Source organism: Stegodyphus dumicola, chromosome 1 (assembly GCF_044657685.1).
Source record: "Stegodyphus dumicola isolate Sdum_Otavi_A_Nest chromosome 1, ASM4465768v1".
NCBI classification, from domain to species: domain Eukaryota; kingdom Metazoa; phylum Arthropoda; class Arachnida; order Araneae; family Eresidae; genus Stegodyphus; species Stegodyphus dumicola.
In genome coordinates, this window is record NC_140768.1 from 295,059,761 (window position 1) to 295,292,964 (window position 233,204).

Consider the following 233,204-nt stretch of genomic DNA (forward strand, 5'->3'; position numbering starts at 1 on the left):
TTTTTTTCCCTGAGCTCTAAGAAAATGTTTCCCAGCAGGCTCAATCGCTGAAATGGATTAAAAATAAATTCGTTCCTATATTTTTAAAGGTCAAGCATGTTAGCTCTCATGAAAAGGGCCTTTTTTTTCCCCAGCCCACTCAATAGCTGAAATGAATTAAAAAGAAATTCTTTCATACATTTTTAAACTTCAAGAGCGTTAGCTGTCATGGAAAGAGCCTTTTTTCCCCTGAGCTCTAAGAAAATGTTTCCCAGCCCACTCAATCCCTGAAATGGATTAAAAAAAATTTATTCATACATTTTTAAAGCTCAAGAGTGTTAGGTGTCAAGGAAAGAACCTTTTTTTCCCTGAGCTCTAAGAAAATGTTTCCCAGCAGACTCATCGCTGAAATGGATTAAAAATAAATTCTTTCATACATTTTTAAAGCTCAAGAGTGTTAGCTGTCATGGAAAGAGCCTTTTTTTCCCCTGAGCTTTGAGAAAATGTTTCCCAGCAGACTCAATCGCTGAAATGGATTAAAAATAAATTCTTTGATACATTTTTAAACCTCAAGCGTGTTAGCTGTCATGGAAAGAGCCTTTTTTTCCCCTGAGCTCTGAGAAAATGTTTCCCAGCAGACTCAATCGCTGAAATGGATTAAAAATAAATTCATTCATACATTTTTAAAGCTTAAGCGTGTTAGTTCTCATGGAAAGAGCCTTTTTTCCCCCTGAGCTCTAAGAAAATGTTTCCCAGTCCAGTCAATCGCTGAAATGGATTAAAAATAAATTCTTTCATATATTTTTAAAGCTTAAGCGTGTTAACTGTCATAGAAAGGGCCTTTTTTTCCCCTGAGCTCTAAGAAAATGTTTCCCAGTCCACTCAATCGCTGAAATGGATTAAAAATAAATTCATTCATATATTTTTAAAGCTCAAGCGTGTTAACTGTCATGGAAAGGGCCTTTTTTTCCCCAGCCCACTCAATCGCTGAAATGGATTAAAAATAACTTCTTTCATACATTTTTAAAGCTCAAGCGTGTTAGCTGTCATAGAGCTGCAGATAAGGTAGAGAGAGAACAAGCATGTTGCACCATGGAGAGCCCACACGGTTCTAAAACCCAATCTTTTTGTTAATTTTTATCATGTCTAGAAGACATGATAAAAATTAACCCTACCCCCCTTTTGTGTGGGAATGTTGTCTCCCTGTTTCTAAAAATAGACCATGACTCATTCTAGGAATTATATGTTTTAGAAAGGATGAGTCATAGTCTTTGGGTTTCTCCATTCCAAAGTAAAAAAAGTGAAGACATCAATTTAATAGAAAAAAGAAAGAGTTTTTTTTTCCAGCTTTGGAAATATTTTTCCCATTCAACGGCCAAGAAATATTTCCAGCCAATACAATTTCATTTTTACTTTCACTTTCAGTTCATTTCTTATATCTATAAAAACATTTCATATTTCTGTTCAGATCAGTGTGGGTTGTTCAAGATGCAGTAACTCTACTCCATCCCACAACCAGGAAAAAAAGATGTTCTTTCATGAGGAATTCTTTTGGCTTTCGAAAACAATGATGACATGATGATTGTAATACATTTCTGTTCTCATGTCCCATGCTTGAACTCAGAATTATTTCCAGAACTTAACGTATATTTATTTAAGCTACTCGAGTTTCGACTACCCATCCGTGTGTGCTGTGCATTCAACATGGACACACATTCCTGAGCTCTAAGAAAATTTTCCGAGCCCACTCAATCGCTGAAATGGATTTAAAATAATTTGTTTCATACATTTTTAAAGCTCAAGAGTGTTAGGTGTCATGGAAAGAGCCTTTTTTCTCCCTGAGCTCTAAGAAAATGTTTCCCAGCCCCCTCAATCGCTGAAATGGATTAAAAATAAATTCTTTCATACATTTTTAAAGCTCAAGAGTGTTAGGTATCATGGAAAGAGCTTTTTCTTTCCACAGCCCACTCAATCGCTGAAATGGATTAAAAACGAATTCTTTGATACATTTTTAAAGCTCAAGCGTTTTAGCTGTCATAGAAAGGGCCTTTTTTTTCCCCAGCCCACTCAATCGCTGAAATGGATTAAAAACAAATTCTTTGATACATTTTTAAAGCTCAAGCGTGTTAGCTGTCATAGAAAGGGCCTTTTTTTCCCCAGCCGACTCAATCGTTGAAATGGATTAAAAATAAATTCTTTCATACATCTTTAAAGCTCAAGCGTGTTAGCTGTCATGGAAAGAGCCTTTTTTATCCCAGCCCACTCAATCGCTGAAATGGATTAAAAATAAATTCTTTCATACATGTTTAAAGCTCAAGCGTGTTAGCTGTCATGGAAACTGAAATTTATGTCACGGTTTCTGTGTCACACGTTGTCAACGGTATGATTTGAGGTGAAAATTGAAAACCCGGTATAAAAAATCTCTTTAACTTCACTTTAGAAGAAGGTGTGGGGATAGAGAGATTTCGTCATGGGAAAATATCTTTCAATGTCTTTCAATGTCCGTCATGGGAAAATGTCTTTCAATATCATGTCATCTCCTTTCAAATAGGATTGAAGGATTTTTCTTAAACTATGTTGAAATCTTGATGCATAAAAACCACGGATGGAAATTCTGATTTATGGATGGATCATCCAATTTCGCTAGACCCTGATAAACGGTTGCTGATGAAATCCAAACGAGGGGTCCTAGCTTTTCAAATAGGAAACATTTTCCCCTAAAAGGAGAAATGATTTCTATTCTGTGAGACGTCAAAAATTGGAAAAAAGCTTGTGTTCACAGAAGCTCTTTCTAGAAGAGTGGTCCTGGGTCCAGATGCAATAGAGAGAGAAAAAGCATGCTGCACCTTGGACAGCCCGCACAGTTCTGAACAGAAAACGTAGAATACTTTTATAGAAAAGTGTTGAAAGTGAAAGTAAAAGGCCAATCGTCTTGGCTGTAGAATTTTCACTTGGTTGCCGACTGGGAAAAATTTTTCAAAGCTCAAAAAAAAAAAAAAAAAAAAAAAAAACTTTTTGTTAATTTTTATCATGTCTTCTAGACATGATAAAAATTAACCCTACCCCCTTTTGTGTGGGAATGTTGTCTCACTGTTTCTAAAAATAGACCATGTATACCAATATACTACAAACGGACTTGAACGCCTGTTCTCAGTATGTAGCTATACAAATTTGAAGGTAAAATTAAAAAAAAGACATCTTTTTGGGGAAAAGGGAGTAAATTTGTATAGGAATATACTACAAACGGAATTTAAGGCCTGTTTTCAGTATATAGCTATACAAATTGGAAGGTAAAAAAAAATAAAAAAAAAAGACATCTTTTTTTTCGGGGGGAAGGCAGTGAATTTGTATAGGAATATACTACAAACGGACTTTAAAGGCTGTTTTCAGCATATAGCTATACAAATTGGAAGGTAAAAAAAAATTTAAAAAAAAAGACATTTTTTTTTCGGGGGGGAAGGCAGTGAATTTGTATAGGAATATACTACAAACGGACTTTAAGCCTGTTTTCAGCATATAGCTATACAAATTGGAAGGTAAAAAAAATAAAAAAAAGACATCTTTTTTTTTTTCGGGAAATTAAGTGAATTTGTATAGGAATATACTACAAACTGACTTTAATGCCTGTTTTCAGTATATAGCTATACAAATTGGAAGGTAAAAAAAAAAATAAAAAAAAGATATCTTTTTTGGGGAAAAGGAGTGAATTTGTATAGAAATATACTACAAGAACATCAAGGAAAGAACATCATGGGTCCAAGAATTGAAAGTAAAAGTCCAAAAACGGAATGTTAACGACTGGGAAGAAAATTTTCAAAGCTGAAAAAGATTTAAAAAAAAAAAATACTTCCTTTTTCTTTCTTAATTTGATGTCTTCATTCTTCTGACCTTGTAGAAATAAAAAAAGTGAAGACATCAAATTAAGAAAGAAAAAAGAAAGGTTTTTTTTTTTTTTTTTTTTTTTTTTATGTTTTAAAATTTTTCCAGAGCTCTGAGAATTTTTCCCAGTCGGTTTCTAGAAGCAACTCGTTAATGTATTTAAACCACTTGCGTTTCAGGTTCAGATCAGTCTGTGCTGTGCACTCAACGTTGATACACGCTTCTCACTCTCCTGGGAAGAGCTTCTGTGAAGGTATGTGAACATTTTTTTCTTACTCTTTTGTATTTCATAGACTACAAATATTTATTGAGTCACCCACTTTATAGAAATGTATTCTTATTTCCTTTCAATACTTTGAGGTAGGGGTAATATTTTCCCCCGTGCTACTGTTTTTGCTTTTCAAGGCTAGAAATGTTTTACTCAATAGCTGTTTTTATAGAAAACATGCTATTATTTCATATACTGATATATTTTGTGAAACTTTAACAAATTCCTTTCAAGAAGCCAAGATCATGTGATCCCCAGCTGGCTAGACCCGTCAGTGTAATCGGATCACGATTGTTCCATCCTATACTGATATATTTTGTGAAACTTTAACAAATTCCTTTCAAGAAGCCAAGATCTCGTGATCCCCAGCTGGCTAGACCCGTCAGTGTAATCGGATCACGATTGTTCCATCCTATACTGATATATTTTGTGAAACTTTAACAAATTCCTTTCAAGAAGCCAAGATCTCGTGATCCACAGCTGGCTAGATACGTCAGTGTAATCGGATCACGATTGTTCCATCCTATACTGATATATTTTGTGAAACTTTAACAAATTCCTTTCAAGAAGCCAAGATCTCGTGATCCACAGCTGGCTAGATACGTCAGTGTAATCGGATCACGATTGTTCCATCATATACTGATATATTTTGTGAAACTTTAACAAATTCCTTTCAAGAAGCCAAGATCTCGTGATCCACAGCTGGCTAGATACGTCAGTGTAATCGGATCACGATTGTTCCATCGTATACTAGATATATTTTGCGAAACTTTAACCAATTCCTTTCAAGAAGCCAAGATCTCGTGATCCACAGCTGACTCCATTAGTCAGGAAGAACGGATCACGATTTTATCAAGCGTATACTGATATATTTTGTGAAACTTTAACAAATCCCTTTCAACAGGGCAAGATCTCGTGATCCATAGCTGGCTAGAGCAGTCAGGATCAACGGATCATGATGGTTCCCTCGTATACTGATATATTTTGTGAAACTTTAACAAGGCAAGATCTCGTGATCCACAGCTGGCTAGACTAGTCAGGATTAACGGATTACGATTTTATCAATCGTATACTGATATATTTTGTGAAATTTTAACAAATGACTTTCAAGAAGGCAAGATCTCGTGATCCAGAACTGACTCAATCAGTCAGGATTAATGGATCACGATTGTTCCATTCTATACTGATATATTTTGTGAAACTTCTTTAACAAATGACTTTCAAGAAGGCAAGATCTCGTGATCCAGAGCTGACTCAATCAGTCAGGATTAACGGATCACGATTGTTCCATTGCATACTGCTGTATTTTGTGAAACTTCTTTAACAAATGACTTTCAAGAAGGCAAGATCTCGTGATCCACAGCTGACTCAATCAGTCAGGATTAACGGATCACGATTGTTCCATTGTATACTGCTATATTTTGTGAAATTTCTTTAACAAATGACTTTCAAGAAGGCAAGATTTCGTGATCCACAGCTGACTAGACTTGTCAGAATTAACGGATCACGATAGTTCCATTGTATACTGATATATTTTGTGGAACTTTAACAAATTGTTTTCAAAAAGGCAAAATCCTGTGATCCACAGCTGACTCCATCAGTCAGGATAACGGATCATGATTTTTTTCAATCGTATACTGATATATATTTTGTATATTTTGTGAAACTTTAACAAATCCTTTTCAACAAGGCAAAAGATCCCATGATCCACAGCTGACTCCATCAGTCAGAATAACGGATCATGATGGTTCCATCGTATACTGATATATATTTTGTGAAACGTTAACAAATGACTTTCAAGAAGGCAAGATCATGTTATTCAATAGAATTGTTCAATCGTATACTGGCATATTCTGATAAAACAACAGAATGATCCAATTTTGAATACAATCCCAATATGTTTTTATAAAATCCATTTCATATTTTGTAAAACGTGAACGACTGACTTTCAAGCTGGCTGCATGGGTGTTTTTTTCCGTGGTTTTTCCCCATGTGTAACGTGAATACGAGCCAGTTTCCCTTCCAAATTCCTCCACGAAGGCATTTCTTAAGGCAAATAGCCCTCAAATGCTTTACCGTCATCCGAATTGACATGACCTCTCTCCAACTTCCACGGTGTCATTTGAACGATCGAGTCGGCTGTTGGAGAAAAATGTCTGACAGCTGAAAACAATTCAGCTCCAGTGCACAGCACAGACTGATTTAAAGCTGAAACGCGAGTGGTTTAAATAGATGAGAACCCTCTATAGAAATAATTTGAATATATCTGGTTTTGTGAATCAAGCCGACTGGGAAAAAATTCTCAGAGCTCAGAAAAAAAAATCTTTTTGTTAATTTTTATCATGTCTTCTAGACATGATAAAAATTAACTCCCTTCTCTTTTTGTCTGGGAATGTTGTCTCACTCTTTCTAAAAATAGACTATGACTCATTCTTGTGGAATTCTGTTGGGATTTTACTTTCGATTGGCTTTTGACTTTGTTTCAATAACTGGGGATAACTGGACATGATCAATAGATAACTGGGGAAGTTATCTATAAAAGCATTCCGCGTTTCACTTCAGATCCGTGTGGGCTGTGGAAGAGGCAACACGTCTCTCTCTTTACCCAATCTCATGATATTCTTTAAGAATTTCTTAGCCATTTGTCAAAGAAGGGTGACTATAATTGAAGAATTTATAAATTTGGGAACATGTCACCCATGGCAAATCTAAAATCTTGGCACTGGATACTGGAAAGCCCCGCTCTGATTATAATTCTGAGTTCTAGCATGGGACATTTTTTAAATCAATAAGCTAAACTATTTTTCTAGTCTCATATTCTCTCGTGACTAGGGTTCCAGATTTGGGTAGAGATTGACATGTTGCCTCATCAACAGCGCGCACTGTTCTGAACAGAAACGTGGAATGCTTTTATAGAAAAGTGAAGAGTTGAAAGTGAAAGTCGAAAAACGAAATGGGATCGGCTAGGAAAAATTTCTCAGAGCTCAGAAAAAAAAAATTCTGAGATAAAAAAAAAAAAAAAAAAACAATCTTTTTGTTAATTTTTATCATGTCTTCTAGACATGATAAAAATTAACTCCCTTCTCTTTTTGTCTGGGAATGTTGTCTGCCACATTCTAAAAATAGACCATGACTCATTCTTTCTAAAGAATAGAATTCCAAGAAAAGATTGGATGAGTCATGGTCTATTTTTAGAAAGTGGGAGACAACATTCCCATACAAAAGGGGGTGAGTTAATTTTTATCATGTCTAGAAGACATGATAAAAATTAACAAAAAGATTTTTTTTTTTTATCTCAGAATTTTTTTTTCTGAGCTCTGAGAAATTTTTCCTAGCCGATCCCATTTCGTTTTTCGACTTTCACTTTCAACTCTTCACTTTTCTATAAAAGCATTCCACGTTTCTGTTCAGAACAGTGCGCGCTGTTGATGAGGCAACATGTCACTCTCTACCCAAATCTGGAACCCTAGTCTCGAGAGAATATGAGACTAGAAAAATAGTTTAGCTTATTGATTTAAAAAATGTTCCATGCTAGAACTCAGAATTATAATCAGAGCGGGGCTTTCCAGTATCCAGTGCCAAGATTTTAGATTTGCCATGGGTGACATGTTCCCAAATTTATAAATTCTTCAATTATAGTCCCCCTTCTTTGACAAATGGCTAAGAAATTCTTAAAGAATATCATGAGATTGGGTAAAGAGAGAGCCGTGTTGCCTCTTCCACAGCCCACACGGATCTGAAGTGAAACGCGGAATGCTTTTATAGATAACTTCCCCAGTTATCTATTGATCATGTCCAGTTATCCCCAGTTATTGAAACAAAGTCAAAAGCCAATCGAAAGTAAAATCCCAACAGAATTCCACAAGAATGAGTCATAGTCTATTTTTAGAAAGAGTGAGACAACATTCCCAGACAAAATGAGAAGGGAGTTAATTTTTATCATGTCTAGAAGACATGATAAAAATTAACAAAAAGATTTTTTTTTCTGAGCTCTGAGAATTTTTTCCCAGTCGGCTTGATTCACAAAACCAGATATATTCAAATTATTTCTATAGAGGGTTCTCATCTATTTAAACCACTCGCGTTTCAGCTTTAAATCAGTCTGTGCTATGCACTGGAGCTGAATTGTTTTCAGCTGTCAGACATTTTTTTCCAACAGCCGACTCGATCGTTCAAATGACACCGTGGAAGTTGGAGAGAGGTCATGTCAATTCGGATGACGGTAAAGCATTTGAGGGCTATTTGCCTTAAGAAATGCCTTCGTGGAGGACTTTGGAAGGGAAACTGGCTCGTATTCACGTTACACATGGGGAAAAACCACGGAAAAAAACACCCATGCAGCCAGCTTGAAAGTCAGTCGTTCACGTTTTACAAAATATGAAATGGATTTTATAAAAACATATTGGGATTGTATTCAAAATTGGATCATTCTGTTGTTTTATCAGAATATGCCAGTATACGATTGAACAATTCTATTGAATAACATGATCTTGCCTTCTTGAAAGTCATTTGTTAACGTTTCACAAAATATATATCAGTATACGATGGAACCATCATGATCCGTTATTCTGACTGATGGAGTCAGCTGTGGATCATGGGATCTTTTGCCTTGTTGAAAAGGATTTGTTAAAGTTTCACAAAATATACAAAATATATATCAGTATACGATTGAAAAAAATCATGATCCGTTATCCTGACTGATGGAGTCAGCTGTGGATCACAGGATTTTGCCTTGTTGAAAACAATTTGTTAAAGTTCCACAAAATATATCAGTATACAATGGAACTATCGTGATCCGTTAATTCTGACAAGTCTAGTCAGCTGTGGATCACGAAATCTTGCCTTCTTGAAAGTCATTTGTTAAAGAAATTTCACAAAATATAGCAGTATACAATGGAACAATCGTGATCCGTTAATCCTGACTGATTGAGTCAGCTGTGGATCACGAGATCTTGCCTTCTTGAAAGTCATTTGTTAAAGAAGTTTCACAAAATATAGCAGTATACAATGGAACAATCGTGATCCGTTAATCCTGACTGATTGAGTCAGCTCTGGATCACGAGATCTTGCCTTCTTGAAAGTCATTTGTTAAAGAAGTTTCACAAAATATATCAGTATAGAATGGAACAATCGTGATCCGTTAATCCTGACTGATTGAGTCAGTTCTGGATCACGAGATCTTGCCTTCTTGAAAGTCATTTGTTAAAATTTCACAAAATATATCAGTATACGATTGATAAAATCGTGATCCGTTGATCCTGACTGCTCTAGCCAGCTATGGATCACGAGATCTTTCCCTGCTGAAAGGGATTTGTTAAAGTTTCACAAAATATATCAGTATACGCTTGATAAAATCGTGATCCGTTTTTCCTGACTAATGGAGTCAGCTGTGGATCACGAGCTCTTGGCTTCTTGAAAGGAATTTGTTAAAGTTTCACAAAATATATCAGTATAGGATGGAACAATCGTGATCCAATTACACTGACGAGTCTAGCCAGCTGTGGATCACGAGATCTTGGCTTCTTGAAAGGAATTTGTTAAAGTTTCACAAAATATATCAGTATACGATGGAACAATCGTGATCCGATTACACTGACGAGTCTAGTCAGCTGTGGATCACGAGATCTTGGCTTCTTGAAAGGAATTTGTTAAAGTTTCACAAAATATATCAGTATAGGATGGAGCAATCGTGATCCGATTACACTGACTAATGGAGTCAGCTGTGGATCACGAGATCTTGGCTTCTTGAAAGGAATTGGTTAAAGTTTCACAAAATATATCAGTATATGATGGAACAATCGTGATCCGATTACACTGACGTATCTAGCCAGCTGTGGATCACGAGATCTTGGCTTCTTGAAAGGAATTTGTTAAAGTTTCACAAAATATATCAGTATAGGATGGAACAATCGTGATCCGATTACACTGACGGGTCTAGCCAGCTGGGGATCACATGATCTTGGCTTCTTGAAAGGAATTTGTTAAAGTTTCACAAAATATATCAGTATATGAAATAATAGCATGTTTTCTATAAAAACAGCTATTGAGTAAAACATTTCTATCCTTGAAAAGCAAAAACAGTAGCACGGGGAAAAATATTACCCTACCTCAAAGTATTGAAAGGAAATAAGAATACATTTCTATAAAGTGGGTGACTCAATAAATATTTGTAGTCTATGAAATACAAAAGAGTAAGAAAAAAATGTTCACATACCTTCACAGAAGCTCTTCCCAGGAGAGTGAGAAGCGTGTATCAACGTTGAGTGCACAGCACAGACTGATCTGAAACTGAAACGCAAGTGGTTTAAATACATTAACGAGTTGCTTCTAGAAACCGACTGGGAAAAATTCTCAGAGCTCTGGAAAAATTTTAAAACATAAAAAAAAAAAAAAAAAAACCTTCCTTTTTTCTTTCTTAATTTGATGTCTTCACTTTTTTTATTTCTACAAGGTCAGAAGAATGAAGACATCAAATTAAGAAAGAAAAAGGAAGTATTTTTTTTTTTTTTTTTAAATCTTTTTTCAGCTTTGAAAATTTTCTTCCCAGTCGTTAACATTTCGTTTTTGGACTTTTACTTTCAATTCTTGGACCCATGATGTTCTTTTCTTGATGTTCTTGTAGTATATTTCTATACAAATTCACTCCTTTTCCCCAAAAAAGATATCTTTTTTTTTATTTTTTTTTACCTTCCAATTTGTATAGCTATATACTGAAAACAGGCATTAAAGTCAGTTTGTAGTATATTCCTATACAAATTCACTTAATTTCCCGAAAAAAAAAAGATGTCTTTTTTTTTATTTTTTTTTACCTTCCAATTTGTATAGTTATATACTGAAAACAGGCTTTAAAGTCCGTTTGTAGTATATTCCTATACAAATTCACTGCCTTCCCCCCCGAAAAAGAAAATGTCTTTTTTTTTAATTTTTTTTTACCTTCCAATTTGTATAGCTATATGCTGAAAACAGGCCTTAAATTCCGTTTGTAGTATATTCCTATACAAATTTACTCCCTTTTCCCCAAAAAGATGTCTTTTTAATTTTACCTTCAAATTTGTATAGCTACATACTGAGAACAGGCGTTCAAGTCCGTTTCTAGTATATTGGTATACATGGTCTATTTTTAGAAACAGTGAGACAACATTCCCACACAAAAGGGGGTAGGGTTAATTTTTATCATGTCTAGAAGACATGATAAAAATTAACAAAAAGTTTTTTTTTTTTTTATTTTTTTTTGAGCTTTGAAAAATTTTTTCCAGTCGGCAACCAAGTGAAAATTCTACAGCCAAGACGATTGGCCTTTTACTTTCACTTTCAACACTTTTCTATAAAAGTATTCTACGTTTTCTGTTCAGAACTGTGCGGGCTGTCCAAGGTGCAGCATGCTTTTTCTCTCTCTACTGCATCTGGACCCAGGACCACTCTTCTAGAAAGAGCTTCTGTGAACACAAGCTTTTTTCCAATTTTTGACGTCTCACAGAATAGAAATCATTTCTCCTTTTAGGGGAAAAAGTTTCCCATTTGAAAAGCTAGGACCCCTCGTTTGGATTTCATCAGCAACCGTTTATCAGGGTCTAGCGAAATTGGATGATCCATCCATAAATCAGAATTTCCCATCCGTGGCTTTTATGCATCAAGATTTCAACATAGTTTAAGAAAAATCCTTCAATCCTATTTGAAAGGAGATGACATGATATTGAAAGACATTTTCCCATGACGGACATTGAAAGACATTGAAAGACATTTTCCCATGACGAAATCTCTCTATCCCACACCTTCTTCTAAAGTGAATGTTAAAGAGATTTTTTATACCGGGTTTTCAATTTTCACCTCAAATCATACCGTTGACAACGTGTGACACACAAACCGTGACATAAATTTCAGTTTCCATGACAGCTAACACGCTTGAGCTTTAAACATGTATGAAAGAAGTTATTTTTAATCCATTTCAGCGATTGAGTGGGCTGGGGAAAAAAAGGCCCTTTCCATGACAGCTAACACGCTTGAGCTTTAAAAATGTATGAAAGAATTTATTTTTAATCCATTTCAGCGATTGAGTGGACTGGGAAACATTTTCTTAGAGCTCAGGGGAAAAAAAGGCTCTTTCCATGACAGCTAACACTCTTGAGGTTTAAAAATGTATGAAAGAATTTCTTTTTAATTCATTTCAGCTATTGAGTCGGCTGGGGAAAATAAAGGCCCTTTTCATGAGAGCTAACATGCTTGACCTTTAAAAATATAGGAACGAATTTATTTTTAATCCATTTCAGCGATTGAGTCTGCTGGGAAACATTTTCTTAGAGCTCAGGGAAAAAAAGGTTCTTTCCATGACAGCTAACACGCTTGAGCTTTAAAAATGTATGAAAGAATTTGTTTTTAATCCATTTCAGCGATTGAGTGGGCTGGGAAACTTTTTCTTAGAGTTCAGGGAATGTGTGTCTCCAGGTTGAATGCACAGCACACACGGATGGGAAGTCGAAATTCGAGTGGTTTAAAAAATAAATATACGAAATTTGGTTCATCGAGCTGACTAGGAAAAATTCTCAGAGTTCTGGAAATAATTCTGAGTTCAATCATGGGACATGAGAACAGAAATGTATTACAATCATCATGTCATCATTGTTTTCGAAAGCCAAAAAAATTCCTCATGAAAGAACATCTTTTCTTCGTGATTGTGGGATGGAGTAGAGATGTTGCATCTTGAACAACCCACACTGATCTGAACTGAAATATGAAATGTTTTTATAGATATAAGAAATAAACTGAAAGTGAAAGTAAAAATGAAATTGTAATGGCTGGAAATATTTCTTCGCTGTTGATTGGGAAAAATATTTCCTAAGCTAAAAAAAAAAAAAACTCCTTCTTTTTTTCTATTAATTTGATGTCTTCACTTTGTTTACTTTGGAATGTCCTAGAATGAGTCATGGTCTATTTTTAGAAACAGGGAGAAAACATTCTCACACAAAAGGGGGGTAGGGTTAATTTTTATCATGTCTAGAAGACATGATAAAAATTAACAAAAAGTTTTTTTTTTTTTTTTTTTTTTTTACATCTCAGATTTTTTTTCTGAGCTCTGAAAATTTTTTCCCAGTCGGCAACCAAGTGAAAACTTTCCAATCGGCTTTTACTTTCACTTTCAACTCTTTTCTATAAAAGTATTCCACGTTTTCTGTTCAGAACCGTGTGGGCTCTCCATGGTGCAACATGCTTGTTCTTTCTCTACCTCATCTGCAGCTCTATGACAGCTAGTACGCTTGAGCTTTAAAAATATATGAATGAATTTATTTTTAATCCATTTCAGCGATTGAGTGGACTGGGAAACATTTTCTTAGAGCTCAGGGGAAAAAAAGGCTCTTTCCATGACAGCTAACACGCTTGAGGTTTAAAAATGTATGAAAGAATTTATTTTTAATCCATTTCAGCGATTGAGTCTGCTGGGAAGCATTTTCTCAGAGCTCAGGGTAAAAAAAGGCTCTTTCCATGACAGCTAACACTCTTGAGCTTTAAAAATGTATGAAAGAATTTATTTTTAATCCATTTCAGCGATTGAGTCTGCTGGGAAACATTTTCTCAGAGCTCAGGGAAAAAAAAGGTTCTTTGCATGACACCTAACACTCTTGAGCTTTAAAAATGTATGAAAGAATTTTTTTTAATCCATTTCAGGGATTGAGTGGGCTAGGAAACATTTTCTTAGAGCTCAGGGAATGTGTCTCCAGGTTGAATGCACAGCACACACGGATGGGAAGTCGAAACTCGAGTGGCTTAAAAAATAAATATACGAAAGCTGGGTTATCGAGCTGACTAGGAAAAATTTTCAGAGTTCTGGAAATAATTCTGAGTTCAAGCATGGGACATGAGAACCGAAATGTATTACAATCATCATGTCATCATTGTTTTCGAAAGCCAAAAGAACATCTCATGAAAGAACATCTTTTTTTCCTGGTTGTGGGATGGATTAGAGTTGCTGCATCTTGAACAACCCACACTGATCTGAACAGGAACATGAAATGTTCTTATAGATATAAGAAATGAATTGAAAGTGAAAGTAAAAATGAAATTGTATTGGCTGGAAATATTTCTTGGCTGTTGAAATGGAAAAATATTTCCAGAGCTATAAAAAAAAAAAAAAAAAAAAAAAAAAAATCTCTTCCTTTTTTTTCTATTAATTTGATGTCTTCACTTTGTTTACTTTGGAATGGAGAAACCCAAAGACTTTTTAAAACATATCCTTTTTAAAAACTTATCATATCTTATAAACTTTAAACTCATCCTTTTTAAAACATATAATTCCTAGAATGAGTCATGGTCTATTTTTAGAAACAGTGAGACAACATTCCCACACAAAAGGGGGGTAGGGTTAATTTTTATCATGTCTAGAAGACATGATAAAAATTAACAAAAAGTTTTTTTTTTTTTTTTTTTTTTTTTTTTTTACATTTCAGAAATTTTCTTCTGAGCTCTGAAAATTTTTTCACAGTCGGTAACCAATTGAAAAATTTCCAATCGGCTTTTACTTTCACTTTCAACTCTTTTCTATAAAAGCATTCCACGTTTTCTGTTCAGAACCGTGCGAGCTCTCCATGGTGCAACATGCTTTTTCTCTCTCTACCTCATCTGCATCTAGGATGTTTTTCCTTCTTCAAGAAGTGGAATTCTTTTGGAATACCTTACAATTTCACGAGCTAGCTGTTTCTTATATTTCGAGGAGATTTCAATGGAATTGTTTATAGATGTCACCTATTGCAGATGGGGAAAAAGTCTATACTGGATCGCTGGAGACATCTCATCCAGATAGGTCACGCTATATTTTTTCCCACACCTAAATAAACTGGACATGAGCCATCCTTTTGTTTTCTCATTCAACAAAGATAGACACTGCAGACCGTTTTGGGTTTTCACTCTTCGCTAACCGAGATGAGCAGCAGCCACACTTTGCGTTTTCTATGAGCGCAATAATGGATTACGTGAGCAGCCATTTTGTTTCCCATCTCACCCAGATAGGTCATGTTGTATTTTGTTTCATGCACCTAGCCAATTTTGGACATGAGCCATCCTTTTTTTTTTTTTTTTTTTTTTTTTTTTTTTTTTTTTTTTTGTCTATCGAACCAAGATAGACTCTGGAGACAATTTTGTTTCTCAACGGAAAAGTAAATTTTCTGAATGGGTACCGGTGTTCGAATACTTTTGTGGCCGACTGTATGTATGTTTCTGGCATTGTGATAAAACAATGGTACCTAGATGTCGTAATCCTGCTGCGAATATGGGTATCTAAAATCCCTAAATAAAAATTTGTTTTATTATCGTATAAAGCAAATATAAAATTAAAATTTAATTAAGAAATTTTGATTGCAAAGAAATGCTCATTTTAAAATTATTTTGCGACACTGCTGTTGAACTGAATTTTATGGTTAAGTGCAAAGAACATGATATTTAATAATTAAAGGTAACACACAAAACGTTAAAAAAACGCCTTTTGGGCATAATTTGAAATCTGAAAACCTTTCAGACTTTTTTTATTTTATTTTATTCTGCTTAAAATGTGCGAGGGAAATTCAATGAAATGTTTAGGGAACTTTCTGAAGGAAAATCAAAAATCCCTGAGGGAAATGTTTTTCAAAGAAGGGAAATTTAAAAGTGTTTCTGCAATAATAATACTGCTGATAGCAGAAATCAGAAATGAACATGTATGTGTTTAATGTTGCACTTAATGCAGAAGAAATATATATCTAATACAAATTTCGTTGGGTGAAAAAGGAACATATAGTATATCTGCTCAAACATATTTAGTGAAAACACAAACGTAAGCAAAGCACTAGAAAAATATTTTAGAATTAAAGCTAAAAAACTGTTTTTTTTTTTTTTTTTTTTTTTTTTTTTGAACTCATTTAATTGATTGTTTATGATTTACCTGCTCTCGAACATAACAATAACAGTATATTTTGTGAAAGTAAATTTGATGAAAACGTTTAAAAAAAGAAACTAGGATTTGTATTATGTCGTGAATTTTAGTATTTCGCGATTTGAATTATATATTGACAATTAAAGTGATTTTATTTATTTATTTTATTTTATTTATTATTATTATTTTTGATAATTTGATACAATTGGTTACACAAGTGTGCGAAAGAATTTTTTTATATATGTTCATATATTTCCAATTAAGTTCAGTTTTCATATGTTATTGATAGTTGGTTTATGTTACCATAAAAGATGTCATTATTTATTTTAGATACATGGCTGATATAAAAGCAATCAATGTCGGAATTATTACAGGTTTGAAAAATTTATTTGTGTATTTCGTAATTTAACAGTAATTTTTTTAATGTAACTTTCTCCTTTTCATATATTAAATTAATTAAAGTAATGACTTTCACAAAATAATGCCTTTTTGTTTTGTTGTAAATTATCAGCCATCAACCATAAAAATTAAATATGAAACAATTTACTGAATATATTTGTAAACTTTTTTAGTTTTTCTTCCTTGTGTGTGTCTAATCTTTTTCCATGTTGTTCTGTACTGTACTATCGATGAACTTAAATGTATAGTTAAAATTACAAATGAAATTACAAATAATAAAATAATTCTGATTTACATGCTAAACTAAATAGGAACTGCTGTAAAGTTGAGTTCCTCTTTACTGTAATCTCAATGCAATTTAGAATATGATTAGGATTATTTTTTTTATTTCTCATACATTACCAATATTCATATTCATTTTTAATTTGTATTTTAAGGAAAAAGCTTTTACTTTAGAACAAAGCTCAGATATCTTCTTTGCAATCATAAACAATAACTGTAAATAGACTGGCAGCTAATTATCGCTTAGCTAAAATAATGCCTGAAACTGTGTAAGATTCCATAAGGCTGTTTATTTAAAACTTAGAAGGCACATTCTGTGCTTATTTCTCCTTCAACCACTTGTGATGAGATAACATTAGAGTAACCATAAGTCAAATGTAAAATTTATATTCAAATAAACTAATAGCTAAAGCTACACAGTCAGTTTAACATGAAGTTGGCTCAAAACTTCATCGGCATGGAATTCATCTACCAGTAATTATGACAGACCGAAGACAAGAACACTTATCTAAGATAGCAACCTAGTAATGTGGCCCCAAAGAGAGAACAGAACTACCTAATTTACAGTTTGGTAGGGAAATGGAAACAAGAATTGAGATTAAAGGTCTAAAATATGAAGTAACTGGCTAGTGAAAAATAATAGTTTTACCCTACCTCATAATTTGTGAATTGACCATAGAAATTACTCCAAGTGTGTAAATCATAGACATATTTACATGTGAAAATATTTTTTATATTCATCTTAAGTACAATTTATTTGTGCTGAAACATATATGTTACTTTGACAATTTTTGTTGCATCAAAATCATGTTTACAATTCTATGTGCACTTGAACATGTCTTTCATTTTATAAATAGCATGCAGTGTCTCATTATTTTTTTCTAGAAAATGATGCTGTCGGTTTCCATTTGGAAAAACTGTTGATCTCTGGAAAATAGTAACTTTTTTATTTCCATTAGTTTTTTTTATTTCATTAGTTAGTATATACTTCAAAAATGAACATTTACTTATTTTACTAATATGCTAGCTGCTTATCCACCATAACATATATTATTATGTGATATTTAGTTTCAGAATTTTGACAGTGAAACGGAATTGTACAGAAAATTATTCACAAATAAAGGTAAAATTTCTGTACTGACTTTTTTTTTTTTTTTAAATTTAATTTTGTTTTATTATTTAAGTGTGATGAATAAACATGTATGCATAAATATTTTCAAAGCTATTGTAAAACTAAAAGATTAAGCATTTTGGTCCTGATTTTTAGTCCATATTATGAAGAATTTGTGCATTCTGTTGCATAAATATTTGTATGTAATGTGATTAAAGTTTTACTGTTCTAAAATTGGATTTATAGATTTGCAGATTGCATTGCCAAATTCTGAAGATCTCATTTACAACAATAATATATGTGCTAATGTGTAAGGCATTTCATTAATTGGTAGTAATTTGAGACTGCTTTATTGAGAGATATAAGTAATTTGTCGTATGTAATGTTTAAAAGTCTAGAAAATGATATTATTAATTTTAATCATTTCTTAATCAAAAGTATCTTTCTTTTATATCATGCCTGAACACCATAAAATTAAGTTAATAAAATAAGTTATAAAATTAAATAATGCACTAAATTTATCAAGCATTTTTGACCAATATTGCATACCAAGCAGATCAATATTGCATCAACTGAACGTAGCAAAGACTTCACAAATATACATATTATATCTAGAAATCAAATCCAAGTCCATTTTACTCTATGAATTACACAATTCCAACCCTGGTGGTTGAATTTCATATTATAGTAGTTTTGTAAATATTTTATTTATATTTTTAGTCTTTGAGTATTGTTGTAATGTTATGTATTCTTTGTATTGGATCTACCAGAAAATTCTGTGCATTTTGAAAGTGAAAGAAAATAATAATTTTTTTCATATCTTTAATAATATTTATTGTATAATACAATTTCCATGCTTACTTATAACCTCTTGCCAGTGTGATCGCAATTTGTAGATAACATTTTTAAAAACTGTCTTGTCCTTAGAGGTGAAGAACTCAAGTAGTGCTTGGCTGACATCTGCTTCCATTTTGAATTTTTTCCCCTTCAAAGCGCTGAGAGATACAAGGGATAATCAGAAAGTTCTAGGTTTGGGATGTGGCAGAATTTTTTAGCCTAGCTCTGCGATTTTCTGATGAGTTACCAAAGCAGTAGGTTGTCTGGCATTATCACGATGGGCTTGCTATTGAACATCACTGGTCTCTTTTCTTTGACTGCTTTGTTTCAATGGCCCATTTGCTGAAAGTATCTCTCTGAATTGAGCTTTATTTTTAGGTTTTAAAACATCATAATGTATTGCTCCTTGGAGGTCCCACTATACACTCAGTACTCTCTTATTCAGGCTCAAACTTGTTTTAGAGAAGGCAGATTGTCCAGCTCACAGTATGCTCTTTTCCTAACAGTGTTTACATGATTAATTCACTTTTCATCCCCAGTTATCATCTGGTGCAAAATGCCCCCCCCCGAGCAAGTAAATAGAAATATGCATATGATGACTCGATCGTACGAATTTTTTTGACTTAATTCATGAGCTATCCATCTAGAATATTTATGAATGTTTGGTTTATATATATATCAATATGGTTTGAAAAGGTTTGTTGAGCTGAATTAATTATCTGTACAGACTCTGATGTTTTCAAAAAAGGATCTTGCTTTGTCATGATATTCATAATATCAACATCAAAGATGGTTGCTCAGAGCGTGGCATATCATCTAGGTTGAAATCACCCTGTTTCTGGTTTTTCGAATTATATCCTGCACATTTTACTTGAATCTGCATTTCCATTAAAAATTGTCTCTAAATTTTAACTAGTTCTGTAGCATTTCTTGCTTGTTTGAATTCATACAAAATATAATATTGTAAATGAACTTTATTGGTAGCCATGTTTATATCATTGCTTCTCACTGAATAATGACATGAAATACTTTTGTTTCAGTTTTAGAACAATGGATGTATTAAATGCAGTAATAACAAGAGACAGCCACATATGTCTCAAATACGTGTTGAAACTTGAAATTATTGGACAGAACTTTTCAGTATACTTAATATTTATTTGTTGCATTTTATGTAATAATTTTTGCATGTATGTTTGTTTAATTGTACTTTTGGCCATGTATTTTGTTTATAAGTGTTTATTTTGAATTGTAAATTTTGTGTTTCTGCATCGATTATTGTTTAAATTACAAAAATAGCTCATTTAGAAGCCAAGAGTTAGGTAAAAGTCTTGTGATGGGCCTTTTTGTCAATGTGCAACATGAATATGGCCCAATTTCCTTTAGAAATTCTCCTATGAAGGTCTCTATCTCTTCCACTGAGCAGATAGCTGTCGTGTGCTTTGCTCAGTAACCCTCCACAATTATGACTCTGAAAGTCACTCAGTTACTTCAAAAGTTCATTTTGGTTCAAAGAGTCATGAATTTGAAATTATGCTTTATAATTTACTGAGTCATATTGTTAATTTGTGATATTTCTTGTATGTTTAAGGGGAATTTTGCCTTATTCCTGTATTCTCATTAAGCTATTATTTACTGCTGTTTATTTTGCTTTGTGCTGCTAATTATTGCTATAAATTGTCAATTTTACCCTGCTTATCTAGTGTGGATATCCACAAACCCATAGTCTGCAACCGTCTGTAGCTTATAGCAATGGTCTCATACTGGCAGCCCCCAAAGCAACAGCTCATGAATATATTTCTATTATGTATTTATTGCAAATAGAGGGGTGCAAAGAATTCAAGATTTCAGTTATTTAAAATCCAAAATCTCATTACCCTTAAAAATGAACATAAAGAATGCACCAGAAAACAAAATCTGTAAATTTAATTTACAATGTGATATAAATCTCATTCATAGAATTTGAAGATGTAGATTTTATTAACTTTTATTTGTACGTGTAAAAAATAAATTCAGTCAATTGTGAATTTTTGACTGAGAATAAGCACTTTGAGAATACATTTATATGTGAACAGCTTTCTGTCACAGTTAAAAATTAATGAGAAAAAAACCTGATTGACAGACGATTATCTACAATCTGTTACAAATAATTTTTCTCCAAGGCTACTACAAATAATTTTTCTCCAAGGCTACATTCTTTATCAGAATTCAAATGCTGTCAAGCTGTCATAAGAAATAAAGAAACTTCTAATTATTTACATACAAACATACATATTTTTATTTATGCATCGAAGAAAAATATGGTAAATTAGAGATAGAAAGTAGGTTGCCATTTATTTCTCTCAAGTTTCCGTTCCACTTGGAAAGTTATCCCTGAAAATAAAAAGTAGAAACATTTTCATTTTGTTTTTAGTTTAAATTAAATTAGGTTATTTAATGATTAATTTGCTGTGTCAGAATTATTTTAAATAAATGTCATTCTGAAGATTTAATATTTAGCTGTTAGCATATTTGAATTACAAACTATGCCAATAAAAGTACCAAATTTTAGAATTCAGATAGAAAATATAAATTTGATTTTTTTCCCCTTTGTGATATTATTATTATTGTTTACATACGGTTTGATAAATGTTTAGTAATCAAAATTTTTAAAAATATTTTTATTTTGTTAAAAAAAAAAAAAAAAAAGAATTGGCCCATCAGCTGCTTTCAGATTGTGCATTTGGCCCACATGCAATTTGAGTTTGAAACCACTGACTTAAAATGCAATGAAATGTATGCAATGAAAAAAAAAAAAAAAAAAAAAAAAAAAAAAGATTAATTGCTGCATGTAGTAAAAGCAGTTCTTCAAGCTTAATTTTCATGCTCTGGTTGGAGGGACTTAATTCTTTCACTATATGTTATTTAATTTAGGTAAAGTTAGGGCAGAAGGGAGGTAATTTTTTAACTGACTTCTGATTATAAAGAAATTTGAACAGGTTTTGTTTATTGGAATTTGATATAGTATATATAAACATGTATGAATTGCATACATGTTAGTTTGAATATTAATAGTTGATAAAATTCTGTATTTGCTATCACCTGAACCTGTGTTATAGTTTAAACTTCTCAGGTTATTAATATTGTTGCGTACTGGTTCGTAATAAATTGAATGCACAAGGCCAATGAAGAGTGAATAAAATTTATTATTATCACAACAAATAAAAAATAAATAAATGTTGTGATAATAAATTTATTATTATCACAACAAAATGCTTAAATTTCCTTAGAGATATTCATACAACATTCCAATATCTCACAGTAGTTATCTTTTAAACTACTAAAACGTTCAGCAGAACTTAATTCAAAACAGAGAAAGCTAACCCGATTTTACCGTGAATTCACTTCAGTAAACAACAACAATTTTCTAAACAACCCTTTAAACAGCTACTAAAACACTGAACTGAGATGTTTTCCTCTAGCTTTTTATAAGCTTTTTAAATGCATGAGACACTTCTCGTAGCTTCTCGATTTTTCTGGATATTAAAAGAGTTCAATTACAAGACATCTATTTATTAAATGCATGTGCTCATGTATTTTTAATTTTTGTGGTGTAGTTTTCTCTTCAAATAAGTCTTGTTCTGCATTGCACAATAATATAAAACATTTTTAATTAATTCTTTTTCAAAATAGCTAAATCAATACTAAAACTGTAACAATATATAATTTATGGTTATGAATGCTATCAATAGTTATATAATCCATGTATTATGAGTTTTGTCACAATTTTATTATTTACTCTATTTCTATTTATTTTGTGAAATTTTTTTCTTTATTATAAGAATTACTATATTGTTTTAGCACCTTTTGACAGAATGGTGTAAAAAGAAAACTGAACTCATTTTGGTTGTTGGTTGCACATTAACTGATGAAAGCATGCTTGAGGTATATTTATTTATACATAACTATTACATGAAATGTTATTCTATTATTTACATAAAATTTTCTCATAGATAAAATTGTTCATTTCAAACCCCCCCTTTTTTTTTCTTTCTTTCTTTTTTTCTTTTTTTAAATACAGCTGAGAAACTTTTTGGGGACTGGATTTGGTATTATTACTATAAAAAGTTGGGGTAACGTTAAATATTGACTAAAATCATAATTAACTTTTTGTAAGTGCAAATTTATTGAAGACATAGAGGATTTGAAAATTAGATTTTTTGCACCTCGGAGTTCTTTCACAATAGCCAACCCATGTATGTGCATGCCACTAAGTAATTGAATGTGTATGATCAAACAATGTTCACAAATGTAAAAGTGTAAATATCAGTGTATAGAATTTTTTATCCCCATCAGAATTTTTTTAATTCATCATTTTATTATTATTAATGAACAGAACAGTGCTTGTGAGCAGTAATGATAGCCAAGTAAATGTTTTTCACTAATTTACAAAATAACTATAGCTTGGCTATTTTTTGTGGAGCTGTAGATAAATTGAAAAGTACCAACAGTTTTAATGTTTCATATCCTCAGAAATGCATTGCATTTTGGGCATAAGCAATCAATAATGATTATTGTAATATTTATTCCAGAATTTCAAGTAGTAAAATTAGGAAAATTCTAAAGATTCTGTAGTAAGTGAGATAAAACATTAATAAAATAAGCAGTTCAAGACTATTAATTTCATTTTGGCATTTTGCATTGATTCACTATAAATGTCAGTTCACTTTTCAAATTGTTGCCTATATTATATTTATTAATTAATTAGAGCCTAATTAGAGCCCTATATTATATTTAAAGAAATTAAGTAATAAAGAATTTGCATAAGTGTATGTATGTTTCTCGCATTGTGATAAAACAACAGTATTTAGAGCCATTAAATTTTGAATAACATACATTTCCACCTGAATATGAGCATCTGGAAGCCCAAATTTGGAAAAAAATTTTTTTTTTTTTTTTTTTTTTTTTTTTTTTTTTCATATTTTGTAAAACTTAAGTGAATTTTTGGTTAACAAACTCAATGATTTAAGAGCAAGCAATAGCAGCACTGTACAGGAAAAAAAAAAAAAAAAAAATTTATCTTCAGCGTGCGAGACTGTACATCGGAAATTCTAAAGATATGCTCATTTTAAAATTATTTTGCCATATTGCTGTTAAACTGAATTTTATGGTTTAAGTTCGAAGAACTTGAAACTGTTAGACCATTCATATTCAATTACTTACTTGGCGTGTGCATGCATGGGTTGGCTATTGTGAAAAATACACTAAACTCATGGCAATACTACCAGATGTGGAAATTTGGGATGCAAATAATGTGAAATTGCAAAATCTTTTATGTCTTAAATAAAATTTTAAAATGTTAGTCAAGCATTGCCTCGTATAAAAACACATCATTGTATTTTCAATAAATTCATGTGAAATGTGAATAACTTACATTTACTTTGAATTCTTGTATTCAGCTTTCAGTATGTAGGAAAACACATAAAAGCAGGTGAAATCATCAAAACCAGTAAATAAATTTAACTTGTTACTTAAAGTTGAGCCACCCTGTGGGAAATATTTATTTGTAGAGAATCTTTTAATTCTTGGCTGGGTGATTGCAAATACTTTATAAAATGCTGATGTGATTATTGTTATCAGCCTACAAGTGTACAAGTTATGAATTAAGTCATTCTTGAAAATATCTCCTTCTAAAAAAATGGAAGAGCAAGATCTTTAATATAGTTTTCAGGAATATAAATGAAATGGAGACAAATGGAACTATTCAATTTGTTCCACTTGTTTTCATTTCATTGCAGTAAACATGTGAATTATTATTCAGACATTGATACTATAATGATATCCCCCCCCCCCATTTACAAACACCTAAAACTTTTTGCAAAATCAAAAACCTAAAACGTGCTACAGTTATAGTATATGTTTTAGGTTTAAAAATAGTTTTCTCCGTCCTTTTTTTAAAATTATTTTAAGAATAACTACTTAGAATTATGACTTCTAATTACCACATACAGTTTCCTTTCATGTAATTTCTTTTAGGTGAGTCAAAACCTAAAAGAAGACATGCCACATCTAGCTATGTTAGGGAGCTCAAAATCAGAGTATCAAGTTTTTCAGAGGTTTGTTATTTTATACTACTATTGTTATCATGAGCAATACAGTAATTTTTCTGATTCAGTTTGATTTCTGAGTTTGATCTAGTTGAAATTAAGCCAGATTAATGTCATTTTGTAGACTGAACAAAATGTATTTTTTAAACAAAATAAATAATTTTAATTTTATGAAATAGTATACTATTCATAAAATTAAAATAGTATACTTTTTATTTTATTTTTAATATAATTAATATTCATTAGTCTTTTACACGCAGTATTGTGTATACCAATTTTGAAAGGGAGAACACTTAATTTATATAAATCATTTTTACTTGTGAAATTTCTTTCATACAGTATAGGATTTGGAGAAACAACATCAAATCATAGTGTAATTACAAAACCATAACTGAAATACTATGTAAATCCTTAAACAAAGACAAAAAGATAAAGGTATGTTGCCTCAAATTCTGTATTTGAGATTTCTAAATCTACACATCACGTTTATATTTTCTGAAGTATATCTTTATCTTACTCTGACTTACTGAGACAATGTAAAACGCTCAGTTAACTTCATCGTGATTTTGAAAGTGTTTCACATTTCTCAGAAGTTTTATTCCCCAATTTGTCATCATTATAAAGTTGCCTTTTACAATAGTGCTCCCAGTAGGCAAAGAAGTTGCCTAATAACAGTAATTCACCTAATTTAATGCACCTTTATTTACCTTATTTTACACCATTATGAGCTGTTAAGTTAAAAAAATAAATCAACTCATGAAATTAATCAAAAACCGCACTGCAATGTTTAGAGACATTAATTGTTAAACTTTAATTGTTTGGAACATTAATTGTTGCTTTGACATTGTTAAACATTAGTATACACACATACAGTACTTTAACCACTTGCGCTAAAAAGACGTGCCACGCACGTCGAGATGCTTTTGTCTCAAACCGCACGCGAAAATGAAAATAACGTGGTGCACACGTCACCTAACAATGAGACTGTTTATTTCTCAAGTTAACAGCTCTAGATTGCACTCGCAGGTGCGAAGAGATGTAAATGAGACACTTTACCGCTTGTTATATTGTATCGCACGGCACCAATACTGTGAAGTTTAGTCATAGCGCAAGTGGTTAAATTAGATATAAATGTCAGAGCAGAAAACTCGCATTTGTTACTAAATTATAATAACAAATTGCAACAAAATCAGTGCAAAATAATGAACATTCACTTATTCTCACAAATAGGGAAATATTCATCTATAATTTCACGTAGGAGGAGGGAAAAGGGGAATCCCTTTGAGTTTGATCAACTGCCTGCATCCATGGCACATATTGCCTTTTCTAATATATCTACATATACCTTTTTTTCTTCTGTATATATAACAAATTTAAATTATAAATATACTTTCAAAATACTTGTTTTAGTAATACAGATTAACTAAATAACAAAGTTTCATATTTTCCCTCTAGTTGTTGTTACTATGTAAAAGAGAAAAGCTTAATTGTCAAAATGGCTTTGAGTTTGGATAACTATGAGGTAACTTTAAAAATGTTTTATTTTTTGAATTTCTTTTCTTCTTCTCTATGATACTACTGTTTAAAAAATCAGTATAATATCTTTTAAATACTACTACATGTTATTTGTAAATGGAACTAAAGCAAATCTACAGTTTTTATCGTAATAAAGAAATTGCTATTGAGTGCTATCGAGAAAGAAGTGCTATTGAGTTTTAGTTAAGTAAAACAGCTTTATTAAAATAATCAGCTGGGTGCACTATGCATGGATTCATGTAATACTTGACAGAAACATTTTTACAGTATTTGAAACTGCTGCAGATCAGAAATTGCAGCATGTTGAACTATCATTTTATGCATATCATATAGTGATATTTGTCTAATAAATTTTAAAAGAGTATTCTCCCTTTGTATCTCACATGAGGTTTCAAAATTAAGAATATTGATATGAACCATATTCACATAAGAAAGCATGCCACCCACATAAAATTACAAAGAAATAACAAGTGTGCATCATGAGGCAGAATTTAACAGTGTAATTACAGGATACAGTTTCAAAAGAGCCAAAGTTTCAGTTATTCACAGTAGTATATTCCTGAAACCAATGCCTCAAGGACTTTCAAACATTTTCACAGATACCTGTAGTTCCATGGACATTATTAATTACAATGCTAATTTTTGTCATGTCAAAAGTAATGGGCATTTCATACACAATGACACTGAAAGTCCCCTTTAGTAGGAAATGAATACTAGGTATATCTAGTGAATGTGGAAGCCATGTGAAGTCCATGTGTCTGTTGTCATCAGCTAACTCCTACCCAAAGTGTATGTCTGGCAACAGAACATTTGAAAAAAAGTGCATGTGCTCTAAGTGATGTCACAAAATTTAATGGAGATGCCTCAAGTGCTGATCTGGATTATTGCTGTATAGTGCCATTTATTGCTTCTGATCCAGATTTTCAAGGTGCATACGGTTCATGTCAGTGTACAGAATATATTCTTGGACTGTATTTAAGTTTGTTATCTGAGTTAGGATTCTTCCTTCAAATAATGAAGGAATAAGCATGAATCTAGAAGGAGGTATATCCATTCTAAATTCTGCATTAACCCAATTAAAAGCACTTATTTCTTAGGTGCATTAAAACCTCAGATCATGAATGCCTCACTTTGTCTACATTTTGGTTCACAAACAAATTATTTGAAGAAAAAACACCTTGGATGACAAATGGTGTCTTGAATTATGAACATTCAAGTTGGCAACATATGAGTTTTTTCAAAAATGTTTTTAAGTAACCTGTGCCACATAATTAACATTAAAGCTCTCTGGAAATGTTACTTAAATATTTTCCTTTGTTTTTCTCATAAATAAAGCCTACCATCAAGTCACTTCCAAATCATGACTTTGCGCTGAAGGCCAGATTTTGACCTGTATGGCTAGATTAGGTAGTAAGCAGAGATTTTGAGCACTATGAAACTGATTCATGTAATACTTGGCAGAAACGTTTATACAGTATTTGAAACTGCTGCAGATCTGAAATTGCAGCATGTTGAACTATCATTTTATGCATATCATATAGTTATATTTGTCTAATAAATTTTAAAAGAGTATTCTCCCTTTGTATCTCACATGAGGTTTCAAAATTAAGAATATTGATATGAACCATATTCACATAAGAAAGCATGCCACCTACATAAAATTACAAAGAAATAACAAGTGTGCATCATGAGGCAGAATTTAACAGTGTAATTACAGGATACAGTTTCAAAAGAGCCAAAGTTTCAGTTATTCACAGTAGTATATTCCTGAAACCAATGCCTCAAGGACTTTCAAACATTTTCACAGATACCTGTAGTTCCATGGACATTATCCATTACAATGCTAATTTTTGTCATGTCAAAAGTAATGGGCATTTCATACACAATGACACTGAAAGTCCCCTTTAGTAGGAAATGAATACTAGGTATATCTAGTGAATGTGGAAGCCATGTGAAGTCCATGTGTCTGTTGTCATCAGCTAACTCCTACCCAAAGTGTATGTCTGGCAACAGAACATTTGAAAAAAAAGTGCATGTGCTCTAAGTGATGTCACAAAATTTAATGGAGAAGCCTCAAGTGCTGATCTGGATTATTGCTGTATAGTGCCATTTATTGCTTCTGATCCCGATTTTCAAGGTGCATACGGTTCATGTCAGTGTACAGAATATATTCTTGGACTGTATTTAAGTTTGTTATCTGAGTTAGGATTCTTCCTTCAAATAATGAAGGAATAGGCATGAATCTAGAAGGAGGTATATCCATTCTAAATTCTGCATTAACCCAATTAAAAGCACTTATTTCTTAGGTGCATTAAGACCTCAGATCATGAATGCCTCACTTTGTCTACATTTTGGTTCACAAACAAATTATTTGAAGAAAAAACACCTTGGATGACAAATGGTGTCTTGAATTATGAACATTCAAGTTGGCAACATATGATTTTTTTCAAAAATGTTTTTAAGTAACCTGTGCCACATAATTAACATTAAAGCTCTCTGGAAATGTTACTTAAATATTTTCCTTTGTTTTTCTCATAAATAAAGCCTAGCATCAAGTCACTTCCAAATCATGACTTTGCGCTGAAGGCCAGATTTTGACCTGTATGGCTAGATTAGGTAGTAAGCAGAGATTTTGAGCACTATGAAACTGATTCATGTAATACTTGGCAGAAACGTTTATACAGTATTTGAAACTGCTGCAGATCAGAAATTGCAGCATGTTGAACTATCATTTTATGCATATCATATAGTGATATTTGTCTAATAAATTTTAAAAGAGTATTCTCCCTTTGTATCTCACATGAGGTTTCAAAATTAAGAATATTGATATGAACCATATTCACATAAGAAAGCATGCCACCCACATAAAATTACAAAGAAATAACAAGTGTGCATCATGAGGCAGAATTTAACAGTGTAATTACAGGATACAGTTTCAAAAGAGCCAAAGTTTCAGTTATTCACAGTAGTATATTCCTGAAACCAATGCCTCAAGGACTTTCAAACATTTTCACAGATACCTGTAGTTCCATGGACATTATTAATTACAATGCTAATTTTTGTCATGTCAAAAGTAATGGGCATTTCATACACAATGACACTGAAAGTCCCCTTTAGTAGGAAATGAATACTAGGTATATCTAGTGAATGTGGAAGCCATGTGAAGTCCATGTGTCTGTTGTCATCAGCTAACTCCTACCCAAAGTGTATGTCTGGCAACAGAACATTTGAAAAAAAGTGCATGTGCTCTAAGTGATGTCACAAAATTTAATGGAGATGCCTCAAGTGCTGATCTGGATTATTGCTGTATAGTGCCATTTATTGCTTCTGATCCAGATTTTCAAGGTGCATACGGTTCATGTCAGTGTACAGAATATATTCTTGGACTGTATTTAAGTTTGTTATCTGAGTTAGGATTCTTCCTTCAAATAATGAAGGAATAAGCATGAATCTAGAAGGAGGTATATCCATTCTAAATTCTGCATTAACCCAATTAAAAGCACTTATTTCTTAGGTGCATTAAAACCTCAGATCATGAATGCCTCACTTTGTCTACATTTTGGTTCACAAACAAATTATTTGAAGAAAAAACACCTTGGATGACAAATGGTGTCTTGAATTATGAACATTCAAGTTGGCAACATATGAGTTTTTTCAAAAATGTTTTTAAGTAACCTGTGCCACATAATTAACATTAAAGCTCTCTGAAAATGTTACTTAAATATTTTCCTTTGTTTTTCTCATAAATAAAGCCTAGCATCAAGTCACTTCCAAATCATGACTTTGCGCTGAAGGCCAGATTTTGACCTGTATGGCTAGATTAGGTAGTAAGCAGAGATTTTGAGCACTATGAAACTGAGAAAGTTTTTTTATCTATGATTTTGTGTCTGTAGTTAAAACTATGTGCTGAAGTTTACAATAAAAATAGGGAAAATTTTAAGAGAACCAAAAAAAAAAAAAAAAAAGTCTGACGAAGAAGAACTACAACTACTTCAGAAACAGTAACACAAAACGGTTGTAGAAGAATTGTCTTCAGAAAAGGAAAAAATAGAATAATGATCCTAGTTCTCTGATGACTGAAATTAGGGTAAGATGTAAAGTTTTCATGTAACTATGTCACCTTGATAAAAAATAGAAAACTAAAACAAAAGCATGCATTTCCAAAGACAACATCATACTTTATACTTACAGAGGCCAAATGAATCTCAAGCAGAGTCATGTCACTTAGAGACAAAGATAAAAAAAAAAATGCCACCTAAAGACCTTTGTTAAAGGAAATTTCACATCCAAACAGTAACACCTTCATTTTTTACTAATCTCATCTCCTTTTTACTTTCTCCTTTGTTTAAACTCAGTAAAATTAAGTTTTTATATATTTTACCTGCCTTATATTGTATTGTACTTTTTTTGGGTGTGTTTGTGTGTGTGTGTGCATATATACATTTAGTGATTTCCATCAGTTTGGGGTTAGGAACTTGCACAGAAGGTATTGTTGCAAAGTTTAAATAAGTAATTGTCTGTGATTTTAGGAGTATTTTGGTTAATGAACAGTCATCAGGAACAAATTAAGTTCATTAACCAAGATTTCACTGTATTACTTTTATTATTATTTTGCTTATATCCCTGTAGCAGCTAACCCAGTTTTATTTTGCCAGCCCTGTGCTTTGCACACTCAAACTTTGTGCATCAAATTAAACTAGCACTTCTGTAGATAATATATATTTTTGGATTTGGGACCTACATCTATTCTTATACAACTGTTATCAAGAAATAGTTATTTCTGTAACTTAAAATTTTCTAGTAAGACTTCCTGTTATACTTCCATACACTGTTGAACAGTTAGCATCAAATAATTTTTTTCATTGTATTTTAATTCTTGAAGGCTGTATGCTAAAATGTGCATAGACATTTCACATTTTCTAGTGCATAATTTATTTTTTGGATTATTTCTTGATTTAACTGCTTGCAGCTGTTTTTTTTTTTTTTTTCGACCCTTGTCATTGCAAAGATGTAAATAGTCATCCATTAGCTATCGTATCTTGTTATCTCAGTTGTTAATGAATAAAATTTCAGTTATTTTATGACTTGCTATTACTAGATCTGTCTCTTTAAAAAAAAAGAGAGAGAGAGAGAGAGAAACTGAATGAAATTAAAATAGAAAAGTAGCTTTCTTTGCTTTATATTATATGTAGATCTCGTAAAGAATAATCTCTTAGAATCCCTTGTATTAATTTGTGTTCTGATTCACAAATGCTCAGGGTCAGTGTAAATGATGTAATCATCCAGATGGCTTAATTTAGGAGTAGCAAAATTTCATGGGCAACAGGTGGCAGAAATAGCTGAGATTGTGCTGGGTGGCAAAAGCTTAACATCAGCTTTGCATATGCCGATTCTTAAAATCTTTGATTTTGAAACACTGATTGTTTTTTACACCTTTGTAGGTACTCATTCAGAAGTCAAACAACAAATTTGTATCGTATGTTTTTTAAGTACTCAGATAACATAACACCTTTGTAGGTGTTATGTTATCTGAGTACTTGTATATAATGTTTCAGTTGATAACTGTTTTGCAGTTTATTTAACTTTCCTCTTTAGCATTATTTACTATTTGCAAATCAATAATAATGAAAAAATCTGTGTTCTTTAACTCTATTTTATTAATTCTTTTAATTTAATTTCCAGCTTTACTTTGAAAAATTAGCTTCTGGTCTTCTGAATGCTGTGAAAGAAATACAGACTAAAAGCTTTCCTTCATCTCTTTCTTTCCAAGTGAGTTTTTAAGTTAATTAACAGAATTTAGGGTATAAACTCAAGAATTTAAATTTTGCATAAATACTTTCAGCTATTCAAAAAACATTTTATTAAGACTGTGGTATCTGTAATAAGTGTTTATGAGATAGCATGCACCTAATGATTTCTGTTTTAAAATTTCCAACATTTTTAATATTTAAGTTGTTATCATCAGTCAATATAGTTCGAGTTAGGTGAGGGCTTCAGAATATATATAAAACTAATAAAAGTATTTGAATAATAAAACATATCTTGAAGGTGTTAAGTAACAAAGCATGAAATTTTGTTTCATTAAGGTAACTGGTGCAAATCATTTATGGTTTGACTGTTGGAATTTTTAAATTGTATGTGATATTCAAGGATATTGTAACAATCCACTTAATGCTTTAACTAAAAAGCTCATTAGCAGCCAAGCAATGAAATCACTTAACATTAGTAATTTGACCCAAGTTCAAATCTGGGTGAACAGGCTGGCTGCAAGAGAGTTATAGTGGTTTTCCTCATGTGAAATGAGTACAGGCCAGTTTAGCTTGAAACATTTCCATAAATGCATCTGTTTCCTTAGGCAGTTGGCCCTAACATGTTTTGTCATGATCTAAATAATCCTCTAACTAAAGGTGATATGCTAAGCATCTGATGATTTAGTAGCAAGGGTAAGCATTGTGTTTCATAATTATATTATGTACAGAATATTCTGATAGTTTAGAGGTATTTGTAGACAAAATTTCTTACCACTTTGTTAATTTTTTTTGATTAAATTATATAAATATGTAATTATCTGAAGTCTTCAGAAACAGATTTTTTAATGTATAGCTTGGATAAGTAAAATATGTTTATAGATTGCATAAGGTATGTTATACATCACATCTCTTTATTTTTTATTGTCCTATATTTCAGACATTTCAATAATATTACTATGGAAATTTTTATTTTAAATAAATATTTGTGGATGATGAATAAAATGTTTTAAAATATACATATTTAGAAATTAAAATGTATATTTTTCAAGAGCTGCTGTAATAACAAACTGCATTATAAAATGTTATTTAATTGTCAAATTATTCAATGCACACTAACTTACTCTATTACACGTTATCAGCATATTCAGTTGTTATGAATTATTACAGTCAGAGCTATGTTAACATGTTTTAACATCTAAGGCAACTATTAAAATTACATCCCCTTAGCAATTTTTTACTTTTATGTTATTATTTATTATATATAAATTTTGTGTATCTAATTTTTTATCTGAGCTAACTCCAGCAAAGCTGTGCTATCAATTTTGATTTTCAATAACAAATTCATTTCTTGGGTTACACCAAGCATATTAGCAATGTTATTCAATGCAGTTTAATTATCCACATTAATGGGATATAAAATGTTAAGTCTGCATTTTATATTTAATTTGTATAAACTTAGAATTAACCAGAAACAATAAAATACTGTAGCTTTGTACTGTAATGTAACTAAACAGTAGTTTTGTACTTCACTTCATTAACCATTTCTTAAAATTTGCAGATATCTCTGTTTTCATATTTATGGAATATTTAATTTGTAAATTAGAGGTATTCATGCTTAGTAAAATAGTGCCTTTAAATCAAGAATTCCCAATAATGAACAAATTCTGTTTATCAGCTATTGCATTTATGTAGCTTTAGCTCAATAACTGAGCTTAGCCCATAGTTTGTTGTTTTCTTTGAATACCTTGGTTGCTACCTTGGGTGCTGTTGATCGAAGCTAAGATGATGCAATGCAAATAGTTTTTATTCTTACCTTAATAATCCAGCATGGTTCTTTGAATTTAACAAGGTTAGAACTATGCAACATTATATAAGTTATCCTCATTAAATGACTGAAGGAGATCAAGCCTATTTTTATTGATTTTTTCCATTTAATTATTTTTTTCTACTTGTATCATCATTTCTGACTTTCTTATTAGGTTCTTTCTTGAATCTAATATCAAGCTAACATTTTCATGAACACATTTGGTACTTACTGATTGTAATAAACTCATTTTAACATATAGATAAACACATTTGGTATTTATTCAGACTCATATTTTCTTAGGGATAATTTTTTGGTACTAGGAAACTTTTTTCAATAAAATGTTTCTAGTAGCATTTTGGTAATCCTTACCCACTGTTGCACTGAATACTTTTTCAAGCAATTTGTAAATATTATTGAGCTGTTGGCCCATTGTCTGTAATTACCTCTATTAAAGTTTTCCATTTCTCTTGTCAACTATTTTCAAAAAACACCCACTTGTTTCTTAGAAATCGACAATCCACCGTTTTAGGTTACAAAATTTCAGCACAATTCTTCTATTTTTACAGCAACATGCTTTAGCAAAAATGTAGGTTTTATGAACACTTTTTTCTTCATATTTTATATTTTGTACATTCAATACACTTGAAATAAATTTACGTTTTCTTGGCTATATTGTTTATTTTCACCTTTAATGCTTGTTTTTGATACTGTTTTTTAGTGAAAAAATATTTTCATCTAGAAAATATGAGCAAAGATAACTAATAAATACTGCACACTTTACTACATTAGTTTAAAATTATCGTTGCCTAGTTTATTCTTTCTTTATTTATTATTATTTTAAAATTTCTGTTATTTTTTGTTTCTTTACTGATTCTGTGACTTCCATGTCTTAATTAATTGTTGCTGATAAGTACTATTTAGAAACATGAACACTTTACTAGCACTAGAATTTCATTTTTAAGGTATTACGTTGTATTTACTTTTTATTTAATGTTTTTTATTTTATGTAGTTTATTTTGCAGATTAATAGATTAATATTTACTTTGTATGCAGCTTTTTATTTAATCTAACCTGGCAATTATTTTGACTGGTATCAAAGATGCCTATTATGTTGTGGTAATACGTTAGAAATTTTATAGAACTGATAAAAGCTATTACAGAGGAAATCTTCTAAATCAGTATCAGTAGAAAATCTCTTCTGCAAATACAAATATACAGAGCAGTAGTAATTCTTGTATAGAATGAGGCAGATATATATACTTGTTAATTAACATGTTGCAGCTACTCAAAAGTTTTACTACTTCATGAAGTGATTTTGAAAATATTAAATTCACTATTCCAACTTAAATATCTTAATATAATATTAAAAATAAAATTCTATATATAAACTTATATATTTGACTAAATATCTAAATAAACAAATAGAACTACAATTGAAAGTTTTTTTTTTCCTTACTTTTATTACAACGCTGCCCTACTGATTGATAGTTTTTATCTACAGTCTTTTCTTACAGTTTGGTTTTGTAAAACCATATATATATAGAGAGAGAGAGAGAGAGAAATAATAATGCTTTTCTGTAAGAATATTCAGTACCAAAAATAACTCAAGAATATCTCTAATGATATATTAGGCAAGATAAATAACAAAAATATATAAATTTAAAATAATGGAAGGAAAAGACATAATTTCATAATATTTTAAAAACCTGTAACATATATGGAAAAACATTATGTAACTGGCATGTTTACAAGAAGAAACAGTTTTTGATAATAATTTATCAGAAGTGTTTTTCTTTTAAAATTTGTTGAATAATTTTTAACTAGGTGGTATAGTCTGGTTTTAATTTCAGTTACTTATTAGCACTGTGTGCATTTAGTGTTTATATCAGCTGCAAATAACCTTTTATATTCTATATTGATTAATGCAAATTTATTCTCTATATAACTATAGTAATTTTCTTGCCAATTACTTTGTTTTCAGAGTCAAGCATCTAAGACTTATTTATGTGAAAGTAAGTTTAATTCTAAATTTTTGTATTCTGAATATTTTGTATTCTTTTTATTGTATATTTAAAGCTTGTTTTTTTTTCTTTCAGGTAATGTACAATTAGGAAAGTTAGCTGAAAGACCTAGAAAATCTGTTTATGAAATGATTTCAGTCAGTAAGGCTGTTGAAGGCATTTTAGAAGAAAGTTCACCTTTAGGTACAGAATATAAAAATTACAGAGGTATGGAGCAATGTAGCATTTTTAAGCTTTTCATCTACAGTCTTTTCTTACAGTTCGGTTTTGTAAAACCATATATATATATATAGAGAGAGAGAGAGAGAATAAGAAAAAATAATAAACATTTAATTGAAAAATTCCTCCACATAAGCTGCAAAGGATTGAATTAAAAACCTTTAATACAAGCCATGAGTGTAACTCATTTAGCCGTGAGTAAAACTCATTAAGCAACCACCTTTTGATGGTGGGTTTGGGTTAGTTCATTAAGAAGAATTACATTTTTATGAAGTAAGCCCTGCAACAGTATAGTGTTTTTCTTTTAAACTAGATTTATTCAAAATTCTCAATTATACCATACCATTATAAAATTTCAAGGATCTTACAAGAATTAAAGTTGAAGTAGAAAAATTTAGAAAAAATTCAGATTGTGATATGTTTATCTTAATCAGTACACAACTTTTGACGGTTAGTTCATTTTCATTCACCAATCTTCAAAAATTTCATGGTTTTACTATGCCATTACAAAATTACAAAATTTCAGTGCTCTTGGAAGAAATGATGATGAAGTAGAAAAATATTGAAAAAATTCATGAGTGATATATTAGTGAATGCACAGCTTTTGAAAGGTAGTGCAACCTTTCAAAAATTTCGTGATTTTTTCTCTTCTCTGTGATAGTTATCATATGTGAAGGAAACGTAGCTTGTAGTGAATGTAGATATGTAAGTAATAAATTTTGTATGAAGTACTAATATCTGAGAATTAAATCAAGTGAAAAATCTACTGTGTAACGAACTCAGTGCTTATATAATGTATTACTACTGTTTGAGAAACACTTTTAATTCACCTATATTTTAAAATTTTCATTGCTGTCCTGTTCTGGTGTCATATCAATTGAAAATGATGTAGTGTAAGAAAAGGAAAATTTATTTGGGCTGCTTATAATCATTTAAGTATCTCAGCCTTTATTATTCACATAACGGATGGTGGGGGTTATTTATATGCCAAATTGGTATAGGTAGTGTACCATTTTTACAGTAATTTTTTATTTTAATTTAAATAATTTTTCTTTGCATATTATCATTACTGTATTTTTATAATTTATAGATTCCCACATGTTTGTACTGGCTGAAAATGTTATTGCTGAAGAACCTTATCCTTCTTTTCCTGCTTCTATCAAAGATGGATATGCTGTTATCGGTAAGTCAAAATTTTACTCATTTATTATTTAAATTAATAATCTAAGCACATTTAAATGTACAAATTTTGAACTTAGAGTAACTAACTAATAATTTAAATTCCCTTCTAAAATTATCCAAAAACATTAGCTGAGAACGTAAACTTTTTCAGGATCTTCTAAATCTGTCAGCTCTAGTTCATTTCTAAGACAGATTTTAGGAGAATCAGAAATTCACTTCAAGAACCCAGTTTCCCTTCATATTTTCTCTAAGTACTACTATATTTCTTTTTATATTTAAAGAACACATTTATAAAATATTGGTTTTGGGAAAAGAGAAATCCACATCTTATTGTTGTAAATTTATGTCTATCTTTGTGTTAATTTGATTTTATTTTGGTAATATTTATTGTTTTTATTTAATTATTTATTATTGCATTTTTAGCCCGAAGGAGCATTAAGCTAGAAGACATTAAAAAATTCCAGTTACTTTGTTTGTATTCTAAAGTTATGTAGAACCAGTGCTATGTGTGCAAGATGAAGTAGTTCTATATCTGTAGTTTCTTGATGCAAAGTTTAAGCTTATAGTAACTATATTTGCTTAATTTACTTTATGTAAAATTCCCAGAGTTCTATATACTATACCATAAATAACCCATCCCTTCCTTTTTCCTATAAGTTGTTGTAAATTATGGTAGTGTCTTCTTAATGAGCATTTTGAAAAGTGAAGTTATGTATTGAGAGGAAGGAGTTTAATTACCATTCTGTATAGAATCATAACTCTGTTTAAATACTAAATAGCAACATCTAAGTGAGTGATTTCAGTCTGCACCTACATACACTGTGTACTACATACACATGTTTGTGGCTTCCATATCTCCGTGATTGCTTTTAATATGGCATCAAAAGGCTTATTGTTTCCAAAGGATTTCCACCATATGAATTCTGAAAGGTATGACTGTAGATTTGCTTTTTGTTTTACTATTTAACAGAGCTCCATAATCTTTCCACAGTTTGGGTGTGAGCACCAGTTGCTGTAGTAACAAAATTAAATATGTGATTTACAGTTAAATGGCTATAACCAGTCTTTTTAAGGTAGTCTGTTTTTATGGGCTCACTAACATTCTGAATATATTGTCAATTTTTCCACTATGTGGTCTACAGTCATTGATGTCAGTATGCATGCTTCCCAATTCGGAACCTGACTAAGCCACCAAATAACTCTGCCATGGAAGTACCCTACCGAAGTTGTTGTTTTTTTAACTGCACCAAAAAAAAAAAAAAAAAAAAAAAAACACCTTGTCAGTTTTCACTATTTTTCCAGGGCCACCGCCACCTCTTCGTCCTTTTGGGTTATGAAGTATATATAACGAACAAACTTCTCTCTTGAAATTGTTCCAGTCAATCATGGTATTTTGACAGATGTGAAGCAACTTTAGTTCCTCTGCCCAACAGTAAATGAAACACAGCACTGTTAGGAGTTGTATTCTGGAACCATTAAACCAGTTGTTGAATGAAATACCCTTTTTCTGTTTACGACTTTTCACCTTGCACCTCCACATACTTTTGCTTACATATAGTTTCATTTCATGGCCATTTATGCATATTCAGTTGCAAAGTAATCTATCTTTTCCCTAGAAAAACAATATGGCATGTTCCTCATTTTATCAGTACATTAAAAAGTGTCAATATTTTTTTACGATGTTTAAATTGAAAAAGACTTTTACAATATCATGCACTTTGGCAAATAGTAGTCTTAAATGAAAGTACCATTTTTTACATAATTTGGTGGTTTATCACAGGGGCTGTGAAAAATCAAGTAGTACCTTTTTCTGAAATTATTTAAAATTTTATTTAAGTATTACTTGCTTTGTAAACAACTTAGTATATGTGACTTTTTTTTTAAATTCCTTTTCAGCTGAGGATGATTCTAAATTCAGGAAAGTGATTGGTGCTGCAACACCTGGATATAAAGTATGCTTCTTCTATCAAAAACAAATTATGCTATTATTTTACCTAAATAAGGGATAAAAATTTTTACATGCTTGTGTTCATTTGTTCTGTTCCTTTTCTGTTTGCTTGTTTTATGCTATTTATAGTTATTTCAAGCTTCAAGTGATAGTAATTACATATAATTATTATTATTACTATCATTAGAAGTATCTGAAATTTAAAAAATTTGAATAATTGATTATGTATTTAATAGGCTATTTTTACATATTTCTTAATGTTATATATTATTTATGCATTTCAATCTTGATTTCAGCATGCATACTGTTATTTTTTGTACTTTTGTTCATATATAAACCTTTGACTATCATGATCATCTTTATCTAAATATAAAATTTTGTCACTTGTTATATGCTAGCTTGTTATTTAGAATAGTTTGGTCTCTTATTTGTTTGTTGTATGCTGTCTTGTTATTTAAAATTTTTTGCTTTCTTTAATGATCTAGATTATTTTATCTTTATGAATGCAATGTTGCAGAATCCAAGGTTTAATAATTATACAAATTTAGCTAGTTAATGCTGTTAAAATACAGTTCTTCCTCAGCTAATAAAGGTTTTCCATTCAGAACATTAAATATACATGTGTTTAGGAGTTTAAGGAACAATGTCACAATACTTGTCAAAATGCAAATTCATTAACAAGACTATCTTTCAGAAAAGCTCTGTAAAAATTTTCTGCATTATTTTGTGATATTTTTTTCAATAGCCCTCTCCCAAGGTCCTTCTAAAGTATTCTAATCACATTTTTTAGCATATGATATTATTTAAAATTTCTGTGATAAATTCTTATAACTAATATTATATAGGAAAGTAACAGTTTAACAGTAGAAGATCTAGTATCTGAGCAGCTGTAGACAAATTATTAGTGATTCACTGAGATTCAAAAAATAAAAATTCTGAAATTTGATCTGTGTATTACCGATGAATTACTATCAGACATAAATTTAAAAATTTGCATATCTGTCTTTTCTAATCTGGAAAAACGCCATTTCCCAAGAAATAATCGGCAGTGATCGGGCCCCCCCCCAAAAAAAAAGTCTGTTGGGGGGAGGAAGAAATATATAAAAGACAATGTGCTAATAAAGACAAGACATCAATTGCAGTTTTGGAAAAAAAGGAGGGCTTTCATTCAAAGGGGGGACCACATGTTTCAGTGACACACAGGTCTGACAGTTCAATCATAGAACTCAATGGAATCAAAGAAGTAATTCAAGTTCTTTGTTTCAATGGAACAATCGTTCTTTGGGTCAATTCATAACAGTAGGATCTCCTAAGATATATATTTATTGTCTGTCCTGGTTTTCTAAAAATTAAATGCTACACCTGTCTTGCATAGCTATTTGGTTTAGAACAAAGGGAAATGGGGGGGTAAGATAAAAGGACAGTAACTTAAAGATGTTTTTCATTATTCTAATACCCTAAATAGGGGAATTTAAGAGTTAATAATTTTTTAGTTGTAAGTTGCAGAAATTCCGGAAAAAAATTAAAATACCAAAGATTTTCAATTCAAGATATCTACAAAATTTGTTATATCCGATTTTTTGTACATTTGAAAGTTTTCTGTAACCATATAAAATAACAATGAGTTTGTAGGAAATTAGGAAGAGGAAAAAAAAAGTCTTTTGTTAAATCCAAGGGTTTTTTTTAAAACCTAGGACTGTATGTCATGACCTACCATTAGCAGAATGCTATCACATGCAAGTAAAATTTAGTTTAATTAGAATGTTGCATTGATAGAGAAAATATATTACAGTAGACATCTGATTAACTAGGCCCTGTCTAAAAAAGTCTGAAGTTTATTTTATTATAGAATGATGAAAAAATTACTGTCATAAACCATTAGTGTAAAACAGAATTGTCTGTATAAATAGATTTATTTTTATTCACAACTGTATGTAACTTAATATGTAGTACATAGTTTTAAATTTAAAAGCAATTGTATGATAAAAAATAAAAATATTTAATTTTTTACACCAGTTTGAATTCAGTGACATCATTCTCTTATAAATATATCTCTTTAGTTCATTTATGACTCAGTATCTTAATTTATAAAGCTGTTATTCTTCCATTATTTACATTGTAGTCTTGTTTTGAATACTGATTTAATTGACATCTCCAAATGAACTTATTTTCCACATTTAACAGCTTCAAAATACAGTTATCATCTTCTTTGTCTTTTAATATATATATATGTATGTATAAGACAAAAAAATGTGTAAATCAGCTTTATAATTTAATTTAGTATAGTCTCTTTAATTCCTCATTTTTAATATGGGTATTTCGTTTCTGTATTCTAAAAATAACAACATTTCTGGATTGAGCCATTTCTAGATTAATCTATGCCACAAAGCTTGTGCAATGCTGATGACATAGTTGATTGGAAACCTAAACTCTGAGAGCTGAAAATTTTCTAATGTAAACCAACACTTTTCGTTTAACAGACTGCCAGATTGGATAAATGCATACTTTAAGCTTTACCCTCTGTGCTGCTTGGACACCACTGTACTCTCTTCTTATCACAATAGTATTAAAAAAATGTAAATTTTCTTGAATAGGCAGGATTAGAGTGCCAAATGAATTGTAACCACAAATGTGAAATTTAAATAAAAATGGAATTTAATCTGGCTCGACTTCTTCCTCGTCAACATGAGTTGACGCTCTAAGCATCAAGTATTTACACCAAACAATATTGCTATGCTTCTATATCTCAGTGTTCCTAAATTAGTACTTCTAAAATTTGCTTTCATTATACATATATATATATATATTTGGATAAACCATAATTTAGGGTTAATTGTAAACAAAATCCCTGATATTGCCCTGCTTAATTAGGATTTAACTGCATATGTTTAATTTTCTCTTAGAATTTTTTAATTAACTTTGAGTATAAAATATTTAAAATTCATAAGCCAAGGCATGCTATCTTAAGACAGGAAGGGGCACTGAGTTTTAAAACACTTTAAGAAGTATTCCACTAAAATTTTTTTTAAATACAGTCTAAGATTATATTACGGTCTTCAACATTTCCTGAGCATTTCTTTTAAATTTAGCCAATCTACAATTGAATTTTGCTCAATTTTAAAGCTCATATTTCTCTCTTTTTATTCTTAGCCAGATTGTGCTCTTGTGAAAGGAACCTGCATACGAGTTAGCACTGGCTCTGTGATTCCAGATGGAGCAAATGCTGTAATTCAAGTGGAAGACACTCTTGTTGCAGAAAATGATGAAAAGGTAATTTCTCGGTTTTAAAATTCTTTTATTGCTATTGTGAAACCTCTACATCAGAAAACTAAGAAAAGAATAAATGATTGCAATTACTTTCAGTTTTTCCATTATAATACAATTTTTCATCAATAAAACTCATATTATCAATTTCCATAAATATAAAGCATATAAGTACAAATAATAATATATTCTGTACATTAAAAGAATCAGATTTTTTTAAAGATTATAATTGTTTTTAGAAAATGTGCATCTTACATAATTGTCCTGTCAAAACAAAACACTCCTGTGTGAAGTAACAATATTATTATTTTTATGAGAAAAACAAGTAATTTTAATTTTACTTTATATGAGATTCAGAGTATTTTATATCTGCATTTATTATTATTATTATTATTATTATTATTATTATTGTCATCATCATCATCATCATCATCATCATCATTATTATTATTTCCTGTTCATTTTTAGAATGATTTAAAAGCTTATAACCCTGTATTTTATGAACTATTTGAAGTATCAAAATTAAATATTAAGTGATAATAATGTGTGGAGTTCAGTATTTGTTGGTTAGTTTGACCATCTTGAATCAGGCTCAGTTTTTTTAAACAATAAAAGAAGCATATAATGCATGACTTTATGTTAGAATTTTCTCAAAAGTGCAATAATTCAGTTAGATTTTTGATATCTTTATTTTTTAACATAATAATAATGAATGAAAAATGCTGTAAATAGATTATTAATGGTTTATTAATTTTCCATGTAAGGTTCCAACATAATGCTAAAAATTAAATGATAATATCCATACAAGTTGGAGAAGAAACTCCATACTTTGATACTTGCATCTCCAGCAGTTATAAGGGATTTAAATTACATAAATATTTATGGTTTTGTAGAGTCCATTTTGCAAACTGGAGTATCTTCATTTAATATTTTCATGAATTTAATATTGTATAAATAGCATTTGCTTGTGACGCTTATTTAGTTAACTATGACTGACATACATTTCGAAAGTTAATAACTAAAAACTTAAGAAAAGTAACCAAAGCTAAGTGGCTGTTGTTTCATTTGTTAAATGTCCAGAAATTTACTGTGATGCATATAATTATTGATCAAGTTTCATTTTTTCTGAGTGCTTTTTTTAAAAAATTCTCTGTGCAACTTGTAAGACAAAAATTTAAATAATCCTATGCAAATGAGATAGTTCTGAACAAAAAAGGGTATTTTTTCTGTTCCTTCAGGGTGAGGAACTGATGATAGAAATTTTAAAATTTCCTCATGTTCAGCAGGATATAAGGTATGAAAAAAATCTCATCATATTATTGAATATGTAAACTTATTGTATGATGAAGTATTTCCTAAACAACATTCTTCTTTTAAATCTGTATTGTTTGAAACTGATTTTTTTTACAACTAGACTGTTTTATTATGTATAACTTCTTACATTAAATAACAAATTTTTAAGAAAAATAACTGGCCATTTGTCAGGTAAATAAAACAGTGAATATACATTAGCAATGTTTTTCCTTTTGATGATGTAACTAGCATTTGTTCCACTGTCAAATCTCCCCTCCCAATACCTTACCTATTATAATGCCGTTAAAATTATTTATTGAAAATTATTCTTCATAATGCATTTATTTCAAGTTAAATTTTATATCTTTGCTATTAGATGTTTATAGATTTTTCTTCATACTGTCTTTAACACTGGAATTACTGGCAGTTATTGTGCATTGTAGCTATTTAAATCCATCAAGTTGACAGATTAGTAGTTCTTAATATTAATTGCTATATGGAGACTGGAAGCACTGAAATGAATGCATTGTTCTATGTTAATGACTCTTGAATAAGTAGACCAGATAAAGAGGAAAACATTTAACATTTATTTCAGTCCAAAAATTAAAAATTTTTATAAACGAAGTGAAATAACTGAAGGATTATTTGGGCAGAACTCTGGATATCAACATAATTTTACTTGTTCGAAAACTAAATATTACAGATTTAGTCCTAAAAGTACAACATCTAATGATGATAATAAATTCACACATAATTTCAGAATTGTAAACTTTTGCAAGCAACTATGGGTTTGTGATTTATGTAATATGCTATTGATAAACTCTGAAAAAAAAAGGGCATTCTTTGGGATAGTTTTTTTTTAAGTAGCTGTTTAAGGGAAAAAGTTAAATAGGATTGGAATAGCTAATCAAATATTTAATGACAAGTATCTCTAGCGAAAAGATTGCAGTTTTCAAGAGATAAATGATAGAAGCAGAATAGTGTGAAAACCCCCATTTCCATCCCTTGAGGTATTTCGGTTGAGGATGATATAGAGCAGAGGTTCCCAACCTCTTTGTCTCTAAGAGCACATTGTAGAATACCTGTTGGACGGCAAGCACCAATTACTTTTCAAAATTAATTTATATTTGGATAGAGTTAATACATGCATATAGAAAAAGAGATTGGTCGCATTTCACTTTGTGTTGGTATCTGTGTTGGACGCAATTTCTATTTAATTAACGAGAAAACTTTCAGGCAGAATTTTTATTGAAAACTAAGACATTTTTATTGTGATCGCACCAGTGGTGAGCACATGTTAAATGATCGGCCGGCAGCATGGTGCCTGCAGGCATAGGGTTGGGAACCCCTGGTATAGCAGTAATCTTTCATCTGCTTTATGAAGTAAAGCATATTATGATAAATATATAAACATTACTAACTTCATTAGTTAATTAAATGGATATTTTCTTGATATGTTGCTTTTCATTTTCGTTTGTGCCTGCGTCATTTCAATAAGTTTAACAAGTCACATATGGTTCTCTTGTTCAATTACCCAGTTGGACTTTTTGGCTGTACTAGATTATTCATGGCTCTGTCTTTCTCCATTTGTTATGTAACTAGCATTTTTTTTCTTATAAAAACCTCTGCTGAGTTAGCCATTTCGTTCATGTTTCATGCCTATTCTGATAATCAGCTGCTAGGCTAAATAACTTTATAGAGAGTAAACCAGAGCTATGCATACTATTATTTGAAAAAAGTAATAAGGTAATGGTTATAAATTTGATCTAAAGCCTGTTTTGTGATTCATTCAAAAATGAAATAATGTGATTTTTATTATGGAGACACATCATATTGCTTTAGCAGTAATAATTGTGATGGACATGGAATTTTCAGTGCATGTATGCAATTCATCTAAAAGTATGCTAAAATGCAATACACATTTATGTTAGAAATGTAATACACATTTATGTTAGTCTAAATGTCTGCCATGTTTAAGACCAATGCAAAACAGAAATAAAATTGTTGATTAAGAAATTGTAAATTAAGAAAAATTATTAATAAGTGTAAATAAATTTGTATTGTTTCTTTCAATGTTAAGAATATCACATTTCTCCTGCAAGGATTTTGCTGTTGCCTAGTTTTTCACTTTTGAAAAATAGTTTTAAAGTAAATGATAGATATATCCAGTCAAATTATTAATATATATTTAAAGATAAATCTAAATAGGTAAGTTGCATTACTATTTTACTTCACCAATTCCAGGGCTTTCTTGCAATGATTTGTTAATTAGATTGTGTGTGTGCAATTGTGTGCATAAAAACAGGATTATTGTTTTAGTTGCCATGTTTTTAAAGTAGATAAGAATTCTTTTTTATAATAACCTACAATATAATTTTACATGTGTGTTTAAATATTGAAGAATGAAAGAGAAAGATACTTGCATAAATATGCAAAATCGCACAAATGTTTTAAACAGTATTGTAAAAGTGAAGGCAAATTGTATGATAGTGATAGGTAATTCATCATTTTATGACACTGGTAGAGGTATATTTTTGTAGTAAATAGTTGTTCATCTTCATATATGCATACAGATGAATGTTAATTTATGTATGTTTTGTATCAAATATTATAAACATCTAAGCAAAGTGATATTAAGATAATATATAGTATAAAAATATTTCATTTCATTGCAATTGTTATTACCTGTAAGAGATTTGTCTGGAAGATTTTTGTCATATTCACTTTTGATTTATGTCACTATTTGAAGTTCTTAAAATATTAGTGTTTGTAAATTTTGGGGGCAGATCAGAAAGTCTTTGCCCCTATTTTTTATCAGCCAAAATAAGTTACATACAGGTAATTACAAATATACATACTTTTCTACATAGCTTTCACTATTTTTCCACATAGTCTCCGCACCGGTTCAAACATTTGTCCTATTGTGATACACTAAATTTGAGATGCCCCTGTTGTAGAATTCATCCGGCTGACTGTAGAACTACTGTTGGATTGCTGGCTTAGCTTCATTGTTGCATGTGAATTGCTCTCCTGTCAGGAACTTCAGCAGTAGACTGGAAATGTGGAAATCACTAGTGGTGAGGTCCAAACTCTCCCAGTGAAATAACCAGAGCTTGTTAATGGTTCTGAATGCAACATGGGGCCTCCTATTCTTGTGGACGATAACCCGAGGATACCTCGGCACTTTTGCCTGTTGGCAGCCGGCAGACATGACAGTTTGGAACAATAACTGTTGGCAACAGTGTGGACAATAACACCTTGTGACATGAAATCCAACAAGAGTCATCCACAGCAATCCCAGAAGACCATTAGCATCACTTTCCCAACAGATAGCACTGAACAGAATTATTTGAATGGAATTGTTTTGTCACGGGTGAACCGAGATGTTTCCACACTATGCTTTGATTCTGGTGTGAAATGCAATATTCATGTTTCATCATCATCAGTAACAATGTGGCCCAGACTACCTTTCACTCTCCTCAGATACTATTGCAGAATATTCAGTGAAGCAATCATTAGTTTACTTTTCATAATGTCATCTAGCTGCTTAGGTACACCCACCAACATGAAACCTTCCAGTACCAAAAGGATCTGTGAACAATGCCATAAACTCTCCCATACAAAATGACAAGCTCCTGGAAAATGTTTGTGAAGTGCACATGCAGATCTACTTTCACCCTTGCATCCATGCAGGAAATGTTGTAATCAGTCAGTGACAAGCATAGCCTCCCTGAACACTCATTGCCATGTAGTCTTCACAGCCTTTCGCAAACTTACACCTCCACCAACTCGCGCTTTTCAAAGCAAGACACTTTTTCCCATATGTGGGCTGCATATCCCTATGGATTTCGATGGACTTTCATTCCTTGCTCCATAGAAAATTAATCGCACTTCGCCATGGACATGTGAAACACAACTGCCATCTTCAAAAATTTATAGTCGTGCTGGGCCAGTCCAAGAGAGATCCACCACTGGAAATGGATATTCTGATTTTGCACTTACAACCATAATTTGGCTAAAAAAATAGTCTCAAACACTTTCTGATTCACCCTCATAGCGTAAACACTTTGTCAGTGATTTGGTGTGTATTGCCAAATATTTGTTTACTAGTTCTTTCTCCCTTTTAGAGCTGTTGGTAGTGATGTTGCAAAAGGAGAAATTCTTATACCTACAAACACAAAAATTTTAGCCGCTGAGATTGGAATCATGTCCATTTGTGGCATTCAGAAAGCTCTTGTATACCGTAAACCATGGATTGCTTTATTTTCAACAGGAGATGAAGTGCGTATACTAAAGATTTTTTTCCCCTTCTTTAAGCATGTGTAAAGACTGTAATTACTGGAAACATGCTTATAAATTTTCTATTCAGGACACTTACCAATGCTGAGTAGTTTCTAGCGAAGTATATTTATTGCTTGAATCATGAGTTTCCAAACCTGTGCTTCTCTTGTTTTCTTACAACAGCGTTCTCTTGTTTTCTTACTGAGCAGCTTTGTGTTTAAAGCATTAGGTGTATTAATATATTATTTTATTGTATACAAGATTGAATTAACATACTTAATTATAAGATAAATATACATAATAATGTAATAATTAAAGAGTAAGACATAACAATGTAGCATAATAAGCATTAGTAAACATTATAATTTTGTATTCTATTTATTGTGAAGAGATCGAAAGTAAGCAAAGCATGTGAGATTCGGTGATGTTTCTAATATAATGGAGCAAATAAGCACAAATGTTTAAATATTTGTTTGAAATATGAACATTTGTTTTTTTTTTTAAATTATATCATAATAAATACAGTATGAAGTCCGTAATCCAGATTCATCGGGACTTCGGCGATTCCAGATTAGGGTTTTTTTCGGATTATAGATAATCAATTTAAATCTGGTAAGATGGCATGCAGAAATTATACAATTAAAAATATGAAACCGTAATTTATGAAATAAAGAGCAATTATGATCTAAAGGGTGTTGTTCAAGTTGCTTCATTTTTTTGTGCTAATATTTTCTCTTTAATTCTATAAACAGACATAATTTCTTGTTCATTTATAAAGTTCCTCTGTTCAAGTTCTGTAATTGCTGTGTTGAAAATACCGACTAACTTGTCAATTGAAATTTTTTCGTTTTCAATAACCTCTTTGTCACTTTTTATTGGAAGCTCGCATGGGTAAACGCTTTACGCACATGCATAGTGGACGTGTGCATTAAACGCGAATGCGTAAACGCTTTATGCGCATGCATAAGTTTGTGGCTTTGAGGTCCGGATTATAGATCATTCCGGATGATGGACGTCCGGATTACGGACTTTATACTGCATATAGTATTTAAAATTATAATGTTAAAACTTAAAAAGGAAAATATCATTATTTAATATCGGCTATTTTAAGTCATAGCACTTGTAATTTCTATTAGAAATATTTAAAATAAATAATAGTTTAAATTTAATGCATTTGATGTCTTTTGACATTTATTGCGTGTATAAAATTAATTTTCTTTTGTTAAAGCAGTTATAAAAAATCTGATGTGTACACCACATGACTTCCTTGTACGGAATATTAAATTATATGCATTTTTTCTTGCATTTCATTTAAACTTATTGGATTGAATTAAATCTACTTCGCCGACAGCGCATAAACCAAGAATAACTGCATTCTTTAAAATTCACTCTATTTGTTTACCATAGCAACACTCTGGCGCTAGGCTCACTTAACAGTATTATATTTCGTTCATATTATAACTCAGAATGCATGAAATTTGTATCATTTAGAGAATTATCTAATTGTTGCCACATGTTCTATTCAAATACTATAATAAAGCTAGAACGATGTATAAAAGAAATTAAGCAAACAAAACAAAAAAGAAAATGTTTTTCACAGACGATTGAGTATTTCGCATTCAATTAATTCAGTTCTTAAAAAATCAGTTAATTCAATTAAATCTTAAACACTTATTTCCTCGAAAAATTTCCAGAAAGGATTAAGCATGATTTAATTTGCAATAATGAAGGCATTATTTTTGTTGTTGCGAAGCTAAGTTTCTCTAGATTGGCAACAAATCCACTATTCTGCTGTTTCAAATGTAAACAAGCAATGGCCGCCATCAAAAAAATTATTAGGCTTAGCGGCACTTAAACAACTTTAAAATTGTTGATAATTCTAAAAATATTGCATACAGATTTACTAAAGGCATAAAAATCTTAACCGGAAAATAAGAACAACGTAATTCAATCATATTTAAAGCAAAAAATGCACAATTTACAAACATTTAAGAGTAAAGAAACTGAGATCACTGAGCCGGGTAACAGAGTGGATATATATATAAAGATATTTATATACGTTTGGTGCGGCCGATTGCAACCAAAATACGAGGTGCACATCTATATGTTATAGCAGTCCTACATACAAAATTTCAACGTTCTGAGGCTACTCGTTTTTGAGCTATGCGAGATACGTACGTACGTTCGTATAGAAGCTACAGAAAATTCTCTTCAGAATTCATTTTAAAGCAGTTTTATAAATTTTTTGGAGGAAAAGAGTCTTTTATTCTGTTCTTACGTACAGATATCATGCAAAAACGTTGTTAAATTGCATTCGATAGCCGTCAAATTGGATATTTTTGTTGAAATATGCTGCCTGAAACTTTTCACGTTTACAATACTTCCTTTTTACTTAGTACAAGGAAATAAAAAAATTATTACAATACATTATTATAACATTGCCAGTTTAAGGAAAAGTGATGAAAATAGCATGCTTTGGAAAAAATATGTAAGGCCTTTTATTTATTTTTGGTCTATCTTCGTGTTGAACAGCTTTTAAAATAATATTACAGGAACTCTGTGAGACAGTAGAGATACTCTAGGAAAGTTTGAAGAAACTCTGGCTTAAAAAGTCATACCTTAACTTTAATTTATTTTGTGTTATGTAAGCTTACAGGATCCATTTATCAATTATATGTTCCTTTGTTATATTATCTTCACTGATATTTAAGCAGAAATTGGAAAAACACATAGAATTAGATAGAATTTTAGATCTTTTAATTCTAAGTGTAACAGCCCCCCCCCCCCCCCGGTGTCTAACACCATTTCGATCAGTGACTCTACAGCAGAAATGATTTTGGATGTCTGAAAGCAATTGAATTTTCTCTAGATTATATCTAAAACAAAACCTTGCGAATCAGATGAGAATTTCTGCTTTGTGAACGAGAGCATACATATCCAGAAACGTCGTTCTCCAATGGGCATCAAGCTCCACTGCGTGTCATCTGGCATATATAAGCCAATGAGCACAAAGCAAACTCAAGGCTGTAATTTGGATGTTCGTTAGTTATTTCGTTCATCTCGTTCTGAGTTGTGTTAGTACACATGCCTTCGAGAAATAGTTTAGAAATTATCTTTTTTTGTTATGTCTGCAAAAAAGGTGAAATACTCCTGTACATTTCAAAAATAGTACACAGTTGACTTTCCTTCCATTATTTTCTCAAGAAATGTAATTAAATTTGCAATGTGTACCGTCTGTCGTTGCGATTTTTTGATTTCGCATGGTGGAAGGGCAGATGTTCTCAATCATAATGTGTACACAAAAACACAGGGACAATGTGAGTTCTTTTGGAAAAAGAAAAAAAAAGAAAAAAAAAAAAGAAAAATTAAATTTTTCTTCGGAAACAAAGGACCAAAAAGTTATTAATGCAGAATGTCTGTTCTTTGCCTTTTTACTGGAGCACAACCTGCCACTGAATGCATAGGATCAAAATCAATTGCAAGGACAAAAACAGGGGCAATTGTTAAAGAAATGGGTTTAAGAAATAAATTTTCAGTTATTGATTGCATTAAAACAGCTCCGTTCTGCCTCTCTATGGATGGAAGCAATAATACCGATTCAAAACTATATCCAGTTGTTGTTTCTTTTTTTTAACCCAGAGTCTTCAGAAATTGAGTTCAGTGTACTTTCTGACCCGACTTTAGAAGGACATTCGACAGGCTTTAATATAGCACAGCTAATTATTAAAACTTTAAAAGAAAATGCAGTCCCTCTGGATAATTGCATAGCACTTGGTGCCGATAATGCACCAGTAATGGTAGGCTTGAAGACTGGTGTTGCAGGCATCTTAAGAAAGGAAAATTCAGATTTGCAGATTATGAGGGGCACCTGTCACCTCTTAAATTTAGCAGATGAAAAAAGTGCAGCTTCTTTATCAATAAATATGGATGAACACATTGTTGATATTTATTATTATCTTGAAATTAGTTCTAAAAGGAAGGGAAAATTGAAACAGTTCCAACAGCTGCATAATACTGATATGAGAAAAATTTTGAAATATGTGTGTCCACGCTGGCTGTCTTTAAAGAAGTGCTTATTTAGAATCCTCGATCAATGGAACCTTCTTGCATTTTTAAAGAAGTAAATGCTTCAAGAGTTAACACGTTCCCTGCCAGACCGTTTTTTGAAGACTTCCCGTTCAGGCCGGGTGGGGCGTATACGCCCCACGCTTTACGTTTGTATTATTTTGTTTCTGGCGTATGCCTTACAATAATTAAAATAGCGCAAAAATCATAATTATCAAGGAAAGGTTGTACAGTTTAACATGCATAACACAACAAACCAATAAATTTATTTTTCTAGGAATTAGTTTAACAAATACCTGGTTGAACATTACTATGCCAAGCAAGTTGCATCCTCACATATAATTTCTTTTATCGTATGTATATCAGTTTTAAATAAAACATTTTAGTTAAATTCAAGTTTGTATGCAATTACAAAGGGATGTTACTATGAACTTTATTAAACATGGCAAACATAAGTGTGCTTTATCCACACAACTATCGCAGAATGTCGCAACTTTTACAGTACAGTTTCTTGCCGATTGGGAACTCAAATTTTTAACATTTCTTTCGTAAAAAATTTTACAGCGCCTTCTTATCGAATTAAAGTGCCCATCACGCCCCACAATTAAATGAGGGCATCAGCAGTAGTATTAAGATGCCCATAATTGAGTGCTAAAAAATTCTTCATTTTACAATGATAATACCAAATGGCTTGAACGGAACGTTTAGCGTGGGGCGCATACGTCCCACGCTGCAGGGAATGTGTTAAGATAAAATACCTAAAGTAAATGGAGGTGTAGTTACTACTTCCATTGTTAAAAATAGGTTTGAGAAAAGTAAAGTAATTTCTGCAACTTTCAGCAATTCAACTGGTAGTTCTCAAAATAATAATCTCCCACTGTTCATAAGATTTGTAAGAAAACTAATTTAAGTTATTATTATTAGTTTTTTTTTTTTTTTTTTTTTTTTTTTTTTTTTACGATGCAAGTAATAAAAATGTTTTTTATGTGTAAGGTACTTTTGTGTTGCTTGCATTTAAGAATTAGTAACTATTTAAAGTTAATTCATTATTAAAAACTATATTTTTATCATTTTGCGAAAAATCTCCTGATTTCTTAAAAAAAAACTCCTGATTTTTGAGTGTCATAGGTTGGCAAGTATGCAGACAATATAACCCAGACTCCTTAAGACTGGAGACTAAATCCTGGAGCAGCAAAGAATTGAGAAAGGTCCAAGTGGAGGGTCCTGAATTGAGGCCATTCATTCATGGAATAAATGGAAACCAAAATGAAAACTCCCACTGGCAAGAAATGGTACCTTTTTGCTGACAATGAAAAGATAATGGGATTTGTGGAATTTCCTTCACATTTGACATGGAGTTCTTTGTCACAGATGGGAAACTGATGATGGAAAGAGTCTCAAATGACAGCTCATCTTGCCGAGATCTCAATTATCTAGTATTCTGTCAGAGCTTCATAACAGCTGTACTGGAAGTAATTTTGGTGTAATGAAAACACTTCGCTAAGTTTGTGAATGTTTCTTCTGGGAAAAGCCAACGTGGATGTAGAAAAGTGGCATAAATCAAATAATGCATGTGGTGCTTGGTTGCCATAGTCTACTATACACTGGTGTGCAAAAATTAAGGACGAGACGGTTTTTTCAATATAATTTTGTACAAAAGCTTTCCAAATCAACACATTTAATACCGTAAGATCCCCAATACATAAGGATATGAGTAATGTAAGCAACACTTACTAGAAGAGAAATCAGAGGGATAAAAAGAAGCTTTATTGAAAAAGTAGCATGGAGCGCAATGCGACTGAAGGCCGAAACATCCCTGTGATGGGTGTCCAGCAAGAAACATCCGGTCTTTAATAGGGGGTATGATCTCCCCTGACTGCTAGGCAGGTTTCACAGCATCTGCCCATGCTGAGAATAAGGGTGTCAATGAGTTGTTGAGGCATTGCTGCCCATTCGTCTTGCAGCGCCAATTGAAGCTCCGTAATCGTTACTGGTGGTAAGGTACGAGCTGCCAAGCATCTGCCTAGAAAATCCCATACATGCTCGATGGGATTGAGATCCAGAGATCGTACTGGCCAATCCATATTTTCAATATCCTCACTCTCTAAGAGCTGTTCGGCAGCTACTGTGCGATGACATGGTGCATTGTCGTCCATGAAAAGGAACTGCGGACCCATAGCGCCTCTAAAAAGATGCACATATGGAAGAAGAATTTCGTTACAATAACGGGTCCCGTTGACTGAACCTGCGTCAAAGATGTGAAGGTCTGTACAACTACCAAGCATGATGCCTTCCCAAACGAGAACACCGCCACCTCCATACCTGTCCCTTTCAATGATGTTCGAGGGATGATTGCGGCTTCCCCGCTCTCTCCAGATGAGTATGCGATGAGAATCGCTACTCAGACTGAATCTGCTCTCATCTGTAAAGAGTACTCGTCCCCATTCATTGTCTCTCCAATTCCGGTGTTCCCGGCACCACATAGAACGCTTTCTCCGATGGGCAGGCGTTAGAGGTACACACCGTACAGGGCGTCGTGCAAACAGACCACCACCGTGCAGTCTTCTGGCCACGGTAAAACGCAATATCAGTCGTCCAGTCGCCTGTGTCGTGCGTCTAGCGATTTCTCCCGCTGTCTGCCGCCTGTTTCTTCTGGCCTGTAAGGCAATATACCGGTCATCTGCGGGTGTGGTTCCTCGTGGACGACCACTACTAAACCCCCGGATAGCTGTTCCTGTAGTTTGAAATTGTCTCCAAAGTCGTGAAACGATGCTGTGAGCAATTCCGAACTCTGCAGCCACACTTGTCACACTGCGGCCTTCCTCCAACTTCCCAATGATTCGACCTCGGTTAAAAGCATCCAGATGTCGTCTAGCAGATTGATTATTCGCCATTTCTCGCTGAGGCAGCAACTCGGTGTGATTTTAACTGCTATACGGCGTGCAATCTCTTTGCCAGAAATACTGATCTTACACCGACAACATGCTTTATACTACTTAGACACTCCCCCATTACGTCTACCTGCATATCTGCGCATGTGCCACCGTACATCACCTTACTTAATCTCCTGATTGGTCTTTCTGTCCGCTCAGCCTCTTCGTTCAGCTGATATGCTAATTTTTCGACTTCGTCCTTAATTTTTGCACACCAGTGTATACTAAATGGTCGGAAGCCTATGCCTTTCCTGCTAAAAAAATGTTTTAAATATTTCAGAAGTCTTATTGGAGAACTGAATTTAACAATCTAGAATGCCTCTCCTTATTCTATTTGATCAAGGAACAAACTTCACATCTTTCCTATTTAAAGAATTCTCAGGATGGAGAAGACTCAAATCACTCCTTTACATCCACAGTAGGATGGCTGATTCAGCTGAGTAATTTTGGGCAGTCTCTCTCTATTTAATCCCAGAGACAACAGAAACTGGTGCAAAAAACTGCCATTATTTATGCTAGCACATAGGATTATCATTCATGAGAGCACTGGATTTTCTCCATTGCAAACGATTTTTGGCCATGCTGTGTAACCTGTTCTTTGGACAATTGCTAGGCATGACTTTTTCACCTGAGCAATACGTGGAAGATCTACAGGCACATTTAGAATACTTTATGGGTTTACCAGGGAAAGGTTCAACACAACCACCGAGAGAATGGTACAAGATATGATTCTAAGTGGATGGAGAGGGAATTCAAAGATGCAGGTCAAGTTTGGTTTTATAGTCCAAAGCGGCATGACAGGATCTCTTCCAAGCTACATGCATCCTGAAAAGGGCTTATGATCAAGGACTAAATGACATAGTGATGTATGTACAAAGAACTCAACCTTTAAACATAAGGTAGTCCACTGGGACATGCAGTCCTTAAGTAGGGAATATTATAAATATTTGTGAATAAGCAATTTTCTGCTAGTGTATAGGATTATCATTCATGAGAGCACTGATAAATATTTTAGGTATAAGCAATTTTTTCTAAGTGGATGGAGAGGGAATTCAAAGATGCAGGTCAAGTTTGGTTTTATAGTCCAAAGCGGCATGACAGGATCTCTTCCAAGCTACATGCATCCTGAAAAGGGCTTATGATCAAGGACTAAATGACATAGTGATGTATGTACAAAGAACTCAACCTTTAAACATAAGGTAGTCCACTGGGACATGCAGTTCTTAAGTAGGGAATATTATAAATATTTGTGAATAAGCAATTTTCTGCTAGCATATAGGATTATCATTCATGAGAGCACTGATAAATATTTTAGGTATAAGCAATTTTTTCCCTCACAGGCTTGGGCGACAAATTTTGTTGCCAAGTTTGCAAGTACTGGTTATTTTTGTCAACTTAATAACTTTCTAGAAGATTCACAAAAACACATTTTGAAGCCCTATGGCCAATTATTCCAGAGCTCATGCTGCAGGGTTGTGGTCACCTTCCCAAGTACTGACCATGCCCGATGCTGCTTGACTTCTCATGCTGCAAGGTATAAATATGGGTAGCAGAGCTAAGAGGTTCAGTTGTGAATTAGCTGTAAGATTAAGTATTTAGCTGAGCTACGAATTAGGGTTTACCCTTCGAGTGATTTGAAGAACTTTATGATATATTTTGTGTGTTAAGGAGAAATTGCTAAATACTTGCATTCTCCTTGAATTTCAGCTACTTATTGTGCTATGCATGTTATTTACTATACTTATTTTCATAATAAATTGTTTATTTTTTCCTGTTTATCTGGACTTAATATTTTAAAAAGCATCAACAATCCGTTTACTTGTAACAAGATATTATTTTTTCCTTTAAATTGTTTTGAAATATTGCTTTAATTGCTTGATATCATAGAAATCTTACATGTAGTATAAAATTATTTTTATTAAAGTTTCTCGTACACATTTTATTGTTGTAGGTAGTAGAGCCTGAAATGCCTTTGAAGCCTGGTTGCATAAGGGACAGCAACAAAAGTACTTTGACGCATATGATTATTGAAAATAAAATCCCAGTAATTGATATTGGTATAGCTAGAGATACGTAAGTTGATAGATTTAGGTTTTGTATTTTATTCTAAGCAAAATGGGGAAGAAGTATGATTAATTCATAACTATCAAATTGTTTTATAAGTATTATTCTTTTTATTTGTGGTACTATTGTAACTTTGAATCAAAATAACTTATCATATTTGTTAATTAGAAGCATTTAAAGACCACTTCTATGATATGCTATACAAAGTCTGAAATCCGAATATATATAATACTTTAAAAAAAGAAAAGTAGATGTGCTGTGAAAGTGATTTTTCTTCCAACTAATTGGGATTACTGTTCTTTCAAGCACCTGCTGACTAGGGAAATAAGCAATATGTTGGAATATGCCTACCTGCTGACTAGAGAAATAAGCAGGTGCTTAAAAGCCATTGATTTGAAAGCCACTGATTGACGTTAGTAACTGCCATGCTTTCAGCCATTGGGTGATTGTGGAGGATATGTTAATATTTTTCATTTTCATATGAACAATAAGTGAAGCCTTAAGACATATTTGTTCAGAGTTATTTTTTTTTTTTTTTCCTGCAAAGAAGTGAGCAAGAGAGAAAGATATAGATTCCCAAAGGATGTAAGTTCAGTTAACATAGCAGTTGCTCATATTGGTTTACTTTTGTTAGAACAGCAACCAAAAAGAATTAGATTCTGAAGAGCCTTAAGTTTAATTAACATAGCAAACTATGCTCTTCCTTAACGTCCTTATTTGAGTAAGTTTTTTTGGAGCCTTTTTTAAGACTATTATTATTACAGCTGTCTTATCAAAATTAAAGTTTTGATTTTTGATGTTATGTGAAAGTTTCTAATTCTGGTCTGGAAAGCATATTTGGTAGTTGCTTTCTATATTGGCCTCTGCAGCAGAAAACAGTATTGGTGCAATTTGGGCTTAAGAAAGTTTGATTTCAAAATTATTCAAAGTAAAAACATTATCTTAGCATAGATTTTATCACTACCATTAATAAAGAATGTGACAAAGAGGATTTTGGAAATGAAAAATTTTTTTATTGACAGTTTAGTGAGAATTTTTGACATGGCAATTATAGGACTTGAGCAGTAAAACTTTATAGCTGAACTAGAAATTATATTTGTCTATAAAATTAAAGAGATATTAACACAAAAAATCAAACAGCTTAAACAACTTAAATTGACAGAAATGTTTACTAAGCAAACAAGTTCTGTGCTTTTTATGAGAATTTTGATTTTTAAGGTCATTAATTCTTTATTATTTCATAAACAAATATTTCACAATTTATAATTTTCTGCATTATTGTACTAGATTTAAACTGATGGTCTAAAATCTGGAAAACTCTGAAATCCAGAACCACTGACATCCTGATGATTCTGGATTTCAGAATTTGTACTGTACGTGGTTTGTTATTTTTAAAAATGTATTTTTCATTTTAAAATTTATTTATATTTTCAAAACATAATTGTGTATATTGAATGAAATCTTAATTGCTTTTTTACTTTGCTTGCTTGAAATCAAAATATTTTTTACTAAAGTTAGAGAAAAATCGAATGCAGTTGTTAAAAAAGTTATTATTGGAATATGTCTACCTTTGATGAATGAATTATATTCCAAATAAATATAATTTTGACCAAAATGGCATACTTGAATCTTTTCTCCCTTGATTTTTTGTGTTATTACAATCATTTAATAATTTCATATAGCAACCAAAACAAAAGAGAAGAGAGTCAATTTTAGGTATTCTCTATTGTTTTGTTAATAGAAGTCTGTAAAATAATACTAATTATATGAATTGATTCTCAGTTTTGAGATAAGAATATTAAAATTTAAAAAAAAAAAGGTATAATAATACAAGCATGTGAAGACTGGGTGGGAAAAGAAAACTGATTTTTTCCCTCTTTTTTCTTTCTTGACTGTTAGCTTTTGTTAGCCTTTTACCAACTACGATTATATACAAAATTATGTTTATAAGATTATAGATTTTAAAAAAATATTCTCTTGAACTGTAGAATGTGTCAAGCTATATATATTGTTGTGTACTATGGATTCGTGGATTTGGACTGATTGATGACAACACTTGATGACAAATGAAAACACAATTTATTCGTCGGTATTACACAGGAGAGTTCCAAAGACATGTTTACAGTCATCGAAAAACTACGACAAACATGTTAAAACAATCAACAACACAGCTTTCAGGCTGTAACAATGAAGACAGCTTCACAGGAAAGCACTAAGTACAGCTCCCGACTCAGTCGATCGCTCTCGAGCTGATCTCTGAACCCAAGACACTACTACTGAACTCAACATACTCTAGACCAGGGTTCTCAATCGGTGGTATGTGTACCAGTGGTGGTACGCAAGAGAAAAATAGGTGGTACGCGAAGAAGCAAGATATTTTTAACTATTAAATTCAAGAATTAAAACCCCAACATCCTGATTGAGTTTTTTCTACAACACTGGTAAATTTATGCGATCTGAGCACCAAATGGGCGATTTCTTGCCAAATCTGGCAATTCTGTCTTTCCTTGCCTTTTTCTGACAACTCTAACCCCGCTTTGCGGGGAAGCTATCTTACCACAGCTGGGCATTTTGTAACAATATCATTTATTCTTTTAACCTTTTTTGGATTGCCTTTTGTTATATATCATGATGAGACAGCTGAAAGCATATTATTAGGGAGGAAGTTTTATAACTTGGTTTTCAGAGAATAGTTTTCAGGGATAAGTGTGTGTTGTACTACTTGGCCTTAATTATATAAACTAAAATAAAAGTCATATAAAGTTGAATAGGCAAAAACGTTTATAATTTACAGGAACTGAGTTACACCTATTATCTTTCCACTACTGGTTCACAACTTTAGTGAGAAGCTGAATCTGTTTCTGCACTCCTTACTTGTTATATTAAATTACATTAATGTACCTCTTGAAATTTTTATTGTTCATGAAAATGAGTGTATTATTTATTATATGAAATACCAAACTCTGTATAAATTGTAAACAATGAGTATATATTTAAAACTTTGCAGTCTGTTGAAATCATTTAAAAAACTGCATAAAAAAATGCTGTATATAAGCTAATCTTCAATTTGAGTCACATTAATTATATGAACTTTATATAATATATATTGATTTACTTTCAAGGTAATTTAAACATTGTAGAAAGCTTATGTGATGCCTAATGATATGACTTCTGATTAAAGTATGTGAAAATGTGCATTTTTCTTTTCCTTGTAGACCTGATGATGTGAAATCACACTTAATGTTAGCATTTGAAGCAGCTGACATTATCATTTCAACAGGTGGTGTTTCAATGGGTGAAAGAGTAAGCTATATGTATGCTAAAATTATAAATTTAGAATCAAACAGCAGCCAAGAATTTGCGACTATTGATATAGAAGAACTTTTAAAAAGATTTTGTTCAATAATAATTTTTTTTTCAATAACTGTAAACTGGAGTAAATGTGTTATTAATATGTGATTTGCTTAAAAAGAAAAATTCATACTTGATAACAAATAGTTCATGTTTTAAAATTAAGAATTTTTTTTATTTATTTATTAACTTATTTGTTATTGATTCCAAAAAAATTTTCATATAAATGTATTGACTTATATTTGCTCCCTAACTGTTTGGGTACATTTTTATTTACTTTTTATGTAACTATTAAAATTGTTTTCACTTGACTTTTAAGAAGTAGTTTATTTTTGCATTTTCATTTCAGGTAGTCTCACATACTGGAAAATAATGCAAAATGACCTATGCTAAAAGTTAAAAATAAATATAGTTTTAGATAGGAATGCGATCATAACATTATTAATAGCTGAAAGTTTTGAATTAATTAGTGACTGAAGATAGAAATAGCAAATTGTATTGAAAATTATATTCCTGATTTGCAGTTGTATACTTGTTGAAGGTCATTAATATCTGATTAATTTGTGACAACTTTCCATATTTGATCAGAATAGCTTGAAAGTTATGTTGTTTTGACTGATATTCCTGATCTGAACATAATCTAGATCAGATCTATAAATTCATCATAACCAAAAGGGTAAGAGTTGCTCTTGTTGTTGGCCAAGGCCTTTAGCATCTTATAGGTAGGTGATGGACCAAGGACTTGGCCTTGCAGGTACTTGTAGGCCATGTCTTTGATAAATTTATAGGCTCAGTATGAAGTTGCCCAACTTCACCTTAGTTTTTTGGAAAAACATCTTGGAATATGGATCCAGGGGTCTCCTACGTCTTTTCTCTTACAATTAACCTCTTGAGAAATTAGGGCTTAACTGTTTTATAAGTGCCTTCACACTTATAAATACCCATGCTTTCTCATGGATTGAAATCTGGCCTCAGCACTATTATGGTTGGCTTCCCTATGGGCCACCAAGGCACTTATATTGTGAATAGGTACAATACTGAATATCCGAGCATGAAGCCCTACCTCATTAGAACAGAATGACATTTTTCGAATTATAATGAAAAACAATATTGTAAATCTAAAAATCACTTAATGTGTAATGTATTATAGAAAATTATTCAATTAGTCATGCATGTCCATGAGTAAAGTACAGATGTACTTAAAAGTGGGAAGAATTTATAGTTGCTTAGCAAGTGAACAGGTGAATTGATATAATCACCTGGAGTACATACAGAAAAAATACAAGGATCAAAATATTACTACTAATGTACTCAAGAATTTGAGAAATTATGTACATGGGAGCAACAACTATACACTAGAGCTGCATTTAGTATAGTCTGATGCCGTTTAATATCATGTGAGTTATATATTACATTTAACGTTATGTGAGTTATTATTTATCAATGATCTGATACAATCATAATTTATTAGCTGTTGTTTGGTTGGAAATTAGTCAACCAGGCCATGAAAACAGCTCTGAGCTGGGCAATATTCAACTCCTTGTTGATTTGATACCAAGCAGGTAGCAAGAATTGTGTACTGATTTAAAGCTGGAATTTTTATTTTTTGATGGAAAAAAAATTTGCTCTTTAAACAAACCAAAACTATGATTTCATTTGTGAAATATTCTTAAGTAGTATTAGGTTTTGTCAAATAAAAAGATGATGTTAAAAATTTCTTTTATCAGGTTCTGAAATAAAAATCATTTTCATTTGATTTTTATTCTACACCCTGACAGGAAAAATCATCAAGAAAGTACCTTAACTTTTCTGAATATTATGAGAGGCAAACAATTCCATGACATCATGCAGGGAGAAGTAACCATGGATAATAGTGCAGTTTTCAGCACTAGTCAAATGACTGTGTACTTAATGAGTTATACTGCTTGAAAATGTCATTTCAACTGCTAATAAACTCCTAGTAGGTTCTTGTTGTGAAGAAAATTGTATTTCATAAAAAACAGCCCATAAGTGGAACCTGTATTTCTTTGAGAGGGTTTTTTTTTTTTTTTTTTTTTTTTTTTTTTTAAAATCTGTTAGACAGTAAAGAATGATTACCCAGACATAATCTTTATACTTGAACTCATAAAACAATGTACAAATACATGAAAGGGATTACAGAGTAAATTTCACAGTTGAAACATGATTTTCAGGTACCACAGTCATAAAATTTCTGTCTTTTGACTAGCTTTGTTTATTTCATTATGATCAAAACTGTATGATTTTAAAAGCTTCATTTTTCTCCATAGCTTTTGTTATTTAAATGTTTTTAATTTGTTTCCAAAATATTAATTTATGCTAAAGCACAAAAATTATATCTTGTATTTCATAAATAAATAAAAGTATTACAGATAAATTAAAGATATTAAACACAGGTGGTTTTATTATTATTATTATTATTATTATTTATTTTGTGTTTTAGTTATAAACAAGGTTAATTTGTGAGTAGTAAAAGAAGGAGATATGATTAAAATTTTTGAATATAATGTTGTACAATATAATTCATGATGCTAATTCTTAGTATATTCTTCATCACATATTAAAAATAAACAGAAAGTGGGCAGTTAAAACTTTTAAAACCGGTATAGAAGATTTTAATTCAATTTGATAATTTTTATAGACTTCAGTTTATTATTTGGTATGTCATTTTTATCAAGGCTATATCTTTGAAGTATAAAATAATGTTTTGTAGATTATTTTTTTATAATGACATGGCATTTAAAATTTTAAATGTTTTAATGAATTCAAAATTGCTTCATTGCATAGTATAATTGTTTCATACTTAATGGGAAACACTGTGTAATGATGCAATAGTTTTTGCTACTCCAAAAAATCCAGTAATTTTGGTGCAGACCTCAACCTCCTATAGCACCTTGTTTACTTTTTTATGATTTTCTTTTCTTTTCTTTTTTTTAATTAGTAACTTCTGGAGCACTTTGTGTAATTTAATACTCATGTTTGATAATGAAGTGCAATGCTAATCGAACAATTCTATAAAATTCATTTTATTCTCATTTCTTCATACTTATAGCAATTATTTTATTTTAAGGACATGTTGAAACTAGTTCTAGAGCAGGACTTTAGAGCAAAAATTCATTTTGGCAGAATACATATGAAGCCAGGGTATGTCATGAATAATTTAATTTTTTTTTTAAATTAAGATTTATTAATTTGTGAATGCTTGATGAATAATAGCAGCTAAAGTTAAATAAGAGGTATAAAAATAAATCAATTTAGATGATTTATAAAAAAATTATAAAATTTGCAAATAAATGTGCATACAAGCAAAATTCTAAAATGTCTAAATTAATGTTGTATTGTGGCTCATTGATTCAATTATTCATGAATATGTAGAGTTATTTTAAATTCTGTGTTTATCATCCCCTTTAAGGAAAGAAAATCGTTCTGTATACTTTTTTTTTTTTTTTTTTTTTTTTTTTTTTGCATGTGTGTGTGTAGTAAACACAAAAGTCTTTTTCAGCATATGTAAAAATATTTTTTACTATCCTTAAGGTTTTTGAAACGCTATAATAAAATATTATTTAAAATAATTATTCTTCAGTTTTGGTAGTATAAATCTTTATTTTTGATTTTTTTAAACCTAATAGTGAGAGAAAAGTTTCATGAAATGACTTAAAATCCATGATATTCTTCTAAAATAACTTGTGTAAATTATGTGTAATCTAGTATAAGTATTTCAACAATATTATCTACAAGTTATTTGCTTGTCATGAAACTTTACTAAGCATAATGACTATAATCAAGTGTCATTTGTGCAAATTTTGAAACTTTTCTTCTGTGTCTTTAAAAATTTTAGAACATCAGGGTGAGGTCTTGATATTTGATTGTGGCCACATTATTTTATTTTGGTATTGATAAAATTTCATTGAATAAAATGAAATTATATTACAATGCAAATTTGCTTTAAGACTAGCTAATGCATCTTAACATCAAAGCATCTAATAAATATCATGGCATATTGTACTGTAAACTGAAATTCCTTATAAACTACTTCCAGGAGAATCATTTTCTAACTCTGAAAGTTTAAGACTATATATGTTTTTTTCCAAATTACAGTTTATTGCTTTAACTTATAGAATTATTTAATTAAGGGCATGGTGTCTGCAAAAAGTTATATATACAACTAAAAAAAAAAAAAAAAAAAAAAAAAAAAACGCTTTTTTAATGAAAATAAATCTATTAAAGTTGTTATTTTGTAAAATCTGAACTATTTAAATTATTAAAAAAAAAAGTATTTATCCTAAATCTTAAACAAATGCTTGATTTATTTCTTCTTAAATTTTTATATCTAAATATTAGCCTCAGCTTTCATTTTATGACTTGTCAAGACTTGGATATATTTAAATTTTATGTATAATGCAAAACTTTTTTTTTCCCCTTTTTAATTTAAGGAAGCCAACTACATTTTCGACTGTAGTTTTTGAAGATAAAAAAAAATTAGTGTTTAGTTTGCCTGGAAATCCAGTATCAGCATTTGTATGCTTTTATCTTTTTGTTATACCATGCATAAAGAAAATGATAGGATTCAAGCAACCAAGGCACGCTACTATTAAAGTTGAAGTAAGTTAAAAATTACATGTTTTTCTAAAATATTCATCACAATTTTTAATATGTACTGAATTAATTATTGCAAGTTGTTATTAAAAACAGAATATTTAAATTACTATTAAATGCATTCTGCCAAAGATGTTTTTAAATCTTTATTGATAAAGATGGTATAGTGGTTAGGAAAGCCTACTGCGGCATCGAAGAGCCTGGGTTTGAATCCTGGAGAAGGCATGGATGTTTGTAAATGTGTAATGTCAGTGTGGCATGGGGGGCATTCTAAATATGCGATGGGCTGAAAGTCCTCTCAAGAAGTTACTGGTAGGGAAGAGGGGTGGAAGACCCTTGCACTCGTCCCTCCTCCCGGGTGCTCTGCATCAAAATTGGGGCAGAACTGAGAAGTTGCACTGTCACATGTATGGTGCTCAAGGTTCTTGCTAACAACAAGCACAATCTTGCTCTCCTTGCCACGATGAATTTCGTGGGCTTGTTCAGATGTTACTGCCAGACACAATAATCCAATTATTTTAATATTAATAACAGTTTTATGTTTTATTTTAAAATTCTTTGTGGCTACTGATTTTCTATACTGATTCTCCCTTTTTGGCTTATTTGGACAAGAATCGCTTATTTTGTGATTCTAGTAGCATAGCCGAGGCATAAGGAAGGACATCTATCCCTGGGTGCAGAATTCAAGGGATGCCAAACTGATGTTGCTAAATTTTGAAATTAAATGTTTTCTGTCCTTTGCAAACAGAAGGGTTGCGAAGTCCTCAGTTGTTCCTGGCTACTGAAAACCCTAGCTATGGCTCTGCGTGATTCTTTTGCTTTCTGTTGGAACATACAACAGAATCCCTCTTTGTATCTTTTCTTATTGCATGAAGCATGTAATCTATTTGAATTATTTTACACATTCACATATTGAATTAGTTGTTTTTGCTTTCCATTTTTTCATCAAAAAAGACAAAATCAAATAATAATTTGTTTTCCAATTACTGAAATAGGAAGAGTAATGTACAAGCTGATATACACTGTGACTTAGACATACTTGGTTGTGGTGTAACTTATCCATGCTGCTTATTATTAATGATTTTGCAGCAGCTATAGTGGAGTGCAAAGAATGAAAGTACTTTTAATATCATATTTACTCGAATATTTCTCTTCCTCAAGGATTTCTGTTTAGCTCTATCAATGAATAATTTAGAAAGTAATATACTCACACAATTAACAACTTAATCTCTATGCTTGTATTCAAAAATACAAAATAATTGCAATGGTCAGATATCATCCCATTGTCTTCATTCTTGGAATCACATCTAATAATTAGTTTATTTGGATGCTATAGCTATCAATATTAAAATAACGCAATATCCATGTCCTGTTTTCATCATTGAGAACTTGTATGAATTTGATATTTGATGTTCAGATTAGTCAGTGTAACTTTGCAACAAATTATATGGATGTAAAAAAATAGCAAGGCCAAGTTAAATGTAACAAGTGTGACAGTAAAATGTTAAGGGCTCTTAAGAAAATATTTGCATGCCTGTATACTTGAAATGCAAATAGTGCTGAAGTGTAATAAATAATTAAATGCCCATAATTACTTAATAATATTAATGTTTTAGTAAAATTATGATTTAATATTTTTATTTTAATACTCTTATATTAAATCTTCTGCACATCAATACTAAAATACATAAAAGTTAAAATCGTATCAATAAAATAAATATTGAATGGAAAAGAAAAAATAAAACCTCAAACTGCTAAAAATTTTTTTTGGAATATTTTAAAATTAAAATATAATGGATTAGTAAATTAGATGACTATCAAGTAGCAGATTTAGCAAATTTTTCCCTTGTGTTCGTTTTAGCAAATTCATCAGTTATTTTCAAAGTATAGATGCTGTTTAACACTTCTTGTTCCATATATATTAGAGCCGTACTGTTTAGACTTTCTTCTGACATTGCATTTCTTGAATATTTTTTTACCCTTTTTAAGACAGAGAAAGATTTCTCTCTGAATGCATTGGAAATTGGAATAGTCAAAAAAATTATTTAAATTATTTCCACATCAGGAAAAGTTGATGTCATTTTTCTTGGAGCATGATAGTGTGACAGAAATAAATTTTTCTTCACTTTCTTTAAAAAACAATGAAAACTGTTTCATTTCATTATCAAATGTGTAACATCATCATAATTTTTAATATATCTATGTATTTTTTACACAAAAATTTTTTTCCTAAATTCAACAAATTTAAATTAGAGTTAAAATTCTCTACATTATTTTTATATTCTGCATTTCTACAAGAAAATTGTTATATTACATTGTCACAAGTAATATGAAAAGAATTGAAGATAATTTTCACGTGTTGAAAGTGGTTGCCTGTGATTCTGTTCTTCAAAGTGTAATATGCCGTTGCAATTACCTTGTTTTCTATGCTAAAAAATTTATAACGGAATCATCCGATAAAATTTTTGAAAGATTCTAATAAATCAGCTTCTTGAAATAAGAGTCCACACACAGTGGTTTCTAAGAATTTGCTGATAAAATTCATTTTCTGTAAAATGGTGCTCCAAATTATGGTCAGGAATATTACTTTATTACATTTCTGCACAGTTTTTTAAATAAAAGTATAACATTCACTACCGTTACTTTCTTTTCCAAACTTGAAGTACAGATATCAGGTAAGGCTTCTTTTATATGATTGTAACAGTTTTAAAGCTAACAGCTCTTGTCAATCATGTAGAATCAGATAATTTTTTATAATTAAATTATTTTCACTCTTTTTTAACTTTCTGCTCAAAATTTCCCAGCAATCAGGACCAAAAAGCAAAGGATTTTTGCACAAACATAAAATAGTGAATAGTGGCACACACTATTCAATATTGTGGCAACTTTTGCAACAAAACTACACACTAAATTTAAAGAATGATTAGCAAAAGAGATGTATTCACACTTGGCCTGCAATCCTGAGTATTTTCCTGATAGGTTTTCTGCATTGTCTTTGCCCTCTGCAAACTTTAACATCTATGCCTACGTTGCTAAAGATGACAATACTTGTTATTCCAAATATGGTGCTGTATATTCTTCAATTGATATAAACTTTAGAAAAATTTGTTTTTACATCATCACTTGGCAAGATGTATCTTATAACTAATGTCAAATGATCACTGTGCAAAATATCAGGCACAAAGTCAAATATAAGACTTTAGTAAATTGCTGATTTAAGTTTTTCTGTTACATATATTATTAAATATTTTTGTTAATGATGCTGATGAATTCCTCACAAATACCACATGGTAAATAATTTACTTTTCCTTGTTCTCAATTAATGTATTTTTTAAATGCAAATTCAGAAATCTGTCATACTCATTGAGCTATTCTAAGCATGTGAAAGTTTTCTTTTTTGTTTGAGTTCTGATTTTCATCATGACCTCTAAATGCTAACCCTGATCGACTTAATAACTTAATAGATGATACAATTCTTTTGAACACTTTTTTCTCACAACTTTATTAATTTCCTGCATGTTGCAATAAATCAAAATCAATACTGCTTAAAGCTAAAGATTTTCATACAAACTGCATGTTTAAAACATTATATGTACAATTAAGGAAGGGCTGAATACATTCACACAAAGAAACTTTGAATTTAGTGTTAATTATTCGCATTATAAGTTCAGAAAAGTTTGGATATATTTGTTCAGAATCAATTGCTGGCATGGTATCGGGATTTAATGAAAATTTCCCAATACCGCAAAAATCGTCTATGCAAACATTTGTGTGTTTAATCATATTTTGTCAAACGATTTTTGGCATTTGAAAAAAAAAAAGAACTTGCTTTAGAACACTGTTTTGTAAAATTTGTAAAAAAATATCATTATCATTAAATACAAGGTGTCTGAAATGGAACTATTATATGATGCTACCAGATTAGATCCATCACTTACTTCCAGTTCTGTTGCGAAAAGTCGGCTACAGAATGTCACCAAATCATGTGTTAGGTACTAATGTTGTATCATATGACACTGTGAAGGTTTGGTACCAAAAGTTCAAAATTCACGACATGACATTCAAGAAGCACAGCACTTTGGCAGGCCTACTGATGTTAATGAGGTCCACCTGCGAGAACTTGTGGAAGATCAGTATGCAACCACTCAAGAGCTTGCTAAGGAGTTAGATGTTAGTGTCATGTCCATTAGTCACCCTATGGTTTGTAGAAATGTGGCATACAAATTCAGTCACTAGGTGCCACATGAGCTGACTCAAGTAGATAAGGAGATACGTGTTCGGGCCTGCTCTAAGTTGCTCTAATATCAACGCAAGGTCAAAATTCTGGACCAGATCATCGCTTGTGATGAAAAGTGGATTTACTTCAACAACACAGACCAAAATGTGAGTTGGTCTGGGTGCGGTGAGTCCATCGGCAGCATTGCAAATTGCAATTTGATTAATAAAAAGATCATGCTTTGTATCTGGTGGGATTTTCAAGGTATTATCCACAAAGAGAGGCTGGAAAAAGATATCAGTGAGGTGTACAGTGAGATGCTAGTCTCACTGTACACCTCACTGCTATCAAGGAAACACTGCTATCAAGGAAACGCTGCTATCAAGGGAAAATGTCAAACTGAGTTCCGGCATGAAAATGTAATGTTTTCTCAAGTTAATGCCTATGTTGGCATTCATCAGCTGGACTCAAATGGGATCTTTTGCCACACCTACCATATAGCCCCGACAACATTCCTTCAGACTTCTACCTTTTTTTGCAGCCACAGCTACATTTTGCTTATGCTATCTTCCACTGAACAGGACATCTGAAATGAGGTTGATCTGTTTTTGGACTTGCAGCCACCAAGTTTCTGGGCCAAAAACTTTGAAAAAGTACCAAAACATTGGCAGAAAATCATAGATTTGGATGGGGGTTATTACCCGCACTAAAGATACTGCTTTCATGTTCCCCCCTAACTTTATTAAGAAAGATTTTTGTCATAAAACTTTCATTACAACCAGATATTTTGCTGCTATATTTCAAAATAGTAGAACAAAAATATAATTGTTGAAATGTTAGTATTCGCATGATGCTTTAATTGCAATAACTAACATAATGCAAGTTAAAAGATTTTGCAACAAGGTGCTGCAATTTAAGTTCATCTTTTACTTCATAAATGAATCAGAATATAAATTAAAACCAAACTTCATAAAACAAAATCGAGTTTCCTGAAGGTGCCGATACTTTTTATGAAAGTTGCGCGACTAAAGTTAACAAATGAACTTGGTAGGACTGTGAGCACTTGCCCGGAGTCCCTTGAGTATAGAGACCTCATGCTAATCCATTTACATTTAATTTACAACTCATTTCTGTGAGCGGTTATCATAAAAACCAAGCTTTATTGTTAAAATGTAATTAAAATATAAAGAAATATGCAAAATAGTGATTACCAAATCATTTTCCACCAATTCCAGAGTTTAAAAATACTTATTAAAATAAAAATTCTGGTGCCTGGAACAGTATTACAATCAAGTTGTTTTTATTGTGTGCTTGCCATGTGCACTAAAATGTGTTAATATTAAAAAATAACACATCTTATATTTCAATTATGCATTAGCACTCTTGTCTTCTCGAAAGTTCTATGAAATGACGGTTAATATTTCAAGAGAAAACGGAAGTGATTGATTAGGGTCTTATCAGATGGGACATAATAGGAGAGGACAGATTTACACTGCAGCTTATTAAAATGTATGCTGATGTTTCTACCATCACCATTATAAGATTAAAATAATGCTATTTAGTTTCATATACAAATCAATTCTATTTATATTTGTGGTATTTAATAAGGATAAGATGGTTGAATTTTCTCTTGAAATATTAAACTCTCAGTTTAAATATATATTGACTCAGAACCCTAAGAATTTCTCCACTACAATGAATTCATTTCTGTATGCTGTATTAAAAGCAATGATGGTGTTCTGGTATGTTACTCAAACTATAAAAGGTTTGTAAATAAATTTAATTTAAAAATACTGATATAGACAATTACCAGTTGTTACAGAATTTTATCTTTCATTTTATTTTTTTATGAAAGTGATGATGTACATTTGGAAAAGAAATTTATAGAAAAAATATGTAATATATCCCTTCCTAGAGCATCATTTGTTAATTATACTAATGGTATAAATTATTAATAAATTTGTTTCAAAATATTATTGGAAACAAATATTGGCTTTGTGTATCTCATTTTGGCAAGGATTATTCTGTTGTAATATGAATGATAAGTGAAAGATGGTATAACTACTAAATATTTCCATTTTTCTATTCTGAATTGGATTTTATTCATAATGAAAATTTTAATACCTGAAAGAATTTTTAAATCTTATAAATGAAGCTAAATTGAAAAAATATATAAATTTAAGAACTAAGAAATATTTAAGTTTCTTGCAAATTATGGTAATTTTGAATTTGCAATTAATATCATATGGTAATTTTTTTAAAATTCTAATTAAACTTCTTTTGCAAAAGACATTAAATATTATTATGAACGCTTATACTTACCAATTTAACAAATTCAAAATGGTAATAACCATTGTTACCAAAATAAGCAGAAAAAAGCTGTATATGAAGCAAACTCACATTTACACTGAAGAAAGCAAATGCTGTTTAAAATGTTCAAGCCATACGGCAGCAGTATGATTTGCAGCAGTCACTGATGACTTTGGATAATGGTGTACGCCAGGGATGTCAAACTCATAGGTACACTTGGGCCAAACAAACAAGGTTTAACTTTAGGCAGGCCGTAAAAAAAAAAAAAAAAAAAAAAAAAAAAAAAAAATCAATATTATAGAAACGTAGATTTATTTCGAGTAATACAATAATAAACATATATATATATTTATATAGAAAAGAACAAGAAAAATTTAATGTTTACGTCCTGATACTTGACATCTCTTCTCTGCTATTATCTTTCCTATTTTGGGAGAAATTTTGTTTGCAGTGATAACTTTCAACGCTGACCCAAGGTGAGCATCATTAATACGGTTTCTAATAGGAGACTTATTACTTTTCATGACTGAAAATAACTGCTCGCACCGATAAGTGCTACCAAACATGGAAATAATTTCATATGCGAATTTTCGAGTATTTTTAAACCTGGCTGGTAAATATTTGTAAAATTCAGGCACGCCTACTTCAATGAATTTTGCTTTCAAATTTGAGTTGCATTGAACCTCGATCACCTCCATTTGCATATGGCTGGGTACTGAGTCAATACTTATTGAGAAAATCGAAGAAAACAAAAAACAAAACAAAACAAAAATTGTCTTCGAGGGAACTAAAATCATTAAACCTCGTTTCAAATTCAGTTTTTAAATTTGCAATTTTTTCTGCGTATTTTTGATACGAACAAGTATCATCTAAACTTGATTTGTTCATGCTGCACGTCGGGAAGTGCATCAAATCTTCATTTTTAAGTTGTTTTTCCCAAAGAACTAGTTGACATTTGAATGCTTTAATTATGTGAAACATGTTCGTAATGATATGATCTTTTCCTTGTAACGATAAATTTAAATCATTTAAGTGTTTTGTTATATCAACCAAGAAAGATAAATTTTGTATCCATATTGGATCGTAAAACAAACTTATGTCTTGATTTTTCGTTTTTAAAAACTGACATATTTCTTCTTTCAAATCCCAGAATTGTTTGAGAATCTTGGAGCAAGATAACCAACGTACCTCGGTATAGTAGGACAAACCCGAATATTCACTATCTAACTCACTTAAGAAAGCAGTGAATTGACGCTGATTTAAACCTCGAGATCTTATAAAATTTATAACTTTTTTTATATATGACAAAACATTCTCCATATTTATTACTTTCGTGCATAGAACTTCTTGATGTATAATACAATGCATATGATGAATGTTTGAACCGTGAATTTCACTAAGTTTTTTTTCTTAGTAATGCTATGAAGCCCTTATTTTTCCCGGTCATTGATGGAGCGCCATCTGTAGCTACAGAATTTAATTTTGCCAAAGGTAGATTGTATTTCTGCAGAAGTCCCAAAACACAAGTAAATATATCTTCTCCTGTGGTAGTACCAGGCATCGGTATTAGTTCCAGTAATTCCTCAAAAAAGTTAAAATTCTTGTCACAAGAACAAAGAAACACTGCTAATTGAGCTTTGCCACTAATGTCCGTGCTCTCATCACAGGCAATGGAGAAACTTTCGAAACTAGATGATTTTGCTTTGATCTGATCACTTAAATTTGTGGCTAAATCAGGAACTCTTTCCACAACTGTATTTCGAGATAATGAAATTGATTGAAAAGCCTTCACATTTCCAGGACAAACAATTTCTCCAGCTTTCATTAGGCATTCCTTGATGAAATCACCGTCAGTAAAAGGCTTCGAGTGTTTAGCTATCAACTCGGACAAGACGTAGCTTGCATGTACCGCCGCTTCACTTTCTTGCAATACTTTACTAAACATGGACTGTTGCTTTTTCACTCCTAACTTGAGCTCTTTCAACTTTTCTTCTCTCAATAATCCTTCGTAATTGTTATATTTCGATTTGTGTTGTTCGTAATGACGTTTAATATTATATAACTTTGGTACATTAATAGTATTATCACATATCAAGCAGATTATTTTATCTTTTATTTCACAGCAAAAATATTCTAATTCCCATTTTACTTGGAATATTCTATGTTTGACAGCGATTTTTCGTTTAATTTTACTACCACTTGGTTTTGATATAGACATACTGAATACAAAGGGCTGAAATAAACACGGTTAACGTTAAAAAGTTAACAAAAATTTATTCTTTCCACAAGAGATAATCAAAATGCTGAAATATTTCTTCAAAAATATTCTAACAATATCACAAAATGTCAAACGTTTAGCAAAAATCAATTCAAAACAGAGAAACTAATTCTATCTCACAGCGAAATCGCTACAAATCAATCGCAGCATTAAGTAAACAAATAGTTCGCTAGAACTACAGCTACTACTGAGATGAGTTGTCTGTTCTCGGCTTTTATAAGCTTTATAATTAATTTCTCGAATATACTGGAAACATCTATAAATATCTGGATTTTTGTGGATGGCAACAGCAATTACAAGATATTTATTTATTAGGTATTAAATGCACGCGCTGTTCTATTTTTAACCTTCCAACGCAGCTGTCTTTTCAAAAATCGTCTGCGTTGCTAAGGCAACATGAAGCAAATCTAATTACAATTCTAAATTTAAAAAACTAAATAAATAAATAACTATGAAATCCGTAACAATATGAATTAAGTAATAATTAATAATAAAGCAAAGTGCATGCACCAATATATTGTACAAAACTATGATTGGAAAACTGAGACCATGAGTTCGGCAACATTCGGCTATCGGGGGATGCGTACAAGTTCTGAGTGCACGTGTCCCCCAAAAGCCGAAGATAGCTGAACGCAAGCTACTCACACGCATTTGTAATTTAAGTAGTGTGTGTGTCAGCTCGCTGTGAGTAATCTAACAACACTGAATAAATTATCGTTAATTACTTAGCAGTAAACATTTCATTTTTTTCTTCGTCGATATGTTATTTTATTAATATATATTATTATTTGCCGATATATTGGCCGGGCCGCCAAAATATTTGTTGTGGGCCGCGAGTTTGACATCCTTGGTGTACGCCAAACTTGGTTAAAAAGTGAGGAAAGCCATTTATGTCTTATAGCTAATCCTGGGTTTTCAACAAAAGACTTAACAGCGGTCACTTCCGTGATATCTAAAACAGATCAATATGGTCATTTTCAAAAAGTTTCAATTCATAAATTCCAGTTTTTTTTTTTTTTTTTTTTCTTTTTACGGCAGGCACTCACTTTTCTAGTACTGACCACTCCTAAGGGCAAAAGGGATGGCCATTTTATTCTGGTGGCACCTAATAGGTGGTCACCATTTTAATTTCTAAGAATAGGAAAAAGTAAGTAGATAGGAGAATGCAACAAAATTTAAAATGTCATTATCTTTTCCTATTTGTTACTTTTAAGTGAAACGGATAGATGAATATATTATATTACTGAGGTATAGCTGTAATAAACAATTTTGATTGATTATCATTAATTAAAAAAAACTTGCATTTCCAGACCACTATGTGTTCAGGGGGCCTCCTCAAAGCCGTCCACCAGCCTTTTAACTTGCCTCTGGCACTGAAGAGATTAATAATTAACAATAACGTTCTATTCATATATGCTTTTTAATTATTATTTTTTTCTTTCTTTAACCTCTCACCTCAGAAATTGTACACATTGTATAATTTTTCAACCCTTGACTTCCAAGAGATAAAATTAATGAAGAGAGCAGAGCACTATGAGAAAAATGTGGTAGCAGCAACTTAAAGCAGAGTATTTTAAGCTGCTCGCTATAAATAGAAAATTTCTGGAGTAATATTTAACACTGTTTTTTTTTTCCCCCCCCCAAAAAGGTATCATTGTACGAATAATAATCTCCCCCCCACACACACACACCTGAGAAAAACTGTCAACTTTACATTTTGTTTTAAACACTATTCTAACTTCCCACAGAGTACCTTGATTTCATAAAACAAATATTTAAATCCTGCAATTGATAAAAAGAGTTTTCATTTGAATTACTTAAATCTTTCACTTTTTACCAGAAATATGTTGCCTTTCTGTTGCCCCCCCCCAAAAAAAAGTGTATGAATAATTATACAATGTTCAATAGTATTTTCCTATAACCTAATTTTTATTTTGATAGCTCAGTCAGGATCTGCAGTTAGATGAAAGGCCAGAATTCCAACGAGTATACTTAAGTTCCACTCTTGATGGTACTTTTCTTGCACACAGCACTGGTGCTCAACAAAGCAGCCGATTATTAAGTATGCAGAATGCTGATGCTTTGTTAGTACTACCACCTCGAACGTCTGAGCAATCTATTTTAAAAAAAGGCTCCAAAGTAGATGCCATTCTTTTAACTTCTATTTTTGGAAGCATTTTAAAATAAAATTCAGCTATACTATTATTATAATATGCCAATATTCTTTAAATAAATTAAAAATATAATTCAGTTTTAATTTCAATTAAATATAAGTGTTAGCTTCTTATTTTTAATAAAATTAAAATTACACTGACATCTTTGTTAATATAAAACAATCTTGCAATCATGTTCAGCTGTTAAAATAAAGAAATTAACTCTTCAGTAGCAATTTTTTTTTTTTTTTAATATTAAGAAAATGTCAGCTTCCAACTCTAGAAGCATATCTAGCTTTCTTTATGTTGAAATTCATACTAAATATACAATATTCTAATGTATTTGTTACTATTAATATAGCTGGTTAAAAAGAAATTTATAAACATTTTAAAGATGGCAATACATATGGATAAATTGTATATCTTTGATTTAAACATATAAATTAAGGATTAAATATTTTTCATTCATACAAAATGAATTCAAAAACTGTCCTCAAAAAAGTAGGTATTGCAAAACAAGCTAGCTAAGGCAGCTAATAAAATAGGTATAAATTTTAAATTAATTAAAATATAATAATTAAATTAATTATAATAATTAATTAAAATATTTTTCTTCTCTAAACAGTATTACAAGAGTAAGTAGTAACTGAAACCATTTGTTTGCAATATTATTCCCTTTCATTCCTTAGCTAAATAATAAAATAGAAAGGTTTTATTGCATATAAACTCAACCAACATTCAAAAGTAAATTTAATATGATAAATTTTACACATTTTTAATAGTAAATGATGAAAGTGAAAAAAATAAGCCAAAATTAAGTATAAAAATAGGAATATTTATTTCAAACAACATTTTGCCACCAGATGCAAAAAAGAGAACGTGCTGATAACATTTTTTGAACAAAATTCCACAACATATACTGAAATATTTCTATTTACAAAAGGAATCAAGTAGCATTTCTTTTACATATATAATTTTTAGTTTCCTGTACAGTTGCAAAATCGAGCCCAAATGACGAAACTGGCTAAATTTGTATTCTCTCCATACATATTTTTTAAAACAAACTTTTAATACATGTATTTCATAGCAAACATGAAAAAAATAGACCTAAATTTTAATAACAATCTCCATGTTATTTCATGCATAACAGCAATATGCTGTTCATTTATTCTATTAAAATTTTAGAAATTTTTAGACAGAATAGGAAACATTATATTTCAGTTGTTCCTTTATTTTGAACTTAAAAATATGAAAAAAATTATCCCTACCTAATAAGCCTTACATTAATATTGCTTTAGGTTACATTATTAGGGGGGAAGCTGATATTTTAATGCACTATAACAATTTACACAACAACCTAAAATTAAGAATATAAGTTACTGAAAAACAAAGAACTACGGAGTTTCAGAAATATTGCTATAAAATACATGAAATTTACAGTATATATCAGATACAACAGCCATAAATGAAAAGTTCAAATGCAAGTATTTGTGTGAATACATAAATCATATTGTCCACTTATATTAATTACTTATATGTGTATTTTCATATATGGGAGAAAAAACAGTCAATTTGATTTATCACTTTTTTTAACACGAAAAATTGCATATGTAGGTCAGGATTTAAGCATTGAATATGCAAAAGATAAGTCCATTTTTTTCCCTTTTTCTTATTTTTTTAGAGGACTTGCAATGAAATATAAATAATAAATAGCAACACATATTATCTGTTACAAATACTTAATTGAAAGGAAGGAAATTACAATGTTTCTTTAGGAAGGGTGAACTTTCACAACAAAAGTGATATTTATTTACATTTGTACATATATTCATCATCTTGCATAAAAAGACAAATATTTCCACATTTCTCACAACTGATGCAGAAAACCTTCAGCAACAGACTTTTACCATGTGGAAAAGTTATGCTACTCTCAACGCTATAATAAGGGCATAAAGAAGGCATATAAAATTTAATACTTTGTAATAAAAGCTAACTGTGCATATGTATTCTAAATGTGAGGTTTATGACCCACGTTGTAAGTGTGACATGTCTGGAAGCCCTTCTGGAATACATATACAAGGAGAAAGGAGTTTTAAATTTATACTTTAAAAATAAAAGATGAACTTTAGCCTAATTAATAAGTCCCAGGATATATTAAAAAAAGGGGGGAAGAGAGAGAGGTTATTTTAGCAGGTAACATCAATGAAAAAAGTTTAATTTAAAATTTTACAATTATAAATAATGACTGCAAATTCTATACAAAAACAGTTTTTGCAAGTATTATATATCATTCAAGGATCAAACTCTGACTATAAAAACACAAACAAGTAAAAGTATGGCTAGCTAATTAGAACCTTTTTCTCTGGTAAATCTATATAAAGTATCGAATTAGAACTCCTTACTCTCTGCTACTGATATGTGTTGGATTCCAAGTATAAAAGTTGTTTAGTAACTTAAACCTTAAATTAAAAATCATATGAATATAATAATACTTGCCTGAAGAAAAATTATCAGGCAAATGATAGAATTTTTTAGAGATGACAAACCTAATAAAGCTTTAAAGGTAGTTCCAAAATGTGTTTTAATTTCCAAATTATTCAAATCATACTTGTTATAAAATTATCAAATGACAAATAAAGCACTAAGTATACTGCCATCATTTAACAGATATTGAAAAAAAATATGATCACATGTACATTTTTCAGAAGTAATGATAACCATGAACAAATTTATACATCTGGATTTGTGAATAAATGTAACAATTTATATATACTGGTAACTTTTTGGTCCTGTTAACTTATTTCTACATTAAATTTACATGATTTTATAGCTATATTAATTTACCTCACTTTTGGCTGCAAGGCAGTAATAACTTAGTGCCCAGAAGAGGAAAATTTAATATTGAAAAATTAAATATAACATACATTAAATATATATTGCTTACAAAAGTTTCATTTATTAAAGTCTTGTACTCCAAAATCAATTTTTAAAAAAGAACTAAAATTTCCGATTGTTACTATGTATATTGATATATGTAACAGAAATATATCTTCAGTTCTGCTATATGATAAAAATTAAAAAATGTAATTACCGCACATTATATTTCCATCCACCAAAATTTCACGAGTTATAAATTTCAGTGGCTCCTTTTAATTTAAAAAAATGTAAACTTGCTTTAAGATTTTAGAAAAAATAATAAAGCTATATATATATATATATATTATCAGCTTTGAAATAGAACTATACAGGAGATTTTTCGATATATCAACATAACATTTTTTAATTAACATTTTTTAATTTAATAATGTATAACACGATAAATAGCAATATGTTATCATATACAGATTATAAAATGTAAAAATAATAATGCTCCTCCCTCTTTTCAAGTTTTAACTGCTCATAAAAGATATGCATGTAAAATAAAATTCAAGCACATATTGAGAACTGAATTCTGTACAATACACACTATCTTTTGTAACTTAGAAATTTCTGTACTTTCAAAGTATTGCCAAAAAATGCAATACACCAACAAACTTTCTTTATATACATAAAACTTAATAATTTAAAATAAGCATTAAAAATTTAATTAATGAATAACTATATATATATATATATTAAATTTCTGCTTCCATTCAAATCTTCTTAGAAAATAAATTAGCAAATAATAAGAATATAATTACAACATATATAAACATACTTTAAGTTTTTAAATGGACCAAACTTGTCAACGCATAATTCATCATACATAGTGCATAAAATCCCAATGTCACTAATTTGTAATCTGTTCTAAACTTATAAAACCTGATTATTATATTGTATAATTCTACATTTAATACCTAGTGAAAAATTTATGGAGAGTACAAATTTTATCCTTTGTTATATGTTAACTGCTACATAAAAGCTTCTAAAACTCAGTCAAATAATTTCTGAAATGAAATTATGTGTTTGTATTGGCCTCAAAACTGCAATGAAAATACATTTTAATGAAACTTTACAAAATCTTGGATTGATGTAAAATTAATAATAATTTATTTTTCTTATTTCTAAGAGTACTTTGCCAATACTTAGATAAAAATTATATTAGGTAAATTTTTTCACATTTTTACTTTTATTAAAATTAATAATTTAATATACAAACAGAATTTAACTATGTAATGCAGCATTTGGTATTATTAATGTATGTTATTATATTATGAGATCGCAAGTATTTGTAGGCAGTGCTTTTTAATTGTTAATAATGCAATAAAATTTTAATTATTTTCTATATTTTATACCTCAAATGTAAACCTGAAGTTAATATAGAATAATATAACTGAAGTTAACCTCTATATAAATATTTTAAATTCTCTGTTCTCCAGTGGATTAGATAATCATGCATGCTGTATTAATTTTTCTTTATTAAACTGAAAAGATTCATTATTATCTAATGGTATATAATTAATTCATCTTCTTATAAAGCTTGCTCTTCCCCAAAAAATTAAAAATTTCACAAAAAGGTAAACATTATACTACAAATATTTTTTATCCTTGATATACAGATATCAATGCAGAACTATTGACATAGCTGTAAATTTATACAAAATAATATATTTTTTGCATAGTACATTTCATTTTATGAAATAATTTCAAACAGAAGCATTTTTTTTTAAAACTCTGCATATATGAAAACTATCTCTGTTACACTATTACATTAATACACTTACACACTTATTTCTCTGATCCAAATTACAAATAATTTAATCAAAATACAATTGAAAATAGAAGCATTTTCCATTCTATATTTTATGGTAATCAATACTGGCTAATTATGTTTTGATTAATATTTGATAATCATGTAAATGCATATTAGAATTTTTACAAATTTTAGCATAAAAAGTGAAATGTCAAAATCACATTTCTACTAAACATAAGCATATTGTCCTTTAATAATGACTTCTATAATAGTTTAAGTTACCTATATGTTTATCCAAACTTTTCAAATAATATTTTCTACATTATAAAAGAAATACAAAATTAAAAAAAAAAAATTAAAAAAAAAAATTAATGGTTTTAAATTGGAGTTTTGTGCTTTGCATATAGATCTGGAACATATTTTGCCATGGATATTTATCTTGCATTAATAGAAAACAAGTATATCAAGAAAGAAAAAAATCCTTATTTATAAATTAAACTTTTTTTTTTTGTATTTATGTAGTATGCGTATATGCAGGCAGTCTTCAGTGTTACAGTTGGCTAAAATGGCAGGTACTTTTCTGTTAACGGGATGTCAATTAGCATCAAATATAAACATTCCAACTAGATGAGGGAAGCTGTAACAATACATAAAGTTTCATGAAAAGAAAGACTATTTTATAAATAATTTTTTCAAAAGAATAAATAGTAAAGTTAAATTAAATTAAAATAAATTTAAATAGTTCTCTTGTGTCATTGCTGCAAGGAATGAAATTTAAATTTAATATTCTCTATTCATAAAAAGCAAATTTAAAGTTAATTAAATTTTAAATAATGAAATTTAATACAAACAAATAAATGAATTTAACAAACATTTATATATAATGTTTAATGTGCGTGTTGAATATATGCAAATTTAGGATTTTTTTTAAAAGTGAAAACTGATCACTGTGTGCTTGGAACATTGATCTGTTTTCACTTGAAAAAAAAATCACACAATTGCAAATTTGGTATTTCTAACAGCACATTAAGCACTTTATACATTACTGAGCACATTAAGGATTATATACATTATAATTGTACAGCTGTTCATGATGTGATATAAATAGGCTACCACATATAGTGCTTTGGCGCACATTCGGTGACTGGTGCTCCATTAACAGAAAAGCACTAAGTGGCACTTCTAATACAACCATTTGCACAGATAAATATTATATAAAAATAGCAATCCTTAATAACTACAGGCCCATAAATAAAAAAAATTAAAACTTTTCCTATAATTATTCATAAATTGATGGACTTATTCCTTATGAAAATAATTATAATTTATATTAAGAAATGATATTCAGTTATTATTGCAAAGAATAATATAGTGAATCCTCTTTAAGATGATCAGCCACGGTTCCAGACAATTTTGGTTTCCCGTGGAGGTGATCATCTTACAGAAGCTAATTATTATCAATGAAAATTATTAATTGAAAAATGGACTTATTTTATTCACAGTTCTTGGAACTCATTACAGAAAAATACAAAAGCAGAAGTGTGGTGCATTGGTTTATTAATAATATTATATTAGCAGAACTGTAAATTACAAAGAACAACACAGATGAGAGGGAGGACTTAATAAATAACTTTTTATTTAATTCTCTCAAATGCTATTTAAGTGAATCATATTTCAAACACACAAAACAGACTTTACATATAAATCCCCCCCTCCCACAGCTTATATAATAAATTTTGCTTCAAAAGCAAAAGCACACTATTCATATAATGAAATTTGCATATTTAATTTTCTCATTTGGTTAACCTTTTTTTTTTTTTTTTTTTTTTTCCCTACACCAGTTTAAACTTCATAAATAAGTTAACCATCTTTTATATATATATATACATATATTTTAAATCATGACATAATTTGTTCAAACAGAACTTGTAAGAAAATTACTCTTATCATCCAAAATTTTTGATTACCAAACCATTTCATTTTTAACTCGGACATATTAACATTTTTTAAACATCTTGATTATAATGAATTGTTTATTATTAAGAGCATTTCCTTATACACAGTTAATGCATTCACAGATAACAGTGCTGTTAACTTTTGTTTTACTTTTTTAATATTATGCATGTCTGAATCAATTTTTAACAAGAACTGAACAACAACAAGGACCTATTTCATCATAAATGTTCTTAAAATCATAATCTTTTATTAATAATGGCCACAGTTATAACCAATCTATCATATCAATCTGCACACATAGAAAATGTAAAAATTAGAGCAAACATTTAAAAAATATAATGAAGTGTTTAATGTATATTGTGTCATCAATAAGACTACAAGATAAAGATATTTATGTTCCAGGTATATACAAAGTAACTAAAAAGTTCTTGCCATTTCTGATATGACATTGAAAGAGTCAACCCCAACATTAAAAAAAAAAAAAAAAAAAAAAAATGCCAAACCTGGTGATGAAGTGGTTAGGATGGGAGTCCAGACATTGACCACGAATATAAAAGCATGTTGCATTGATACTTCAAACATAACTCACACAGTGACTGATTGAAATGGACGCATCAAAGGCGCTTGTTCAGAGTTGTTTGCTGTATGATTTTAAAGTGGGCCTGTCAGCAGCACAATCAAGTCACCAAATTTGCCAGGCCTTTGGGGATGATGCCGCTAATGAACGAACCACTAGGCAATGGTTCCAGAAGTTCAGGTCAAGGAATATGTCTCTTAGTGACGCACCATGCAGCAGTCGGCCACAAGCACTGGATGATGAGGCCCCGAGAGCAGCCATAGAGAGTGACAGTAGCCAAACATGAGGTGAGCTTGCTGCACACTTCCAGGTATCTGATGAAATGATTAGACTCCATTTTCACCACATAGAAAAGGCATACAAGCTGAGCAAATGGATACCCCACTCACTTGTCTGATGCAAACACGCAACAGCGTGTTGCTGCCTGTTTGTCATTGCTTACTCGGCACCACAATGCATCCATATTTCATCAAATACTCATCAACGATGAAAAGTGGGTCCAGCATGACACACCCTGGCATTCCAGATATTGGTTGCCACCATGAGACCCTGTGCCTCACATTGTGAGACCTTTTCCCCACCCATGCAAGATCATGCTCTGTATCTGGTGGACTAGTGACCAAGTGTTGCACTATGAGCTCCTGCCAGTGGATCAAACCATCACGGCAGGCCTGTACTCACAGCATTTGGAACGTGTGCATCAGGCACTGATGCATAAAGAGCGAGCATTGGAAAATAGTAAGGGTGTACCCCTCCTCCATGACATCGCCCGGCCACATGTGGCTCAGGAGGCCAGGGACATCATCCAGCAACTGGGCTGGGAGACACTGTTCCCATCCACCATACTTCCCAGACCTCCCACTAACAAACTACCACCTTTTCCATTCCCTGGACAACCATCTTCATGAGAAATATCATCAACTGGCCAGACCTCGAAAACTTCTTTGTTTCCAAGACTCCTGAGTTTTACTGTAATGGCATTGATTACCGTGTAAAAAAAAAAAGCTGTTTCCAAGCAAGAAATGTATTTCTTAACTTGCTTTTTCTTGTATATTCTTACTTAGATACATTTTAGACTGACATCAAAACAGACATTTTTGTTAGTCACAAACAAACATGTCTGATAATCTTGATCAAGTTACGGAGTAGTCTTCGTACAAAAGAATAATATAATTATCAATATCAGAGTTATTTATATTCCCAGAAATATGATTCACTCCCAAAAGTGGTTGCTATGAGAGGGTTCACTATAATTTGTTTTGCTTTTCCAGCATTAAGTAATGTTATTACATATTATAAGAAACTGAAATAAATTGAAAACTCCAGAGTATAATTTTTCTGAAATACTACATCAGTTTTGATTTACATTGCTTAATAATAAAACTGATATATATTCATGATTCAATTTAAAGAACGAATTCGGAAGCAATTCGTAACTCAAAATTTATAAAAAATATTGCAAATTATTTTTAAATCAATAGAATTCATATTTGAAAATTTTAGATAAGAAAAACGAAAGAAAGTAAAAAAGCATTCTTAACCCAAAATTTATACAAAATATTGTAAATTATTTTTAAATCAATAGAATTCATTTTGTTACATATTTGAAAATTTTAGATAAGAAAAATGAAAGAAAGTAAAAAAGCTACAACAAAATTATATTTTCTTATTCACACTTTAACGAGGGTACATATCAGTTATCTCAGCTAACTTTTTCTGGTGGGGGGATGAGACACCTCCAGTATCATTTTAATAATCTTTAGTTGTTGCACTGAATATCCTTTTCAACAACCCATAAATAATGTTAGGCTCATTTTTAGGTTGCCTGTTACTTCCATTAAAGTTTTTTCAGTTCTGTTTTTAATCATTTCAAAAAAACTTGTTTTGGGACAAGTGTCATTGATAATCCTTTGCTTGAATAATAACCTTACAACACAGTTTTTGTATAACCACATGCAAGAGGAAAAATGCTAGTTGTATAAGCACTTTGTAATTTTTTATTTTATTTTGAGCACTTTGAATAACATGCAGTTCTTTTGAGGTAATTTTTTTTTTGTTATGTTATTGTTTATTTTCACCTTTGGTGTTTACTTTTAATGTTCTATTTCTTAGTGAAAAGGTGTTGCTAAGAAAATGTGAAACTGGGATACCTTAAAAATACTTTAACTCCATTATCCAGTAAGGAAAGCTTTAAAATTTAGAATGGTTTTTGATAACTATGATAAAATATTTAGACTAAAAATAAGCTACCAGATATCATGATAAATGTTGAATCTAAAAACAACAAAGCTGAACTCACATTAACATACAATCATGGAACATAGTCTTGTGCCCATTATCTAAAAGTATCCAACAAATATGGGTGCATCTGTCTCCTATTCCAATAATTCAATTCATTAATAAGAAAGATCCAACAATAGAGATCTGATTTATTCCACTGATAATAACTGCATTACTTTCATCGCACTTTCTTAAAAATTATTGAAAATCAGGAAAAAATCTAAGAATTTTATAAAATTTAACATAATTTCCAATTTGCATAACTTTTTTTTCAAAAATTACATAAATACATATATTAGATACAATGAATTTAAATAAATATTACATTTCAAATTACAATTTGCTACATTTGGAAGAACTCATGGAAATATTAGTATTCTAAATATCATGTCATCCTTCTATGAAATGATGATACACATGATCTTTATATCCAAAGCTGGATATTTATTTTTCAAATAATAATAATAATAAATAAATAAAAATAAAAACTACTTAAATTTACAATTGAAATCAAGGTGATTTTGTAACACTTAATGCTTTTACCAACTGAACCTTTTCACTCTCAGTACAATATTTCTTTGGAATTTAAAAATAGTAATTTGTAGTTAAGGAAAAAATGTTACACCTGTCAATAATAATAAAAATTACTATAATATTTCAATTTTACTTTTACTAATATATAAAGATGTATTGATAAAAGTTCGTATGATGCCTAAATCAAGTAAAATTATTTAATACATGTGAATTCTAGTCCTAGCATAATGAGCTGCTTGTATGCTTTTTTATACTTAGTTTACTTTAATGCCGAATAATGGAAAGCTACTGATGAAAGGCACTTTTCAAACAAGTGAATGTGCTTTGCTGCAATTTAAATAGTTTAATATCATGATTTGTCATAACTTCTTACAAAGACAGGCAATGGATTAAGTCAGCTATAGAAATTAAACAAACAGGGTTTTACAGTTTCAGAAGTGACATATTTCTGAAACCTCTACAGCTTTATATCACTCAAAATATACATACAAAAATAAATAAATAAAATTTTCTTGTTAGCTTAAAATCATTTCTGTCAAAGAACATGTTTAATAAAAATTAATAATTTTACTTTCAATTGAGCCAACAAATTTACTTTTAGTGCAATATTGGTTACTTTTAATTTTAATCTGAATTCTACTTTTATTTTAATAATGAATGCAGTTCTCACAAATATAAAAATATTTAAAGCTATGTGAAATTCATCTAAGTATTGGTTTGGTTCGGTTTATTTGGTTTGGCTAGAACTATCTGCTTAAGGAGAGGGAAGCCTTTGTGGATGAATTTCTAAGAACAACTGGCTTGTATTCATGTTACACATGGTGGAAACCACCTAAAATAAAGAAAGATTACTTTTGCTTTTTTTGCAGAAGATTACATGAAGAAAGCCTAAATCTAATATAACACTAAATTTACTGTTTCTCTTATGCAAAGGTTTATCCAAATTTATATTTCCTTAGTGTAAAAAACATATTATATTTTCTAACTTGCAGCTGAAAAGTGGTAGAAAAATTCTACTGCACTTTTAATGTTTGTTAAGTATCACATCTTTGGATTTTTTTCTTATATGAAAACTCAATCAACTAATTAAAAAAAAAAAAAAATCTATCATTCATAAAATATAACTTTCAATTTTTTTCTTATATGAAAACTCAATCAACTAATTAAAAAAAAAAAAAATCTATCATTCATAAAATATAACTTTCAATTTTTTTCTTATATGAAAACTCAATCAACTAATTAAAAAAAAATTCTATCATTCATAAAATATAACTTTCAATCTTCAGAACAGCCACACCGCTTAAGAAATACACAAAATGAAATTTCATTTTCAGTTCTAACACTGAGTCATTATTTTCCCAAATGTAGCAAACATATTAGTGAGTCATACTGTTATATATCTTAATCATTAAAGTAAAATTATCTTCATAATCATTTATATTATGAATACATAAGAAAAAATTCATCGAAATTTGAATAGTAATTTTTAATATGTTTGTTTCTATAGTGACTTTATTAAAATTATTATTATAGCATGTATATTAAGAAAATACTGGCTTTTGCTTCCAGAAAGGAATAAAATATATAAATTAAGTAAATGATTAAAATAAAATTCCAATTTATTGACTAAAATATTTATAAATAAGTGGTTCTGGTAGCTTACTCGAATGACAAACCTTCTTGTGACAGCAATCTTATTTCTTAGTGACTTATCATGCTTAATATTATCATTATTCAAAATCAGCTCCTTTCGCTATGAAACATTTGCTTCAGATTAACTATGAATGACTATATGTTCACTTCTCTAACTCATTTCTACTCATTATCAAACTCAATTCAAAATTGTTATGAAATTACAAGTTCAATTCAAATACACATAAAAAAGTACTACTAAATAAATCCAGCATTTCCATCAAATATCTTCTATTAAATAGTAAATACTGGAAGACTTTCAAAATTGACTATAATTAGTTTGCACTAAACATTCTGTGAAACTTCTCCAGCAAAATGCATCATACCAAAGTTTTTTAACCAAAAGAATATATTATTTTAACATTTCAAATTCCAGTTCAATTTTCATTATATACAGCAGTCAAAGAATAAGAACTACCTGCATTATACTTGACACAGTTCTTTAAAGATATATAAAAAAAATAAAAGAAATTGGCATTATGAATCGCATAACAAACTGCATAACTGTTCTGTAAAATTAGCAACAAAACACATAAAATGCATCCAAACAGTGCTATCCAAAGTGTTTCTGAAACATGAAATTAAGCTTATTCTAATTAAGTACAAAATGGCACTTTGAATCTAATTTAATATATATGAAGTTTAGACGTTAGATGCAGTTAAAACATGTTTGCACATAACAAATACACTTTCGAAAAATCACTATAATTAATAAAAATCACAAGCATCAACAGCAAACACAAACAATTCTTAAAATAACTTGTCAAATTCGTGCATAAAATTATCCACATAAACATTTAAAGCTTAAAGGCAAAATCAATGTTACTTAAAATATATCTTACTTTTAAAGTGGAAAGATATACAATTATTTCAATTTCAATATGATATAAAAAATTAATTTTACCTAGTACTTTCTAATTATCTGCAGTCCCAAAAAAGCCATACAAAAATAATGATGAGGTAACACACTGTGTCACCAAAAGTATTTCTGTGACAACCCAAATATGTGCGTAAGCACATGTGTGTTTGAGTACACACTCTTGAAATTCAAAAGTAATTTTGGATTTGCACTCATGAAATTCAAAAGTAATTTTTCTGAATAGTATTTCATTTTGCTTTGAATACATTTGTTTTCATAGTAACAAAACTTTGGAGTCTGCCCTAGTTATTTCCATTATGCTGTTTTTGAATGATCATAAACTGATCGAGAGGGTGCATGATGCTAAGTTTCTGCAATTTTCCCCCCTTTAAGCTAAAACAGATCACTATATATATAGGAAGAATTATAATACAAAACAATTAAAAAATTTCTCAAGAAAGATGTTTTACTCTTTTATGAGTGTAAAAAAATAGGTAATGTATCATTAAAATAGACATTAAGGTACCTATAATTAGGAAGCTTTTTTTTTTTTCTAACTCCTACCAAATTTTTAGATTACAATATAATTCTGTATCTAAAACACTTATTTTATCCTATGTTAACCAATTTGCCTCTAATAAAGCCAAGAGTAAATATTTTATTTCTGTTTTATTTGCTTGTTAAAAAATCAGTACTTTTTGGTTAATGGGGCACCATTCACAGTTCTGAAGCAAAGCACCAAGCATTGTTTCTTACATCTGTGGAACTCCATGCTTTCTTTTGGAAAAGAAAAGGGGTTTCTGGTTGTAGTTATGCACTGATGTCATTACAAAACAGAAAGAACAAACACTGGTTTGATAGTCTTCCCTGTGTGATTTTCAGATACTTTTTGTTACATGCTTTTTTCACCCCTTTTCTTTTCCAAAAGAAACCATCAATATGGGTTACATGATTTTGCTGTGTAAAACGGCAAAATAAACATCAACATAGCATTGCCTGCCACCACCTAGATTTCTGTAAATTTAATCCATGTGGCGTCGACTCCACAAAAAGATGTAAATGTTTTTCAGCAATGTTAAATGAAATCAGAAGCTTTATACCTGTGTAATCTGAAATCAATACAGTAAAATACATTTGATATTTTTTGTGAAATTTTACACTCATTTTGGATTTAATTAAATACTTATTCCTTTTATGAAGTTGTATATATTGTTGAAGTTGCCATTCCTATCTCTAGTTAAATTTCACACCATTTATATTTGGCCCCAAATGGCTTCCTGTTAACCGAAAAGTATTAAAAAATCTTACCAAATAATAATAATAATCTAAAGTATAATATAACTAATAAATATAATTAATTTTATCTGGTACTTTATTTTAAATTTTACTTGGTTTAGACTAATAATATAATTATTAACATAGATTAATTTCCATATTATTTCTTATATGCAAGCATGATTTATAAATTACTGCATCATTTATTATGACTTGCTATTTGGTCCAGTACAACATAATATAGCATACTATTTGAATAATCACATATTTAATTATTTTTAAAAAATTAAAACTTTTATGGCACTGAGAGAAAATTTTAATATAAAAAAATCAGATTTCTTTACATTTAACTCAGTGAAATACAATATAAAAATAATGAAATGGAATAATACAATGAATGAACACATGAGCATTCAAAACTGGTTCAAGAATAATATATGTAATATAATTTTACTACCTTACTTCTAATGGTATAATTCTCTGGTAACCAAATAATATTGCATTATTCATCCCATAAACACTGTTGCTTTTGTTGAACAAAAAAGTCAAAAGCACGGCATTTACGGCATGTTTTTATCCCACATCGATAATTGATGGTTTTTCCAGAAGAGTCTTTACCATGACAGTATTTTAAACCGCATGGATACCATCCCACACAGATCTCAAGGCGACATTGACAAGGTTGCCATAGGTTATTATTAACATTGCAACGGACGGGCTTAGGCGGGGGAGCTCGCTTTACAGAGGATGTCAAGGTAACAATGTCTCTACTCAAAGCTGAAAAGGAAAAAAAAAACACATCTTGTAATAATCTGCTTACATTGAATAAAACAATGACTGATAATAAAAAAAAATTAGTTACTGTCTTAGTGAAAAAGAACATTCAGAATCAATCATACATCAAAAACTGATAAACACTTTAATTCTCCAGCTGTAGTGCTTCCATAGTATCGCAACCACCTTAGTAGAAGTAGCCAAATTTCCATAATGTGTGTTTCATCTCGATGTACTCTGCCTTTGATATGATTTAAATCAAGTTCCTTGTCATTATAATTCGCTTCCAATAGTGAAGAAAGTAACACAGAAGTTATTGAAAACGAAAAAATTTCGATTGACAAATTAGTCAGTATTCTCGACACAGCAATTATAGGACTTGAACAGCAGAACTTTGTAATTAAACAAGAAATTATGTCTGTTTGATAGAATTAAAGAGAAAGTATTATCACATGAAACGAAACATTTTAAACAACGAGTCCAGATTACGGACTTCGTACTGTATAATGTACAAGAATTACCAAGAAAATATACATTTTAGTTCAGGGTTTTCAGAGCAAATTCTCAAGCATAAGGAAGGTTAACAAATGGAAGAATGGTAGCTTTGAATAAAATTCATCGATTTTGAGGGTGATCAGTCACAATCCTGAAGCAGAAAATGTTGCAAAGATGAAAGGCGTGACAATCACCTTTATATAGAAATGAATAATAAATGACCAGAATAAAAACAAATCATCATCTATCAAAGAAACAGCAACAAAATGTGAAAAAGATATTAGAATTTTGAAAGCTTCAGAAAGAACTTTAAACTTGACTGGAAATAACATCATTAAATAAAGATAATACATTTTTATGGCTTCGAAGAAATCCAATTGACAACTGAAGAAACTCTGCGGATAATTTTTGCAGAGCAATGTAAAAAATATGGTTTAAGTGCCCAACCTATGATCAGCTCTATATATTTGTTTATTTCTCCTTTTCAAATACAAGATTTGTGTTACTTGATGGGAAATTTTAATGTTTGATGATGATAAAAGTTATAGTAGTTTCTCTTTCAGTTATATTTCCTGCCAAAATTTTAAAACAAATATATGTATACAGCTAAGCAATTCTATATGTTAACTACAAAACAAAATGTTAGCTTATTTTGACACAGTTGCAGATTTATATACATCTATCTGTAATTGGCATATATGCAAATTATGTACAGCTGATAACAATGTATAGGTAAGCATTATATCTACTTTCATAGGCATAAAATTTATCTGCATCTAAAACCAGAAATTCTAAATCTAGGTTTTCTGCAAGGTACCTTCTCCAGTGTAGTAAATTTTCCAATGATCTGAAAATGTATTGAGATTTTTCAATATTTGAGTACGACAGCACTTGCTATCTTTAGATGACTTTTTTACAGATTATTACTTTCTTGCAAATTAGACAAGTCCAAAATCCACAGCAAAATGATCACTTAGCTAACGAACACTAAACCATATATAAAGGTCATTTTCCCCCAAAAAAAGAATGTTAAAATATACATTACAGTTATTGTTTCTTCTTCCATAACAGAAGTTAGATATTTCTATTCACCTGAATGTGTTTTAATGCCATTAGAATTGATTCAAATCCTTCATAAAAATTCAGCAAAATATGTTTTTAAATAAAAAATTTACTCTTAGGCATCTTGTCCATGGTCTGTCACAAACTCGTGTCTATTTTAATTTAAAACAGGTTTTTTTTTTCCTTTTTCAGGGGGGGGGGTATATAAAACATTACGCAATGTTATGTGTGCCAATAAACCCAATGTAACTAATAACTTCAGTACATTTGATAAAAGAATTATTACCAGTTTTCCAAGTCTGTGCAATTATGATTTTGAGTACATTATTTTATAATTGTTTTGAATTCATTATCAATTTTTTTAAATATTTTTTCATAGCCACAGCACATACACTCTATTAATGATACTAATTTTTCAAGAACTGTGATAATAATTCCAATCCAATTCTTTCCAATACTTTCGAAAATTCCAATATAGTACCTCCTTCACATTTTATTGACAGCTGGGATTACACTGGTTTGGTCCTTGCTCCTCTAAAAAGGACCTGTTTCAGACTGCCCACAAAATCGATTGTTTTATTTAAAAACTATGTCAAACTATGCTTTTTTATCTAATTTTAAATTTTGTTTACCTTTCAATTAAATTCTCGCAAAATAATCTATAATAATACAAAATGTATCTCTCTTTTCAACAAAGCATTAAATTTAAAAAATAATAATAAGAAGAAGAAAATCCAAGCAAATGAAAATAGCAAAATATGCAAATTCATGATTTTGGTGTAGTGCCAATGATATTACTTACATTTAGGTGCTCACTACGAGCTGGGCATTCATAGATTATTTCATAATTATTACATGTCATAACAATGACAAGAAACTGAAATGTTTAAATTTGCCAAACTAACCTTTTGGACTTGCCCATGCTCGCAAGTCAATTTCCCTGGCATAAGCAGAATGAGCAGCTTCATCACAAAGGTATGGAAGATGTGGAGAAATAACGGAAGACTTATCAAGTTCAATGCTGAGGTCCATTTCTAGGTTTTCTTTGCCTCTATCCTCTTCCGGCTGCCGTATGGCACCAGGATTACGCTAAATTAAATAAACACTCATGTAACTGAGAGGATTATACATGAACTTTTGTTAAAATGCATAGGATCAGTTCAATTGATTCCCAGTCACTATATTTCCTAGGTTCCTTGTCATACTACTTTTTTTACTTAAAAAATGCTTTAGTAAACTGTAAAAAATCATAGAGATATCTCAACATAATATGATTCAATTATTCATTTAATTGAAATTTATTTTTAAAAAATTTCAAGTGTCTTAAATTTCTGTAAAACTGCACAGGGAACAAATATAACATTGCAAAATAAATGTCATTGTTACATACTTTTTCTAAATCTTAAATGTAAAGAAACTTTATTATGACTACAAAAATGATACTCCATGAGTCAGAGGTATCTATGCACAGTTACATTTCACCACCTTTCTCTCTAAACAAATTAAATCAAAGTGAAATTTAAAATAACTTTTATTTAATTAATATATATAGTACTTGTCGCTTATTAAAATCCCTTCCGTTCCAAGTATGAGTTTATTAAGCGACTGAGTTAAATAAACAGCTATTTGTGTGTTGCAAATTGTGATTAAAGTTTTAAAATTTTCAAGTAAAATAATAACTAGCAATGAATTCATTAATTAATCCTAAAATAATAATTAAAAAATAATATTAAAATTAAACTATTTATGCAATATTGAAATTCATTTTTTATGAAAAAAAAATGTTTATAATTATAATCTTGATAAAATTTTATCTCGTTATAAACAACTTGGCATTTCAATAAATTACAAGTAATTTCAATAAACACAAAAAATTATAAATGCTTCTCCCAATGATTTACTCAAATTTCAAAATTTATATTTCTAGCCAGCAGAAAAATTGCCCTTTGTCTGTTTAGTCGATCTGCTAATTCATGATTATAAATATGACCAATACTTTTATTGCTTTAGCTTACAATTTCTTTCCGTTCAGAGACTTTTAATGTATAGTAATACTCAGCAACATCTCATGAGCTTTATTATAACTCTGTGAACATCATATATCTATCTCAAATGGCGAATTTTGAAGGCGGAAATCTTAAAAGATGGGATAAAAAAGTTGCACTTTCATCTCCTATCAGCTGGTGTTTGCAAAGGAACCCTTATTCATTTACAATGACTATAGAGAACTTCTTTTGTTAACCGTAAGATAAGGAAATGCTGCCACTCTGAAGCATGTGCCAACAAAGAACTCTGAAAATAGTGTTTCACAGGTACAAGTACTCGTGGAGTAGGAAAATACTGGTCAAACAAACCTGTTTTACTAAAACAATACACACTTCAAACATAAAGCCACAGTCCACAATATGTTAAATGGATACAACTACAAAAACCTTCGATAGGTACAATTACGATATTCCGGCACTCAAGAGGCAGTCTTTTGCCACTCTGATTTTAATAAGCAGCAAAGAAGAGTTTAATAAATGAGGTTTTTTTCTATTGATTAGTATGTATTTGTTTAGGTTCTTAGAAATTTGAATGTAATAAGTGGCTGAGTTCATTAAACGGCGAGTTTAATAATGAACGTATATAAGAAAATCGAGTATCTCAATTAATAATAATAATAATAGATGCCATTTTTACTCATATATTTTCCTCCTAGCTTAGCACAAGATTCTGAAAATTTTTAATATTTATGTGATTTTCCCCTTTTTTAAGGCATTTATAAAGCAAGCTCCAATAAATTTCAAAATGAATTTGGGCATCTACCCAGTGGTCACCACCAGTTTGCCAGTCTATGGGTTCTAAATTCTGTTGCCTAATAACCCTTCCTAAATCCTACAAATTTTGCTATCTCTAAGTTTTGGTACCTAGTATATCTGCTAAATTCTGAAAATTTTGCCATCCTTGATTTTTGCTGCTTGGTGCTCTTCTAAATTTCAAAATTATTGTCACTCTTAATCCTCCCCTTGGTTTGCATAGGCATTGGCTGTGACCCTGTGGAGTAGAGTTGGGCAATTTGGTCTGAAACTGATTAAAAAAATTCATTCACTTTAACGAGCAAATGAACTTTAATTACAGAAAACAGAGTGATAGTTCTTTTGAAGTTCATGAAGAGCTCTTGTTAGAAGCATGCCTGAAATACAGATGCGCACAGTGATTCACTTTACTGAACAAGTGAATGCCCGATTTATGAAAAAAGAATGAAGCATGCCAGGAAAGTTCGATTTCCATTTTAGGGGAGAAAAGAATGTTTTTTCTTCCACATTAAAAGAAAGTTTAATTTTTACCACTTCCAACTTTTTTAATTTTGCTTATTCTAGAATTGGTAGTTCTATGCAGAAAGAAGGTTTTAGAGAATCTCAAAACTACAGTTGAAAGACACAGTTCAGGGAGTTAGGGTTTGACCGAGTCAATTATTTCAGTCCCATTGCTTGTTTGATTCATTCCTCTATTTGCTCAATCACTCTCGATTCACTCCTCAGTCCTAATGCTTTTCATCATAGTTTGTGAATAGCGAATGATAAAAAAGAACTGATCCGGTTTAGCGAGAGAACAGCTCTGATATGATCCGATAAAAGAGCAGTTTTGCCCATCTCTACTGTGGAGAGGTTAGCATTTTTCTATCTGACTAAACATTACGTGAAGCCTCAAAGTTTTCATGTCTACAAGTCATCTTAGTACAAAGTCTGAAAACTTCCACAATACAGAATCAACAAAGTCGCAACCATTCCAGATCTCCCACTTTGTATTGTACTTACCGAATTTAGAAACAGCTTACAAGAGCTGCTATTGAGGTAAAAAAATTAGGTTTGATGAAGTGTCAAATGTGCCACAAAACAACATTAAATAGTAATTTCATGATGCAAGAATATCTTCATCCAGCACTGATTTACTGTATAGAAATGCATTCCTTCTACTTAGGCACCTTTTAGTAGGACATAATGTACACACTCGCATGGAATGGCTCTGACTACAAAGTGCAATTTATGCTTGATCTCAAACACATAACAACATGCATAAACAACAAAATACTTCTATGAACAATAGCATGTGTCTTCAAATACAAGAAAATACCAGGATTATTTTCAATGATAGGAAATTATAACAATGGAAATATAGTACAAAAATAGCCGTAATAATATAATATTATGTTTGACACAAGAAAAAATGGCTAATCTTTAGAATGTGGTAACAGGTAGTTTGGCGACATTTTGGTAAGGCGATAAAGGTAGGACTTTAGCAATAATCTGAGAAGTACACAGTTTGAATGTCGTCTCAGAGAAATGAGAGATTATGAGACATGTAATGTGACATTTTTCGGAAAATTCCGATTGTGATTTTAGCTAATAAGCGCTTAGAAACAATTTCGCTGCTAAAGTGCAGAATCGCCCACTTATTTGTTTGGTGCTTTTTACAAGAGTAAGAAGAATTGGATTTTTGTCAATTTTCTTTGACTTTTTAAGTGAAAATAGGACGATGTGTACATAGATAAAGTCAAGAGTGTGCACAATGCCATTTTTGTGCAATTCTGGGATATTTTTTTTTAAGTGAAAATAGGTCGACATGTACATGGATACCATGTATGTGCAATTCTTAAAAACGTGGGAAGCAGTTTGTGATTCTGCACTTTCTCCCAATTTCGCACCTAATCTTCGTCATGATTAAACATTTTTGTTCTATAAAAGTTCTAGTATAAGCATAATTCGGCTAGCAGATTGTTGGAAAAAAATGTTGGGTAAAAAAAAAAAAAAAAAATTCCTTTACTTCGTGAAAACAAAATGGCGTCCAAAACAAAACTAGCAGGTTGCTGTAGCAGGGTTGGTCGCCAAATTTTCGCCAAGTTACCATAATGTAAAGACTCACCGAAAAATATTAGTAACGTAGCATTTCTTATGAGATGGATGGCAAATAAAGAGCAGTCATTCAAATTATATTAAACCTTAATCTTTTTATCCTGATAATATTTGTAATTATGTTCTGCTTTTGCATCATTTAGAATGGTTGACAAAATCAAAATCTGATCACTATTTGATAGTATCAATATTCCTAACGATAGGACAAAATGTAAGGTCTGAAACAAATATATGTTACGTTAATACTTTGCATGAAAGAGTGAGAAAGACAAATACTTCTTTTAGACTTTCCTTCACACATGCTTGCTGGAACAGAGATTTTATTAAGGAGTTCCATGTTATGGCTACCTAAAAGTTCAGATGATAATTTTATACTTTTTAAGCTCTAAAGTGTGTATTCATTCTTCCATAAAATACACTTTTTAATGCAAATAGAAATAACATAATTTGATTTAGCCTTGCAGTAAAATTATCATGTAAATTTTTGTGATGAAGGAAAAAATATACAACTGAAAATTTTGCTATAGAATGACATCATAAAAAAAGCTCCCAGACATTAGGAGGAAGATGGGTACTGTTATCGGGACCAGATTCAGAAATGTATGAATGTATGTGCGTGTGCATGTATGTATGTGCGTATGTATACATGTAAGAAAAATAAAGAATATGTAAAAAGATTAAATTAGCAGCAAAAATTAATTCCTTTCTGTATTATAAAAAAAAGTAACCTCCATTTGCAATGCGTCATTTCCAGAAAAATTTATGTCATATGACTCTTACATAATTCTGATGATGTAAATGAAACTAAACCTTAAACAGCTAATAGAAATTTTACATCAATATTAACCATCCAATCAAAATGCATAGAGAACCAAAACTCAGTCAGTCTAAATTAAGATTTAACTCTGAACATAATGCACTTGCTTTCACCGCTTTGGCTTAGCTGCACTGCTGTCTGTCTGCTGCTTCTTTCTTGCTACAAAATTATCAAAAATGTAAACTTTTTGGAATAGGCACAATTAATGTGCCAACTGGATTGTGACCACAACATGTTTACTGAAATAAAAGTTGAATTAAATATACCTTAACTGCCAAATTTCTTATTCATTGTGGATCGTTGTTTCAGCATTCTAAGACATCAAATATCTAGCTGTTCATTACATATACAACTGCCTGTGCTCTACTACAGAATCTATTACGGCAAAATCGACAGGATTGGACCTGTGCCACATCTACCACTCTTTTCTGCATACCTAATGAGACGAATTTTGATGCAAGTTTGTGCCATGCCCATTTTTAATTTCTGTGTTGATAATCTCACTCTCATGTTCTGCCAGTGTCTACAAAAAAATAGACTGCGTGATAATTTATGTTAAATGCTTTGCCAGTAATCAATGCTTTAAGCTCAAGTATCAGTATATTTCAATCAACTACAAAATGATTAAATACTTCAGCCATCAGTCTGTGTTTATGAAAAGTATTTTGAAGTGCTGTATGCGAGATACTTCCATTCTGCATCGAAAATTTACAGAGGTCATCAAGTGTCATGTACTTCGTGCATGCAGAAGAGTGGGAAATCCTTTTTATCCATTTCTGATTCCTGCGTTGTAATATATGGCCTTATGCTTATCCAAATGTCTATTTTTTCGGTCAGTATATATTGAATTACCATTATTTCAGTGAAACAAACCTAATGCTAGTTCAGTGATTTTAAATTTCGTGTGAAAAGTTTTAGTTAAGATTTCTGAAATTTAATTTTATTAAGATAAAAACATAGTGCATAGTGTTCAAAAAATGAAAACACAAGTATTCTGAAATTTTCATTTAATGGTTTGGCATTTATTAATTTTGTTGGCGCATTTTATTTGATATTTTCTGCTAATAGAGTATGTTTAAATGTTTCATTATGGTGAAATAATTAATTAGATTAATTTAAATGTTATTTTGAAAATGATGTACTCTAAACTATAAAGTAAGTGATTTTTAAGTAAGTGATTAAGTACTTCTTTGTAAATTTAGGCATTTAATTTTTTGAAATCATATTAGATTTTAGAAATTTTAGTACCATTTTTATTGATTCAAGTTTTACGATACTAAAAATTTAGTTTTTTTTCTAAGTGTTTTACATAATTAAATAACAAATTTAAAGATTTATCATTATTTTATTTAGGGAAGGTTATTAAAATTACTGTAGCAATAATTAGAAATGACATTACTGTTTAAAAATTTGAAGTTTAAGAATTTTGAATTATTTGAAGAATAAATAAGTTAATTTTGCAAAACTGGTACAGAATAGTTTTGAATATAATTTAGAAAATATGTAATGTTTAAAATACTGAGAATAGTTATGAATATAAAAATACTAAGAAGAGAATAAATGCATGTAAGGAAAGAGTATGATGAGGGAGTGCTGGTTCAAAACAGAGACCGTTTTTAACCTCTGTTATTTGTTCTTATACCCTCCTCATATCAGAAGATATAAACTTCGAAGGCTCCCACTTTATAATTTTTTCATATAATTATTATTTTTATATAAATGGAGTGTGTAAACTTTTTTTTATAAGTGGAATGTATAGTGCAGTTCAAAAGGCGAGTTGCCTTTAAACAAGGACCGGAGACCTTTATAAGCAACTGCTAGAAGCAACCCTTAACCACTCATGAAAATTCAGTACATGAGTTCGTTAAATGTGGTGATGCCCAAATAGCTGGAAGTGTTTGAATTAGAGAAAGCAATGGGGGGTCTTCTGGTTTTGTGTAAAATAAGAAAATTGGCTATGTAACAATGACAGTAAAACCATAATTTTAGTAATACTATTATAAAATTTATGATGTTAAAATATAAGTTATAATACTGAAAATTAATTATGTTTTGAACATTATGAAATTTATGATTAATCAAAATACGTAATGTGTGTGCAACATTTTTACAACTGTGATATTGTATGTAAAGCCTTCCCTGAAAAAATCTAATTATGTGGGCTCTAAAACAAAGACGTTTGGACTGAAAAATTTTAAATCTCTAAAATCTTATCGAAGTTTATATTTTGCAACTATGGAAATAATTATTCTACTCAAAATTTAAGATTTGTATTTTTTCAAATTATCTCTCTGCATGTACTAATGCTTTCTCTCTAATGCCTTTTATTCTGCCCTGTTGTCCCAACCTTTCTTTTGAAGGGGAGATATGTAAGAAAAATAAAGAATATGTAAAAAGATTAAATTAGCAGCGAAAATTAATTCTAAAAATAGTAACCTCTATTTGCACTGCCTCACTTCCAGAAAAATCTATGCCATATGACTCTTATATAATTCTGATGACTTAAATGAAACTAAAACAGCCAACAGTAATTTTACAGCAATATTAACCAACCAATCAAAATGCACTGATAACCAAAACTAACTCTTTGAATTAAGATTTCACTCTGAACAGAATGTACTTGCTTTCACTGCTTTGGCTTAGCTGGACTGCTGTCTGTCTGCTGCTTCTTTCTTGCTCCAAAATTATCAAAAATGTAAACTTTTTAGAATAGGCACAATTAATATGCCAACTGGAATGCGGCCACAACATATTTACTGAAATAAAAGGTGAATTAAATATATCCTGACTGCCAAATTTCTTATTCATTGTGGATGCTCGTTTCAGCATTCGGCTCTATTGTAGAATTGGGTGCCCCTTCGATTAGCGACAAATTTTTTAAAAAATTTTGGCGATGAAACCTCACTTCTGGTTACCATGATAGTTTTAACTTTGTTTTAGCTTCCTGATTTTATTTAAATGAAAATAGTTTGATGTGTACAAGGACAAATTTAAGGCAGTGTGCAATGCCTAGTTTGAGCAATTCTAGGATTTTTTTTAAGTGAAAAGAGATCGATGTGTACATGGACACAGAGTTTGTGCAATTCTTTGACTTCTTATTTTGGTTTTGTGTAGTGGCCATCTTGAAATTGTGCCTTCCTGGCACCGAAAAACAAAGGGCACCCAATTATAAACTTTTACTTAGCATTCTAAGACATCAAAATTCTAGCTGTTCATTATGGATACAATTGACTGTGTTCTACTACAGAACACATATATTTGTGCTTACATATATACATACATTTCTGAATCATGTCCTGATAACAAAACAGTACGAGAAAATGATTAGCAAGGAGATCAATTTTTAAGAGCAAACGCTGATTCATTTTTGAAAATCTGCACAAATTAAGTTTCTACAAAACAATACAACATTCTTACATATTAATGATTAAAAGAAACTTGATAATCATAATAGTTTAATAACAATACCTGTCTTAATTTTGACATAGCATCAGCAGATATAAAGTCATTTTTGCTCAGCTGTGTAGCGAAACACAAAACTTGATACTGGCTCTGGCCTCTCTCTTCCTCTCCCAACACAAGTACACGGAAAATTTGCACCTCCTACAAATACATTTAAAGTAATTTTAACACAGTTCCCCCCTTGATGCAAATTTGAACTAAATAAATCGTAAATGAATAAAATACATAAATCTGATGTAAACATAGATTTAACCAGCAACATATAATTGTGAGGATATGAAGTATAGTAATAATGAGTTTATGTTCCAAAACAAAGAACTAAAATCCAATTTGCTATACGATAATTTTACATCAAATTGTAACACATTATAAATGAAAAAAAAAGGGGGATTGAAAATTTAAATACCACCAAAAAGTACGACTGCTTCACATTTACAACATAAGGAATTAAAAACTTAAACCAAAAATGGCACATTAATCATGTTACATTCACATGAAGTAAATTTAGCATAATCATTCTTATATGCTACCCAATTTACCACTCATTTTATGCTCTATATCTCTAAAATAGATAAAGCTGTGATAATTCCTCTAAAATTTTAACAGAACTATTACGGATTCCTTGTCTTTAATTGTTATGTGTATTTTAAACGCTCTAATAGAAAACAGGAAACAGAGTCAACTTAAAATACTGCGAATAGTTTGTATAATAATTACCGATTTGAAATCTATAAACTGTGTTATTAACGTTCCTTCAGGACGTTGAAATTCTAATGTTATAGTATCCGCAGATGTGTTGGAAGAAATAGTTTCTTGAACGATATCTCCTCCTTGATTTTTTACATTAATTACTAACTGGCAATCATAACTCCTCAAAAATGCTAGATTAAAAAACACTGCGAATACGATGGTAACGCTTTCAAAGAAATATAAATGTAACATTCTGGTAATTAAGCACATCAAAACTTTTTACAGTATTTCTTCATGAAAAATTCACATCATTCAGTTATGTCTTTTTAAATATGTAAACAAAACTTTTGTCAACACTCAGCAAAGATGCTAAATAGCATCTATCGCTGACGTTTCGTTAACCAGCAGCCATGTTTTGATCGTAATATGAACTTCAGTGCTTCAGTTGAAGTAATTTTACTTATAAAACTACTTCAGCAGCTTATTACACCGCTGGACAACAAATATTTTGTTTCAAGGCCTTTTAAATATTTGCTTTCATTTTGAATGCCTTTTTCTGGAACACAAAAGGGATAAATATATTCATAAAATTATTTTTAATTCTTCCGCAATAGATTAATATTTCTTTTATGGAATGTTTCAAGGAAAATAAAATTGAACTTGTGAATTGCTGTCTAAACAACAGGTATTTAAATGATATGAATGCAAATCAGGGTGTTGTGAAATGGACGAAACTTTTTATGAATTTCGTTTGATTGGCAACAGTTACAAACCAAAATAAAGATGGGTGAACAAACAATTTTAAAATATTGTATTCATAAATATTCCAGTCATTCTGCTACATTTGTCCCAGAGTAAGCTTTTATGTATTATTAAAATATTAGTTCTGATTAAGTGAGCTGTATTTGCTTTACTAAAACTGCTGAGATTTATATTTCTGTAGCAAAAGTTCCGTGTAATTAAATGGATAATTTTTTTGTCCATTTACTTACGTTATTAAATTGTTTAAAATGCTTGGATTTTTTTTTTTTTTTTGTTTTTTGTTTTTTTTTTTTTTTTTTTTGTGTGTGTGTGTGTTATAATTTTTTGAAATACTTCTGTCTGGATTTGTGGATCAATGCACCGAATCACTGTTCTGCACAAGTTAGTTCTTACTTAATTGACATTTTTATCATTTAACTGTTTTCCCGCCTAGTTAAGTTTTATTTCAGATAGTAGTTGTCTGGTATTATTTTTTTCGTAACTTCTCTTTTATAATATTATGTAAAAGTGCATTGCACCTGAAGTGTTACTCTGCGTATTTCTTGTGCATTTCTGTCAATAAATAAAGTAATAAAAACTGACCGATATGCTAATTATAAGAGCGTGTATGCGATGGAAAGAGTTTAAGCAAATACATACCGAAGTCAGAGCAGTGAAATCATAAATTCTTTTGAATTTATGGACGAATCTGTGAGAATAAAACTGGGTAATAATAAAGGTTTCCCAAACAAGTAGATTAATGTAAAAAGTTTATTTACTGTTAATCAGCATATTAAGCATATAGTGCACAAAGGAATGGGAAATTTATTATACCGTCAGTGTGTTTCTTGCTCCTGTTAGTAGCAAAGTCAAAAAGCTGTGCCTAAGGTTCATTACTCAGTGTTTTCTCCGCTTCTTTGCCAAATTCCTTATACATTCATCCATGATGGCATCAAGTTGCCCATCTTTGCGAAACAGAATGAGGGTATGAGTGGGTGGAAACAAAAAATGAGGGGAATCTTGGTGAGAGAGAACGTTTTCTTTGACCGCGGCTCTCTGTTGATATAATTATAGCCATCAAGCCATGAAGGTAAGTTAACTTCCTACTTCCATGCATCAAGCAGATGGGTGTGAGGGGTAAATGAATCGGACTGAATCAGACTCCTAAACGTAAAGTTGCTGGTTACAGTTCCCCCCCCCCCATTAGTGGATACTGTGGGAAGACAGTGTATAGGACGTGCTTGAGCAGTTTATCTCAGTATTTCACTCTTATTGTACTCGCTGTCACTTAAGGCACATTTAAGAACACAAATTTTCCTTCCTGGGAGCATAACTAACTGTAAGCATCGGTAACAATACACTAATTACAATGGCATAGCGAGAAATTTAGACGTTCCTAAACAAACTCTCCCAAATTTATTGCTTTTCTTAAAGGGAAAGGTTTCCTCATGTGAGTGAGGGGACTTTATACTTGAACGTCTCATGTTCTCATGAGTTCGTATTTCTAGGAAAATAGAGTATTGCAAGGTCTGCTTATTGTTAAACTAAAACGTTAGGAAGTCTAATTTTTTTTCCTTTAAATTGTGGTTCAGTTTTATAAAAAAAAGTACTGGAGCTCATCTTATTTAGGGCTCCGGTTAAAATTGTAATTTATCTTAAAAATTGAGAAGCCGGGCTCCAGCACAATTTAAGCACTGATTCTTAATATATTAATTTGATGGTCTTTTGATGAAAAATGTTCGAAAGTGACAGTTGCATTTCATAAGGTATATTATTTCAAATGTGATGATATGATATTAATCTGCTATAAACTGAATGCAATATCTTCATATATACAGTCAAAGGTCGTTAATTCGGACACCCATAATCCGGACCTCAAATCTACAAACTTTCTGCGCATGCGCATAGGCGTTTACGAGTGTGCGTAAGACCTTTACGGCTGCGAATATGCGTGTGCGCATGCACGTTTAATGTGTAATGGACAGTAAAAGCTAAGCTAAAATGATCTAATTCAGTTAATGTTGCAGATTGTGTTGTTCCTTGATCTTTGAATTAGATCTGGCTTATTATTTTTTGCAGATTGTTAGAGCAATTTTATAAAAGTAAGCTTAAACTTTCGATTATGTCAAATAGAATTTCCGATGTATATTTACTAATATGTAAAGGATCTACAAAGCAAAAGTATGTTTCGAAATCCGAAATCTGTTTATCAATTTCAGCCGCGGCGCGCTATGAATTGGAAATTGATCTGTCAGCACTATTCTTATCTTCAGGGCAGATGTTTGTATTTTATTTTGCTTATAATTCCTTACTAAATGTAGTATTTCATCCCGTCTTTGATACGATTTAAATCAAGTTCCTCATCATTATAATTCACTTCCGATAGTGAAGAAAGTGACACAGAGGTTATTGAAAACGAAAAAATTTCAATTGACAAATTAGTCGGTATTTTCAACAGATCAATTATAGGACTTGAACAGCGGAACTTTGTAACTAAACAAGAAATTATGTCTGTTTAATAGAATTAAAGAGAAAGTATTATCACATGAAACCAAGAAACTTATATTGAAAGAAATGTTTAATAAAGTAAACAAATAAATATTAAGCTTTTTCTTTTTGTAAATTTTTATACCCATTAGATCATAATTGTTCTTTATTTCATAAATTACGGTTTCATATTTTTAATTTTGTAATTTCTACATGCCATCTTACCAGATTTAAACTGATGATCTATAATCCGGAATCGCCAAAGTCCCGACGAGTCCGGATTAACGACTTTTGACTGTATATATGAAGGGGGACAATTACTCAAGTATTTTACCAATTTTACTACATAAATTGCTTTTCACTCAAAATTTGTATTAACGAAAATGCTTAATTCAGAATGAGTTCTTTGGTACTCTACTTTGGTTCTAAATACCTTCACTTCACGGAACTATTTGGCCTAACTTAATTTGCCAGTTTGGCATCACCATTATTACTTGAGTAAAAGACGAAACACCTTCGTATTTATTAATTATTGTTCATTGAACGGGAGTTGGTTTTTTCCCCTTAAAAAGTCAACTAATTTCCGATCATTAGCAATAATTACTTGCTTTTAATTTAATTTATTTTTCAAAGTTTGAAATTTTGTTATTCATGATTTAATTCAAGTCCCCGTAAAACATTTTTAACAATTTATATTCAAGTTACGTTAAATCAGTTTTCGGAATTAAACTTCCTACTTCTGGGTTCACTCTTTTTAGATACTTCTACTAAAATTAATATTGGGAGATAATATAATCAATAGTCCTTTAGTAAATATATATATATATATAACTGCTGCATTATTGTAATAAGACTGGGTTGTTATTGTATAGGATGACTTGGTGAAAGAAAGTTGAAACAGATTGGCGGTGATTCTCAGCATTATAATTTGAAGAAATTTCTATTGCGTAGTTAGAACGATGGATGCATAAACCAAAAAAACTTGCAGACATGGCCTAAATTCCACAAATAATTTTATTCTATGGTAATGCACATTATCACTGTGGGTGCACTATACACCCCCCCCCCCAATTTGGTAGATTACATCTTAAAGGACGAAAATTAGAAAAGTAAACTCTGTGTAGATAGTGGCAATCTCCAGTGATACTTCTGCTTTGAGGTGCAGACCGGATAATCCACTTTTATGTAGATAGTGGCAAGGTGACACAAGTGTCTAGAAGCAGAAGGGAAAGGCGAAGAAGAGAAAGTTGCGACATAATTAAGTTTTTATACCTTCCATTTCAGATCACATGACAGTTTAATGTATAGGTGTTGGGTTCAGATTTCATCGGTAAGTAAGAGGGCTATTAATTTATTATTTGAAAGATAGATATTAGATATTTTATATTTTACATATTAGATATTTTACATATATATGAAAAATTAAAGGTTTGTTTTCTTTTTACTTTACTTTTAGAAATATATTAACAGATGAACCAAAAGACGGTACATCTCGATGGTCATCAGAATCTAATAATCCTCCTCAGGTATTTGAAATGTTTTTTTTATTTACTTGAAGGTTATTTTGATTGAAAAGTAAAAGAGCCTTATCATCAATATATATTTCTTTCGGGAATGCAGGGTATTCCGAAAATATTGACCTCAGTTTTTATTCCTAAAATATAATCATAGACATATCATATAAATTACAAAATTACGTAAAAAAAAGTACAGAATTTTATGAAATTAATTACAATTTTCAGGGAATTATATTTAAATAAATACAAAATTTACATCTTTATATGGCTCCCATACAGAAAAATTCTCAATTAGCAAAATATGCCCCATACACAGATAAGCTCATGTACAGAATTTCAGCATTTAATCATAAAAATTTGCAAAATATGTTTAAACAAAGTTGGAAAGGGGTTGATCATAAATTAAAATGGAAATACTTACAGCTAGATTGCAGATGACGGGATGTGGAAATGTATCATAAGCATATAAAATATGGCTTGTATCTTTAATTTTATTTCAAATTTACAAAACTATGCTTATCAAACTCATATTCAGGCATAGAAAATGCCTGGATATGAGCCATTTATGTAATTTCATATCTCTGCAGTTTTTTTTTTTTTTTTTTTTTTTGATAAAATGCTGAAATTTTGTACATGACCTTATTAGTGTATGGGCCACATTTTTCCTATTGAGAATTTTTCTGCGTGGGGGCTGTATAAAAATGTAAATTTTGTGTTTCTTTAAATTTAATTCCTTGAAAGCTTTAATCGATTTCATAAAATTCTGTACCTTTTTTTCCATAACTTTGTAATTTATATTGTATGTCTACGATCACATTTAAGTAAAGCAGAGGTCAATGTTTTGGGGACACCCTGTATCTATCTATCTATATGTAATAAATACAAACTCAGACTTATTATTCAGAAACAGGAATTCTGAATAATGAGTCTGCTTCATATTCAGAAGCAGGAATTTTGATGTCGTAGTAGTGTTGATACATAATGACTAGGAAATTGGAGGCGAATGCTGATTAAATCTTCAGTTTTATTTTCAGCAACATGTTGCATCTACACACAAGTCGGCACATTAAATGTGCTGTTCTAAAGGGCTTACATTTTTGATAATTTTGTAGCAAGAAAGCAGAGCAGACAGACAGCAGCGTAGCTAGGCCAAAGCGTGGAAAACAAGTGCGTATGTTCAAGATGAAATCTTATTCAGACTGAGTTAGTTTTGGTTCTCAAAGCATTCTGATTGGACAGTTAATATTGCTCTAAAATTACTATTGGCTGATTGAGTTTAAGTTCCATTTACATCATCATAATTACGTAAGAATTATATGACATAGAATAGTCTCGAAATGATGCTGTGCAGAGAGGGATTACTATTTTTAGAATAGAGAAGAGAAATTTGTGTTGCTAATTTAATCGGCTGATCTTTACAATATGGTAACTGGTAGTTTGGCGACATTTTGGAGGCGATAAAGGTTACTACCTGGGACTTTGGTAATAATGTGAGCAGTACTCAGTTCCGATTACGCATTATTTTGTGTGAGGGAAATGAGAGATCATGTGATATTAATGGACGAATTATGGTTCTTTAATCGGAAAAGGGGGAAATCGGGAAAAAATCTGGAAATTTTGTATTTGCCTTTATTCTGTGTTGTGTGAAACAGTGGTTGTTAATTTTTGGATTCCATGGCCCTAACTGAAGTGAATTCGAAATGGGTATTTAGTGGGATTGAAAGGGGTAATAAGTGTTTCTTTAAGGTTGTGCGAGATAGAAGTAAAGATGTTTTATTAAGTTATTTATTTTACCTGGTACCTTGGTGTGAACTATAAATATGATTTTAAAGATCCTGAAACAGAAATAAGAAAAGTTTATCGGACACGTAATCAAGATTCTGAAGAAGAATAGATAAGTTAGTATTTTTAATTATTTGAGGATATTATTTTTATGCATTGTTCTAAATGTAAGGTGGAAGTAAAGTAATTTGCGTAAACGTGCATGGAAATAATTTAAATATTTGACACTAAGTATTTGTAACCATTTGTAATGAAGTAAAGGTATGAATTAGTTAGTGACGTTTGTAATATAATAGATAATGTAGAGGTAAAAGTTTTTGGATATTTTATTTATTTTATACGGGGAAATGTTCATATATGGAAAGGGTATGTACTTTTTCGCGATCAGGTAATTTCATATGTGTTCTTTTTACCGGGTTTAAAGATTCAGAAAATTGTTATGCATTTTCGTGAAATTTTTCTAATTTATGAGAAAAAAGCAGTGTACATGGATATAGTGAAGGGTGTGCGCAATGCCATTTTTGTGCAATTCTGGGATGTTTTTTTAAGTAAAAATAAGTCAACGTGTACATGGTTTAGTGATATTTTAATTAAATGATAGTTATTTTGTGAATTTTATGTTTGTAGGAATTTGGTATACGTTTAAGTTGAAGTAAACATGCATGGAAATAATTTAAATATTTTACACTAAGTATTTGTAATGCTTGCGGTATGAATTCGTTGGTGACGTGTATAATATAATAGATGATTTAGAGGTAAAAGTTTTTGGATATTTTATTTATTTTATATGTGGAAATGTTCATATTTGGAAAGGGTATAAACTTTTTCGCGATCAGGTAATTTCATATATGTTCTTTTTACCGGGTTTAAACATTCAGAAAATTGTCATGTATTTTCGTGAAATTTTTCTAATTTATGAGAAAAAAGCGGTGTACATGGATATAGTGAAGAGTGTGCACAATGCCATTTTTGTGTAATTCTGGGATGTTTTTTTAAGTAAAAAATAAGTCGGCATGTACATGGTTTATGTGTATGTGTTATTTTGAAAAACGCGTAAGGAGTATGGTATTGTGCACTTTTTCCCAATTTTGCAGTGACTATTAGTCAGGATTAAGCAGTTTTGTTAGATAAAATTTCTAGCATAAGTGTAATTCGGCTAGTAGATTGTTGGAAGAAGTGTTCAGTAGATAAAAAGAAAAGAAACATGTCTTTACTTCGTAAAGACAAAATGGTGGCGGGAAAAAAAAAATAGAGGGTTGCTGTAGGAGAGTTGGTCGCTAAATTTTCGCCAAAAAAACGCCAAGTTACCATAATGTAAAGATCAACCATTTAATCTTATATATTCTTAAATATATTCTTTTTTCTTACATATCCCCTCCCTTCAACAAGAAAGAGGGCGTAGCGACAGAGAAGCCTTTTTAAAGAGAAAGTGTTAATGCACTAGCAAATGAAAAAAAAAAAAAAAATCTGGATAGCAAAAGAGTACAATTACCAGATATCTGGTAATTGTACTCTTTTGCTCTAATTAATATCTAATTAGGCTCCTAATTCACAAAACAGTGTGCAATCAAGGGCATCCATCATATGAATATCTATCATGCACAGTTTTCAAAATTTCAAAGAAATTGGCTAATTAGTTAAGCAAATGAATTTTTGTTTCTTTTGCACTGTTGGAAATTTTCTGGGAAAGAAATTTTACATTTCTTTAAGATTAGATTAAAAGCAGTTGTTCCCTTTAGCAATTCTGCAATAAAATTATGTACTCCTGTAAAAATGTCTACTAGAAATTTTTCCATTGTAGGGAAAGAAACGCAGATATCTGTTTATTAAAAATGTTAAATGCATGTCCTCCTGTATTTTAATTTTTCAAGCGTAGCTTTCTCTTCAAATAAGCCTCGTGCTGCATTGCACGGGAATATAAAATAATTTAATTACAAATTCTACTAAAAATAGCTAAATAACTACAAAACCCGTAATAATATATATATTCCCCATATATTTTTCTTTGAAGCGTATATGCTGAATTTTGGAATTTGTTCTAGCATGGTGATTTGTGTATAAATGATAGGGATTGCATTTCATAAGTTTTGCCGTCTTTTCATACATTTTGTATAATTTTATGTACAAAGTATTAGAAAGAAAAAGGAACAAGTTTTCACTGGCATTAGTGTTGTTGATGTGTTTTCAATGGAAGATTTTTTGTTGCGTATATTAAGTGGTACTCTTCTATTATTGGGAGCAGATTCAGAAATACATCATATGTATACACATTTATATATAAGTATATGTGTGCATACACATATGACGTACATATATACATGCATAAATGAGCACATGCAACCATACATACATGAGAACATATATGCATACATATATTTCTGAATCTGGTCCATATAACAGAAGGTAATCAAAATGTTTCTGTTTGGAATGCATATGGCGGAAGAATAAATACAGAACAAAGTCTAGGATCTGGACTCGTCAGGACTTCAGCGATTCCAGATTTGGGATATTTCTGGATATTAAATCATCAGTTTAAATCTAGTACGATGACATGTAGAAACTATAAAATTTAAAATTTGAAATAGATTTATGAAATAATGAAGCATTTATGACCTAACAAGAATTAAAATTTACACGCAAAAAAAACTGAGTATTTATTTGCTTGTATTATTTATAATTAAACATTTCAGTAATACTAATGTATTATCACGCCATCCTTGTAGAAGTTGCCAAATTTTCCAAATGCGCCAAACTGTGGCAGCCAACTGTGTGTAGTGTATGCTAAACATTTTTTCACTTAAGCAGTGTCACCATTTTCTTATGCATTTGTTTTATTGTATTCAAACTTTTAACGGTTTTTATTGATAAACTGTGATATTTTTTGTTGTAAATTCGCTTTTAAATTTTGCACTTATGGGATTTCCCTACAATGGAAAAATTTCTAGTAGACATTTTTACAGGAGTACATAATTTTATTGCAGAATTGCTAAAGGGAACAACTGCTTTTAATCTAATCTTAAAGAAATGTAAAATTTCTTTCCCAGAAAATTTCCAACAGTGCAAAAGAAACAAAAATTCATTTGCTTAACTAATTAGCCAATTTCTTTGAAATTTTGAAAACTGTGCATGATAGATATTCATATGACGGATGCCCTTGATTGCACACTGTTTTGTGAATTAGGAGCCTAATTAGCAGGCTAATTGAAAATAACCTAATACAGTCAAAAGTCTTTAATCCGTACCTCAAAGCTACAAACTTTCTGCGCATGCGTAAGTGCATAATGCGTTTACGCATGTGCATAATATGTTTATGCATGCGCGTTTAATGTATAATGGACGGTATAAGCTAAGCTAAAATTATCTAATTATCTATTTCAGTTAATGTTGCAGATTGCGTTGTTCCTTAATCTTCGAATTGGATCCAGCTTATTATTTTTTGCAGATTGTTAGAGCAATTTTATAAAAGTAAGCTTGAACATTCGATTATGTCAAAAAGAATTTATGATTCTGGAGCTGCCAAAGGATCTACAAAGCGAAACCATGTTTTGATGTCCATCAAACAAAAAGTGGAATTGCTGCAAAAAATGGATAAAGTCATATCCATTGTTTCTCTAACCATTCCGAAATCTGTTTATCAATTTCACGCTGCTCTGCGGGGGGGGGGGGACGTCGCGGCACACATTGAACTGGAAGTTGATCTGTCAGCACTATCCTTATCTTCAGGGCCAATAGTTTTTATTTTATTCGGCTTATAATTCCGTACTAAATGTAGTATTTCATCTTGATGTACTCCGTCTTTGATATGATTTAAATCAAATTCCTCATCATTATAAATATCACAAATACATCAAACAGTTTTCTGGTTGCAATTTTCTAATTTTGACTATGCGTAATGTATCCTTTCGCATGCGCATGTTGAAAGAAATGTTTAATAAAGTAAACAAATAAATATTAAGCTTTTTTTGTAAATTTTGATACCCTTTAGATCGTAATTGCTCTTTATTTCATAAATTACGGTTTCATATTTTTAACTTTATAATCTCTGCCTGCCATCTTACCAGATTTAAATTGATGATCTATAATCCGTAAAAACCGATAATCTGTTATTGCCGAAGTCCCAACGAATCTGGATTAAAGACTTTTGACTGTACTTTTTTTCCTTCCCTCGCGAAGTCTTTGTTGACAGGCTGCGATTCCAAAGCCACGGGTGTTTGTGGGGGGGGGGGGTCAGCTGGTATCCGGTCCAGGGTTAGAATCATCAAGGCCATTCGCAAGACGCGAAATTAACGTAGTGGAGCATTTTAGTCATTATGCTAATTAATCGTCTAATTTGTCAATCCACTTAGAACCAAAACCATTCCTCATTTAAACATCTCGAAGCTGTAGGTTTCCAAATTTGGAGCCTATCGGATGATTGGTTCCCAAGATACGAGTTCTTAGTGCATTTTCGTGATTTTTAAATCTGATTAACTAAGCAACTTTAAGTACCCCAAATTAATAATTTTAGTAGCATAAAGCAGCATGCTTATTTGGGATATTGAGCTAAGTAATCATTCAATGCTTTTGTTAGTATCATTGTTTAAGCAATTAATTCTGTGTTATTACACAATTAATTACTGTGTCCTTTCTACGATAGTGCTGACTATTATTATACTTAATGCCATTTAAATGCATCAGTTAGTATCAATTTGTATTACCCATTAAGCAATTAGGGTCATTCAATGAGTATGTCAAATAGTATTATTCATTAAGCTCTAATTTACTTCTCAATGTGGTATGAATGTGTTAATTAGTATTAATTTGTATTATTCAATATCATTTATAAGTGTGCTATAACTGGCCGCATGGACATTTTCGTGATTTTCCGCATGTGTGACGGGTATGCAGTATCTGTGGATGCATGCCTGAATAAAGCGGGCACAGCCCGTGTAAAGTTGCTGAACACTGGTAGTTCCATCTAACTTTCGAATCCCAGCGAACGGGCTGGCTGTATGGGTGTTTACGGGATTATTCGCATGTGTAACATGTATCCAGTATCTTGTAGATGCATACGTGAATAAAGCAGACACAGCCCGGGTAAAGTCACTGAACACTAGTAGTTCTGTCCAACTTTCGAATCCCGGTGAACGGGCTGGCTGCATGGGTGTTTTCGTGATTTTCTGCATGTGTAATGTGTATCAAGCTGGCGGGCTTGTCTGCTCAGCTGGCAGGTCTGCCCGCTAGTCTCTACTTAAATTTTGTAAAGTGAGTTAATGTAAATGTCGGCTCTTAGTTTTAATTTGGCATCCATATCTGAAAAAAATCTTTTCTCCTTAAATTCCGGTATACATTCATGTAATTAGTGTGCCAAAATAAGGTAAATTTAGTTTAGTTTTTTTTTTTTTTTTTTTTTTACTTACGTATTAGCGCAACGAGGCCAAAATTTGCATAAATCGCCAAATTTGGCGACCCTACTTACGGCAACCCTATGTGTTACTATTATACTACTATTATATCGAACGAACGTACTTGTAAAAATTCTCATAAAATGAAACTGTATTTTGGAAAGCAAATCTTCTGGAAATGTAACGTCGAAGAGTGCAATCAACATTTGGAAGTGAGTTTACAGTAAGAACCAGAAATTGGTTTGAAGGTAGCCGAATTTCATTTGTGACAGCGGTGCGCTTCATTTATTGTTGATGTAAAGAGTTAACCTCAATTAAATTTTCTGCAGAAGAGATGGGAAGTGCTGACAAAACTGTTATAGATTGGAATAATTACATGCGGGAGATATATGCCCTTGAAATGGATGAAAAAGAAAGCAAGCAATTAGGTGGCAAAGGACTTATTGTGGAAATAGATGAAAGTTTATTTGTAAAAATGGCGTTAATCGTCTGTTAGTGGCGAAGACGGTTTTCAATCAGTGCTAAAAGCAATAGCCAAAAGATTTCCGCCGAAAAAATAATTCTGCAACTTATTCAAATTTGAAACCGGAAGGGTTTAATTGCTATTTTATATTTTAAAACAAAATAATATAAAAAACTGTATTAAAAATTATCTGTAATTAATAAATGTACATTTTCTTTCTATTCATACTTTTTTACTCAAACTTGCAAATCGTGCCAACCTGGTTGCGATAATACGTAAGTACCTTTTTATTTTAAAAATTCATATAGGAATACTATTTTGAAAAATAGTTGCTATTTTAATAGATAAAAGCTGCCATATTTTTTTCAATATTGTATGTTAAAATTTAAAAAGTTTATTATGTTGTTTTATTCTTCCTTTTCTTTTTCAGTTCCTAATTCTTAAATTATTCAACCCAGCTGTTGTTCAAGTTATCAGTTTTGGAAAATATGAAAAAAGTCATGTATGTAACATGAAAAAGTTTAAAGTGTATGGAGGCCTTTCTGATGACAGCATGATAGAATTGCTGTATAGGTAAGTCATATCTAAATACAAAAAGATGTATGTTATATATTTACATTTTGTGAAAATCTTTTGCTGACAAATTTTCTCTTGAAGTTCTTTGAAAAATTAATTCCAATTATTTTTGTTTTTCCCAGTGGTTTAAAGAATAACAACCAGACAGAGAGTTTTAACCTGAAACATACTGCTGGTGAAAATATGTTTGCTTGTCGTTATATTAAAATTGGTATGTTTAAGCTTTTTATAATATATTTTCTTTTGTGCTCATCTAGTCATCAATATTTTGGACTTAAATATTTAATTTTCTTAAGTATTTCAATGTATGTTATTTTCCTTGCTAAAGATTTACTTTTAAAAGCATTTTTTGAATTCCATTTACATACAATACTTTGAATATTTCATTTTCTGTATATTGTGATTTAATCTTCACATGCACTTTTTTTTTTTTTTTTTTTTTTTTTTTTTTTTTTTTTTTTTGTGTGTGTGTGTGTGGTTTTGGTATATTGCTGACATCTTCGTGTATCATCTTGAAAAGAAAATGATTCAGGAAATATCTGTCATGAGATCTTTTAGTTCCACTATCCATTTCACTTTTGAAATTGAGTTACATAGTTCCTTTCTTTTTCTTGATATTTTGAAACTATAGTATTATGCTAAATATTAATGTTTGTTTCTTGCAGTCTGCTTTTACACAGGAAATTCAGTTATTTAAAAATATTGTTCCTATTGAATAAATGTTTTATATTGTAAGGAAACACCATATTTTCTTGTCATGCTTTGACAGTCAGAAGATCTGTCATTTAAATCCCAGCAAGGATACATTTGATTTTATCATCTTCCCTTACTTAAGAAAACCCTAATGGTCTTTACAACTGATAAAGAATTTATTATTTTTTCTTGTTGCAGTAGATGGAAGTTTTTTTGATGAAATCTACAATTCAGTTAGTACTCTCAAGTTTTGTTGGAAGAATTCTTACTCTGTTGTCATTATATTTTGCTGTACAACTTGCACACACAAAAAAGAGGGCAGTTCTATTATCTCCCATTCTACTGGACCGATTGTCGAAATTTAACTTGGTTTCCATGTCTCAAAAGCACAACTTAGGATATATATTAGATTTATATATAGTATTATTGTTCTAACATAGGTATTTTGACACAAAATCTGACTTTTTCTGAAATAACATACCAATTTTTTCCATATTTCAGTTCTGCGACTCAAATTATGTCGAAGTGCCAAGTTTTGTAAAAATCTCAGCAGTTTTTAAAAAATTAGCTCGCAGAATTTTAGCTCCTCCATGTGAATTGAATTTGGTATATATTTATTAATATCGTTTTTTTTTATTAAACTTTTATTTGATTCTTCCTTTCACATTTAAAAATTTAGGTTCATTACAAATAAAATTTGCCCATTTTTTGTGATTTACTTTTAAATTTGTACTTTGAAATAATTTTCATAATTTTTTTTTTTTTTTTTTTTACTTTGAATTGTAACCTATAAAATTTTTACCATCGTAGATGTATTTCGAAGCATACCTGCAAAAATTTAGAGTTTTTTATTCAAAATTTGCAAAGATGTATGGGAATTTACATATTGGTACATTCTGAAATTTGGTTTAAGCAATAATGATGCCAAATGTGGCTCACACACTTTGTTAAAATTATTTGAACGTATGAACGATGACCTTTTTTCTGCTTGTGCACAATGGAAAATAAGTTGCTATAAATTAAGAAATTCACGATTCTTGGCACAAACTGAAAAGAAATGCGCCAAGATAAATTTTATAATTTATCCATAAATTTCTCACCAAAAATTAGAAAATTTAGCATCTAGGCATAATTGGAGTCATAGAACCAAAATATGGAAAACAATTGGTACATCATATCAGATCTGATTTGTGTCAAAATACCTGTGTTAGAACAATGCTATATGTAAATCTAATATATATTCAAAATCGTGCTTTCGAGACATGGGAAATGCAAGTTAAATTTTGACAACCAGTCCAGTAGAACACGAGATAAAAAAACTGTCCCTTTTTTCGTGTGTGTGCAAGGCATACATTGCAAAGACTTAGATGGTGTATTTAAATATTTAAAAAAAAAAAAGGGAGAAATTATTAAATCTTTAAAGTTTCACAAATCATGATATTTGCTTTGATACTGTATGCTTTTTAATGAAATTAAACTCATCTTACTTGGATTATTATAATCTCTGGTTGTATGTTCTATTGTACTGCAATTTATCCATTCTGTCTTTGAATGCAGCTGACAGTCTCATTTCACTAGTGAAATTCATATTGTAGTAACTAGAAAATATTATATTAATTGATAAATTACTAGTTCATTTACTTAATGGTAAGAGTAATATATTCATGCTGATTGCAGTTTTTCCTGAATTGGATTGAATATGAAAGTTTTTATATAAATTAGTCATTCTTAATTTTTTAGTTTTTGAGCATTTCTATTCAGTAGTGTATACTTTGACAGTTGCTTTGGTAATGAATAAATTAATTAATTATTACTGAACAAATAAGATATCTGCTGTAGAGAGGAATTTTTAATGAAAGCTAATTAAATATGACTATGTAATTTATAACTATGTAAATAATTACTGAAGTATTAATTAACCTGTCAAACTAGTTGTTTGAGTGAGGATGTCAAATCTGGTATAATACAGTTTTATTAGTTCTTTTTTGTCACTTGTAAGGTTTATCTGTAGCCAATCTTATTAAAATAAATATTTAAAAGGTTTTTGATGTTTTTAATTTTGGTATGTACTGTTTCCAAAGTAAAATTCTGGATTGAAGTATGTAAGTTCAGTAGACTCCCAATTAACCAGAGACGACATCCATGGGTAACCCAAAAACACAATGAATCTAACAGCAGTTTAAAAACAATGCAGGAAAGAAGAGTAGACCATATTATAATGAATAGAAAAATACCATTCGTAATTTATCTGCATTTTTTAGCAGTTTAGAGTACACTTATTTGGTTATGTAAATTAAATCTGCGTTCAAAACAAGACCACACCTTCAAAACAGAAGACAGTAGACAGTATTTTTGTTTATCTTACTATTGTATTTCAATAGGAGTCAATCAGAAACAGATGATTAATGGTTGTACACTTTATTTATTTTTACTGAATCATTTAACAATGTTTATATGTTCCAAATTATGTATATAATGTATTTCTCCTGCCTTCCAAACGTGCCTTCGTGGTGTAGTGGTTCTGCATGCTGGGCCGGTATTCCAGAGGTCCATGGTTCGATTCCCGATGAAGACAATTGCTCATTTTTTCATGTTTCTTGCTTTCAAAAATTACCTAATGTCTCTACAGTGGCGCCCGAACTAAAAGAGTGTTGGATGAGGATTTCCCACACCCAGGATTTGGTGATTGGGTCCCCTAAAAACCCCAGTTGCCTTTTAAAAAGGGGTATATAACGTATTTCTCCTGTCTTCCTAGTGTGTCTTCATGGTGTGGTGGTTCTGCACGCTGGGCCGGTATTCGAGAGGTCCGTGGTTCGATTCCCGGCAAAGGCGATTGCTCATTTTTCATCTTTCTAGCTTTAAAAAATTACTTAATTACTCTACGTGTATATGGATAGTTTTATAGGTTAAAACAATTCCATGACATCATTTGCTATAATTGCTGTTATGCCATGCATTTTCTTCTCCTTTTTCTATATCCAAAAGAAATTTTCCTTTATTCTGATGTTTTTTTAAATCAATCATTCAACAATAAACAAACTTAACTTTTTTCTAGATAAAACCTGATTGATCCTTCTTTAGTTAATTGGGAGTGTACTGCATTATTTGTAATATATAATTGAAATATTTATCTATTTAATAGACTTTAAAATGTTAATTACTATGGAAACTAATGTTTTCTAAAATGAAATTTAGTCATTTTCTTTCTATTATTATTTGCTGCTGTATTTTAGTTCCAATCCAGTCATGGGGCCCAAGCTTTAATTTTAGTATATGGCATGTCCAATTGAAAGGTATAGAAGACTGGAATATAGTGAAATCCTGTGTCAGTTGGTTTAGTTATGTAAGTAGTGAGACTATGTGATAATTTCTTTTAGCATAAGCAGCTTACATGAAATATTCTATGGTATTTGTTAGTTATACTGATCCAGGATGTACTGCAGATGCCATAAATTATGGTAAAAGACCCACAAATTTCTATCTGTCTGTTGCTAGAATCTACCTATTGCAGATTTGTTCTTAATCTTGAGCATGGGAAGTTTTCAAGTACAGAATTGCAGTACCAGAGATGATGAATTCAAAATCTGCCATAGCAGAGAACATTATGTGTTGCTCAATAAATTCTTGCCCCCCCCCTTTGAAGATATATTGCAAATGCTAGCTAAGCAGTATGTATCTGAAATAAGTCATAATAATCATTTTACTTGCATTGACAAAATAACCTTCACAGTGAAACCAAGTGGTAGTACTGTGTTCGTATTTTAAGGTAATTATGTATTTTCCCGTCAACAGCGAATTTGGGTGAAATTCTGCCTGTCGTTCTGGTCGAAGTTTTAAAGAACAGATCGCTCTTTATTTAACCCTCTCGGCGTTAAGGCCAGAAAATTCTATACAGAAGGTTGCCTTCCACATTCATTATACATGAAAATTTCTGCTAGCTTTTAATGTATCTGATATCAGTTTGGATGTATATTCAGGGGTGTTTGTGAACCCCAGAATTCTGGGGATTTTGAACTTCGATACCCGGAAATTCCAGGGATCGTCATTCAAAAGGAAGTAGGAATAATAATGAATTATTTATTTTGATCTGGGTAATTTTGTTTGCTTTGAAAGCAGAAAACGCAAACTCTTATTGCATTTGTGGTGAAAACATTTCCTTTCTTTCTCCAAAGGCAGTGATAATGCGTGAAAAGGGGGAACAAAGTTCTTTTTTGTTCTTTCCTTATTGCGAGTTATGACTCATTCCCCCGGTTCTCGGACATTCTCTTCTGGATTCTTTTCGGCAAGTAGGCGCGGCAGAAAAAAAAAGGGAGAGACTTCGTTTGACTAGATGTGCGATCACGTGACTCTGGGTTCAAAGGTCTTATTTCTCCTGGCCAATAAGTAGAGAAGGGGGATTTTTCGCCATATTAGCTATTTGTATTGATCGCTTCTCAACTTTTTTTTCTCCACTGTGTAAAATTTTCGTTTCGTTTATTGAAATATTTTTTTATTTATGTACACAAGAGAATTTCATTATGAAATTTCTCGATATAAATAGTGATATTATACAATTAGAAGAAGGTGTCCGGAATGCATTTAGGTGGAATTGGATTGAATGGAGAGATGGTAATAAGGATACCATCGGCACAAGGTGCAAGAAAATAAATGTTGCTGGACAAGCATATTGTGTTTTTTGAAACTCACTGCTGAAGTATGGTGGGGAAGGATTCAAGGCTTTCGCAAATCATTCTAAAACTGTGACGCACATAAAATATTCAAAGTGCATTAGACATTCAATGACTTTAAGTAATTATGCTAATTCAAAAAATACTGATGACTTACTGGAGACTGATGCTCAGCCATTGGATATAGTGACAAGAAAAGCACGCCAAGAGGTATTAATAACTTCGTTTCTCGCCGAGAATTCTCATTCTTACAATGTAGCTCCCAATTTAATTTAACTCTGCAAACAATTGACCCGCGATCAGATGGCACTAAACTCGTTGGAAATGTCCAGGACTACTGCATGTTATAAGATGAAATATGGGCTCGCAAAAACTATTAAGGAAAATATCATTAAAACTTTAAAGGAGACTCCATTTTCTCTAAATTTGGATGAAAGTACTAGCAATGCTCAAGAAAGTATACTGGCAATATTGGTGCAGTTTTATGACAACAATTAAAATGAAGTTGTAGTTCATCATTTTGCATCTCTAAAGATGGAATCTTGCAATTCAGAAGCTGTTTTTAAAGCAGTTGTTAATACTATTGAAGATAATAATATTCCATGGGCAAACTTAATTAGTGTATTAATGGACTCATGTAACACCATGCGTGGAAAAAAAAGGTTGTTGAAACCATACTACGATCAAACAAAGCACCCCACTTATTAGATATTGATGGTGACACATGTCACACAGCTAATAACTGTGCAAAAAAATTTGCTTCATGTTTTGATAGATACTTAGAAGATTTGTTTGATAACATCTATTTTGATATGAAAAGCTGCAGTAAAAGAGAAAATTTTTTCAAAATCTGTGAATCCCTTGCCATTAAAATACTTAAGCCCTTGAAGAGACCAGACCATAGGTGGGTGTACATTTTATGTGTTTTAGAAAGAATTAAAGATCTGTGGGATGCTCTTATTGCATTTTACTTTCACTACTTGAATAAAACTGATAAAGGGGATTATTTTTCTTATGTTGAAACTGTATACAATAAAAGAAATATTTCTGCAGCTCAGAAAAAAATTGTTGAAGGGGTGTATTCTTGCTTGCATTCCCAACAACTCACAAAGGATGCTTTAGCTCGGAAAAAAAGAATACTAAATGGGTTATTTGTTATGCAAAACAAAACTTTATTGCATATGGCTTTATATTCAGCAGTATTACCAGAGTTCAACACATATATTAAATTATTTGAAACAAAAAAAACCTATGCTTTATTTAATTCATTCCAGTATTTATAAATTGATGGCAAAATTTTTCTCTTTTTTTATGAAGCCAGAAAATATAGAGTGCACATCTTTTAATGATTTATTAAAGGTTGATGTCACAAATCCAGAATTCCTTCTACCTAGCAAAGTAATATTTACTGGTGCAGAAGCTTCCACTCTCCTGAAGAAATTATCAAAAAATCATCCAATAGCAAAAGAATTCCAAATTTCTGTGATGAAAGCTTATACTAATACAGCACAGCATATGAAACAGAAATTACCCCTTAAAAATTCATATCTAATTAGTTTTACAGCATTAAATCCAGAGCTAAGAGGTAAAACCAATACAATATTAGCTTTTGAAAAATTATCATCTTTTATGTCCCATATTTTTTTAGTGATAATGAAAAGTGAAAAGTCAAAGCTGAAATAAGGTTATACCAGAGTGATTTTGATATCACCAAAGAAATGCTCTACACATCTGATGAAAGTGGAAATCAAGTCAAGTGTATAATTGATAAATATTGGTCTAAAGTTTCTAATTTAAAATATGATTTCACAAATGATTATAAGTATCCTACATTGGCTAAATTGGTCAAAGCCTGCCTTAGCTGCTTCCATGGCCCATTAGTGGAAAGTGCATTCAACTTAATGGATACACTTGTCACTGACTATAGAACCTCTCTTCAGATTGATTCCCTAGATGCAGTGCAGACTATTAAATATGATTTAATGGCTTCTAAAGAAACCTCATGTGAAAAATATGGCTCCAAAAATCCAATGACTGATCCAATTCACAAAGATCTCTTACTGAATATGAACAGAAGTTGGAAAATATCAAGAGGACTTAAAAACATGTATTTCAGATGAGTCACCTATAAAAGTCTCTGAAAAACCTTCTACATTAGCAGAAAAGCAAACTGCTTCTACCTCTGCATGTGCAGTTCTCGAGGAAATTTCTTCAACTGTAAATGAGGAAAATAAAAGTCAACCTTCCTGCAATTATGAAGTTCACCACAAAAGAAAGACAAGCCCACAAACATCAGAAAATAAAAAAAAAAGCAGCAGAAATTAGATAATTTTTTTAAAAGAATTAATTCAGGTAATTTAAAATATTTACATAAAATGTAGTAGTTTATATGTTTGAAAATTTATGGTTATTAATTTTGCAAAAAAAGTAATTCATTGAACTTTTATAATTAGGTCATTCAATACTTCATAATTGTAATTTTTCATTTCTCTCCCCCCCCCCTTCTCGAAACTCCAAAATGTCGGTAGTAAGTCCATAAAAGTTTCAGGGGATTTTTTGGGGTCCCACAAACACCCCTGTATATTGGAAGAAAAGGAATCAAGGTACAAAATGAAAGAGTCATTTTTTAATTAAAATCAAGAAAATATCACTTATTCATGACATTTTGACGAACTCTGAAATTTCAAGGCTAAACCCGTAATGCTCAGAGGGTTAATTAGATAATCTGTATATATGAGTTACAGTACAGAGTATAAAAAATTTAAATAAATATAAACTCGGGCTTTGAGATTATCTGACTGTCAAACTCCTTAAAACTTGTTCCAGTCATTCCAGTAGCAAATAATCCCTTATGCTATTTAAAATAACTTTAAACAATCACTTTCTTTGCAAATTTGATACAAAATAAATTTGTATAAATAAGAATTGGATTGTTTTTTTACTGTGCCATATTGCTGAACCCCAGTATCTTAACGTTTTGAGTATGCACATCAGTATAATTAATTAGCTCTATAACTCTGAAAATACTGCACTGCTTACTTTTCTCTGTAAAATACAGGTAAAATTTTTTAATCATTTCTTTAAAATGTAAAAGAAAAATAGAGCAGTTAATTTTTATCCTTCTTTTACAAAAACTAACCTGGCTTATAGAGGATTGGGTTTCTATAAAACCAAAAGTAAGATCTTATGAATGTGTTATGACATCCATTAATGGCCCTAAATCGCACTATTTGATGTCATTATGGTTGACGGAAAAATGCATGAATACCTGTTTTAACCCTTTTGGCCTTAATGGGCACATACGTCCCAGAGATTAGATTTCATGGCCTATTGAGAAAATAAAGCCCACTTTTAAATGGGTTTGTTTTTAAGTTTGCAGGGTTTTTAAGGAAGTGGGGAACAAATATGTGACTAGAAAAAACCTGGCAACACTTTTAAATTGCAGATGACGCACTTATGTTTTTGAGCACGCTGATTACTTAAGTTTCAGTTTGTCTATTTTTTTTTTTTTTTTAAATTTTACAGCAAATGCAAATACTTAAAGCATGCTTAGTATTAAATAGTTCTTAATGTTCTTATTAAGTAATAATTTAACTTTTTTAATGTCAGATTTAAGAAATTTTGTATAAATTCTTTTTGCGGGATATATTGTCTCAATTGTATTTAACAGTGGGTTAATATGTCCCATCAGTGATCAAATTACCACATGCTGATATATTATGTTTATGAAACATATATGAAAATTTTTGTTGTATATGAACTGGTGCATGTGGCAGAGTTTACATTTTGTAATATTCCCATTATATATCACCACAAATTTTAGTTTTGTTTTCTGAGAAAAGGTAATATCCCAGACAATCAGGACAAATAGTCCCGATTGTCTGGGACATATTTGCTCCCTATGATTTTTAATATTTGTCTAGGACAACAATGATGATGGGCGATCTAGTCCTGATTGCCTGTCATCATCATTGACAATATGATTGGGACATATTGTCCCAGGAGATTTCCGGGAAATGGAAAAAATTAAAAACTTTAAACTCATATTACACCTCTTTTAGTATGTCAGCATTAAATGAAACTTCTTTTCATAGTTAAATTTTACTCCTGCAAAAGTCGGGTTGAAAGGGTTAAATGTGTTCATAAATCATTATTACACTATAAGTTTGTCATATTTTTTCAGTAGCGAAATAAATGGAATGCTAGCATATAAAATAAAGAGATGTTTCAGTTTTGCTTTCCGTGCTTTGTTTATGTGCAATCTGTGAAGTATTGAGCATATTTTAAAATGTTATTTGTTTTTAATTTAACATAAACATTTATTTTATCCAAAAACTGTTCTCCCTTTTTAACTAATAATGTTTTATTCTGCTCTGCTGCATGTACGCTCATATTTTGAAAGCATTTAGTAGATTCTACTGATGTTGAATTTGTACTGTGGTTTAAAATAAATACAGTACAAAATCCAATTGTCAGTTCTTTGTTTTTTCTGGAGTTCATAAATTCCTGGATTTTAAATCTAGTAAAATGATCTGTAGATGTAAGAACATTGGGGCTTCTTTTATTGTTTACATGGGACAGATGAAAGAGTACCAAACATCAAAAATTAGTGAGGGGCAAAATTTTTTTAATTTAGAAGAGGGACTGAGCAGCAAATATTTTAGATTTAGGGAAGTACCAAATAGCAGAATGTAGGGCCTAAAGAGATTGCATTGGGCAGCAAAATATGTAGTACCGGCACTGCCCACAACCACTCAAGATCTGAAAGTGCGATATCTAAGAAGTCAATCAAAACATTTTTATTGACTATGGGGGAGCTTCCTAGCCAGCAAGTGTTTGAAAGTAACATACAAGAATCTCATGTAAATGGAAGAAAAATTGAATTTACAGTATACCAGCTTGGTTTTGTTGAGTATTATATTCTATATTCCTAGATTTTATAAGTGGGGTGAGAAGATATTTTTTTATTTTATCTATTTATTTATTTATTGGCTGGTGGCCCAAAAATCCAGATTTCCGACTTCGTACTGTATTTCTCATGGTTTATCAGTTTGGTAAGTTTTTTTACACACATTCAAAATAGGATCATGGAACAATATCTTTAAAAGGTGTTTTTTTTTGCACATTTATCATCTTGTGGTTTGTACAAAAGGCTGATGATTAAAAAATCTCTAGATTTGTTGAATGTAATACTTCTGTAAGACTTTTTACTCACTGCCTATGACTATCATTGAAATGACATACTATTTTCCTGTCTTCCAACATATGGACTAACCTAACTGTATTCGAATTCAGTTGTTAAAGTTAAGTGAAAAATTGTCTTCTTAGCTTTTTTTAACTATTATTATTATTATTTATTAGAGCATAAAATATCTATTTCTGTTTTGTAATTGTAGTATTTGTGTTAATTTTCATGTTGTACAAATAGTTGTTTTATATTCAGTATAGGGAGAGGGAAGCTATTCGCTTATGTTTGAAACATTTCCGGCAGCATAACTATACTGAAGCTTTTGAATCCTTACAAAAAAGAACTCGTGTTCAGTTAGAAGATGCTTTATTGACGAAACTTCATCAGTGCTTGGTTAAGTGTCTTTTCTTTTTTGTAATATTTTTTAAAAAAAGGTTATATATTATTTCATTTATTTTATATTTAAATAGCTTTGTGAACTACTTTGTAACTATATTTTTTATGAAACAGCTATTTAAGTAGCTAAATGGCTTGAACTATGTTTTAAACCTAACACAACTTATGAATATTTTCTGTAATATTATTGATATTGTAATAGAGAATTTTATTTGTTTTTGTAGGTTATTGATGGAGATTACATTTCAGCAGAAAAGTTATTGATAGTTGCAGCTGAAGGTTTGTATTCTGTCATTTAAACTAAAGTTTGTTGAATATTATTTTATTTCAGTTAAGATATCGATTTTCTGTCATGTTGAATTCAACATGTGTGCTAATTCGGAATGTTTTCATGGTGCTGTTGATTGTAATTATTATGCTTGAGTTTTTCTTTTATTATTTTTTGACTTGTAATTCTATTGCACATAGGAAAAATCTTTTTCAGCCACCAGTAATCTAGCATTGTATGAACTCCATGTTTAGCCTGTTAGCCACGCAAATTTGAAATTCAGAGTTCTTCACAAAATAGGTTTTATTTGTGAAACTTATAAGGCTTCAATTGAATTGATGAATCAAGTTGTTAATGCTATCAAAATTTTTAAGAAGTGTACTGATTTTTTAATTATAGCTTAGTTTTATAAAAATGCAGTTCTAATTATGTTGTTTTGTTATTACTTCTGTCTTGAATATAAGCATGTGTATTAATATTTGTTTTAGAGGGATATCTAGACCATTATCTAATACAGCAGACACCAAAACCGAAATGGGTTCCTCTGATACCATCAAAAAGTTCAGGTATGATAAAATGATGAAACATTACCTGAATTCCAAAATTTTATTAAAAATTTTCTTTTATATTTATTCTGGTTTTTTAATAAATAATTTTATTTTAGAAAATACCAGCAGTAGACCTGGAATGAGAGGTGGTCATCAAATGTGTATTGATGTTTATTCTGGTAACTGTTGATTCTCATTAATTTTTTTAATGTAAATCAATATATCCGGATTTATTTTTAAATGTAATCTGTATATAGTATAATAAATATAAAAACAAGAATGCATCCCATTATTATGTACTTGCACATAACTGTAACTGTGTTGTGTAAATAAATATGATAAATATTGTGTCTGTAATATCTGAATCCATAAAAAATTATCTATCTTTTGTCATTACTAATACACAATATTTTTAATAATAATAATTTTTTACAGTGTATGCATGTGTGTTATAAAAAATGAGCCCCTTTATTGCAGTAATTATGTGCAACTGTAGGAGTTTGTTGTATAAATAAGTTTGATAAATATTGTTTCTGTGGTATCTGAGTTTTTAAAAATTGGTATTTAACTATCTAACATATATAATGCTTTTGGTCTACCTCAAAAATAAATAATGACATAAAGAGCTAGTGTATGTCATGCAAAAAATTTGTAGTTATAAAAAAAATGTAGTATGCTTAGTAGTATATTAACGTATTGAGATATACTTGAAGAAAAAAAATTGTCTCATTAATTTGATATTTTCCTGGTATGAAGCCTGTCTGTGTAAGCTGCACCTTTGATATTTATACAACTCTAATTTTTTCTTTAAAATTCAAGTTTTTTATTGCAGCCTTGTATGTACCTGCACTCAAAATTTGGAAAATGTTGAATGTAAGCACTCTAAAGCTTACGATTTGAATTTAAATAAGTAGTGTTTTTAAGCAGTCTGAAATTTTGTTTTGATTTTATTCCAATATTTTCTCCTCTTTTCTGTATCTCTTTCATCAACTTGATAAAAAAAATATTAGAAAATTTCTAGAATATTTTTACTATTAGTTTCATATTCAAAAATTTCTGCAATTCTGGAAAATAATAGCACCATGCTATAAGCATGTGAAGACTATTTCCTAATTAAGGAGGGGGAAAATGAAAGGATATAATTGATCTTCATATGTTGAGTTCGATTTTCTGCAGTTCAAATTTTAATTACTAGCTCGAAGGAGCATTAGACCCTAAGGGTTATTAGTTTCAAAATGCTGTTTTGCATTGTTTCACTTTCTGCTTTGGCTCACTTTTCAAACTGTTGCCACCAAATATTATTGCCATGTATTATATTTAAAGAAATTAAATAATGAAGGATCTGCATGAATGTTTCTTGCATTATGAAAAAAACAGCTGTACCTAGAGCTGTCAAATTTTGAATACTTTAGTACTCCAACTAAACGTGGGAACTTGGAAGCCTGAATTTTTAATTTCAAATTTGTTTTATTATCTATTTCAAATTTCGTAAACGAATTTTTGATTAACAAACTGAATGATTTCAAAACGAGCAATGGCAACACCATATGGAAAAAAACATTTTTATCTCCAGTTGACGAGACTGTTTATCGGAAATTCTAAAGATATGCTGTTTGTAAATATTTTGGGATATTGCTGTCGAATTGAATTTTATGTGTTTTAAATGTGAAGAACATGATCACGTCCTTAGTTACAGGGGTTGTAGCTACTACAAGAAACGTTCTGAAAGTAAAAACCAAGACTCCCAGCTGAAACCTCCAGTACATAAAACCCCAGATTTTCTTTGGATAATTTTCCTCAGATGCTCACAGAGATGAAAGCAGCAGAAACCAGCACAGCAAAACCAGATGTACAGTTCAAAATTAAAACAGAAGTTACAACCACCACCAAGAGACCAACGAAATCCTGACTTGGCTCAAAGATGAAAAGATCAAGAAATTCCTCACTACAGTTATCCAACTAATAGAGAAAATTAAAGCTGCAAAGAGCCCCTCGGAGAAGTTAAGAGTCGGTTTCTATGCAACTATGACTTTCATGAAGTTTGCTGAAGAAAATTAAGAAGACTGTAAAACCACTCAATAGATGGCAGTACATGAGCAGATCACTTAGCCTAAATCTCCTTCTCCAGCATGCTTTGCACTTTGACCAATAGCTGACTCCACAGAAATTGTCAACTAAGCCTAAATCCAAATTCTGAGACTTCTTATGGAAAGACCGATAGATGGCAACACGCGAACATGTAAAGATTACCTGATTACCCCCTCGACCAGCCTCTGAACCATTGGTGTATCGAGGGGGGGCAAGGGGATGTATGATGCCCCGGGCACCAAATGGTCTCCAAACAAGATTTTCATCACATCACTGTTTTTTTTTTTTTTTTTTTTTTTTTTTTTTTTTTTTTTTCGGGGGAGGAGGTGCCAAAAAGGTATTTTGCCCCGGCGCCAATTATGCTCGCTACTCCACTGCTCTGGACTTTAATTTCTACTCCCTAGTCAGCTTCAAAGGGCAAATTGAGGAATTTTTCATCCTTTTCCTTCCTCTCTCTGCTCCCTCCATAGGATTCACTCAGGAACTTATCACATGCCCATTGTGGAACTCTCTCAGGTTTATAGGCAAATACTGCTAAAGCAGTAAAACCCTGTATAACATCTGTATCAATGTATCAACATTAAAAAAAAATTTTTTTAATGCCCTTTTGTGCATAATATAAAATTTGAAAGCTTTCAGATTTTCCCCCTCCTGCTTAAATTCTCTGTTTATATTTTATTTAAATCAGTAACAAGCAAAACTTAAAATACAATGCATAATGTATTTAGCATTTTTAAAATAGTAATTTTTTATTTGTTCTTACCAAAAAATAAAAGATGCCTTTTAATATTAAGCATGCCATATATCAAATCATATTTAAAAAAAAATTGGTAATTCGAGATATTTATGTATTGTGTTGCTTATTTCTTTCTTGGGTAATTTATTAGTTGCAATTTTATAGAAACTTGGTTTTTACTGAAATTTTAAGATAAGGCTAAAAAAAATTACAAGTAATTACATTGATTTTATTTTATTTAGTACTGCTATACAAGTAATTGTTTGGCTAACATAATCTATCAGTATTTCATATCTTAAAAATTTTTCACAAACTTCAAGTGAAGCTGAGTATTATTTCTTAAGTTAAAACTTATTTAAAAAATAATGATTTTTCACTCTAATTATAATTTATCACACTTAAATATATTTCTTTTGTTCATGTTTCATTCCAGAATAACAGATTTCTTTCTCGAGTTTTATATCGTCCATATTTTATGCTCTTTTCTTGTGAACCTGTTAGTACTCAAAAATAGTTATACTATAATTGTTTGAGGCATAAAGCATTTTGCATTTCAGTATGATGACTGTCTCTGTTTTCTCCCACATTGTAGTTTTTATGTGTCTGTTATGTGCTTCAATAAAAAATATATTTTTTGAGTGCAGATTTAAAATTTATTACAGCAACTGAAATTCTTTTACCAGGGTTCGTACAGTCTTTAAGAGTCCTTAAGTTTTTTGGAATCGATTTTTGGTCCTTAAGAGTCCTTAATTTTGGCCAAAATCAGCAGAAGGTCTTTAATTTTAATCATCAGAAATGTCTGTCTGTTTTTACAACTGCCATTTTGAGTGTGAATTATCATTTTGGAGGAATATATTTGGCGATTCACTGATACATATGGTTATCTTTTGAATGGGTTCATGGGTTATAATTTGTTCCTATTTCTTACATAAATGGTGGGGTACTGGAGTTTCTAAGCAAGAAGTGAAACGTAAGGAATTTCGGAATTCATTTTTTCTAAGAAGAGCTCTTAAACAACTTTTCGCCTTTATTAAACGGTTCTGAATTTGGCAACTTATCAACATTTTGGCGATTTTAAAATCAGTTTCTATAAAAGTTTTTAATTCCGAGATCTGGGAATTTTTTAACAATTGTTTTTGAAACATTGTAACATTGATAAATTTCGCTAAAATAATAATAATATATTGAAATTATATTTAAAAATAACATTAAAATAAAACATTTTTATTTTTTGCTGTCATATTGTAAAGTTTTATTTTGGCAACTTATAATACATTATTTTGAGTCTGAAAAATAAACGAGGTATAATGTATAGAAAATGTATGTATAAAGCACAATTTACGAAACAGTTCTTAGTAAAAGCAAAATTAGCTATATAGTTAATTAAAAATGTCTTTTTTAAAATTTTTTCATAGTAAGAGTTTTTTTCTGTGTAATCGTGTCAGAATGTGCATCAGTTTTCTCTATAAAATTATTTTTACATTTTTCTCTCCTTTTTTTTTTTTCCAAAATATTTCTGGCTTTTTGCTATTACAGAATTGGTAAGGACAATTTTTCTTCAGAATTTTAGACATTGGAGCTTGGAAAGTTTAAAAGAATTTCAAGGCAAGATTTATAGACCCACAATTCTAGAAGATTCTAGAGATATGTGACAACTAGTGTCTTCTCCATATTATTAACACATAATGGATGTATTTTGCAATGAATTTCTTACTTTTTGGAGAACGTCTAGAAGAACAATGAAAACATACTATTTGAATGTTTTACTGGCTGGCACTACGCATTTTCCCTCCTGATGCAATCTCTGTGCAACCTTTCTGCTGCCTAGTGCCTTTCTAAATTCTACTTCCAATGTCTGCTCTAAATTCTAAAAGTTTGCCATTTCTAGATTTTGTTGCTCGGTGTGTCACTGAATTCTAAAAATTCTGCTGCACTAGCTGACCCTTACCGTATATATTTCATATTTCTTCTGAATGTTCATATTACTAAAGTAATAAAATTAGCCGTTTTTTCTATACATTCTAATGTACTTTTTTTAAATTTTATTTTGGAATAGCAGAAATCTTTAATCTTTAATCCAAAAATTCTAAAATGAAAATGAAACCTGTTGAAGGAAAAAACTCAATACATGGAGAAAATTATTATTCAAAGATATGTACAGTTATTATGTAAATTACCCAGTTGTTCATGATTTCAGCCTTCACTAGAATTTCCTGTTTTTGCTTCCTCATATGATAGAGTTACTGAGCCAGCTTAAATTAAAATTAAATTGTATAATATTTGATCACTAAAAGTTTGAATTTGTTCTTGTTTAATAACTTCCCCATGAGCTGTAATTGATTTCGTTAGCATCAGAACATGCCTTTATGTTCTAATTTCTTTTTAAATAAGAGGCTTATTTAAACCTTTGTCTGATATTATAATTACTTTCAGACATAGCAATAATTTGCTTCATGTCTGTCGGGGGGGGGGGGTTGGAACTATTTAACTTTTACCAGATCAAGTAAACACTCATAGATATATTGTGGAGAGGTTGACAAGTTAGCAGATAAAGCATGCAGAAACTAGTCAGAGCATTGGTTTGCATATTGAGACAAATTTCTGATTGTTAGAAAAGATGCTTAAAGAGGAGGAAATCAATAAAAATTTGCCAAAATGTCTGGGAAGGCTTCAAATCAAAATGACGCATAAATATTTTGTTGAGTTTTGTTGTTACAAGACATAAATGTTTTGTAACAACAACACTTTCAAAACTTGCCAACTGTGCCTACAACAGGCCTTTCAGGTTTGTTCTAATCAACAGGTCTCTCTCTAGACAAGCAACAGCGGTGACAACATTGTCTTTTGTTATGAATCATTAATTCATGAATCATTTGTCATGAATCATGCTGATTATGATCTTACTTTTCATTTTAACTTATGATGCTTGACATAAAATCTACCTGCTATTTACTAAACCTCTAGCCTGAACAAGTATGTGACAAAATGAGACATAAAAAAAGAAAATCAACATAAAGCTAACTGTTAGTAAAATATAAATGTCACTTATCTTCTTTCAAATATGTCCAACTATTATAAGTGTAAAATATTTAATGCTACTTGTAAATTGCATAATGTTTATTTTATTCTCAAACTTTCACTGTTAATTAATTCATGTTTAATAATAATGTGCCATACTTAGGGATCTATTTTATTTTTAGAATGGTATTACAAAAGTGAAATTCAGGCATAGATAATATTTTTAATTGAATTTATTCAGTTTTCATTTGCTCATAGGTCCTTAATTTTTTCATTAATGGTCTTTAAAGTCCTTAATTTCTGTGTGTATAAATATGTACGAACCCTGTTTTACTAAATATATTACACTTTTCCTTTTTTTTAACTTTTATTTATTTATTTTTATTTTTCATGTTTTACTTTTTAAAACTGTCAGCAGGAATAAAATTAAAAAAAAAAATTAAAACATGGTTGTATTTTATACTGCTGTCATTAAAAGCATATCTCTTAATATGGTATCTTACTAGTGGCTGAGTAGGGCCACTGAACATAACACTGATATTATGCTTGTAAACATTCAAAATCTGAGTTAAAAGATGCATTTTTTTGAGTTGGGAAATAGGGTTGGTTACTATTATAAATAACTTTTAAAAATATTTTAAACCTTCAAGTGTTTCGAAATAAATAATACCGACTGAAGTAAGTTGCATTTTAAAGGAGTGGAAAATATATGTAGATTAAATGATGAAATAGATTGATATTGAATCTTTTTTTTTAATTTTATATAGAAATAATATATCTTTTTGGTGGCTGGGATGGGACGACAGATTTGGCTGATCTCTGGAGTTACCACATACCTACTGGAACATGGACATGTTTGTCTCAAGATACTTCTTGTGAGGTATAAGAATTCTTTTATCTCAAAGTTTTAAAAAATATTTACTGAATGCTCAGTAGTTTTAATCAAAAAAGCTTTTAACTTTGAATTACTATCTTGATCATGGATGTCTTGCATGTCTATTTTTGTCTAAACTTCTTCAACCCCCCCCCTCAGGTTTTTTTTTTAATTATTTTTTTAAGCATCTGTTTTTAACACTTAACCCTTCAATGGTTAGTCCCAGATTATCTCTGTCTTGCATACAGGCTTCTTAAAGACTCACTATAGATAATTGTTACTTTAAATATACCCTCGAACACACAAGCCATCCTCTTCTTTTGTTAGAACGATAAGTTATGCCAAGAATGGCTAGATTGAATTTTTATCTTTCTTTCACTTTCAAATGCCTAAGGGGGTGACAACAATGTGTAATAACCGTCATCAGCCTGGGAAAAAATCATAAATGTGATAAAGGCATTCACTTTAACAAAACAAGGAATTTATTACCAGTTAGAAAGTGAATTTATATAGAAAAGGAATTAAAAATTTCTGGTGTAGAACAGATAAAGGAAGAAAATGTTTTAAAATAAGATTTTTATAGAATAAGCTTTTATCTAAAATTCATAAAATTATTAATGAATTAAAAGGAGAAAAATAATTTATCATATTATTAAATGGGAGTGAGATTAAGTAATTCTCTTTACGTCATCTCATCTATAAATTCATATCATAAATAATGGGGGATCACTCTTGATAAATTTGTAATGGCCTATCCTTTGATAATGACTAATTGCTGATTATTCTTATTATATATAAATATTTTGTTTTCATCATTTTAGTATCATTAACACATTATCAAACAAATTGTTCAATTGAAAAAATCATTCTTTTACTTTCAACATTTATCGTATTAGCGATTTTACCAAAATATGAAATTAAAATCTCATATAAACTTCATTTTAAAAAACATTTCCCTATCTGATGGTGCAGACAGTAAAATTCTGAGAGTTTTAAGTTTGTTCATTAAATGAATAAATGTGAGAAAAGTCATTTTAACATTAAAATTTTTAAAACTTAGCTCGGATTTTGAAAAAATCACTTCATTAGCAATTATTATATGTATAAAATTTGAATTCCATATTGGGTATGATCTGAAAAGGTAGCTTGTGGGAAGTAGTTTAAAATTTAACCATAGTGACAAACACCATGAATGAACTAAATAAAATCTTTTAAAACAAACAGCTCTCTTGCCAACTCTTAAATATTATATTTTTAACATTTTGGAAAGTTTTGTAAATCATTGATGTCACATGTTTTATTTTTATAACATTGGCCTTCCAACAAACTTAAAAAGTTATTCAAGTTAAAAATTGACTCATCATGCTGCAAGGCTGTAAATTTATATCCACTTTAGATATTAATCTGGAATCTGATTAATTTTTTAAATTTTCATCTCTGTACTGTAATTTATACAACTGTTCTTCTAAAGGATTATTTTCATTACTTTAGGGTGGACCCAGTCCTCGATCATGTCATAAAATGTGCCTTGATCCTGAAAGGAAAAAAATTTTCACACTAGGACGGTACTTAGATTCTGTAATGAGGGCAAGTTTTTACTTAAATGTAAGAAACCTTTTTTTCACATAATCTTCATAATTTTAAGAATAAAAATTTAAATGGATATTCAATCTGGTAATAAATTTATTATAAATATTTATTTCATTCTTTTAAATAAACTGAAGCCAAAAATCAGTTAATGTGTGAACTGTTTTTATTAGAGTGATTTCTATGTGTATGATATTGACTCCAATCAGTGGACACTAATCACAGATGATACAGAAAAAATGGGTGGCCCAAGCTTAGTGTTTGACCATCAGATGTGCATAGATGTAGAGAAAAATACCATTTATGTTTTTGGTGGAAGAGTCGTTACTAGGTATTAAATATTTTAATTATTTTTAATTATTTATTTTACTTGTTTTGGAATTTGAATGTAATAGTATAAATATTCCAGTGCTCTCTGTATCCAGATACCCCACTAATCCTCATTGCAGTATGAATTTTAACACAGAAAATATATGTTGAGAGCAGGAAGATCAAATTTTTATGATTATGGAGAGCCCCAGCATTTTCAGTTTTTAATCACCATCTAATTCATGCAAAAGAGAGACATTTCAATGAATTTAGTAGATTAATACCAAAAATTGGAAAGATAGATGTATATACTAACATTTTGGGGTTGAGGTTACTTTATTTTTTTATTTTATTTTATTTTATTTTTTTGTATTTTATCATGGTACTGAAATCGAGAATAAGAAATTTAAATTAGGAAAATATAATTCCATATATCAGGATGAACTATTAGTAATTCAGGAGGCTATAGAGTGGCTACAAGAAAAATTATGCGAGTCCAGCAGTATTATAATTCATACAGATAGTTTGTCTGTTTTGTAGGCCCTCTCCAGCCCTGACCAGCAAAATTTAAATGTATAGATGGTGGAAAGTTTTGAAGTACAGATGATGTATTTTATTAAAGAATGTAGCCTGAAAAGAAATTCATTTCAAAGTTTTGTTCAAAGTTTTCATCCACACCTAATAGTTGCAGATGAAAACTTTATGAATAATGGATTTAGAGCTTCAACTAATACTGGGAGGAAAAGAATAAAGGTGGTTAATGGTCACATGGAGGCCATCAGCATTGTCCGTTAATTTATTTATGAATGTTTGGGTTTTTTTTTCCAATATTTATATTTTTTTCGCTTTTCCTTTTTTGTAATTTAAACCAGCAGTTTATTATTGGAGAAGTTAAACAACAAGAATCAGTGTGATATTTGTAAATTTTACAAGACTAGTTTCGATGGTTTAAATACATTCAGCAGTTTATTATATAAGAATACTGACTGGTTATATGTTTTAAGTCTTTCTTGGTTGTTTTATACTAACTTTTTAGTTACTTGAGACATACTACCTGGTTTGCTGGAGCTTAGATAAGGATTGAAATTGTTTGAATTAGAGGCTTTTTATTTAAGAACATGGCCGGGCCACTGAACATCCTCGTTTGTTGTTTGAACAGGCGTGTCACATTTATGACCATAGGGCACAAAATAATTTTTGCAAGGAGGATTAGGGATCCTAATTATTTTGTTGAAAATGCATAACATTTCTTTAATTGCTTAGCTCAGGCATTTCACATCAAATAATAAATGCACAACTTTTATTTTCAATTCATTTTTATATTATTAGGCCTTTTTTAACATTTGAAAACTCAATGTAAAAATAGGTTGCAAAGTATATAAAGTTTGAGTAGTTGGAAGCAGTATGATGTATTTGGACTGTATCTTTGATTCCATTATATTCCCTTCTAAATTAATGACGTCATTTTAAGACTGGATTTCTCAATTTATCCCGTGCCTTGCATCCCCATGAAATGTATTCTTAGTATTCATATCCTCTGGAATATTATTATTGCTCCTATATAAACTCAAGAATGCGAGCCACTCTGTTGTTCCACCACTGAAATTATAATTCGTGCTCCAGAACAGAATAAGAAAAAGAAAAAAAAGAAAAAAGAAAAAAAAAAAAAAAACTGACTAAAAAACTTTAAATTGCATTGCTTAATTTAAATCAGTTAAATGGTTACCATGCATTGCAGTTGTTTGTAAGTAAATAAATTTTTAATTAGATGATATTAAAGAAAGTAATGCATATTTTTATATTTAATTTATCGCATTACTTACCAAAAAATGATATGATGTTAGAAACCTTACAAAATGAAAGCATGTTATAAAAGTTTAAAGTTTACATATATTGGACTATGAATTTATTAGTAGTAACTTACATAGCTACTAAATTATTAAATTGTCTTCAATCAGTTCTGTCTCCTTAATTTTTAACATAATTTTCCTCTTTTTTGGAAGGGGGCTTATTTGCGTTAAATTTACTTCTTGAAAGTTTATTTACTTAACATTTGTCTATGTTCTTTGCAATTATATATTTTTTACTCTATCAGATTGTGAATCTTTTGTATGTAAACACCATGTTTTTTTTTTTTTTTTTTTTTTTTTTTTTTTTGTACGTTAACAGGAATTACTAGATTTGGTGCTTCTGTCAATCATTTTAGTTTTCATCTCAATTCCTTGTCAGTGATATATGGTTTATATGCTTAATTATCCTGAGTTATCAAATATATCTCAACAATACAAATAATTTAATTTTTCCTGAATAAAAGCTGTGAAAAAATAACTTTTAAAAAAGTCTTCATGTCTTTAAAAAAAGTCTGTTAGTAATGGTTTTATAATTTTTACTTGCTTGCAAAATAGTTTTCTCATTTTTTAAGTATAAATAACTAGAAAGTTTATCATTTCTAGAAAACATTGTATGTGAGGGTACAGTTTGGATCAAAACCAATTGCTGTTAATATTCATTTGCATTCTTTTCTTTATTGTAAACCTTTATTCCTCTGTCTGTAAATTTTAAAACTGAATTTAGAGATTCTTCTACAAGTTGAAGTACAAATAATGCTTTTGATTATTTGCATCTCCCACACCCCACCAAAAAGCTGTGAAAAAGAAATGATGAAGCAACACACGATATCACCAGAAAATGTTTATGTTTCAACCCAGGTATGTGCATAGCACATGTGCATTTTCACTTTTGAAATTCAACCATCATTTTCTGATTAGTACTTATTTTGGCATTGAATACATTAGTGTTTGTTGTAGTAAATCATAAGGGAACTGCAGAATTTGCTGTGTTTTATTTTTATTATGTTTGTGGAAATGTATGTTGAAGTTTAAGCTGTTCTTTAACGATTCAAATCATGGTCAGTTTGCAGTGCTGAGGCTGGGCATTATGCCAAGTTTGTGCAATTCTATGACGTTTTATTTGAGCAAAAACAAATCGCTGTTACATGGAAAGAAAATTTTTGTATGGAAAAAGAAGAATGTATAAAAAAATACCGGATGCATCATTGAAATAGAGATAAAGGTACCCAAACAAATGTTTCTGTCCAGCAATCACAAATAAAATCAAAAATGCTCTTCAAAGTTGGCAACAAGTTTATATCTTTGTGTAGGTGTGATAACTAGAAAATATTGATCAGATTCACTGTTTGTTATTAGGTCATGAAATTCTTTGAAAGCATATAAAATTTTTGTATTTATTAATTTTAAAAATGCATTTGAATATATGATGCATTAAAATATGTATGATCAAATCATTTGCAAGCAGTAGTTCTTGATATTGCGATTGTTAAAATGATTTGATAGTTTTTTAGAAAGTATCAAAATATAGTCTTATAAACAGTATGAAGCTTAAAATGCACATAGATATTAATGTTAAAAAATGATCAGATGTTTTATTAATAATGTTTTCTTTTAAAGCCTTAAATACGAAAAACCAGAAGTTCTTGTTTAGATTATTAAAATTTATTTTAAAATACAACATGAAAATATATTATGTTCTGGATTGTTGTGCGTAATTAAATCAAAAAAATGGTAATTATTTTAGATTTTTATCAATTATGAAATTGAAAATTGATTATCTTGAAAGTATTATGTATTTTCTAAAATTTTAGTGCATAATGATTGATTTTTTAACATCTTTATTTATTACATATTGCAGTTATTGTCTGAATAAGATCTAAATATATGAGAGTTCCAGCCCATACATCAGTCATATCTATCAGATCTAAATGGGTTTCTTTTTGTTTCAGCATAAGTCCCAGCTCACCAGAAACGGTTTGTGCAGAACCTGTTTATTGTGGTCTATACTCATATCATGTTCCTACGAATACTTGGTGCAAACTGCGTAGTGATATGTCAAAAAGAAATCCCAGTGATGATATCTCAAAACGAAATCCAAATGATCGTGAAATTAAATCACGAATTGGCCATTCAATGTTATTCCATGAAGTAAGTATGTGGGAGTGTTGTAAATGTTTGAATTAATGAAACTGCTTATTTTATTGATTATATTGTTTGATATGATTGGTTATCATTTTTGCACTTAAGTATGGTAGCTCAGAATTCAGCTTAGGTACTAATATTGTAATAATAACTGTAATAATTATTATTCATTTTTTAAATTAGACAGAATATGACATTTTATTTTGATAGAAAAACTAAGGGAAACTGTCATGAACAAATTTATTCTGCACAAAGCTTACAAATTCATAGAAATGAAATATTTATGCGTGAGGGGAAACTATGAAACATATCAAACGTCAACAGTTGATTTTCACTCTGTAGGATACCATAATTTTGTTATTAAATCAAATTTACACAACACTGTGGCAAAACATGGTTTTTAGATGTTAAAAATTATATTGTTTGATATGAAATGGATTATGTAAAAGTTTCTTTATAATTGGTGATGGGTTTTGTAAGTGCATGTCTGAACTATTGAAATTATTTTGAAGCTAAAAAATCTCCATCTTCATTTCAGGATAAAGTCCAAGAATCTTCACTAGCTAATATGCTTTCATTATTTTTTTATCACTATAGTAAAAATAAAATGCTTTCTTAGAACAAAAATGGGATTTTTTTTAACCCCTTGCTGGCATTCTGGTGACTAACAGTAATACTAGGGGGAATAAGAAAACAAAATAACTTAAAAAATTATATAAAATATTGTAAAAAAGAGCAACTAGCCACAGACTGGCAGTCTACTATTCTGTGGTTAGGAGGGAAAACATGATAACTCTTCCCCCCCCCCCACAGATAGTTTTTTCTTACTTTTTCATTAAAAAGAAAAGGAGCAAAATAATAAAAAGTAAAGAAATAAAATATTTCATATTCTGAAAATCCAGTAATGAAAAATTACATTCCCCCCAAATGCAGTGGCCATGGAATACCAATTATTATTGCCACACAAACATTCTGCATGAAAACTTGCATATGCCACTGTGGTATATCATAATCAGACTTAAGCTGGCACAGCACCAAGCATCGAAGTGCACGCAATAATAAGAAAAAGGACTGGAATGCGAGTAGCTGTAGATGTAAGTGTGTATGTGAGTGATGATGTATTTTGTATATATAATAAAAGTAGCATGTAGTTTAAAAGAGTGTATCTTGTGAAATAATTACCCACTAAAGGATACACGGTAGCTGGCGACGAGCATGTGTGATTTTTAAGAACATGTGCCTAATACAATTAAGGAATATGGGATTCCCCGAAGACTGCTCAAGGTAAAAGCTTTTATAATCATTTTTCTTTCGGAAAAATCATGGAGCAGCTTGTAACTGAGTTAATAGTGCAGAATAGAGCTCTAATGGAGAGACTTACTTCAGTTATTACTTCACAGATGGACAATTCAAAACTTTCGGTTCAGTTTGAAAAATATAATGAACATGATGAACAGTTTGATTCGTTCCTGGAAAGATTCAAAAGTTATTTAGATATACAATATGTTTCACAGGATAAGCGTGGGGTTCCTGGAAAGATTCAAAAGTTATTTAGATATACAATATGTTTCACAGGATAAGCGTGGGAAAGTACTGATTTCTAGTTTATCCGAAAAAATGTAGTCTCTTAAAACACTTGCTGTCTCCTGATAATTCTTCTGGTAAAGATTATAATGTGTTAAAAACAACATTAAGAAATCATTTAAATCTTAAGCCATTTATCATTCCTAGCAGACATATATTTTTAAATCGAAAGCAGCACGAGATGGAAACAATTAGTATGTATATGGCAGAGTTAAGGTCACTTGCCGTACTTTGTGCTTATGATCAGAACATGTTATATGTAATACGATGTTGCAGGATGTATTTGTTAGTGGGCTTAGAGATAGGGCTATTCTGGATAGAATTTTTGAGCAGGATAATATCAGTTTAGATGACACTTTTAAAATAGCTTTGACAATGGAAAAAGCTTTAAAAGGTTCAAATGAAATAATTGGGAAACCAATAGAAATTAAGGAATTTAGTGCCAGGAATAAAGGTAAATCTAAGTCAGTCGCTCTAAAACAAAAGTTTGAAAAACAAAACTTTGCAGCTAAGAGTGCTAAAGGGAAAATGTGTTCGTGATGTACAGGGACTGACCATGATAGAAATTCTTGTAAATTTAAGACAATTATCTGCAGATTTTGTAAGAAAATCGGGCACATTGAAAGAGCATGCTACAACGCTAAAAATGCTGAAAAAAACTAAAGTGAAACAAAAACAGTTAGATGTAGGAAATGAAAACACAGTTCCTATAAACAAGATACATTCCAGTGAGGTGAAAAATAGGAAACCACGCATAATGGTTCAAGTGAACATAGAAGGAAAACCGGTAGCTATGGAACTGGATACAGGGGGTGCAGTATCGGTAATGAGTTTTAAAAATTTCTGGCAAATTTCAAAAAAGAAAATTAAAAATACAAGTCTTGTATTTAAAACATATAATGGAGAAAAACTGATACCTTTAGGATTTACTAAAGTAGAATATAAAGGTCAAAATAAAAACTTAAATCTTTACATTGTTAAAGAAAACCTTGATACAATATTTGGTAGAGAATGGCTTTCAGAGATAAATTTAGATTGGTCTTCTATAAAGTCAATTTCTGTCTCTAAACGAGTAGTTTAAATAAATTATTGGAACTATATAAGGAGATTTTTGATCGAAAGTTAGGAGAGATAAAAAATTATGGGATTCAACTTGAATTGAAACCAAATGTTTCACAAAATTTTGTAGAGCTAGGCAAATACCATTTGTATTAAAGGGCTGGATAGATGAAGAAATTGATCGCCTAGAAAAAGAGTGTATAATTGAAAAGGTTGAAACGCCGGAATGAGCAACTCCGATAGTACCAGTAGTGAAGTCGGACGGTTCTATACGACTCTGTGCCGACTACTCGGTGACAGTGAACCCAAATATTGTTACGCATCAACACCCTTTGCCGACCATAGAGGAAATATTTTAATGTTTGAGTGGGAGAAAGCATTTTTCGAAAATTGATTTTAAACATGCTAATTTACAAATGAAAGTACACCCTGAGACTCAAAAATTGCTGACAATAAACTCACAGAAAGGATTATATAAGTGTAAGAGATTAATGTTCGGCCTAAATGCATCGTCGGCAATCTGGCAACGTTACGTAAACGGACTATTCTACAGAATGTAAGGGTGTAAGGTCTTCATGGATGATGCACAAAAAACAGGGGCGGATGATGAAGCACATTTAAATACTTTAAAAAATTTCTTCGAGAAATGTAAAACTCATGGACTAAAATTAAATTTAGAGAAAAGTAAATTTTTTCAGGATGAGATAAAATTTTTAGGTCATAAAATTGATGCTAATGGTTTACATAAAACTGATGAAAAAATATCAGCGATTGCAAAAGCCCCAAGACCCAGAAATGTCCAGGAAATTCAAAGTTTCTTGGTATTAGTTAATTTTTATGGAAAATTTTGTCCTAAATTAGCGACAATCGCAAATCCTTTATATCAAGTAACTAAGAAAAACTCAAAAAGGGTTTGGACGAAGGATTGTCAGGAGCCTTTTCTAAACATTAAAAAAGAATTGTGTTCACAAAAAGTTTTGATGCATTATGATTCAAAATTGCCCTTAACATTGGCAACTGATGCATCACCAGTGGGGTTAGGTGCAGTACTTTCTCACAAACTTCCTGATGGAACAGAAAGGCCAATTGCATGTGCTTCAAGAATACTGACTGAAACAAAGAAAAAATATTCTCAAACCAGTAAAGAAGCTTTGTCAATCATTTGAGGAATAAAAAAAATTTCTTGTGTACTTAATATGTATGTCTGCACTGATATAATATGGTGTAAGTGCAGATAGGCACATAAAGGGGAAAGCATGCATACCCTTAAATGGGAATAATGTATATACAGACACGTACATGTACACACACAGGCACACATATGCATTTATATATATATGTGTTTGCATGTGGATTTATGCATACGTGTATAAACATACAGATATATATATGTGTATATATTTCATCATCAAGTTCTTGAAAAAGTTTTTGTATTTTTCTTCAGTCAGACCTCTTTTTTTTTTTTTGGCATATTGCTAGAAAAATGTCAAAAAAATTCCTAAAAAACTTACGAAAATATGCAATATTCTAAAGCAACGCAAGGCTCGGTTTACAATTTACAAACGCAGTTATTGCGAATTCTGTAGCTATGTAGCTACAAGAACTAAAAGGGAAAATTTGGGAAAAATCTCAATTCTTAACACAAAAAGACCTTTGAAAGAGATAAGTGGTTAAAACCCAAGGGATGTCAAATTTGACATTTCATCCCACTCTCTCAGCCTGGAAGATGGGGGGAAAAAGACATAGCCACTAAAGTGGATAACCCCATCATTTTAAGCAGAGGACTCTATGGCCACTATAATGGCCATCCCGCCTTCAAAAGGTTAAATGGCAACCACTTGTGGCAAAGATGCACAGTTTGGAAAGAAAGCCTTTCTGAGGATATGTTTTTTATTAATGGGAGTTATGATAACTCATTAAATATGCTTATGTACTGTTTTCATCTTGAATAATTAAATCCAATTGGAATCAATTGGAGATCCAGTTTTGTTGAACTGCATTAAAGAAAATGATAATTTTTGAAACTGTATTTTAGAAAAGCCGCTTGTTGTATATATTTGCTGGTCAAAGAAACAGAGCAAGAGAATATCTGAATGACTTTTTTGCTTACAATGTTGATACAAATCAAATTACCATTATATGTGATGGATCAGATACAGAATGTAAGTTTGCTTTTATTTTAATATTTTATCTGTAAAAATACAAACGTCTAGTAATGTGTTAAAAATTTTGAGAAAAATTCTCATTATCTGAGCTTGTGTTTTCTGAATGAATATTTCAGTGTGCTTAAATACTTAGAGGTTTTATCTGCTGCCATTTTTTCTGTATAGACTTTAAATAAATTTTACTATAGGAAACTGCCCTTTTTATTACTTTTTTTTTTTTTTTTTTTTTTTTTTTTTTTTTTTTTTTAAGATTTTTATCAAGTTTCTGTTAATCAAATTACCTATTTTTTAATTCTCTGTATAAAAGTTTCATATATCATATTTCATTTTTTAACTACAATCAAATTTGTCTTTTATTGTTTTTATATTGAATAATATTATAAGTTCAACTATCCAGAAAGCTCAAGAAATGCCAAATATGTGACAATTCTTTATAGTAGAACATTCATAAAATGCAATCCAGTGTAGAAAAGTCAAATAAGTGGAAGAAGAAATTTCCAGTCTAAAATTGTAAAAACAGTCATCTTCTGTGTAATCAACTTGAATATTAAAAGATTACAATTAAAATTATTTAAGATTGGGAGGATGTATTTCAGGCATAAAAACTGTTGTACTTCATAGGCCTTAAACATACAAAAGTAATGCATATTATAATTAAATCTCGCTGGACATGGAACATGGAAGTTAGCAGGGATGCTGCTAAATTTGTACCAGTTATTCTAGCTGAAGTTTAAAAGAACAGATCATTCTTTATTAAGTAATCAACAGTTATAAGTTAGATATATGGCATACAAATAGATACATGTAGATATATGGCAGATACAAGTTCGATATGGCATATGAAAAACTTTGCTTATCGTACTTTTCACATTGCGAAATCATTGTTTATATGTTTTCAAATAAACTTGCATATTGCATACACTTTTTGGTAGTGATATGTTATGTGCTCTTCTGCTTTTAGTTAGTTAGTTCATTTTTAAATATGAAAATAAGCACAAATATTGAAAATGATTACATAATTTAATGATGTATTAAATTTTTAATTTCATTACATTTAAAATCCTTCAAATTTTACAAAACGAAAAGACCTTAAAAAGGCCATTTTTATGACACATTACGAATATCTCGTAGCATGGCCAAAAATATTGCCATCATTATTCATTGATCTCCACCATGCTTCTGCGAGAATGTGGTGTTGTACTCCAAATTTCAATAGCTTCATAATTCAATAATATATTGGAGCATGTGATAAAATAGTGGGAAAATAAATTATTAGAACAATAACCAATTTTAGTGACACTGTCTAAAAAATAACTAACTCGTTAGAAGTGGTAGATTGTGCACTATAATCCACTTTTCTTGATGTCAGCATCCTATATAGTTGAAAATATACCATTAAATTTGGGACCTGCCATAGAAGACAGGTGATTAGTTTTAGTCATTTTTCAAAATGCGAGGGAAAAGCAGAGAAATAGCAGTTAACTTTTAGCTTATTGAGAATTAACCCTGATTTGCATAAAACAAAGCTCTTATTATTGTATTGTGACATCAAGTTGTTCTTTTGTTGATGCTAAATCAGTAAGAAAATGTGACAGACATCAGTGATAAAACATGATAGTACGTATAAGATATTATTAATTTAAGTATGATATTTTATCATTTTATGTATATGAAGAAGAAGAATATCGTATATCAGAGTTCACATTCACTTAGAAAGTCTTAGAAAATTATGAAAGTTCAGGGGGAAAAGTGAATATATAAACGCTTTTCAAAAATTTTTTGTAATAGCATATTGAGTGAGATCTTATAGAGTTTGGTATTCTTTGGTAGCATGAAGTGGATTCAAACTCCTTACAGACTTGGAACAAATTATCGCTATGTGTCATGTTAAAGACGAAGTCTTGGGAAGGTTTTAAAACAAACCTTTGTATTAAATCATAACTGTAAAATGCAGATAAATTAAATCATAAATGTAAAATGCAGATCTCGTGCTTGACAAGATCAGCCAACCATTTGTGACAGTGTAACTTAATATGACAGTAAATTTCAAATTTAAAACTAAGTGTAGTAGACAAAAGCTACACAATTGATTTAATGCAGAGTTGGATCAAAACTTTTTCTCACTGCCATAACAATTTAAAATGATGCCAGCTATAATGCAAAGCCAAGTAATACTATCTTATCTGAGCTAACAGAAGCCTAGTAACCTAGCCTTGAGAGGGAGAAACACACTCTGTCTTTCTTACAATCCAGAAACCTCACCTTATATACTTTTAAACTTGATTTGTATTCTGGGAGGGAAATGGAAAGGAGAAGTGACAGTAAATATTTTAATCTTAACAAATAAATAGGTTAACATAATGAAATTTTACAGTCCAATAAGAATTAAAATCCTTACTAAAACTCTGATGTATTTTTAATTACTGAGATCAATCAACTATCTTATAGCAAATGCAGACTGAGTTTAAAAAAAATTAAATTTAAAAAAGACAGACGAGGAAAATCAGAACTTTTTCCAGAAAGTTGAGTTTCAAATAAATTTTTAAAATTAAAAAGTTAATGTTTTAAATAGTAATCAATAAGAAAAACTAAACTATTCATTTGCTTTCTAAAAAAGCAGAGATATTCCAAAGTTTTATTTTGAAACATCATAGGAATCACAGGACTATTGTTTTGAACGATGTATTATTATAAAATCCTTTTGTAGAATGAATAGTTTTTTAGATTAGATGTATCTTTTTTAAATCTTAATCTACTCTTCTGAATGACTTAATTGCCTGTTTTGCAGATATTATTTCTTTCATTTGCTGTAGAATAATGAGTATGAGTAGATTTTTATAATGTTTTTATTATTTCATTGTACAGTGAAATTCTGATAATCCACATATCCAAGGCTTGTGTGGATTTTGTCACATCTGAGTATTGTTTACAATTTCCCTTTGCATATAAAAATAATTAAAAATATAAATTAGTTTTACAAAAATGCATCAAATCATTTTTCGCAAAAAATTGTACATCGGCCAACAAAATTATTTTCAAAGTAATTTTTACACTCTTAAATGAGAGAAAATATAAATATACTGTTTGCAAAATACTTAGCAGGCTTTCCCTAAATTGAATTTCTACACAATTTTTTTTTTTAATTTACGTTCGGCACATGTGTTATTGATTTAAGAATCCTCAAAAAAGTTCTCGAATTAAAATTTTGGATTTGTTGAAAGAAAACTAGTTCTTTAGCTTCTTTTCTTTTACCATGTTGTTCAATTTTAGCAACAGAAAAGTCTTTGCAAGAATTAATTTTTACAGTCTATACCAATTCACTACCAATTTTGCTTGCTCATTTCGCAGAATGTAATTAAATGGGCACAAGGTGTGCATCTGAAAAAATGCAGACAAATAAATTATTGATATATGCTGCATAATTTTAAAATTAATTACCTACATCAGTTCAAAATTAAAATTAAAAGGCAGCAGAATATGCACCTAAAAAAATAGGGATTTATCAAGAGCAAACAAAATTTGCTGAGATTCATGATACTCATTTATTATGAAAGAGAGCAGTGCTGCTGGCATAGGAAACTCTAAATAATTTCAGTAATAAATTTCATCTTCAGTCAAAATATATAGCATATTTTTGATTGAAGATGCAAATTTATGAAATATAATATAAAAAATATATTTTTGTTAAAAAGTTTGCGTACACATGCCAGGCTGAATTTTCCGAAAATCAAAATTTTGTCTACATTTAAAATTGAACTCAGATTGCAGGTATTTGTAAATTAATAGGTCATGGAGTATTGGAAATCTGTTAGATTTTAAATAAATATGTAACACAATTCATTGCAGCTATTCCGTAGATAAAATTATTGCATTATTCATACTTAATATTCCATTTAGTTCAGTGTTTTTGGTCAGGAAATAATTCATTTTGGGGTAAAAATATATTTACGGGTGTCCCTTGTCGATAATTGGCGATTTTTGGCGGTACATGGACACTGAGTTTGTGCAATTCTTTGATTTGTTATTTTGCTTTGTGTAGCATCGCCACTACACAAAACCAAAATAACAAGTCAAAGAATTCTGCAAAAGCAAGCAATTCATCTCACAAAGGAAATAGCCACTTACCTTATCTACAAATTTCCCTGTCTTCAGTCAAATAAAATTCCTTAACAGCATCCTAAAACTATCTGAACTAAAATCTGTTGTATACTGGCATTGCCACATAAATTCACAAAAATAAGATCCCAAAATATCCTCCGATGTTTGACCATACACATTTCCTTCCTTCAAACAGGACACTTATAATGGCAACTAAGTAAACCTTCATTTACGCACCGTCAATTAATGCTTTTTTCTCTTTCATTCCAAATGGTACAGAAACTTCAAATTAATCTAACAGCATTGAGCCATTTTATTGTGTAAACCACAAAATAACAACATACTCCAAAATCTGTCCCATCATTCAAATTCACCGCAATTACATCATAATAGGGTTTCCATAGCATTGAACTACGCCCCGGCGCGCAATGAATTGGAAGTTGATCTGTCAGCACTATCCTTATCTTCAGAGCAGATGTTTTTATTTTATTTGGTTTATAATACCTTACTAAATGTAGTATTTCATCTCGATGTACTCCATCTTTGATATGATTTAAATCAAATTCCTCGTCATTATAATTCGCTTCAGATAGTGAAGAAAGCGACACAGAGGTTATTGAAAACGAAAAAATTTGAGATTGACAAATTTGTCGATGTTCTCGACACAGCAATTATAGGACTTGAACAGCGGAACTTTGTAACTGAACAAGAAATTATGTCTGTTTATAGAATTAAAGAGAAAGTATTATTACATGAAACGAAGCAACTTAAACAACTTACATTTAATGAAATGTTTAATAAAGTAAACAAATAAATATTAAGCTTTTTTTTTGTAAATTTTGATACCCTTTAGATAATAATTGTTCTTTATTTCATAAATTATGGTTTCATATTTTTAATTTTATAATTTCTGCATGCCATCTTACCAGATTTAAACTGATGATCTATAATCCGGAAAAATCGATAATCCGGAATCCCCGAAGTCCCTACGAGTCCGGATTAACAACTTTTGACTGTATATATATATGTGTGTGTGTGTGTGGTTTCTCCCTTTCTTAACTAGTGGTTAGTCTAATCTTGTGCTCTCCTGCAGTAGCTACTGGAATTTCTTTTCAGAATAATTTGGGATATTATGCGCACACATGAATAGATTTATGATCTCGGCTTCACTTTCTTTGACCAATCCTAATTGTAATAATTCTTCGACTTGATCATCTACATGCGATTTTAATGACTCAGGAATTCTCTCTCTCTCTCTATATATATATATATATGGTTTCTTCCTTTTTCCTTGTCGTTAGTCTTAATCTTGTGCTCTCCTATGGTAGCTACTGGAATTTCTTTTCAGAATAATTTGTGATATTTGTATAGTAATGTCCTCATTTCCTCTTTCTGTGCATCATCTAGGTGATCTAGTGAAATGTCCTCTATCCCTTTATTTCAGTGATTTGGAAATACCTTGTTAGATGTAGTTGGATTAATTTCCCTGAATTCATTCTCATTTCCCAATACCACTCCCACTGCTTGAACTCTAGAGATGTACTTTCGAATTTTCTCATCTGATAACTTAACTTGATAAGAATGAAGCGGAGTGTGTTGCACTTTTTCACCAGGTCCCATCCATCTCTCATATATTTTATTGTTGGAATCTGGAATAAGTAGCAAGACTTGCTCTCCTACTTCAAATTTTCGAATGGAGGAACGTCTGTTAAAGCATTTGGCTAAGCTCTTTGCTTAGCCGGTACGGTTAAAGGAACTTGTTCTCCTGCCTTCTCCAATCAATTGTATTTTTAGGTCTTGTAAATATTCTGCAACAGATTATGACATATTTGATGGTAAAAATATTTCTCCTGGTTTTTAAATTGCCAAAGGTTCCCGAGCTTTCCTTCCATATAGAAGTTATAATGGTAACACTCCCATAGTGCAGTTTGGAACTTCCCTATAGGCGAATAATAGCTGTGGAATTTTTTTGTCCCATCTTCTGGGATCATCTCACATTATATGATGTAACATGTTCTTAAGGACTCCATTCCACTGCTCTATTAAACCATTTATAGCTGGTTTAGCTAGACATGAAAAGCTCACAGATGTGCCGATTCCTCTAAGAAATTCTTGTGTTAGCACTGAAGTTGAATTAGTTCCCTGATCGCATGCTACTATGTTTGGTATTCCTGTCTTAGAAAATATTTCTTACAGTGCTTCACCTGTGGATCTGGCACTCAAAGAAGTCATGGATATAGATTCTGGCCATCGTGTTTGCTGATCCATAACTCGTAGCATATAGCTTTCCAATGTCTTCGACCCGATGGTGGATCAATACCATCCATGTTCATGACTTCGAATGGCAATTCCGGTCTGCACACTGGAATTATGGATGCTCTCTCATTTACTCTTTCTGGATTCCTCAGCTGACATTTCTCACAAGATTTACACAACTCTGTGATGTCCTTAACCATGGATGGCCAATAAAAGTTGTCCTGAATCTGCTGCTTGGTTTTCTTAATTCCTGAGTGCACACCGAAAACTGATGCGTGTGCTAATTGAAAAACTTTCGGCCGTCTTCTCGCGGGTAATACCAGTTGGGATACCTTATCTCCCGAAACGTTGTCATTGTAATATATCAAACCGTCAATTAAAAAAAACTTTCCTTTCCCCTTTCTTAAATTTGAACTGACAGTTTCTAAGTCCTCACATTCCCTCTGTTCTTTTAATTTTCCCCTTTCCGATTTCTCTGCCTGTGATTTTGGTTCCTTAATTTCTTCATTATTTATCCTAATATTAGCTGACATAAATCTGTCATTTTTATTTTCTAATGAAAATGTTCCCGCGAAATTTAAATTCTGGGCCTGACTTCCATTTTCTGTCATCTTGCAGTCTAGACTATTTTCTGCTTCTGTTCTGTCTCCTGTTTTTCTCGAATCTCTAAATGTTATCTCTATAAAGAGTTCTTTGTGTTTGTTTTCCATCATTTCTAGTATATTTGTAGGAATTAGTCCTGGTCCTTTCAGTTGATTTGTGATGGCTACAATAACTTCTACGGGTGTTCTTAATCTACTGCTTTTCCCCTTATTTATTGAATAAAAGTCTTGATTAACTTCGCTTTTATTTCCTCACCAAAAGCTGAAATCAAAGTACTGACTCCATAATCCTCATTTACATTTGGGGACATTCTCTGGTTTCAAGATGGTAATCTGAATTCATCTATCTTCAGTCTAATCTATTCATCATTCAACCTCCCTTCTATTCACATTGACAGTAATAAATCTCAAGGGCTGGATAACCTCCGATGCCTTTACTTGTTTATGATACCTCCCGAAGTTGGGTGGAGCTACATTCGCAGTGCCAGCATTGTTCTGCCCCCTCCCCCCCAGAGCTACTTTTTTTTTTTTTTTTTTTTTTTTTTTTTGGTTCATTGCAGTTTTGCGCTAAATGCATTATTGCAAATGTAAGATTCCTTTGTGCGAGAGATCCCTTGTCTTATCAGCAAAAGTTTTTCCCTTCCAATTTCTACTATTTTGTGGCTATTCTCCTGGTTGTAAGACTTATGGGTCAGGGTCATTTGCTGCTCTCCACTGGTAAATCTAAACTCTTGACCGAGATGCTCAACTTCACCATTCCCTGCATGTGAAACTGTTTTTCCTTTTGAAATAAAATACAGATCGCTTTCTTTGGCTAAATCAATTGGGGTGAACCAGTTATTTCCTTGATGTGTTTTTTAATGCTCTGATGTTTCCATTAATTTATCTGCTGCAATTAATTCATTTAAAGTTTCAAATTCTTTAATTTTTCTTAATTTGCAATAAAAATTCCATGTTGCTCATAACTTGGATGCAGATTGAATCATTTAGCTTTCCTGAAATTTTCTAAACAAGTATCTGCTGTCAATTCAAATTCTGTAAGAACGATTGACTTTACACACTCGTAATTACTCATTTCTTCGCTTTTAATTCTTACTTTTCGCAGATTCATAGCTTTTTCTCCTAGTATTTTAAGTAATATTTCTGTTTCATTTCTGTTGGAATGTTTTTAATTTTGAATGATTTTTCTAATGAAATAAAAGATAAGTTCCAAGCCTTTGGGCATTGCGGTATTGTCAATGTGCAAACACTTTTAATCACATCTTCTAATGATAATGTTCTTTCTGAATTGGAATGCCTACTTGCACTGCTGATACTTTGGATACGAGCCAGTTCTAATTCATTCTCATGCTGTAATCTTAATTGCTCTCATTCCTTGCATTTAATCCTATCTGAAACCATGCTTTTTCAAAATTTCTGTAACAAAATTTGTATCATTCTCACATTCTGAACTTCTACTGCAAAATAAGTTTCCTTAGATCTGCTCTTGTCAAATTAGGAGTAACAGCCTGCCCTAACTCTTATGTGACAAATATTAAATCTTCGTTTCCTATTCCTTATACCGTAAACACTTTATTATTTTTTTATGCAAAAATAGAAGAAATAAATAGTCTGATAAAATTAATGACTATCTCTGTCTGCTTGATGGCAATCACAACAAACTCCACTCCTGACACCAGCTGTGATGGGTTTTTGTTCTTTTATTTGTTGTCATCAAGGCAGTAATCCAAGGAGGCACTTCTTGTTCACAAATCACTTATTTATTTAGGAATAAAAGAATATTATTTACTATTTACATAGATATATATAATAAAACTTAAAATGCCAGTCATAGATGACAAAGGTGCACGTTTGCAGTATACCGTGCAGCTCTGCCATATAATTTCTATGAGTACACCCCTACGGTAATCATGCAGTCATCTAGTTGCTGTCCAAACCCTCACTGAATCATCACGTATGGCAATCATTCGTCAGAGGAAGCTGTGTAGTTTTTCCTTCGAACATGAGAGGGATGGGAGTATCAGACATTGGTATTTTAAGGTGGCTAGTTATTATAAAATTTTGTCCTGAACTTTGTTCTGAAGGAATGTTCAAAATTTAATTTAATCAATTCGAATAGAGCAAAGAATTTCATGTTATTTCAATTTTAGCATTTGAAGTTTATTCAATTGTTTTTAAATGTTAGTTTCTTTTGATTAATAATATCAGATTATTTTCATTCGTAGTTCCACCTTTAGCTTCTACTGCAAGAGCAACCATAGATCCAGAACTCGATGAAATTCATGTGCTATGTGTAAGGAAACTTTGGTTTCTACTATTTTATTATATTTTAAAGCCTGTTCTCTCTCTGCTGCATCAGATACTTTTATCTTATGTAATATGAGTAAAATAAATACATTCATTACAAATATTTTATGCTTCTACAAAATTATAATCTCAGCTTTTAAACTAGCTGATTAAATTTATTGTAAAATTAGACCGCAGTTCAGTTTTATTTGGTATTAATTTTTAAAAAATTTACACTTTGATAAGTGATCTGCCAAGGATCTTTTGTTCAAAACATTACGATCAATGATACAGTATTTGCAGAATATAGCTTCTTGAGAACTGCATCATATTTTCTTTCAAGGCATTTTGTAAATTATTGCCTTTCTAAGCATGAATTTTGCGAACTGCATCATATTTTCTTTCAAGGCATTTTGTAAATTACTGCCTTTCTAAGCATGAATTTTGCATGGAATAAAAGGATAATTGATTTGGTTATTTCAATCCAAATTCCATTTCAATAATTAAATCCTTCTTACAACTATTAAATTTATTTGATTGATATTTTAAGACATAAATTATAAGTCTGTATTATTATCATTGCCTTTTTGGTTGTAGTACGCTTATTCAGAATTACCACTTTGAACAGTTACTGTGAAGTTTATCATGCACTTATTTTATGTTGAGTTTTCTTATCATCAAAATTCTAAATTTCAGAAGCCCACCACCAGCCGAGTGGTAAAGTCGCTGAACACTGGTAGTTCACTTCGAGGTTCGAATCCCGTGAACAGGCTGGCTGCATGGGTGTTTTCATAGTTTTCCCCATGTGTAACGGGTATATGAGCCAGTTTCCCTTAAAAAGTCCTCCACGAAGGCATCCCTTCCCTTAGGCAGATAGCCCTCGAGGCTTTGCTGTAATTAAATAACCTAACCTAAATTTCAGAATCATGCTTAATTTGTTTATCATAGTTGAAATACAGAATGATCATCCATAAAATTAAATTTCATAATGCAATCTGCAAACATTTGTTGCGGATGCTCAGAAAGTAAAATGAATTGACTGTTAAAATATTGTATTATTGTGCAGCTGGTAGCGAGTGTAAACCAAGACACTGGTGTTTAATGCCATTTCAATTAATATATTGAATTGATAGAGCCCTGTTTTACCTAAATCATGAAAAATTATCACTAAAAATCATTAGTTATGCAACATAAACCTCACGTTCTGTATCTGGTGCTTCTTACTTAAGTCAACATAAGAAGATGATGAGGTGTTTCTTAGTTTATCTTATGTAGTGTAATGTAGCATATTTGAATTTTACAACTGTTTTGTTTAAATTGTTTTTAAAGCAAAGTCAATTTTGCATAAAATAAAAAAAGTACAAAAATCATTTATAAGTGTGAACTATAAATTCTTTATTCATTGAAAATTTATTTGAAATTATTAATGTATTAGTTAACAAACTCAATTCTGAAACTTTTTCATTAAACAGTTTTAATGATTTTTTGAACAAAAGTTGATTACAACTGTGTATTCCGGGTGTTTTTTTTTTTTTTTTTCCCTTATTGTCAACTACTGAAATATTTTCAATTATTTATTTTAAAATCAGGTTTCAGAAAAACAGTGAAAATACATCCTTTGTCAGAAAAGTATCAAGACAACTTTTTTTATTTCTGAGTTTGCAGTACTAAAAAGGAACAAATGGTGTTTTTATGTTACCTGGTATGTGTTCTTACTTGACATGACCTTGGTCATGTTTCCATGCAAACTTACTGGGGGCAGTACTGTGCATAGCAACACACTGTTCAGATTGTTGTCACATTTGTTAAGGTGACACAATGTATGCTGAATGTGAGCAAAGAGTGAACATAAAGTTCTGCATTAAGCTCGAGAAAACCCCTAGCAAAATGTGGAACATGATTAAGGAAGCATATGCAGGCGAGGCACTTTCAACAAGTCGTGTTTTCGAGTGGCACAAAAGGTTTCATGAGGGCAGAGATTCAGTGTAAGACGATTCCAGAGCCAGTCACCCATCTATAGCACATACCGATCCAGTTATGGATCGTATAAGACAGTTTTCTTGCAATAACTGAATGAATTTCTGCTAAACTATTGGATAGAGCCAGACATGATCTCACATTTGTGTCCAAAATTATTGTGATTTTTTTCGTTTCCGTGAGTGAAAAAGTAACTGAAAGGAAAGCTTCATTAATATTATTGCAGATATCCAATGGGCTTGCAAGCATTGCAGTTGAAAATTTCCTTGCTTTCTTCCAAGACCTCCAGAAACATTGGCAGTTGTATAGACCTTTGTCCTGGAACTTTTCTGACAAAGGATGTAAATAATTTTAGAACTTTGGGTAATCATGTTGTATATGATCTACCAATTTTAGCTAATTACCAATTTTTTAGGTTGCAACACTAAAATTGGTTGTTGTGTTAATAATTTATTCATGTGCTCAAATTTAAAAATAGCATTTTAATGGCTCCATTTAAGAAATAAATAACTAAAGTTGGTAGATCACATACTACAGGATTACTGAATTTTGTAATTAAAAAAAATATTACAAAATTCTAAAAATAGCATAGCCCTTTGATTTTATAGTGATTTAAATAATTTGAAGTTTGTCAATTCGTAGCTGATATGTAGCCTTTTTTTTTTTTTTTTTTTTCTATCGTTAAAGGGTTCAAACCGAGATAAGAGAGAAGAATATGTAAAGGATTCTTTCTGGGTTTATGACATTAATCACAATAAATGGTAATAAATTAAATATTCTTCATGTTTTGAAATTTCTGTATACTTTATCAATGGTTTACACCCTGCTTGTTCTTCTCTTTGCAGCAAAAGCTTTGCAGTGAATTTTTATTGTATGTCTTATATTTATATGAGAACTAAAAATTCATCTATCAGTATATAAAATTTGGACTTTTATTTCAGTTAAATCAACAGCAAATAAAATGTTTAAAACTGGAGTACAGAATATTCATATGTTTTCAAAATATTGAATTTACATTAAAACCTTTGGTAGCTCAACATCTCAAAGCATGCCGTAAAAGTATTGATTTTGCAAATTTCTAATAATATGTTAACAAATATTAATTATTCCAGATTATTAATCATTATTACAAGTAATTTAATATTACCTTTCTTAATGTTCATATGCATATGTACACATATCTCAACCCCCCCCATAAAAAATGCCAATTGTTTTTAGTGATAAAATAGCTTCAGAACTTGTTGGTATCAGAATATCATTGTCCAACACATCTTTGTTTTTTGAACATTTTGATTACATGTAGAATAGAAAGCTTCATATCAGAACCATTGTCTATGTTGTGAATGAATTTCTGAAAATGATGCTTTTGTTTGAAGATTTTTAAAAGCATATTTATGCTATATGCTGATCGAATCACCAAGATCTGTGATCTGGTAAACTTAAACTACTCAATGTCCAAAAGAAAGCAATTGATTTAATTAATTTCTTTTTACAAAGTTATCAGTAAACTTGCCCCCCCCCACGGCAAGCTCTAGCCATTTGTAGGAGTTGGCCACTACTAAAGGCCAGTTTACTCCTGTCACAGCAGCTCTTAGCGAGCCGCTCGTCCAGGCGTCTCAAACCAAATGAACGGACGTGTCCTCTGATAGATTGTGTACACCAATCAGAGTGGACTACGAAATGGATACCGATGTGGCAGCTGCAACAAAGAATATGCATTAAATATACATAGATGTTCTTTGGCTGCAGTGCTTGAAGTCTGTGAAGCAGTTTTAAATGAATTAATGTCTGCTCTTGGGAGAGAAAAAAAAAAAAAAAAAGAAGAAGAAGAAAAGGAAATAGGTACGTGACTGGGTAGCTTGCTGCGATGAATTATAAGTATCAAATTAACTATTAAATGAATTTTGGTATGAGGATGTGCAAAGTTACAAAAACTTTATTGTATTTCAGATACAAGGACTTAGAATATATTATGTAAACATAATTGAAATTTATTCCCTTTCAAAATATATTCATTAATCAATTTAAAAGAAATTCAGTTTATTGAGGGAAGTTAAAAGTCAATCGATTTAAAAGAAACTCAGTTTATTGAGGGAAGTTATTTAGTCAACTGTGGTTATTGAAATTCAAATTAACAAAGTTTTTCTACTATGTACAAGTATTTATTTACACATAATTAATCATTTACAAAATAATGTAAAAGTAATAATGTGTTTTATTATTTATTAATAGAAATAATATATTTATTCATCCAGAATCCACAGAATCAGTAGCTCTCTGTGCATGTAATTAATTATGCAGAGTTCTGACTGGAACTGTGTTATTTCTAGAGCAGAATGCAAAGTTAACACATGGAATATTTATTCAAAGCTACCGTTAACACGACAGAAATAAACTGTATAATATTTACCTAATTATTCAGAAAATCTTAAATAAATAAGAAGTAGCAAAAAACTTGGGAGCATTACATATATTATCACAGGTAAAAGGATATATATATTATGACATAGTTACAACAGGAAGATATTTATCTCAAATTGTTACTTTTAGAGCCTGCTGAAATTGTGTTTAGTTCCAACAGGAAGATATTTATCGCAAATTGTAACTTTTAGAGCCTGCTGAAATTGTGTTTCTGGACAACACACAAATAAAGTGATATCAACAAAATTAGCAATAATTAAATATAGTGATTATGCTTTACTTTTAAAATGCTAAAATGGATAGTTTAAGAAGAATAGAATTCATCTAGCATAATTTGTATAAACCTTAATACACCTTAAGTACTTGCACTCAGTGTTTCACATCCAAGCTGAATTGTAACGAATTATAGCCCAAAATGTTTTTATACAAAGCAACAAATTTAAATATCCTCAATAAAACAGATCTACATATTTTTCATAATTCCATTTTTATTTTTGTAGTTTATATTATCATATGTCTATTGCATCCTCATGTAGGGATGCTTGTAGAAAAATGAATATAAGCTCACATAATTATAGAATTATGCAACTTATTAATGAAGCAGTGAAGTGTTCCCTAACACTTCATAAGATGCGTATGCATTAAAAAATGCCATAGTTTGGCTATCGCTCAATCTCGGCATTATAAAACTCACTGTCACGACGTCCCTACAAATGCTGCTCGGAGTAACTACCCGGATAGATTTTTCAACAGGTTCAAAGTAGAAACGGAAGCACTGACTGATCTTCCCCACGTTTCTACTCCATCGAAGTGAGCAAATTACATTGTCAAAGTAAACCTAACAAGCGGCTCACTCCGAGCTGCTCTGACAGGTGTAAACTGGCTTAAGGCTGGAAGTGGTGGTCTCTTTATTATATTTATTATCTAACCTTTTTACTAAGTGTTTGATCAGTTTAAATTTATTATGACTGGTTTAATTAATTTAAGTTTAAACTGATCAAACAAATAATTACATTTAATCAGTGTAAACTTAAATTATCAAACATAAGTATTTTATTTTATTTCTAAAGAAGAGTACTCTTTACTCCATCAAGCTGCAGTTAGAACAAAACTTCGCACTGGAATGTCAACTATCACTGAATGATTGTTTAGAATCAAATGTTTCTGTGCATTTGAAACCTGTTTCACTACTTTTAAAATAATGTAAATATGTGTTTAGGGCTTTTGAAAATCTAATTGTGCCTGTCAAACTTTCTTCAATTCCAACTCGCAACAACTTCTTTTGATAAGTTGTATTTTCTGAACTGAAAATGAAGCACACCACAATTAAGTAACAGTCATATAATAATTTTAAAAAATTCAGAAAAAATCAATATCAGATATCAGAACATAACAATCTGGAAGCCAATTTCAATGTTAGTAAGGTTATGTTGTATTTATAATATATGATACTGTTGTTAAGTTCAAAATGGAAATAAATTTCTGAAGAAAAGTAATATCTCACAAAAGGATACTGATTTTCCTTTTAAATAATCTGCTTAATGCACTTGTTGAATTTCTGAAATTATGTAAGTATAATGGCCAATACATTAAGATACAATTTTTTATTGTTTTTAAAATTATTTGCTATCTGTATGTATCTTTTCAGTGTTAGGATTTTTATGCAAATGTCTGTAACTGCACAATAGTTCTGAATTACTCAGAATAGTTTTATATCTCTCAGATATATTCACTTTTGATAAATAATAATAAGAAAAATACAAATCTTTACTTAAAAAGCAATTTAATGTGCAATGTAATTGTTAGATTTATACTTTACTTTCTTATATACTAATTCTGTTGGTCTTTAATAGGTCTTGTATTTACCAGAAATGTGTCAAAGATCAAGAAAATGCTACTAAAACTGAACAGCCTTCGGAACCATGTCCAAGATTTGCTCATCAACTTGTATATGATCATATCAGAAAAGTGAGTATATAATGAAAAAATTCCAAGATTTTACTAATATTTCATTAATATTTATATATAATAAAGATATAACCATGATGCCAGAAACAAAAATAATTTATTAATCTTTTCTGAAATTTTGTCTTTATATTATAAGTAATACAAAGCGACTTCGGCAATTCTGGATTTGGGATTTTTCTGGGTATTAGATCATCAGTTTAAATCTAGTTAGAATTTATAAATGTAGAAATTATAAAAGTAATCCTTTCAGGACAAAAGTCGCAAATGCACAGATATCGCTGGGGTGACTTTCTTTTGGGAGTTTCTCTACAAGGCTGGAGGGTTTTTCTCTATTAAAATTAAATCCACAAAACTGCAGAAAGATGAACACATTTGTGAGATTCAAAGACATAAACAAATGCCAATTAAGCTAACTTTGCCTAGGGAGCCAAATTATTGATCATGCAGATTTGTGTAATGAAGTGTTTCTTCAGTGTAATACCAAAGTGAAATTAAAAATCAGGACTCTCCACCATGTTTTATTATGAAAATTAAAAGAATAAATGTGCATGCGTAAAGCATACCAAAAAAATTTCTTATAAGAAATAATAATAAAAATAAGAGGCTTCTGGAGTCTGGACTTTGTACTATATTTCTTTCTGTAAACCTGTTACTCCTTTACTGTTAATAGTGTATTAATTTGATATATATCAAGTGAAACAAAGGAAATCCTGTATAGAAAGGCACCAAAATATTAATGCATAATGCCATGTTTTCTTAAATGTGTTCTCAATGGTTTAGTGTTCCTCTCCTTAGAACTGGCATTGCAGGTTGCCAAATTCTTTAACATTAAACATGTATTCATGCCACATGTACACTACGCAAAAAAAAAAAAAAAAAAAAAAAAGAGAGAGAGGACAGTTCTATATCTTCCATTCTACTGGGAAGATTAACAAAATTCAAATTGCGTTTCCATGTCTCGAAAGCGCGACTTAGGATATATATTAGATTTATATTATATAGCATTGTTCTAATATAGGTATTTTGACACAAAATCTGACTTTTTCTGAAATAACATACCAACTTTTTTCCATATTTCAATTCTATGACTCAAATTATGACAGTGCCAAGTTTTGTGAAAATTGCAGTTGTTTATAAAAAATTAACTCTCAAAATTTTAGCTCCTCCATGTTAATTGAATTTGGTATATATATATTAATATAACTTTTTTATTAAACTTATTTGATTCTTCCTTTCATATTTCGAGTTTTAAGTTCATTCTAAGTAAAATTCGCCCATTTTTACTTTCTTGTACGAAGTAAAAAAGGAAGTATTGTAATCGCAAAAAGTTTCAAGCAGCATATTTCAATGAATATATCCATTTTAACCGCTATCGAATGCAATTTAACGGTGTTTTTGCGTGACATCTGTACGTAAAGACAGAATAAAAGACTCTTTTCGTCCAAAAAATTATAAAACTGCTTTAAAATGAATTTTGAAGAGAATTTTTCGTGGTGTCTGTACAAACTTATCTCGCATAACTCAAAAACAAGTAGCCTCAGAACATTGAAATTTTGTATATAGGACTGCTATAACATGTAGATGTGCACCTCGTATTTTGGTTGGAATCGGCCGCACCAAACATGTATAAATATATTTATATATATATATATATCCACTCTGTTATCCGGCTCAGTGATCTCAGTTTCTTTACTCTTATATGTTTGTAAATTGTGCATTTTTTGCTTTAAAAATGATTGAATTATGTTGTTCTGATCTTCTGGTTAAGGTTTCTATGCCTTTAGTAAATCTGTATGCAATATTTTCAGAATTATCAACAATTTTAAAGTTGTTTAAGTGCCGTTAAGCCTAATAATTTTTTTGATGGCGGCCTTTGCTTGTTTACATTTGAAACAACAGAAAAGTGGATTTGTTGCTAATCTAGAGAAACTTAGCTTTGCAACAACAAAGATAACGCCTTCATTTATTATTGGAATTAAATCATGCTTAATCCTATCTTGAATTTTTTCGAGGAAATAAGTGTTTAAGATTTACTTTGTAATTTTTAATACAGATATTTTGAGTTTTTATCTATTTTTGACTTGTTGCAAAGTGAGAACTGAATTAATTGAATGAGAAATACTGAATCGTCTGTGAAAAACTGTTTCTTTTTTGTTTTCTTTGCTTAATTTCTGTTATACATCGTTCTAGATATATTAGAGTATTTGAATAGAACATGTGGCAACGATTAGATAATTCTTCAAACGAAATAAATTTTGTGCATTCTGAGTTATAATATGAACGAAATATAATGCTTTTAAGTGAACCTAGCGCCAGAGTGTCGCTATGGTAAACAAATATAGTGAATTTTAAAGAGTGCATTTATTCTATTGTGGTTTATGCGCTACCGACAAAGTAGATTTAATTCAATCCAATGAGTTTAAATGAAATGCAAGAAAAATGCATATAATTTAATATTCCGTACAAGGAAGTCTGGTGTAAACATCAGATTTTTTACGATTTATTTTTAAATCATTTTTATAAATTTTTTGAAAAACATTTTGAATTGTAACGTATAAAATTTTTACCATCATCTTAAAATAGATGTATTTCTAAGCATACCTGCAAAAAAATAGTTTTTCATTCAAAATTTCCAAAGATATATGTGAATTTGCATTTTGGCATATTTTGTTATAAGCAATAATAATGCTAAATGTGGTTTACGAACTTTGTTAAAATTATTTGGAAGTATGATTGATGATTTTTCCCCCCACTCGTATACAATGAAAAATAAGGGAAGAAAAATAGGTTGCTATAAATTAAGAAGTTCGCCAAGTGAATTATTCTTCATGCAAACTGAAAAAATTCAGCAAGATAAATTTCTGAATTTCTCCGTAAATTTTGCATCAGAGGTTACAAAATTTAATATTTAGGCATAATTTGTGTCGTATTTGAATTTTGTCAATCAGCCCAATAGAATGGGAGATATAAAACTGTATCCCCGTCGCAGTTTACCCATAACCTTACATAATCTCAAAACTTGCAATCTTACTATTATGGAAACAGTAATAAAGTAAATGTAGGATATGCTACAGAAATAATATCAAGAATTTTATTGTTTTGTAATTCTTTATCTAATTTAAGGATGTCGCATATAATACTTGTATACAAAACTGACATTTTTCTTCTCATGCTTCACATTTTAAAGTTTCGAATACAAAGCCACCTGAAATCTAGTCAGTCATTTTGAATAAACCTGAAGTATCAAAAAATATGAATGGTGTGTGATTTTTCTGTTCATTTGTTGCTTCCTTATCATTAATAGTTCAGGTAATTAAAAACTGGGTGTATTTTAAAATATTGATATCCTCAAATATTCCAGAATTTTTTTAAATATTAATTATGTAAGAATATCACATATTATTACTTTATAAGTAATTTTGATTGCCAGTTTCTGAATGGTTACTGATGATTTTTAAACTTTATTACCAAAATGCATTTGAAACTAATAAGCGACTGTATCCTTGTTGTCTTTATTTCTTTCTTAAATTAAAGTGTGCCATTTTAATTTTTTTTTTTTTTAAATTACAGTCATACTAATAACTGCCTTTCTCATTTAGATTCATTACATGTTTGGGGGTAACCCTGGAAAAGTGCATTCTCCAAACATGAGGTTGGATGACTTCTGGTCTCTGCAAGTGAGTTGAAATTTAGATTGGGGCAGCTAATAAAATGCTGGCTTAGTGCATTATAATATGCATGTACATAAAAAGCCACAAATGTGGCTTTTTATGTACATTTTCACAAACATCAGTTACAGATATATACTTCCAGTAACAAAAAGTGTTCTAAATGACACAAATATTTATATTTTGGCATTTTTAAATTTAAGAAGAAAATTGTATAAAATGTCTGAAATCGAATTTATTCAGTTCCCTGATCCGTATAGTTAACATTTAGTAAAATTTATACCCATCTTAGGGGGGGGGGAAGGTTTGACTCTATATAACAAAAACTAACCAAGACATTTATTTTCAAAATCTGGGATTTTTGACATCTTTTGCAGTTTTCCAGAAAGGATTAGTTACAAAAAAAAAAAAAATTCAGTAGGGGGTTTTTTTTTCCCCTTTAGTATTTTGTGATTTAATGGTGCATAAAATTCTTTAATTTACAATTTTGTTAAATATGGTTTGCTGAAAGAATGTTCACATAATCACATAATGTTCACATAATTTAGTTTTTAAATGCTAAAAATATACTATTAATATTCACATGCAGGTTTATTAGTTTAGAATTCTAATATAATAATGTCATAAACTACTAAATATAATCTTAATAAATTATTAAAAATTATTTACTAGCAATACTTTTCAATTTTAACTTATGGAAATAATATTCCAAGTTGACTATATTTAGTACTAAAATCTGCCACTGTTTTCTACAACATATGAATTATATAAAATTTTGTGAATAAGGTCTCTGTTAAATTTATACTTTTCATGAAATATTTTCATGAATTGATATTTCATTTTTAGTTATGGTCAAATGCAAACATTTTGCTGTTGATTTATGCATGATCCCTGAACATAATCAAAAATTTTTTAATTAAATATTTCAGTCTTTATATATATATATACATAAATGATGGAGTGAAACTTTTAATAAATGTAACTAAGAATTAGGAGATGTGTAGAAAGTTAAATTTCACATTTTTTACAATATATATATATATTTATTTATTTTAATTTTAAAATGCCGTAACATCAATCTTGGTAATCTTGGTTTAAAAATGCCGTAACATAATCCTTGGTAAAGCATTTTTGTAACTGAAAATATATACTCGCATTCAGTTGTTTCAAAAGTAAAAGCTGTATTAAGATTTTTAAGTGCTGTACTATTTATGTAAAAGTTTTTTTTCTTGCATTAAGTTATTACAGTTTATGTCTTATTACAATTATACTAGAAATTTATTAATTTTTAAATTACATGGGTTTCTCTAAATTTATTAAATTATCGAGAATTGCACAGTATTTTAATTATGCTAATTCTGTCGGTTTGAATATCGATTTCTAGTTCTACCTGTCACAGAAAAGTTTTGTAATATTTAGTTTAAAAACATTAATGTACTTTGAACATTTTTTATGTCAATAATTTAAAGGAATAATAAAGATTTTGACAACTTAATTAGACATTTTAATTAAATGCAATTTATTCATTATGTTTTAATGAGAGTAATTAGCCATTTCTAACATATTTTTTCTGCAACGTCCTTAATCCTCAACTTGATATTATAAAATTTACAGATGATGTCAATATTTTCAGGGAGAGTGTTGAAGTGAGAATACAAAATATGAATTTTGCAGTTTACATTGCAGCTTAAACTTTTCATACTTTTTTTATTATTATTAAAAAATGTTCCGGTGTTTGACAGTTTCAGTTACTTGGCCAGTCATGGGGTATTTTTTAATGTTAAACAAACAATAAGCAGAAATACTGCAATTCATGGTAGTTCTTAATTAATACCAATTGCAGCGTTTCTGTTTATAGTGTAACGATTAAAAAATAATATGATTCTGAGTAAAAATGAAATTATAAAAATATAAAAGTAAAAAATCTGTAATTTATAAAGTTATATTATAAATTGATGTATTTTTTAAATATAAGGTGTAAAATATTTCTGTTTAGGGGCAGTGAAGCGTGCAATTATGGCAAAACATCCGCACAAACTCCATTGATTTCATCCTTCTGAATAATACTGTGCATCATTGCAGCCTTTGAACAGGAACTTTTTGAACTGCACCTTATATTGTATTAAAATTTTATGAAAGCTAGAACTTGTGTAGAGTAGTGTTTTTATTATTTTTTTCTAATAGTTACTTCTTTTTAAAGTTGTATCGCCCTACAAAAGATATGCTTTTACGGCAGTGCTGCCGTATTATTAGGCAACATAAATTTCAAGAAATTGCATCCAGTGATCAAATTGCTGCTCTCCAATACTTACAGACAGAACTTGCTAGTACAATAGATCATCAAAACATAGATGAAGCAAAGGAGGTCAGTATTAGTTTTTCATATTATTACACCTTTTATATTTAATGATATTTTTTTAATTCTTTTTATGACTTTTCTTCATTTTTATTAACTGAAAATTAATTTTAGTTTCAGCTTTTGGCTTTCAATCTTTTCAAAGAAAAAGAAGAAGAAACTAAAGGTAATTGCTTAAATACTTTATACCATAGTGAAAAGCATTTATTGAACACATGCATATCCTTACATGAAATATATATAAGAGTAACAGTATAAAAATACTATAGTTATAAGACTAAATAGTAAGGTTATAATATGAGAGTAATAGCTTCATGTATTTATTTATTTTTTAACAGCACCATACATTTGTTAGAACTGCCGACTCTCCTCATAAATCTGAGAGACTCCCAATTTTTAGTTTAACCGAATTTAGGTCATTTTCTTTAAATATGAATTGAGAGGAAGTATTGATAACTAAATGTCAGAGGTAGAGAAATGTTACAAAGAAAATTTGGTACTATTTCGTTTTGAGGGCTGTAAAAAAATTGCAGCGAAAGTGTATGCGCGAAAGCACCAAATTTAGCAAACACGCCCATTTAACAGCATGCCAAATCTAGCATACGTGTTGATTTCAGATTGTGTAAGTTTATATACTTCTATATTTCTTAAAACGCCATTGAAATACTAGTTTAATTTTTAATTCCTTTTTTGATATCCTATGGATTTAACAATTTGGGAATTGCCCATGATGAAAAGTCTGCAATAGAATTTTGGGTAAAGTGCAGAATCACCCACTGCTTGACGTGTTTTTAAGAATTGCACATACTCAGTATCCATGTATACATCAACCTATTTTCACTTTAAAAAAAATCCTAGAATTGCACAAAAATGGCACTGCGCACACCCTTGACTTTATCTATGTACACATCGACCTATTGTCACTTAAAAAGTAAAAGAAAATTGGATTACCGCAAACAAATAAGCCGGCGATTCTGCACTTTACCAAGAATGTTTTCAAAGAAAAGGCATCAATCATTATAGAAAATTATGTTTGAACAACCAACGAGATGACATTATGCTTTAGCGATAACTCGGTAGCAAAATGTTATATGAAATTAACCTTTCATCTAAATTAAAACATCAATATTAGATAGTTATTTACTATTATACTTCCTTTCTTGCATTAGGGTTGCCGCAATTACTTTTGGCAGCATTGGCATCAACAATAGTTTGCCGATTCTTTATGGCTCTCGAAACTGAGTAGTACCAAAAATTTTTATAACAAATTCTTAAAAGCTAATGCATTTAATTTTACTCTGAATTTGTAAATAATAGTTCTAAATTTACATACAGAATAGCATGCATAATAACTATTAATTTTATTTCCATTATGTTTAAAAGTATTTCCCATACCTGAATATCATCTGTATAATATTAACACATTGTTGATGATATACTGCAGAACAAATCGAGCTTCAATTTCCGCATATTTTTGGCGTATGTGTGAAATAAAAATGCACCTATTCAGAGAAATGCAAAACTAAGAATGGAAGATTGCACCAGCAAGATATAGCTGCGAGTGGGGAAAAAATGTAGAAGTCTGAAGAAGCAGTGTTGGGGGGGGGGAAGATCCCATTCAAATCCTTATGGAGCCCAGCCAGTGAATGCAGACACATGTGGGCTTTTATTATCTTGATGGAACATTACCTTTTTGCGCCAGAACTCAGTTTAACATTTTTCCTTGATAGCAGTGTCAACATAGACTAGCATATCACTGTGACCTTACTGTGAAGAGTTTTATCTTCTAGATACTGTTTATGGATAATACCATGGCAATCCCACCAGATACATGATGTTTTTGTTAGTCAAACTGCACTTTGCAATGCTGCCGATGGGCTCACTGGGGACAGGACCAACTCCCTTTTTGGCCTGTGTTATTGAAGTAAATCTGCTTTTCATCACAAGTGACAATCCAGTCCAGAATTTTGTCCTTGTGTTGATACTCGAGCAGATTAGTGCAGACCCAAACGTGTCTATCCTTATCTGCTTGAGTCAGCTCATGCAGCAGCGACTGAACTTGTAGGTCAGGTTTATGCAATGCCTAGTTCGACTAATTGACATGGCACTAATGTAACTCCTTAGTAAGCTCTCGAGTGGTTGCATACTGATCTTCTACCACAAATTCTCGCAGGAGGGCCTCATCAACATCAGTAAGCCGGCCAGAGCGCTCTACTTCTTTAATGCCATAGTCCTTGTTTTTGAACTTTCGGTACTAAACTTTCACAGTGTCATATAACACAACATTAATACCTAAAGCTGTACACATGATTTGGTTACATTCTATACCTGACTTTTTGCAACAGAACTGGAAATAAATAATGCTTCTAATCTGATAGCGTACTAGTTCCATTTTAGATACCTTGTACTTAATGATAATAATATTTTTTTACAAGTTTAACAACACATAAAGGAAGTCTCTTCCTTTCCATGCCAAAATTTGTGACCAAATATGATTAAACATACCAATGCGAACTATTTGCACAGACGATATTTGCATTGGTGGGAAACTTTCATTAAAACCCAATATCTTTGATTAATAATTGGTACAATAATTAGTACAATTATTGATGATGCAGTCATTTCTTTTAGAAAAAAATTTAAATATTTGTTTTCATAACTAATAACTTACCACAGAAATTATGTGCATAAATTGGTTATTTATCATCTAACAATGCTTTTAACTATTACAACTCAAGATAATAAATATTCAATATAAAATCTATAACAAGACTTTTAATATTAGTCACATCGCGTAATACAACTGAAAAAATTGAAATTTTCACCAGATTATATAATCGCAGCTACTTGCTGTCATGCTTAAGTTAATGCGTGATTATCAGATCTACAACACATTTTAGGTCAGAATGGTAAACTAGCTGACCTTTTAACATTTAATGAACTATGCCAAACCTTCTGGGTCAGAATGGAAAACTAGCTAACCTTTTAACATTTAATGAATTATACCAAACTTTCTGTAGTTCTAATTTCTGGTTTGTGAGTCATTTCTGCAGCAACGCTCTAGAATAAGTTCTAATGAACTCTTGAATCAGATTACACCCTTCTTTTAAATTATGCTACTTAGCATAAGATTCTTATAAATCTGATCTGGGTGAGCATTGTGATGAGACAAAGAACATACAGCTAAATGCTAGTAAAACTTAAATTGTAAATGTTGCAATGTTAATATTTTTTTTTTTTTTTTTTTTTTTTTTTTTTGATGTGGTAGTTATTACTACCAAAACTGCTGTCATATTTATTTGTAAGAAATTGTCACATTTCTCTATGCATGCCAATTTGATCTCAGTGCACATCCTGGTAATTTGAAAATCAGATGCTGTAATCCCAATGAGGATATAATTCAGTTATCACATCTCTTTTGGCTGCAAAATATAATCTACACATTAGCAGGACGAAAGATCAGAAGTCCGAATTTCAATGAGGACATAGTTCAGTTATCACACCACCTGGATCTGAAAAATCTATTCACATACTAGCAGTATCAATGTCTGAAAACAAATTTGCGAAAAATTCTTCGCTAGTCTTCTGACTGATGCTATTTTCAATTAATTGTTAAAAACTTAATTTGGGGTTTACAAACACAAAATGAATTAATTAATCATTGCATTTATTATTTAAAAAACAACAGTTTTGCAGACATAAGATGGAGTTTATCGCCTTTATTGGATCTTCAGTGTTTGAAAACTGAATAATGCAGATATGCATTTAGCATTTTCTGCATTTGAGAAATCGCTTATTCACATCATGTCTTCAGTGTTTAATAAATTAAAAACATTGACTGGCATCTCACACTGAGAATTTTTTTAATTAGTCTAAACTTAGTTTAGAATTTAATTCATTATTCTAGATTTTAATATATTTTACATTAATATGTTAAAATTTGTTTAATAACCCAAATTATGTATTTGAAACCTTAAATCAAATTTGCTAATTTGATTTTGCCTTTTGAAGGTCATGTCACACAATGTTTTTAATTTCAGTTAATTTTGTAACAGTACTAACCTTCTATAAAAATCTTATTTCAGATGAACTCAGCGTCGATGAAACACTGAAACGCAGAAACCAGTTATTTGATCAACTTACACAGTTTTTCCCAGATCACATGACACAGCCAAAAGACAACCTTATAGACTTAATTTCTTTCTAAATATTTATTAAACTATATGAATACATGATTTTTCGTATGGCTACTTTGTGCCAATTGTACATTTTCTGTAAAATATTTATGTAGGAAAAAAAAAGTATACTTCTATTTTTGGAGTTATTTTAAGTTCATTAAAATTGAACTGTGAAAATAAAAATATCTACTCCATCACATAAAAACATTTATAGTTCTGTTTTTCTGTTTGCAACAGAGATATCAGACTCAAAATATTGTAACACTCTCTAAAGGAAAAATCCCATAATCCACCATAAACTGTATATAGGTATTCTGCAAATATATTTAAAGGGAAAAAAAGTTGGTGAATATTTATTCACGGTTTAATTATATATTTTAAATTGTTTATACTTTATACATCGGCAATAATGATGATTTTAAAGTCTTTTTAAATAAAATTTGATCATGTTTTGAAAATATTATTCAATATCTTTAGTAAAGATTAAGAAGGTAAAAATGCTTGCTGAAAATATAAAAAAGATGCAAAGCAAACGCTGGGCCTCGTTGAATATTTTCAAATGACATACTAGTAGTGCAATCTTATGGCAGGAGTCAAGCCACTGAATGCAATTTATTTTGATATATTACTTAAGCAACAGTTAAAATACTGAAAATTTAAGATGTAGTCATGCAATAATTTGAAGAAAGGTGGTTTGAAACATCCTTTTATATCAAATTTAGTACACAAAACAGATCAATCACAGAGATCAATATTTTGTAATTAGGAATTATTATCATGACTTATTTCAAATGAATGTAGTTAAAATTATTTTATTTATAATAAGCATACGCTACCTGGCAGAAATACAAGAAATAAAACTAATAGTCTTTCTTTTAAAATCTGGAGCAATATAGTTTTATTAATATTATTGTAAAAAAGATGTGAAATAAAATAAATCAAGTATAAACATACATTTTATTTGTACTAAATGAAACAGGTATGTAAAATGTACTTGGAATGTATATTATCTCTTACGATTCTTGCGAGCACTTTTAAAGTGTGATGTTGGTCTAGGTGTTTTATTCTCTGTAGCACGTAAAGGACTGGAACATTCCCGTACTTCACCAGTGAAAGCCTACAAAAAGAATAAATAACGATTAGGTAAAGTATATGAAATAGTTCAAGAATTTAACAACATGTAGAAAAATGTATAATAATAAAGGGATAAAATAATTAGTAATTTTTAATTATTTAGTTACAAAGGTTTTTTGTGGTAATATATTTAAATACAGTTTATGTAGTAATATATAATAATGAAAACACAAAGTAAAATCTATATAAAATTATATAATCGCAAATAATTTTTATGATTTTAGGTGTAGTTTGTAAAAATATAAAATATTTTCTGCTGAAATATATATATAAAAAAAAAAAGCTTTGTTTTTGCTTCAGAGAACAGATGAGAAATGTAAGTTTTGTCTGCCCATTAACATAGCAGCCATGCTGTCAGGTTTTCAAATCAGAATTTTTGTATGTTGAGGTATTCTTCAAAAAACTGATTCTTATGAGTCTAACAATAGTGATGCAAATATGGAATTACTGGGTCTAAAAGAGGTGAATTCAATATGAATTCTTATGCCCTATCACATCCCTCAATGAGATGACTAACATCTGTAAATGACTATTTTGAATCATAGAGCTACATCGCAAATCTAAGAATTACGGTTTTGTTGCACGGAATATACAGTTTTAGATGTAGCAATGGAGATTTTTGCAGTACCACAGATGTTAGCTTCTACAAGTAATATCTATAGTATAGCAGATGGAAAGAGAAATGGTATAACATTTCTTACCATAATAGCCATGTCTAGGTCTAGTGGCAATAGACTGAGAATGCTATTTGACTGTAGTATGAATTATAAATGAACTTAAACACAACTTGGCATCACTGATTGATTGCAAATTAAAATTGTTTGGCAACAAAATATTAGATTTAATGGAAGCATGTTAAAAAATTGAATTTTTGAGAACATTCATATGATTATTATATAAAATATGTCAGGTTAGCTTAATGATCTTAAGTTTTACAATTTATACCTAATATATGCTGAAACTAATGAAATATATTTCAGAACACAATTCTTCAAAAAAATTAAGTGCAGTTTATTTTAAATTTTGAAAATTTAAATTATCAATATCTATGGTTAATTTTCATTTTTCCTATTTAAAAATGCATAACACAACTTACTTTGATAAACCTAAATGCGAACAGGATTGCTATTAATTTTACTTACTGTAATTATGGTTTCTTTTCTGCTTTCAGGAAAATTTTCTTTTGGCATAATTTCATCACTTGAGACACAAGATTCATTTGATTCCACTGAAACACTTCTAACTTTTAATATAGACTTAGGAGAATTCATTTGAAATAAATTTCCAAAGTGTTTGTATATATCTGAAGGACTTTGTATTAAAGGCTGCTCTTCACCTTCTTTTACTTCCTAAAATGAGAAAATTGAAATTACAATCATTTTGAATAATTCTGGTATTTTCTTGTTAAAGTAACCATTACATACTTTGATGATATTTAAAATTAATTTAGCAAAAATTAGAAAATAATGTGGAAACTTTCAAAAAATGAAAAATTGTAATATGCAAGGGAAATAAATTTACTTATCTTGAGGGAGGCTATAATTTGCAATAAGTACAATTTATAGAATCAAATATTTTCTGTCATCCTGCATAGTACCACCAGATAGAAATATGAATCTAAATGTAGCAAGTCGTTCATCTTTTACATCATTTGGCTGCACCTCATTCCTCTTTCTTTGTCTGTGTGCCAGATTTTGGATCTACAAAGCTATACTGAAAAGCAGCCTTCTTTCTTCTGCTCTGGTAAATATGCCACATCTTTTATCATTTCAATTAAAGTCTGGCAACTTTCTCTCCTATATGCACAAGAAACCATTTGTTCGTTTCCCTACAAATTCTTCCAAAAATTTAAGTTTTTCACAACTTTTTTAATTTTGCATTTATTGCAATAATTTACATTATCACTGAAAAACCAAGTATTACTGAATGTGTTCACAGCTTGTGTGGTAACAATATAATTGCATATTTCCAATACTATACATCTTGCATAATACAAAATGTCTATTGCAGGCCAAAGTATAAAAAAACCCTCTCTCAAAACAGTAACCCACAGTTGAAAATTTCTTCTATGTTTACCCCACCCCACCCCCCAAAAAAAATACTCATGGGCATATTGCTTAAATTTACAAACATAGTTTAGTTAAATTATTTTTAACCAAAAAGATAGCTAAAATTCACTGATTTTTCAAAAAAAAAAAGTTTTTGACAGCAAATTATTGCATGTAACAGAAATTAACAAAAGAAAAAAATTATGCCAAATAAGATATCTAAATGTTTTGTGCTAACTCAAAATTTATCAATGAAAAGTTATCTAATCCTAATTCTAAAAAAATTTTAAGTCGCAGAAGCTCACAGAAGGGGACAAGGAAATCATTAAAATTATCAGATTAAATAAGTAAATTATTATTATAATACTGTTTGCAGCTATACACTAATAACAATAATTCTTGAACTTATTAATTAAAGCTTTATAAAATTCCATTAATGTAACATTATACCTCTTTTTTTGCATTTTGATTTTGCTTGTGTTTGCTTTTGCTATGCTTGAATGTTATTCTTTTAATGTTCTGTTTCGATAAATCTTGCCATCTTACATGTTTTACACTATCTGTAGGACTGCTGACTTCTAAATTTGCATTCAGATCTTTGCTTTTAATACTGTTTTCCATTTCTTCACCAGTTTCACTCTCTGAACACATCCTAATTCAAGAAAAAATATTTCAACAACAGCATTAAATTTTAAAATTATATAAAAATATAAATTTTATATTTACTACTGACAATCTTAAAAATGATAATAAAAAGAAAATGTATATAATCTAAGAGTGATGTTTTTACATGTACATATCCCATAATTTAACAACAATTATAAATGTGATCATCAAAATTAAAGTTCTAAATATTTTTATTTACATATATATTACATTTTTGTATAAATATTTTAGAAATTAAATTTCCTTCCCTCTAGTCATTTTCAAAAACTCTTAACTCTTCTAAACTCTTAAAATATGTCCAGATATAATTTCAGTTGTAAATGAAAAAATAAAAATCAACAAAGAATAAAATGTATTTTATTTAACAGCGTCACATAGTTTTCTTAAGCATTATTTTATTCTAGATAAATATTACATTGCTACTGAAGATAAAATTAAAATCAGAATTTAAAACTATATGAGAATTCTTGGCAACAACAGAAAATTATATGACAACAAACTTTCTAAATCATGATCTAGTTGCCACGTTAAAAAAAAAACTACTGTTTACAATGAATATAACAAAAGCCTCTTACAACTATAACAGTTTTATATCAAGCAATTTAACTATGCATTAATTCCCATTCCCATATATATTTTAAAAAAAAAAAGTGTGGCATTTTTTATTAAAAATTTAGCTATATTTGAAGTACTTTCATTTCCATGGGTCTCCCAAATATCGCTGAAATTGTAGATGATTGATAGCTTGGGTTTAATTATGGCAAAGCACATGAGGGATATCTGCCTAAGGGAAGAGATGCCTTCATGAAGGACTTTCTAAGGGAAATTGGCAACTGGCAAAACCCGAAGTAATTTTATGCAGCTCGCAAATACATTTCAATTAAGTATTTGCTGCAAGGATCCCAAGAATTAAATTATTCAAAGTATGAGTCTACATTATTGCCATTAAAAACAAACATGAATAATGCACAAGAAATTGTATAAATAGAACTACTTAATTTAAAATGCAGTATAAATCTTATTCAAAGATTTGAATATACAGATTTCATTAATTTTTATTCGTACATTTCAAAAACTAAGTATGCTCAGTTAAAAATTTTTGCACTAAGAATAATCGCTTAGTTTGGAGATACATTTATTAAGTGAACAGCTTTTTTTTAACTTATACATATATTATATAGTCAATCTGATTGATTGATCAGTCTCTACAATCGGAGATAAAGATAATATCTAGTAATTTCTTTCCAAAGCTAAAAGCTTTATCAGAACTGAAACTCTATCAAGTGTCAAATTATAGGAAAAAATAGAAAAGCTTATAATCATTTATGTTCAAGCATATATATAAACATACATTTATTTATGCGAAGAAAAATTTAATAAAAGAAAAAACTTATTTACTCTCAAATTTTGTGCCACCTGAAAATTTTCTCCGAAAACTTAGAAAAGTCTTTTTTTATTTTTAGTTTAAATTAAAGTATATTATTTATTAATTAAACATATTAAAATTATTTGAAACAAAAGTCAATCTGAAAATTGTATATTTATTTAGCTGTCAATATATTTGGAATTACAACTGCTACTGTCTTGAATCAAACTTTAGATTTCAAAAAAAGAAAATATAAATTTGAATTTTACTATTGTTGTTTATGTATGTTTTAATAAATATATCGAGAGAAAATTTTAAACTTGTTTAAAATATTTTTATACTGTAAAAAAATATTTTATAATTCTGGCCCAGTCTGCTTTTTCAGACTGTGCATTTGGCCAGCATATGGTTTGAGATCACTGCCTTACAACACATAATATTTTGAGTCGGTGTTCAGAAGATTTTTAATAAACTCTTCTATATAATAGTATGCATATATTATATGATACCAAACAATTTCTAATGCAGTAAAAATTTCATGAAAAGAATCCATTATTTCATTTTGAGAATTAAGTGAATGAAAAGTCCTTGCTTATATCACATAATAGTATTGTAGATGTATTGTCATGGCACAATTTAAAATGAAATTAGTGTTCTAAGTATGTTGAGCATTTCTGAAATTCTTTGACACACCACCTGTGTGGGGCACGCCTTCTGAAACTCCTCCAAGTCATGTGCCATATATATATGCATGCCCACTGTACAATCCCAGGTCTATCTCCTGGTTGGTCTTTTGGTCCATTCTTTTGCCTTGTTCTGCCCTTATGCTTTCTTAACCTCATCCTTAATTTTTGAATTAAATGAAAAACCAGAATTTTTTATTTACAGAATATTTATTTAAATCTGACAAGCATATAGGCTATCATAGAAAATTAATTATTTCTTGAGGTTACTACTGCACTGGTTACTACTGCACTTCATTCCAGCTCTTTTCTCCAATAACAATATTTTGTAGAAATGCTTAATTATCAGTTCCATGCCAATGGAGAAGTTCTTAGAAATCTCAATAGTACATTTTATCCTTTATTAAAATCTGGTCTTTCCTTGCTTTGGTATCATAATAAAATTTAACTGTTCTTTTAAATCTCAAACTATTCCTCAAAATTGTGTATTATTATTAGTTTTAAGATTAATATAATAACTGATAATTTTGCACGAAGACACTAGCTCACCAGTCATGTATTCAGGAAAGGCTTCATGTGTTCCATCTACCCCTATTTGTTTTATGAAGAATATTTTTAGATATCCCAACCATTTTCTCTCAAAATCCATTCAATTTGGAATAATTAGGAACTACTGTTAAAAATTTCAAATCCCGAGGTTTATATGTAAAATCTTCTGTCCACATCTATTTAACTGACACTCATCAAGGCATTGATAAGTAGTGTAATTAGATGCTTACAGAATGCAATTTCCTGTATTTGGAAACACTTTTGAAAACTTGACAGTGAGAAACTCAGCATAATGAAGCAAATATTAACATTTAAGAATGCTTCTTTTCACAAAAAATAAATCAGATTTAGCTAACTTCCTTGCATTTATAAAAGAAACTTAAAATGCTTTAGGCAAAAATTGTTTTATGATGCTTGCCTCATGCTTCAAAGTATTCCTTCCAAAATTGAAAGCTGCAGATAGTGCATTTGGCATTGTATTTGAACTACTAGAATTCCGTGCAAATGAATCTAGTAATGCTTAATCTATCTTCTAAATATCTAAAGCTACTCCTGCAATGGAATCTTAACTTATAATAATATTTAAAAAAGCTACTTATTTATGTATTTTTACTCTTTTCCTTTCAATCCTGTAATATTCAAGCAGCATTAGATAAGGTCATTGGATTGGAGAGTGACCACTTGTCATCTACCAGGTTGAAATTCGTGTGTACCTTAGTTTAATTTTAATGTTTTACTTCCAGTCTAACCTTAACTCACAGTTCATGATTCACTTGTAACTAATATTTTACTTTTCATCTTTCTGGTTATTGTTTATTAATCTTTGTTTATTCTCCAACTTATTTCGGCTATATTTCAAAATTTCGTATGGCAATGAAAAGTAACCAAGATGATATTATATTGGCTATATTTTTAAGCATTACAGACACCAAGGGTTTTGAAAAGTAGTTGTGACCTCATTTCAAAAACCTTGTTAATTATCACATAAAAATCTGATATAATCTCAAATAATTAGAATATTAATATGACACACATGCATACACTATTTTCAAACAATTTTATTGTAAAGAAATAAGAATATTTTTATTAATTAATTAAAAATTTATTTATATTGTACTTCATCATTTCTCAAAGTTATTTGCCTTACCCAAAATTGCTTTATGGAGAGGTTCAAGTCTGGAAATTACTGCGCTTTATATATATATATATTCCTAACTAGGGCAGTACAATCGGCAAGACATTTTATTATAAAAAAAAGGGCTTTTCATTTAATTCTTAGTATTAGATCAGAACCTGAAGTATCCATATTAATAGGTGTTGGAGATGAGGGATTCCTAGCAGGAAGAGAATAGTTCAAGGAATGTTGAGAATTTTGGTAACTTGTTGAGCTATTCACATTATTTCTAAAACTTTTACCAATGGAGTCTTAATGGGAATTTTCGGACCCAGAAATTTTATACTGTTTTTGTTTAATGAGACAATAATATTTCACAATGATCAAGGATGTTCTACATTCTGTCACAATAGCACACATATAATTAATTTTCAATACTGAGTCCATGGAAATAAATTGAACAAATTTAATATGTTCAGATGATTCAGGATGGGAATTTGTTATCTTTCAAAAGTTTCAACTGTCAGTTTGTGCTCTTTCTGTATAAGACATGTATTTAAAAAATTTTAATTAATATAATCTCTGGATGATACATTTGTTATAAAACAAAATTTAAGAAAGATGATACATTTCCCAAATTCGTAAATTCCATGCAAAAACTCTGATTATATCTGGACCACAGTCACCTCTGTATTTATGATCAATTAGCTACTCAATTATGAATGATATAATGGAATTTGGAAACAGGTACAGGTAGAAGCTAGGCTAGCACCTCTGTAGTACCACGGGCAGTTGTGATACTTTTGAACCTAGCTAACTGTTAAGTTTATGCCTCAGTTTTGAAAGAGAATATCCTGAAGGTGATCTGAGGATCTCTCACCCCTCTTCCCCTACCACCAACTTATCGAGAGGATTTTCAGCTCGCCATATATTGCTCTTGAGTAAAACGCTCCCTTGCCACACAGACACTTCATGCTTACAAACACCTGTGCTTTTTCCAGGATTCAAAGCCAGGCCCATCGGGACAGCAGTCATCTTCACTAAGCACCATACCAGCTGGGAGGTAAAATTTAGAAATAGCTGACATTAAATTTTAAAAAGGTTACACTTAAAAATTCTTCAATTTGTGCATAACTTTTTTCTGCTTAAGATAAGTGGCATAAATTGCCTATCCTGCCTAATATTCTTTGAATTCAGTTTAGTTGGCTCTGGCATTCAGGATCAGGTTTCATTCCTATAGTATCAAACACATAATCCCAAATACTTCACTTCCTGTACTTTATACTTAATTTTAGCCTGATTGAACTTCAAATTCATTTCTTTAGTTCTTTTAATTACTTCAGCTAAACTCACATCATGTTCTTTATGTGTTTTCTCAGCATTAAGAAAGTAATCAAAATAAACTAAAACCCCTGGAATGTAGACATTATTATTATTATTATTATTATTATTATTATTATTATTATTATTTTCATTTCTTGCTTGAAAAAATTCAGGTGCACATAAAAACATCTCTTTGGAAGTTGCAAAAATTTGTTGCATCCAAATGGAGCATTGAATGTACATAAATCACTGCTATTTTTATTTGGGAATTTTTTTTTCAACTTCGAGAGGAGGAAAGACAGTTTTATTACATAATTAAATAAAAGTTCTACATGACCTTTATGAATAGCCTTGTTAAGATTTTGTGAACTTAACTAAAGTCTAATGTTTCTTCTCTATTACCACAAGATTACTAACCTAGACTTAAGGACTTTCCAACTTTAGGAATAATCCCTTGCTTTGCCAGCTGTTTCAATTTCTTCTCAAGTTTAGGGCAATAATTTAGTGATATACGTCTAGATGGGTGGACAATTTTCTTTAATTTTAATATTGTATGTCGCATCAAATTTTCTTACAAAGATTTTCCTGTTATTTTACAGGAACTGCTTTTGTTTCATTGTGACTACATCTATAAGATTCAGTTTTACAATCTTCTAATCCTAATAAAGGTCATGATTTGTTATTTTTGCAATAATAAAATCCACAGTTGCTTGTTTGTTACCAACACTGCTGTTTAAATTAACTCTAACAAAAGATTTAATTTTTATCCTCCACCAAAGCCTCTAAATTTATATATGTTTATCAAATTTCATACTTTCATTCATTGCTAAAAAGATATTTATCTATTAATATAATGTAAAAACACAAATCTAAGCACCAATAACTAACTTAAAATTAACTGCTTTACCAACAATATAAATAATTTCCCCCAATATTTGTTAGAACCCCTTTCCAAACTTTAAAAATACATACAAAGTTTGGGGGAGGAGCCTTCAAGGTAATCACCTTCAAGATAAATCTTTCTGTTTATGAGCATCGCTATGCCATCTCTTGCTCTTGTAAACCATGGTATTTATAACAATAAAGAAAAATTATTTAGCTTACTGCACTTTATTAAGGGGCATTATTTTTCATTAGCTGGGCATTTCCATACTCATATTTCCAATAGTGTTTCTGGCACTGATAACAGACTTTTTGATTCAGATGAATTCTGGGAACCAGTATTAGCATCAATGTCTTTTTTTTTTTTTTTTTTTTTTCATTGAATCAATACTTTTTTTTGGATTGCACAATTTGGGTCAGTTCTTCACTTAATTTAGACATTCTACATAATTTCTACAGCTCTTATTAAAGGAGATATCTTTATCTTAAAATTCTTTCTTGTAGCCCCTTATCATTGATGAGCAGTGTGATGGATAAAATACATTGAGGTTTATATATATATATGGCTATTGAAAGAAATCTTTCCACTACAACATTTTTTAAGATTTTCAGATGCAGTTAAAACTTTATTAAATTCTTTTGGCATCTGTAAAATCAAAGGTATTAAAAAGTTCTACAGCATCTTCACCAAATGAATTGAGTGGAGCTGCATCGTGAAGTCCAGACTGCTGTTCTCTGCTTTTGTTCATTTTCTTTACGCATGTAACTTTTAATGTTTTAGTTAACTTACTTCTGTGTAAGTCCCGTGTTATACATATGTGGTGCACGGGGAGTCTGTATGCTTTCAAATAAAAAAAATAAAAATAAATTCTTTATCATTACCATGTACCAGGTGTAAAAGTATGAAATGTGGATTTCCCCCCTTTAAAAGGTGTTAAATTCAGAAGAATGATAAAAAGTGCTCCATCATTTGTTATACATTTTTTCCATCTTTTGGGCAATTTGTGAATACCACGCCAGTACAAATCTTCCCCTTTTGCTGCAAGCCATTTATCGAGCCATCTTTTTCGCATCTTCGTACGAACCAAAGCACTGTTCAGCAAGTACATGACCGATCGATGCAAACAAATGATAACTGGGAGGAGCCAAGTCTGGTGAGTAAGCCGCATGGGAGAACTTCCCAGCTGAGTGTTTCCAAAGTCACAAACCTGTTTTGCCATATGTGATGGAGCACTGTCATGAAGAAAAATGACTTTGCCTCTTTCGGTATTCTGACCTTTCTTCAAGCAGTGAACAGTTCAGATTGGTCATTTGTTGTTGGTAACATTTAGTATTAACTGGTCCCCCAGGTTTGGGCAGCTCACAGTAGTCCACATGCCTCTGTTCCCACCAAACACAGAGCATTGTCTTTCTACCAAGGTGATTCGGTCTTGTGGTCGATGTGGATGGTTCACCTGGGTCTGCTCATGATTTTTTGCACTTGGGATTATCAAACTAAATCCACTTCTCATCCCCTGTAACTATACAATTTAAAAATGATTTCCTTTCTTACCAAGCAAGAAAAATGTCACACGTGTTTTTGTGCTTTTCCATTTGTCTGTTGTTCAACTGATGTGGTACTCATCGACCAGTCTTCTGAATCTTATTCATCTCTCATGGCCAATTGGAAACAGCTTGTTGATTAATGCCCAATTGCTCACTGAGTTGTTTTTTATTTGTGAATCATTCTTCGTCCAATAATACTTGCAATTCCACATCTTCATATTTTTTGGCAGTTTTCTACATTCCTTGTCTGTAACATCGAAATCAACACTTTTGAAACACTGAAACCATCGTTCAAACGTGTCGTGCAATGGAGCATGTTCACCATAAGCTTCTCAAAGTAATCGGTATAATTCAGCAGCAATTTTCTTCAAATAAAAAGAAAAAAATTAATGCTGTCCACGAATGCTCTTTGTTCGGTGTCAATTTTGGCATACTGAGCACAACACCATGCACACAGTGTTCCAATTTATCACTCGTGTGTGTTTAACAGTTCTTGATGACAATGAAATTGTGCAGTGTCAAATCTTTATAGCACAAACTGCACTGGAGCATCATCTATTGTCTGAAATCTGCATTTCATACTTGTACACCTGGTATATAGTAAACAACTGTTCCAGTTTTTTACCATATTCCCAACTAGACTTAAGCTTACTGGGAATTTCAAGAATTTCATATTTAATTATCGCTATGAGTTGATATTTTGTACCAACTGAAATCTGACAGCAATTGTGCATGTTGTATTTTTGTCTATTAATATTAAAAAGCAATCATTAAGAACTGCATATATTTATAAGCATTAACAATATCAATTCTTAATACAAGACAACTATAACAATCCAAGTACAATTTGTGAATTAAAATATTATGCTGCTGAGGCAATAAATGCTGTAATATCTGGATACGGTTACCAAATATGTAACACAAAAAATGACATGCCTTATTTTGAAATTAAATGTGTATTATGTAGTACTGAAAAACCACACAGAATTAAATAACTGTACAATAAACAGTTAAAAAAATCAATGTTGAAGAAATATATATGTTTCATATTTTCAATGTAACTAATTCAATTTTTGCTATCTTAACAATTCTGATATCTTACATTAAGGGGGGGAACCCCACAGAAGGTTCCAAATTTCTTTCTTACAAATAAAACATAATACAGTGTTCAAAGAGTTATTATTTATGACCTTGTTTACTGAATCAGTTTATCTTAAGAGGCAGTTGTTTCCATTATGTTCTTCAAATGTAAAACAAAAATTAGTTTTGAAAAATTACTAGATAAAATTGAACTTATATCATAGTTTGGCAAAATCCTGTTTATATCCAAATTATCATTGCAGACACATTTTATGATAATCCATTGTCAGATTCATTTTTATAAAAATATGGAAATGATTCATTGTTTGATATTTTTTCACATAAATGGTATTTTGAATGCAGCCTTCATAAATTAAACTTCAAAATGTTCTTTTTTAAGCATACTTCATTTACATCAATTAAAGGATAATAATATGCACCTTTAATTACAAGGTAACCATTAAATTTTTCAATCAGTTTTAAATTATTAAACCAAAATTCCTCAGATGCATTTTGAAAAAATGGATAAAATTAATAGCAGTATACTTTTGCATAAATATTTTTAAAAAAGGAAAAATTAAATACTGCATGAACTTAAAAAAATAACAATACATAACATAAATAATTGTAAATTAACAGTTTCAAAAATACTCTTAAAAAATATCTTATAGGTTAGCAATAGTCCATTGGTAAATAACCTCACAAAAGATAAAAGTGACTAAGAATAATCCGCAGAGCAATTTACTGGAATCTTTGGTGCTTTCTTCTTGGAAATTTACTCATTTTTCAAGGTTCATACACATTTCTGCACACAGAAATTAAGGACTTTTAATGTAAAAAATTAAGGACCTATGAGCAAATGGGATCTGAATAAATTCAATTAAAAATATTATCTATGCCTGAACTTCACTTTTGTAATACCATAAATAGATCCGTAAGTAGGATGCATAAACTTAATTAACATTCTTATTAGAAAGTTTTAAATATTTTGTACTTATAATAATTGGGCATGTTTGATAGAAAATAAGTGACATTTTATTTGTGTTTTACTAACTTTTTTTTTTTTTTTTTTTTTTTTTTTAATGTCTCATTTTGTCACATATTTGCTCAGTCTAGAGGTTTAGTAAATAGTAAGCAGATGTTATGTCAAGCGGCATAGGTTAAAATGAGAAGTAAAATCATAATCAGCATGATTCATAAGAAAAGAGCCTAGCCATTGCCTAGAGAGAGAGAGAGAGACCTGCTGATCAGAACAAACCTGAAAGGCCTGATGTAGGCACAGTTGGGCAAGTTCTGAAAGTTAGCTGGGCTCTGTCTGATGCAGTTACTGTTGTAGCTTCATGTAGAGTTCCAGGGTTTGTGACTAAGTTAATATACTTTAAGGTTCTAATAAGCCACTAAAGCACCAGAGGAGATAAGTAGTTTTTCATTATTTTAAGTCTCACTAGATGCAAAGAACATTTACATTTTTGTGTTTTATTTTGTCACCATGGTAAGGGTTAATGAAAGGCAATAACTCACTTTAATATGTAAGATAATTTTTAAGGGTAAGCAGTTAGTTATAAATAATTAAATTAGGTAATTAGATAACCTTAGTCATTATGGATTTACATGACCACTATTACATTTTATTTTTTAACAATATTTGTTAAAAAAAAAGCCCTATTAAAATCAAAATCTAATAACATTTCACAGTTTCAAATACATGTAATTTATGACATTAGGATAATTACACATTAAAAGCTACAAAACATTTATGTTTTATAACAACAACACTAAAAAAAAAAAATATTTATCCGTTATTTTCATTTGAAGCCTTCCCAAACATTTTGGCTACTGTATATCGATTTCTTTCTCTTTAAGCATCTTTTCTAACAATTAAAGATTTGTCTCAATATGCAAACCAATGTAACTCACTTTAATATGCAGAGATAATTTTCAAGGGTAAGCAGTTAGTCATAAGTAATTAAATTAGGAATTAGACAACCTTAGTCATTATGGATTTACGTTTATTAAATTTGATTTTTTTAACAATATTTGTTAATAAAGCCGTATTAAAATCACAATATAATAAAATTTCACAGTTTAAAATACATGTAATTTATGATATTGATTCTTAAACGATATTAGGATAACAAAACAATAAAATATTTATGCATCTTTTTAATTTGAAGCCTTCCCAGACATTTTGGCTAATTTATATTGATTTCCTTCTCTTTACGCATCTTTTCTAACAATTAGAATTTGTCTCAATATGCAAAAGAATGTCCTCACTAGTTTCTGCGTGTTTTATCTTTTAATCTGTCAACCTCTCCACAATGTACCTATGAGTATTTATTTGATCTAGTAAAAGTTAAATAGTCGACAGGCCCACCCCCAACAGATGTGAAGCAAATTATCGCTATGCTTGAAAGTAACTACAAAGTTTTAAATAAATTTTTTTCTTAAAAAGAACTTAGAACATAAGAGCGGAGGTCAGAAACACACTCCAGAAACCTCAGTTTAAAAACTGTCTAAGTGATTTGCATTCTGGTGAGAAAATAGAAATGGGAAATTATAGCAAAAACTGAAATTGTAAACAACTGGCTAGTTTACATAATAATAACTGTACATATCTTTGAAGAATAATTTTCTTTCTCTTTAAGTATTCAGGTTCATTCTTCCACATTTCCTTTTCATTTTAGAATTTTTTTTTTTTTAATTAAAGATTTCTGTTATTCTAAATAAACTAAATGCATTTAGAATGTATAGAAAAAGCTGCTGATTTTATTTCTTTACTAATATGAACATTCAGAAGAGATATAAAATATATATGATAAGGTCCAATTACAGAGCTGATGTAGCATAATTTTTAGAATTTAGTGACACACCGAGCAAGAAAATCTAGAAATGGCGAAACTTTTAGAATTTAGAACAGGCACTGGAAGCAGAATTTAAGATCCACAGAGAAAATGCCTAATGCCAGCCCAGGGTATGATGCATTAAGACATATTAGATGAATCTTTTAAATTGTCTGTTTTCAATTTATTTATTGATAAAAAAATTCCTTTCTATAATGTCTCTCCATATGATAAGATTAGAAGCATTTTTTTATATTTTCCATGCTTGTGTCTGGTGAAAAGTAGAGAAAACAAAGGGAAGATAAAAATGTTAAGAAAAATATTTTATTATCAGAACTAAAATATTCAACTAGACTGTTTTCAATGTTCTTCCAGACGTTCTCCAAAAGGTAAGAAATTACATGTTTAATACCATGGAGACATTTTCATTTTGTCACATTTTTCTGGAATCTTCTAGAATCGTGGATCTATAAATCTTGCCTCCATATCTTTCTAAACTTTCCAAGCTGCAATGTCCTAAAGAAAAATTACCCCTACCAATTCTGTAACAGCATAAAGCCAGAAATATTTTGAAAAAAAAAAAAAAAAAAAAAAAAAATGAGAGGAAAGTGTAAAATTAATTTTATAGAGAAAACCAGGTCTTAATTTCTAATTTCTTCAGGTCAAAATGTTAATTCACACTCAAAATGGTAGTCGTAAAAATAGACAGAAATTTCAGATGATTAAAATTAAGGTACCTTCTGCTAATTTTGGCAGAAATTAAGGACCTTACGAACTCTGTTTTTAAGGAAATTTTAATCTACTGCACAAATTTTAATTACTATAATTTTACCAATATACACAGATACTTTAAAGGTCATCTATTTCTCAGACAAAAATTTCACAGTTCAGTTATTTGGTATACAATATACTGTCAGACAAAAATTTCACAGTTCAGTTATTTGGTCACTTATTTCATTTATAAAATATATACTCTACTTGTAAGGAAACAATATATACCTTAAATTAATAAAAAAAAAAAAAAAAAAAAAAAAAAAAAAAAAAACGAGATGATTGATTTTTGAACTTACTAATTCACCATTATTAAGTCATGTAAGCAAAATTCAGTCGAGCGAGTTTAACTATACAATAAATGTAACTTAATAATATTCAATCACTTATCACTTACTGTGTATTATTACAGTTAATGTTTAGTTTCAAAGCTGGTTTACAATGTAGTTCTTCTGAATGCTGAGAACCATCATCTGAGCATTCTGGCATGCTTCGATCTGATTCTCCTTCTCTGAGTTCTGATTCAGCTTCCATCAATTCTAAATTTTCTAACTTGATTCGATACTCTTCATCAGAATTATTACAGTTCTGATTGTCAGCATCCTGTTTTAATTCTGCAAGCTTTTGCCTATATGCTTTAACATTCTTTCTATGCTGTTCTAAAAATGATAAAAGAAATCAAATATGACATACTAATACAAAGACTAAAGGTATTGAATGATATACACTACTCATATATTTCTTCCCCTTGCATATTTTTCCTTCTAGCACTTTTAGCATATAATTTAGAAATTTATGATCTATAATGAAATAAATATAAACAGATAAGAAGGTATGCAGTGCAAGTTTAAAGAATATTGCTGAGATTAAGAACTGTAGGACTTCTTTAAAACACAGAAAAGAGTAACATTATTACATCGATTCACATTTCCTTTATAATGTGCTGCATTCTTGATATAACCATTTCCCTCAGAAAAGTGTTCTGCATAATTTTTATCATTTTCAAGAAGTAAAATTAATAATAAAAGGGATAAAATTATACAAGTAAACAGAGTACTCAACATAGGACAAAATAAAGAGCAAACTACATAAATTTTATGAATATCTACTAAAATTAAATATTTCATAGATTTAAATAATTAATGTAATTACAGTTGAAAATATTTAAATCTGAAGCTCTTGTTCAGCTAACACTCATTTATTTCCCCCCCCACACACACACACAATTAAAATTAGATTTTCTGTGCAAAACAAGCAATTTGGCCAGACGGATTTTTCAGTGCCCAAAATTGAGTTAATTTGTGGTTCCACTCAGCAAAAAGACACTGAATTTGGTGCTCAAACTGAATTCACTATTCTACCAACTTTCAAATGTAAACAAATGGTGGCTTTGTTAGGCTCAGTCGCACTTACACAACTTTTAAATTGTTGATAATTCTACAATTATTGCATGTAGATTAACTAAAGGCATAACAACCTTAACCAGAACATAAGAAAAACAGAATTCAATCACTTTTAAAGCAAAAAAATACACAATTTACCAACATATAAGAATAAGAAACTGATACGCCAAGCTGGGTTACAGAATGGGTATGTGTGTGTATATATATATATCTAATTTATAATAAGAAAGCTTTCCATATACTATCTCCAAGGACCACAAATTGTTCCTTGGAGATGGTATATGGATGGTATAATAAAATAAATAATCTTCAATAACATCCAAAATAGAAACATTTATATCAAATTCGTTTTCCCAAAATAAAAGAAAAAGCAAATTAAAAACCATTTATTTAAAACCATGAATGAAAAAAAAATTTTTGTTTAGTCAGATGATTAAATATTTTAAATAGTAATTTCAATTACACACACACACATATATATATATATATATATATATATATATATATACATATAAATGTTTCATGTGACTGATTGCAACCAAAAAAGGAGGTGCACAACTACATGTTATAGCAGTCCCATATACAAAACTTCAATGTTCTAAGGCTACTTCTTTTTGAGTTATGCGAGATACATATGTACAAACATCACAAAAATAACTCTTCTGAATCCATTTTGGAAAAAAGAATCCTTTACTCTGTCTATGTGTACACATGTCATGCAAAAACATGATTTAAGTGGATTCGAGAGCAGTCAAAATGGATATTTTTGTCGAAATATCATACCCAAAATTTTTCACGATCACAATACTTTCCTTACTTTGTACAAGGAAGTAAAAATTCAGAAATTACAGACTGCAGAGTGATTTATCATTTATAAAATTCAAATACATTAGAAACATTTCTCATTAATGAAAATCTGTTCTTATTAAAGTACTAAAACTGAATGCTACTGTTAAATAAACTGCATTAAATGAAATGATGATATAATACTTTCAAAGAATAAATTACTGAAATTAGCTTTGGCAAGAAATAAGATAACTAGCTTAATTAAAACAATAGCTATATCAATCAAACATATTTAAAACAAATAATAATAATAATTTATTTTAAAATGCAAACAAAAATAATTTTAAAAAGTAATCTAATTTCAACATCACAGGAAGAAAAATTATAAGGAAATATCACATTTCTCTGTGTTCACTCTCATGGTATAACTGATTAGCAACCAAACAGGCTACAGAAAGATTTGTGATTTGAATCCGGGTAAAAGCATATTGATTTTTCACATTTTTAGCTCTGAAAAGCCTAAGGAGTCTCTACTAAAATATGGTGGATGACCTAGATTTGGCTAACTGGATCTCATACCTCTTCACAGTCACTTCTTAAGTAAGGAAGAATGTAAAGAATTATTAGTGGCATAAGTAGTTAACACTTTCATTAGGAAAGTGGAAAATCTTAGTTTGAGTTCCAGAAAGGAAACTGATTTTTCATGTTTTTCAGATCTAAAAAAAGCTTAATAATTTCTACAAAGTTTTATACTAAATAAATGATCAGTAATATTTCTCCAATTTCAAGCCATTCAATGGAAATTATATTAAGGCAAATTTTCAGCATTATGCAACAAAACAATAATTTAGGTATGCATAAATAGCGTATCTTAAGGGGAAAAAATTGCAAATAACCTCATACAGCTATTAAAATTAATTATATATTTGCATGAGAAATACACCTCACACGGATATTAAAATTGAAAATGAAATCAAAAAGTTTTGAAATTCATAAAAAAAAGGAAATATCCTAATAAGAAATTTGTAGAGAAAACTATCTTAAATGTATTCACTACACTCAGTAAGCAAAATCCATAATGACATACCACAGTTAACAATAAAAGGTCACTAAATGCTTTCTTTATAAAGAAGAATTTGACTAAAATTAGAGAGAAAAAAATTATGAATAAATACTTGGATAAAAGTAGTAAATACCTTAAATCTTTAAAATGAAACCATAAAGAGAAAAATGACTCAATATACAATAGAAGTTTACAGAAAATTTCGAAATTGCATAAATATTGTGAAAAGGGAAATAATTTTCCAGAAAATAAAATAAATAATGCTTAATAACATCCAAAATAGAAACATTTATATCAAATTCTTTTTCCCCAAAATAAAAGGAAAAGCATATTAAAACAGGAAATGAAAATAAACAATTGCTAATTTCAGTCAGGAAGAGTAACTGTAATCCTTTTGATAGGTAAACACCAAATTTTGTACAAAAATCGATTCTGAGTTGTTGTTTTTTTTTTTAAATCAATGACGTATTTCAAAATCCTCTTTCACCAAATCTATTTTTCAAAATCATTAGCTACTATTAAAGTTATATCGATTTTCCTGAGGCATAATATCTCTATGGAATAGAAGTAAATGAAAATGTAGTGTTTAATTTTTAATATTCCTATCAACACATAGTTCATGTAAAAAATTTTTGTATAAAAATTTACTGCTACTGAATGGCACAATGCTTGATTACATGATGTAAAACAAGACATCTCTCTTCCTTGTATTTGGCTGAGAATTTCATCCTTTTACCAATTTCTATTTGACATTAGCTTTATTTTGAACAATTTAAAAAAATAGGCTTGTAGGCAATAAGCTTTTATTTAAAATGGGTATGAGAATTAATCATTAAAAGGAGAAAAATAATTTATCATTTAGTTTAATGGGAATAAGGGATTAAATAATTCTATTTACAGAATTCATCTACAATTTTCTGTCACAACTAATAAAAGTGTGGGACAGCCATGATAAATCTAAAAAAGGTAATGGTTTTTACATTTAACAATGCAAAAAAATTCATGGATTTTAGAATTTGGTGCCCATTTTTATTATATGATAAATTATTTTCCTTATTTTAGTGTATTAATTATCACATACAATTTAAACAAATAAATGATATTCATTAATAAAAACCCTTAATTGTATTTTATTTTCTATTTTCAGTCTTAATTGCACGTTGTCAATGATGGAATTTTTAGTCATTATTAAAACAAAAGCAATAAATAACAGCAAAATTAGGAAATAAAGAAAAATAACGGAACCTCATTAAAGAATGAAGCAATCGCTTTATCAAATCAATTAAATTTCTTCGAAGTTTTTTCTAAAACTGAATAACTCACTCGGTTTTAGAAACTGGATGTAATAACAATGTTGCCACGAGCATTTTACTTAAAGCTAAAATCAAAAAAGAATATCACTAACTCATTATTATGTGCGCAAAGATGACAAAATCAAAGCAACTTTTACGTGAGATAGGCTTTATTTCTCTTCCTGCTTCAGACTGCAACATGTTTTTTTTTTTTAATGTAGAATATCACTCAATTAATATATTTTGACTATTCTTGTTTTAAAAGAAGACAAAAAGTTTGCTTCATACCCGATACACTTTTAAATGCTGGAATTTTCCAGTCATAAATGTCAAATAAATCGAACAATTTAAAAAAATTCTCCAAAAATTTAGAAATAAATTAAAAATTTTCATACAAGTTTCATCAAAAAGAACTTTTCACTTTATTTGATGTCGTAAACAGTAAAATTCTGATATGCTTGATTAGTTTGTTAAACGAAGATATGCGTGAAAAATGGTTTAAACATTAAATCTAAAAAAATCTAAACTGAATTTTTTAAAAAAAAAATCTCTTAACCACTTTGCAATGTCATTGACAAACAGTCTGTGGACAAAATTTGAATTTGGTATCTTATCAGAAAGTAGGTTAAAAACTGATGTCAAAGACCAGAAAAACAGACCTTTGTTTTTCTGGTCTTAATTAAAAAATTCAGTAAACATTCATATAGAAAGCATCAACACCTGTTGTAATAAAACATCTAAATGTAAATTACAGTACAAAGATCTGGACTCGTCGGGACTTTGGCGATTCCGAATTTGAGATTTTTCCGGATATTAGATCATCAGTTTAATGTTTGTAAGATGGCATGTAAAAATTGTAAAATTAAAAATATGAAATTGATTTATGAAATAGTAAAGCATTTATGATCTAAAGGGTAACAAAATTTACAAAAAAAAAAAAAAAAAAAAAAAAAAAAACTTAATATTTATGTTTACTTTATTAAGCATTTCTTACAATGTAAGTTGCTTTTTTGTGCTAATATTTTCTCTTTAATTCTGTACACAGATATAATTTTTTATTCAGTTACAAAGTTCCATTGTTCAAGTCTTGTAATTGCTGTGTCAAGAATTCCGACTAACTTGTCAATCGAAATTTTTGCATTTTCGATAACCTGTCAACCCTTCTTCACTATCGGTAGCAATATTTTCTGAATGTAGAACCATATTGCAGATTTCGCGTCTGTTTATTGATTGAAAATTGGGGCAATGTCATCGCACATCATCTTCATTTATTACCACTTCTCCACATTTTTTTAAAAATTCCATTAATTGGAAAATTTAACCTTTGGTTTGCAATATAAAAATTCTAATATATATTTGCATTTCAGAGAGCGCAGTATTCCAGTATCCATAGGCTGAATGATGAACGTACAGTTTGGAGGAAAGAATAATATCGATACATTATCTTTCACTAAAACTTTAAGTGAAGTATGAGCCTAACAGTTCGTCTACAATCAGAACAATTTTTGCGTCATCAGGTAAACCAACCGAATTCTGCTGAGCCTCGGGTATGAAACGATTTTTAAACCAATCATTCATTAACACTTGTGTAATCCGTGTTCTTTTATTTGTACAATATATAACGGGGAAACTTTTTACACCTTTAAATGCTGAAAGTCTGGAATTTTTTTCGATTACGAAAACTTTACACTTATGCATTCCTGCCGCATTTGTGCTAAAATTGCTAGTCCAGTTTCCAAGTTATTTTGCAGTAGCGTATTGCCAGAAAAGACCAGTTTCATCAGCATTGTAAATTTTTTTCTGGAGAAAACTTTTAACTATTAATGAGTTCAATGAATTCATTTCCAAATAGTTCAGCAGCTTCAGTATCAGCTAAAGCTTTTCTACCTGAAATTCTTAATTACCTTATACCATGGCGACTTTTAAATTTGGTTTGTGCACTCAGTTTTTTTTTTAAGTTCATTTCTTAGTGAAATATTTTAGCTTGCACCAATAGCATTTGACCTGTCAATGGTACGCCCTCGCTGCAACACTGTCTGACCCATTCAATCATCACTTTGCCATGATCTTGACTTTTAGCATAACGAATCATTTTTCTGTTATTCATCGCAAGCAGGGTGCCCGAATCCACAAAAAATTCAGAAAGTTCCTTTTTCTGTTATCTTATGTCATATGCAGTTAACTATCCAACGCCATACTCCTCACATAATTTTCCTTCCTCCATTTTTTGCAGCAATTCTACATTTTGTATAATGGACATCGAAACATACTTTTGCTTTGTAGATCCTGTAACAGCTGCATAATTAAAAACTCTTTTCGACATGATCAAAAGCTGTCACTTTTAATTTTCATCAAATTGCTGTAATAAAAATAGTCTAGAAGAAATAATTGAGCTGGATCAAATCAGAAAGCTAAGGAACAGCGCAATCTGCTATATTGGCTTACATTCCTTGGAATCAGTAAAGTATTATTTTAGCCTTGCTTAATAGCATCCGCTATACACATTATTGGCTATATGTCATGAGACTGGGGACAAAAGACAAGTTTTTCCGTTGAATTTTTCCTTGATTCTATCGCGCGTTGAGACATCATCACTTGTCTCAATGCGCGATAGAATCAAGGAAAAATTCAATGGATTGATTGTATTACTTAAGTTATTTCTTATACTTAAGTTATTTCTTATACTATGATAGTATTACTTAAGTTATTTCTTATACTATTGATTGTATTACTTAAGTTATTTCTTATACAAGCCTGATTGTATTACTTAAGTTATTTCTTATACTTCCATCTATTTCTTGCACATGCTTAAGGCTGATCTGAATCCTGAATAAATAAATTCCCACATATACTTAATGCGTTTTGAGGACCAGCGCTAGATATCTTACCGCCTGATGCAGTCTCTGCAGGTACTAAATTCTGCTAACAAGCGCCCAAGTTCTAAATTTTTGTGGCCCGTAAATTTTGGGTCATAGTGCGTTCCCTAAACTCTAAAAATATTTTCATCCTTTAATTTTTGTTGCTCGGTTCTTCTCTAAATTCCAAAAATCTTGTCTTCGGTAAATTCTGCCGCATGGTGCAGCCATACGAGCTCTGGCACCAGTTCTGGGTTTACGTGAAAAACAAATCAGTTATTCTTTAGCAGTAAATGTAATCTTATGGCCTATGAATATCATCAAGCATATGGAAAGAAACTTTTGTTAAATTTTTCCTCGTTAATATTTCTTAGCGCATTTAAGATAAATCTGTAATCATTGCCAAGCGTAAGAATGTCAGCATAAAAGTTTACCATACTCTTTGTACTAATATAAAAAAAAATTGTTTGGGCATCGCCTGTACGAGTCATTGCTCAAGTTGTCATGTGTTGATAAACATGTGGTGATTGGCGTCAGGGATATAAAGTATTATCAGGAGTAAAATCAACGATGTTTCTATATAGAATGTTTTGGTTTGAGATCGCAGCTATGGAGCCAAATTATTGCTCACACAAATTTATGCTAAATTATTGTTTCTTCAATAATGAGGTATTTATTTAGTGCCGAAGGGAAATTAAAAATCAGGACTCTCCACATGTTTTATCTGTGGGGGGAGGGAAATCAAATGCATATGCATAAAGCACATATTAAAAAAAAATTGTTGCCAGTTTTGGGGTCCGGATTTGAGATCATTCCGGATATTGGACGTCCGGATCTCGGACTTTGTACTGTATAATATCCTTCAAAAAGGAAAAAACTATGATCAATATAAACATACTGAACATCAAACTTAATCAAAATGTTCATTTTAACTATATGAACTGCAAGTGAATAGCATGTTTAATACAGAACAGTATTTACAAAGAAAGAGGATTTTCTTTTTTGATTTGCTCAAAATCAGTTTTTTACTAAGATTACCTTTATCCCAACAGTTATAGCAAAGAAACTAAGTTTTTTTTAATATGCATTAATCATCATTCTGTGCACTGTAAGTACAAAAATTACACACAGATTCACATTTCAAAACTATAAAATAAAAGCAGAAGTTTTGTGGGTTGCCCCTATTTAATATTAGTATCCATATTTTATATTTTAACTGCTTCTCACAGTTACATTTAGCAATAGCAAGTGAAAAAATAGAAAATAAAGGAGTCAAGGGAAATTAATTACTTTTCGATATTTCGACAAAAATTATACAGTCAAAAGTCGTTAATCCAGACTTGTCGGGACTTCGGCGATTCCGGATTATAGATCATCAGTTTAAATCTGGTAAGAAGGCATTATTTCTTTTCAGAAATTATAAAATTAAAAATATGAAACCGTAATTTATGAAATAAAGAACAATTATGATCTAAAGGGTATCAAAATTTCCAAAAAGTAAAAGCTTAATATTTATTTGTTTACTTTATTAAATATTTCTTTCAATGTAAGTTATTTAAGTTGCTTCGTTTCATGTGATAATACTTTCTCTTTAATTCTATTAAACAGACATAATTTCTTGTTTAGTTACAAAGTTCTGCTGTTCAAGTCCTATAATTGCAGTGTCGAGAATACCAACTAATTTGTCAATCGAAATTTTTTCGTTTTCAATAACCTCTGTGTCACTTTCTTCACTATCGGAAGTGAATTATAATGACGAGGAACTTGATTTAAATCATATCAAAGACGGAGTACACTGAGATGAAATACTACATTTAGTAATGAATTATAAGCCAAATAAAATAAAAACATCTGCCCTGAAGATAAGGATAGTGCTTACAGATCAACTTCCAATTCATTGCGCATTGTGAGAATGTTTGTTAAATTCAAATACATGAAGGTGATTTTCATATACTTTTAGCTACTGAAAGAAATTATTAACTAGAACACACATGAAAATAGAAAAAAACTTCAAGAAATTTAATTGATTTATATAATAGCAAATCGGATATCACTTACCAGTTAGAAGTTGCATGTTTTTCGTGATGAACTTCTCATGATTTAAACTATATACAACCTTCTAATACAGCATAATTTTTGTAAAGAAATTTCTTCAGAAGACTTCAAATAAAAAATTTCAAAATATTTTTATACCTTGGACATGAGTAAGTCTCATCCAAATTTTAAAAATTATGCTTTGAAGCTTAATCATTCATCATTTCTAGGATTCAATCTTAACAATAAAGATTTAAATTAGATAAAAATTATCTAGTACTGCAATAAGCAATTCATATTTCCTTTTCCTGGCCTACTATTACTACATTTTTTGTAATAATTTGTGACTTTTTTAAACTAGCAGCCGTTTATTAGTATATTCAAATTGGGTTCTACTGAACTCCAAAGATGTCGCAAGTGTTTTCAGAAATTCAGCATCTTTTTTTTTTTTAAAGTTGTTATCATGTTACAATATTTTTTTACCTTTTTTTATGCTGTTTATGGTATTTTACATTGATCTGAAACTTAAAGTTTTAACAATTTTAAATGTCCAAAACATGCTATGGATATGAGGATTAAGAATCAAGTTTTCCCAGATGACTTTTGCAGTGTTCACTGCTGTATTAATATTTTAGCATGCTAAATGATTCTTTATGATCATTAATCAGAACCTAATCTACTATGTATCAAACTGATTTATTAGATAATTGTTATAACTTCACAATGAAATAAAAAACGAATGATTTTTGTTCAAAGTTTGGAAACGCATAAAAATCATAGGCTAATAAAGCTCAACAAAATAAAATACATCGATAGAAAAATATTCTTTACTAAAAATAGTAAAAAACTGGGAAAAAAATCCTTTCTTTCGTATTCTAAAAATTTTTGATTATCTCAAATCTTTCATATAAGAATATTAAGAAAGAGAGGGGAAAGTGCTTTTATTTAATATTAATAGATTTTAATTATACCCAAACTTGAAATCTGTGTTTAATGAACATAAATTTAAGTATACAAAATTTTTGTAAATAAACCTATGGTTATTAAAAATCTACAAATGAAATTTAGTAAATGACGTACATAATCAAAACTCTCAAATCCAAAAGTTGATTTTCAGATTAATTTAAAACGGAAAATAACTTCCAGAATCTTTTTTACTTAATGCAAATGGAAAGGAATTATTTAAGAACTAAAACAAATTAATTCTAATTATGGAATGCTGAATTATCTCCTGAAAATGAAAGAAATCAGGCACTCATGCCTGCCACTAATTGACACTGGTTATCAATACCCACTGAAATTATAACCATCTCTCCTTTCTCTCTCTATTTTGTTTTGTTTCAATAAATGCTTCTACTAGATATCAATAAAATTAATCTTTCTAAAGTGCTGAAATGCTTTTAGGTTCCAAATATTCAATTAAATTAAATGGTTAGGATTCCAAATCTCCCCCCCCCCTTTTTTTTTTTTTAAATTTTAGTGCAAAGTAACAGTAGTTCGACCCTCATCGGAAAGTTCCAGAAATTTATGATTATGCCATTCTTAATTCTTTTTATGGATGGCTATTTATCTTACAACTGAAATTTTAAGTGGAGTTGTTTTTAAAAAATACATACGCAATTATATCTCACAATGTCATTAATTAAAGCCATTTTTCAAAAGGCTTGCCTTAAAACAAATTTTCTGATATAGAAGTATTCTAAGCAACATTTGCATAGTTGGAGAAATAATTTACCTCTCCACTTTCTCTCCTCCTCTTCATCATAATTTTCCACAATGTCTAAAAACTCTCCATTATGCTAAAAAAAAAAATACTGCTTTTTTAAAATATGAAAAAATAATATGTTCAACTAAAAATAATCTTTAAAAGATATTTAAATTCTTTAAATAAAATTCATACAATACGTACATATTCTTCACTTAAATAGTTCAACTCGTTTTCATGCAACTGCTTTTCTTGGTGGAAATCTTCCAACATCTTTGAACACCCTAGGAATGTTTGTTTATCAAAATATAATTATTTTGCACAGTTAAGAATTATTACAAAAATCAGTTTTAAGCAGTTTAAAGTACAGTGGAACCACGAGATACGAGCAGCTCTATATACGAGAAATTTGAGATACGAGGAAAATATGAGCGAAAAATTTGTCTCTAAATACGAGCATTGATTCGAGTAATGAGCAAAATCAGCCAGGCTGTTGGTATGCATGGCACTATTTCCTGATTCGGCTCGACTCGGGGAATCCCCTCGTCAGATCACTCAGTGTTCTTTCATCTACATGTTTGTGTGCTTGTGAGTTAATTGTTTTTTACATTTAATGTGAAAATAATTTTTTCACAATGCCTTCCAAGAAGATTGTTGCCTCAGATAATGCTGCAAAAAAAATGAAGGAAGCCATTGCCGTTGAAATTAAAAACGAAATCATAGATAAACATGAGCGTGGTGTAAGAATGACGGAATTGGCAAAGACTTACGGCTGTTTGACATCGACGATCTGTTTTATTCTGAAGAAGGAGGAAGAAATTAAGAAACTTTATGTGGCCAAAGTAATTATAGTTCGACCGCCTCATCCGCAAACACGCATGCACCATTCGGACCAAATTATTCTCAAAATAGGGTGGAAGGATGGAGACTTCCTTTCCTCCAGCATAGCTCTTTCCAGAGAAGAGAAGACCTTCACGTCACAGCAAGTGATACCGCCCCTTTTGGACGAGTCTATGTGTTTTGGCAGAATGCCAACCAGTGTTGCGCTTCAGACGGTTGAACTATACATTACTTCCAAGCACCATCCAAAACTCCTGTAAGATGTTGAGAAGCTATTGTTGGTGTGCATTAATGAGTAGCAGTTAAAAGGCTATTCGGTGTTGGAAGCAGTTAATGCGGGAAAAAAAAGGTAAACTACGGTTATATTAATTTCCAGTGTTATTTATTAGAAAAATTGATTTTTATGTTGGGGAGAGCAGAATGGATTAAATGGATTTCTATTATTTTCAATGGGGAAGTTTGTTTTCAGATACGAGAAATTTGCTATACGAGCTCAATGCTGGAACAAATTAAACTCGTATCTTAAAGTTCCACTGTAGGTAAAACTTACGTATGACTACAGGTTAGTTTTATTAATATTCTTGACATATGAAGTCAAGAATATTTGACTTGAACATTTGACAATGTTGACCATCTTATTCATCACAGCATGTTTTTGACTCAGTAGGGAGCTAACCATTTCATTACATTATTTTATTTCTTAGCCATGGACAAACAGATGGTGACTCATAAAAATTAAAAGTTTCAGCGCCCTTATTCTGGGTCGCTCTAAAAATTCAAACTATCCTAAAAGTATTAGAGAATAAAAGATTTACCCATAATTTTCTGAACTTTGCTATATCATATATTATTTTTAAGTCTATTATTGGTACTCACGTATAAACGCAACCACTTTGGCGCAATTTCACAACTTTTTACAAAAACTGGAAAAGAATGACGCTGTAAGTCATCACTCTATTGCAAAAATTTATTTATTAAATATAAAATATTATTTCATGTATGATTTAAATTCTAATTACATATTTATCTCAAAAATCAATCAATCAATACACCTATTTGATTTTAATTTCTTTTGTTTAGGCAGAAAATTCACGGCGATTGCTTTAATAACAGATTCAAAACATTTGTTCCCTTTGAAGATTCTTCAACAAAACACTGTATTCCTGCAGACATTTTCCACAGTTTTTTCCATTGCTGGCAAATTTCACAAGCATATATCTTAAAATAGAAATTAAGGCAAAAAAATATCAGTCTGTCTATAAAAACCATTGCAGTACAACAAAAAGAATGCACATGAAAACTTTAACACTGCTTGCCTGAAGAATTGCTATGCCCTAATGTGTAAGTACTCTATTATTTTTAACACCATGTCACATAACTGTTTTTTAATATATCATATGAAACAATCATAACATTCTATTTGGTATCAATCTTGAATGAACATAACTTTTTATTTTATTAATTTTTTTTTATTTAAACATGCTGGCTTATAAAAATATATTTACGAATATTTGCATCCTAAATTAAATATGTGAAATACGGAATGCTTTTTAATATCTGAATGCAGTTTTTAAAAAGAAACATAGGAGAAACTTTACAGTGAGAAAAATTTCTTTTCATTTCTTTAGTTTCCATATATGCTCATATATAATCTACAGATATGCAAATATTTTTTCTTTTCTCTTTACCCTATTTGCCTACAGAACATATTTTACCATTCACTCTGATATAAATCTCTCTTGTTTTATATGGTTCTACTTGAATGAAACATAAGAATAGGTAAGTATCTGTATTAATTACTAAACTTTGCTTTACAGAAATATTTTCTGTTTTCTGTAAAGCAGATTTTACAGAAAATACTTTGCTTTACAGAAATATTTTCTGTATTATTTTAAAATATTTTTTTTCTATTGGTTAAAGAATCAGTGGAAGAAAATTGAACTTTTTATGTTTTTTTCAGTCACTATTTATTATATTAAAAGTAACCAGAACAGTTTAAAACCTCCACAAAAAATTTAAAATAGCATCTTTTTTATTTATTTGATGTTCATAGTAAACAACTCATTTTATCGTTTCATTACAAACAACAGAATATCTCCCCCCCCAAAAAAAAAATAAAGAGAGAGAGAAAGTCATGTCTTTCCTTATATGTTTGCATTCCAATCTTTTCAGCAATATATGTATCGATAGCTATTCCACATATAACCACAAATAAACCAAGTATACAGGCCTCCAAGTATGGATACAAGACAAAACCTTGAACCATGTGTCTCATTCAATGGCACATTTTTTACACATACACACAAATATGCAAATTTTACACATCCAAAAAAAAGTAAAATACTGATAATGACTTCTGACTTGTTTGACTTCTGAATTAGTACTGATAATATGATATATTTAATTTTTAAACATTCTTAGTTAATATCCTGATGCTATTGCAATGAGATTCTTATACGATAAGTCTGTTGCAACAAACTGTACTCAGTTGTGTTGCTATTCATACTCATTCAACAGATTTTAGAGAGCCAGTTATGGCAAAATAACATTAATAAAAGCAATAGCTCAAAAAAGGAAATTAAAGGGAGATAATACAGAATTGCCTCTATTAACAACATGATGCTTTCTAGGAATGTTTAGACTAAGCAGCTTTATTCATTAATAAAAAATAAAAAAATAAATAAAATAAAAATAAAAAATAAAAAAAAAAAAAATACGTTAAGTTTAATATACAAAGTCTGTCTGGAATGTAAGGCAATTGGTCTTTTTCGATTGCTTTGCCAGGTGGTAGCACTAAGAATTGGTTGGATTAAATGTTAATGATTTCAAGCTCATTCTGCTCCAAGCTCTGGAAGCGGCAAGATCGAGCTTTCCATTAACCTCTTGTTAGTGTTTGTGTTATGACACACGATAGAGAAAATTAGTGAACAATGTTACAAAATCAAGTTCTCTGTTAAACTTAAAAAATGCCTCACTGACACACAGTTAATGATTTAAGAAGCTTACATGAACTCTACTCTCTCCTATTCTCCAGCTTCCAGGTAGTTGAAGTTATTAAAAATGTTCAGGAAAAGATGGAGGATGATAGCACAGATTCTAAATATTATGAAAAACCAATGTGCATGACATTTTGCAATGAAAAAAATGTGTGCCAGGTTGGTCCTGAAGACCGCAACACCAACTAAGAGATGATCGCAAAGTACCAGACACAAATTACCCAAGTTCCCAATGGCACATTCCTGAATGCCCTTATCCCAGAAAGGAAAGAACGAGCAAATCAAAAGTGAAAATCCATGCTCATTGTTCTTCGCTGTCAAGGGTTATGGTCCACAAAAAAGTCATAAAAAACTGACAGTTAACTATAACCTACTACATGGAAGTACTAAACAGGTTAAGAAAAAGGGTCGTAAATACTCAAAAGAAGATTGGTGTTGCCTAGTTCTTGCACCATAACAATGCTTCCAGCCACACTGCTCTGCACATCTAGGAGTTTTTGGCCAAACCCAGCCTGGCAACGTAGCCCCAGCCCCCCCCCTCTTCAGTTCTCACTTGGTTTCAGCAGACTTCTTTTTTCAATACTTCCCTGAAAGAAGTTCATCTCGGAACCACTGAAAAGAGCCAAACAGAAGTGACAAACGCTGTGCATGAGATCCCTGTTAAAGACTTTCACAATGTGTGCTGTGAATGGACAAGTTGCTGGCGAACATTTGATGATAGCATACTTTGAAAAGTTTTAAATGTTTGTAATGATATCATGAATAAATTTTTAGACCAATTTCATTTCATTACTTTCCAGACAGACCCTGTAATAGTTCTAATAATAAATTTTGATGCTAGAAAATAATATGTATAATGCTGTAAAATCTTAGTAGTTTTAATAAATTAATGTTATTAATTCTTCTTTTAATTCAGCTAGATTGCTTATAATGCAAAATTATAAGCAATAATTATAATATAATAATTGAATTCTACCAAGTAGAATAATGAATAATAATATAAGTCAATAATTGAAATTTCTTTCTTTAAATTTAAATTGTTGCAGCTAATTTGGGATCTTTTCTAATTATTCACCTCCGCCAAGTGCTTCATTTGCCTCATCCTTATCCTAGCTCACTCAAAACCTATCCATTTCATGAGCATATAGACATCCCTTTTATTCAGGAACAAAAGAACTCTACAAACTGGAAGGAGCCACAACCATATTTATATTGAAAACAAAGAGCAAGCAAAGAGGACTTCAAAATCATGGCTTCAAATGACTGGAGAAAGAGAAAAATCTGACTACTAATTCCACAAATTCATTCAGATCAGAAATGTGTTCTTAGCCCTAACTGTATCCCATTTTTCTCGAAAATCTAGAATAACACTCTTCTGCACACCTGCACTGAATATAACCTGTCCTGTTTGCATAATTAATTATTCTCTCAAGCATTTCCCTCACACACACGTTGTTCCCCTTACCACTTGTGAATTCTGTATACTATTGTTCAAAACCTTGGGGAAAATCCTCAAATGAATGACTTTAAAAGATAAGAGCATCGCACATTACATTTCAGGTTTCTTCATAAAGAAAAGGGTGCACATCGTATGAAGAATATACCTAAAAATTAAAAAAATTTAATTTGAAATGCCAAGTTGTTATATACTAGAATTCAGAGTGTGTTTACACATTTTTGTAACAATATTGATTTTCTTCCCGAATTTAAGTATTAATTTTAGAATACAAACCAGACTGGCAATCAAATCGGAATAAGGTTTAATTATTGCCTGCAACATTAAAAATATTCTTTTCTTTAAAATGTTGCTGAAAAATAAACAATGGATCGAAGGCTATATTTTTGCACTGTCCAAAAAGAAATTATTAAAAAAAGATGTGAAAAGCATGCTTTTAATATTTCCACACATAAAATAAGTGACATAATTAATATGAAAGGAAAGAAATGTCAATGTTTACATATGAATGGAAAAAGGGCAAAAAATTCATACCCAACAAATGTACATACAGCTCTTATTAAACCTAAAGTCACGTGTCATGTTTTAAAGGAAAATCCAGCCCCCAAAGAGTTATTGCAAAATCTTTAAACATCTCTGCAGGAACTGTGAACAAAATTATAAAATCTGATTTAAAGCTAAACAAGACAAACATGATGTTAATCGCATAACGCCAAAACAGTTTTCTCAACTGATAATTTTCAATATTACTATTTGAAAATTATTTCACAGGTGAAAAATGGAAATACAAGGTAGGATTCAAAAGTTCCCAGACTGAGTCTATAACATAAAAAATATTATGAATTAAATTACAGAAACAGATCCTCCTTCGAAATATGACCCTTGTGCAACAACACACTTTTGCCAGCGCCTGTAAAGACAGTTGCTTTCGTTTTCACAATAAAGTCATTGACGAGTAGGGATTGGTGAGCAGGAGCGTCATCGTGCAACAGACCCATCAGTGCTCAGCCCACATTTTTGGTCTCTTCTTCCTCAACTCACACAAACAATGCAGGATTTCGAAGTAGAGTTCTTTGTTCACAGTGCGTCCTTCAGGCATAAATTCCAGATGCACAATGCCCTGGATATCGAAGAATACCTCTAGCACGAAGAATACCTCACCACTTTCCTTCAGAGCGATCTTGGCGGAATTTCTGTTTCCGTGGAGATTGTGGTGATTTTCACGTTGCTGATGCTCTCTTACTTTGTGGGTCGAACAAAAAACACCATTTCTCATCTCCAATTCTACCAAGTAGAAAAGGATTTTTGTCAATAGCCGAGATTAAGTATCCCGCCATTTCCATTCGAATTCCCTTTTGGCCTACGTTTTAACATGCAGGGAATGATGTGTTGAAACGCCCTATGCATGTTAAGATCCTTAGTTCAGTATCCACTCACATGTGACCTCTGATATCCCAACTGATTCTGCTATTCAGAAAATTGTTTGCTGCCTGTTCGCACATACCGCCGCAGACACCTTTTTGATGTTTCCATCAGCGCGCGAAGTCACAGGATGGCCACAGCGTTCTTCATCTTTGGCACTTTCTCTGCCTTTTCTGAAACGACAACGCCACTCAAAAGCTTGGGTTCTCGATAACGTTTCACTTCCGTACACATGCTTCAACATTTCGAAAGTCTCAGTAGCACTCTAAGCGAACACAAAATTTGATATTGATTCTCTGCTCAACTGATGCCATTTCTTTCTATCGCCAGTTACTAAATGCACTTGTCTACAGAAAATGCTCTCGCCACAAGCTTTCAACCACATGATTTAAGACAAACCGCTTTTAGAAAAGGGGAAGAACGTAGTAAAACAAAAACGTTCTCGTAGTCGCTCTACTGCAAAAAATTTTATGTTATAGACTACTGAATCTATAACTTTTGAATCCTACAATGTATATAGTTACAATTGATGAGGTTTGGATACACTTACTTGATTGCAATAGAAAAAGATTGAGTTACTGCCAAAAAAAAAAAGAATTAATATGCTGGTTCAGAGAAAACAAGGAAAGTTTTTCTAAAGGTTTTAGGTTATTACTGGGTTCTCTTACAACAGAAAATATAAAATAAAGAAAGTAAAAAAAAATGTCAAAATTAATTCGAATTACTATCATAAAAGAATATCAAAATTAATTCTGATTACTATCATAAATATGTTTTAATACTTATTTTTAAAGAAGAAATTCCATCTCTTTAGCCAAATAATCTTCACTCTGTTAAGTTCCATCAGGATAAGGCTCCAAGCCATACCTCTAAATCTACTGCTCTATTTTTTGAAAAAAATGAGAAGTGAAACCAGAATTGAAGTTATTCCGTTTAAATGCATCCCAAGCAAGTCGCCCAAAGTGTCTCCTATGTATTACTATGCATTTGGACTTTTAAAACAAGCTCTTTATAAGCAGCATCCCAAAACACTGGATGAACTCTGGAAGATTGTGAAGGAGGAGTGGAATAAAATCAAACTTGATGTTTTAAGGAAAGAACATTTATCTTGGAAATCAAGGTATGATATGTTAGTTCAACAAAAGGGCTATCACACTGAACATATTATAAAATAAAATTCTAAGGTTTGTCTACATAGAAATCTTTGCAAAATTGTTACAAAAATGTGTGAACACCCTCTGTATATGGTAATTGTTTTAATTTAAAATTCAAATGAAACACACCTATACCCTTCAAGTCCTTGCTTGCCTAAAGGATGACAGTTACTTCAGGTCAACCCATAAGTCACAAAAGTAGGACATTGGATTAAACATGAATAAATTTTAAAAACAAAAGAAGCTGAAGGATAGTAGTGCCCATTAAAGCTGCTGGCCATTAGTGACGCATATTTATAGGCTGCGAATTCATAAGGACATTAGTGCCCATCAAAGTTGTTGGTCACCTTATAGGCTGTGAATTCATATGGACAATGCATAAAATTTAAGTACTTTTTTTAATTTAAATGAAACCGAAACATACCATTATCCATAATTAAAGGACACCAGTGACCATCAAACCTATACTCAGCAATTACCATGAATGCCATTTGTCATTAATGACTTATAAGTTTTAGCCACTGATGCAGTAAAGTATTCATCTAATAGAGTGCTATGAAAATTTTTAAAAAAAGAGTCCACATTTTATCTTATAAAAATATATTATCAAATTCTTATGAAACGCTTTACATTTTCACAAAAATAGAAAATATATGTAATAGTGCATAAACAAGAAAATATTTTAATTAAAATCTTTAAAATTAACTTTAAATATTTTTTATCACAAGATATCAAGCATGATAATTCTTGTTAAGATATCTGTCATCAGTAGCAAGTTTTCTAAAAATTCCAGATTTAGGATTCAGTTTAAATTTAGAAACTTATTTAAATTTAGAGCTCAATTAAATCAGTTAAAAAAAACTAACTTCATCATTGGATGCAAACTGACATCGAAAGCAGTTTGTAAACTACACACCGCCCATTGTCATGTATATACTGTGATCCAATCACAGCTGATTTTTAATATTTCAACACCGAGATCTTTAACAATTTTATCAGTTCTCTCCGATTCACAAGAATGATGAGAGAAAGAGCATATAATTTCTGAAAAATATTTCATTAATGCTTTTTATTGAATCTTCTAATGCTAGATGATTATATGTCAAATTATAATGTTATTACAATGATGAATTACGATATCCAAATTTTAATGTTGGAAAATTTTCATAGAAGTCTGTAGAAGAAACCACTGATTTTCTTCCTAGCATTACACCAGTTCCATCAGAATAAACTGCAATTAAATAATTTTTCAAATAGTTTTTAGAAAATTCATATGAATTTAAACTATTGATTATACAGTTTCATATATACATTGTGTCATTTATAAATGTCTTGTTTGATCTTCCATAAGCCTCTTACTGTTCACCATTGGTAGTGTACTCTACTCTACCTGTTTCAGCAAACTTAGTTAATGGCACTAACAATGCTCAAAGCAGGAGATAAGTACTTAGTAGTGTAATATGACATAATGTTAACATGGCATTCCAAATATTTTGCAGATTCTGCAAAAAATATTTCAAATGTAAAAAAACTGTACTCCTCTCCCCCCTTTTTTTAATTTAGGTATAGCATCAGAATAAGTTTTCTGGCTTCTTATTCATATAAATAAGTGTTATAACACATATTTTTCTAAAGGAGTATAGCTAAAACACCTTGGGGCTAATAATTAAGATAATGAAGTATGACGAACACAATTTATTAAGAAAGTAATAAACACAAAAGAATAAAAGCAAGAGATTTTATTAAGCTACATTGCTAGCATGCAGAGTTAAAGTCCTAACAAAAATTTGTTCATTCACATGACCCACAAAAAAGGAATTGAAGGTCTATTATTCGGGCAAATCTTGCATCACATGACCTAGAGCAGGTACTCATTTGAAGAATGACTCATGCCATCTGTTACAGTGTATATTAATTTTTTACAATAGTCATTATAAGAAAAATATTTCCTTTCTGAACTCAAGATATAAACTATTACTAATCTAAAAGATATCTTAATACTGCAAAAATTAATTTTAAACTTACGTAAAATTCTTCTGTTGGCAATAGAAACTGCTTGTTTGGCAGAAACTTCTACAAACCAATCATCTCCAATCAATACCATTATTTCATTTGTGTGCACTAATTTTCCTAGGGTAAAAGCACTAGAACCAAATGGAACCTAAAATAATATGAGGTAATGAAAAAAAATTTTAACACTCTTATGGTAATTTCACACTCTAGCATTTCACATATTTCACAGTTTTGAACTAAATAATAGATGAGCTTCTTTGTAAACATAAAATTTTATTCTCAATTCACAAATATAGATAATTTAAATTCAATCTAACCGTTACAGCTTCACACTCCAGCTTACTATTACAGTTTTTTTTGTCTATAAATTTTTCATACAGCTACCAGCTGGTAAAACTTTCAGAATAACAGTTTCTTTGCTGAGCAATGGTTACATGATACAAATATGGCATTGTCACTCCAATAATAAATATAGTTATTTGTTAAATAATACAATATTACAACCTCTAACCCCTCCAGATAAACTTTATATTTTTATAAATTCAAGTTTACATTTTTTTTTAACAGCAGAATATCAACACAATACATAATTGAAATACTACATATAACATAGTAATATACAGTAAGGAAGAGAGGAAAAAACAAAACAATTTTTTTATCTATATAGCATACTTGCCAACCTATGACACTCAAAAATCAGGAGATTTTTTTAAGAAATCAGAAGAATTTTCACAATGTTAAAAAGACTTTTTAAATGATAAAAATATAGTTTTTAATAATGAATTAACTTTAAATAGTTACTAATTCTTAATGCAAGCAACACAAAAATACCTTACACATAAAACCATTTTTATTACTTGCATCGTTTAAGAAAACAAAACAAAAAAAAAAGAGACATTTTAATCAGTTTTCGTACAAATGTTATGAACAGTGGCAGATTTTGCTTTCGTTAAGAAAGAAACTTCATAATTCTGTTCATGGCAATTGCCACGTAAGCCTGCTTTCTCTAATAAAAGTTTTTCTAATCTGTCATCACTAATATTAGATCTAAATTTAGTCATTGTTTTCGGTTTTCACAGCACTGAAAATCCTCTCATACTCTGCATTACTATGGGGAACTGTCAAGATGGCCAACATAATTCTAGGCAGTTTAGTATATTTTAAAATTCCATCAGCACCTTTCAGTTTTCCAATTAAACTCCACTAGGTGTCAATCCTAGCTGATTTTATAACTTCATCCAAGTTTTCTAATTGTAAACTGCAAACTTGCGACTGCAATATTTATCAGTGGCAACATCAATATCATCATCTTTCATGACTAAACAAAGTAACACAGGAAATCTGTTCAAATCGTACCTTATATCATAAAAAGATGTACTTGCTAGAGCAGAAACATCAGCAACTTTAGCATGCAAAATTACTTCATCGTTGACTGGAAATTTATGTAGTATGTAATCACATACTCAACAGAAGTAACTTCTAACATGAAGATAAAACTTATTTTTGTCTTCTTCTGAAAGTTCTTCCACTACTTTTGTAGTTGCAGTTCCTATTACCAAATCTTCATCTTTCTTCTGATTTTCTATTTCACCATAAATCACATCATATATAGAATTACAAGAAAAAGGCTCCAGTAAAAAGGCAGAGAACAGACATTCTGCATTAATAACTTTTTAGTCCTTTGTTTCCGAAGAAAACTTTAATTTTTTTTTTTTTTCCAAAACAACTTATGTTGGCCTTGTGTTCACACATGTTTGAGAACATTCGCCCTTCCACCATGCGAAATCGAAAAATCGCAAAGACAGATGGTAAACATCGCAAATTTATTACATTTCCTTGAGGAAATAAAGGAAGGAAAGTCAATTGTGTACGATTTTTGAAATGTACACGAGTATTTCACTTTTCTCGCAGACATAACAAAAGATGATAATTTCTAAAACTATTTCCCAAAGGCATACTCAGGACAAGATGAACGAAATAACTAAAGAACATCTAAATAACTGCCTTGAGCTTGTTTGCTTTGTGCTCATTGGCTAATATATGCCAGAGGACACGCAGTGGAGCTCGATGCCAATTGGAGAACGACGTTTCTGGATACGTATGCTCTCATTCACAAAGCAGAAATTCTCATCTGATTCGCAAGGTTTTGTTTTAGATATAATCTAGAGAAAATTCAATTGCTTTGAGACATCCAAAATCACCTTTCTTTTGTTCATATAATGAAGTATTAAGCCAAGTTCTATAAAAATCGTGAGAAATTTTAAGAATAAGAAAACATCGGGAGAAATATATTGTAAATTGGGTTGGCGGGAGAGCAGTTGAAAATCGGGAGAGTTGGCAACTCTGTATATAGGGAAACAAATTCTTTAATCAGGCCAGGGAGTACGACTTAACTGTGCCTACATTTTTGGTTTTTTCCACTTCGATGAGCAACCGTGTAATTGTACGGTTGTAATACTAGTACCCATCTCATAAGTCATGGATTTAGACTCACATTATTTTTGAGCCAAACTAGGGGATTACGATCGATCATGATGAGGACTTTAGTATGCCCATCTAAATAATATTGCAGTTTCTTTACAGCAAATATTATGGAGGCACATTCCTTTTTTGTGGTAGATTAAATTTTTTTTTCCAGTTTCTGGAAACTTAAAGAAATTAAACAAATAAAAAGAAACAGTTTTCACAGACGATTCAGCGCCACTTGCCGCAGCGCATGCGCTACTAATTAATTCTGTTCTCACTTTGTGGCAAGGCAAAAATACATAAAAATTCAAAATATTTTCATTCAAAACTGAAAGATACAGAAAAGCATAAAACACTAAGTTCAGTTAACCCTTTGTTGCTCAGTGTTCCACTACATGGAACACCCAACTTGAATCGCTTCTGAAACTGTTAAATTCAAACTTAAATGGATAAAAATGTCTTTATAATATACTTCGAACTTCTCTTTTTAAATAGTCCTATTTTCACTTAAAAAAACATCCCAGAATTGCACAAAAATGGCATTGCGCACACTCGACTTTATCCATGTACACTGCTACAGTCCTAGCTAGTAACCTTTATTGCCTTATCAAAATGTCGTCAAACTACCTGTTACCATATTCCAAAGATTAGCCAAGTCCACTTATTTTCTATATTTTTTTGGCGATACAAAAAAATGTGTTTGAAAAACAATTTTTGAAAAACATTGATTGATGTAACTATATGAGAGAAGTTTGCTCAGAATCCTTTACAAAATATTTAGTCTTATTCAGTGGAGTTACAGTCAGGCACCACATTAGGTATCCTAATGTGTACTTCAAAATTTGTGAAACACATTAGGATACCCAATGTGTTTCACAAATTTTGAAGTACGGTCTCCAGAAAGAATCTGTTTAAAATTAATTTAAAGTGTGTGTTTCTATATGCTCTTTATTTTAAAAAAATTGCTTACAAAATTGTTTTAAATAAAATGATAAATACATACTAAATTGCTCTTGTATATTAAATAAATCATGTACTGTACACACTGAATGAACTGCTTGTGTGTACCTGTAACGATCTGTTTCTTGCCAAGACTGAAATGCACTGATTCCCATTTCTCGCCAAAAGCCACTGTAATCAACAAGTACTAATAAAAACTTATACACATAACAACTATTGGCTCTTATCTTAAATAATCCTTAATTCATGTTAAAAAGAGTGATAATGTTCTAATAAAAACTTACTGTAACATCATAAGAAAGAGAGTCTGGCAGAGTTTCTAGTCGCTCCTTTAATGCTTCATAATCCTTTTTCAATTTTTCCCTAGAATAAGAAAAATATTAAAATCAAGGAATAATTAACATTTGCATATGGCAAAATAACACAATATAAATTATAATAGCAGTTATTAAAGTAATCACACAATTAATTAAAATGTTCAAAGGATTAAAGGTATTTTTCTTAGTTATAATATATGTATCATGTATTAAAAATATCTGAACGTGAAAGCCTCAAATGTTTGTCAATATAAAATGTGTTACTGTGAAACAATTAGAACAAGAATCACTACAGAAAAAAATCTGATGCAGACACCACACATCTTCCTTGTACGCAATATCAAATTATACACATTTTTTGCTGCATTTCATTTAAACTTTCGTTTGTTAGATTTCTCATTCATTTAATTCAACTCTCACTTCGCAGCAACGCAAAAATATATAAAAACCTCATAATATCTTCATTAAAAATTTAAAAATATAGAAAAAGTTAAACAATTAAAAAAACAATTTTTACAATTAAAATTAGAGTACATATGCAAAAACAAGTAATCTGGCCAGCAGGCAAGAAGGCATATTGTTTTATGCACAAAACTGAAAGTTTACTTTTGTTCCCACTTGGCAAAAAGACACTGAAGGTGCAGAAACTGTTTTAATTCATTATTCTCCTGTTTCAAATGTAAATATAAACAAATATGTCTGCTATGGTTTAAAAAAAAAAAAAAAAAAAAGCTTAGTCGCACTTAAAAAAACTTTTAAATTGTTGATAATTCTACAACTAATGCATGCAGATAAACTAAAGGCATAAAAACCTAAACCGGAAGATAAGAACAACATAATTCAATCATTTTTAAAGCAAAAAATGCACAATGTACCAACATATAAGAATAAAAACATTAAGCTCACAGAGCCAAGTAACAGAGTGGGTATATATATTAATATACTTTAGTGCGGCCGATCGCAACCAAAAACGGAGGTGCACAATTGCATGTTATAGCAGTCCTATATACAAAATTTCAATGTTCTGAGGCTACTCATTTTTGAGTTAAGCGAGAGACATTCATACGTCACAAAAAATCTCTTCTGAATCCGTTTTAAATCCTTTTTGTAACCCATTTTGGGAAAACAATATCTTTATTCTGCCCTTACATACAGATGTCACGCAAAGATATCATTAAATTGCATTCGATAGCAGTCAAAATCAATATTTTCACTGAAATATGATGGCTGAAATTTTCGAGATTACAATAGTTCCTTTCCTTCGGACAAGGACGTAAAAAAATCTGAGCTTACCGATCTCAGTAACAGAGTATATGTGTATATACATATATATAATTATATACACTTTTGGGGTGGCTATGCACAACTACATGTTATAGCAGTCCTATATACAAAATTTCAACGTTATACTGTTTTTTGAGTTATGCGAGATAAATACATACATACGTATGTACAGACGTCACGAAAATATCTCTTCTGAATCCACTTTAAATAAATTTTATAATCTGTTTGCAGAAAAAGAGCCCTTATTTACAAATCTCATGCAAAAACATAGTTAAATTGCAATCGGCAGCAGTCCAAATGGATATTTTTGTTGAAATATGATACTTGGAATTTTTCATGATTACAAACTAAAAATACTAAATTTAATAAGTAATTTATTAAGTAATCAAGAGTTATTTTAAAACATTAGAATTATATTTATTTCCCTATATGTCATTCTAACATTTTTTAGCTATTTGCTTGTGTATCAAAAGTGGTGGTAAATTCAGAGACCACTCCAAGAAGAAATTTGAAATCATTATCAAAATTTCTATCTATGCTAGAATTAAATTTGTTTATTTAAATATGCAGAATTAAATTTTTCTTTATTTTTATCTCCTTTGTATTTCCTCAGTTCACCTTGTTCAATGAGCAAAACATTAAAATCCTTCTGACACAATGTGCAATTTGCCTGGTTTTCATCTAGTTTTGGCTTAATCCATGAAACCATAGCTTTTCATTTCTTAAGAATATTTAATTGTGTTTGGCCTGGGATTCTTACTTCTGTGAAGAAGTCCTTGGAAAATCTTCTTTGCCCTCAAACACTTTTTTCCAATTTGATACTGATTTTCTAGTGAAGATTGGGCACATAAAATTGATTGAATTTTTTTTTTTTTTTTTTTTTTTTTTTTTTTTTTTTCTAGTGAAGATTGAGCATATAAAGTGCACTATCACAATCAACTATGCTAAAAAGAAACTGCAGACAATAACAACATGAAATAGAACAAAAGCAGAAATAAAAGACATAGTTAAATTGCTTTAAATTTGCTTACTATTGCTGTTGTATGAATGTTGGTTGTTGCTGTTACATGAAAAATGCAACAGTAGCACATTCATTGATATGCAACATAACCAAAAAAACTACGACGATATTATTTTACAAGGCTTACAAAAATTTTATAAGATTTAAACTATAACCTATATTTTGCAAGAGACTTCAAAAAAAAAAAAAAGATGAGGAAGAAAGAAATATCCGTTCAATTAGAAATAATAAATTGAGGAACAAAATTTTAGTGAAAAAATGTATAAAAAGTGGGATATGTAAGAAACCATATAAGAAACCATATGTAATGGATTTCACGACTTGAGTTTTGTCTTGAAAAAGGGGATACTTTTTTTTTTAAGATATATTTTTCACAAAGAAAGTATGACTTCAAATAACCACTTCATAAACTTAAAATGTGATTTAAAGCTGATATGAAGCCTTTGTTGGCATTGGGGAAGGGGAACACAAATGCGGTTTGCTGAATCACACATTCCTTTCATTACTGCTGATTCATTTACTCAAACATATGTGATGAATTAATGTCTGTTGAGTTCTGAAAACCAAAGCTTGCTTTAAGTGAATCATAACACAGTGAATAATTAGAATAATTATATGAGAGGGGTATGTACTAATTCCTTGTTAACCTCATCCTAACCTTAAAACTGACACATGCTACAAAACAGAAAGAAAATGATGGAAGTTTACATACAAAAATTTTAAAAAATAATGTAGGTTGGTGTTTTCTCCTCCTTCCATTTCAATTAGTATTGAATCAAAGGTAAGAAAATAAATACATCAAACACACCAATAATGTGCCAACAATATGTGGTATAACTTTAATCACTTTCAGCACTGAGTCCTTAACTTAGTAGATGATAGCAGAGAAATTCAATAATTTAAAAATCATGGATTATTTTTTTAAAACTTAACAGTTTGGTTCTAGTGTAGAAAATATTTGATTTGCCTTTGATTTGGCACCAAATACTGATGCTGTTACTGGTTTTCTGGTAACCCAGAATAGACTATTTCCCCAATTTTATGGGAACTGTTTTTCCACTTTCTTGTTACATGCCAATGTTTTTCTTAAGTTTAATCTGATTGGAACTTATTATAATTAATTAGTTCTTATTATAGATGTCAAGTTTATATGGAAGATATGTGTCCGGCCAAGCTATTATCAATTCAATAGCTATGAGTGGATCTGTCACGAGAAAAGGCGCTCTAAACTGGTACTCATACCAACACCAATGAGGACATATGGAGCTACATTAAGCAAGAGCTTTCACAAGCGGGGTTTTCGGCAATTGTCAGATGACATTCTGTATTCTCACTTTCCAGAGTTATGTGGCATCACCAATACTGAGATCAGGAGAAGGAGGATCAATTTCCGGGACTACATGATTTTCATTATGTACGCACAGAAATCATCAGACACTGATGATGACACATAGCCAAGAACATCCGAGGCAAGTACTTTTATTTATTTATTTTGTAGGTGTTTCTTTGGTAGACGGTTACACGGATTTTTGGCGATTTACATTGCCGCAATTGTTGGTGCAGTTTTTAAAATCGTCAGCCATCTTGAAAAACATTGTTTTTACGTATTTTACACATAGTAAAGTATTCGAAACTTTTAAAAAATAAATATCATTAAAAATAATGGATTATTTTTGGCTTGCAAATGTAAATAAATACATTTATTAAAAGTATAAAATACTAAAATAAGGTTCAATTATTACTTTCATATAGCAAAGAAATAGAATAAAAACGCTGCTATAAAAACATTGCACCAACGTTTAATTGGATTAAAATATTACTTAAATTGAATATCAAATTAAAAACATCATACCAACATTTAAAAGAATTAAAATATTACTAAAACTCAAATATTTTCAAATAAGTCTTATAGGATATAATTATTTAACATTAAAACCTATGTGGCAATAAATATCTCAGCAATTTTTTAAAACAGTGTATTAATTTTTTAATAAAAATTGAAGTACAGTCAAAAGTCTTTAATCCAGACGTCCATAATCCGAAATGATCTATAATCCGGACCTCAAAGCTACAAACTTTCTGCGCATGTGTAAACGTATAATACCTTTACGCATGCTCATATGCATTTAGGCATGCACGTAATACGTTTACGCATGCGCGTTTAATGTATAACGGACGGTATAAGCTAAGCTAAAATTATCTAATTATCTATTTCACTTAATGTTGCAGATTGCGTTGTTTCTTAATCTTCGAATTGGATCCGGCTTATTTTTTGCAGACTGTTAGAGCAGTTTTATAAAAGTAAGCTTGAACTTTCGATTATGATAAAAAGAATTTCCGATTCTGGAGCTGTCAAAGGATCTACAAAGCAAAAGCATGTTTCGATGTCCATCAAACAAAAAGCGGAATTGCTGCAAAAAATGGATAAAGGCATATTCTTTATTTCTCTAACCATTCCGAAATGAATTTATCAATTTCACGCAGCTCTGTGCGGGGGGGGGGGGGGGAGTTGCGGCGTGCAATCAACTGGAAGTTGATCTGTCGGCACTATCCTTATCTTCAGGGCAGATGTTTTTATTTTATTTGGCTTATAATTCCTTACTAAATGTAGTATTTAATCACGATGTACTCCGTCTTTCATATGATTTAAATCAAATTCCTCGTCATTATAAATATCACGAATACACATCAAATAGTTTTCTTGTTGCAATTTTCTAATTTCGACTATGCGTAATGTATGCTTTACACATGCACGTGTTGTAAGAAATGTTTAATAAAGTAAACAAATAAATATTAAGCTTTTTTTTTTTTTTTTTTTTTTTTTTTTTTTGTAAATTTTGATAGACTTTAGATCATAATTGCTCTTTATTTCACAAATTACGGTTTCAAATTTTTAATTTTATAATTTCTGCATGCCATCTTACCAGATTTAAATTGATGATCTATAATCCGGAATCGCCGAAGTCCCGACGAGTCCGGATTAAAGACTTTTAACTGTATACAATTATAAAGTAAAAGAAAAATATGTACTTACATTTTCTTAAGTATTTTACCTGTCATATATTGATAAGTACCACACAAAAATTCGGAATCATAATTTAGATATCAATGAAAAAAATTTGTCGATAAAAAAGGAGGAATGTCTAATACAGTCAAAAGTCGTTAATCCAGACTCGCCGGGACTTCGGCGATTCTGGATTATAGATCATCAGTTTAAATCTGGTAAGATGACATGCAGAAATTACAAAATTAAAAATATGAAACCGTAATTTATGAAATAAAGAACAATTATGATCTAAAGGGTATGAAAATTTACGAAAAAAGCTTAATATTTATTTGTTTACTTTATTAAACATTTCTTTCAATGTAAGTTGTTTAAGTTGCTTCCTTTCATGTGATAATACTTTCTCTTTAATTCTATTAAACAGACATCATTTCTTGTTTAGTTACAAAGTTCCGCTGTTCAAGTCCTATAATTGCTTTAAATCATATCAAAGACGGAGTACATCGACATGAAATACTACATTTAGTAAGGAATTATAAGCCAAATAAAATAAAAACATCTGCCGTGAAGATAAGGATAGTGCTGACAGATCAACTTCCAATTCATTACGCGTCACGGCGATTCCCCCCCTCCCCCCGCCGCAGAGCAGCGTGAAATTGATAAACAGATTTCGAATTTCGAAACATACTTTCGCTTTGTAAATCCTTTACATATTAGTAAATATATATCGGAAATTCTATTTGACATAATCGAAAGTTCAAGCTTACTTTTATAAAATTGCTCTAACAATCTGCAAAAAATAATAAGCCGGATCCAATTCGAAGATTAAGGAACAACGCAATCTGCAACATTAATTGAATTAGATAATTTTAGCTTACCTTTTACCGTCCGTTATACATTAAACGCGCATGCACACACATATATTTGCAGCCGTAAAGGTCTTACGCGCACGCGTAAACGCCTATGCGCGTGCTTCAAAGCGACGCATGCGCAGAAAGTTTGTAGCTTTGAGGTCCGGATTATGGGTGTCCGAATTAACGACTTTTGACTGTACTTTTTTTACCGTTACAGTGGTTATTTCATCCACTGTGACCACAATACCATATACGGCTGTCCTCAGAATCGTCTCTTATAACGATTTTCATCTGTGATCCACATCTCTTGCACTTCACTGAAGAAGCAATTAGCGAGGTTTCTTCCAAAAATTTAAAATACATTTCCTCTGATCCTTGTAACAATTTATAATCAAATCTTTGATTAGGAAAGCCAGGTTGGCCAAAATAAGGTCTCAAAGAACAATTTTTTGATTCCTATCCCAATAATTCTTGGTAATTATCAATAACAACATTCATCTTCGAAACGGTCATATCCATTTGCTTTGAAATCTAAGGAATTCTTATGAATAATAAATTTTAAAATGATGTGGTAATGCACAAATATTCAGTAGCCAATCAGGAAGCTGATACATCATGCATAGAACTAAAACTATTTAAATAATCATTCATAATAAAATCATTTTTCAAAAAAAAAATGCAAAATTAAATTGCATTTTAACATTTAACAGCTAAAAATAATGTTTAAAACATTAGATTAAATTTATAGATATTAAAATCAATTGCTTTTAAAGTAAGGTGACATCACTGATTACATCATCCACAACATAAAATTATATAAAATATCATAAACAATAAAATTTTTATTTCAAATAAAAATGCAAAATTAAATTGATATTTAATATTTAGAAGCCATAAATAATATTTAAAACACGTAATTTATACATAATATAATGCCTTATTTTTTAAATAAAATGACAACAGAGTATCGGTTACCAAAAATAACTTGTCCAGCAATGGGTTTATCATAGGTCGTATCGCTCGCCAAAATCCGTGCAACCGTCTACCAAAGTAGCACCATTTTGTGATATACATTTGCCAGAAAAAATATCCACTGAGCATTTTTCTAAATTCGAGAAAGGAATTATCCTAAAAATTAGAAAAGAAGGCAAAACATAGTATGAAATTGGGCAGGTCTGTTAGGAAGGGCTCGTTCTTCTGCCCACTACATTGTACAGTCATTCAAGTCCACTGGTTCAACTTTATCAAAGTCAAGCTCTGGGTGCCCTAGCAAACTGACTGTTTGAGAAAAATGAACTATTTTGCAGTCTGTGAAAAAGAATCTTAGAGTAGTTGTTTCTCAGCATCAAAAACTCGGTACTACTCTTATATACACCTTCATGTCACCAAATGTGGCGATATGTGTTGTGAGCTGGTTTTTGGCACGATTGCATGTTCTGCGATGATTTTGGGGAAGATGTTTGTTTTCATGGCAACCTTTTTTTTACGTGAAAACTTGGATTTTACTGTAGCGGTTTTAGTTGCTGGTTGGATCATGTGGTAGGTGGTTTGAAATGGTTTATGATGCAATGAAAGACGTGTTGGCAAAATTTTAGTCACGTGCCTGGTACAACTATTTTTTGAGGTGGCTAGAAATTTTACAAGGATTTAGGAGAAGGTTTTGAACATTTATTTATGACAGATAGTAATTTTGTGGATAGTGAGTCTGGCTGTCATATAAATACAATAGAGATTACGTGGCAGCATGTTAAAGCTACGTTGCCTACTTATAATCGGAAATGCGATTTTAAGTTTTATTTGCTGGTTTATATGTTTTTCCATTGCTGTTCTGAAATGGGAGAAGATCCTTTCAACAAATTTGTAGTGAAGTTATTTTGGTGATGTTTAAATTGATATTTCTGCTGTTCGAAGAAGCATTCATTCATGGTAAGTGCATTTTATTTTATTGTTGTTCTTATTCTATAGAATGTTATGTTCATTGTTTTTTTAGTATGAATTTTTGTTGTTATTGTTGTTTTCTGAATTGTTTGTAATTTATTTTAGTTTATTTTGTTGATTAGTGCACTATGCCTACATTGTGCAATTCATAGATTTTTTTTTTTTAAGTTTAAACAGAACGTACATGGTATTGTTTGAAATTTATTGTTGTTATGTTAATTTATTTAAGCAAGGCGTGCGTAGTTCGTAGATTCCTTCGCTGCATAGATTGTGCAATTCTGTGATTTTTTTAAGTTCAAACATCGCTGTGTACATGCATTCTTGTCAAATATTTCTGGTTAGAAACTTTACGTTTTTGCTATCTAAATTTTTCATTTCAGATTTTTAGCTTAAATTGTGTGTTCAAAACATGGTTTTTGCACCTGCGAAAACCACATTGTGGTAGACATTTTAGGCTTAAATTTCTCGACAAAAATATTTGGCAAGAAATTTTTTGCCAAGCAAAGGCCTATATGAGAGTAGTTCCGAAAACTCTTTTGGTAAGGATGTCCATGAAGATACTATCTGAAAATTATAAAGAAGAATGGATGCCATGCCTGTGTAGCACGTAAAAAGCCTATATATTGGAAGTCAACAGGAAAAACAAATGGATTTTGCTAATGAATATATAAATAAGGATCGAGTATTTTGGAAAAGTGTCTTTTCAGATGAAAACAATTTTTGCATAATTGGAATCAAGGGAAGGAAGTTAGTATAGTGAAGGAACAGTACTGCATTTGATAAAGAAAATGTTGTACCAACAGTCAAACACAGTATCAAGGTCTGGGGATGTATGGCGGCGAACAGAGTTATAGTTTTTATACAGTCCATGATGGATCAGAATGATTATTTAAACATTTTAAAATCTAATTTGAAGTAAAACACCCAACAGCTGGAGTTTGGTGAAGATTTCTCGTTTCAAAAACATAATGAATCTGAAACATGCGACACAAAATGTAATGCTGTGGTTGCTCTATAATGCAAGATGCCAATTATGTATGCAAAATAACCAAGAAGGGTACAATGAAGCTAGTTCAATCCATCCCAAATCGAATTACAGAGGTTCTGAAAAGGCAAGGTTATCCTACAAGTTACTAAAACCAAAGATGAATATTTTAAACTAATATGCAGATATTTTTGGTTTTGTTTCAGTGAAGTTTTTTGTTTATTTGATATACAAAAATTTTATAAACTCTGGTATCTACAAAAAATTGGTACTTTTCCGTTTCGCCGGCACAAATCTCGCCAAGCAGACTTTATTGGCGACAACATACAGTATATACATAAAAAATATTTAAAAAATTTTAGTTCTAAGAATTCTTTTTTTGAAGGCATAAACATTTTAATATTGCTTAAAACTTTATAAAAAGCCAATAAATAAAGAAAATAAATTTGTAAAAAGACATTAATTTAAGAATTTACTATGCTTTCATGGTTCAACATCCTAATTCGCCGGTTCATATCACGTGACCCAAGCGATCTCATCTCACGTAAACTACTCTACAAAAATCTAATGCTCTCAGTAATTATCTATATTAATTTCAAGTTAAATCTTAATTTTAAACACAAGTTTAAATGCAAGAAATATTTCAATGCGTACGAATAGCTTACTCAGAAATTATGTAAAACTGCAGTGCTTTACTTCACTAATGCATTCTCATTAGAATTGATGAATTTAACCCTTGACTTTCCTTTTCTATATTTTCCGCTTCGGGTAAGCGCTGTGATTGCATCCTAATTGACTTAATTACCGAAAATGGCCTTAGACATAAAACTGAACTATCTGATAAAAATTCTATGTAATTATATGCCAGTATTGAAAGAAACAATCAATCTGATAAGAAAAAGCTGCAACTTGTTTTGAAAATGAGGCGTAAAAGGTTACCAGCGAGAATATTCCGTGTGGCATCGGTTGTACCATTATTGGCGACTTTATTGCTTGCGCCGGCAAAACGGAAAAGTACCAAAAAATGTTTTAAAAGTCAGTAAAATGACTAATAAATAATTGAGAAAACATTCTAAAGTCACAGCTGCTTTAGCATTGAGTTTCTAAATATTTTGAAGTTTTCCCGTTGTGTTTGGATATTTTTTCTGGCCAGTGTGTTTTTGTCTTAGTTTAAGATGACAACCATTTTGGAAACATTGCTTTTTACACCGTTCTTCGCATCATAAAAATCGCAAAAAAATATCAAGGGGCACCCTATCGTAAACTTTTACCATGGGTTTTTCATCTCCTCCTAATATCAATTTTAGAGGACTATTTTAGAAATACTGTACACAACACATGCAACAAAAATAAACATGTAGATAATCAGAAGTTTAAAGTACAGCACAGATTAAATTTTCTAATCTGATAAACTTAATAACATATTTAAAACAAAATTTCTACAATTGTGTGACTGTTGTTAACCATTAAAAATACAAATGATACTGCTCAAAGGTTAGAACATCAAAATTAATAAAAGAACAAAAATATACACTTAATTTTAAACAGTATGAACAGCACACAATGAAATGCGAACAAGAAATATTCAGATGAAAATTATAAGCGAAAACTACAATGACACGCTAAAATAAATACCAGTTGTCTGTACTGAGTTAAAATATACATCTTTCCTTCTTTCAGAACCTTATTTATTTCTTTAATAAAACCATTAATAATTAAGTTATAAAATAAAATGTTACACAGAAATTTCTTTAAAAAAAAACAAATACAAAGTACCATTGTGTGATATTATTTTCGCACTGTCTCACACCCTAAAAAATAAACAAACAAAATTAATTAATACAATGCAAAGAAAAGATAAACAGAAACAACAGGGTAAAGAAATTTTTATTCCATGATATTTTAAAACATAATAAAAACACATTTACGAAATCTGCATAAACACTTTAAGAAGGAAAACATACTCCTTTGCGCACTTCACGTAGCCTCTCAACTTGCTCAGAATCCATATATACAAAATTACAGCTTGCTAAACGAGCTGCAAAACAACACGATACCTCATCGGCGAAAACTACGAAAATTAAACATTAGCACAGTTGCAAAATAAATGCTCTGTTGCCAAACCTGTACATCTAATAGTAACGAAATCAGATATTCTCACACACATACAGATCGTATTTTATTCTTGAGTGTCAAGAATTTTCACTGAGGACGCGCTACGATCACTAACGATGTAGAGCTACTACAGATAAGTAGCCTTAGAACGATGGAGGCAGCATATTAGCAGAGCTACGAAATTTTTAAATATGTGTTTCAGTAAATTCTCACCACCCTAAGTACGTTTTTTTCGCTTTTCCTCTGCAATGTCTCGTCCATCAGACTGAAAGTTTTTCCAGTCTTCTGAGGGCCAATATTTTTTTCTCCTATTTAGTCAGGGTCTTATTTTTATTCCTCTTTTTTAACCCATTTTTTCACCTGGTTTTAAAAACATTTCTTATCGAATGTTACGAAATTATTTTTCTCTCAACGAAATTGCCCTCTTATCTAATTGCCCTTACTTTGCACCTAAGCTTGATTTTTCCACCTGCGGGCAGAAAGACTTAGTGGTGTAAACAAGACATATGTCTACTTTGTCTGTCTGAAATTTTGACTTTGTCTGGATTAAGGCCTTGAATTGGCGTAAAAACATGTTAGGGAATCTGAAAGGATATAAGTATAAAAACTGAGATAAGTATAAAAATGTTCTGTGAAAAAACTATGACACGTTGTATTCAACTAGCAATATTATAAAGTTAACAAATTAAGAATATTTGCAAATTTAAACGAGTTGTGGCGTCCTGGAAGGTAAAAGTTTACATCAGGGTGCCCCTTGATTTTTTTTTGGTCATTCTTTTTGGACGCCAAGATCGGCGCCAGGAGGGCACAATTTCAAAATGGCCTCTGGCCACTACATAAAACCAAAATAAGAAGTCAAAGAACTGCACAAATTCTCTACCCATATACACATCGATCTATTTCCGCTTTAAAAAAAAACAGAGAATTGCACAAACTAGGCAATGCACACTGCCTTTGTCCATGTGCACATCGATCTATTTTCACTTAAAAAAAATCAGGAAACTAAAACAAAGTTAAAACGGTAACCAGAAATGGGGATTTCATCACCAAAACTAAACAAAATTTGTTGCTAATCGAAGGGGCACCCAATTCTACACTAGAGCCTAATGGAGTATAAATTACAGGTTTTTTACTAAAGATGGACCACCCGCTCCGGAACTGATTCACTTTACTGAGCGAGTAATCTCTAATCCAGCGAAAACGGAGGGCTAGTTCCTTAGCAGTTTACAAAGAGACCTTGCCAGGAAACGTGGCAAGAATCTGATTCTTCTGATTCTGTGATAGAATCTTGATCTATTGAGAATTTGATTCTTCTCAATAGATCGCAGTATTGTTGCTGCTCTACTACTGATGTGTTTTATTGATTCCATCGATCACATGCCTTGTCCCACTCTTTCTGCTGCTGCTCCTACATTTATTTGCACAGTGACCAGACAGTGACAGCGAAAGAGCCCTTTATCTTTTTAAAGTTTTTGCCTCTCTGAAAATGGCATTCTTTTTAGTTTTAGCTGTCGTTGATGGTCGTTCGTGAACACTTTTAATAGATTTAATTCCACAGGTCACATCATTCTTCAAACCACAACATTCTACAAACCAAATCAAACTGTCTACATTTTGGGTCTGGACCATGGTCAGCATTTGCACTTCTTTGATAGACTCTTAAAAAATCTTCAGGCAAGCAAGATTCAACTAAAGGATGAAGAAATGCAACATTTTTATCTGGTGTGACACCAAGGGTTTCCAAACCCCGAATTTGTTATTCCAAATTATCGTACAATGCACATAAGTTACTGGAAGAATTACTAGAATTTGCACTTCTCAGGATCAATTTTAACAATTCTCTCACATAAACTTCCACTTGCAAGTCATTTCGACCAAAACGAGCCTTCAAACATTCTATGGTCTTGGGATAATTAGCAGCTGTAGGGAAAAACGTTCTATAACCTTCCTTGCACGCGAACCCTCAACAGCCGCTTGTAATAAATATTGAAATTTATCACTATCAGAAATCGTAATATCTTTGTCAATTTTTTCAGACTGATTCCAAAAGAATAACCATTCCTTAATTTCAACATCAAATAATTCAAGCTTTGGAAGTTTAAATGTACATTCACATACATTCTCATTAACAGACTCAATATTTGAATATATTTTGCTTTTTCTTATATTTTACTTAAAAAATGTTTTATCATTGTTTTGTTTTTAAAATTTATGAAAAAATAATAAAAAAATAAGATAAACGTGTTTTTATATAATAATTTTAAAGCTTTTCAGTTCGAAAGTCAAATTTTGAATATTATAAAAGAGTATTTCATGTATAATTTACAACACTTTATAAGTGTGCAACAGAACCTCATAAAGGGGTGCCAAATTTCAATTTGAAGAAGCACGCCTAATACCCACGCGTATTAGGCGATTAATTAATTAATCGCCTAATTTTATTAATTAATTTTGAAGTACTTACATTTAAAATTGATTAAATTTGAAGTACTTACATTTTGTAGATTATGAAGAATACCTTTCACTTTAGTTTTGATTCTGACGGCCTTGTCACAATAATCTTCAATAGCATCAAATTCTGCTTCAATTTCGTTTTCAGTCAGTGTGCTAAGATAACGTACATGTGTATCTCCCAAACGCTGAACTTTCGAAACAAAAACATTAAGCTCCGCCTGCAATTCAGACGAATTTATCTCACTTTTCTTTAAAATTTCCTCTAAAACGTTGAAGGATTTTTGTAAAAGCAGCTCTATGAATCTTGCTTTCAAGCTTCATAACTTCTTTACCTTCCATTTTATACTTTAGACTTCAAAAACTAACGTCTCTTGTGTCCCACCAAGGGCACCAATAAAATGTTCGCTTATGAATAAACTATTACGCTACCAGCGTATCACGGACTCTAAGTGACTACTAAAAATATTCTAAAATATTCAGTTATTAACATAAGTAAATCATCTTTTCATCGCTCCTTCTCTAGTCGCGGATCTGATTCCTACGGAGTCAGATTATTCGCTCTTTTCATGGCAACAGCTCTAGCTGCAAATCTGGTTCCTGCGAAGTATTGATTATTTGCTATTTTTGCTCCCTCGGAGCTCTTCCTTTGTGTTTTATTTCGATTCTTTGAATACTGTGTCACAGTATTACTATGTATATTAGGTGTTAACCTTTTCATACAATATTATTGTAACATTTATTAAGATAATAAGTTATATTTTTATTTATTTGCTGGTTTCACTACCGTCTTGTAATCAAGAGCTGTGAATTTTTCTTTAATCTTCTTTAGAATTAGTATATGTTTATAAACATAAATTTTTCCATCCACATGTATTTTTAAGGTTGTAGAACAAACTGTGAACCCTACCGCACAGAAAAACCTCGAGCAATATTTGGCATCATTTTGTCAGTTCAGATTAAAAAAGAGGGGATGACGGTATTGTGAACAGACAATTTCCTGTTCTGTGGGATCTGAATTCAATCTAAACAATTATTTTTACACTGTGCTTTGTAGCAACAAAATGTCAATTATAGTACTAAAATAATCTCTAACAAAAGTGAGTTCAATTTTCACTATTTTTTAACATTTTCTTATTCCAGAATTTTATTGTTCTTCTAAGTGAATATCAAAAGCAATCCCACGCTTCGTTCGATTCTTTTTGGTTTTTCGCCATCTTTGCACTCCCCTCTTGATCAAGGCCAACCGCGCCTACTCTAAGTGCATTCATAAAGGTAATTGTTAGTGAGCGGTGAATCAGGGCCACCGCGTGGGTATTAGGCGTGCTTCTTCAAATTGAAATTTGGCACCCCTTTATGAGGTTCTGTTGCACACTTATAAAGTGTTGTAAATTTTACATGAAATACTCTTTTATAACATTCAAAATTTGACTTTCGAACTGAAAAGCTTTAAAATTATTATATAAAAACACGTTTATCTTATTTTTTTATTATTTTTTCATAAATTTTAAAAACAAAACAATGATAAAACATTTTTTAAGTAAAATATAAAAAAAAGAAAAATATATTCAAATATTGATACTCCTAGCTTTAGCAGCTACAAACCGCGCGTATCAATTCCTTTATATTCAATTTATCCAAAATTTCGCTCTCTATGGATATAATTGATAAGTCCGATAATCTCTCCTGCGCCATGATAGATCGCATGTAGTTTTTTATAATTTCAAGTTTTGAGAAACTTCGTCCTCTAATAGCCACCTAAACTGGCAGGGTTAAAGAAATCCGAAAAGCTATTGCACACACACACACACACACACACACAGATCGTATTTTATTCTCGAGTGTCAAGATGTAGAAACATCTTTTTACTCGACTTCTGATAAAGAGCAGGAGGGGGAGAGAGGGAAAGGGTGAAAGGAGTGTGGGAGGCGGATGAAAGACAGTGAGGTCCGCACTAGCGGCGGCGAGAAAAGGCGGGTGTCAAGTTCAGTGTCGTTATAAGATGAAGCTGTAAGGATCTTAAGTTTTACTAACGTTTATATTATTTTAAATCTTTACTATCACTTCTTATTTTCTACTTCCGGCCAGAATTATAAGCGTTAACGTATTTATGCAAAGTTTGTCTGGCGAGCGCCAAGTATTTAAGTTGTGGCTTTTTGCCAAGCGAGAGAGAGGAAGGAGTTAGACGAAGCAGGCCGCTTACCTTAGAAGTTTTACTCAGTTGCTGATTGCCTTCCAGGCCAGAGGTTTAATCCTCTTGATAACTTTAAACGTATTGTAGTGTTCACAGTTCTCTGTACTACATACGGCTTCCTGTTAATATAAGGCCAATCTTCAACGTTTATTATTTTAAAGTTAAATTAGAGTTTAGTTTTATTTTTATATTTTTACGTTTAGACCACAAGTAGTGGGTCTTTGTATTCCGAAGTACGGAAGTTATTGTAAATAGAGAAAAATAAAGGGTTTTGTATACCCTTCTTGTGTATCCTGTCTACTTCCCACAGTTATTGAACATAGCTTTAGTAAGCTCTCTGTTCCGAGTCGGGTCCTTGCATGTTCCCGAAGAAAGTAAGACGGAACATTGAACCTGATAGTGGCGCCCAACGAAGAAGAATAACCATGGCCGAGTTTCAAGAAGAACCTGTGCTGCCTGCAGAAGCGGCTCAGAATCCAGAAATGCCAGCTGCCGCCCTGGAAGGATTTGGTTACATCGTCCAGACCATGCGCGCTTCGATGAAACCAGAAGCAACATTTAACGGAAACTCACCGGTAACCAGTTTTTTGGAAAAATTGGATGACCATTTCATGCTCTACCCCGTGCACGAATTTCAAAAAGTTACCTTAGCTACCAGCGCTTTGAGGGGCCAAGCGCTTAATTGGTTCAAATGTATAGGCAGAAGTCTCTTGGGTCAAGCAGGAAGTCCCACCTATACTTACGAAAATTTCAAGACTGCCCTACTAAAAGCCTTCCCTGTTGTAAGGGATCGTGCGAAATTAGAAACGGAACTTTTTAGTGTATATCAGCAAAAAATCGAAAATCTCTCAAGCTTTATTTTAAGAAAAATTCACGTCTTCAAACTCTTGTATGGAAACCGTCCGGATCCTGAGATAATTCAAGTGATTTTGCCGAGGTTACTGCCCCAAGTGCAAGACTTTATTGAATTAAGAAATCCGACTACACTGGAAAAGTTATTTGAGCTAGCAATCCAGTTTGAAAGTAGAAGAACGGCGGACATTGAAAGAAGACGCCAATATCAACAGCGAAACCAATTTGGTGCGCCAAGACTACAGCAAACTCAAGCACACGGCTACGGAAGCAAAGCGAATCAGTGGGCAAGGATACCCGAGCATTCAAAAACAGCCGGCGAACGTCGACAGTTCAATAGCAATCCAGGAAAAAAGTCTCAAGGCCAGTAGAAAAAGAAGGAAAGCACGGAAATGAAAAATAATTTAAACTAAAACGGATTTCTGCTGACGGGAGGGTGCGGAAATCCGAAGGCCACGAAAACCCCTCTTCCTTCAACTTAAATACAGTAATGGTGAAAAATTTGACTCTTCCGAAGATTGAAGTCTTGGTGAATAATATCCCAGCCACCGCACTCCTGGATACAGGAGCGCAGTGTTCCTGTGTGGCAGAAGATTTTTTTAGGAAGTATTTTCGGAAATACCGCATATATAATTCGGATAATACGACAGTGTTAGCGGCGCAAGGAGAAAAATGTAAGTGTATAGGTAAATTACCGCTGTATGTCCGTATCAAGGACGAACAAGTAAAGGTGATGTTTTTAATAGTAAAGAATCTGCAAGCACATATTATTTTAGGAATAGATTTTCTTTCAGAGGCACAAGCAACGCTGGATTTCAATGAAGCATCCCTTAAGCTGACAATGAAACCAGTTCGTGGAGAAAAGGCTGAACCACCGATGTTAAATCTTGACCACCTGCCTAATGAAGAACAGCGAAGAATCCGACAAGTGGTAAGTGAATTTGCTTCGTTATTTAGTGATATTCCAGGATTTACTCAGGTTACTAACCATAGTATTGACACCGGAGATTAAATGCCAGTTCGCCACAAAGCATACCGGTATGATAAGAATAAGGAAAAAATTATAGAATGGCATATCACCGATATGCTACGTAAAAAGATCATAACGCCCATCTCAAGTAGTTATGCTAGCCCGGTGGTTTTATGTAAGAAAAATAATGACTATCCTTTGACACATCCAAAAAGGTGGAGATTCGCAATTGACTACCGTAAATTAAACTCCATAACTAAATATCCGGTATATCCGTTACCTATTATTGAAGAAATTCTAAGGAACATAACATCCACCAAATATATGACGACTTTAGACTTAACGACTGGTTATTTTCAAATAGGGGTTAGGCCTGAGGACGTGCCTAAGACTGCTTTTATAACCAAGTCTGGCACATATGCATTTCTACGTATGCCGTTTGGCCTTTCAGGGGCACCGGCAACATTTCAGCGATGTATGGACATTGTGTTAAGGCCTGTTCTTGGAAAGTCCACATTTATCTATTTAGACGATATCATTATTACTAGTGATAATCTCGACCAACATGTACAGGATTTAAGACAGGTGTTTTCTTTATTAAATGAGGCCGGTCTAAAAGTTAATGTCGAAAAGTGCAAATTTGCAGCCCCTGAATTAAAATATTTAGGTTACAAAATATCTCAGAAAGCAATCGAGACAGACGAATCAAAAATAATCGCTGTACAAAAGCATCCGACTCCAAACACGGCGAAGAAGCTCTCTTCTTTTCTATGACTTTGTTCATATTATAGGTCCTTTATAAAAGATTTTGCAGCTATGGCTGAACCATTGTTAAAATTAAAAAGGAAAAAGGCAAGATTCTCGTGGACGGCCGAAGCCAATAGTGCTTTCGAAAAATTAAAACAAGCATTAACGCAAGCCCCTGTGTTGAAATTTCCTGAAAAGGATGAGAATTTAGAAATTTCAGCGGATGCTTCGGATTATGCGGTAGGAGCGGTACTTTCGCAAAATCAACAGCCCGTGGCATTTTTTAGCCGAACTTTAAATCAAACACAAAGAAACTATTCCGCGACCGAGAGAGAGGCACTTGCAGTTTTGTTAGCAGTGCAAAAGTTCCGAGTCTATTTTGGAAAGGCGCCAATAACAGTGTACTCTGATCATGCGGCGGCAACTAGATTGTACTCAGGGAAAAACTTATCCCAAGGTTAATAAGATGGGCACTCAAGCTACAAGAATATAATCTGGTAATCAAGCATACCCCCCCGGAAAGGAAAATATCGTAGCAGATGCCCTATCCAGAATTAAAATAGATGAAGAAGGTAATACCGTAAAGGTGGCAATGCTCACAGCATGTACAATAAATTCCCGAGAAACTGTAATAACCGAACTGGGTAAGGATCCTGAGTTTGGAAGCATTTATGAGTGTTTAAAGGAACCTGAAAATTTTAGCCACCAAGATATTGTGGCGATAAGAAATAGGGCGGCCCATTACGAACTAGAAGATGGTCTATTATTTTATACAAAAACTACGAATTCCAACAACGAATTTCGACTTGTTATCCCAGCTAGTCTTAGATTAAATGTCCTGCAGGAGCTCCATGACAGCCCTTTAGCTTCTCATGCTGGTATTCGAAAAACTACTCAACGCGTACGCGAGGCAGTCTATTTTCCTGAACTGCAAAAGTTAACAAGGGCGTATGTCCAGTCCTGCCCAACATGTCAAGCAGTTAATTATATTAATTTTCGCCCGGCCGGGTTTCTAAATAGTATTAAATCCGATTTTCCAAATGAAATAATTGGCATCGAGACTAGAAGAGAAACACGCTAATGTGACAATCAAAATCGTAAAAAACAACCTTATATTTAGCGTAGGTATAATGAAACACTCAATCGATTTCGAGGGCAACTAAAGGTCCCTCCTCATCAGGAGAAAGAAATACATAGAAAGAAGAAAATAGGAGAAGGAGTCACAGAAACACGTAGTGCTTATCAGCACTGCACGTGGTTATAACTAGATTCTTAATCAGACTTCCACTGGCCGCCTACTTTTACTGAGCCAGGCTGTCTGATCAAGCATAAAGAAATATTAGCGAAGTTAAAATAGGGAGCGAGGGGCAAATGCACATTACGCTCAAAATCTGAACTTCAAATAATGGAAAGCAACCACTGAACGGATTTTTATACCCTCTGGTAGTACCAAGCGCAAGGAGGTAACGCCATCTATCGGCAAAATAATGAATTAAGATAGTAGAATTTTAAAGGCATTAGGAAGGACTGGATTGGACTTCAAATCATTAACTAAACTTACTAAATCTTTGTGAATGTGAAAAGCCTCAAGAAAATCCAATTCGCCTATGGAAGAAGCCTTTTGGATGATTTTTGCAGACCGAAAATCAAAATTATGGTTAAAAGTCCAGCTATGATACGCTATTGAAGACTTGTTAATTTCGCCTTTTTTGACATAAGATTCATGTTCCTTGATACGAAACTTCAACGCTCTTTTTGTTTGGCCAATATATCTTAAACCACACTGACATGATATACTATAAATTCCCCAAGAATTCAAGACAGAAACGCAATCTTTTAGAATCGAAGGGTGAATTTTATTAATAGGGGAGAAACCGACTTGAAAATTGAATTTCTGGAGAATCCGTGCAATTTTATAGCTAACAGAAGGATAAAATGGAAGCACGACAAGGTCATTAATATTATTTCTAACAGTGGAATGTGTTCTTTGATGGGAATCTGAAAATTTTTTGACGGCTTTATCAATAATCACGGGAAAAAATCCACGGTCAATCGCAACTGCTCTCAAATAATTAAGTTCATTGGTAAGCAAAGATTCAGAGGAACAAACTTTTAGCGCGCGGAATACATAATAGTAAAAAGAAGCCATTTTTTGCTTAACAGGGTGGCATGACTTGGCATGGGGTGGTAAACAAACTGCAAAGGGTTTACGGTACACAGTGGTGCTAAAATCGGTTTCATTGCGGATTATAAGAATATCGAGGAAGGGGAGGGAATTGTTGGATTCAATTTCAAGAGTGAATTGGATGGCTGGATCAATTGAATTAATAATAGATAGAATCTCGGATAAATCCTCTTTATAACCGTCAAAAAGTGCGAAAGTGTCGTCAACATACCGAATCCAAAGACGAAAAGATAATTTATCAAATAATTTCATCTCAAAATAGTGCATATAAATGTCAGCAAGTACCGGACTGAGAGGATTACCCATAGCCAATCCTTCAACTTGACGAAAATATGCATTTTGGAAAACAAAGTGGGTTTGAGTTAGAGAAACTTTAGTAAGCGAAACCAACTCATTAATTCATTATTTTTGCCGATAGATGGCGTTACCTCCTTGCGCTTGGTACTACCAGAGGGTATAAAAATCCGTTCAGTGGTTGCTTTCCATTATTTGAAGTTCAGATTTTGAGCGTAATGTGCATTTGCCCCTCGCTCCCTATTTTAACTTCGCTAATATTTCTTTATGCTTGATCAGACAGCCTGGCTCAGTAAAAGTAGGCGGCCAGTGCAACTATGATTAAAAATCTAGTTATAACCACGTGCAGTACTGATAAGCACTACGTGTTTCTGTGACTCCTTCTCCTATTTTCTTCTTTCTATGTATTTCTTTCTCCTGATGAGGAGGGACCTTTAGCTGCCCTCGAAATCGATTGAGTGTTTCATTATACCTACGCTAAATATAAGGTTGTTTTTTACGATTTTGATTAATTGGCATCGATTTATTGGGCCCTTTCCCAAAAAGTCAGTTAAATAAAAGTCGCTATCTCCTTCTTATGGTTGATCATTTTAGTAAGTGGACCGAAATTGTTCCCTTAAAACGAGCCTCCGCGAAATTAGTTACTGAATCTATTTTAAATAAATATATTTTAAAATACGGGGCGCAGCTAAAAGTTATATCGGATAATGGTCCTCAATTTGTAAGTAATGTATTTGAAGACATGTGCCAAAAACTGGGCATACGTCATTCAAAAATGGTCCCGTATCGGCCGCAATCAAATATAGCGGAACGTGTCAATAGAAATATAGTGAAAATTATCCGTAGTTATGTTAAAAATTTTCATAAAAGCTGGGATAACTATGTCAATGAATTTGCTTTCGCCCTTAGGACCGCAAAACATGATACAACGGGCAAAACTCCTGCTGAGTTATTTCTAGGGAGAAAGATTATAACACCGTTAGATAAATTATTTTATGTGCAACAAAGAGCCCCAGAATTTAAAATGGGTGATATAGAAAAACTAATAAAAGAAGCAAAAAAGAATACGGAAGTAGCACAAAGAAAACAGAAGCTATATTATGATTTGAAACGACGGGGAGTAACTTATAAAGTAGGGGATGAAGTTTTAAAAATTAAGCATTCACTTTCTTCAGCACCAGAAGATAAAACTGCCAAATTTTTTCCACGATTTGAAGGACCATATGTTATAGAAAAAATAACTCACGCTGTTGTAGTGTTAAAAGCCAGAAATGGTGAAACCTGTTCCGCAAACATTGATCAAATCAAGCCCTACTTCGATCGTAATAAAATGCAAATCTTTTCAGATCTTTTGCAGGATCCGGCACGGCAGACACCGCAGGTACAAGCTCCAGAGGTGGAAAAACGACAAGTACAAGGGCAAGCCATTAAGAGGCAGGAGCAAAGAGCTCACGAACACCCCCACAATGAAGAAGGGAGAAGGACGACGAATGCAAAGAGAGCCAGGAGAAATGACGGCAACTATAACCCGGCTCTAAAACGGAAGATCTACTCAT

The 233,204-nt window shown here is 30.8% G+C and overlaps 4 protein-coding genes across 6 annotated transcripts; 2 read left to right on the forward strand and 2 right to left on the reverse strand.

The window, feature by feature from the left end:
- The first annotated feature begins 15,767 nt into the window (after positions 1 to 15,767).
- LOC118196723 (gephyrin-like) lies at positions 15,768 to 76,248 on the forward strand. Its single transcript, XM_085808698.1, has 20 exons — positions 15,768 to 15,923; positions 16,353 to 16,396; positions 17,589 to 17,640; positions 17,772 to 17,826; positions 22,489 to 22,572; positions 24,664 to 24,743; positions 26,190 to 26,256; positions 31,953 to 32,039; positions 35,809 to 35,839; positions 35,924 to 36,055; positions 37,158 to 37,250; positions 39,146 to 39,201; positions 42,348 to 42,467; positions 43,700 to 43,755; positions 47,882 to 48,035; positions 56,985 to 57,106; positions 60,313 to 60,400; positions 63,537 to 63,610; positions 64,900 to 65,068; positions 75,808 to 76,248. Exons 2-20 carry the CDS (start codon positions 16,357 to 16,359, stop codon positions 76,051 to 76,053), a joined length of 1,806 nt encoding a protein of 601 aa, XP_085664824.1. The 5' UTR covers positions 15,768 to 15,923; positions 16,353 to 16,356; the 3' UTR covers positions 76,054 to 76,248.
- Positions 76,249 to 76,833: 585 nt separating this feature from the next.
- oaf (BRICHOS-like domain-containing protein out at first) lies at positions 76,834 to 102,504 on the reverse strand. 2 transcript variants are annotated; one of them, XM_035368179.2, is made up of 5 exons: positions 102,087 to 102,504; positions 101,376 to 101,510; positions 93,101 to 93,284; positions 90,327 to 90,641; positions 76,834 to 81,328 (listed from the first exon to the last, which is right to left on the reverse strand). In XM_035368179.2, the coding sequence occupies exons 1-4, from the start codon at positions 102,327 to 102,329 to the stop codon at positions 90,367 to 90,369; spliced, it is 837 nt and encodes a 278-aa protein (XP_035224070.1). In that variant the 5' UTR covers positions 102,330 to 102,504; the 3' UTR covers positions 76,834 to 81,328; positions 90,327 to 90,366. The 2 variants fall into 2 exon arrangements, with proteins under 2 accessions (XP_035224070.1, XP_035224069.1); XM_035368178.2 differs by having other exon boundaries at positions 90,322 to 90,641.
- A 260-nt stretch (positions 102,505 to 102,764) lies between these two features.
- muskelin (muskelin 1) lies at positions 102,765 to 170,198 on the forward strand. 2 transcript variants are annotated; one of them, XM_035368175.2, is made up of 21 exons: positions 102,767 to 102,913; positions 106,744 to 106,813; positions 114,864 to 115,006; positions 115,132 to 115,220; positions 118,936 to 119,045; positions 125,813 to 125,950; positions 126,178 to 126,232; positions 126,710 to 126,787; positions 126,886 to 126,948; positions 133,379 to 133,491; positions 134,977 to 135,090; positions 135,246 to 135,403; positions 139,181 to 139,379; positions 144,052 to 144,178; positions 153,363 to 153,430; positions 156,088 to 156,161; positions 159,675 to 159,789; positions 163,389 to 163,466; positions 165,658 to 165,822; positions 165,928 to 165,979; positions 169,899 to 170,198. In XM_035368175.2, the coding sequence occupies exons 1-21, from the start codon at positions 102,843 to 102,845 to the stop codon at positions 170,018 to 170,020; spliced, it is 2,202 nt and encodes a 733-aa protein (XP_035224066.1). In that variant the 5' UTR covers positions 102,767 to 102,842; the 3' UTR covers positions 170,021 to 170,198. The 2 variants fall into 2 exon arrangements, with proteins under 2 accessions (XP_035224067.1, XP_035224066.1); XM_035368176.2 differs by lacking the exons at positions 165,658 to 165,822; positions 165,928 to 165,979; positions 169,899 to 170,198 and adding an exon at positions 165,454 to 165,640 and having other exon boundaries at positions 102,765 to 102,913.
- Positions 170,199 to 170,934: 736 nt separating this feature from the next.
- Positions 170,935 to 222,048, reverse strand: LOC118196721 (uncharacterized). The gene is made up of 10 exons (XM_035368177.2): positions 221,805 to 222,048; positions 221,617 to 221,651; positions 210,722 to 210,800; positions 207,024 to 207,159; positions 197,335 to 197,414; positions 197,161 to 197,224; positions 186,390 to 186,651; positions 173,624 to 173,825; positions 172,268 to 172,474; positions 170,935 to 171,108 (listed from the first exon to the last, which is right to left on the reverse strand). Exons 1-10 carry the CDS (start codon positions 221,847 to 221,849, stop codon positions 170,998 to 171,000), a joined length of 1,221 nt encoding a protein of 406 aa, XP_035224068.2. The 5' UTR covers positions 221,850 to 222,048; the 3' UTR covers positions 170,935 to 170,997.
- Between the last annotated feature and the right edge of the window lie 11,156 nt (positions 222,049 to 233,204).

What these genes read in the sequence shown, in the direction of transcription:
- muskelin (XM_035368175.2), top strand. Translation starts at nt 102,843, where the DNA reads ATGGGTGAACAAACAATTTTAAAATATTGTATTCATAAATATTCCAGT. An exon ending in GTGTCAGTTGGTTTAGTTAT is followed by an intron (nt 119,046 to 125,812) that starts GTAAGTAGTGAG and finishes TTTTATATTCAG; the next exon opens with TATAGGGAGAGGGAAGCTAT. An exon ending in TGATGGATCAGATACAGAAT is followed by an intron (nt 144,179 to 153,362) that starts GTAAGTTTGCTT and finishes TTTCATTCGTAG; the next exon opens with TTCCACCTTTAGCTTCTACT.
- oaf (XM_035368179.2), bottom strand. Translation starts at nt 102,329, where the DNA reads ATGTGCTTAATTACCAGAATGTTACATTTATATTTCTTTGAAAGCGTT. An exon ending in AGTTTATAGATTTCAAATCG is followed by an intron (nt 101,511 to 102,086) that starts GTAATTATTATA and finishes ATGTATTTGTAG; the next exon opens with GAGGTGCAAATTTTCCGTGT. An exon ending in AGCATGGGCAAGTCCAAAAG is followed by an intron (nt 90,642 to 93,100) that starts GTTAGTTTGGCA and finishes TTTCCTTTTCAG; the next exon opens with CTTTGAGTAGAGACATTGTT.
- LOC118196723 (XM_085808698.1), top strand. Translation starts at nt 16,357, where the DNA reads ATGGCTGATATAAAAGCAATCAATGTCGGAATTATTACAG. An exon ending in TGAGTTTGGATAACTATGAG is followed by an intron (nt 26,257 to 31,952) that starts GTAACTTTAAAA and finishes TTTAATTTCCAG; the next exon opens with CTTTACTTTGAAAAATTAGC. An exon ending in CTTCATCTCTTTCTTTCCAA is followed by an intron (nt 32,040 to 35,808) that starts GTGAGTTTTTAA and finishes CTTTGTTTTCAG; the next exon opens with AGTCAAGCATCTAAGACTTA.
- LOC118196721 (XM_035368177.2), bottom strand. Translation starts at nt 221,849, where the DNA reads ATGGATTCTGAGCAAGTTGAGAGGCTACGTGAAGTGCGCAAAGGA. An exon ending in GGAGGAGAGAAAGTGGAGAG is followed by an intron (nt 186,652 to 197,160) that starts GTAAATTATTTC and finishes TATCATTTTTAG; the next exon opens with AACAGCATAGAAAGAATGTT. An exon ending in GAAAAGAAACCATAATTACA is followed by an intron (nt 171,109 to 172,267) that starts GTAAGTAAAATT and finishes TTCTTTTTGTAG; the next exon opens with GCTTTCACTGGTGAAGTACG.